General features: G+C 40.0%; 4 protein-coding genes across 8 annotated transcripts; 2 read left to right on the top strand and 2 right to left on the bottom strand.

The window, feature by feature from the left end:
• Positions 1-5,720: 5,720 nt before the first annotated feature.
• tp53inp1 (tumor protein p53 inducible nuclear protein 1) lies at positions 5,721-17,534 on the top strand. The gene is made up of 4 exons (XM_031745915.2): positions 5,721-5,947; positions 8,474-8,864; positions 12,425-12,959; positions 13,299-17,534. Exons 2-4 carry the CDS (start codon positions 8,732-8,734, stop codon positions 13,519-13,521), a joined length of 891 nt encoding a protein of 296 aa, XP_031601775.1. The 5' UTR covers positions 5,721-5,947; positions 8,474-8,731; the 3' UTR covers positions 13,522-17,534.
• Positions 17,535-18,593: 1,059 nt separating this feature from the next.
• On the top strand, positions 18,594-30,417 carry ccne2 (cyclin E2). 3 transcript variants are annotated; one of them, XM_039619085.1, is made up of 12 exons: positions 18,594-18,612; positions 24,646-24,685; positions 25,390-25,474; positions 25,589-25,642; positions 26,479-26,621; positions 26,935-27,070; positions 27,156-27,302; positions 27,411-27,506; positions 27,603-27,737; positions 27,874-27,985; positions 28,088-28,245; positions 28,851-30,417. In XM_039619085.1, the coding sequence occupies exons 2-12, from the start codon at positions 24,672-24,674 to the stop codon at positions 28,962-28,964; spliced, it is 1,194 nt and encodes a 397-aa protein (XP_039475019.1). In that variant the 5' UTR covers positions 18,594-18,612; positions 24,646-24,671; the 3' UTR covers positions 28,965-30,417. The 3 variants fall into 3 exon arrangements, with proteins under 3 accessions (XP_039475019.1, XP_031601780.1, XP_039475018.1); XM_031745920.2 differs by lacking the exon at positions 18,594-18,612 and adding an exon at positions 22,715-23,161 and having other exon boundaries at positions 28,851-28,988; XM_039619084.1 differs by lacking the exon at positions 18,594-18,612 and adding an exon at positions 23,189-23,944 and having other exon boundaries at positions 28,851-28,988.
• Positions 30,418-37,160: 6,743 nt separating this feature from the next.
• Positions 37,161-188,458, bottom strand: si:dkey-22o22.2 (neural-cadherin). The gene is made up of 34 exons (XM_039619932.1): positions 187,013-188,458; positions 132,784-132,972; positions 126,313-126,538; positions 123,853-124,057; positions 119,260-119,371; positions 118,315-118,564; positions 117,721-117,863; positions 111,678-111,850; positions 111,426-111,594; positions 110,692-110,862; positions 108,730-108,902; positions 101,100-101,267; positions 90,492-90,741; positions 89,257-89,384; positions 88,986-89,172; positions 88,688-88,831; positions 70,665-70,948; positions 66,565-67,194; positions 65,476-66,472; positions 63,056-63,149; positions 59,977-60,161; positions 59,273-59,511; positions 54,851-55,128; positions 53,735-53,949; positions 51,480-51,607; positions 51,221-51,324; positions 50,779-50,890; positions 47,688-47,868; positions 47,111-47,277; positions 46,572-46,827; positions 45,940-46,120; positions 45,482-45,732; positions 43,553-43,710; positions 37,161-42,948 (listed from the first exon to the last, which is right to left on the bottom strand). Exons 1-34 carry the CDS (start codon positions 187,974-187,976, stop codon positions 42,277-42,279), a joined length of 8,784 nt encoding a protein of 2,927 aa, XP_039475866.1. The 5' UTR covers positions 187,977-188,458; the 3' UTR covers positions 37,161-42,276.
• Positions 188,459-230,391: 41,933 nt separating this feature from the next.
• On the bottom strand, positions 230,392-250,701 carry zmp:0000000881 (CBL-interacting serine/threonine-protein kinase 21). 3 transcript variants are annotated; one of them, XM_031745953.2, is made up of 6 exons: positions 250,566-250,701; positions 236,724-236,849; positions 235,057-235,202; positions 233,289-233,427; positions 232,786-232,893; positions 230,392-232,173 (listed from the first exon to the last, which is right to left on the bottom strand). In XM_031745953.2, the coding sequence occupies exons 1-6, from the start codon at positions 250,572-250,574 to the stop codon at positions 231,244-231,246; spliced, it is 1,458 nt and encodes a 485-aa protein (XP_031601813.2). In that variant the 5' UTR covers positions 250,575-250,701; the 3' UTR covers positions 230,392-231,243. The 3 variants fall into 3 exon arrangements, with proteins under 3 accessions (XP_031601813.2, XP_039474976.1, XP_039474975.1); XM_039619042.1 differs by having other exon boundaries at positions 235,057-235,222; positions 236,724-236,859; positions 250,566-250,694; XM_039619041.1 differs by having other exon boundaries at positions 235,057-235,212; positions 236,724-236,859; positions 250,566-250,694.
• Positions 250,702-257,240: the final 6,539 nt, after the last annotated feature.

Raw genomic sequence — 257,240 nt, 5'->3', positions numbered from 1 at the left:
CTCATTATATGAAAACAGGTGTACATATGTCCCCACTGTGCAGGTAATGCAAACACACACACACACCCACAGGACAGAGAATGTGCCTCATTAGTCCTGTAGTATTTGTTAATAAGAAACAGCTTATGTGAACAAACTAGGTGTGCGTAAGCAGCGAACAAGCCTTAATTTAAAAGACAGTGAGTACCTGAATTAGCTCATCATCCACACACCCACTCTCCTTTTTCAAGTGTCAGTTCATGTCTCACTACCTCTCACGTGTTAAGGTTTAATTCAAAAAAGACTTGGGAACCTCCCAAACAAGCTTGTCATTATAGAGGAGTTTAGAGCATAATTTTTGGAACTGCTTTTAGAAAATTTGGTCCTCTGGTATGTGTTTTGGGGTAGCAGGGCATCGAGTATGTGGTCAAGTCAACAGTATGTGTGTGTTTTTGTGATAATGAAGGAAACAAGTCAGACAGAATAGCTTACTGATTAAGAGTTTCTACACAACAATAAAACTGAGTGGCACTGAGGACCAAGATATGTTCTTCTGTTAAAAACAGCAATAAGACTTAGAAATTAAAGAAAGATGATGCTATTGTTTCAGTCAAGTCAAACATTGTAATGTATTTATTTAACAATCCCGTAACAGGCTGATATCACTACATTTGTTTTATCTGTCCTTTCAATACCAAGAATGCTTATTTGGATTTTCTAGTTTTATGATACAAGTTAGGATTATGGACGTTATATTGGGAGGATGGAGCAGCTGTGATGTAACAGTGCAGAAAGAAAAATAAAACAGAGCAGTTGAGGACATCTTATCAGCGTTGTGTTGTCAGAGTGGTACAGGTGCGTCCTTGTGTTTTGGGAAATGGAAAAACATGGTAGGCTAACATGTTGGTCCTGTGTTCTGCTTACCTGTATGTTTTTTCCACATGGATGTTCCACTGGAATTTCTGTTCTGTTTGCTTGAACCAATCACATTTCTTCTGTGTGGATGTTGACGGCTGTAGAAAAGTCAGGCATACTGCCAGGATTGGTGGCTCTGGGCCAGAGAGTCCGCTTAAAGTGAGTCCTAACATTTGTTATTGAAAAGTAACTCATCCGGAGAGCTACAATTTGACTATAAAGAATTCAAAACGAACTCCAAGCATCTTCACAAAAATTGCACAAAGATGCACAAAATGACCACAAGGAGACACAGTGATCCCATCAGGGAGCAAAACAACCTCAGTGACCCCTAAGCCACTGTCAAATGGCAAAAAGTAATGACAAAGACTCACAAAACAAGCTCAAACGGACATAAAACAATCAAAGGGACACACAAAGCCACACAGAAGATGAGTGAAATACAAAAAAGATAGAAAACAGCTACAGGGAGAAGAAAAAGAAGTATGCCAGGCAGACAAAGCAAGACTAGGGAAAATAAAATATACTCAAAATACATCCAAAGAGACTGCACAAAGTGACAGCACAGCCAGTGATCCCTTGTGTATTTCACAAGTTGATTAAACTGCATGTTTTTAAAGAATTCTAAGTAGCCAGATATGTTTAATAAAGTTAAAGAGTGTCATGTTGGGTTCTGAAATGTAGAAGAAATATGTGAAAAACAACAGTCTAAAATTACGTAAGAAGAGTAAATATACTCAGTAGCATTCCAGCCCTGTAACATCTAAAAGTCAATGAGTCAACTCCTCCTACTACCATCATTCCAATATTGCATTGAAACTCAAACTTTCCACATTTGGAGGAAAAATAGAGAAAGCAGCTGGAGGGAGAACAAAAGAGAGAAACTTAAGCTAGTCAATATAACAAAAACCTCAAAAACAAAAGCATGAACATCAAGTGTAAATATTTAGTAAAAAGATTTGAAAATATAAGATATGGATTGGAAGGAAAAGACTAAAAGGGAAAGATTTAATGGGACATTTCACAGGGAAGCATCTATTCATAAAGACTGCAGTGAGCCTTGTGCTGTATGTCAAGTTGCATACTTCAATATTTGCTATTTTGAGTGTTCCGAAGTGCACTACTAGTACCTGGGCTGTGTACTAATAATGGTAAAAACTATGAGTTAAAGAGTAACGAGTTCACAATCCAATATGGCAGCATTGAAGGTAAACAGTAGTAAAGCTGTAAACTTTAAATCTGTGCTGCCACAGATTGTTTTTTTTGACTCCCTAAATACGCTGTGCATAGACCGCTGATCAGGCTTTATCCTTGAATGTCCTGCAGAGCAAAAAACACAAGCATTGTGCTGTATTGCTAATGATACACAAATTTTTCTACTATGCTAAGAAGCAAAATGAATCCTGTTTTTCGTTGTTTTTCTGACTTTACATCTGGAATGCACTCAACTCAAAAGTCACGTCATTCTGAGTTCCGATATCCGACTTCTGTCAACACTGGCTATGTGGAGGTACCACCGACCAGGAGGAATACATTTTCAGTTAATATGGTGACACTAATGCTATCAAGCTAGCTAACAGCGCCATGTGTTGTAGTCTTATTTGATATTTGTGCCAAACAACAGCCAACACAAGTGCAGTTCCTCTCACGGCCAGCTGAGGCTGGCTACAAGAATGAATCGATCCCCATAGAGTTACGTATTAAAATACTCATCTTAATACAATTAATAAGCATGTTTACAGCCTGCTACCTGCTTTCATTCTTTCACTACAGCTCACAGAGTAGCTGGTGAGTGTTTTTAAAGAAGTTGCTGTATTTCATGCAAACTAAAGGTGACTGGGGCAATCTGCTGTCAACCAACGCAATCACAAGTAGGTTTTTGCCAAGCAGACGGTGATTTCTCAGTGTTTGTCAGATGGCTTTGGACATGTCTCTAGGCCTGTGACACCCGGCCTTATTCACTTAACCCTACATTATCACCACAATTGTCAACATGCCCAAAATGGAGGAAAAGTTAATGCCATGTGGTTAGTGGTTACATGACTACGAAACCTTAATGGATACCATCAAGAGGGCTAAGTAAATCTTTTATATACAGTCCGTGGTTTATGCGCATTAAGTGTTTTTATTCCACATGTAAAATTTAAGTATTATGCGTGTTCGAAGGAATGACAAGTTGTTTTGTCTACATTATCTAAAGTACTACAATCATTGTACAAAGAAATACAATCATTTCTGATAAAAGGGAACATGTTGTGTTCCAATTCTGTTAAAAAACAAACACTGTTCAAGCAGGAGTGAAGTATACATAGTGTACTATGTTGAAGTGTACTAAAAGAAATATCACCTTCCTTTAAGAGGTTGAAGGTCAGCACACAATTGTCCTCATGTTGTGAACAAAGTTCTTTTAAAAGACTCTTTAAGTCTTTCATATTTCATGTAATTTCACTCATGGTATTATTTTCATCATTATGTTTTTTAAATGTCCTGTTCTGAAAAACCCTCGTGTTCCTATCGTTGGCATTTATGACCACCGTGACAATTGATGTGAGCAATACGAGGACATTTTTAAAAGCGAGTACTTTCCATTGATTATCTGTTTATAAAGCTACCTGCACTTACTGGTGTCCACAATAGAAAATATTAGATGACAGACCACTTTTATCTTATCTACAACTGCATTATAGCGTGTTATAAAGTTAGACCTACATGTTTATGTTCACCTTATGTATACTAACATTTATGAGAAAAAAACTGTCTGTACTTTGAACACCATAACATCTTCATAAAACAACTTTATAGCTGGAGATAAAGAGCAGAACATACTGCCAGTTCGAGATGCACAGAAGAATAACTCAACTTCCTGGAGGCCTTTTGTCTGGCCTGATGGCCCTTCCTCCACAGTGTGGGTCGTGTGCAGGGCAATGGGAGGGTGAGATTTTAAAAAAGGGGAAGGGATGAAGGCCGGGTTTCCTACTTCCACCCTTCCGAAGGTGGATCCTATTAAGCCTGCTGCTGACCAAAAAAAAAAAAAAAATTGATGTTATCTCCATCCTGTTAACATGATTTTGAATTTGGAGCCAAGCATGCGAGTCAGAAGCTTATAAACAGTGAAAATTAGGAAGAGGTCCAACATATTTGTTCTTCTTGTTAAAGTCATGTTAATATAAAAACTCATCTGATTCCCTGATACTTGATGTGGTGTCTTGGGAATTGCAATGGGTACCTATGACAGCTGTTCAGAAGGAGTGGTATTAATCCAGTATTAAATATTAATATAGCACGAGTAAATTAGTTAAAAGTTAACTGTTAATAAAAGCGTTATTAGAATGGGGACATTATGTTTATTGGGCTGCTGCTCTCTGTAAAAACAGGTCAGTGAATCAGTGGTAAAGTATTCAGTTTAAACGGAAAACAGCGCAGTGCAGGCCACACTGAAGAATTTCATTCATCTAAACATGAAGACAAATCCAGCATACCATGTACTCTTGACATGTCTAAATCCAACAACTGTTATGCAATAGTTGTTCATAGTATCTGTTATTACCAAGCCTGCATTGCCGTGCAAAGTTAGCAGACACCCCTATCCCCAAGTAGTCCTAAAATCTCTCACAGTCTGCTCTATTTATATCCAAATCATGTTATTAATAGGAAATTTGTCTGAATTTGAGTCATATAAAGTAGATTGCCAACCTTGAAAGATGCTCCATATTAATCTGTATATGCCATTAAATACTAGAATAAAACATAGTGTGTAGTTTGAACATAAGAGTATCGACTTTACAGCTGTAGATAAAGACCAGTGAAGATACCCAAGTGTATCTTTAAGGCCTTTTATTTGGAAGTGATGGCCCTTCCTCCACCTTGTTGGTTGGGTGCAGGGAGGGTGATAAGAGGATGAAGTGTGAAACATGGGGGAGGGCTGCATTTTCTAATTTTGCATTTCTGAGGATTGAGACTGCTGAGTCCAGTAAAGATCAATGTTGTGCACATTGATCTTTACTGGATTTTTGCATTTCTTTTATGCCTAAACAGGAAGGGGACAAATATAATGTTGTGAAAGCACATCAACCTTTTTTGGCTTCTAAACTGTTAAATATTAAGTGCTGTTGTAGCATTTTTTTTAACGTAATTTAAGCAAAAACAGTTTCTCTACTGTAAACGTCATAGATACTCGTATTACTTACAAATGAGCCCCAAAACTTGTCTAGTATGCCTATGTCTAAATGTCAAAACGAATGAAATGATTCTTAACTCTAAAGTAAATGATCTACTATGTTAGATAACCCATCTTAATCATTTATTTTTATAACGTTTATATTAGAACTTTGAACAGACTTTGCTTTTTCCCCCTTTTACTTCTTTACTGATATTCAGAGTCCTAGCTAAAGGCAGAAAGCAGTAAAACTCAGCTAAGCATTGATGAAGGGTGTATTCAAAACTTTTTCTTTTTTTTAGCTGAAAACTTTATTCAAACCTCACTGTGTAATCGTATTTTAATAAAATTGTAAACCCGATGACTCTAAGGGGGTGTTTGAACGGTTAGAAAACAGGAAACCCAGCGGCTGGACCCGGATATCTGCTCTGTTATGTAACATTAGCTTGTTTTGGGGGAAAGAAACACACAATTAGTCTTGCTCAGCTGAGCGCTTTGTCCAGTCATGTCCCTTTCTTTTTCCTTAGGAGAGGGAGGAGGGAGTCACGTGGGTTAGTGACTGCCCTTAACGCTCATTTGATTGGCCCCTCGAGGGCTCCTGTTGGCTCCTCCCGCAGAGAGGCGGTCCTTAACGACGTCACGGCCGATCAGCTGTTGAGCTCCACAACAACAACAAAAGAAGGCGCAGTCGGGGGCTTGAGGAGGAAACGGACTGAAAAGAAACGCCGCACTGTGACTCCCGATGTGCAGTCCTTAAAGTAACGTTTTTATATTTTATTTCTTCCGCGAAGAAACCTCAAGTTTTTCTATTTTTCGAAAAGTAACGCATCTACCTCATTTTTAAGGATTTTAATCACGGTTTGGACTCGTTTACACCTCCTCCTCCTTCTGCCGCAGGTGAGCTCTTTGTTTTCATCTCGGTGAATATATCCGGCCCCAAAGCCTCTGATTTCGGTGTTATATATAAATTGCTTGCACATAACAGCAGAGGCACTTGGTGTTTTGGTAGATATACAGCAATTAAGAAGCTAGGCTGCATTATTAAGCATTAACTGTGCGTTTTATTCGGCTTTCTCTGCCGGTGGCTTTGGCTGCTGTGGCTCTGCACAGCTTTCTGCCTTTGCTCGACTGGAGTAAGTTTATTTTGGGAAAATATTTGATATCATATCACACGGAGATAAAAGTTAAAGTGAATATGCGGTCCTGGTCCAGCACTGTGCGGGTAGAATTACAGCCTCCTCCTCCTTCTTTCCTTGTATAACCATCGAAACCGTCCAACACTCTTAGGCTGCTGTAGCTCCACATTATTACCGAATCACTTCAGCTTTTATCCCCCCACAGTCTGGAGGCCAAATCACATTAGCGCTTCGATCAGTCCATTGAGAACAAACTTAACTTGGTAATTGGTTTTTTATCAGGCAAAGGTGTCAAGTATTCCTTTCGTAATGACTATTTGCTGCTTTTGTGCTGTAAAGTCAATAGGAATCTTTGGGGGGGCTTGCGAAATAAGATGGCATCTCCAAACAATTTTTAACTATTTTCTACCGAAATCATCTAAGGTGAAGGTAAAAGCGTGCACCCTTTGAATTTAGCTGTGTATTAACTCTTGTTTGTCAGCTAATACGTGGGTAATCTGTATCTTATCCTCCACTGAATCCCACTTTATGGGGTTATTCTTAATCCCGCAGACTGCATACTGTATAGACATCTGATTTATACGCCATGCAACAGCCCGTTTCGCACTCAACACCCAAACAAAGCGCGATCTGATGTAATAGATGCATCAATTGCGCTGACGTTCAGTGACCCGTTTAACAGCATTAATCAGGCATTAACCAGGCTTTAACCAAGCCCGGGAGAGCTTTTCTTTGTGTATGGTTATTATTATAATAACAGGAATAAAGTCGTGTAAATTATTTAGGCCTATCCTGAAACGACCTACCGTAGGGGGGCAGGAGGGTGAGCAGGGGGAATGAGAAACAGGTGCTGCAGATTATCAGCCTGCTGTTGTCGGTGTGAGACAGTGAGTCAGTCAGAAGCGTTTTCTGTTTTCTGTCCCTCACAGCTGTTCGATGTTTACAGAGGCGGGGTTAGATTGTTCTTGAAAAGAAGAGCGCTTAAACGCAACACAGCCAGAGGCAATGCGTTCGAATCTAATGCGCCTTCATGGGTAGGGGGGGGGGGGAATGGGATATTTGGGCCTGTTGCTGCTGATGAGAATTTAAGTGTTTTTATCGAGTGCCGTGCTTTGTTTCCGCCTCCTACCGGTGATTACAGTTATTGTAACTAGATGTTTAAGTGTTCGTGGATAAACCATAACTTATCGTGAGTCATTTTGCGTAAGCAGAAAAAAGTGGCAACAGATATATAAAATTAAAATGTCACTTATCCACCGAGAGAGCTCGTTACTCATAACAAATGATTAGGTTGTGAATGATGTAATATAAGGCTGTTATTACAACAGTTGAGCTACTGCAGCTGTTAATGCAGTGTTCATGTGTTGCATAACACACCTATACATGAAGTATGATGAAATTGCTTATCATATTTGCCACACTTTCTTCAGTTTACACATATATTACATGTAATGGAAGTCTTATAGATGATACATTTGCATCTAGCACCATCGTTTGTTTGTTTGTTTGTTTGTTTAGCCATAAGTAATATATATAGGGCTATTATGTGTCTCCTTATGGTTTAAACCACTCCCACCACTACCTTATTCCCGTGGGGCTCTTAACCCTGGTCTGCACTTTGTCAGTTGGACAGTTAAAAGAGCTCATTTGGACAGATTACAGGAACCTGAATTTGTCGAGTGAAGGCCAAAATAGAGGGGTGGGGGGTCAGTACACTTGGCTTCAATCTGCTAATATCGTGCCAGTGGGTTCCATTTACACAGCAGCTGTAGGGTGACAGTGACACTTGTGACTTTTCATTTCTTTCTACTTTCCTCATGTGAAAGGCTGTAGTTAGGCCAACAAACAGGCTGCCAGCCAGCTGTGCCTGTACGTCCTCTGAGCACAGCAGATCCTTTATTTGCACGTGAATTAAACACAGACAGGACATCTTTTTTCTCCGCTCGTTTCCTTCAGATCAATAACTGAAGAAACCGCAGCTGCTGCTCATGACCATCAAGTCTGACAGGAAATTAATCCATCCCGGAAATTTGTGCAGCTAGAGGCGAATACTAACAGGCTTGTCATTAAAGTCGTTCTTGTGTGTGTGTGTGTGTGTGTGTGTGTGTGTGTGTGTGTGTGTGTGTGTGTGTGTGTGTGTGTTTAAACCATTTCTCTGGGAAGCCCTGGTGTGTTTTGAGGCTCTGTCCTTACATCTTTAATGAGGGATGAGGATGTGAGGCCTTGTGTGTAAAACCAGCACCTGTAAATGTTTATAACAGAATCCTCATGTTTCTCTGCCTCTCAGGGCTTTTTTTTTTGAAGACTTTTGCACTCACTGAAGCGATCCTGACGTTGAGCGATGTCCAGCCTGCACCTGCTGGCCCTCAGATGATCTATGACCACAACTTATTGATGCACTTTAGCACCTTTACGGAGCCTTCCCCCTGCTGTGAACCCCGCAGCTGATGACCAAAGCGACCGCAACGCCTCCCCGCCGTCGCCCAGAGCCACGCGCCTCCCTCAACCCCTCCCTCATCCTCACGCCCCTGCAGGACATCTCAGGATGTTCCAGAGGTTCGCCAGTGCTCTCTTTGGGGACGATGTGGAGGAGGTGAGTCGAGGCGGCAGACCTGGGGACGGCAAAGTGGAGGAGACAGAGGAGGAGGATGAAGACTGGATCCTGGTCAACTACCTGAGTAAGTCTGATTCTCACAAGAACCAGTTAATGGTTCAGAATCTGTAATCAGCCAACACCTTGCAGTAGTACCATAAAGTAGAAGGTAAATAAACTTTTTGACATGCAGCAGTGTTTTTAGAACAACTTTGAGACTTGCTTAACTTGTTCAGCTGTCAGACAATGCATTTTTGTTCTCAAAACAGTGTAAACTAAACTATGAAATGAAAGCTGACTCTAGCAGGAGGACACGGAGGAACAAAGGGCTCAAGCAGAAATGTTTTATCCAGCATTTCATGATATGGCATATGTGAAAACTTTGGTTTAAATAGGTAAACAAATTAGAAACACACACACTTCAGATATATGCATAGCAAGTGTTAAATGCCATGCATATATGCCAAAAGTAAAAAAGTCAATCAGTTTAAGGAAGATTAGAGCAAAGTCCACCCCCTGATGAAGACGGTGAGTTCAGGAAAGGCTACTGAGCTAATCCAACATGGAGCAACCAGCTAGAAAGACAGTGTATAACTTTAGAGTTTTGTAATGGCAGGTAAAAACCATGCCAAGTTTCCAGTGCAGTCTGAGACCATAAAAAGATTCCAGTCAAAACAGACACGACACGACACAGAGGAGTTCAACAAGTCACCCACCCACACACTGTATGCAGAAACATGACACGCTGCAGTGACTCCCAAATGGCTCTGGATGATTCTTGGCACAGCTTTGGTTTGGTGCACTGTTAACCCACAGTGGGTCTTAACTTGAATTGACCCCCCCCCCAAAATTCCATAACCGTGTGAATATTTCTGGCACGAGGGCAGGTGAGAAAGAGAGGCTGTCTGACTCACTTCGAGCTGGAGGGGGTGAAGAGGTTGGATGTCAGGCAGTTTATGGGCAAGTCAACCTGCAAACAGGTCAAACAAAAGTGCCTGGAGAACCAGATGAGGTAAAAATAGCTCCCAGTGCTTCCAAGAGGTAAACGTGGATGGGCAGAAAGTTGCCTTGAACATCCCTTCACTATAAAAACACCTGGATACATCATATCTGTTTCTCCATCACAAAGCTACACCATGCTATGTTTTGTACAAGGCTGTTAGAAGCTCAGTGTATTTGTGACTCAATGTTTTGTTGACATTTTCTGTCAGGTTTCTCATCAGCTCAGGCTTGAGCTGATTTAAAGAGGACTTATTATTTATTCTATTACAAACATTTGTGCTCTCAGATCTGTGTGGTGAAAGAATGGCATTTGGGTTTTATCACATAAGTAAGCATGTCAAGAGCAATATTTTAAAAATAAGGTTTTGATGGCCTGTCATCACTCATGCATATTATCAAGTGTGAACACAGGCTCATGAATGTGCCACACATAGTGTCAGAAATGAGTAAGAAGTAATAATGTTATAACAAAGTATGGCTTGAACGTTGCAAATGTGGTTGAATGAGGCCAGGAGCTGAAGAAGTCTGGTTAAAGGTGATGCTGTCTGTTTGCTCTGCTGATGCTCTGAGCCTTTGTGGTTCATGGAGGAGACAGGGTTATGTGGAGGTTCAGCTCGTCCTTTCATAATCTGGACTGACCTCATTAACCTGATGTACAGTGAGCCCAAGTGTACAAAACACTACCTGCACCCCATTCTAGAGCTGGAGACCTGTTGTCTAGTTGACACTGCATACCTTGAGTTGCTGTGTTTGCAAACGCCTGCAGCCTCTGCAGGAAGAGATCAGCAGCTGATGGGGCTCGGACAGTGGGGGCTGTCCCGCTGCTGAGAGGATAAAGTGAGAAGATCAGCTGCTGCGAACTGAGTCAGCACCCTGCAACCTCTCTGGCCTGTTGTGGGTAAACAAGGACTCCTCTGTGAACTCCAGGGAGTCAGAGCCACTGGGCGGTATTAATGTCACGTGTAGAAATTGAGCTCCAAACACTCCCTCACATGCATGGAAAATAAGTTGCAGTTTAACAGTAAACAGTGAGAGCACTGAGGTCAGAGGAGTTGGCCGATGAAAGGGTGGAGGTCAAAAAACCTTTATCTTCATCCTGTGTGTTTGATGACCACTAAAACATTCTAATAATCACGTTATTTACAAAAGTAAGGCCCCATCCTTAAACAAAACTGAAGTCAAGCAGAGATGTCTGCTTTGTCGACACAAAGTTATTTTTAACATCCAGTCTGCTAGCTTGAGATCATGTTGGCCTTCCACCTCACAACTTCCTGTTTCTCTGTGAATCATTAGAAGCTGTGGCTGGATCAAAACAAGAGCCCGACCCGCAGCTTTTGGCAAGCCTCCAGTTTTGCATAAGATAGTTAGCAGCGCAGGATGTATGCGTGCTTGCTGCACACGATGATTTATGTGAAAAAGAACGAGCAGTGGTGGCGTATGCTGCTTCTTGTAGAGAGAGCTTAGGTTGCTCTCCCTGGGGTTAACAGCAGACAGACATTTTTGCAAATTCAAACAGAAACATGCGTGCAAGCTGTGGTTCGTTGGGCATGCAATGTTGAGCTGTCAGGCTGTCAGCCTGCTTGCAGCTGTTTGGCTGATCAGCTTCCAGAAAATTATTGTTTACATCTGGCAGGTTCCCTTCTGCTGCGTAGCCAAGCCACAGTGCCGCCTGCTGGTACACTGAAGACATTACACAGGCATTTCACTTTAAAATCAAAACAACAGCTGGAACAGTAAATGACCTGTTGCATAAAGGAGACTTAGATTTATGATGTCTGTAAACCAAATGGTCTGAGATCTCATAGAGAAACATTTTGGAAAAGCAGGGCGCAGAACATGTTTACGAAGAAACGCTGTAGAGAGAGGGACGCCTATTTTTGAATCTCTTTTCACTGGTTTGTGTATAACCAATGTATTTTAAGTTTATATGAAAACTCTTTCCACCACTGAAAAACAACATAAACCAAAGTTTCGGCTTATTATTTCAACACTGATTTTGGTATCTTAAAATTTTGATTTATTACCCCAAACTTCTGTGAAAATAACTAAAAAATGAGAAATTAACTTCAAGTTAGTCAAAGTCCAAATTTTGAGATAATGACCCAAGGTTATTTTTAAAAATGTATTTATGCTTTTATTGCTTTTTCTGTTTTTAGTTGTGGAAACAAGCTTCTACAATTTTATGACATTCACCACCACCACCTCCTGAAGGGTCAATACAAAACAGGCCTTATTGTTTGACAGATGATGGCTTAAAGATGCTCAAAAAGGCACAAACACTGTCATGAGGCGCAGTTTGGTGACTCAGAGTAGCAGACACCTAGCTTCCATAGCAGCTTGTGTCCTCACACACCTTTTAGTCAAAGCAGCCTTAATAATGAATAGGTTTAAGCTTTAAAAGCCTGTTTTTGTAACAGGCTGTTCACATGACTGTTTCTGCTGTAAAAGTTGCCTGTAAGGGCATGTGGTGAATGACTAGTACTTGGTACTTTTTTAGATCCAGGTGTTACTTTTTTCATAAGAAATAAAATCTGATGCGTCTCTCATGAGTTTTTTTTTTTTTTTCAGATTTTTTTTTATCATCAGACTGATAAATGAAAATATAATTCATTCCATTAATGACACCTTCATCTCACCCGTTAGCTGAAGCCGGCTCCAGCCAGTGTAACGATGGCCACTCAGGATCCACCGTCATCCAAGATGAAGACGAGGAGGTGGAGGCAGAGGAGGATGAAGAAGATGATGAGCTGGTGATGATCCCCTCGCCCATGGGCATCCCACCCGTCCGTTACGCCTCCTGCACCTCCCTCAACTCGACAGCTGACACCGACCCGGACGGCGGTCCAGATGAAGATGAGGAAGATGAGGAGAGTGGGTTTCTGCGTGTGGACACCCGTTCTCTGCAGGAGAGCTGGTTTCTTACCCCCCCACCCTGCTTCACCGGGCGTAGCACCTTTCCCATTGTCCTGGAGCCCAGCCCTCTGGAGAACCTGCTAATCGAACACCCCAGCATGTCCGTCTACACCCACCACAGCATCCCACGACTGAACCTTGACCCCCTGCCAGCAAGCTCACATGAGCCGGAATTGAACTTTTCGTCCGATGAGATGACTGCGAGCCTGACAGCCTCAAGTGGAAAGGAGAAGGCCAGAAGAACGCCAGATGGCTCTCGTCACAGGTAAAATCTGGGCTCTGTCCATGGATAGAAATTTCATCATCATTGGAAAATAGATTTCAAGCCAAATGGACAACACTTCAAAGGCACCACCTTCGCAATAGAAGTGTCCCTGTTGTCAGCCATTTTTAGTGTTAGCTTATCCAGTCACAGGCTTTTTGAGACATTTTAATAAAAATAATCCACTAACTGAAAGAGCACACACTGTAGCAGATACTTCAAAAAAGCTCCTGATAATCGGACATAATTCTAAACCAATGCATGTTCTGAAGCAGCTGTTAAATTACTTTGTGCGTTGTACTAAAAAATCTGCCTTCTTCTGAATACTTCTGCCTCCTGCAGGCCAGAGGTGGCAGTTTCACAGCGGCGCTCCAGTCTTCACTCCTCCTGCTACGCCGCGGCGCTCTCTGCTCAGGCCGGCCTTGTGCAACAAAGGCCGGGAAACCCCACCCAACGCACCCAGCCCATGTCCCGCAAGGCCCTGCGACGCCTCAACCTGCTCCGCCCCCCAAAGGCCAACACCATGCACCTGCACCAGCCCAGCCAAAGGCATCTCAACTTCTGAGACATCCTTATCACTATTCATCATCATCATCGTCATCATCATCATCAACCTCAATACTTTAAGGAGTACGGGAATGTAACACTGGCCACCCACAAGCATTCATCTCTGTTTTCTTTCTTCTTCTCAATAAACAAACACCAGCAGCAAGTTAACTACGTCATCAGGCACCACTTACACACCTCACACCTAATTTCTCCTGAAAGCTGAATGGGTGGTGAAATTGGGAAGGTGGCTGTTGACTTTTTATATCTGTAATGTGGCCAGTGAAGACTTTTTCTCCCTCCCTCACTTCACTCCCCGCTTCCTACTCCTCTTCATCCATCCTCCATCCTCCTATGTATTGATACTGAGAAGAAGGGATATGTAAAGGTCATAATGTTAACCCCCCTCCCCTCCCTTTTCACAAGACCATTTCTTCTTCTATTTCTTCAGATCATTGTATGTCCAATCACAGAGAGAAACAGAGGTCATGATGACTTCTCTTTCTTTTCTTTCTTCTTCTTCTTTTTTATGGTCACCTTAATGTGTAGAATCAATGCTGTAGGTCACTTTACTAAGTGGCAGGTTCACTGTGCGGCAGGATGGTCTGGTGGTGTCACTTCAGGGTCTCACAGTGGGACTGCTAGTCATCGAGGCAACTTTTTGGGCTGAATGAGGGCAGTAGGAGACATTTCAGATCCTAAATGACTTGAACATAGACAGTGCAGCTGGACAACGTTTTCATTTAATCAATGCAGGAGTATTGGAATGCAGTGTTCCCAATATGTTGCCAGTGAAGGGCTGTTCACACTAGAGGATGAAGTTTAGGTGGGTTTAAAGGAAAAATTCCCTTTATGTAATCTCACGTGCTTATAATCAGTGATCTGTACTAAATGCTCTGTTTGTGTCTTGAGTGACTTCCTGCATTTTAGAGGAGAACAGGGTATGTCCATAACAATTGTAGGAACAGAAGCTCTGCTTTATTACAGCTGACTTTAATATAATCACACCTTTTTGATGGTGAAAGTTTAAAGCTTTATAACATCTTTATTACAGAAGAAAAGTGCAACATTTTGAGCCTCTTTATAAGTGCAATACAAATTCTCTTCTTTTCATAAAAAACACGGTTCTTGCTGTTATGTTTTAATACTAAGCGCTTCAGCCAGACTTAAACACGTGCATTCAAAGGTTCTCCTGTGAAACTGGAGGGTGTGTTAACTGAAAACAGAGAGTTTCAGCACAATTAGAATCATGTCTGACTGAAACCTAACTATGTACTGTAGCTGCTTTGCCTGTTAGTCCATTTTCTGCTCTCGTACTTTCAGACGTAGATTTCTAGTTTCTGTGCTGCGGTTCTCTCTGTGAGTCACTTTGGTTGCAGAAGGAACTCCTTCAGTTCTCCCAACCTTATGCTGTGTGTGTTTGACTGACTATTAAAAAGCTACGAAAACACCACATTTGAAGCCAGTAAAGCAAAATACAGCTGTATTAAAGCCTTTAAGGGTATTTTTCCTTTAAGTTCCTGCTTTTTGAGCTCTGCAGCACCACCAGAGATGAAAAACTTCCATGTTGCTCGTCCTGCAGCTCCAGCTGAACCTGCCTCTGACTTTATAATTCAGTACTTTTCACGATATTTGTTTAAAGGAGAAAAAATGGAAAAAAATGGAAAAAATACTGGGTTAAATATCACTAAACGCCTTGTTTTAACGGTAGCTTTGAGATAAATAGAAATGTTAAAGTATGTAAAACAAAACAAAAAAAAACTTCCAAAAATATTTTTTGAAAAGAAAAAACAAATTACATATCAGTATGAAGTTGGTATATATGCGTCTATGGTTTCTTGCTTAGGTGTGTTTGGTTATGATAGTGTGCAATCTGTTGCATGGTTGTAGAGTTTTGTTAGTGTCATGATGGTGGGAAAAAAAATTGGATAATTATTATTTTCTTTCTTTTTTCTGTTTTGTTTTTGTTCTTAAATGAATCTGCAGTCCACTTCTCAGGGTCACAACCAATCACCTTTACTCTTTAGGAAAATGCAGATTTACTTGACGGCTGATGATTCTTTGTGTGTACTCGGACTTTTTCCAGCTATGTCCCTGCGTGCTTTCCCCCTGTTAAAACCTTTGTGAGAAATAATCAACTTCTTGTTTAGTGTCACAGAAACGTCTTTTGGTCCCGGGACTGTGAAATGAACTCTGACACTGTCAGTTGACTGTTGGAAATCCATCAGGATGGAGAGAAACTGTTGGTTTTTTTCAGCTATGTTTATATATTTTGCTCAGCTGTACCCAACATGGTTTTAGAAATGTACCTTATGCTATTTTAACTGTTCTCTTTTCCATGTTAACGTAGTTACATTTCGTTAAATATTTAAACCAAAAAAAGTAGCAGCGATCTTTAATCTCTCCGTAGTTTTATTATACTGATGTCCTTTTTAAAAATTGTTTGAGTGTTTGATAACAGCTCTTGGTTACGGTGCTCTAAAAGGGTAGACTGTTTAATGTTTTAATGTGTCTGCTGTAGGGATAAGCGGAGCCCGGGCCGAGTCGCCACACTGCAAAAGTTGAGAAATAACCAACCTTATAGAGTGACTAAAACCTATGGAAGACCATTTCTGCCAAAAAAGACTATTTAAATATATATAGGGTAAACAGGTTTAAACATGTATGTTTGTCTGATGTTAAACAGAAAATCTGACTCTGGCAGAAAGTTTGTCTGGCAGAAATCGGCAACCATTTTTGTGTTCTTAAATAATTTCAGAACAGGTGAAGGACTCTACATGTAACTTCACATTTTGCTTATTTACCAACTTTTAAAAAAAATGTAATTTCCTTACACACATCAACAGAAAATTACTAAACTGTAAATTTGCCTAACGATGATGTTTTGGAAACTGATCCTGTTCTGAAGATACAGATATGCAGTGTGGTATGAACACATGTTATGGAGGAGAAAAGATTCAGTCACTTTTAATGGAAACTGTTGCAGTGTGGTCTTTTAATCGCCTTGTAAACTTGACTGGATGTCTCTAGTCAAGTTTCTGGGAAGGTAGCGTTGTTAACAAAGCCCTGTAAGGCATTTTTGTTATTTACTGTAAATAATCGTAAACGGTAGTGGAGTGGATCTCTGGTGTTTTCAAGCTTTTTTTTTTCTTGTCCTTTCTCGAATGTCTCTCTCTCTCTCTGCAGTTGAGTTTTGCTATCATGAACGATGTTATTTTTTTTTGAAAAAGAGAAACTTAAAGACAGAAGGGATCGGAGGTTCCTCCTGCTGTCAGGAGCCTTAAACGATTTATTTGGGTTTTTTTGTTCTCTTGGTTTTTTTCTTAAGCATCTGTTCTCGGCTCATCTCTCCATCATTAATCTAACAGGGATTTGTAATGCTTTTTGTTCAATGCCTTGAAATTTGTGGATCACGTGCCTTCCAGGTTGAAATGTTATGATGACAATGCATCAATGAAGAACTTGAACTCGTTTTTCTTTTTCTTTTTTTTTTTTTAACTTTTTAAGTGGACGTAATAATAAATTAAAACACACAGACAAACATCAGAAACCAACTATGCATCATTCGGAGGAAGCTCATATGCTCTCGCCACCACCATCCGCCCAGCCCTTGTACAGCTTTTATAATGACTCGACAAACCAGACAGAATGATGTAGCAAAACCTCTTTTTTCTCCTATTGTTTTATTTGTAAGTGTGAAGAATATTTTATGGCATTTTTCCACTAAGTGTTAGACTTTTTGGGTTTTTGTTTGTTTTGTTTTGTCATTTTTTGCTTTTTTTGTGTAGTTTACTGGAATAATACTGCACTTTGCCAAAAAGAAAAAAGGTGTAGGAGTTTTAGGGTTACCTTTTTATTTATCAACATAACTGGTTTCCTTTGTATTTTGGATGTTTGACAGATTAATTCACTCTGTTCTGATATCAGAAACAAAAAAAAAAGCTAATTAAAAGTGGGGTCATCTGTTTTCAGACTGTAATAGTTAATACATGTGATCTCTTATTAGCCTATAATAAATGTTTTCATACACAATTGTCTTGTCTTTGTCTATTTCTTTAGCCTCAGTTTTGCTTATTAATACAACAACCAAAAACAAAGAAATAGCACATAATAGTGCAAAAGATAACTTCATATTCTAGGGGGTGCAGTGGTTAGCACTATTGCCTCAGAACAAGAAGCTGCTGACAAGTGACTGATGGTTTTTTTCAAACTAGTGGCAACAGACGGACAAAATGCACAAACTGATGCTTGTATCCACCTTTGAAATAATATTACAAGTATCTGCTACACTACTATATTACCAAGAGCTTTAAGTATTTCAGTCTAAATTTTAATCCTATTGAATCTATTTAGCTGGAATCAATTATGTAGAACAAGAGCAGAGAAAAAGAAAGTGCATTTTTAAAAGTAGCTCTATTTTCTGTTGTCTACATTGTAGAGAGTAACTTTAGTGCCATACCTAAAAAGGGAAAATGAGTACAGTCAAAGGTTACAGTGGATTCATCAGGTGGAGGAATCCTTAAATTGGTTGTAGTGGCTCAGTGTGGGGAAAAGCCTCAAAGCTCACAATAGTTTAAATTGTGAGCTTTAGTAGATTTTCTTAGTGTACAGGCTGTGATCAGCTGATCTGCTGCTCCTGCTCTGAGGTTTACTGCTTGTAACAGGGCAGCCTTTTACGGCTGGATTTACAATGAGGCAGACCAAGACAAGTATAGTGGAACGAAGGGTATTTATTGAGCAGCTCGGTCTGCTCACCAAACAGTCCACCACCCATCTAATGGCAACTAGCAGCCTTAAATACTTTCAGCTGTCGCAGGCTAAACCATTATTCTATTAACAGGTGAGTTCTCAAATCCCAACCTTCCACCTCATTATACAATACATCAACTCCAATAAATAAATATCTAAATACATTTTTCATTTTCATATTAATAAATATTTTACACTTTATCCTTACACCATACCCATTATTATAAAAACACCAAAACCCCAAGCACAAAAGATTCCCCACACTCCCTTAACCCATGGTGTCTCCCGGAACCTTTAAATGGTGTCTGGACCACTGGGGAAACATTTGCCCAAACACGTGAAGAGGACACAGTAAAGAAAGGTGAGTAATCACATCTTACAGTCACTTTTCTGCGCCACCTTTATTTCTAGATTTTCACACACACTTGCATTAGTTCTCCTTACTGGTAAACCTTATTCACTCTCAATCACAACCTTTCCTTTTCACAGACAACCACCACATTTCTTGATGAGCAGCTGTGCGGGACCTGGAACAAAAGCTACCAACTGATTTTAAAATACACAATTAATATTCAATAAATAATTAAACTTCTTGTGTACAAATGTTCTTCATGTGCAAATCTATGCTTAAAGTGCTAGATAAGGTGCTCCTAAAGTGCTATACAAGATATAATATACATAATAGTAAGGGAGTCCTCTTCCTTACACTGCTCTTTGTGGATTTACACAATGGAATTAAAGAAGATGTAAGCAGGTGTTTCATTAGCTGTCCTAATGAAACACTTTCAGTATACTTTTTATACTGGTTGTTATACTAGATGGTATAAAGTTGGTATGAAGGTGTAATTCAGTGAGTGAATCTAAGCAATATCAGCTTAAATTTATATTGATCTCTCTGCTACAATTTATGCAATCTGTCTCTGACCAGGAACACCACAGCTGCCGTGCACCAGTCCAACACGCTCTTCCTTGACTGCTCAGTCCCCCCTGAGCAGTCTTTAACCTTTAATATAACCTAATTTCTTCCTCTCCTCTCTTTCTTATCTTTTTCCATCTCTAAGTGAAGTTAGCTTTCTTTCTTTTCTCTCCCTGTGAAATACACCAGCTGGACCTTTAGCTAGCAGGCAGTGTGAGACAAACAGATTGTGTGTTTGCTGATATTTGTTGAGCTGATAGAAATGTTACATTTGGAATTGCCTACACCTTAAAAAAAGTTACTGCCTTAATGCTCGCTCTTCTTCTGTAGCTAGGTAGATGCCAAAGTACTGCGATCACAGTTTATGGACATCTGCACTCATTCCCGTGTTGCGTTACGTTATTCCCACGTTCAATACGTCCCCCCTCTGTCACTGACACACATTTACTGATGCTGGCTATTCAGAATTCATTGATCACAGTCATACAGATTATAAAGTTATATTCATTACAGATTTCAAAAACATATATAACATAGAAAATGTAACAATTATGATTCATTATTAGCCCAGTATAAAAAAGTAATTGGATAAGACAGTCAGCTTCAACATTACGATGCTGTTTACACATTATATTATCATAACGTATCATATTATTACCTCCGCTCAGGAGGTTATGTTTTCATAGCGTTTGCATGTGTAATTATGTCTGTAAACACAATAGCTCGAAAAGTTTTCACTGTTGAAAACACTTTGCAACGATGTAGAGTGGGATCATATTAACAAGCCATTAAAATTTGGCTTACATCCACCAAGGTCTTCTAGGTCAATATAATTATTTATTGGTTGATAATTAACCCCAAAAAACCAAACAAAACTTATAACTTGGAAACTGTTTGCAGTCTGAGAGTTTCTTTTAACTAATGTTATTAGCTTGCTGGTCTGGAGCATTTAGGTGTGTATTAATACAAGGCCACAATCTTCCCAAAAGTGAACATTCTAGAAAATCCACCCCAATGTCAAAATGCGTCATGCTGAGAGAAATTACAAAAAGCCCAAGTGCTACAACTCAGTCTATAGGTGCCAGTTAGCATGTTAAATGTAAAAATTCATGACAGTACAGTTAGAAAAAGTCTAAACAAGTAAATCTTTTTTGGAGAATCTGAACAAACCACAAGTCTGTTCAGATGAAATCTATGCATCTGAAAACCAAACACAGCATATCAGGACAAACACATACCAAGTGGTGGAGGGGTGAAGTTTGAGCTTGTTTTGCAGCAATAGGACCTCGGCATCTTGCAGTCATTGAGCAAACCATGAAGTATTCTAGACTCAGATGTGAAGCCATCTGTCCAACAGCTGAAGCTTTTGGTAAATAGAATGGATTTTTTCCCCCCATCAGAATGGTGGGAAAAGAAAAGAATCAAGGTGCTGAGATGGTCCACTCGCAGTCCAGACTTCAACCTGACTGAAATGCTGTGGTGGGACCTCGAGAGAGCTGTGTAAATATGAATGCCTGTAAACCACAATGAACTAAAGCAACTCTGTAAAGAAAAGTGGGCTCAAATTCCTCCACAACAAAGTGAGAGACTGATAAAACCATACAACAAATGATTACATTAAGTTATTGCTGCTAAATGTGGTTATACAAGCTACTGAATCATGGGTGGTCTTAGTTTTACACAGGACTGCACAGAATCCTATGAAAATATTCAGTTTCACACAACTGTACACTCATACATACTGTAATTTATGGTCAACACTGTTAAAATTTGGTCTTATCAATAACATAAAAACAGAAATGAAAAGCATAAAAATAAATAATCACAAACAGTAGGATCCTTAGAATTATGTAAAGCTTAAAAATGTCAAATAAACAGAAATGATAGAAAAGAGAGAGACTAAACAAAGGACAGACTAATTCACTCTAACATGCACCATAATTAAAACTAATGAGTAATCCATTGTACCCACAGGTAAAAGGGGGCTCTTGCACAAAAAGTTGATAAATATGAATTTCACCAAAATATTTTTTCACCATGTGAACACACATGCTAACTTAATTTCTGACAAACAGAAATTTCTCAGGAAACATAAACTATACTGTATCCAAATATTAGCACAAGGCCAAACACGGCTCTCCTGCCACCCTGCCTTTCACTGGTCTCAGCTCTCAACACAACACCACCTGTTGAACTGAATTGTGATTTTTTTTTAGTGTTTCCACTGAATAAATTAATATACAATATAGAAATACAGAATATTAACAACAAAACTTAATTTGTGAGATTTTTCCCTCAGGTTTTTTCTAAGTGCTACTACCTGTTTACCTTTGGATGGCGTTATGACTTAGGTTTAACACCACAGCTGACTGTACTAGGAATGATAATAATGCTATGTAGGGAGCTATTTAAAACTATATTTCTTACTGCCATTGTTTGTATTGACAACATATAAGAAAATAGGAAATGATATATGAAGATTCTAAATATCACGTTACTTTGGATGTCTGACCCAATAAGGTCAAATTTCCGTAAAATGCCTTTTTTTATTTAAAACTATGCTTAAAATTCTCCTGCCTACATTTAACATCCGCCTTTCTTTCAAGGTGACTCGAAAATGAACTAACTTCTTAATGTACAAATTACAACAACTAAGAAAACAAAAAGAATATGTACAAAAAATACTATTCCCTTAAAAGTAAATACTGCCCAGAGAGGAAGCTGCCTTTCCGGAGGGTTGTGCTCTCAAAGTGCTTCTTGTTTTGCAACTGTTTTGTGTATTTACGGCCATTTTGTGTCTACTTATGGTTATTTAATGTCTGTCAGTTGTTCTTGTAAGACTCTTTTGAGCCCTTTGTAGTTGTTGTACATCTCCTCTGTGGTTTTTAAGAGTCTCTGTAGTAGTTGGCTGTATATTTGCAGCAGTTTTACGCCTCTTAGTGATCTTTTTGATCCACTTTGGTGGTGTTTTAATATCTATATTCTCATCTTATCTCTTTATCTCTGTGACCTTTTTGTAGTTGCTTTTTATCTATTTATGACAGTTTTACAGCCATATATCTTTTCGTCAGTCCTTTATATTAGCATTTTTAAAAAAAAAATATTTGTGGTCATTTTGTGTTTACTTGTGGTCATTTTTAATTCTTTGGCTCTTTGTTTGTGAGTATTTGCTTTTGGATTTTTTTACACCATTTTATTGTTGTTAGGAATCTCTGTAGTGGCTTGGTGCCTTTTTGCCACAGTCTTATTTTCTCGTTACTTTTTGGTAATCTCAAGTTATTTTATTTACTTTCTTATAAACTACTACCAGTAGTTTATAACTACTGCTCTGCTATTGTTTCGTGAAGTAATTATAATTGTTGTACTTAAAAGTTGGAATTAAGTCATAGAACAGAAGCAGCTTTTCAGCACTTCTTTTTGACAGCAGATGCACGTGGTCCTTCTGTTTACATTCTGCGGAGGGAGCACGCGGCTGCAGCTGCTTGCCTTCTCATTGGCTCCACGTCACGAAGCTCCCTCCCACAGGCGGGACTCGGATGCGGAAGGAGTTTCGATGCCGCGTAAAAAACCGAAAATAACTCCACGGATTGAAAAAATTACCACAAATATCTACTGCTGGTATACTTAAGGGTGTCTACGGAATCGTTAAAGTTTAACCGGAATGTACAGAAAGCGGTGTTTACTGCATAATTCTTTACTTCAGCTCGGTGTCCGCTAGAAATGAACGGAGGCTCCAGACAAACTGGAGGCACAGCCGATTTAACTCCGTCCTGAGCCTGTCAATAAGCTATTTTATCGCGGTCGGTGTTATAATAACCCCGTTTGAACCGTCCAGTTTTGCCGGTTTGTACAAATCTCATTTCGTATTTAAACGTTTAGCGCGTTTCTGTGAACCGGGAACGCGCATGCGCACTGGTAGGAGGCAGGCAGATGCGGATATAAGGATTGGCGCCGGCGCCACAGCTGATGTACTCATTCATTTTTCACTAAGGAGGTAAGAGCACCGACTCGAAGACTGCAGCTACTTGAATATTTATAGTTTTATATTTTATTCCTCGAAGCTGCTTAACTTTTCCTGCGGTTTTCATCTTAGGTTTCATATTTAAGTCGACGTTATTGGCGCAAAAAGGATTCAAATGGGGACTAAAGCGCTGACTGCTTTCTTGTGTTCTTGTTTTTACTTGTTTTTTTAACTGACCGGGCATTGTTTCCACCTCTGATGTAGTCTGCTCCACTTTAGTTGGCTCTTGCATGTCGTGCCAGATGTGTATTTAGAGGAAATCTGGCCTTTTGGTGGAGATTCTGTTCAAATACTGAGGCATGTAGCTTTAAAACTTTATACAAAATGACGTCCTCACGTTGTCTTTGTCTTTTGTGCCTGTTTACTTAAACCAAGCATTTATTAATGCGTTTACATGCAAAAGCTGTAGATGCCCAAGTGCACATCGGGGTTAGCTGGTTATTGTTGACCTAGTTAGGAGTTACCGAGCTAAGTTTGCTAATTACAGTAGCTCCCCTCTGTATATTTGGCCTGAGGTCGGTCTCGGTTTCTCCGCCTTTGTAGCGCTTAAAAAATCTTCTTGTTGACAAATGTACTTCACAAGGGTTTCTTTTAGGTGCCCAAGTGGGCTTAAAGCATATATCGTTTATGTTTAGCGGTCTTTTTGGCTAGTTTAACCCGGCAGACTTGGAGCAGTTTCGGGGAGGTAGGGCTCAAATCCTCCCGCTTCTACGCTGCGGAAATTGGCGCGTCTTTGAGATTCAACCCCGAATTAAAGTTAGTATTTTGTCGATTTCACTCATTCTAAATAGCCCAAAGATGTTTGGAGATGTATATTGTGACGCTGAAAATACTAAATTTGATATGAATTGCGGGATTTTTCCGCTTTTTTTGTTCAAAATCGAGCGAAAAACCAGCCCCCCTCTTTTCTGGCTGCAGATGCCACACTAGCTTACAGGTCCTGCCTGGCTGCTTTGGCTCTGTAATTATCACGTTTTTAATCAGTTTTACCTTTTTACTCTGAAATGAGACGCTTCGTAGTCCTTTTATGCAGTCTGTCGGCATTGTTAATTCCCCATTATCGGTTTTTATCGAGTCACCGTGGCTCCTAAAATGGTGGCCACAAGCTAACACTGCATATGTTATTATAAGCTAACCATCACTTGTAAGCAGTTTAGAAGTGATCCTACAAAGGGATGTTTTATTATATCTGAGGGCGTTGAGCTTATTAGGATCCAGCTGTGCTCGGAATAACATTATTATCATTAAAAACATTTTTATTGTATTTTCTTTTTTGGTTGTATTTGATCCTTTAGCATTGCAGTGATTATGGGGGGCCATTTGCTTCAGAAAGGGCCCACTTAACTCTTGAAAGTTTCCATGAGAACTTGAATTATTTGTCGCAATTGTTTTTTTAATATCTCTGAGCACAGTGTTAATATTGAATTTAATATAATGTCTCCTTTTCTTCTTTACAGCGGAGCCATACAATACAGTCAGCACCATGTCCAGGCGCAGGTGAGCAGCTCTTGGTGATTGTTCTCAAACTGGTTTTTGAGGGCCTGGAGGTGAAGTGGAGCCACTACCCTACAGTAGAGCTATTAAGCACATTTCTAAATGAGCATAAACTGGTCCTCAGAGATCAAACCCCAGATGTTTATACATTAGCAGACTTTAATAACACCACTGTTCATATTAAGCAGAGATGAGAGAGTGGAGGTGAAAACTAATGGACATTTGTACAGTTAGATTAGATCACATTGTCTGTTCACTGTTGCTTTTAATGTTTTGATTGCTGAAAGGCTTGGTCTGTTGTAAATGTGACTAGCTTTTAGAGCCTACAGTGATGTCATACATTTTTGTACTTTTCACCAGTTCACAATCACATGTAGTAAGATAAGGAAGATGGCCAGTCACTCAACTTTAAAAGCTTTAAATGCATCAAGCTGTAATCACCCCTTTCTTTAAAGGGGTTAAACTCCTAATACAGTTGTCTTGCTGATTGCTTTTGTCTTCAGTCACTGTGGCCCTGGGGACATGATTGAGTTCATTATTTCCATCAATACTGGTGTTTAATTTGATCACTTTTTTTTTTTTTTTTTTTTTTTTTTTTTTTTTTTTTTTTTGTTAAGCTGGCCCTAATTGCAGATTAATTCGATTAATATTTCAGCAAGCAAGAGACACATTCTTATTTGACCATTCTTATTTAATTTTAATTTCAGTGATCGCATCACGCTTCAAGCCAGAGATCCAAACAGCCCAGTCACACCAATCGTCCCAGTCACGCTGAGGAAAAGAAAGACTGAGGTTTGTTTCTGTTACTAGCTGCAATCCTATGTTTCAGTTTATCAGTGTTTGTCTCAGCTTTGTCCTGTTTTTAGCTCAAACACACACTTACATGTTTTTGTCTTTCTTGTTTAGTGTTCTAAGAAGAAACTACAACCTGCTACCAAGAAACAAAACTATGAAATACAAGTTAGTACTGCCCAAATGATATTGATGCTTAATGACTGTGTGTTTGTTACTGATAAGAGCTCAGCCCAGTGTGTCTGTGTATCTGTCTTTATCTGACTATCGTGTGTGTGTGTGTGTGTGCCCAGCTTTTTTTCTTTTTCTTTTCCTTTTTTTTAAAAAAAGAAAATAAATTTAATTTCCACCATATACTACATAGTAAAGCTTTATAGTAAATGGTCTCTGCATGTATTTATAGACAGAATGGGTGCCTGTAGTTGAGAATGGGCTTTGTTTGAATTGCTTTCTTTTTATTTAACTAAAATATTTTATTTAACTGTTTTCTCTCATGACTTGATACATGGTCCTAAGTGACTTATTTCTGGCAGATTGTTATCTGGGTACGGTCATATTAAAGGAGTGGGTGTAAAGTTTTCAGTAGTAAATTTCCAGTGGTAGCCATGCACTACCTTTTATTCAACAGCAGGTGTCACTGTTTAGCATGATACGAAACTGAACTTCACAGTGGTGGTGTAATGTAGATTCCTGCTGTAAAGACTTGTGACACACACACACACACATAGTATGTAGACAATGTCAAAAATGACAGAGAAATGCAGCCACCGATTCCACAGAAAATCATACATTTTGCAAATGTAACATTGTGACTAGGGAAAGTATATTTGCTCTAGATGAAACTCAGTTTCATTTAGAGCCTGTCGAGTAACTTTGATTTGTTCAGAGTAATGGGATGTGCCAGATGAATCCTTTTAGAATGTCAATACATCTGCTTGACCAACAGTCAGGTCTAGGAGTTTCTGTCTCCTCTTTTAAATTCAAGTTTTGTTCTTTCTTTCCAGAAGTGTTGGTCAGAGGATGGAGCGTCTCCATGCATTCTCATAGAAACTCCCCACAAAGAGCTAAAACCAGCAAACCCATCTAACTTCAAACAATACACATTCAAGAACCTCTTCATCAAGGCTTCGCCCATTCCTCATCTCAGGTAAGTGTAGCTTTTACACCTCAATAGGGAGGTCGTAGTGCAACACTTAATACTCCAGAGCTCTATTGTTGTTGGAGCTGTTGCTCCACCCCTCCTGGTATTTAGGGTTCAAGGCCCTCAATTACAGTCAAACTCACTTTGCAACTGAAATCAAGTTTCAGGTTTATCCTGTTACTTGCTTTGTCTGCAGAACTCGTTAATTCCCCTCTCGGATTTTGCCCAGTCTATAGTCAGACGTTAGCATCACTGTTGCATGCACTTATTGATGGTATTGGCCATCATAAATGGTTAAAACTTGCTGTTTCTCTTCCAGTTGGGCTAGTTCGGATGACGTGTGGATCAAAATGCTTAACAAGGAGCTGAAGTACGTTCATGACAAGAGCTACCTGCAGCGGCATCCTAAACTGCAGCCCAAGATGAGGGCGATTCTCCTGGACTGGCTGCTTGAGGTGAGCATGAAAATCTTTAATGTGCAGAAATTCGACTGTTCTGGTTTTGGACAAATACTCAGCCTTTGTCTGAATGCCTTGGCAGGTGAGTGAGGTGTACAGCCTCCACAGACAGACGGCGTACCTTGCCCAGGACTACTTTGACCGCTTCATGCTCACTCAGGAGAATATCAACAAAGACTACCTGCAGCTCATCGGCATCACGGCGCTCTTCATTGCCTCCAAGATAGAGGTGAGTGTCTTCATTCTTATAGAGTCGGATATTTCTGATCGTTAAACCTCTGTTTGTGCAGATGGCATTTAATCTCAATAACCAACTTTGCTCCTTGTTTCTCATCAGGAAATCTACCCTCCTAAAACCTATGAGTTTGCCTACGTCACGGACGGTGCCTGCGACCTGTGGGACATCCAGCGCACAGAGCTTCACATGTTAAAGGTATACAAACTCATCTACTTCACACTTTCTAATCTTTTAATATTGAGTGGTAGCAATCAAAGTTTCTGTGTTGACCTTGGTGTTGCTGTCCCATAGGCGTTAGACTGGAACCTGTGTCCTGAGACCCCCATCTCCTGGTTGAAGCTGTACACTCAGGTTGAAGCCCAGAAAAATGGAGTGAACTTCCTGGAGCCGCAGTTCTCCCAGGATACCTATATCCAGATCACACAGGTACCGTCAACGGCTGCTACATTTATTTACATCCTCTTTTTCTGTTTATCCTTGTTTATTCATCTGTTTGAATTAAAAAAAAATGCCCACACTTTCTGATTCAGTATTATACTGATCTTTGACCTGCATGTTGCAGCTGTTGGACTTGTGTATGATGGACATCACCGCGCTCGACTATAACTACAGCGTTCTTGCCGCAGCTGCCTTCTGCCACTTTTCCACCTTTGACGTTGTTCATAAAGTCTCAGGTGAGTTTCCCCATTCACATCATCAGATTTAATTTCTATTTTTTTGGTTCTGTTTGTTGGTGGGATTCTTCACTCACAATCGTTAACTCGTTTTTGTCTCAGGTCTCACATGGGATAGTGTGTCTCAGTGTTATCAGTGGATGACTCCCTTCATGGAAACACTGCGATCTGAACCCAAACCTCAGCTCAAGAACTTCCCAAAAGTCAGAGCAGACGACAGACACAATATCCAGACACACGTGGCCTATCTGGACCTACTGGTGAGCAAAAGTAGACAGAAAACTCAGACTCCGAAATGCACGATTAGAATCACTGTAAAGTAATACACATTTTGAATGTTTTTAAAAGGCGTCGAAAGAGTAGTTAAATATCTATATAACTGTTTCCTTGCAAGAGCTTAGAGCAATGCATGCAAAGTGTATATAATTGAAAGAGTTGTTAATTCTTTGGCTCAAATTTCACATATTTGTACAGAACCGGTGCAGGACTCGAGCCCAGAAAGGGGAAAAAGACTATAACTGAGGCCACATAAATTGTTTTACCACAGTGTAACACTTATTGTTATTGTCCCTGGAAAAATGAGCCACCAATACCAGGCTTTTACCTGGTAAAAATGATACTCTGGTTTTAAAAACTTGCCTGATAATTCAGGGTCTGCTTGGTATAAACTGGCAAATTTGTTCATTAGGGAATCGGCTTAATTCGGCTACATGTGTTCATCTATCAATGACATGAAAGCTTTGAAATTGATTTTATGACTGACTGGACAGATTTTTGTTTTGTTTTTTGTCCTTTTTTTTTTTTTGTTAAAAAGTATATGATAAAGTGATTTTAATTCCCAACATGTAACTGTTTCTGCCTGCAGAGAATAGCTCAGGAGTGTCAGATCTCCGAGAGTAACTCTGGTCAGCTATCGCCTGTTGCTGGAGGGCCGATTCTGACACCACCCAGCAGCACAGAGAAGCCACCCAATCCCTGACCAGGACAAAACCAGAGAGACGTGCTACCTCTCCTCAGTCTGACAGGAGCCACTCGCTGAATGATGCACAATTTTGGGCAAACAGACCTCGCGTGTGTGTGTGGGGGGGGTTGTTGTTGTTGTTGTTGTTGTTGTTTTGTGTGTGTGTTGTGCGTGGTTTTTTTTTTTTTTTTTTTTAAACACTAAGATCAGACTTTTAGTAGCCATGGTGATGAATTGACAACATTCAGCTGGGAAAAATTGGGATTTGTCCCTGTTGACAATCCTGCCAACAGTATTGTGGTTTAAGGTGACAAAGACTAAGAGCCTCTTGGTTAGTGATGGCATCAGCGTGTTCACAATTCCATTCCGGTCTGACTCCTTTGATATGGTCAGAGAATGCAGCTCACGGGCTGCCTAACTTTAAGTGTTTTATTTTTTAAAATATATCTTTAATACATATACAATTAGCAAATTTTGGTCTGAATCAGCAGCAGCTACTTCAAAACTGATTTTAGCTTGACCAAGCCCACAGATGTGCAGGGCAGCAGCTGTCGTGGCTTTTCGTTTTCCTTAGACTGGTTTTGGTTTGAAAAAGAACCAATCATTTCATATCTGGGAGTTTCACTGGTGCTATTCTTCTAAGTGATGCCTACTTTTGAATGGTGCTTCAGTCAATCTTCTCAGGAAAATGGAAAGACTCATTTCCTGTATTTTTTATTTTTTTTATTATTCTTAATTACATTGAAAGGAATCTTTGCTCTGAAGAGCTGGATTTTGAAATGTAGTGTGATTAATGTCCCCATTTCACTTTGAATCTCAATGTGCAGACCTGCTGTAGATTGGCAGGGTGGCAAACTGCTTGATAATGAACTACACAATGAGTTTCATAGCTTCGTGGGCCAAAGGAACAATCTCCTGATTTGCTCACCCCTAAAAGTGTTTTCATGCTCGTGACCTGTTGGTGGCTTCACCCCCTCCCCATAGAATATAAACTGTTGCAGCCTTGTTGCAGACTCTTGTTACATTCCTGTGAAACTTGACGATTGTGGAAATTTTTTTTTTTTTTTTTTAAAGTGCTTGTATTTATTGAGCCTTAATATGTAATAGAAAAAATGTTAATATGTAAATTCTTTCAGTGATTGAGCTCAGTTTAATCACAGCCAAAGGCAAAAGCTATTTATGATTTTGCTGACGCCTGTTGAATTACAGTTCTTTATAATATGTTGTACACTAGCCTGTCATTAGTGCCTTTTTATGAAAATATTAACTGTATTGATAAATACTTTAGGCTGAAGCAGGCCCAAAGGCTGAGAACGAGTAAACCTGTGACTGTAAATCTCTGCAGTGAACCTTCCGCCATGTAAACTGTATGTAGAAGTGAAAACAATGAATGTTTCTTTTGTACATAAAGCAATTCCGAAATGTGTGATTTTTCGTTATTGGGATGTTTTAAATAAAACGATGTGACGAAGCAAGTCTCTTTAGTTTACAGATGAAAGTTACCAAGACTTTGTTGGGAGGGCATTATTTATTTTTGCATGTAATGTGTTCATTTACCTCACACTAAAAACATTACTGCTAGTAGGCCAGGGGGTGGTTAGGACTGCTGTGCTTTCTGCATTGTGGCTGGGTTTCATATTTATGTTTTAGATTATCTTCAATAATAACTCAGAAGGAAAAATATACATTGTGCACAACCTCATGTTTATTGTGGCTTCTATTATACACAGGGTTGTTGCTTTGAGAATGAAAACCCATCTATGTGACATACATTTTAAATTTGGCTTACCATATTGGAATATCTTCATTAAAATTGTGATAACCCTGGAAAAACTAGAACAAAAAAAATAATGTGGGTTTAAAATATTTAATTTCACAAATACTCTATCCATTTATTTTCCTTTACAATGAATATATGCATGCACACTGGAAAGCTGTCTATATATTTACATGTTCAGAAGGCTATTGTAGTCAGCTACAACTAAACTAAAAGTAAGTTTGAAGTGATATTCCAGTTTACTGAAATACTGTTAAGTTAAAATGATCATATACTTCAGACAAAAATGAAATACATTTATACAGAGAAGATATGAAAAGTTTTTGGGGGCATTTTAATTTAGATCACTAACTCATTTGGTTACAAAACCATTTTAGGTTAGTGCCTTAGTTTGCAGTCTTAAGTAATTACAGTGTGGGATTTTTCCCTCTTTCTTTCAGTCCTAAAGGGGTGAGGACACTATATTCATATGCAGCAGCTTGTGTCATTAGAGCAGTAGCGGTTTTTGATACGGGCGACACGGGCGGTTGCCCGGGGCGGCATCACGGGCATCGGCAAAAAAAAAAAAAAAAAATTGCTCGTACTCATGCTGCCCCGACATCAGCCAGCGCATACTGGGAATGGCATAGGAACCGATCGGTTTTCTATCGCCCATTTGCTGGGAGTAAGGGCGCCCTCCGTTTGCGAGGTGCACCTGCTGCTTGCGGCACAGGGAGGAGAGGGCGGGGCGGCGGGGGATTCTCTGGCTGGCTGGAGCAGCATCTAATAACCAACTCGCAAAATAAAACAAAATAAAAACAAACCAACAAACACGAAAACACCAGACATCATGATGCAGACTTATAATTTGCACCGATGTTTTTTCGAAATTCAATACGCGAAAAGTGAGCGCGAGAGCCCTCGGTGCGCCTGCTCGCTGCTGAAGTCAAAGTAAACTTTATTGAGAATCATCTGCTCACTACTGTTACATACTTATGGTAAAATACCTTTAGGACCAATTACTCATGCAGTTTTGTTTTTGTCTTCATTTTTACTTTTCCATCTACTGAAATGCTACAGTGTGCCATCTTTGGCTCAAATAAGCATTTCTTTGAATGAAGTATAATTCTAATGTAAAGTGCAATAAAACTGCTCTGTTTATTTTCTCTCAGGTTGCTTTGAGAACAAACGTCACACTGAACTGACACCCGCTGCCTACCACAAACGCTCCTTCATCACTGCAGTGTGAAAACTAAGTCTTACTTGATAGCACTCAAGTGCTAATAAGAGAGAGACAAAGAGAAGTGTTGAGTATCTTATACTTAAGGATTTCATGAGTCATAAAATAAACCTGAAAACATATCGACAAGTCTCACACATATAACCTGTGACTTTCTTTTACTTCCTGAGTGATTACTCATAAACAGAGCTAAAGCAATTAAGTCAAAGGAAATCAACTTTTAATTACTTTAATTAAATAGCTTTATCAAACACTTACATTAGCATGTGCATATTGTTATCTTTTTCTGCTCTTCATCTGCTTCCTGCACTAATATTACATCTCCACCCTCATTTTTACCTCATCCTATTCCACCTCACCGTAGGCCTCATCTCCTGAATCAAAGTCAGAGCTTTAACACAAGATGTGCATAAATGGCTAAACAGCAGCAACAGCTGGTTATAAGCTAACATGCCAGCTAATGTAAGGCTCAAGTGTCAGATAAACAATTTGATTACATTCTCACATCATATAGTAATTTATTCATACGATGTCCAACAATATTGGATCCACATCTAAGAAAGTATCACTAACAGTGGTAAAAACAGCAGTCTTACGAACAGAAAAGTTCAGGATATCCTCAAAATTTTCCTCATTGACAGCTGAGGTAAATGGCAGACTGATAACCTACATTCACTGCATGTGAACAGTGGCCAGAATTTGAGGTGGTTATTAAAATATAAAATGCCAAATGTTAAATACCACCAAATTTTTAACTGACACAAATCCATTTTATAATCCTGATTTATTGCTAATTGTTATTATTGTTAAAATACAGTATATGCAAAACTGATTTTTATATACAAAAAGTAGAAACGCTGTTGTGGGTGTAGTCTAAATGTAATGTTTTTGATCTCTCGACTGACTAAAATGTTTGTCCTACAGTAGTTAGGTTTATAAACTTGGATTAAGAGGGGCACTAAATCCACTAACAGTGAGTGGTGAGATTTTACACACTGTAACTTTAACTAACCTAAAGCCTGCAGTGTGGGCCTTTTACACATACACTGACATCTGTTACATTTATGTCCTTCTTGATTATTTTCAGATGATGGCACCCCAGGTAAACCCGTTATAGATGGCTTACCAGAGGCAATGAGGTGAACAACCAGTGTGGAGAAAGCCATAGCATCTTGTGGAGCCTTTGGTGGATTAACCTAATTTGGAAACGTTACCTGTCTTTAACCTATCCTAAAGAAGTCGGAACCACAGCCAGAGTTTTAGTTGCCTAAACATGTTCTAGTTGACCCCTAGGCTTTTTTTTCAACCCTTGCTCTCCCACTTGAATGTTGAAAGTAGGTAAAGTTGTGCCAAAACCCCTGTAATGTTTAAGCTAAACCGGACATCATGTTAAACCTAAACTAATCTAACCTAACAACCTCATTGTCTTCATCCTAGAATCTAGTGATCCTGGTGTTAGGAATACACATGAACCCCTGTGCGGATGTGTGTGTGTTAGACATAGACTTTAGTGGCAGACAGGGGCCCCTCATATCTGTGCACCTCCCCTAGAGTGAGTGCATTGTGTGGACCTGGGAAAGCGTGGCTTTAACCTCCTCACACACACACACACACACACACACACACACACACACACACACACACACACACACACACACACACACACACACACACACACACACACACACACACAGTGCCCAGCTTAACTTAAACATGAGAGAAAATGATCAATTCTATTGCCACCATCACTCAAAAAGAAGGAAATTCACAGATACTGAGATAAAACAAACCTAAACTCAAGTGAAAGACAGAAAGATCCTAAAGAGTTGCGTCAGCGACAAGAGCCGATGGCTTTCAGCTGACAAGGAGGAAAGAAATGAGAGAAAAACACAAATGCATTGTCGGTTTTGTTGTTTTTCTAACATTAAGGAAATTGTAGAGAAAGACCAAACATATAAATGTATTCATGCCTGGATAAGTTATAAAGATAAGAGTCTGACATGATGGGTTAGAGATGCTTCTCTCTAAAAGAAAGTACTCATAGATTAGCCAAAAGTAAGCTTGTGTTTCCCCTAACTGAAGTTTACGATTTTGTAACGTTATGTCAACTTAAATTGTTGGATGAGGAGGAAATAGACTGAGAACCTCTTGTTATAGAAGTCCAAGGCAATGCAAGCTTCTGCAGCACACAGTGTATGTGGGACAGCCCTTATAGATTCCTAACATAGATACTTACTCTCTAACCCTGACATTTGTTATTTTTCTCAAATATTTGTTGAACGCAATCAGTGCCCTGTTAAAGATAATATATTCTTAAGATATAATAAATCCAAATGTATGGTTGCACGTGGAAACAATGAGCACCTTCAGACAAAACACGAGGTCTCAAGATGTCTAAAATATCTTCACTCTCATTGGTTCACACACCAGCAGCTGCATCAGAGCACGATAACCTCTTTCCATTGTTTGTAACAATGCATATGCTTCATGTCACTCAATATCAGCTCTATATGTGTGTCAGAGGGGGGCATTAGTGGGAGGGGGAAGGGTCTGAGGCGTTTTTTCCCCTAAAAATCATGATAGTTTTTAAAGATATTTAAATACATGCATTTAAAACACAAAAATAAAGAATCGTTAAGTCTCATCTCAGCAGGAAGACCAGTGGTTTGGTTATTGTAAAGGAACCAAAGCCAAGTTCTGTTACATCATGGACTGGCCAAAAATTCAAGCTTAGCTGAGAGAATTCCCTCTGAAAACTCACAAACTGACAAAAAAAGATCTCTGAAAATTGAAAAACTACAGATCTGATGTAGTGATGCAAACTAAAGAAAGCTGGATTTTGCAGGATTATTTGTGGTGGAAACCACACAAAAACAAAAATGCTTTGACTGTTTAAAGAGATGGGATTTAAATGTTAATCTCGTTTTGTATCAAGAAGTACAAGAGCAGTTTTCCACCTAAACGATTAGTTTATTTGTTGTGCTGATTTCATTTCATTTCAGTTTTGTTCCTTGTTCCATGCTTTTACTGCAAAGTGCTTCTCATTTTACAGTCAGACATGTTATTAGGTACACCTAACTTGTACTGGGTTGGAGCCACTTTTGTCTAAATTCTTCAATGCAAAGATTCAATGGGGTGCTGGAAACAGTCCTCAGAGGTTTTGGTCTATACTGACATGATAGCATCAAAGAGATTTATCAGCTGCGTGTCCACAATACAAGTGTCCCATTCCAACACATCCCTGAGGTCCATCCATTTTCTTCCGCTTATCCAATTAAGGGTTACGGGGAGTGGGTGTGGGGTGGGTGAAGTCTATCCTAGGTAGAATACAACAAGAGGCAGGGTACACCCAATCTGACACAGGGCTGACATAGAGAGACAGTTAGCCATTAACACTCACATCACATCACCAGTTAACCTAACCCCACTAACTGAATGTCTTTGAAGGAAGCTGGAGTACCGGGAGAGAACCCACGCAAACACGGGGAGAACATGCAAGCTGCACACAGAAAGGTCCCGGCCAGATGGCGGTAACTCTGGAGGCCATTTGAGTCCAGTGAATTTATTGTCATGTTCAAGAAACCAGCTTGATGATCTGAGCTTTGTGACGTGGAAGTTGCCATCAGAACATAGCTACATGTGGTCATAAAGAGATTTACATGGCCAGAAAAGATACTGTGCTTAAACGATGCTCAGCAGATGCTTTCATATTGGTCACAGAAATTCTGACGGCACTAACCGAGACTGATCAGGCCACAAAGTTACGAGTTGGGGGTTACGGGGAGTGGGTGGGGGAGGCAATTTTGGTGAGCCTGTGCACACTGTAGCCTCAGTTTTCTGTTCTAAGCTGTCAGGAGTGCTTCAAGGTTTGATGTTTTGTGTGTTCAGAGATGCTCCTCTGCATACCTTGATTGGAATGAGTGGATGTTTGAGTGTCTTTTGCTTTCTTATCAGTCAAAAGCAGTCTAGAATGCTCCTCTGACCTCTGGTATCAACAAGGCATTTTCACTCAGAGAACAGCTGCTCACTGGATATTCTCTCTTTTTCGGACCACTCTCTGTAAACCCTATGCCATGTTCAAAGTCACTTAAAATCACCTTTCTTCTACATTCTCATGCTCAGTGTGAACTCCTTCAGGTCATCTTGATCATGGCTACTTCCTTAAATGCATTGAGTTGCTGCCATGTGATTAACTGATTAGCTGTTTATGTTAATGAGCAGTCGAGCAGGTGTACCTAACAGTGAGTAGTAACGCTGTAAAATGACACAAATGCATCTTTATTCCCTGTGATTACACACATTCTCAAACAAAACCAAAATGTTTCAGGGTTCGGGCTCTCCTATCTCTGCTCTTTGCTAACAGTCTATATATAATAAATAAATGTCAATTATGGTGCTTTTGTGAATATTTAAAAACCAAAAAAATGAAAATCGAACAAAAAAACCTTGAGGTCTACTTAAACTCTTGTGTACTTTCATGCTTTCAAGGCTTCTTGCTCTAGGTAAAAGCAAGGGAAAACTGAAAAGATTTTTTTTAAATGAGCATTTTAGAAATATTTTGATTTGGTTTTAAAAGATAAATCAACAAAATCAATAAAATAAAAAAAAAAGATGATCACACAAAAAAAGCCCTATGAAGTGTCACCTATTACCACGTGGTGGCAGTATTGCACCATATGTGTAAATGCAAACTTACTGTGACCTCTCTTTCTGTGTGTACAGTTAGGTTTTTGAGCTTTCTACATTGAAAACATAAAACACATTCTCCCACTATGTGTGTACAAAGGTCTGGCCAGCTCTTACAGGAAAACACATCGAGTCCCACTTTACGTAACATATGCTGGGAATACTGGGCAACGTGTAACTATGACTCATAAAACGAATCTTTGAATCATTGTGAGCCATTTCTGAAGTACTATCATACCAGTGCAGCAATGACAGTATATGATTTCGAATGTATGAATGTTTTTCTGTGATTAATTTTAAGAGTAAATGCAACAAACCACCACTTTCTAAAGCTGAATCTAGATCCAACTCGCTCAGAAGATACATGGACAGCTTCAAGGATTTTTTCAAAAAATGTCCTTTTATCCTTTATACTAGCTTTCTGATTTTATTTAATTATTTTTCAACTTGTTCTCTTACCAGAGAGTTAGAGAGGGGGAGAGAGTGTAAAACCACTGAACAAAAGCACCAACATATAAATCAAGTTCTTGGGAAGAAAAGTTTTTCTTTTTAATTAAAAGTCACATACAAAAGGAATATTCCACATTAGGTTGCTATAAAACGTTCATTTGTACATCTTATTATACAGATCGACACAGCTCTGTGATAAATGACACTTTAAACCTTCACTCTAATAAATGCATATGAATTCAATAAAAATGTTCACGCATCTGTGTTAAACAAAATTCAACAGATGTTGCACACATACAGGTCGAAACATCTGAAGCTTCACATCAGTTTATAAAAAGACACCTGTGTTATTCTATTTGGATGCATAGCTTTAAGTACAGTTCTTACAAGGCTTTTTTTCAAAACATTTTTTTATTCATTTTCCAAAAGAGGGGGGGAAAAAACCACTGAATTGAAAATGTCTTATCTGTAGAATCTGTCTACGCAGTAAAAATCTCAGAGCCTAGCAGGCAAATATACTGGCTTTTGAATTAAAAAGTTATTCTGACTGTATCTGGGAGAAAACCATGACTCAAGTGCAAAAACCTTTAAAATATCAGGAGATGTTTATCTATGTTGCCATTTTGCTGGCTGAGGATTGAGTTACGCCGAGTTCTGTGATTGTACTTTACTTGCTCAGACTTCCTCCACAGGTTTTCTCACTCTCTCTATTTAAAAACTACATTCATCAGGCGCTGTAATGACAATATACTTAGCCAAGAGGTAGGCTGGAAAACAACCATCAGACATGACACTGATCTGCAGCCAGAACCAATAAACATTTGGCTGCTTTAAAAGTTGAAGAAGGAAAAGCTGGTGTCCTGTTGTGCACACGAGAGAAGTCTAACCTCTCCTGTTCTGGTCCTCATTTATCAGGGAAATCATCTAAGAAACTTACTGTCAAAGGATGGCAGCAAAAAAACATCAGGTAGCTTCAAAAGGAACAGAACAAAATGCTTGTGCTCCAAATCACACAGCCCATTTTACAGATATGGAATATGAGAAGATTATTAAGTGACCACTAAATAAAAACAGGGAATCAGTGCTGGATTTGAGAGAGTTTAGGTCAGGTTTGCAAGAATAGAAATGATCAGTGTTACTCACTTTGAGCAGTGCTCACTGGCTCAAGTTTGGTCACTCTGTAATGGTTATATTCAAAACAGTGCTGATTTATTAGCTGCAGAGCATTCCGTGCACACGCACTTGATTTTCTGCTACAACATGTATAAAGTTTGAATAGAAACTGGTAGAAGCTTGTTCTGCATTCACACCTACTTATTAGTATTTTAGAGGCTGCAAATACTTTAAACTGGAAGTTTATGAGCCCCACTCTTAATTTTTCCTAACAAGTAAGCAGTTTAATAGTAGCCATGTGACATCAATAAAGTTATATACTGTTAAAAAAAATTTAAAAACACAGTACAGACGTCTTGAGTCACCTTCTTTATATTTTGCTTCCAAGCATGGTGGTGCTGAGAAATACTTCCTCAAAGTTTTCCAAAGGTCTTCCAGAGTTTTTCTTTGGACACTGGCTGTTTTTTCCATTCATTTTCAGTCTAATCCTAGTACCCGACTACTTTCAGAGGAAGGCTTTTTTGTTTGTTTGGCCATATATGTGGATGATTGAAGCATAAAAGGCACCAGACTCGAGGGATGAAGCAGTGTTGTGTTCATAAAACCATCAGACCTGTTTCCATTGAGACAACTAACAGACAACTTAGCAAAGAACCAGTTCTAGTTACAATTCATCTTACAGCCATCGATAAAGCATGGTGGAGGCTGTGTCATGGTTTGGGGCTGCCATTTAGCCAGTGTAGTAGGAGTCATAGACTGGCCTTCCCAGAGCCGGAACTTTAACATTACTGAACGATCATTCTGACAGAGCAGCCGACGTCCATATATTATTGAATATTGACTTTCAAACACTGCTTATCTATTTCCTAGCAAAATATAAAGAAAAGATAGGTGACTCAAGACTTTTGCACAGTACTGTATTTTAGTAGGATTACTTTATAAGAGAAAGACTTTCATGTACTGAATATCCTGCATTTTCATAAAAGTAAACAAAGTAAGTAATTTTTGCCTATTTGTTAAAAGCCATCTTCACATGTATCACAACTTTCACTTCCAGCTCACAGCAATGTCTGAGTGTGACTTAGTTTCAGTCCCTCCGGCTGCCATGTTTTCTCTTTTTTGATTTCCAAATGGATTCACAGTTTCAGTGTTTATATTTGACAGCGGTTCAGTCTTCAGAAACACTGGTCTAACAGGCTGCTCCCTGTTTTTTTTCTTTTTTAGAAAAAGCAAAAACATTAACAGTGCACGACCAACTGCAAGTGAAAAGGAGCTTCTGGGAAGTTTCTACACGGGGGTACAAAAATAATGTCATCTGAAAACATACTAGCAAAGCTCATTTTACACGGTGGAGATGCTGGAGGCTGCAGAGTGTTTCACTTGGTGAACTCACAAGGCTTTTAATTGTTAACTTTCTAGGTCTTACTTGAAGATGGAGAACTGACTCACCTGCTAGTGCAACAAGAACGGCAAAGAGAAATACACGCTGGTCACTGGAGGTTTTTTTTTTTGAGGTCTGGCTAATCTGTGGAAACGCAGAGGGCAGAGAAGCAAAAAAGATATTTCTTAGGAAAATAAAAGCATAGAAGAAAAGTTTGACCTTGGTAGTGCTTCTGTATGAAATGGAGTTTTTGTTTACAGGTTGGAGCTGCGCAGGAGGGTCAAAATAAAAAATTGTCATGCCAAAGATAAAAAGATTCAAATAGTACTTTAAAATTCCCTGAAAGAAGAACTCGGAGCTGTCTTTGTTAGATTTCTACATCAAGTCCTTCTTGTCTGTGTTTTTAAGTGTACTAGACTATTTCTCCAAATACAAAGCTCCCCTCATTCTGAACATTTCTGACATAATTTGATGTTATATTCCTCCAGAAAAGAGAAACTTTTGACCTTGAAAGTCTGCATTTTCCATGGAACGAAAAACAGCAACCCACAAACTGCCCTGATAATTAAATAAACAGCACACCGCCTCTAAAAGGAAGAAGTACAAGCAAAATAAATAAAAGCTGAGTGATGTATTCCTGTGTTAAGCTCAAAAATGAACCGGTAACCTCGGTTTTGAAGAAACACGAAGATCACATAATGAACCTCGTGCCCTGAAAGTGTCTCAGCTTTTCTGTGGCGATTAATCGGGGGAACAGAGCTGCTGCTTTCCTGCCCCACCTGATTTCAAGAGATTTTTTTTTTTTTTTTTACAGGTAAGATATGATAATATTCAATCCCATTTGTGCCCCAAACATACCGAGAATCAATTTAGAGATAAGACACTCATTCTTTTTTGTTTTAGTGGTGCGTTTTGAAGAAACACAGTGGTGGAGCTTGCACTGAAATAAATGAATAAAAAAAAAAATAGAACTCGAGAAGGTCAATGAGAATGAAGGAAATGCCTGCCAATTTGCCTTTTACTTGAATTGTCTCCATTTTTTTCCAAAGTTAAAACATCAGAGTAATGTGATTACAGCTGTGTCTGCACTTACAGCTGTGATTTATGACTTTGGTGACATTTCTCAGTTTGGTTTACTCACTTTAAAGTTTCTCTGTCCAGATTTCCTGTTTGCTCCACATGACACAGTGACCACAGCATTACAGACAGTCGCTGGACCAGCGTCCTTAAGGGCTGGCAGCCAATCATGACTGATAATTCTAAGTAACCAATCAAACTCTCCAAAGCCATACAAGCATTTTCAGTCATTGGGGCAGACTGAACATCCTTCTTGTTGTTATCTTAGCTTTGTAGCGTATCTGTCTGATTCAGCCAAATGTCTTTCTGTTCTTTTTTTTAACTAAACCAGTCAAAATTTAAAAGGTGATACGTTACAACACAAATACGTTTTTTTTTCATGCGCTGGTCAAGATTTTGTGCTATCTTCCTTCAATAACAGTGAAAGTAAAATTTAGTTTATTAGATGTTCATGATACTTCAGTAAAGAACTTTGATGTTGTCTTAAGAGCTTAAAAAGAAGTGAACTGAACTGAAAGAAGCCTCTTGGAAACGAGGTGAAACGCCTCCAAAAAGTCCAGCTTTCAAGCTCTTACACAGACACGATTTATGTTGATAACCATTTGTTAAAAACTGTAAGAGGAAATACAAGTTTCCAAAAAAAAAGTATGCAAACATATTTCTTTGGTCAGTTACTCTGATTTTTTTCTTTCCTTCTTGTACTTGCTTGGCCCAACCTGTCAGGATTTCTGAAGGATTTACAGATGGCTTTTTAACATCTCATCCCAAAAACATGGTGATTTTTTTTTACTGGCTGATGATAAAGGTTTCTGATTTATGGAGTGCTAAAAAGGCTCTCATGTGCCAACAAATGATTCTGAATCTGAGTTTATCTATCCATTCAGATTCCTGTAAGATTGTGCAAATTGGCACATATTAAGATATAATGCCTCACTTGAAAATTGAAACATTATATCCTTAATGTAAATAATAATCTGGGTAAATTTCATTTTGATCTATGAGTTTTTACCCTGTTTACCTGGACGATGCATGATATATGTCATTTATCACCTGTTTCTACTTGTAAAACTCTCTTGAATAACTGCTGCTGCTGAGGGCTTGTCCCTGTCAGACAACTGTAATGAGAATGCACAGTCCTCCCAGCTTTGCTTCTTCTGCCTCATTCATTGTGTTTCTGTTCTTAATTGCTTCTTTATGCCTCGTTATTTTTAATTAATGTGGCAAGCTCATCTTGCTTCACTAAACTCTGACATGAACCATAATCTGACATTTAATTAGCTAAAAGAACTGAAAATATCACTTGTTTGGACCAGTTTGCTTAGAGACCTTTGTAGAAACCACAAACTGTAAAGGTTTACAGCTGAAAATCAAGAAAAAGGGTGGATTTGTTCAGGACAAACAAATTCAAATTTGTATGTCTTTAGAACAGGGAGTATATTTATATATATTTCAACATCAGAAAATTAATATTAAAACACTTATTTTAAACATATTCCCAGCCATACAAACAATACCTGACCAGCCATCGTTGTTTTTTTTTTTCAAATTTGACAAGATCACAGCACTGAGTCCCTTTCCACTGCGGCAAATGTTCTATGAGTGTGTACTTGTATTTGGGTAGCGACCCCTAATGGTGATGTGGCAGGGGGTCATGGCTGTGGCTCCTCTGTATGTACGCCATTGCATCCCTGTATGTGAGGGTCAGCTGTGGTCGGTCGTACATCTCACTGAGTGCCTGAAACTTTGGGCCCCACCGCGAGAGTCTGTCATAAACAAAACCTCCATCCTCCTCCTCCTCCTCCTCGTCCTCCCGATCCCCGTCGCCTGTGTTGATGTTTCTATGGGACACTGCGGACCCCAGTGAACTGAGGCTTCCTGCCGACGACCCGGAGCCTTCCACGCACCAGACGTGGTAAGCGTCCGGTGGGAAAGCCTCATTGTCGTTGTCTGCCTCCCAAATGATTCGCGCCACGTAGCTTCTAAAGTCCACGTGGGAGCGTGAGCCAGGCGGGGCGTCAGTGTAACTGCCTACGTCGCTTGTCTCCACGTCTCTGTTTACATGAGCAGTGTAATTGGCGTAGGTTGCATCGCTGGTATAGTTGGCGTTGACGGCATGCTGATGGTGGTGGTGATGTGGGATGCTGAGGTAGGGAGCGCCTGAGCTGCACGAGGAACTGGATGGATGAACCTCCTCCTGGGAGCCCGGTGAGGATTTGATGAGTGGAGCGGTGGTGCAGGAGGATGACTGAGACAAACTGGAGCACAGCGGACGCTTTAACTCTGTGATGTCATAACCGTTCTGAAAGGATGGAGGAAAAAAAGAAGATACATGGGTACCTATTAAATCTGATGCTTAATTTTAAAAACGGTATTTTTTTTACTGTAGTCCCCCTAGTGGTCAAAAAATATAATTCCACATTTTGGTTTTACAACTTCAGGAAGGGGTGCTAGGGGAGTTCATACACCAAGTCTGGTGATAATACATGAAAGATGCTAAGACATGACATCACTTCATGTTTGGAAGCTATGCCAACAAACTTTTCATGAACATGATGGAAACCACTGTCATCTGGGTTTTTCGAATTTAACTTGGTCTGACGGTAGGTCATTAATTACAGAAATGATTCCAGCTTTGGTGGCCCTTGAATGCAAAAAAAACATTAGATAACTGTTCCCAATCAGCGTGCCAAATTTCAAAACATTTTAACTTACAAAGAAGAAGAACAAACAGCGGTTAGTTGTGGGCTCAAACACACGTTTGTAGACTATTATTTGATTACCTGAGATGCTAAAATGCATTTTTGACGGTGAGGTCTTGATTCTTAAAAAAAAAAAATCAACTGTCATGTAAAACGCAGAACATTGTATCCATTTATTGTGTGTGTGTGTTTGGTTCTGTGTACCTGGTCCTGCTCTCCTCCTCCCTCTTCATTGTAGTTGAGAATGTTTTCTCGGATGTCCTCCCAGCTCTCGTGCTCAGCAGGGATGTGGTAAACTCCTCGCTTCCTGAACTTATTTCGGCTGCCTTTTTGGTTCCACACTGTCACTGCCACCAGCACCGCTGAGCGCACACACACGCGCACACACACACATGCACAGAGGAGGATGGTATGAATATGCATCTCTTCGTAAATGTGCTTCTGCACCACCGGGACAGACATTAGTTTCCTTCCTGTATATTTGAAGCAGTGGCTCATTAAAGCTGCTCTGTGGAGTCATTTAGCCTCAATAAATCAGTACCAAGTTCATTTAGAAACATTAGTATAATTACGGCAAACAGGTGAAAAATAAATGAGGCAGCCATTGGGAAGAGTATCAAATTCTAACAGCTTTCTACGCAGCATTTTTATTGAGACTACAAGGTCATTTGTGTTTCAAAAATCACCTAGAAGATATTTAATCTGTTCATGGGAGACGAAATGAAGGCTTCTGATGGAAAAACACAAACCATAACACAGTAGGTGTGATGCTGGGGGAAGCAACCGTTCACTGGTTAGATTAAGTTGATATATGAACAGCTGAAGGGGTGAATGGTTGTTTTGTAACATTTATTTAACTGAATTCTCTTTGCGTCACCACAGCTTGTATTTTTAATGATTAGTGCTCACAGAAAAAACTATTGATCTTCAAACAGTTCCACAAATTAGGAACAAAAGGTCTGCAGTGGAGATTTGACCTGATCTGGCTGGATGTATGCGCACACTTTTTTGCCAGCTTCCATCTATCTAAATAAGTTTAATTTCTGGTTATTATGCTGCTAGTGTCAATCAGAGATGAGTCATCACATGACTCATACTGAAGTCAGATGTGAGTCATGCATTTGGCAAATTTCATCTCCTCCTACCGTAAGCCTCTGGTCGTAACCTGAATCTCTCAGCCAAGACTCTGATGGTCATACCACAATCTCGGTTCATAACCAAGGTGATCTGGCTTTTTCTGTCACTCTTTTGAATATTCTTCCTGAGGAGATGAGGTCTTTTAATTCCCTCTTTAAAGACACATTTTTGTGAGCATACTTCTTCTGTGCCTCCAGTTTGAGTTATGCTGATATTCTCCTTTGTAATTGTTTTATCAACTTCTACTGCTGAATCTTTGTTTTAGTTAACTAGTTTGTGGAAATTTGGATTTTCTTTATTCCTCACTTTTAATCTTCTTGTGCTGCCAGGATTCCAACAACTAATACTGTTTAATCTTTATCTCTTCTTAAAGCATGAGTGCTGTTACCCAGGTTGGCACATACTGAGATGTGACCCTCTGTTTTCTGAGACAGAGAACATTAACCTTTCTCTCCCTCACACAAGACTTTGTCCGGCTCACTTCGGCCTCTTATTTCTGACTGGCTTCCTCTTATAAATAGAAAGTTTGAAAAGTAGGTGGGAGGGGCTTGAGATATTGTTACCCACCCTCCCTGACATCATCAAGAGTCAAAAGTAGAAAAAAACCCAGTCTATCTTAGAGCGGTCTACAAAGAACACTTGTACACATGCTGATCTCATTCATTGAAACATTAATCACAATAGAAACGAAACAATTATAGATAAATTTGCAGATTAGACTTTAGAATTATGAGTTTCAAAATAACCACAATTCTAATATAAACTACTAATATGCCACCATACTTTCCTGGAAACATAACCACATCATAAATATTTCCTGTACTGTTAGTTATACTGTGTAATTCATGACAACATCAGAGTTTATTGTGTGAGGTTTGATTTAGTTCAGTAAATTATGTGTCATTCAGCTGACTATAAACCAAAGAACTTTAGCAAAGTTTACCTCATCGTGCTCACTCTTAATTTCATTCTGATAATGACTCTCTTGGCTCTTACCGAAGAAGACGAGCAGACACATGCTGATGGCCAAGATGGAGCTGGGGCTCAGGGCGGGCAGCCGGTGACCTTTGACCTGCCCCAGCTCGCAGCGTTGACCCCTGAAACCCTCCTGACATCGGCACCGGTAGCTATCGGGTGAAAGCGCCTGGCAGACACCACCGTTACGGCAGGAAGAAGGTCCACAGGGTGACGGCGCGCAATGGTGCTGACCTGAGTCGTCAGTCACGGTTACCTGACCACCGGGACACCTGGAAGATGATGGAGAGCAGGACAGATGACAAAATTAGTTAGATGTGGCACTAAAAATGGAAATAAATTCTTAGAAAACTTTATGCGTGACTTCACAGGAAAGCCAAACAACTTTTAAGAAACAAAACTGCTAAAACAATGAATTAGTAGCTTCCCACCAGTGGAAGGTGTATAAGCGTGCTGGTTTGCGTTTGTGTGTCATTTACTTGCACTGGTGTTTCCTCCATAAGTCGATGCATCGCAGTGGGCTGCGGCAGGGCTGGCTGCTGCAGGCATTGCTAGAGCACCCTGAGGTGACACCACGTCTCTCCAGCACGGTCACCAGGTCCCGGCTCTGGCCATCCAGAGGCAGGACCTGACCATTAAATCGAACATCCCGGAGACAACCTGTTTGACAAAAATTCCTGTTTAGCATTGTGTCCAATACGGTTTTTAAGATAAAATATTCAAAATAATGCACATGTGACGTAATGAGTGAAACTCAAAGGCGATCCAGAAAACAAGGCCAGCTAAACTAAGTCATTGCAAAGCTTAATCTTGAAAGAACAATTAACACAAAAACTTAAGGAAAACACAATCATTGCTTCAAGAAAGTCATTTCTTTCAAGTTAACTCAGAATTAAGCATCTGCACAGCTATAGAGTATTTAAAAACTGAATTCTGAGTTTTCTGGTAAACGTTGTGAAAGCAAGAATAAATCCGAAGAGAAACACAGTGTATTTCAAGAATTTAAATACTTGTTACCATGGCTGTCAGGCACTTAAGAGTCATTTTACTCCATTCAAAACTCACTTGTATAAACAAAGACTTTTTCTCTGAAATTAGATTCAGCTCTCACCCTGGAAGTCAGCCTTGTCTGGTCCATTACCAACCATTAGGCTGGATGGATGAACCCCAATCTCCCTGCGGCTCCCCAGGCGGGCCTGCACTTCCCTCGAGCCCCCGCCGTGCTCTAACCGCAGGGTAAACATGTTGTCATAGCGACTGAGGCTGACCAGGACCCACTGCCCGACATCCACCCGCTGGCCCGGAAGCCGCAAAGCGTGAGCGCCGTCACCAAGGTTGGCACGTACTGAGATGTGACCCTCTGTGATCTGAGACAGAGAAGAACATAAACCTTTGAAAAAAGCTGCTGCTTGGGGATTTAAATTATAGCAACAAAATCTGTCATGTGGGGAAGTAAAAACTGCCACCCATTGAAAATGCATTCATTATCTAAAAATGGCACTGAAGTGCAGTATTTGAAAAAAATGTTTAAATGTTCTTTAAGGAAAAGTGAGATTATCTTGATAAGTGGATGCTGTTTAAACTGTGATATAAGCATAGCTATCGTGTGAAGTCAAAGGTCAGTTATTGTTGTTCTACAGGTGGACTGACCTCCAGGATGATGTATTCATGGGCCTCCCGGGACGTCGCAGACAGCAGGGTCCCTGAGGTGGCTCTGGTTCGGACGAGCAGCTGAATGTTGGTACGTCTGGAGCTGCCGCCTCCTCTGAGCTGAAAGCGCACCACACTGCCCGAATCGAAGGAGAACTCTGGCATGGCTGAGGGGGGAGGAACATATCAATGTTTAAAGGACGAACTTGTGTGTGTTAGCTTTAAACTGACTCTAATAATCTTCTTTACAGACTGGAAACACAACATGTCCACAACAGGAGGTAGTTGTTTGTCACACACTGTTTGGCCTGTCTGCTCTTAGTCAAATCTAACAGGTACAACACTGACTGCTTGCTGTGGATGTCACAATTATTAAGCCGACCACAGAGCCCCTGAAAAGCAGTCAGACTCTATTTCAGGCTGACGGGCTTTCTTTGCTCAGAAGTTTCACAGCTTTTATGTCCAAAGGAAAGTTTTTAAAATTTCCAAGGTCCATAGATCTAATTCTGTATTCCCAAAACTAAAGATTTAAAAGGGGAAACTGCACTGATACGGACTGAAATGCTCTGACCCTCACCCCTGTCACACTTGTGCCCCGTGTATCCAGCGTGGCACTCGCAGCTGAACGAGCCCCAGTCTGCGAGGCAGGTTGCATGAATCCCACACGAGGGGCCCGCCGCTGTCACGCACACGCCGTCTGTGAGCTTACAGCCCGGGGTGCTGTCCACACTCTCACCTGGAGATGCCAAATCATACACCTGAGGGACAAAGAAAGAAAAGAGGGAGATGATTCACAAATTTTCTTTTATATCCAGCAAACTTTCTTCACATGCTTTACAAAGGAGCCCAGTGCTGCCTCTGGTCATGTGATCCAGGCTGCGCACAAAGCCAAGTATAGATCAGAGAAGTTTTTTGTTTTTTTAAAAAAATTCTACCGTTTTCCTCCTTTATATCTGAAATACAAAAAAGACAAAATTTGACATGCACTGAATTTCTAAATGTGACCATTGTTTCTGGTTGGCAGCCATTTTTGTGCTGTGTCAATCTACCTTAATGCATGAGCTACAAAAATGTGTTTTGAATTTTTCTGAGGGAATCAAGAAACCAGCTTTGATTACAGAACAAAGAAAAGCATGTAAGGCGGGGGGTTCTGTTTCTGTCTCCTTTAAGGTTTTGAAAGCCTCTTTCTACTGTCATAAAAATTTGGCTTTGAAAAGTGAAACTAAAGGGGTTCCTCCTCAATGGAGCATGAATGTGCTCAGCAAACCTCCCACAATTCCTCACACAATATTTCTTCTACATAAAAAACAAAAACAAAAAGACCCCAACTGCTTCCTAATGGTGGCGCCAGAGAGTCATTGTATCAACATTGTAATTCATCACTTTTGAAACGTGATTTAAAAATGTTGGGCTCTGGATCAAAGTTTATGATGGACAGTCTGATTTTTTTTTTTAGATGTATGTTGTTGATGCAGAGCTGTGAGCTTTGTGAAGCTTTGAGGCTTCAAGTGTGCTAATCTAGTTTAAAGTGGAGCTATTAGGGGTTTCTTATCTCCTGTCATATACAGTTGGATCCATAATTTTTTGGACAATGATGCAATCTATTGTAATTTTGCATCTGCATAAAACCCCACTGGATTTTAAATCAAACACTCAAGAGGTGATTGAAGTGCAGGCTTTCAGCTTTATTTCAAGGGGAGTAAAAAAAGTATATTTTTAAACTGTGTAGGACTTACAGATTTTACAGACTTTCTTTTTTACATACACAAAGTCATACCAATTTCAGAGGCTAAAAATAATTGGACGGTTGACAAGCAGTCTGATAAGGCCAGCTCTCGGCTCTTGATGATGATTAATATTGTCATCTCAGGCCCACAGCTCTGGCTATGAGCACAGAATCTCCACCCACCTGATGTTCAAACCTTCTGTTTATAGAAGTAAACCAATGAGAAGAAAGTTGGCTTAAAGGAAGCGTGAGGAGCCAAAGGGGTTTCTTTCAGACAGATGATGAACCGAGGGGCGGTACCAGTTCCCAGCATTAGATAAATAAGGATTCATTTGAGCTGATTTGAGCAAAACTCGTCAAGCACTTAATAACAAAAAGATGTAGCTGAACAAGAGCATAGAGATCCCCGTTAACATAAAAAATATTTATGTCTATGAGTTTAAATTGATTTAATTTGAACTTGGTACAAAATAACAGCTAGAGGATGGAAAATATGCTGATACCTTCACGCTGAGTTATGCCAACTTACCATATTTAGAAAGAATAAATGTAGCCAAACCCTTAATTACTCACAGAGGACTTTTGATGCATGCTGAAGGCAACAACAGGCAGGTTTTCTCACAAGCTCAGTGTCTCTGCTTCTATGGTTACTGCATGAGCTCACAAACTGGGGATCTTGCATGTATATTTATTGATCCTGGATGTATGAAAACATTAAATAAACCTCGTAGCACGGCTAGAACATATGACCTCTATGCTCACAGGGCACAGCTCGATCAATCAGTCATCGCTTACAAACACACGGTAAAAGTACAAACAGATCTTGGTTAACTGACACCTCCGGTAAGGTTGTAATCAAACAAAACGACTGCTTTGAATCACTTGCTGAGTTTGTGAGATTCCCCATCACCAGTCACTGCACTGTGTGGAGTGCTGCTTGACCTTTAGTGCAAGATCACTGATATTGCCCACTGAAAGAAGTCCAGCACCCCTCTGGCACTCTTCAGATTCACAATAAATTGCATATATGAGGTTAGAAAAGGAACCACTTTGCCATATTTGCCATATTTACCTTCCCTGTTTGGTGCATGTAGAAACAAAATCTTCAGTTTTCAATTAGAATTTGATACTTTATTAGAGTGCAAACATGACCACTGGAAGACACCTTTAATTACCTTTACTCCCTCATTATTATCACTATAAATCATTTTATGTGGCAGTCTTTTGCTAAAAGTTTTTTAATTTTTTAATGCAAAAAACTGTAACTCATTTGAAGGCAGAGTTAATCTTAGTCCTGTAAAATCAGAGCATTAGACTGAAGGAGGCATCCCCAAAACACAAGGGATTGTGGTTTGAATGAGTTGCCACAGTGACAGGCTGATGGTAACATACTTCCACATCTTCTTGTCTGAAAGCTGGTTCAAAATCTTTCCAGGGGACTATTTTGGGATATTTGAGAAGTGACTGAGGTTTGCAGCAGCAAAGGAACCACAGCAATGTGCTGAGCTTCATGAGGATGAGGGAGGTTCTTTTCATTTATATTACATTTTGGACTGTGATGTTGTTATGTTGGCCTTGGCTGAGGAGCCGAGCCTAGATCACCATCTGTCCAACCACCATCCCTGTGGTACTCACAGGCGCACAGATAAACACCATCACCATCCACCAAGGACTGCAAGTGAATACATGCATGAACAAACACAAACAGGTGCAGACCTGCAGACATTAAAACTGCATTTAAGGGCCAAGAAAAAAGCACACACACAAAAAGCCTAATGATCTCTGGGATTAAAAACGATCATTTAAAGGGGCTTTAAACAGAGTATGACTATTAAAATCTAATCATTTACATTAAGGCTTCCTTTTTGCCCCCAAAATTTAACACATTCATGTCCCCACAAAAGGAACTCTACAAACCAACATGCTCATATTGTAATATTACCTGACTGTCGACCACCAGGTTGCGGATGCAGCCAGTGAAACTGCGGTAATGTCTGTGAGGGGACATTTCCTTCACCCCTCCCAACTGCAGAGGCTGGAAAACATTCAGATACCTGAAGAGGAGAAGAAATAAGGAAGAGAGGAAAAGAACAACATCAGGAAGAAGTGGAGGATGACAGAAGAAGGGAAGAAAAACAAAAGGATTTGGAGCAGTAGTAGTCAGAGGATTGGAGGGAGAAGCAGAGTTGGGAGGATGATGTGAAAGAAGAAGATTTGGAAAAGGGGAAAAAAAAATAAGGATGAATTTAATGAAAACAAAAATAAAGGAAAAGAAGAAAGCAAAAGAAAAGTAAATTGAGTTTTTCACAGCAAAGTTTTAGAGTCTCTGTATTAAATTTGTAAGTATGCAGCGAAATCAGCACCCTCTCTGGGGTTGTTCTTACTTCTGATTTCCAGGTGTCTCTCCTGCAGCTCTACAGCTGGACTCATCTGTCTCCAGCTCATTCACAGCCACCCCTCCACACTGGTCCAGGATCAGCTGGACAGCCTGAGGACAAACAGAATGCACACCGTTACCTCATGTAACCCACCTTTTCCTCTCATTTTACAAGTTTTTTGACTTCCTGCCTTTGTTTCTTTTTCATTATTTCCACCTATCCAGTCATCCATTCATGCATCCGCAATACTGCAGATCAGTCTCACCTTTCCGTCACTGATGATGTCGAGGCGATGCCAGCGTCGGTCGGTCACAGTAGATTTGGGTGGGAACTGCAAAGTGAGTGTTCCTGATCCGTGGTTTATGCTCAGAGCGGGAACGCCGTTCCTCAACTCTGAATGGGGAGTTGAGAAAATTATCTTTGTTTTCTCTTTTCCATCTCACAGTAAACACACACACACACACACACACACACACACACACACACACACACACACACACACACACACACACACACACACACACACTACAGTGACCCAAATACAAAATCCCAACAGTCCTAAATAAACAATAAAGTCAAGTCTGTAAACATCAACATAACAAATGTGTAAAACAGGCTGGAAAATGTGTTTAGAGCTCATAAAGTGAATTTTGAGGGCTTCCTTACTTAAGTTGATGTGTGCAGTAAAACTGAACACAGCTGTGGGTCATTTAAGACTCACTAAGACAAAAAAAAACATTTGTTTCTTGTGTCTTAAAAGTTGACGCATGCCCTGACATCACTTCTCCTTATTGCTATGTAAGCTTCTGGATCCCATCAGCAACTGCAGTAATCCACTTTATCAATTTTCTCTGTGTGAATCTCCCAATATCCTTTCATCTGCTGCTGTAAAATGTGTGCATTTGTGTCTATGTGTGTATGACCTGATCAACCTCACAGTCACAATATTGGACATGTAAGTGCAAAAACGCTTCAGAGAGATCAATCCCGCAACTATCTTTGATTTTCCCCTCCCCGGACCACTGCAGCAACAGCCCGGGTTCAATAATTACATAACTTTAATGCCACAAGATTATGCAAGAAGTGTTCGAAAGGCCATCTGCAGGCTAATCCGTCAGCACCACATTAGGACCACTGGGAGCTGACATTAGAGTTTATGAAGCTCCTCATCCACTGAGAAACTGTCTATACAGCAGCGGATTGATGAACGCTTTGTGTTTGCTGAAAAGCAGGACCGGCAGCACGTTCCCATCAGCACTGTGAGATTAGTATGATTGTTATAGAGCTAGGAAGTTAAAATAATTTGTCAGCTTTCAGCAAAAGGGTACTGAAGTTCAAGCAGAGTGTGTTTGCTGCAGCAAATGAGCCACTCTCAGAGACTTCTGCAAGCATTACAATAATCACCTCTGCTCCTCATTTCTCTAATGTTTTGTTGGTTAATAGATGATTCTTTTTGTCTATATCCTACCAAGCCTAGCTGAAAACTACAATGACAAGCTGATAGTCTCAAGATAACAAAAATCAGAGTCATCTGTACACTGAAATGTACTGTTAGCTTTGAATCACGACAATCTCTTTGCTGGACCAACATGGTGGTTGTGTGGTCCAAAGCTGATGTACCAAAGTGTTACACCTTTGTATTTTTATTTTGCGTTAAACTGAAAAGTTAAAGGACATCACAGGTCCAGTAAATGAAATGCATTAGCCACATCAATCATCCCAGAACACACACTAAACCAAATAATTTGAATTTAATTTGATCATTTTCAGCCTTTGTACTCACAAACACCTTCTAGAGAATTGATTAGATAAAAAAATATATTTAGACAGTGGAATTCAAAAGCCTTTACAATAACAATCTAATCTAACCTCAAATCCACATATGTCATATAACCGTTCTGACTTTAGAACATCAACAACATAAGCTTTGTAAACATGGAAGAAAACCCATTAGATCAAATCAAGGCCTTATTGTATAAACTGTGAGTTCTAATGTCACCTAGTGCATAATGGACATGAAATATACCTTCATTGTGTAATTTCTAAGAAGTGATTCTTCCTAAATGTCTCTAATAAAACACCTCAAAGGTTTTGAGAGATGTTGTATAGCTGCATGTAATCAGTGGTGCATTTTCTGATTCTTCGTTGGTTTTGTCACTAAGTCTTAAACTGCAAAGAATACCAACAAAAGGTTAGTAAATCATTTATTTATTAGACTCAACACTGGCTCACACTTTCATGTCTGTTTTTGCAGCTATTTAAGAGCACCTTTGCTGTCATTTTGACATATTTAGGCCAAAACTTCTACTTCTGTCCAAATGGCTACAATAAACTGAAATTACTAGATATAGCCTTATTAGTTTATTTGAAAACACTGACTGTTTGATCTTCATAGATCTTGTGAGTAGAACTCTTTTTGTTGATTTGAGTTTTAATTGAGTTTGAGTCCAGAACAAAGAAGGTTAAGACGTTAAGTTAGAAGTTTTACACACAACAAATACATACATATATGAAACTCACCAATGGCAATGAAGTCCTCCTGCTCCCCAGAGTGAACATTACCAAGCGGCCCGTTGTAGAGGAGCAGCCCATTGGCCGACTCAGCCAGAAACTCCAGGGAGATGTGGCTCTGATAACAAGGTTTGATGGGAGGGAACCAGGCGTAACCCTGGCCGCCAAAGCTGTGTTTGGTCTGCTGACACTCGGGGCCGTCGTACATGGGAGGACACTTGCATCTGAGACAGAGAGTTAATCTACTTTATTTTCTAATTATATTTCTATCATCTCCTCATGTGTGATTTTCCTGTGGAGCACCTTTATGGAACGATAATTAATGGCAATAAAAAAAAAATTAAAGACTTTTTACTGTCCATTAGTACTGCTGCAAAGCAAATTTCTTTTCTGACAGGTTCAAATGAACTGAGAGAGATCAACAGACAGAAAGATAAACAGAGACATAATCCACATCCAAGAAACCTTAATAGAAATGCTTAAAAAATAATATAAATCTATATTTGCCAGTGCTGATAAGTTTTTCAAGTGCAAGAAAAAGAAAGAGAGCAATGGAGAGTGAGCCATCTGTCAGATTTAGCAGCTGAAATGTTTCATCCAGTATCTCAACCATTAAAATCATGTGACAATTCAAAGTCAGCCAGCTTAGTTTCAGCTGAAAATGAAGCTTTAGAGTGTTATTACTTTAAGAGAAATCTTCTGCCTCTCTTTCAAATGTTTGACAGATATACCTCGAGTTAATCACTGAACAAATACAGAATTTCTGCAAGCTTCACAAGGTGACTTTAACTGTTCAGGACTTGAATCTACTGCATACGACCGGCAGACTTCTAATCAGTACTGTCAGGTGAAAACTATGTAAACACAGAGCAGCCACTGACAGAAAAGTAAGAAAAAGGTGATTCACGGTATCTCATTATAAAGAAAACTTTTCCTTCTATAACAAGTTTCAAAGACAACAGCACTTTAGAGACTCTACTTGCTGGAATCAGATAAGTGCAACAGTTCAGCCTCCATGCAATATACTGGAAAAATGACATGTTCATATTTAATGTCATCCTGGATGCATTATCATATGAAGAATTATATGGAACATGCAAAGACCCCTCCTTGGCTTGCACCTACCGGTATCCCAATGGTCCGTCCTGGCAGGTGCCCCCATTGAGGCATGGGTTGACGGGGTAAGCAGAACAGGACAGGTGGACTGCCTCTCGGCCCCGGCAGCCACATTGCGCAGTCAAAGAGGGCGCCAGTGACACCAGAGAGATGTTACCAGAGCTGAGAGCCACCGGTGCCTGGCTGAATGAAACCTCATTGCTGCAACCTCCAGACTGACTGCAGTCTGTGTATGGGCAGTCATCCACACCCACCTGAGAGATGGACACGCCCAGAATGGCCTCCAGCTAAAGGTGATAAAAAAAAGGAGTTAAGACACAAACAGAGGAACTTTCAAAAATGATAAGCTAAAAATAGAGACAAACTATATAATGAAACACAAAACTAATGAGGGAAAGTAAAACAATGTTGAAACAAAGTAAAAATAGCATGGAGCAAAACAGAACCTCAGATCAATCAAAGAGAGATAACTCAAGATTTTGCTGAATGAACTGAAGCAACATTGCAAAAATGGGACAAAATTTCTCTGCAATGATCTGAGAGACTGATAAAGTCCTACAGAAAACGATTACTGGTAAATTTGGTTCTATAAATCACTGAAACATGAAGTGTATTTAGTTTTTCATGGAAAAAAAACCTGTGAAAACAATTGACTGCAGAATGTTTTGATATAGAGAGGAGTTCATGATCAACTCGAAGAGTGCACAGTGTGCAGGTTTTGTGGCCCTTAAACCAAACCCAAATCATCAAGTCTCCATCAGTGTGGTCCACAATTGATATGAGGTGTTTGTGTTGATATCCTGTGTTTGATTTTTGTCAAATACGGTACTGTGCATTTTGGCCAAACCCCGCCTTTGGTCATCTGTCCAAGAGGCTTGTCTTTTGTGTAGATGCAACTTTTCAACACTAAACTGCGCTACCATGTTCTTTTCAGAAAGAGGTTTCACTTGGAAAGCCTGACAAACGAGCTGTATTTGTTCAATCTTTTTCTAACTTTACTGTCATGAACTTTCTACCCAAGGCTGTGAAGTCTCAGATGTAGTTCTTGTAGTTTCTCTGAACATTTCACAGCCTGACCTTAGGGTAGATTTTTTGGGATGCCTGCTGCTAGGAAGATTGTGGCACTGTCTTAATACACACCTATAAAAACAATAAAACTTCTGTAGTTTCATTTGCTTCTGCAAGTGTAGCGATTTCTTAAAGAAACAATAAATGTGTACTTAGTTTTTCACAGGACTGCCGAGAGTCTGGTGAAAACTTCCTTTTCCATATGACTGTAGGTATCCTCGAAACTAGGATAAGCTTAGCTAACCAAAACTAAAACAACCATGAAGCTAAAATAAGCTGGCGTTTGGTCCAAACCCATGGACATGGACAAAGGTTTTACACTTTGGCATTTTTTGTCTTTGATTAAACTGATGAGTCCAAATGAGTTAGGTATAAAGCTGACCTACGATTAAGTAGAGGAAACAAAACTAAAACTGAAATGAAGATGAAAAATGGCACAAAACTAATTAAAAATCAAACATAAGCCCACTAAGACAGATTAAGTGCTAACTGGAAATTATCAGTGTCATTAAACTTCAAATAAGACTAAGTACAGTGTGTGAAATGAGTGAAACTAAAACTAGCGTGGGGGGAAAAGCAAACTCAAACTAACAGCATTGAAGTCATGAGCTCTGTTTGAACATATTAGAGAATTTCAGAGAATGACAGGAAATGTCTTTGATCTGATGTCTACCTGCATCAGTGGAATCTGAATTTACTCTATTTCCCTTACTGTTATTTATGCACTTTGGTGTTTCTCTGTCATTTTCCCTTCCTCTTAAAGTTTTGCTGTCATTTGCTTTCCGTTGCCAAATTCACTCGCTTCCCTGCTTGTCATCCTGATTCTTTTCTCTCGTTTTGTTACTTTTTTGGAGGGGGGGGGTAGGGGGTGAGAGGTTTTCATCAGAGTCCCTCAGGGTTTCCTGTCTCTCTCCAACTGTGTGTATTTCTTTTTTTGGAGTTTTGCTATTCAGCTGACACTCTCATCCACTGTGACTTACACTCCCCAGGCACGGCTTTAGATTTTGGCTCCAGAGCCAGTTTCAACATCGCCTTTTTTCGTGATGACTTTGTATCTTTCAGACATTTTTGTTCTAAATCAGCCAAGATACTTTTCCTCTTAACCTGAGATAATTAAAGACGTACCTTTCATCTTCAGCATTTGATGGAAGTTATTTTAAATCGTGCTGTGTTATTTATACTTTAACTAATTTTTATTGTTGTGGGCGCTGATTAGGCTTTTGAGCCAAGTTGCATTAAAGCTGGAGATGTGCTAACTATCTGTGTCTTGACACTTTGACAGGACTTATGTTAGCTTCAATATTTGAACAATATTTGCATGTCTGGTAATATGAAGGCTTCTCTAAACACCCAATATGTAGTTTGTTTTGCAGTTATGTCTTAACATGAGCATTATGCACAAAGTACTACTAAAACACTGCTAATACCCTGCTGTAGAAGGCAACAGTGTAGAAAATTTGTATCATGCTTCAAGAAAATCATCAAGACACCCCAACAGCTGTGTAACCAAAGTGGGAAGGAATTACGTACTTATGTATTATCCTTCTACAAGTAAGTCTCGTTAATCAGCAGCCACCAGGCAATTATTTAAACCCTGATTGAAATGAACTTTACTTTCAGGATATTAAAAAAAAGTGTATTTATGACATAAACAGCCACAATATGATAATAAAACACATGCAATAAGGTGTTAAAGGTTGTTTTTCTCATCTTCCTTTCAGCTTCCTTTGACTGTTTTGTTTTTCTCTTATACTGTCTCTGGTGGTATGTATTTATTCCCAGTGCTGTAGTGTTTCTATGTATATTGTCAGTATTATTAAACACTATTATTTGATCATTAAGTGAAATAGCTTTCTTATGTAATTTCCTGCACTGTTTCCTTCATGTCAGCATATGTAATATTGATTCACTTTATCCCCCAGCAGATAGCTGCCCCTCCCTAAGCCTGAACCACGTTTCTTCCTGTTAAAAGGGAGTTTTTCCTCCTCACTGTTACCAAGAGCTTCCTCATAGAGGTTCTTCTGATTGTTAGGGTTTCACTCTATTATTGTTGGGTCTTTACAAAGTGCCTTGAGGCGACTGTGGTTGTGATTTGGCGATATATAAATAAAAGTGAATAGAATTAAACAGAACCGTAATTAACTGAACTGACTCGAGCTGTGTGTATATACTGATATTTGGCAGTGTACAGACATGTATTACGACAATACATTACACATTTCTAAAGCTATCTTTTGCCCCATTGTCAGTAATAGTAGATGGTTTTGTTTTAGTAATATACTTTTCAGTTTTTGCTCATATTTTGGTTTTATTGGACACTTGGAAGTAGAAGTAAAAGTAAATACAAATGAAATTATGAACCATATAGTGCATATAGTAACTGAATATGTTAATGCAAAGTGTTGTTATATTACAGTATGCTACAAATCTCTCTTTGTCCTGATAGATTAATTCACATTATTGCTTTGCCAGTGTCATAACTTTTATGCAGTCTTTTAAACAAGATGTCAGCTGAGCGACAGCTGACAGTTTAGATATTTGATCTAGCTCGGCTGTCTATGTTTGTGCAAGTGTGTTTATTTAATATGCATATTTATATGATTCACCAACTGCCATCATCTGCCTGCCTGTCACAGAACTGAGATCAGAAGCAGCTCCCAATGCTTTAATGGTAAATTTTCATATAAAAGTATACAAGTGTGTACATATGCACGCAAGTATGTGCGTGCATATGTGGGTGTATCACTGAAGCAGCCACATGCTGAAGCAACATGTCCACATATTAATGTATAATCAATTTTTCACCTTTCCTGGCATGTGGGTGTGCATGAGTGTGAAACGGTTTACACTGTGTTAAATATCTCTGCCTGTTGAACTGCACATATGAATATGTGAATGTAACACTTAACTGAGTGTAATTAATGCATCATTAATCCTATGGCTGTAGATGTAAACAGGGTGGCTCATTTTTCCTGTCAGTTCACCACGTTTATGATTTCACACTTCACCTTGCTTCACTTTATTTAGCTTTTGCACAATTCTCTGTGTTTTTGTTGGATTGGGGCACTTCCTCTTTGATTTTCCTGGCCGAAGAGAAAATAAGTTCCTGAGATTTCCAGGAACAAAAACGACAAATTAGCCTTTAAAGGTTTTGGATTAAATAACTGGTTTTTAACTTACAAAAAAAATGTAAATAATGGCTCATTATTAAACATCAAAAATGTGCTCAAGAATTGCCACTTTTCAACTGAAACACTAGAGAGAGTGGAAAAAATGCCAAAAAGTATAACAATTTAATGTCATTTATATTCCTACATTTAAATAATTTAAAGTGTATTTTCCAGGCTGTAAGTCTTTCCTCACCTTGGCTTTGTTTGCTGCCACGTAGCCGTGCAGTTTCTCAGCCTTGTAGTAGGGAGAGCCGTGGGCAGCAAACCAAACATTAAGCGCCCTCCCACCATGTTTGCTGGCATCGCCCACAGAGAAGATCTGGACGTTTTCCGGCAAAGTCTGCAGGAGTTCAGCCAACGTCAGACCCAGACGGGAAAAGCGACTCTTCTCACCTCCACCACTACTACTGAAAAACTCCTCCACTGTCAGGTCTGGAAGAAGAAGAAGAGGAGGAGAACAGATTTGTTTACTAGCTTCATAAATCACCATGGGAAATTAGAGGCACCATAAAAAGCAGCGGACAGACAGAAATATCCTGATACTACAAGTTGAATGAAAAGGTGAATAAAACAGAAGGAAAAAAGGGAAGAGACAAGAAAGTCTGAAGAGATGGAGCTGAAAATAAACAGCAGGGAACACAAGAGATGATAGAAGAAGAGGAGCATGGAGTTATTTCCAATACTGCATCTGTGTGCCAATGCTGATGGAGCCTGATCGAGCTGACAGCCCTGAAACTGAGACCCTGAAGCACTGTGCCACATCGACAGTCACAGGAGGGTGTAAATGTGCGTCTTGTGTCAGTGTGCTGAGATGTTAAGTCATTTCCATGTTTTGTTTGAGGATAACAAGTGTATTTTCATATTTTAACAATTTGACATCTTCACTTTGGGACTCACTGCTCAGGCGGATGGAGGCAGCACGCTGCAAGGCATCGTGGTGCAGCTCTGTGACGTCTACTTGGGCGGTGGAGGTGACGTCTGGCCAGGTGTTGTCGGATACACGAACCTGCAGATGGTATGAGCCGGGAGGAGTTCCCTCCCTAATACTGAGCTGACCTGAGCTCTGATTCAGACTGAACAACCTGAGAGAGCGAGAGAAAGATTAGTTTGACTTATTTTCTGTTGCTGCTTAGACTTATATTTGTTAAAATACATCATATCTGCTGCTTTCTTGCATAAGAAGCGGGTGCTATTTTCAGTCCCAGCAAAAAAAAAAGTGTGTAAACCGTTTCGGATTTTCGATTTATGTATGTTACATAAATACTTATGTCTGGATTGCCAAAAAAAAAGCAGTGCAGAAATAAACTTTATTAACCTCTTCCACTCTGGAGGTCCGTTTGCAAGGAACCATTTATTATCTGGATATTAAAGGTATGATGGATAGGTTGGATATTATAATTGTTGAGCAGAATTCCTGCTGCAGAAAATGTATTAGTTCAATGACTTATTGTTATAAGGCAAACACAAATTCAGACATTTCAGTGAAGAAAATGAAATGTCAGTATCTGAGATGCAGCTGTTCCTCGTGCTTGGAAAACCAAAAGCATTCATAAAGTTTCCAGTGAAATCTTCAATCCGGATAAAATCTTTCTCAGATGGGATTTGTCAGATCAAACTCTGACCAGATGGAGGTCAGCTGTTGAACATGGATCCAGGCCGGTGGGGGGGGGGGACTCTTGATCTGGAAAACTTTGGCAATCTCTGCTCTGCTGCACTTCAGAGTGGATCCCAAACCTGGCGGAGAACATGTGCCGCTGGCTCATGTTAATATTTAACCTCTTCACACTGCAGTGACCTTCAGAGCTCAGACTGGACCAATTAATTAAGCGTTACTGAACTGAGGCCAAAATGAGTCTGCGGACGGCGCTTGTGCTGCTGCCGCTACAAAACAAGCTCTTATGTACCATCTCCTGGAATACCGTCACGCTTGACAGATTTCCAAACATGTCAAAGTACTTCACAGACAGGAAACAAATGAAAACATACCGACCAATTCCAAACAAATCGCTGTCTGCGGAGGCAGAATGCTGAGGTCTTCTGGTTATTTTGTGCGTTTTGTCATTTACTGAATGTCCCAAAATAGCACTTTTTTTAATTTTTATTATTTTTAGCTTTGACATGTTTCTAGCCCCTCGGGCTCCTTCACCTTACCAGAACGCTTTTTCATATTTTCCCCTAGACTGTATCTTTTTATATGTAAATAACATTCAGCCTAAAGTTGATCTATACTGTGAACAAACTGCTATCTGCTGTATGCTCTGATGAGGGGCGGCAGTTCAGGAGCATCTATGGTAATTCTCTCTCTCGTGGTTCCTTTGTTCTCGGCCATTTCTCGTCGTCTCTTGTCGTCCCTCTTTACAGGTATCTCATTAGAAGGAAAGGTGGCAGGGAGCGCAATCAGGCTCTCCTTTCAATGCGTCCGCGTGAAACCTTGCCTCATCAAACAAAATGAGTGCGCCCTCGCCGTGCTTCACTGGGAATTTTCAATACCGCTGGTTATGAAGTATTAATAGCACTGTTCCTGACAAGTCAGATCCCCTTTTCTATCTCTCTCTCCTTCCTGTCCTCTTCCCCTTCATTCTCTTTCACTCTTTCTTTGTTTCCCCCTTCAAACTGCCTGTTTCTCTGTCCCAATTTTCCTTTCTCCCCTTTGTCGCGCGGCACCTTTGTACTGTCTCTCCCTCTTTATTTTAAATCTGTCAGCTCCTGTGCAGCTCTTTTATTTTCTCTCTTTTTCTCTTGTGCATTTCTTGCTGCGTGTCACATGAGAAGGGACACTTTAGCAGGGAATCTTTTCTGTATTAGTTCCAACACATCATAAAACTGCTTTACATCTGTCGTTCTCTGGATTCTTTCATCCAAAACTGGTCACAATATGCTCAACAGGAGTGTGTACCATTTTATTTCTGTGTGTGATTGGTCCAAATCACACTGTATATTGTGATATCGTGCAACCATCTTTAATACCAACAAAAAACATCATCATGTCTTTCATTTACCTAATGTTTTAATTATTTCATTCCTTGTTCAGAGTTTCGCTGTATTCTACAAGGTGCAAAAGGTACAATTTTACATTTTGGATATATTTTATAGTCTTATTGTGCAAATTAAAATCAAAAGGAACATCAGTTTTGCATTATTATTTAATTATGAGTAGTACGTTAACTAAATGAATAAACAAACAGATTTGAAATGTCACCGCTTACTTACGATATCGCACAATCACAATGCTGAGCTACAAAGGAATACATTGAAACTGCAGCCTGTCTGGACTCATAAAAAATGCATCCGCCTGCCTAAAACAAAGCAGCATTTCCATTTGAGAACATTCAAAATGTTTAAATAAAACCACCCTGTATCTGTTTCCATCTCTTCTCTTCATCATGAATCTCTTTCCTGTCCTCAAAGTGTTTACACGCATGATTCTCTGTGACTTAAGCTGAACTCCAGACAAGGTCCAGACGATCAGGTAAGGACATTATCTGAAGTTGCACTTCCTCACATTTAGAGCACTAAAGCAGATCATATCAGATGTGTTTGCACTGCTGGAAATTCTCATCTTGAGGACGATTACATGAAGACTATTTACTTTAAATGGGTGAAGGGTCAAAAACTATTTAATGCTTGATCTGACTGTCGCGGACGTTTGTGTTCTCACGTATGCGTCAGCTGGGGAAGGACTAGAAAAGTTCAGGGCTGCAGTGCATGTGCGAAAATGGCCTTATTCACATTTCTTCTACTTCTTTTCCTTCCTGTCTTTTCTTTGTCATGTTTCGTCTTATGTTTGTGATTTTATTAAAAAAATCTTTCTCTACATTTTTAATATTATTGCCATACTTCTGACTTTATCTCTCTCTCCTTTTTTTTTCTTTTTGCATTGCTTAATTTATCCATCTCTTCTTCCACCTCCATCACTGTCTTTCTGCAAGTCACCTTTCAGGCATCTCAGAGTTTTCAGCTGATGAGATCAAAGTACCTGGTTGGTTTGCCTTCAAAACGGTACACTTTCTCACTCCAGTCATCAAGGTCGGGGGATTGAACTTGTCCGAGCACTGTCGTCTGGAGAATACCTGTCAGGAGGTGGGAAAAAAAAGAAACAAAAAAGTCCAAAAATGTATTAGCTTTGAGAGGAATTAGTTTTGAGCACAAAGGATCCCTCTGGTACAATCCAAATATTAAGAGTGAAGGGAAAAAAGTAGAGGCTTCTTTAAGGAGATAAGGTGACGGGCGATGCCTCATTGGCACACACGGTCATGGTTTGACGGCACAGCAGTAATATGTTCACGCATTAGAATCACTCACGCAGTGTTTCCCCCTCTTCCAAAAAAAGCTGAACACAGCTCTGTAATCTCTTTAGCCGTGAAATCAGCTGCCTTTTAAAAAAGCCTCCTGTTTATGTGCTCATCAAACCCGGGACTTAAGCTGGTCTTAATTGTTTGCTTCATGGTATGTTGTTAAGGTACGTGATGGATTCGTATTAGCAGGTTAATGCACTTTCATGTGGAAAGGCCCCCGAGAGGGAATCCACTAAAAATACATTACAGAATACCTTAGTTTTTCCAGCAAATTACAGAGGGCCGACAGATGGTATGAAACGCTAAATAAGTGATGTGGGCTGGAGCAGGAGGCTGTGAGCAGTCGACTGTGACAAGTACAGTTTTAACAACATGAGCGGAGAGCGCTCAGAAGGTGGTGGGAGGGCAACTCGTTCTCACTCCCAACACGTTACATACTGACGCTTGGTCAGGACCTGTAGGTGTCACATGTTAAAACATACTGGGTAACGCTTTAGTGTCATTTTTCAATACTGAAGGGGGTCTGGCGGACTTTAAAAAGTCCCTAAATGTCAGAAGGAGACAGCAAGAGATCATAATTAAATGTGCTCCGCTGTTAAAGGAAGCATCAATATGGTGACCAAGAAAACTGAGGAGATGCTTGCTGCAAATGGGAGAAGTTTGCCTTGTAATGTGTGATTAATGCTGTGAAAGAGCATAAAACACAATCTGTTCCTAAACCTAAATAGCGACGGGAAAAAAAGCCTGGCATCTCAGATGGTTGTAAATGATAAATGGCGATATATAGCGCCTTTCTACCTCAAGTCTCATTTACCCAATCACACACACTCATACAGAGCTTAATCTATGCCTAGCTTCCTAACATTTGCACACACACTCGCACTTCGATGAATGCATCTGGGGCAACTTGGGGTTCAGTATCTTGCCCGAGGATAATTCGGCATGAGGCTGGAGTAGTCGGGATCGACCGAGCTGCCCTCCTGGTTGTAGTTGTGTGATTATGCCCTCCACCAGCTCAACTGCATCCTTGTTTTTTTCTTATGTGGCAAAATGAAAGTACTGGTGAGTACACTAAACACTGAAAAATGGCACTAAAGGGGCACTCAGTGCATTAAACACTACATGTGAGGAGATTTTTATGTGATAGAGTGGGATAATAGAGACCTAAAGGTTTAAAAAGAAACCAAGTTGAATCCCTCAAAGTGACTAGGGAAGGTTTAAAGGGGACAATATAATAGAATATAATAGTTCTAGGGTAAAGGTGTTTTCAAGCAATAATACACCCAAACTTTCTCCAGTGGAGTGCAAAATACTAGACTGAATGGTGAGGCTCTCAAGAAAGAAAAATCCAAAACCAAATGAATGCCTAAATTTTGTGGATACAAACAGCACACATTTATTTAAACATCGTGTTTTCATCAATTTCCAGTTTTCAATCAGTTTTCATCAGTGAGCAGCTAGTTTACTTTTATTTTACACTGGTTCACTTTGATGCCTCACTAAATCAGAGAAAAGCCTGGGGCCAGTTTCACAGTTTTTGCAGCTACTGTTCACACCACAAATGTTAGCAGCATTATGTTTCACAAATCACTGCAGCTCACAAATTACAGATAAATTTACAGACCCTACAGGGCTCTCGCATGCTTACTGTTTTCACAAATGAAACGCATCGCAATGAACAAAAACACTTTGTTTTCGTAAATCACATTGTGTATGAGGCAAATTTAGTGAAACAGGCCCACGTTTAATTTTCTCTGTTCGGGGACAACAATGAGATCACTGAATGAAAATGTCATTGATGTAACAGATGAATAGTGGTGAACAATGAAAAACCTGCTGGCACATCTAAAATCAACCCTTTTTTTGACACAGCATGCTTCATGTGATCTGTGTGTAGTTTTATTTGATCATGGCCATGAAAAAAAAACCTTTTTTTCACAGACTAGGACTTCAGAACCTATTTTCATAAACCTCAGCAAACTCTGCAGCTTTGATCATGGACGTTTGGAACCAAATTATGTAATAATATATATAGGTTTCACAGAGCTAGTCTCAAAAATGCATTGGAATCCTCACTGAATTAGATAAAAACAAAACATACCTTCATAACTGTAGACAATAAAGTTGGTGTGTCCAGGTGAGTGGGGATGATCATTCCTGTCGCCGATCACAACTGTCAACGTGCTAGTAGAGCTCATTGGAGGAGAGCCGCTGTCAATCATGAGAATTGGGAGGCGGTACTCCTTCTGCCGCTCACGATCAAAAGCACGGAGCGCGGTGATGGCTGCACTTCCGTTCCGAAAGTCTGTCAGGTTAAAGTTGGTGGCGTCTGAGGTGAGCATCAGAAGCCGTATGGAAAATGGCCCACTGTTGGTGGAGGTGTCGCGATCGGTGGCATGAAGGAGCAAGGAGGTTTCATTCATTCTCACTGGCTGAGGTGCAGCTGTGTTCTCCCAAACAACAGGCTTGTAGGGGACCTCAAACTCTGGCCCGTTGTCGTTAACATCAAGTACAGTCACAACAACAATGGCAGTGCCAGTCAGGGGGGGACTCCCTGCATCTGTAGCCAGGATCATGATCCTGTGCTGTGAAATTTTCTCCCTGTCCAAAGAATCAGCAACTACAACCCAACCAGACTGGTCCACCAGGAACTGATTGTAGGGATCTGACTCTTTGGATATACTGTAAGAAAAACGCCCATTTTGTCCAGAATCTAGATCAGAAGCTGTAACTTGAGCAACAATTGTCCCAACTGGCACATCTTCAGACATAGCTGGTGATTCATAGAATTGTGGAAAGAAGACGGGAGCATGGTCGTTGGAGTCTTCCACCTGAATGAGACAATAGGCCAGGCTGAAGAAATCAGCATCTTCGGCCTTCAGGGTCATATTGAAAGTCCTTTCGTTAGGCTTCTCAAAGTCAACTTTCTTCTTAAGTTTTATCACGCCACGTCGATTCACTTTGTCTGTCTCCACAAAGAACTTTCTGTCTTCATCACCACCTACAATGCTGAAGGTTACCACAGCATTCTCGCCCTCATCTCCGTCTGTGGCAGAAACTACAAGAACCTCGCTATTCACCTCAAGGTCCTCAGTCACCTGATCAACACATAGAAGTAAGTGATCTATTTACATACATCATTGGTAAAATAAATAAAAATCTTTAAAGAAGGTTAGCGAGGTTGACTCACCTGAGTATTGTAGAGTCTCTGAGTGAAGATGGGTGGATGGTCATTGACATCTGAAACCATAATGGTGGCTGTCCCTGTCCCTGCCAAACCCCCTCCATCACGGGCCTCCACCACTACCAGATACCGGTCCTCCATCTCCCTGTCCAGAGAGCGTAGTACTGTGTAGATGGTGCCCGTAGTGGCATTGATGGAGAACAGGTTGAGGTTGATCTCATTGCGAATGTTCTTGATGATGCTATATGTGAGCAAGGCATTCCTGCCCTCATTGGGGTCATCCAGGTCCATGGCACGCATCTCCATGACGGATGTGTCTGCAGGTGAATTTTCAGGCACTTGACCAACAAAACAACCATCTACTTCCAGTGCTGGGCAGGGGAAGAAGGGAGCATTGTCATTGATGTCTCTGACTTCTAACAGTACATCAGCAAATCCTGTGAGACCTGCCCCTCCCTCATCTGTGGCGAGGACAAGGAATCTCCAGGCAGGGCGCTCCTCGCGGTCCAGCCGACGTTGAGCATAGATTCTTCCAGTACGTTCATCAATGGTAAACTCACCACCAGCGCCCTGGCCATGGAGGGAGTAGCGAAGAGCACTCTGGTCGGCTTCCTGATCGGGATCTGTAGCTGATACCTACAAAAATTAAACAGAAATAAAATGGTAAAATAAAAGCTAAAATTCTCAAAACACTGAGTTTGTAGTTCAAATTAAAAATGAAAGATCAAGCTTGCTGTTTTAGTCACAGTGTTACTAGAAATTTCCCGGTGATATAAAGTAGTGTGTAAATGTTTCCCCTAATTTCTTTCAAGGAGCCAGGGTTTCTGGAAATGTTTTATAGTGGTCTTAAGCAATAGTTCTCCAGGCTTTCTCAAGGACTTTCACAGGCTTTCTGCACGCTGGCTGTTTCTTCACTCATTTTTCCATCCACTCCTCGTACCTGATCATTTTCAGATGATTGTTTTTTTTTCCTAAGCCAATGAATATTGACCTATGAACCATTCAAGCATAAAAAATCCCATCTATAACTCCATGGATGAACCAGTGTTGCATCTACACATAACGGATAACTTAGCAAAGAACCCATTTTAAATTTATCTTTGGGCAATTTTTTTTTTAACTAGCAGTCTGTCTTTCAGTTTCTTGAATGGAATCTATGAAAAAAGCCAAAGGTACACAAAATATACAAAAACTGCAGGTTCTGTAATGGTTTGGGTTTGCATTTCAGTTACTGGTGTTGGGGATTTTGTCAAAATTTGTCAGAATTTTGAACGCAGAAAAACACCATCAGATTTTCATTTACATGTTGCCTTCTAGAGTGTCTGATTGGAAATAGTTTCATTTTTCAGCATGGCAATGGTCCCAAAGTCACTGCCAGTGCAATAAAATATACCTGGATGGAAAAACAAACAATGGAATTTCCCCAGAGTCTGGACCTCAACATTATTGAAGCAGAATAGAAGGCAGCCAACATCTAAAGAAGACGTTTGAATGTCCTTGAAGAAGCCTGGAGAACTATTCCTGAAGACCGCTAAAGAAATGATGAGAAAGCTTGGCTAAGAGAGTTCAGGTTGTGTTGAAGTATAAAGGTGGTCATACCACAATATCAATATTACTACTATCACAGTATTAGCAGTACTGATGGTCCCTCACATTAATATCCTAAAGTATTATGTTGTTAAGTGTAAATAAACATATTCATTCCCAACTTTTTCATTTACCAGGAGCACATACTTTAACTGCTATGGTTTACCTTAAGGAACTGTTTTAAAATTTGATGTTTCATACAGCCTTTGACAAACTGTTTCTGCACGAGATGACAAAATTTATGTCACACAGATTCCTCTGGACACACAGATGCATGAAGTGTATTCTGGGCTTTAAGCCAGATGCTGCATTTTATAACATCAGATCTTTATTCAAATTATTTGAAGTGCTTTTGTGTATGAAATGCTGACTAGTCCCCATTTTTAAATTGGAAAAGTGGAAAAACAGCTGAAAATGTCTTCAGAATTAAAGCACAAAACTTATTGCAGACTTACTAATCAAGCTTTTGATGATGTTGAAAACAATTTTAAACCTAAAAAATTACAAATACATAAAAAATAATCATCAAAAAACACCAACTGAACATTTCCTTGTTAAAAAAGTGGCTTCATTATAGAAGGACTGCAGCAAAAGTTAATCGCGAGCTGTCACATTTGTCGTCGCAAGTCAATTCAATAACATTCTTCTTCTTTAAAGAAACCATTTTTTTTTATTGTTCTTTTATGCATCAGGCAGTTTCTTATTAAAAAAGCTGAACTGCTTTTTCATTATGTACAAATGTCAAGCCCAACAAATAGGACACGAGGCAGAGAGCTGATTGCAGCAGCTGCCCCTGCACAAGGGGACTTGCCAACACAGGAATAAACATTTCTCAGTTGCTTTGTCCTGTTTGCTTAATTAACCAGCCTTCCTGCTATCTCTCTGAACAAGGGGACAAGAGCAGCAGAAACGAGACGAGCTCTCACATCTGTCAAGGAGACACACAATGCAATTAAAAGTTAATAGACACAGACAAAAGCAAGAAAAAGTACACTTTTACCCTTTCTCTTTTCTCACCAGAGGGTTTGTTTACAGAAGGCTTTGAAGTCATCCCCCCTTCCTCCCTTCCCCAGCCACCTCCCCCATGTGGGTTCTTTGCATTTCTTGACAACGTGATGCAGGTACACAATATTGAAGATGAGCAGCCGCGGCACCGCAGAGCAGGCTGCCGCGCAGGTGAAGTCAAAAAATATTCATTTCAAATTGGATTTTCCCCTCTGTTCGCTATCTGCTGAATTATATTAGAGGGCAAGGGCTGAAAGTGGCGGGTGTTGAGGGAGGCCCCGGTCGCTGCGTACCAGAAAAAACTATCGAGAGCGTTAGAGAGGAACCAAACGCACATCAAATCAATTCCAGCAGGCGAGGGGAAGCATGCCCAGGTTGAGGACTTGGTGACACATGCCTCTCTGACAGAGATTACTTCCCTGCCCTCCCAGACGCGCTTCCACCTTTTTAATCTGATTTAGCTTGGCGGCACATGCATATTACTGTGAATTACCGGTGATAGGTGTGACGAAATGAAAGCCACAGGAGGAGGAGGCTGACTCTGACTTTTCTGAAGCAACTTTTCAAATGGCAGGCAGTTCCTGTCAGGAGGTTTTGGTTGGTTAAACACTGGTGCCTCTGTCAGCTAATATTGTGCTAACCAATTTCATACATGTGCGATGTGTTAGTATGTGGTCACTCGATCTCAGGTAAGTTGTTGCTCCAGGCTAATACGCCTCAATGTTCCTAGTGTAACAAACACAATTAGGTTTGTTTCCAGTACATCTGATACATTTTCACATATTGTTCATATAAACACTAACATTTTCACAATAAACTTCTTTATCTTAAAGGTGTGTTAGGGAGGTGCTACTTTCTCAAGTTTGTATGTTAAACAGTTTCATCTGGACTGAGTGGACATGTGATCAGTGCTTAAGGCTAAAGGATATGGCTAACAGTTACAAAAAAAATGAAAACATGCCATCAACCCATCCATTCAGTGTTTTGTAGTTACGCTGTATATGGTCATAACTTGACTAATCCATTATTTTGTTGCGTGAAAAGAGTAAAAGCTGGGCACTTATTAGTAGTGGAACAAAGAGAACTTAGCTTAGTCCGGCTCTATTTGGGCTTCTTGGCTGAGTTCAGTCCTATACTGTTTATGGGAGTTTCCTGGTAGAAGCCAATCAACTTCAGCTTGAACCGTTCGTAAGAATTTGAAAAAGACAATGCTGTCAGTGTGACTCTCTTTAGCAGTTGCTCTGTCTGCATTGTAAAAGTCATAAAAATTCCCATTAAGCATCACCAGAAAAGAGAAATGTCAAATTCTTTAGAACATAAATTGGTGTTTAATTTTACACAATTTTGTATAATTTTTTACGACTCGACTAAAACTTGAAAAACCACATTGTCTATTCTAATGTCAGTGTTTTAAAATCAGAACTGAGTTGATTATAGTGAACATAATCAAATCTAAAATGACTCATAAGAGTCCTTTAAGTAACTTTTAATACAACACAAACAGATTCGCTAACCTCTAGGATGAAAACAGGAAGCTGGGTGAGTTCCTCCATCACAGCAGCGTGGTACTCGGTCTGGCTAAAAACTGGTGCCTCATCGTTGCGATTTACCACCTGAACCACCACCAGTGTTTCGTTCTCCCACTTCCCATCTGAGGCCACCAGCCGGAGCTCGTAGTGCTGCTCCATCTCATAGTCAAGAGGTTGAGCCACAAAGATAGTGCCCACCTCAGGTTCCACGTCGAAGGTACCCATGGTGTTTCCTGATGTGATCTGGTAGCGCAGCTTGGCATTAGCACCTGGATGGAAGACATTAAGCACTTATCAGTTTTTAAAAATCTTTTCTACAAAACTGATTTAACCGATCAGACTGCTTAGTTCTGGAGGCAAAGGCAAAGGAGTAGGATGATCTTCCTGTTGCTTCCAAAAAGGACTGTTTATTTTTATTGAAATAAGAAGGCTGCAAAATCCAGCACATATGGTGAAGAGTTGTATACGCTACTATCACTCAGATCAGTTGAATGTAGCATTGTTGTGTTGCATTTTTGCTTTGGTAGAGTTCAAGTTGGTCTTTCTAAAACTTAAATTTCGTAACGGGGGGGCATAAATAAAGAATCTTTTGACATTTTATAAAATATTAAGTTATCATAATTACATATAAGTGTATAGATGTGATTGACAAACTGATACTAAAATTGCAACACTAATGACCAGAGCCTCATGTTATGCTAATGCTCTTCCTGTGGTGCTAGTCTGATGAAAGCTCTAATTTTTAAAGATCAGTCACAGTTAAGTGATTATCACTGTGGTAAAAATGTCTCCCATTTTTTCTTATCTATGCCCCATTAAAAAAAAAACAATAACTAAAACTATGAACAAAAAATTGAGGTAAGACCCAAACTGTGGATTGAGAAAATCCTCAATCCACTGCACACAAAATTATAATAAATTGAGGTTTTGTAAGAAGCCATAATATAAGCTTTCTTCAGCAGAATCAGGTATTTCTCTTACAGTTGGGGTTATTAGATACCTTGTCCTCTTCAAAATCTCCTTATCCTCACACAAACAGTCATTTTCCCATCACACCATTAATTTTCTAGAGACCTACAGAAAGCTACCTACTTAAACTAAGATGTGTTTTTTGTTACAGCAGAAACTTGGATTATTTTGTTGTGACTATTTAAGATTTAGGTCCATTTAAATTGGATAGTATGAAGAGACACACTTCTTGGATACTGAAACTCTCACACTTTTTCCATTGTGTTTCCAGAACAGATGAGATGGTCTCCTTTAGTCTGTCAAAAATATAGCTGTTGCTCGACTCAGAAACAGAGTAAAGACTTCAGATATGTGGTGGGAACCCACATAAGGAAACTAATTTCATATATTATTTGCGACCTCATATTTTCAGTCATGACCACAGGTGATGGCCTGAATGTACACTGACTGTTCAGTCTGCAGCTTTTTTCGCTCACCACAGCAGCCTGTTATGATGTCTGCTGTACCGCTCACTCTCACTTCAGTTACCCTCACTACTAAACAACGCCCCAAGAACAGCAGCTCACTTGGGACATCGACTCACTTTCAACTCTGACACGGTTACAAACTTTAATTTCTTCATTTCTCTATTGTCTGCCATTTGATCCCATCTCTTCCTGCAATCTTTGGTCTCCTTCCTGCCTTTTTTTCCTGCTCCTGAAGGACTGGTCGCAACAGAAAGTGGCAAACTTCTGAGAGCACTGTTCTTTAACTGCATCATGCGTTGTTCTTGGTGGATTTACCCGACAAATGTCACAGGGACAAAAGGATTTTTCAGAAGGAGAATAACAAAAGCAAAGTCCTCTTTCAGTTGCTCCCTTTAAGGGTCGCCACAGCAAATCATCTGCCTCTCACCTTGTCCCCAGCTGACTCCATCGTCACACCAACCCTATGTTTGTCCTAAAATAATAAAAGCAAAGCGAAACATCCTTTTCTACTTTTTACCTTTACTATTTCTACTAATATTTTCATTCAGATGTTCAGTGATTTTGCAGACTAAAACTATGATTGGCTTTTATTTCAATGTGTGTTGTAAATACAGTTTTTTCCATAAGTTCTCTAAGTATTAAAAATGATTCTTTGAACTGATACCACAATATTTTTCTATGTCTTGCTAACTGCTTTGATGTCTAACTCCAACCAAAAAGCTTGTAAAAATGAAAGTGATGTCATGTAATGGAAGTAAAGTCCAAAACAGAAACTTTATATTGGCTAGTTTTAATTAAGGAAGTATAGCAGATTATCTACTAATTGGAAGGTTGGTAGTTCGATCCCTGGCTGCTCCAGTCTCCCTGTGAAACGCACTGAACCCTGAGCTGCTTGTGATTCATTCATTGGAGAGTTAAAAGTTAGAAAGAAAGCACTTAAATAAAAACATTCTTGGGTGAATGAGACGTGTTGTGTTGAGTGCTACATTAAAAAACAAGCACTAAATAAGAATCAGTCCATTTATATTTAATATCTAGGGTCAAGTGGATTAATCCATGTTTCTACTCCGGCTCCTAAATGCCGAATCTTGATGTTATTCTAAGCTGAAAACATATTAATGATTCTGCTCAGCAGAGTAAAATAACCTTCAGTCAATGAGGTGATACTGACTTCCTAGTAAATGTAGGAGACCCACTCTTGGTGACATTCGTAGGACTCACAACAGCTTAACAACCGTTTAATCAAAGATAAAACAACTAAAACAGCAGTTTTTAAATTATAGAAAAAAATGTAGATTTCCATTTCCCTTAATGTGAATACACTAATTTCAGTGACTTACATCTTTGCCTTAAATGCTTTGGTGACTAGTTTTTGAAGATGAGTTTACATGAACCACAATGTATAAATCCAACTTGACTAATTTCCCCCTCTCCTTCTTCTCTTCTCACATTGATGGTTCTTTAGTTTCCTTTCTTTCCTGCCTTCTCCATGTGCCTCCATCCCTCTAGCCTACCGTTTCTTTCATCTTTGCTATGCAGGCCTGTTTTCTTCCTTTGATTATTTTTTCTTGCCACAGTCTTTTCTTCCTTCCTTAACTCGCCTTCCTGTATCGTCCTCCCAAATCTTTTATTCTCCTCCTACTTCCTTCTGTTCTTTAGGCTTTTTGTCCACTTGTTTTGAAAATCTACTTCCATCCCTCTTTCCCTTCATTTCACATTTTCACCTTCCTTTTCTGTTGCTTTTCCATCTCATTCTCTAGTGTCTTTCCTTTCCTTGTCTTTCCTCTGTTGGCTTTCCCTCTTCTTTCCTGATGAACTGAAGAAATGCCAGCACACACACACACACACACACACACACACACACACACACACACACACACACACACACACACACACACACACACACACACACACACACACACACACGGACACGGTAAACATGGCAAACACGGCAAACACATACACACACAGATGTATGTTCAGGGCCCAGAGGCAGGTCTGTCTTGGTCCGGCTAACTCTCTGTTTACCGGCACCAAGGAGACTTTAGGAGACAAACACCATCTGTGGAGACATGGAGGACCTTCATTACGACACTGGAGAGTGTGTGTGCTCGTGTGTGTGCGAGGAAAAGCTTAAGTGCACTGGTCCGTCACAGCCTCTAAGCACGATCTGTTGTGACACTCGGCGAGCGAGTTAGTGTGTGTGTGTAAATGTGAGTGTGTGTAAATGTGTGTAAGGAGAGTAGCTCCAGCGGTTTTTGCCTCCAGCAGCCTCCCTAATGATCAGTCTGGCCATATGGTGTTGCCCTCTTAACACATACACACACATATGAACACACACACACACATGCACACGCTAGGGGATAGAGCTGATTTAATTCGCAGCCTAGCAGGAGGCCCAAAATTGAGATTAAGGTCAGATCTCTGCTCCTTGTGAGGTGGACCGGAGGGGAAAGTCGTCCCTGAGCAGTGACTGCAGGTTGACACTCTGAAGGACTAAACTCATATTTGGAGGAAGTTTCATTTCGTTTTACAACCACATTAGAAAATATCACATGTTGTGGCCTCAGATGCCTGCAAGAGATACCGTGGATATTTGAAATTCAGCTGGCTGCAGTATCCAGAAATCTTGAGTAGAGCCATGTATTTATTCCAAGATGACAGGAAACATTAAGCCTGATATGTTATAGGTGGTAGATTTTGGAGTAAATTTTCCCCAGTAATCGGTAAAACGCATCCTAACATGACAAATTCTAACACAAATAACTGAAAGCTAAATTTACAGTGTAAAAATTAAATATTAGTCTGCTGCATGACTGAGCAATTGGAGGGTCCCAAAGATATGAGACCCTCCAGACATATGCATCTTCCAGGTTGTGACAGATGGTGACAGCTGTGGTTCCAAAGAGACTTTCGATGCTATACAAATCTATGTGAAAATGACTTTCTGTCTTGATCGCTGTAAAGACTGACTTTATGGGCTCAGTCACTCATTTTGGGTCATAGTGAAGAAAAATTAAGTCTATTTTCCAAATCTTGGTCATACCATGTTTAAAAATCGAAGGTTATCTGTGGTATGAAACCACAAACTCATTCAATAACGGGCTGTCAATCACAACTAATTAGTTAATGGGCATGTGGTTTCAAGTCAGGCTGTCCCTTCTCATCACATCTGTTTTTTGGGTTCTTTTTTTTAGCAGAAGCAAATATGTTCATCTTGAGGCTTCAAAAGAGGACTTAATGAATAGATACACCCATCTTCTCTTGTTATTGTGTGATCAGCACACAGATTCTTTCCAAATAGAAGGTGTGTTATAACTGTTATTCATGTCATAATAAGTTTTGTAAATATTAATTTCTGACTTTTCGATATAGATTCTAGCAAGGTGCTAGAAACTCCTGAGATATTTCTATATTGATATGATCTAATATTTACTTAGCAGATCAATGATGTGAATCTCCTTTTCTACCACATTTTCAAGGTGCTCTGTGGAACTGAGATCTGGTGACTGTGGAGACTATTGGAGAACAGTGAAATCACTGTCGTGAAAAACAACAACAACAAAACATTTGAGATGATCTGAGCTTTGTGAAATGATGCATTATCCTGCTGGAAGGAGCTATCATCTAGATGGGCACACTGTGGAGAGGGTGGACAATACTTAGGTAGCCTGTCAGATTTAAACAATGCTCAGTTGGTACTGAGAGGGCCAAAGTGTGCTAACAAAACATGTCCCAAACCATTACACTACCACCAACATCCTGAACTGTTGATCCATGGCAGGATGGATCCATGCTTTCATGTTGTTTATGCAAAATCTCGACCCTACAATAGAAATTCTGAAGCTTGTGATATTTTTCCTATATTTGTTTTTGGGTTTTTTTCCAATTTTGGTGTGGCCCTGCCAAGTGTACCCTTGGTTTTCTGCTCCTAGCTGATGGGACTGGTATTTGACATGTTCTTCCGCTGCTTGCATATTTGGTTCTAATGAGTTGTTATGTGAGTTGGTTGTCAGGATCTGTGTTGTGGAGGCGAGGAAAGGATGACCCAAACGCTGGACTCACTGGTAGGTTGGTGAAGGTTGATGTTTATTGTCAGCGGAGTGAACAAACAGACCAGAAGTAGGATAGGGCTGGCTGGCTGGACGACTGACTGAATGAAGGAATGAATGGACTGACTGACTGAAAGGCTAGCTGACTGAACGCAGGCGGAAACGACAACATAACATTAACATCACAGGAACATCAATGACACGACACTGGACTGGTTGAACTGAGGAACATAAATACACAGGCTGAATGATGAGTGATTAGAAACCGGTGAGTACACAGCTGAACATAATCTGGCTAATGACACGAGACGAGCTGACACAGGAAAAGCAGGAAGTGAGAACATGGAAGTGGCAAAATAAACTGAACATGAACAAAACTGAAAGCACTGGGTCAACGACCCAGGAACCCTGACAGTACCCCCCCCTTCAAAGGCCGGCACCCGACGGCCAAAAGAAAGAAAAACCAGAACAGGGCGGGCGGAGGGGGCCCAGGACGGAGGGACGGAGTCCACAACAAAAACAGGTCAGGTGGGCGGCCACGCGGCCAGTGGCTGAGCCCGGACAGTTCAGGTGGGCGCCACGCGCCAGTGGCTGAGCCCGGACAGTTCAGGTGGGCGGCCGCGAGGAAGGCGGCGACGGCCACTGAGAAGGTGATCCGGTGGGCGGCCGCGAGGAAGGCGGCGACGGCCACTGAGGAGGTGATCCGGTGGGCAGCCGCGAGGAAGGCGGCGGCGGCGGCCGCTGAGCTGGTCCGGTGGGCGGCCGCGAGGAAGGCGGCGGCGGCGGCCGCTGAGCTGGTCCGGTGGGCGGCCGCGAGGAAGACGGCGGCGGCCACTGAGGAGGTGATCCGGTGGGCGGCCGCGAGGAAGACGGCGGCGGCCACTGAGGAGGTGATCCGGTGGGCGGCCGCGAGGAAGACGGCGGCGGCCACTGAGGAGGTCCGGTGGTCGACCACGCTGGCGATGACGTCCAGCTGTTGGCCTGGAAAGTGGCCAGCGGTTCCAAGGTGCAAGCTCGGGCGGCGTGGCAGCCGCAGGACCAGGCGAAGCTGAGTCTGGACCAGGCGGAGCAGAAGCCGAGGCCGAGCCAGGCGAGGCAGAAGGTGAGGCTGAGGCCGAGGCCGGGCCAGGCGAGGCAGAAGGTGAGGCTGAGGCCGAGGCCGGGCCAGGCGAGGCAGAAGGTGAAGCTACACCTGCAGGGCCAGGAGGCGCGGAAGCCTCTGGCTGGAGACAGGCAGGGCCAGGAGGCGCGGAAGCCTCTGGCTGGAGACAGGCAGGGCCAGGAGGCGCGGAAGCCTCTGGCTGGAGACAGGCAGGGCCAGGAGGCGCGGAAGCCTCTGGCTGGAGACAGGCAGGGCCAGGAGGCGCGGAAGCCTCTGGCTGGAGACAGGCAGGGCCAGGAGGCGCGGAAGCCTCTGGCTGGAGACAGGCAGGGCCAGGAGGCGCGGAAGCCTCTGGCTGGAGACAGGCAGGGCCAGGAGGCGCGGAAGCCTCTGGCTGGAGACAGGCAGGGCCAGGAGGCGCGGAAGCCTCTGGCTGGAGACAGGCAGGGCCAGGAGGCGCGGAAGCCTCTGGCTGGAGACAGGCAGGGCCAGGAGGCGCGGAAGCCTCTGGCTGGAGACAGGCAGGGCCAGGAGGCGCGGAAACCCCTGGCTGAGGTGCGGCCGGGCCAGCGGGTGCGGAAACCCCTGGCTGAGGTGCGGCCGGGCCAGCGGGTGCGGAAACCCCTGGCTGAGGTGCGGCCGGGCCAGCGGGTGCGGAAACCCCTGGCTGAGGTGCGGCCGGGCCAGCGGGTGCGGAAACCCCTGGCTGAGGTGCGGCCGGGCCAGCGGGTGCGGAAACCCCTGGCTGAGGTGCGGCCGGGCCAGCGGGTGCGGAAACCCCTGGCTGAGGTGCGGCCGGGCCAGCGGGTGCGGAAACCCCTGGCTGAGGTGCGGCCGGGCCAGCGGTGCGGAAACCCCTGGCTGAGGTGCGGCCGGGCCAGCGGGTGCGGAAACCCCTGGCTGAGGTGCGGCCGGGCCAGCGGGTGCGGAAACCCCTGGCTGAGGTGCGGCCGGGCCAGCGGGTGCGGAAACCCCTGGCTGAGGTGCGGCCGGGCCAGCGGGTGCGGAAACCCCTGGCTGAGGTGCGGCCGGGCCAGCGGGTGCGGAAACCCCTGGCTGAGGTGCGGCCGGGCCAGCGGGTGCGGAAACCCCTGGCTGAGGTGCGGGAGAGCTCACAGCTGGCTCTGGATGCTGTGGCTGCTGGTCTGGGGACTGAACAGGAGAGTGGACTACAGACGGTGAGAGAACGGATGACTGAATAACAGGATGCTGGACGACAGACTGAACTGGCTGAACAGGCTGGAGGACAGGTGACTGGGTGACAGCAGGCAACCGGGAGCAGGGCACTGAGCTACGGGGGCGACTGGACTGACTGGACAGGAGGCGACTGGAGAACGGGGACTGGAGGACAGGAGGAGACTGGAGAACGGGGACTGGAGGACAGGAGGAGACTGAACTACAGGAGAGGACTGGAGGACAGAAGGAGACTGAACTACAGGAGAGGACTGGAGGACAGAAGGAGACTGAACTACAGGAGAGGACTGGACTACAGACTGGACAGGAGAGGACTGGACTACAGACTGGGCTGGAGAGGACTGGACTACAGACTGGGCTGGAGAGGACTGTACTACTGACTGGAGTGGAGCAGGCGACTGAGCTACAGGTGACTGGACGAGAGCAGGTGACTGAACTACAGGGGAGTGAACTGGCTGGACCGGGAGATGAACAGCAGGAGAGTGAACTGGCAGGGCTGGAGGCTGAACAGCAGGTGAGTGGACTGACTGGGCTAGAAGCTGAACAGCAGGTGAGTGGACTGACTGGGCTGGAAGCTGAACAGCCGGTGAGTGAACTGACTGGAGTGGGGATGCTAAGGGATGAATAGAGGTGGGTGAGGCTGACGACGGAGCTGTGGTTGGTGTGGCTGGTGGCTGAGCTATAGACTGTGCTAGTGGGGGAGATAAAGCTATAGCCTGGGCTAGTAACGCTGGTGCCTGAGCAGGAGAAACCTCAGCTAGCTTAACCAGTGATAATGCGAGGGCGTGAAAGGCTGGATCAGGAGGTGGATGAGGAGGTGAAGTAGCAGACGGAGAGGCTAGCTCTTCCGAGACTCTAGGGAGGTCAGGCTGGGTTCTAGCTGCCTTCAGCCTAGGCGCTGGGACAGGCACGGGAGGTGGCTGGACACCAGTCACCCCCACCCGAGAAACAGGAGCGGGTGCGGAGGTAGACTGGGTCGCAGCTGCCCTCCTCCTGGGAGCTGGCACAGGTGTGGGTGTAGGCTGGCTGATAGGAGTGGAAATAACAACTGGGTGAGTGACACTGACAGGTCTAACGGGTTTCGGTCTGGTCTTCCTGCCATCGCTATTTACAGTCTTTAACTGAGCTGTCTTTGGGAAGCAGAGCAGAAAAAGTCTTCCCAGTCCACATCATCGCTCACGAGGGAAGTCCCCATGGATCGGAGAAGAGTCCATTATGCATGTTATGTGACGAATCAAATGAGGAAAGAGGCAAACAGTCACTGGGACTCACCGCCGGGAGCTGCTGGGAATAGTCCGTTTTATGGCGGCGTGAACGCCGCTTTCTCTGGGAAGAGGAAGCAGGCGGGGTAAACAGATGAGCCTCTGGCGCGGTAGCCTCTGTTGAGCCGAGGTGGGAGGCGTAGCAGCTGTGCCGTGGCGAAGTGGAAGCTCCGGTGAATGAGGCGGATGGCGTGTGAGCGAGGAGCGGACCCGCGAGAGAGGGAACGGCCGCAGCGCGGCGTGAAACGTCCGCTCTCCGCGGCGAATGCTCCGGTGTAGGTGAGGCAGCAGGTGGGGGAACGCGGCGTCTCCGAGGCCCGCCCAGAGCCAGGCGAGTTCCCTCGAAGAGGTGCTCTTGCTCCGCGAAGAGCCGCTGTTTCCCCTTGAGCTTCTCCGTCCAGATGGAGAGCGCTGCCTCCTGCCACTCAAAAAGGTCCGAGTCCGCTGGGTCAAAAGCGGGTCGTGTCATTCTGTCAGGATCTGTGTTGTGGAGGCGAGGAAAGGATGACCCAAACGCTGGACTCACTGGTAGGTTGGTGAAGGTTGATGTTTATTGTCAGCGGAGTGAACAAACAGACCAGAAGTAGGATAGGGCTGGCTGGCTGGACGACTGACTGAATGAAGGAATGAATGGACTGACTGACTGAAAGGCTAGCTGACTGAACGCAGGCGGAAACGACAACATAACATTAACATCACAGGAACATCAATGACACGACACTGGACTGGTTGAACTGAGGAACATAAATACACAGGCTGAATGATGAGTGATTAGAAACCGGTGAGTACACAGCTGAACATAATCTGGCTAATGACACGAGACGAGCTGACACAGGAAAAGCAGGAAGTGAGAACATGGAAGTGGCAAAATAAACTGAACATGAACAAAACTGAAAGCACTGGGTCAACGACCCAGGAACCCTGACATTGGTGTTGCTTTCTTATCTGCTCGAAATAGTTAGAACCATTTTCACCCACAGAACTTCCAGTGACTGGATATGTTCTCTTTTCCTGTAAACAGTAGAGATGAATATGTAGGAAAATCCCAGTAGATCACAGGTCTCTGAAATACTCCGACCAACCCATCTGGCACCAACAACCATGCTGCATTTAAAGTCAATTAAATCACTTTTCTTCCCCATTCTGATGTTTTTTTCCCTCTGTCTACATGTCTAGATGCACTGAATTTCTTCCAAGTGATTGGGTCATTAGATATTATCAATAATGTGCAGTCAAATACATACGGCATACATACATAGGGCATACATGACAAGTGAGTGTAAGTGATAATTTAACTGATACAAAACTATAAAAATAACACTCAATGTTTTCACAAGTAATAAATATTGGAATAGTTTTAATTTCATAAAATGTAAACATAACATTGACCAGGTGATGAGGAACTGTGATACAGCACTAAACACTGTTTACTTATAAACTGTGTACAGTGGTCCCTAAAGATGAAGCACAGGAAAGGGTAAAAGCATGGGATTTTAGCATTTTCTTATTGCATGCAAATCATCGTGGAGCATCTTAATAGTGTGTCTGAAGGATAATCAAGGCCTGCAAACAATTTGCAAGTATAAAGGGGGAAAAAAAAAATCTGATTTCTGGGGCTCTCCTACAGGACACATCTTTAAAACACACTGTTTCATGTTTATTAGTTTGAGGCTATGGTTTTGTTTGTTAGTAGGAAAACCTAGAGCAATAGGTATGTGCACTGCTACCAGCAGATGATGAATATTTTGCTAGAGACCAGATGGAAGGTGTAATACAGAAAGGTATCTTACAATTGTATGTATAAGTATGACAAACACGTTCAACATTAATTTTTGTTTTTCTGGGCTTTGACCTCATTGTCCCCCCTCTCCCTGCTGAGCTAAGGTCAGGAAGCCAATATGGTTTCCTGTTGTGGAAGGGTGATACAAACTTACCACCTCAGGGGACTCAGAGACTACATTAAAGGCAGCAAGGAGAGAAGAATAAGCAGCACGCTGAGGGCTTAAACACTGCTATGATTAAAGCATGAAGTGATGTATGAAGTGTGGTATCTGAATGCAGCAACAAACTCAACTTAGCAAACAGGCTAAGCTTCATTTAGTAGAATTGTTACACACTCTGATGGCTTGACTTTGGACTGCAAATCAGGAACCTTTGTGTCCCAGATCCATCCAACCCTAACGATCATAATCATCACAACAACGTCACCTTCATTCAGTACAATGTAAAATTACATGACCAATCACTCACATTCACACATACCTCATTAGCTCAACTTCACTGCAGTAGTAGGTATTTGTGAATGTGTACTAAACCCAGGGGCGACGCAGGACTGAAACGCCAGACTCAGCAGAATTTTAAAAAAGCCCCGTGATCTCATTACAAGATGATCTTAGTTCGGCAATTTTTTTACACTAGTAGGACCAAATTTACCCAGAAAACACGACGGGTGACAAAAGCTGCTGCGCCTAATCTGCTTTAGGTTGGAGAGGAGGGGGGTAAAGAGAGGTAATCTAAACCCACCCTTCCCCCGTCACCTCAACTCTACCTTAGGTTATATTCCAACAAACGCCAAATCAAACCGAAACAAATGCAGGAACTGTTCAGCAAAGGAAAGCGTTGGTGTGTGTGTGTGTGTATGTGTGCTTAGTCCCTGGTAATTGTGTTTGTGTGACCTACAGTTTATGTCTGGAATGAAGGTCACCGGTGCTTCAACACCTGTCAGCTTCAACAACAAACTGTGGTCATAATGTACAACACACACACACACAAACACACACACACACACACACACACAGCTGCAGCCAAGGTGACGGCTGCTTTGCTGCATTTTAGAGGATAAAACCTTCAGTTCTGTTTACAGCTAATCAAACTTGAGATTGGAGCTTTCAGGAGTTTGATTTTTTCCACCTTCAGTTACCATTAGACACACACGCACACTTTTTAATCTGCCTAACATGTACACACATGCTCTACACATGCATATAAACAATGTGTCTGATCTCCATATAATATGGGAATGAATCTGACTGAAAAAACACCAAAATGCATCAGAGGTAAATGAGCCTAAAATTTGCATAGCTTGCAATAAGATGACAACGAAAATGACTGATTTGCCATTTTGGAAACATGTTCACAGTAAAAGAATGTGAATCAGCTCGTGCAAGCCAGTGTTTGTGCAATAACACACAGGACAGATTAAGCAACTGTTATGCATTACATAATGGACAACAGCGAGCACTGTAAATCAGTATGCGCTAGAAGTCCGTGCGCACTATTCACCAGCATATTATTTTCCAGGAAAAATAAATCAACAGTTCGATGACAAATGAACGACAGATTTGTCGCTTTGCCAACTGCCATTTTTCAAAGGACGACTGACTGATAACTTGAACAGACCTGAAACTAGAAAGCTTTTGGGCAGCAAGTAAAAAATTGCAAAATTGGACTAAGAAAAAAAGAAAAAAAAGATGGAAACAGTTATTCACAGATTTCATTTTTTTATTTTACAATTATGATTGCTTTGAGTTTTTTATTGTTATTCTGTGAACATAAATGATAATTTAACTACAAAAATGTTCAACAAAATAAAAAATGAAGCAGATTAAAAATATCACAACATAGCACTCCTAAAGATAACATTAGCAGGGCAGATGGCAGTGCTAATGTTTGTCTACCAAAGTGGTGGATCCTGCTACTCTCACAATAGAGACAAAGCAGTAAGAGAAACTAAGTGACACAAGGTATTTCTCTTGTTTTAGGAAACAGTGGAACAAATGCCCACGTCTTCTAATAACTGTAATTACAGAAATGTAACCATCGCAATTCAGTGCAACCACTGAACTGCAATTGTTACTTTTCAACATATTGAGCTATAATCTATAAAAAGCAAATCGCAAAAGAGCAACAACAGAGGAAACACTGAAAACAATCTAATTAAGGTTTAGTTATATCACCACCAAATATGACTAGAACTTGACAACCGAGTTATTAGAGTAGTGGTTCCATGTAAAGTAGTAGAAAGATGCAATTATTATGGATATATGATAAATATTTACAAACATTTCACCCTGATCTCCCTCTTTTACGCTCACAGAGCTGATTCAGCATGGATCAGATCTCGGGTTTTAGTTAATCTCACCCTCACCAAGATGCCTAATAGGAAGGTTTAAGGGATATTTAAGCCAACACGGCTGGTTTTCTTTATCTGAGTCTTTGGACCCCCAAGTGGTATAGGGCCGAGGAGTGTTTGTTAATTACTACGGGGAGTCTCTGGCGAGACAAAAAAGTGGGGATAAAGCGTCAGCAAGAAAAAAAGGTTAAAGATTTGTACAGCAGTTTGCAATCTTAGCATCTCTTAATCCCGTGTTCAGCGTCTTTCAGAACCTCACGGGATCAGTCTGAGGGGGAAAAAAATACTAAATCTAGACATTTCCAGGAATAAGGGCACATAAAAGAGACAAAGCAATAAAAAAAGAGAAAAATAAACAAAACAGCTATTTTAACTGACTGACTGAACTAGTTTTGATAAAAATTAGTAAGCAAAGCAGATTTTCAGACACAAGCCTCAAAATATGGAGTGCTCCCAGAGAAAGAAAATTTACAGGGTTTATGAAGGCGCTCAAATAAAAATGAAGAGTAAATTAATCAACAAGTCAAGGGCCAGAAAATGAACTGAAACGTCTGTTTTCAATTTATTTGTTTTCTTATATTAATCAAAATTAGGGTCAAGTGGGCCCTGGAGTTGATCTCAGCTGCCAAAGAGTGAGAGGTGGGGTACTTCCTGGACAGGTTACCAGTGTGCTTATATTTATACTAAATATTTTAGTATAAATATTTTTTTTTAACTTTGCAGTAAGAAATAGTCTCTAAAGTCCCATCACAGTGTAACTTTTTCAGCTTGTGGAGATTTCTGTTTGCATTTACAATGTTACTTTTATTCTTCTTCATGTTTTGCAGGATGTAACCTAGTAACTTTATAGATAATAACATCCTTAAATGATTTCATTTACAGTATGAACAGTTGGCATGTGTCAATCAAATGTTCCACATGAAAAGGCGAATTTAATTTTGACTCAGAAGACTATATGATTAAAAAAAAATTAAATGTAAGTACCTTTACTAACAGACTGCTTTAATGGCTTATTTAAATGTATGATTTCTGTTTTCAATAACTTCAATTACAACTGTAGTTAGAAAAGAGCTGATAGATTATGACTTTGTATTCTCTTCCAGATAAGTCTGACTAACCTGCCTACCTGTCAGACCACTGAGTGTTTTTGCTGAAGATCTCAATATTTTCTGGGTACAGCAATTAGTAGTTATAGAAATAACAGACAAACTTAAAAAAATGAGAATCACAACTTTAAAAAAGGGATGTGCATTCTGCAAATATGACACGACTGATGGTATTTCTGCTGTCATTCTGGCTTTATGAGTCATGCAACATGATATTTATAAACTCTCAATTACACATTTACTCTGCTGCTACCAGCCAACACGCAAAAGTGCAGGAACGACTTGGACTGAAATTCATCCAGATATTCTTTTAAGCGCTATAGCTTGTTAGCGATGCCTACAGTAAGTTTGGTCGAGTGCCGAGGTGTTCCTTATTTCTATTTTTAAAAAATTCAGTAAATGGCTCAACTCGGAAGTCTGATCAAACTATGGGAAAAAGTATTAAGAAAGGAGACAGTGGAAGACGAGTGACTGGAAGTTTGGGAAGCTCCTCAGGGAATCAGGGTGAATATAGAAGATGAATAGGAGGCAGACTGTGTCACACTGTATGAAATTATATTGCAGTCAACAAGAAAAAAAAATAAAGGTTAAAGATTAAAAAAAGAAAAATAAATAATAAGACATCACTCTTCTTTCCTTCACTCATGCTCTGAGTATAGAAAACCTCAGAGGCGTTGAGCTGACGCCAACAGCTGTCATTAAGAGAGAGAGTAGAAGAGAGAGAGACGCTTGTTTTTTTGTTGTTTTCTGATATTTTTCCTTTTTTTTGCCTCCTGGTGCTTATTGGTTTAGAGCGGAGGAGGAAGAGGAATGAGGGACAAACACAAACAAAGAGACAAACATCAAAACCGCCGACCTCAAGGGAGCAGCGGCACTCGCTAACGAGCTGTGACAGCAAGAGAAGAAGAGAGAAGGAGATAAAACAGAGGAGAGAAAATAAGGAGAGTGGAGACGAGTGACAACAGTGAGGAGAACGGGGACTAATAAATTAAGAAAATTGAAGAGCATGAAAATTTTAAAATCAGTTTTTAAAACTACTTAAATGTACTTCTGTTAGCACAGACACAACTACCTCAATTACCCTCCAAAAAACAAAACAAAGCAAACAACAAAAAAAGCAAGAATACTTTCCACATAACCTGTATATCAAATATGAATGGAGGCACTGTGATGTTAGATAAGTAGGTTAAACCAATAATGCTATAATTCAAAATAATGTCACGTAGATTAAGGTAATTTAACATTCTGGTGCTTCCAAAATGTGGGAGGCTCAGCTTGAGAAGCAATGTTTACTTATCTAACATTATCAGTTTAATGAAGCTAAATTCTTATCGGTGTGAGACTGAGTACTGTTAACCAAAACGTACCATGCATGCCACTTAGATTAAAGGAAATGCACTGATTTGAAACATAATCAAGTCAATTAGTTTTTACAAATGAGGATTCTTTGTCATGCATAAAAGTTAGTCATGGAGTTCCACAGGGTTCTGAGTTCGGACCAATACCTTTTCATTTACACATGGTTCTCTCAGGTAATATCTTTAGAAAACAATGCATACATTTCAAATGCCATGCAGATAATAACCAGTTGTAATTATTTGTGAAGCCAGATGACACAAATCAGTAAAACTATAGGCACGATATGTAATTTACTATGTCTAAACAAATACTTACTCTGCATGGCATTACTGTGGCTTCCAGGAGGAGGCTTAGAGCTGAGAACATGCTCTATGAGGAGGATATGTTCTTCAATGTGCACATAAAACAAATATACAGGAGTGCCTTCTTTCATCTTCACAGCATTGTCAAAACTAAACAAAACATCCAGTCTGAGAGTAATGCTGAAAAACTAGTTCATGGATTTATTATGTTGAGGCTGAAATACTCAACTGTAATTCCTCATTATCTGGATCCTCTAAAAGTTTCATGAAAAGCCCTCAGCTGATCCAAAACACTGCAGTGAGAGTACTAACAGGAAATAGAAAGAGAGATATTTCTCCCATATTAGTTTATTTTAACTAGCTTTTCTTTTTATCTACTTCCCTGTTAAATCCAGAATATATGAACTGAGTTCTTCATCTACACTGTCACTAAATGCTCACTCACAGGATCTCATCTCATCGTTGGGGGTTCATCTTTTAATGCGATATGGTTTTCACCTTACAGTACAAGGGCCTTGAAAGAGCTCTTTGAATAAAGTGGAATTTGAATTCAGCTCAATAAAAAACATTTCTGTTCATGTTAGTCGTCTAGACACCTATGGGAAGTGTAGAGTTTAAAAGTACACATGTTTTCATGTGGTATAGACTTTGGCTTTGTATTTAGTTTTATTGTGAAGTCTGAATACATTTGAATGGTTTTATAATTAGTACACAATGGAAAATAGAACATAACTAAGACTGCTACCTCTGTTTGCTGCATTAAACACAGTACATTTACTTTACACAAGTAACTATAAATAATTAGTTAACAGTTATAAACAGATGGGCGCCACACTGGTTCTCGTGATTTTATTTAGATATTTTTTAAAGAAGCATTTACATGAAAGTTTACTACAAATTGTACTTTCAACATTTCTCTGGGTCTCTCAGTACGATCAAGCCTGCAACCAGAGGAGTCAGCCATTATTGGCTATCAAAAATAATACAGATTTAAGGAACTTTTGTTGCCATCATTTTCCTACATCCATCTTTAATATACAGTCTGTGAACTTCCACTATTGACCAGAAAGATCAGAAACTGAGAGTGCCATCAAAGATCATTTGCTGTAATGCTGAGTATCCGTATTCTGCCACACATCTAAAGCCGGATTGTCTGCACAACCGTTTACTCTCAGAGCTTTCATTTTCATTCACTTTGTCTATGTGAACCACATTGGTTAAGCATGTCCCACTTTGTATTACATCAACAACAACAGCCGACTGAGTGATTTGCACGTCTGAATAGATAATGGATAATATCAGCCACCATATAAATCCTGTGTCGTAACACTTTAACACTGATCAAGTTTTCATGTGAGGTCTCACAACAACAAACTGAACAGTTTCACTAAAGCAAGTAACATATTAGTTTATACCCGGGCAGCCTGATTTTGAATTTACACACACACAAAAACAGACAAACAAAACCTCTTCAAACTTATTGCCCATAGTCTCAGTAAACAGCAGTAAAAATGATGTGGTTTTTCAGCTATAAAACATAGGTGTGCTTTTGTAAAGCTGATCCAGACTCTCTAATGTAAGATTTTACAATAAGACATGACCACCAGCTACTGCAGTGGAAGAAAAAAATTATAATCTTATACACAGGAAAGTTTATCTGAAGAAAAATCAAGAGAAGAGACAAATTCAAAAAAGAAGCGAGCAGAAAATTAAAGAGTGGATTGAGACAAGAAAAGTAGAAAGGAGAGAAAAGGGGACGCAAATCTTCCAAACAGAAGCAAATTGTCGAAAAGCGCAGAAAGATTATAAAAAAGTATAAAAAAGCAAACACAGCTGAACTAAGTGAGAGACAGAGAGGGGAGGCAACAGATCATTCAGTTCACGCACCTAATTTCTTGCTCAACACTTGCTTTTATGACTAACTGCACACTCAGTCGGAGACTTTGATCAGTTTGACTGAAGTTCACATGAAATCACAAAGAACTGACTTCACTGCCACCACTGACAGCAACTACAACAGGTGTATCCCAGGGAGACAGAAAAACTGCCAGATTCTAACTCACCTTCATCCTCGTCGTTGGCCGTGACGGTGATGAGGACGAAGCCGACCTCCTTGTCTTCCTCCACGCTCACCTCATACACCGGCTGGGCAAATGCCGGGGCGTTGTCGTTCACATCGGTGACGAAGATCCTGACATAGGCTGTGTCTGAGTCAAAGTGGGACGGAGGCTTTACTCAGGAATATAATTTCAACATATCCAAACACATGCAAGATTCTCTAGACTTTAGTTTTAAAACATCTGCAAAATGATCTGTTTTATATTAATTGGACTGCACGCCTTCTCTCTGATTGTGCGTTACCTGTGTTAGGCTGGCCCTGCTGGCCTTGTCTGGCCGACTCCGAGCCGTCCTGTGACTGCACCTCTATTAGATACGAAGCTTTCTGCTCACGGTCAAAAGAGGCTCGAGTGAAGATGATCCCACTGTGGGAGTCGATGCTGAAGAACTGAGAGTCCCCACTTTCATCCTTCAGGATCACATAGTGGATCTGAAGAGCACAGAGAGATGCAGCTGAAGCAGAAAAAGAATAGGAAGCAGAATATCATTAACGACCAGTTCAGACGTTTCTCACCATCCCGTGCAGACCAGAGTCCAGATCAGTGGCTGACACCTGAGCCACAGACGTGCCCATCTGCGCTCCTTCGGGAACCGTGGCCTCATAGGTGGACGACAGAAAGAAAGGAACGTTGTCGTTCACGTCTGAGGGGAAAAAAACAAAAAGAAACAGTAGAAAAAAACATCCTTTATTTTCCCACATTCATATTTTTTGTTGTTGAAGGATCTGGCAAAAGAACACATACAGTCTGTCATGTCCATGAAAGCTGATTAAAGTGGATTAAAAACAGACAGTGAAAGAAAAGGCTAGAAGGAATGGAAAAGTGAGCAGGAAATAAACAAAGACAGAAAGAAAGAACAAGCAAAGAGACAGAAATAAGATTGGATTTTTAGAACACCAGTAGAGGAGATTAAAAAGTAAAGATGAATTACAGTGAAATAAAGCAGAAAGAGACAAAAAGGCAAATTAAAAAAAAAAAAAAGTCCATCAGAAAGTGAAGCTGGACTGTGTCTACCCTCACTAATGAAAACTGAGTTATTAGTGAGGAATTATCCTCCAAACACCCTGAAGAGTCCACAAAGCAGCTTGTCAGCTCACTTTCAAGCTCCGCTAAGCCAATTACAGCGTCCGATGTGGGTTTGTTCAAAGCCAATCAAAGTCAGGAAGTGTTTTCTCCTCTTTCCTTCTCTCCACCCGCCTACAGATGCTGTTTGGGAAGTGAGTCACTGTTAAAGGGAGACGGCACGGAGCTGACACCACCGGCTGGTCGCTTCTGTTTTCTTCTTTTTTTGCCAGAAACGACCCTGGATATGAACCGCACTTCATTACTCTTTCTCTTCTCGTCATTTCCCCAAGCTTGTCACTCATTACACCCGAGTTTCTGTTGCTCACCAACGGCTTCTTTACATTTGATGGTCAGAGCTGAATGTTGACTTTCATATGGAACTAAATCTGCTACTCACTTTAAAGTCCTTCTAATGGCAACTTTTAAACCACTAAATACGTTGCTCTGTTCATCAAAATAGCATATTTAGAATTATAAACATATCTATCAATATGCAAATAAGTCAATATCTCATCTTTGACACTTACTCACTCACGCTGAGTGCATATAGCCAACAGGGCCCTTGTACTTATACTTTTAATGAAAGAGCTGTAAGTTGATTGGTTACCTGTACAAACCTGTGGGACTGAATCCACATTTTTGACTACCAGTTGAAAAAGTTTGACCCGTAATCATACAAACTCACCCGTCACATTAACATAGACCGTGGTAAAGGAGGCGAGCGGCACAGCAGCGACATTCTGCACGCGCACTCTGAGCGTGAAGAAACGCGTTGTCTCATAGTCGAGGTTCTCGGCTACCAGGATGGATGCCGAGCCGTCGGCCCGGTTTGGCTTCATGTAGAACCGCACTGGCATGTTGGTCTCCGGTACCTGACCCTCCTCCAGGTTGTAGGTCACCCTGGGGTCACCGAGGGGAGACGTCGCCTTGATGGTCTGTTGACAGAGGGAAAAGAACAAAAGATATGTTTTTGTATCCAAAAGAACCAGCGTCTGCTCACAGATTATGACTGTGTGCGCCTGAGCTTCCTAATGTCACGGTTTTTCCTCATCACTTTGTGTGTGTCCCTTTTCCCCTGAGAAAGGGGCAGAGTGATTTGAAAAGCAGAAGAAAAACTTGACAGGAAATGACACTGTGAAATATACTGATGTCATGCACACCAAGGGACAGCAAGCGTGAGCTGGCCATTGAGACTTCACAGACATGGTGGATTATACAGAACTTACCTTTGTAGTGAGGGAGAGACTGAAATTCAGATTTGAAATTCTCTCATGGTACAAACATATTTCTCACATGAGAAAGACCCTTGAAAAATAGTTGACAGCATCAAACTCGTCAAACTAGTAACTTGCTTTTCTATGTTTCCCATCTTTTCCACATTAAATATCTTGGTTTCTTATTTTTATTTACCTGCGTTGATCCTCAGTAATGATCGGTGTCAAGGGTGTTTCAGTGTAAAAGTACAAAGTCGGAGACTCCAGGAGCCTTGGGGACATCGTTTGAGGATCATGTGATGGATTTCAAAAGTGACTGCCGCTCAAATATTCCAGATACATTAATGAGTTATAGAGTGCTCATCAATTCTAAAGCAAAGTATCCAGCTTGCTTTGATTATCAGAGAGGGAATTATGTGGCAAGTCCCTGCTTCCGTGTTGAACTGTGTATCATTTATTAATTACTAGTAAATATATTTATGCTATTATTTATTTTAAATGAGCACCACCAAAACAAATAACAAATAACTTCCATCTCAGGTAGCTAGAAAATCTCATTCAAAACTCCTTTGACAATTGTAACTAATATAAAAAATACATCTTTGGTTGGAAAGTTCATGCTGTTCTGTTAGATTGAACTGGTCATTCAGAAATATGCACAAGGTGTCCTGTAAGTGGTTACAGCAGAATGGAGAGTGAGAGATAAAGGTCCTCTTTAAAGAGTGTCAAAGTCTGCATTTTGAGCTTGGATGAGTGACATCCATGAGACTTGGGGAATGTATGATATGCCTGAACATACAGAAGTATATAGAGGACAAAATACTGTGGAAGTTGTTAGACCTTTATGTCTGAGCTTTATGGAGAAGTTTAGAACCAAGCTGTCATGATTTGAGTACACAAACCACAGTTTGTGTTCACAAATAAGTGTTCAAGTTAAAATTGTGAAGAATGCAACTTCTGATACAAGTACTAGAAGGCGGCATATGGGAGAAAATGTATAAATGCAAGATCTATAAAAGATATATAAAAGAAATGCTGCAAGATAAGAGATTGCAGAAGACGAATGTAGGTTTGCTCAGATCTGATGTCATGCCTTTGGGTCTTAAAATCCAGTTTGAAGAGTTTTAAAAGTTTTAAAAATGTGTGTATTTTTAAACAACCTTTAATATTAACTGGCATCACTGTTTTTGTAAAATTCAGTGTTGTTATATGTAGCCTGGTATTTGGAGTTCTTTTTACAAGTGCATCTTTTCAAAAGCAAGCGGAGTTGGTCGTTTCTGACTAGAATAGGAACAGAGATCATCACTCAGACAGATTACATGCAGTGCCGACAGAATAAAAGATATCCCATATACAGACACTGAAAACTCATCTTCTCAAACCTCTGTTTACTCCTTTTGGGCTTCAAGTTTATAGAGACAGACTTATCTCCATTTCTGAAGCAGTTACTCCCACATTGCGTTATAATCCGTCAAAGGCAGAAGCCAAAGAAGAGTCTGTACTGGTTCATGATGACATCATGTTATCACACAGCTGCTCATGTCGACAACGAGGTCGTACATCTTTATAACAGCTCCAACGGCTTCCAGATCTTTAAACTATAACACTCACCAGAAAAATGACACCCTAAAATACACAACTACATTTCAAAGAATGCGACGTTTTAACGGCCAGAGGTGCAACTCAGTCCTTCTATGGATATAAAGCACTCATGGTGAAAACTTTCCAAAATACCCAAAAAGGATTCGGTTTCTGCTTTGTTGATGATTTTCCTTTTTGTGTTTTTTTAAAAAATAAAATATGTGTCTGGATCAGGGTGTGTTGTCCTGAGCTGTTCTTCTACCAGCAGCAGAGCTTTTAAGACTTGTGTTATGCTCCTGGCAGTAGACTAAGCTGACCTTAGAGTGAGAAAGTGTGTATGTGTGTGTATTTATGTCCCCAGGGAAGTGGAGTCATAAATCTGTTTACACAGTCACATTGTGGAGATATTGCTCCTTTTCAGGCACAGAAATTAAATCATTAAACCTTATTACTATAAACCTTATTACTATAAACCTCTTGCTTATGTTCAGAATGAGTTCAGGTTTAGGTTAAGGTCATAGTTAGGTTAAGTTAGAAGGAAATGCACAAAAAGTCAATATAATGTCCTTTGAAGTGATGGAAATATGTTGTGTGCTATTGTCCTTCCTGACCACACACTCCCAACCTTGCCAAGGAGGGACTGTATTTTCCATGGCTGAGTGATGCCACCTCATTTTACAGTAAGCTATGACCTGGATTGTTAGACACACACACACGTGCGCATGCTTTTCCAGTTAATTGACTCACTCTGATTTTTGCCACCACAGTTTTTCTTCACTAAAGTGTAAGGGGGCTCATTTATTTTGATTCCTGTGTCCACTCAGCTGCAAATAAAATATGTCAGGTGGTCTCGGTAGCCAGCTGTGAAGAGGGTCATTGTATGAGTAAGAGCAGTTAATCTGGAAGCATTCTTGTATCATTAAAGCAGGATTTTTGAACTGTTGGACAGTACTTGTAAAAAATGCAATGTGACCTGTTTAATCAGCAGTTTTTTCTGGTATTAATAATTAATGATGATGAAATATGCTTTTACTGGAGGGAGCATGCATGATTTTTTAAAATCTTCTTACAACGACATGACTGAAAAATCAAGGAGAAAGCAAGGGCTGTCTATGCCTGCTAAGATCCTGCAGGCAGATGAGTGGGAGGGAAAAGGTTGCTGACGACCACTTACAAATAAATCTTTTCTTAATTCAGTGTAACGGTGCATCTGTCAGCCTGACCGCCACATCTATAAATGGTTCCGTAAAATGGCCACTATAAATATAAAGTACAGTCAGTGCAAAATCATTTAACCCCTTTAGTTCAGGACATGGTGGTTAGCCTGGATTCGAGCAAAGACTGAAAGCAGGGGAGAACCTATCTCAGCTCCAGTGTAAGGAAAAAAAATCACCTCTGAACAACCGTCGCCCTTGTCGTCACTTCCACAAGAGGTAACATGTTTCCCCTGAGTGAGAAATGCTGTCTGCCACTTCAAACACTGAAACCCTTTCAGCCCTCAGACCCAGTGACCACAGCAGCTCGAACAGTCTCAATCTAATGCGTTTACCAACCACTCAGTATGCTGGGATGACTACACACACTCACACACAGAGAAAAACACTTCATTCTCACTTTTAATTCTTGCATCCTTATATATTTGCATGCATCCCTGTTCTGCAAATATTACTGCCACTGTGCTACTTCTCTGCTACCTTTTAGACCATCTATCATGCAGCCTTCCTCCACTTCATCTCCATCTTATCCAGATTGCAGAACATCTCAACCGAAGCCACTTCAAGTCATTTGCTAACTGTGTTCCACTACAACTGTCTGAACTCCGGGGGTTCCCATCTCTATTTCCTACTTTTCATATCATCTGCTCTAAGACGTGGATTTTCATCAGAATCTATTAACCAAAAAGAATTTTATGTTACACGCTGTTTCTCCAATTAATTTCATCTTTACTTCCAAACGATCTCTCCTTATTATATTGATTGTTAACTGGTGAGTATAAAATTGACTTTTACCCCATTTTGCTTTCCTGCAGCAGTTATAAAAGGACGGTCGGGACTCAGACTTTCTTGTTTGGATTTTCCATTGGTAGTCTCTTAAAAATTTAAACAGGATGTTAATTCAAAATCTCACAAACAGCCCGAGATGAAGGCATCCGGTTTCAGGTGAAGAGTTGCGCGAGGGCATGTTAGTGGAGCGTGGCTCAGCCTCACAGCAGGCCGAAGCAGCAGAGTGTATGGAATCAGGACTAATGAGAAATCATCTCATTAGACATCAGTGCAGCGTGCTGAAGTTAAGCTGATCAGTGTCTGCCTTCCTCTCCCACACAGATTAATGCCCGTGGAGATATCGCAGCAGATCGCTCTCAGCTGGTGCGGCTGGTGCTGAGAGTGATTCAGCAGCTGGAATACAGATTGCCCTGTCAGCTTCAAATGCTAACAGTTAGCAGTCAGCTGAAAAGGGTAAGGTGGGGTCATCAGGGTTGGTGTATGTGTGTGTGTGCGTGGTGTTTGTAGGGATCTGCTCCATTTTTTGATGCTTACATGTGGTAATTACACTTTTAATGGCTCCTTTGCTTATTTATCTGGCAAATAACATAATTAGTGTTTCTGCCTCGTGTGTTTCATGTCTTATTATCTCGTTTATCTGCCCATCACGTGGGTAGCCTTATTAAACTGATACAAATCAACAGAAAGAAAGAAACGGACGGTGTGTCTTCCAAACCACCACCCCCCACTGTGCTCTCTGTTATCATATTCCCTGTTTTTTCTGGAGCTGAATTCAAAATGTAGTTGAATTCAAAATGTAGTTGTTCTCTTTTGCATATTTTTCTAATAAAATGAACCAAAATACCACACTGTAGTATTGCCTATGCTGACATTTAACATGAGTGATTACAGAGAAGGTTCTCTGGCCCATATGCCCGGTGGCGACTGGATTGTCTATCTGCAGTCCTTCATAATGAAAATATGGTGATATGAAGAGGCAGACAACTGTCCATCCCTATTGCACGCTATTCAAAAAGCTGCAATGCACGCAGTTCAGAAATTCCTCAGTTTTGTGTGATACTGCAATACATCAGACATATTCTCTTTTATCAGATGGTTGAAATGAACTGCTTTTTATACTTTCCAAATGATTTTCAAGCATCACTGGACAGCCAGAAGATATATTTTAAGGTAAATCTAATAGAATATTTGAAGTCATTTGTGGCCATGAGAGAAAGTGTTTGTGTAAGAGCAAACACTAAAAACATCAACAGGATGAGGAAGAAAACAAGAGGAAGTCAGCTGATGAGGAGGCCTATTATAACGTGCGACTCTCACACACATAAGCAGGAGATGACTTCAGCTTATTGATATGGAGATTTAATACACGCGCGCACGCAGAGCAGCTTCCACCTCTGCAGCGTCTCCCTCCCTCTGCCTCGTTAACAATGTGATTAACAGACCTTATTAAGGCTGCTAAATTTAAAACAACAGTTCCTCCTCAGTGCAATTAACACCGCAGGGGAGACAAGGTGAGGGAGGAGGAAGAGGGGGAGGAGACATTTCAGCCTTCGATTGTTTTGTAAATGTAGCCAGGTTTGGGTAACTTAACATATTTGTCCACTGAATTTATTGCTCATAAAACATTATGTATACATGGTTTCAACACGCAGACAGATGATTTTCAGTTGATCACAGTTTTTTGTTTTTCCTTTGCCAGTATTTTGTCCAACAGTTGTGCATCTGGGCTCAGCTTTCAGGTAATACTTTTTGACAGGGAGAGCGTAGTGGAAAGACTCAGCCTTTTCTAGAGGAATGAAAAATGAAGGAGATGAAACATTGATGAAGGGAGAAAAACCTCACTTCCACAGTTAATTTGAACAAAACAAGACACATTCAACAAGGAACACATTCGTGTAAAGTGTATTCTTTCAGATGCAACTGGTATGATCTGATTAAAAGAGAAAGCTTGTGTTATTTTATATTTCTCCTACTGTCAACATAAAAAGACCAAAATCCACACAGCATTTTGTTTTATCCTTCTTTCAGTACCATAAAGCTTTCCTTTCCCTAATTTAGCTCCCCCTCCTCACTTCTTCTCACTGCATCATACAGCCTCTGTCAGGTTAAAGACAGTAATTAAACGTCTGTTTTTCTGAGGTGATAGGAGTCCATTGTGACGCTCCGACAGCAGGTGTAATTTTCTTGCTCTGCTCAATCATCTCTGACAGATGGAGCTGTGGGTGGGAACCTCCAATCACCATCACCGTCTTTTCAGCGAAAACACGGTGTCGAAAAGAAGCACAACAACACGCAAACACACACAGGATTACACGCACTTACCCTCCAACTATTTGAAAACTGACTAACCTCCATGAAATCGAGCAGCTGGAGGGTAAAAACTCCTCTACCTTCTAAACCATCAGCTTAGGAATAGGAAGCAAATTAGGATGGAGGGATCAAAAGAGGAAAAAAAAATCACCAGGGGTATACAAGCAAACTGTGTGTGCACTAGTGCATGTGTGTGTGTGTGTGAGATTGCAGTGAGTCAGGTGAGACAGACTCGGGGCGGGTTTGTTGTTTGCTCGGCAGAAAATGTTTAGAAGTGCTCGGCTAAACGTGCTGACACAGAGAGAGAGGGATGGATGAGCTGGAAAGTGAGGAGAGAGGGATGAAGAAGAAGAAAGAGTATCTCTAGCCTCCTCAGGGTGCTGTGCACAGACGTGAAGCAGGATGTAAATGAAATAGAACTCTTTTACTGCTGCAGGAGGGTGACCGAGTTTAAATATTCCTCCCTTTTTACGAGTCATTCCCTTCTCTCGCCCATGTCACTTCCGAGCTCTTAGGGCTACTGATACTGATGAAAAGAAACGTGCGCTTCAGTTCCCAGATCAGCACCTTTTCAGTCATACATTCACAAGCCACTTTGTTATGTACACCTGTTCAAATGCTCATTAATGAACATATCTAATCAGCCAAACTGGCAGCAGACATGCTCACGATGACCCGTAGAAGCTCAAACCAAGCATGAGAGTGAGGAAGAATATGGGCAGAAATCTGTGCCATCAGAAACTGAATTTGAATAAGTTAAATTTGAATTTGAATTACTCGGATTGAATCTGAATTGTAACTTGAATGAAAGCTTTTGAAAACTGAATTTGAATTAGTCTAATTTGAAATTGAATTTATGGTTTGAAACTGCATTTTATCCTTTAAAAATTCAGCTCTCGAATAATTTCAGATTCACTTCTCACCATTCAGTTTCAGTTCTACAATTCAATTTCAGTTCCAAAATTCAGTTTTTTGGGACTTACATCCGGTTCCGGTTCAAGCGCAGATTAATAGAACTACAGACTGATAGTGTTACTGACGGAATCTACAGCGTCTTGAGCTGAATTAAGACTTCAGAAGTCATTCGTCATGTCGAATGACCAGCGGATAAACTCTCAGGTTGGTAATAAATGTATTACATGTATAAGAACAAGCGTCATGTTAACAAATGATAGCCGTACAACCTTTATGCTTATTGTAGCTGCTAGCTAAAACGCTAATTTAGCCTAGTTTGCCCTGGATTCAGCTTTGACAAACAAATATGATCGTCTGTTTCTAGTAGAATTCCAAAGTTGTCATCTTGTACCCTGTCAGAGCCCTGTATGCTTGCAGAGACCCCTACAGTAAGGAAACATGCAAAACGCTGTCCAAACCTTTGTATTTTAGCTTTATTTATGTCTTACACAGCATCCCAACTCTTTAGCGAACTTAATAACTTTAGCTAAAGTGAATAGTTAGTCTTATTCATTAGTGCAGCGTTACTGGATCACCTCTGTTTGAAGTGATATAATATGATATACAACTATCACTGAAACAGCAAACTTTGTAAATAAACAACACTTCTCATTCTCTAAACGTTTGGCCACAGATGTAAATTACACTATCAGTGCTTGTTCACTCTTGACAATAATTACATTTCTAAATTCTCTTTGTGCATTTACAGGTAAACAATATCTAATATTTTATCTAAATGACTGCTTTGTCTTTGAAAAGGTGAAGAGCCTGAGGCCGGTGACAGTCCAGTTCTACTCTAAGTACATCCTTACGGTGGTTCACAGGACAAGGCGACATTCCTGTCCTGCCAGAAGAGAAGAGAAACTTCAGAGTCTTCATGAAGTTCAACCACACCTGTCATATGGAATATGACAGGGGTCTCAAACTCCAGTCCTCGAAGGCCGGTGTCATGCAACTTTTCCATGCGCCCTCGAGGACTGGAGTTTGAGACCCCTGCCGTATGGTGTTCATGCAGTTTTCACCCCACAGTTACAGCATGTCTGACTGCCTGTTCAGCATATGCAAAAATATATGAGTTTAAGCATGTGATGACTAAGGCCTTCCATTATGGTGTTTGTCATCACATGTCACAGACATCTGGATGATCATTTGGAATAAACAAAAAACAAAAACTTGTTACTTCATCTTTTATCTTTATTATTATTATTATTGTTCTTATTTTACATTTTTCATTGTTAGGCATTGGGTTTATTTGTAGTAGTCCTTTCCAGCTTCTTTCCCTCTTCCATGTTACTGTGTCAGCTTGTCAGCATCTATTTGGGGTTGGGAGTGGAACAGGAAGTAAGGAACAGAAAGTGCCATTTAAACCAGGAGAGGTTCTTATATTTCAGAAGAAGGATTAATTCAAAAGAAATGACCTCAATGCCATATTTTATTTAGGAACCCTAGAGAGCACTTTGCAAAATAACACATTCTTATAATTTCACCCTCAGATGAGCCAAGCTACGACTGTCAGGGAAGGTGATGTAGGTACAGAGCATGTGAGAGTGGTTAAGTTAATGTCTCTTGTCTAGATGAAGGCACAGGAGGGATCAATGGCACGGCGTAGAGATTCAGTATCTTCAGTCTTCAGTGGACACTCCATTTCTGGCACAAAACACCTGTAAAAGATGGTCGATTTAGGAGGTGACCCGACAACTTCAGCCTGTCAAACATAGCAATGGAGCAGTATGTTTTAAAAAAAAAAATCTAATTAAGCATGCACTCAGTACCCTAAGAATTATTATGATAGTTAAACACAGTGATAGTTGTATATCATATTATATCACTTCAAACAGAGGTGATCCAGTAACGCTGCACTAATGAATAAGACTAACTATTCACTTTAGCTAAAGTTATTAAGTTCGCTAAAGAGTTGGGATGCTGTGTAAGACATAAATAAAGCTAAAATACAAAGGTTTGGACAGCGTTTTGCATGTTTCCTTACTGTAGGGGTCTCTGCAAGCATACAGGGCTCTGAGAGGGTACAAGATGACAACTTTGGAATTCTACTAGAAACAGACGATCATATTTGTTTGTCAAAGCTGAATCCAGGGCAAACTAGGCTAAATTAGCGTTTTTAGCTAGCAGCTACAATAAGCATAAAGGTTGTACGGCTATCATTTGTTAACATGACGCTTGTTCTTATACATGTAATACATTTATTACCAACCTGAGAGTTTATCCGCTGGTCATTCGACATGACGAATGACTTCTGAAGTCTTAATTCAGCTCAAGACGCTGTAGATTCCGTCAGTAACGCTATCAGTCTGTAGTTCTATTAATCTGCGCTTGAACCGGAACCGGATGTAAGTCCCAAAAAACTGAATTGTAGAACTGAAACTGAATGGTGAGAAGTGAATCTGAAATTATTCGAGAGCTGAATTTTTAAAGGATAAAATGCAGTTTCAAACCATAAATTCAATTTCAAATTAGACTAATTCAAATTCAGTTTTCAAAAGCTTTCATTCAAGTTACAATTCAGATTCAATCCGAGTAATTCAAATTCAAATTTAACTTATTCAAATTCAGTTTCTGATGGCACAGATTTCTGCCCATACAAGAAAGGTGATTTAAGTGACTTTGAACGCCAGACTGGATGGTCTGATTATTTCAGAAACTGCTGATCCACTAGGATTTTCCCACACACAGAAGTCAGAGGAGACTGGCCAGACTGCTTTGGTAAGAAGTCAACAATAACTCAAATAGTAACACTTGATACAACGGTAGGCTATAGGAGCAGAAGACCACACTGGGGTCCACTCCTGCCATCTAAAAACAGGAAACTGGGGATACAATTTGCACTGACTCACCAACATTGGACAATATAAGATTGGAAAAAAACCCTCCTCTTCTGATGAGTCTCGAATTCTGCTGTGACATCTGGATGGTAGGGTCAGAATTTGGCATAAACAACATGAAAGGATGAGTCCATCCTGCCTTGTATCAGCGGTTCAGGCTGGTGGTGTTGTAATGTTGTGGGGAGAATTTTCTTTGCACACATTGCATCATTTAAACACCAAAGCATACCCAAGTATTGTTGCTGACAATAGGCATCCATTTGACAAGGGAGCACACCATGTCACAAAGCTCAATCCATCTCAAAAAATGGTTTCTTGAAAACTGAAAGTTGAATGTTTTTTAGTTATCATTTTACCATTTCAGGGCTCAATGTTCTCATCATAAACTCACCACTATCTTGGCATCTCGGACGGTGTTTTCCGGCACAGTGACCCAGTATTCGGACTGCTCCCACTGTGGTGGCTGATTGTGGACGTTTGTGATGATAACCGTCAGCTCCACTGAGCTGCTGCGGTTCCCTCCATCTGAGGCCACAATCTGCTGGTTGATTCTGGATGTCTGCACAGGGAGTAATTAAGATCAAGGAACTCATGATTCTGATCAGAACATTTTCACTTTAACAAATTTTATCAAACAAATAAGTGTGTTTGCTATTTAGAATTGATTTGCCATTAAAATTGGTCTTGTTATCTTCAAAATAAAATTTTAATGATCAAGTAGCTCTTTGATAGTTTAGAAAGACCGAACACTTGTAAAAATTATAAATATTTGAGCAGAGAGAGAAAGAAAATATTGATCCTTTAGTTTGTTTGCAAAAAGTGAATCAAGAAAGCGGGTAGGAATACATTTTCCTTTGCTAAATTATTGACTGAAATGCTGCTAAAAAGAAAATGAGAGCCAGAGAGAAGAAGAACAGAGAGGAGATGACAGTGACAAAAGAAGAAGAACAGTAGGCATCATTCATCGCCGACGTTAGCTTAACAGACGGATTCGCTTCATTATGGATTTTCAGTTTGACATTGTAAGATTGTACTGAAGAGAAATCAGACACACATAATGATGACAACCATTAAAGATTTAAAACAACAGTCTGTTTGATGCAACTTTCATTCCTCACGCAGTGGAAACATCAGAGCAGCTGTTGCTGTTGGAAACAACTTTGACCTTGTGACCTCATAATATCCCAGTTATGTTTAATTTTTTGCATTGCTTTGTTTACATGCTGAGGATATGCTTTTATGTGCATATCATCCAGCTTATTACATTTATTCATTATTAAAAAACATGTTTTTGTGTTGTGATATTACCCATCATCTGTGCTTTCATGGAAATAGCTTTTTCACAAGGTCATCATAGCTGGACAGGGTTTAAATAGATTTAGGGTGACATTTACAATTGGATTGTGGTGGCTAGGAAGCTGTTGGGGTGAGTGGCGGGTGAACAAAGTGCATAATCGCTGTGCTTGAATACCCTCACTATAAGCCACTGTGTCAGAGAATTATAGGTCCATTTCCAAAATCAATAGCTAAAACTACTAATGATACTTATGTACTTAGATAGTGGCGAATATTACATTTTAATCCTACTAGACTTATCTGCAACTTCTGATACCACTGATCATACTGTAACGATGGTTAAATGTTATTTTACAGTGACATGTTGGTTATCTCTGCACACTGTTGTTATTTCTTTAAGATACATGTTTGGTTGTGCTGCAGGAAAAAGGGAGTTAATGTGTGCAGGAAGGGGAGGGGGGTCTGTGTGGTTGTGTGTGACTGTGCGGGGCTGAAGTGAGGTGGTATGAGAGCACTCTCCCCGGAGTTTACGGCCTGTTTGCCTGTCACCGAATAAACGGACAAACTGAGACCAAAACGTCTGGTTCTTGAGAACGTTACACTGGTGTCAGAAGTGAAGAACGTCCGCCTGAAACGCCCGACAACCTGTTGCTGGCGACGCTGACCGTCACGAGACCGGAGGATGTTGCCGGACAAGATTAAGAGGGAGACGGAGGAGAGGGAGGTTCGTCCGCGCTCGCCTGCCCATAGAGTGAGGGAAACGGCGCTGCGGCTGTCTGCTGAGGCTGGATTTTCTCCAGGTTTGACTAGGCTCGGGACATTTTCGCACCGTGGCCGCGATTCCGGTGGGGGGGAGTCGACCTCGCTTGGCGCGCCGTCACGTGATGTAAACAAACATGGCGGTGCCCAGCAAGCTGACGCGAAAATAAAAACGCCTAAGTTCGGCGGCAAGACGCCATGGGAAGTGTTTATTGCACAGTTTGAGCTGTTAGCTGTTGCAGCTGGCTGGTCTGAGGAACATCAAGCTCTCCAATTGGCTTTGTGCCTGTGTGAGGATGCAGCTGCATGCCTGCTGCTGCTGACTGAGGAGCAAAGGGGGGATTATAATGCTCTGGTTGGGGCACTTCAGAGACGTTTCAGGCAGTATAACCAACCGGTGCTGCTGAGGTCGGAGTTCCACAACAGACGCAGATTGCCAGGAGAGCCCCTTCGCATTTTGGCCCATGAAGTCGAGTGTCTTTGCCGGAGGGCGTATGACAGCATGCCACCATCAGTGCAGGCGGAGTTAGCTCGGGACCAGTTCCTGCAGGCCCTGAGCCCTAAAGAGCTCTGTATGCAAACTCAGCTTGCTCGACCGGCCACGCTCAGTGTGGCCCTGGAGCTAGCGTTGGAGAGGGAGATGCTTGCAGGATCCTCTGGGGGCGCTGATGACACACATGTGGTGAGGGCTATGTCAGCACCTGCGGAGCAGATGGAGATGCCGGCGGACCCGTGCAGTTTGGTTCAGATGGCTTCTCTGCAGTCGCCTTCCCCTCGGGCTGGCCCACGCCGCCGACCACAGAGCTGCTGGGGATGTGGACAAGTCGGACACCTCATCAGGCAGTGCCCCAAGCTTGCAGTGGTTCAGGGAAACGCCCACGGGCCCATGTAGGTGGGAGTACACGGGCCAGGGAGAACGACATCCCCACACCACCGCCATTTCCACCCAGTGCGGTCATCGCTGTGGGCTGGACCCAGGTTGGCGACTTTTGCCATGTTCCAGTGATGATTGCGGGGTTTCCTGTACGGCCCTTCTGGACACGGGGTCCAATGCAACGCTGGTCCGACCCGATGTCGTCCCAACGGAGCTGCTGTGCAACCGACTCATGTGCGACTTAAGACTGTGACCGGGATCTGGCCCCAATTAGAGGGAGGAGTGTTCCAGTTTAAGGTGGGGACCTCGTGTGCCTTATGCTGCCTGGGTGGCTGACGTGCAGGACGCCTGCATCCTTGGGCTGGATTTTTTTGCGAGCCATTGGTGGTGTACTGGACTTGGGCAAAGGCTTCCTCATACTCCCTGATGGGAAGAAGGTGCAGCTTATTCCTCCCCTGGTCTGCCCAGCATCTGCCGCAGCATCCACCTCCACCTCGGAGACCCCCGCAGACCCGCCAGCAGAACAGCGAGCGGGGGAGGAGGAGAGGCTCTCAGCAGTGAGGAGCATCTGGTCAAAGAACTGTGAGGGGCTGACTCCACAGCAGCAAGAGAGTCTATGGCAGGTACTAAGAGAGTTTAGTGACATATTTGCCCTGAAAGAAAGTGATGTTGGCTTGACACACTTGGTAGAGCACGTCATTGAGACCGGGGATGCCCAGCCTATTAAAGTGCGCCCGCCGCCTGCCCCTGGCTCATCAGGAGGCTGCTGACAGAGAGTTGTGTGAAATGATGAGGCGGGCATCATAGAGCCATCTGATAGCCCGTGGGCCTCCGCTGTGGTGATGGTGCCTAAGAAAAACAGCCCAAGGATGCGTTTCTGTGTGGACTACAGACCACTCAACAAAGTGACAAAAAAGGACTCTTACCCCCTTCCCAGGATTGACGAGTCTCTCGATTTAGTAGCCGGATCCTCCTGGTTCTCCACCCTTGACCTGCGGAGTGGCTACTGGCAGGTGCCACTGTCCCCTGAGTCCAGACCGAAGACAGCCTTCTGCACCAACAGGGGACTATGGCAGTTCAAAGTCCTGAGCTTTGGTCTTTGTAACGCTCCTGCTACCTTTGAGAGGCTGATGGACAGTGTGCTGGCTGGTGTCCCACGCCAATGGTGTCTGGTCTACCTGGATGACCTTCTAGTACACGGGAGCTCCTTTGATGCTGCCCTGGATGCCCTGAGACAAGTGTTGGGGAGGGTGGCAGCTGCAGGCCTGAAGCTGCACCCGACAAGTGCCACTTCATGAGGAGGGAGGTGGAGTTTCTGGGCCACAAGCTGGGTCAGGAGGGCATCGGCACTTTGGAGGAGAAAATTCACACCATTACTGAGTGGCCCACACCAGCGGACCAGAAACAGCTCAAAAGCTTCCTAGGACTGGCGTCTTATTACAGGAGGTTTGTGAAGGGCTTTTCCTCTATAGCTGCACCACTCTTCCGCCTGCTGCAGAAGGACCGTGACTTCATCTGGACCCAGGACTGTCAGCAGGCATTCAACACCCTCCGCAGATCGCTGACAGAGTCCCCAGTCCTCGCCCCCCCTGACCCCACCCTGCCTTTTGTCCTGGACACTGACGCAAGCAATGTGGGGCTGGGAGCTGTGTTGTCGCAGGTTGGGCCGGAAGGTGAGAAGGTGGTGGCGTACTTCAGCCGGGTCCTGAACAGGAGTGAGCGGCGCTACTGTGTCACACGACGATAGCTGCTGGCCGTGGTGGCAGGGGTGAGACACTTTAAGTACTACCTGTGTGGCACATCATTTGTTATCAGAACTGATCATGCCGCCTCCAGTGGCTAATGTCTTTCAGGGAGCCAGAGGGACAGGTAGCTCGCTGGCTGGAAGAGCTCCAAGCCTTCAATTTCACTGTGGAGCACAGAGCAGGGACGCACCATTCTAACGCAGACGCCTCTCTCGCCGCCCATGTGCTGCAGCTGGCTGCCATTACTGTGAGAAGCGAGAGGAGACAGAGCGGGAACTCACAACAATGGATGGAGCAACACAGCTCACCTGCAGGGCTCTTCTGGTGGTGGATGCAGCGGAGTGGAGGGCACGGCAGGAACAAGACACTGACCTGCTGCCAGTCCTGCAGTGGCTGGAGAGGGAGGGCGACCCCTTTGGGATGAGGTCACTGGGTTTTCCATCTGTACCAGGGGCTGTGGGCCAAGTTTACAGCTCTCAGGCTGAAGGAGGGGTGTTGGAGCGTGCCTGGAAGGATCCTGCCACAGGGGAGGAGAGGTGGCAGGTTGTGGTGCCAAGGTCGCTGAGGTCAGCTGTGCTGGAAGCCTGCCATGGGAGCACTGGCTCCGGCCACTTTGGGGTGTCCAAGACCCTCCGCCGCCTCTGCCAGGGCTACTACTGGGGTCAGCAGCGGAGGGATGTGGAAGACTTTTGCCGCAGCTGTGATGCATGTTCCTTGCACAAAGGGCCACAGGACCAGTCCCAGGCTCAGCTTCAGCAGCAACCAGCTGGAGCTCCAATGGAGCGAGTAGCTGTGGGACGTCATGGGCCCATTTCCTCGCACAGACAGAGGAAACCGCTATGTCCTTGTGGCCATGGACTATTTTACCAAGTGGCCGGAAGCATATGCCATCCCAGATCAGGAGGCTGAGACTGTCGCTGATGTATTAGTGGAGGGGATGTTCAGCCGCTTTGGAACAGCAGAGACCCTCCACAGTGACCAGGGGCGTAACTTTGAGTCCAAGGTATTTGCTGCCATGTGCGAACGCCTGGGGATTAAGAAGACCCGCATCACCCACTTCACCCCAAAGCGATGGACTGGTGGAAAGGTTTAACAGGACGCTGGCCCAGCAGCTAGCCATCCTTACCTCAGAACACCAACAGGACTGGGACTACCATCTTCCCTTATCCTCATGGCCTACAGGTCGGCAGTGCAAGACTCCACCCAATGTACACCTGCCCTGCTCATGTTAGGGAGAGAGCTGAAAACTCCCGCAGAGTTGGCTTTTGGGAAGCCCCCGGACGCGCCAGAGGCACCACCAGGCCGGGACTACGCAAGGAGGCTGCAGGACCGGCTGGATTCTGCACATTCCTACGCCCGGGAGCAGCTGGCGAAGGCAGGCCTGCGGCAAAAGAGGAATTATGACATCACCACTAAGGGGAGGCACTTCCGTGCTGGGGAGCTGGTGTGGGTCTACAGCCCAAAGAGAAAGAAAGGACGGTGTCCTAAACTGGATAGCAGCTGGGTGGGGCCCTGCAGCATCCTGGAGCGAGTGGGGGAAGTTGTTTACAGTGTGCAGTTGCCTCCTAGAGGGAGGAAAGTGGCGCTGCACAGAGACCGGATGGCCCCCTATAGAGGGCAGTCCCTCCCTCCTTCCCTGAGGGACGTGTACAGAGTTCCCCTGACCCTGCACAGAGGGACCCCGGCCGGAGCTGCGTTCCCCTCCTCGGACTCTCCACCTCAAAGCCCCAAGCTCCGTGTACACCCCAGGGGCTCAGGAGGTCAAGGAGGAACGTAGGCTACCACCCCGCCTCAGAGACTGTGTTGTTCCCTCGGGGACGAGGAACTTATTGCTGGGGGGGCAGTGTAACGATGGTTAAATGTTATTTTACAGTGACATGTTGGTTATCTCTGCACACTGTTGTTATTTCTTTAAGATACATGTTTGGTTGTGCTGCAGGAAAAAGGGATTTAATGTGTGCAGGAAGGGGAGGGGGGTCTGTGTGGTTGTGTGTGACTGTGCGGGGCTGAAGTGAGGTGGTATGAGAGCACTCTCCCCGGAGTTTACGGCCTGTTTGCCTGTCACCGAATAAACGGACAAACTGAGACCAAAACGTCTGGTTCTTGAGAACGTTACAATACCATTCTTTTAACAGATAACGGAACTGGGTTAGTATCAGTTCAATTCAATTTTATTTATTTAGCGTCAAATCACAGCTACAGTCGCCTAAACTCCTCATCATCAATGCCTTGCTCTCAAATTGTTTTCATCATACTTATCTGACACACATGTTAGAATTCATATATATGCACCTATGGAGAGAAATGCGCCTCAAAAGTGTTGCAAATGCGCAGGATATGATTTACAAATGTGTGCAATGAATTTGTGTGCAACTTTAAGAACTCAGGAGCGCATGCTTCGATCCGCACACAAATACGAAGTAATCTGACCACACGTAAAACTACTTTACAAATGCGTACATCCCGACCTGAATAAATACTAATCATTTACGCACAGCTTATTAAGTTAATTAAGATAATTTTAGGTTTCAAAAACCTTTCAGTGCGTATACTAAAACTACACGTAACATCTCACAGAGATACTCACAAATCAAGTCGCATTCCACGCGCGGCTTTGAGACAAATTTCAGCTGTAAGATGCATTCAAGTGCCAGTGTAAAACTGGGACATCTGTGTTTCCACTGCATACGTGACGTTCTCTTTTTTTCCAAATAAGTTGGATGTTTCTTTTTCTAAATAAACAAAAGAGCTCGTAACCTGTTTATTAGAAAACATAGTTACAGTTACTCTGCCACATGCTGAAATATTCAGGATTATTCATTATGCTAACATTAATGTTAGCCTGCTTTCATTAAAGAATGGTAAGATTATCATCAGTGTTATTCCACCTGGATTATATCTATATTCAAAATATACAGAGATTAGTTCGCATATACTTACAGAGGATGATACACAGTGATGTACAACCATGGTGTCCCCCCATCTGCAGCTTAGCATTGAGTGACTTTTCTCACTTTTTCCAGCAGATTATTTCAACCATATATAAACCTTTATTCTGACTGTGAAGTAATTTGTAACTGTGTTTTAAAAGTGCTAATAGTGTTATTATTATAATTATAACCCTTACTGTAGAGATTGGAGCTTGCATCTAGTTCGCTGTCTGTAATTTTTTGCAGGGGGTCAAAGCACAAAACATTGCAGGATGGTGCTCATTTCAAGGAAGATTTGTTGGAATTTGTGAGAATGAAATGAGACACTTTTGATAAGAGAAGTAATTTTGTAAGTGTGGACACTTTCAGACATTGCATCGTGCTGCGGCATGAAGAGGCTGCTGATGTACTGCTGACCTGAGAGATCGGGTGGTTGACATAAATCCACCCAGTGCTGGGGTTGATGTGCAGGTAAGCCGGCTTCTGTCTGGACAGTGAATAGGTGATTGCCGCGTTGCTCCCCTGGTCATCGTCATGAGCTGCTGCTCGCAGGAAGCTAGTTCCAACTGGAGTGTCTTCTCTCAGAAAGTCTGACAGGGAAAACATCAACTGTCATATGGGGAGCGAAGTTCTACTAGTACCAGTTTGAGTTACTGCAACTGCTACTACTATTACAGGAACCGCTATGGTGAAACACTGTGTATGTCTAAAGCACGAATACCCAAATCATTAAAGTTGACTGAAAGCAGTGTAACATTATGTTCTGTGATGGTAAGCAGATATTATAATAATGGAACCACAACATTGTGCCGCATCAGCAGTCTGTCACCTCATTTTGTCATTTCTGGGTCTCACTCTGCAAAGTCAACAGATGCATTTTTAAATTTATGAATATAACCTCCAATCCTGCTGACTGTGATGTGTGTCAGCGCTGATCAGACAACAAAAACAACGAGCGGCGACGAGGTGCATTTCCCTCTGTAATACTGCATTTCAAGCATTATGTCAATAATAATGTCCTTTTCACAGTCGCGGGTCTCACTGGATACATTTCAACTGAATAATCACGCCAGATCCTGCTGAGTCTAATGTGTGTCACAGAAAAACAACAAAAACCAGCAGGAGGAGCAAACACAGGATTTTCCTCTCAGGGTTCATTTTGACAAACAAAGAATGTTACATCACCATGGTGAATTTCTTTTGTTTAAATTATGCCAATTAACATTAATAGTAAGATAATTTTGCTGTTAGCATCACTAAATGTGCAGGATTCTGAATACACACAATGATTTCATTTTGTTTTAGATTTATTTCTCTGTATTGTACTTTACATCGATTTAGGTGATTGTGGAATTGCTTTTTTACTTTATTAAATGTAAATCTATGTCATATTCATGTGGTTCTTGTTACTCCTATCTTGCTTGGTTACACTTAAAACAGCCCAGAGTTATAACAGGTACCAGGGAACCCGAGCCCTGTTTAGCTCCAGAACCAGAATTTACAAGCAGAATTGGTGTTTTACACTCATTTATTAAAGTTTTCATAAAGTTGTTTATATCAACTGTAAATATGGCAACACTTAACATAAAAAATGGTGTGGGTTTGCATTACCAACCCACAAAAATTTCTTTCTTTTTTTTGTGCAGATTTTAACTTAAAAACACAATAAAAAAGTGTTCAAGCTTCTTGAGATTTATATAAATTTTATGTTCACAAGCATCTAAAAGCTGTTTCTGCTGCCAGAAGACACTATTCACTTTCTGGTAAACAGAAACTCAAAGACAGAAAAGCTCAAAATATGTTACAACTGAAGAAAAAGTGAAACCCCCCAAAAGAGAGAAAAAAAAGATTGAAAATACCCAATAACTGGTGGTCGTGTTGTCCCTTAAGCAGAAAATCTTTGCACTGAAATACATGTTGATAACAATGTATGGATAACTAAGAAGCAGTCTAAACAAGCTCAAGATTTCCAGCTCATTTCCATCATTTGTAAAGGAACCCCCCCAACACATACACACTCACAACTGCTAAATAAATGCATGTCCCAGAAACATTTCAATCTGCCTCTTAAATAGTTAATGAGACACTCTGTGCGTTTCTCTAATCGGACGAGGAGAACTTCTGACACTATGCTTATCAAAACACATATTTGCACAGATAGTAAACAAACAGAGAGCTCTGGGACCTGCCAGCGAACATTTCATCAGTCCTAAGGGGTTTCCAGGATTACAAGGATGCAGATTGATGCGTGATGGTGACGACAAATACACGGTTTCTACACTTCCTCTGCTCCCTCAAAACACACAGCTACAGGATGTTTTTGTGTTGAACAAGAAGCGGACGGACTAAGTCACTGGGAGGAGTCGTGATGGTACTCACACTGGTAGCGGCTGTTTTCAAACTTGGGGTCGTTGTCATTCTGATCTGAGATCTGCACTGTGATCTGACAGATTCCAATGAGCGGCTCTTCTGCCTGATCAGTGGCCGTCACAGACAAAGTATACTCCCTCTGACGCTCCCGGTCAAAACTCACCGCTGTGGTTATCACACCTAACACACAGTGAGGACATTAGCACGCTTAGAATTTCAGTTTGTTATTGTTTGGACTGAATTGTAAAGCTTTTCTGATATCCAACAGGTACTGTGTATGTAGAAACTTTTGAAACACATATATTTGATAAGACAGTAAAACCTTAATCACTTAAGAAACTAACTCAAAGAGGGGTTTGTGAATTAAGATTCCAAGATTTTTGTTGGATACGACCAGAAAGGACAGCTTTAGAAATGAGCATATCAGAGGAACAGCTGTGGTTTAGCGTTTTGGAAAAAAAGTAAGAAAGGCTGAGATTTTGATAATATATAGAAAGGAGGGATAGTGACAAAAGAATGTTAAACATGGAGCTGCCAGGCAGGAAGAAAAGAGGAAAACCACTGTGAACGTTCATGGACGTAGTGAAGGAGGACATGTAGATGTTTGGAGTGACAGAAGAAGATGTGAGGGATAAGGTGAGGCAGATGATCCACTGTGGAAATACCTAAAAGGAGTAGCTGAATAAAGAAGCTGTGGAAGAACTGCTTGTAAAAATTATAAAGAGTGTTTCTGTAGAGCTTACCAGTATCAGGATCAATATCAAACCCAGATGCCACTCCATCTCTGTTCATTATGCCATATTTGACCTCTCCATTGACACCCATGTCAGCGTCATGAGCCTGGACGCGCAGGACGAACGTCCCTGGAGGCTGATTCTCCAGGACTGCTGCGTTCAGGCTATAGTTCTGACACTGACAACCAAACAGCAAAGTCAGGGGTCAGAATTTGTCATTTAATTTGCAATAACGTAAAAATAAATAATAACTCGACTCACCTCCTTGAACAGTGGTTTGTTGTTGTTGATGTCATTTATTCCCACAATGACCTGCGCTGAGCTGCTGAGTGGGTATGGCCCACCAGATGCGTTGTCATCCGTGGCAGTGATGTTGAGGACGTACTGTGGCCCCCTCAGGCGTGGAGGAGGACTCCGCCGCAGCTTAATAATACCTAAACACACAAACACAGGTGGCGCAAATCAACTAGGGTAGAAAATGTTTATAGCCAGTAATATAATTCACAAAACGACTCTTAGATCAATTTTCTTGGGCCTAAATTTATACCTTCTGAAAAAAACTGGGATATAATGAAAGTTTAAGTTTTATCTTGTGACCTTTTCAAGGTGGTCAAGCCTTTAGATTGGGCCACACTAAACTCTATATAAAGTAGCTTTATCATTTAGCAGCTACAACACCTAATGGTCAGTAGCCTTTTTGTTATTTTGTGGCTTCACTTTTGTTTCTTTTACTTCGAGACCACCCATCACCATGTTTTGTCTTCAGATAACATCCAAAGGTAATCAACACATCTTTAAATACGATAGAGGGCTGGTGTTGGTTAGCAGGGCTCATGGTTTCCTTTTATTTTGCAGATTTCCAGTAAAAAAAAAAAAAATCAACATTTTCTACAGGGAGAAACAGAAGTTTCATCTTCTTTCATGTTTCATCCAAAAGTGGTTTCTAATGCCAGGGGACACTGTTCACTTTACACTTTCCTCTGGAGGAGAACACAGAATGTAAGTGCTGCTGTTCATGCTTTCCCTCAAAGACATCATAAAAGTGAAACTGCAGGATGTTTGTGTCTCTAAAAAGTACCTCAATTTGACATTTTTTAAGTCACCTCAACAAGACATGCAATTGCAAATTCTAAACGCTCACTGACTTTGCTATAAATACACTGAATTCTGTATGGAAGTGTTTTCAGTTGGGTGTTCAGCTTCTTTTTTAGATGTCATTTACACTTTACCAGGCTATTAATATCTCTCATTATGAGATGGCAAATGACTCTGATACAAAGGCTGGTGCACGCCAAGTGTTAGATGAAGCATTATTAATAAAATTGAGTGGCTCAGTTACAATACCAATTCCCAAAACATTAGGATGCTGTATAAAATGTAAATGAAAACAAAATGATGTGAAAATCTTATAAAACCATATTTCATTCATAGTAGATGTTACGATTGACCATTTAAGGAAACAAACAAAACTCAAGCGTTGGTCAATAAAGTAAAAACGTAAGTCAAAAAGAGAGAGCGAAGCTCACTAGCTGCAAACATCCAGCTCACTAGCTGTAACCATTCACATGGCACTCTGGCCCAAAGCTCACCTGTCCCTGGGCTTAAATCCCTTTAATTACTGATGTGAGTCAGCTGTGTAAAGGAGAAAAGGTGGCACCTCAGGCAGAAGAGATTGAAGGACACGCCCACACAGGCACCTTCAGGAGGAGGCCCTGCTAGGGCGTAACAGTAGAACATATCAGTTGTTTGAACTGGAGGAACATTTTGGAACTAAGTAGAATGAGTGGCATCAGGTCAGGAATATGATTGGGTACAAAAAAGAGCATCTTAGCAAAGTTCCTCGATGTAAAATTGTGAAGACTTTAAATATCTCATCATTTACATGATGTACGCCACATCGTCAAAAGTTTCCAAGAATCTGGAGAAATCTCTGTGGGGACAAAGATGAAAATCAATATTTCAGTCTTTGGGACCTCAGGCAGAACTCCATTAAAAACACGAATGATTCTGTCCTGGAAATCATTGCACAGACTCAGGAAATGTCTAGAGATCATTGCCTATGAACACAGTTTGCCATGCCATCCACAAATGTAGATCAAAGCTCTATGATGCAACGAAGAAGCTATAAGTGAACATGATCCAGAAATGCAGCCTTCTTGTCTGGTCCAAAGTTCATTTAAAATGGACTGAGACAAACTGTTCTGTGGTCAAACAAATCACAATTTGAAATTCTTTTTGGAAAACATGGATGTCCCATCTGCAAGACTAAAGAGAAGAGGGACCATCTGGGTTGTTATCAACACTCAGTTGAAAAGCCTGCATCTCTGATGGTGTTTGTGTGGGGAGTCCATCAGTACCTATGGAAATGGCAGCTTGTACATCTGGAAAGGCCTCATTAATGGTTAAAGGTACACACAGGTACACAGGTATACACAGGAACACATACATCCAGACAAAACCTTTTCCAGGGAAGACCCTGCATATGCTTAACAATAACAACTCTAAACCATTTACTGCATCTATTTCAGCAGAAGTAGTAGAAGGGTCTGGATACCGAACTAGCTGGTCTGCAGTCCAGATCTTTGACAAATTGAAAACAGCAAAAAAGTCAACCGAGGACAAAGATGACTCAGGACTGTTGAACAGCTTCATCCTACATCAGACGGGAATGGACCAACATTCCTCTCACAAAGGTCCATCAACTTGTTTATTTAGTTCCCAGATGTTTATGGAATGGCCCTGTCTCAAATTTTATGAGACATGTTGCTGTGTGGTTTACACATTCACCAGGAGAAAGACAAATACCTTAGGGGTTGCCCTAGAAATTGTACATTTTCTCATTTTAAAAATTTACTATGTTTTCTATGTTCTACTGTCTATAAAATATAGGTTTATATTTGCATATCAATGCAAATATATCATGTTTTTATTTACCTTTTACACAGTGTCACAACTTTTTTGGATTTGGAGTTTTATATAATGATGTTATGTTCCTTTTAAATTTGTTACAGGCTATTTTCCTGATTATTTTCCCATCGTTTGAGTTATACAATGCCGAATGTCTGTTGATGGAGGCTCCCAGCCTCTGTGTCCACAATGGTAAAAGCTTAAGTTGGTGTAAAGGACAGCTGACACGTTGAGCTTAAAAACAACATAGATGAAACGCTTTGCTGTGATGTTTTCTGCTCTGTGGGTCACCAACAGCACAGATTGTTGGCACAAACTGCAGCCAGTAAAAAACCTCGCATTAGTTTAACTCGGGCCTAAAACAAATGTCATATTTTTCTGCGCTAACAATCACTTGCACATTAACATAACAGAGCAGCAGAGCAAACAAACAAACAAATAAGCTGCTTTGGTAGAAACATGAATAGAGACACAGAGGCTGGGAGAGAGAGAAAGCGAACACATCTACATGAAAATACTTCAGAACTCTTTGAAGTGACAAAGCAGAACAGCCAAGCAAGCCAAAGGCCATCTGCTGCTGGAGTGTGTGTGTGCGTGTGTGTGTGTGTGTGTGTGTGTAAGAGAGAGAGACAGAGTCTTAAAATATCATTTATGTGCAAATGTTCATGTTTATATCTCTTTGTGCATGGACGCATATGTGTGTGGGGCACAGAGCAGTGCAGCAGTGCATGCTGGGTGATAAGGTGACACAGGGGCTTAGAGAGAGAGGAAAAGACACATACACATGAACACACACACACAGATAAACATGCAAAAATATGACTGAACATCTCACTGCTGCATATGAACTTATCTTTAAAGTGTCTTTCTCTCACATACACATTTATACTTGTACTTTTGTGAGAAAAAGTCATGGACATGATGCAACCCCTGGCGCCTCACCCTCAGTGAATACGTTTTTTTTTATTTGCACACACATACAACACTGTAACATCCTTTAAATATGAATGAATCAGATAAGGCAGGAGAGGTCAAGAAGCCATTATCTACACTCAATTTAAAGCAAAAAGAAAATAAACAGCGCAAAGGAAAAGGAAACATTCAGAAATGCAATGTGATTTTTCAAAAATCACAAAAGAAAAAAAGGATTAGAAATGGTAATAAAAAGCCTTCAAGCTTATCTTCTTGTTGTCAAGTAGGTGTGTGAAAGGTGTTCACCTTTACCTGTGTGCAGTATGAAACAGTGAATTTCCCTTTAATCCTCACATCATTGTGCCCCAAACTGAGAACCAATAAAAAGAATATTCTCAGCTCCAACTGACCCTCACAAAGATACAGAGACAAATATGTAAATGAGCCAATTATGTCAAATAGTTTATATTCTAATAGCTTATATATTCCTGCACTGATTTTACATTTGTGTGTTCATGTTCTTTCTATTTATGCGTGTTTGTGTGTGCGTGTGTTTTCTAGGGGGGTTCACTGGCCTTGTTAATACAACCAAGCTTTATCCCAAATACTCGTCACCATGGCAACAATCACTTTATTCTGTGAGTATATATGTGTGTGCAGCTTGGTAGAGTGATCTGAATGCTGCTGCTGTGTGTATGTGTATAAAAGTTATTGTTTGTGCTGTTTGTGTCTGTTAAAGCTACTTTGCTGGCAAACAAATAAAATACTCATAATCAGTTAATGAGTTTTTGTGCTATTCAAAGCAGACATTGCTGCTGTCGGTCCATGGGAATATATCACAACAAGTACTGGTCAAAGGAAGAGAATATTTACTTATTCTAAAAATAATTGCATTTTTTTTTTACTGTCTTACTATAATAATCATAGCAAATGCATGTAGGTCTGTTCCTTTTAGATGCATTAATTCATCTGGATGAACCTTACTATATAAACTGCCCTTTCTCTTGATGGTCACACAGTGTAACAGTGGAATAGAAACTGTCAATCAAAAGGCTGTGTGTGTGTGTGCAGTTGTGATGCACTGAAAGTGACCAATCGTAAGATGATCAGAACATCCCTTGGTTTCTGCTTGAAAACTCTTAAAAGCCAGATCAGTTGGATTTCTTAGGACATTTAGGGGTTTTCTAACTTTATAGCCACCTTCATGGAAAACTGTTAGTGTTTCTACCTTCCATGCCTCGTCTATTCGGTCGCATGAAGATGACTTGTAGTTTTTTGCTTTGTGCTCTGAGAGATGCTCTAGTTGTACAACATTAGTGCATACATATACATTACGTAAAATCTACATAATTGTTCATGAGTCATTTAATAAATCCGAGCTGCAGCTCAGCATTCATTAGCGTAATTAGCTGCTCTTTTCCTGCCCCCTCAAGAAAAGTTGAGACTGGGTAAACTGCAAGCATGTCACTACTAGTTGAGTTTGGTCAGAACCACTCTAATTAAAAGCAGATTGTTATTTATGTCTGCAGTCATTTTAACTTGGTGGTATTGCTCTGCAATGGCAGTGGACATGACACCGATTAGTTAAACCCAGGATAGAAGCACATGAAGTGGCTTGCAGCAACTGCAGGGAGGGGTAAAACCTTATCAATAGTGTGCGCTATATGAGATTTGCCAGTTGGATGTGTAGAAGGATATGAGATGAATCATCAGCCAATGAGGGTTGGCGGTGAGATCAACCGTTATCAGATGTACTTGGACTGCCAATTAAATTTGGCTTCGTGGTTTGCCTGAAAACCTGTTGTGCTCATTTTCTAATAAGCAAAATGCTAGAGCGTACATCTATTTTCATGTTATTTAAAGCACTTTGCAAGTACATTTTGTGAAGTGCTATATCACCACCAAACTGGGCCACCTTCTACCCCCCCTGCCACCTGCATCAAAGACTCCTTAAACAAACGGCCTCAATCAGTCCCACTCAGACCCCACCTCTCAACCCTACTGTCACTCAGCACCAGATCCCCACAGGGCTCGATCTCAGCCCCCTACTGTATCCCCTGGACACGTATGACTGTACACCAAACCACTGAACCAACATCATAGTCAAGTATGCTGATGACACCAACATGGTTGGGCTCATCTCTGATGAAGATGAGACAGCATTCAGGGCAGAGGTAGAGAACGTGTCCTGTTGGTGCTCAAAAAATAACCTGAAGCTGAACTCATAATGGACTTCAGGAGGCTCAGGCAGGTCCACTCCCCTCTCATTATAAATGGAGAACAGGTGGAATCTGTCTCCACCTTTAGGTTTCTTGGCACCCACATCTCAGCCAATCTCACCTGGACCTACTTCCTCTGTGTCCTGAGGAAAAATAACCTGGACTAGAAGCTGATGCTGGCCTTCAGCTTCAGCTGCTTGCTGTCTTATTTGTGTTTACATAAAAGAAGAAAGACATTTTCTGTACACCAGCTGCCTCTCCCTTACCCTTCTGGTTGTCAAGAAGGAAATTGCTATCCTCATTGCCTCCAGTGATGGCGTAGGAGACGCCATCTCCATCCGGGTCGTTGGCATGAACGATGGCAACCAGAGTGTCAGGACCGGCATCCTCACTTAGGAAGGTCTTATAACTGACAGAGAGGAAGAGAGAAAGATGTGTTATTTCTTTACTGTATACAAGCACGTTGCAGAAGTAAAGAGATGAAGGATGTCATGAAAGGGTATTAATGTGTGAAAAGAAAAATAGGCTGATGCCAGAATGTTCAATAAAGTTCAATAAAAGAGTAGAAGAAATAAAAATGTGAAAGAGACAGTGGAGCAAGAGGAGAGGTGAAGATGAAGTGAAAACAGATGGAAGAGAACAGTGGGATTAAAAATAGATTCTGAGTTAAAAACAAACTTAATTAACAGATTGACTCTGTGGGCGAGAGACCCAGACAGCGACAGGGGTGAGGCAGAAAAAAAGAGAGAGAGAAAGCTCACAGCTGATGTTCATTATTAAACAAAGTTGTATTAACAATTCAAAAGGTGACAAAAAATGAAAACTGCTGCAAAGAGTAGAAGAATCACGATAATTCTTACACGTTCTGTGAAAAGACAGGTGCCTCGTCATTGGTGTTGGCGACTCGGATGCGGATTGAGGCAGTCCCGGTGCGAGGGGGTGTTCCTGCATCCACTGCAACCACCAAAAACTCATAGATGTGATTAGGGCGCTCATAGTCCAAGCGACGGGCGGGGCTGACCACACCCCCAGACGTGATGCTGAAGTCACTGCTGGGAACGAAGTATGAGATCTCCGAGTTTATCCCGGAGTCACAGTCCCGGGCAAGTACTGGATGGGAGGTAGGTAGGGTGAGGAGAAAGGTGAAAGAAGAAAGAAAATGAGTTGTAAAGTGCAGAAGATATCACGAGGGTAAATAAGGAACAGAAATAAGAGCTCAGAGAAGATGGTTGTAAAGATAGAGGTGAGAGGAGTAGGAGACAGAGATGAAGAGATCGGATAAGGTGGAAAAAGAAGAAGAAGGGAGACATTTTTATTAATAACTTAGTTTGTACACTGTTGTAATGTATGTATGATTATGTGTACTTGTCTGTCTCTGTGAGGACCAATGTGAGTTTGCAGCCTTGAGATTGATGTAGTTAGTCTTCACTGTAGGATAAAATCTTCAAAGGCGTGCTTGGAGGTTCAGACATAGTTTTAAGGTTCAGGTTCGGTTAAGGAGCTCAGTAATGTAGTATGTCAACAAGAGTCCTCGCAAAGACAGAGGGAAAAGTAAGCATGTGTGTGAGGATGTGATGCTGGCTGTCCGCCTAATAAGAGCAAAGCCTCGCTGAAGTTGGAGTGTTTGATCTCAACCAGTCACCAGCAGCTATGACAGATGGCTCTGACTCACACACACACACACGCACACAGACACACACACGTAGACACACACACGCAGATGAGCTTTACAGTCTAACCACAGGTGTAATGTGTTGGTTTTGTGTTCACACAGACCCTACTTCACAGATCAGTGTGTGTGTTACCTTGCAGCAGTGAGGTTCCAGGTGCGATGCTCTCAGGTATGTTGTCTCTGGTGTAGATAGAGTGGAGGAACTCTGGTGTGCAGTCATTCTCATCTGTTATGTGTACAACCACCTGCAGGGAGCATCCCACTGTTATTATCTGGTATCAGATTATACTTTGTGTCGGTTTCATATTCATTTTAGTGTGAGCCAGCAGGAGTGAACAGGTGAGTTATTTCATCTGTCAGTCTGTCCCAGGGCATGCAATCCATTATTATTTAAACCAACTGTTAACTGCATATTTCTGTACATTTAAGTATTATTATTCATATTGCCACATTCATTGACCTTGTTTATAGGTAATTTCATTGTTTAATCACATTAACATGTTCCTAATTTAATGTTTAAAAGTACTTGAAAAAGGCAAAATCCCATGTAAAATTAGGGCAACAAACTGTATTGTCATTACTGAAAATAACCGTATTTTTATGAGAAAGTTATTTTCTGGTATTATTTTGGCGCCCCAGCTGCCGGAATATTACTGTTTTTCTAGGATTTCTTTTTTAACAGTGTGGACCTGGTCTCATGCTTTGGATCATTGTGCTGCAAAACCCAGCTGTGCTTGAGCTTGAACTGCTGTAGGTATTAAAGTTACTGCACTTCATATCTATCTATTAGACACCAGTTTTATAAAATTTATAATCAGGAGTCTTCTTCACACAACAAAGTTATCTTAGGGTTCTTAACTTATTTGTCCATAAAACATTGTCCTGTGGTTTGTATGTGCCACTTTTTTCTGCATAAAAAGCCATCTTCATGAAATTTAATGGTTAAGCAATGATTTGACAGATCACAGCTGGTAGGGATGTAATCAGTTTTTTCAATTTGATTACAAGAATAGTATTTTGTGATTCATCAGGGTGGCTTTGTTTTATGTCAGAGCTTTTTTGATTATATAATGCAGTTTATTATGGGATACACACACAAAAGAAGAAATCAGGCAGAGAAATTCTTTGTTTCAGGTCTAAACTAATCAAAATCAAAAGACCCAATCAAACCAGTGCCTATGACAGAATGAAGAGAAAAACCATGAAGATGTAAATTTAAAGTCATTTTTGTTTTGTTTTCAGACATTTTCTATTTCTTATCACAAGAAACTAGAACGTCTTAGTGTAAAATTCACAGCAGACACTTTGACTTTATTAAACTTATATATACTTTTCAAGATAATTGAAGCAAACATTGTGAATACACGTCCTCTGGTCGAGGATGAAAAATATTTTCTTGTTCTCCCCACTTCTCCTTCAAACATCCTAAACCTTGAGCCTCTGCATCATCACCTCTCTGCCGTTCCAGTTTAGTTTCACCCACTATCCCGAGCTCCTGGAGCCCAACCAAAATGCTATTTTCCATTCCCATAAAGCCTGATTTAACTGGTAAGGCTGCAGACATGACCACTTGAGCACAGATTTTCTCTGCAGTCGTGAACCTTCGACACACCACCTGTTCAGTAATAACAGCAGGGCAGAGGAGAGGCAAGCAGAGAGGATTTAGATGCATGACTGCTTCTGCAAACATGCACTGAATATTTAGAAGCGTAAACAGTAACGCTATTCCTTATCAGTTTTTTTTTTTTACATCCAACTCAACAGGTGAATATGTATTTCCTATGTTGAAAGACTGATACAAAAGAAAGAAGCACATACACACCTTTTTAAATCAGAGAGACACAAAGGCAGAAGCACTGACTGCAGTCACTGTGGTGCAAATAGTAATCACTTGATAACAGTAATTACTTGATTTTATCATTTGCTGCACATGATTTGTGTGACTTCTTTTTACTGACAGAAAACAATGGCAGTTTTTTCATTTCTGGAGGATTCATTTGTGCATGAAGAATAAGAGCAAGTGTTTATTAGTAATAGGAAACATTTTTAAAGTTGAGAGCTCTATGAAACACCACAACCACACTTTTTCTGTACTCGTGCCAAACTTTTAATATCTGCTAAGAAATTGATTTCACATGTTTAATAGATTTGACCAGTTGTTACTTGAAAGTGATAAATACAAAAACCAAGTACAAAAACAAAGATAACACCATTTGACAGGCATGAAGAGCTTTTAGCTGAGAACTTGGCATTTCTTCTGTTTATCCATCTACAGTACTGTTGATCCCTCTATTGTTTGCTGAAGCTTTATCAGAAATGGTTTCAACTGAAGGGTGGTTGGGAAACCATTGTTAAAGAAGGCGGGGAGTAAAGGCTAAGTTGTGCCAAATTATAAAAGAACTGAAATGAAAATCATTGAAAACAGGTCTTCTGGAGTGATGAATCCAAACATTTTTGTGAGTAGGTACAGAGGTGGTCAGAAGAAAAGGACAAGAGTGAGTATGTACAGTCATTCATGGTGTGGGGCTGCATTTCAGCCAGTGGTGTTGGAGATCTAGCCTCTGATCTCCCAGCACGATATCATAGCAAACCATGTAATAGACAGTCCGGTCCACCGTGTCCATTTCACGCTTCGGGCCTCTCCAAAGAGTGAAATGAACACACATGCACAAGTTGTAATACCAGCAGGGGGAGATACTATATTTAAAGCCAAGAGGTTGCTAGTGAGCAAGGAAGGTATGAAATACATTCCAGTGTCCTTCATCACTAGAGACAATTAAGCTAGGTGGCTAATGTGTATTTAAATGTGTTAATAATGTCTGTTTAAATACTTTCATGTGATTATTTTCATGGTAGCTTGGAATACAAATATCTCCCTCTGCTGGTACTGCAACTTGCATGCATGTCCATTTTACACTTTGGAGAGACTTTGGTGTGTCTGTTAAACATTTTTAAGTGATACTAGGTTGGATCTCCACCAAGTATACAAAAGGTCATGTACCCAAATTTGGGGGGAAAATTCCCATCAGCCAATTCCCATATACTGGGTGAAGATGGATTCTTTATGTAGTTTAGGCAAAGACAAGTGTACTTATAAACTAATGGTTCAATAACAAACCAATAACTGCTCATTATCATAATTTTTTACCTAAATTCCTATCTCTGTTATATATTTAAAGAAGTTTTTCCTTTACAGGTGGCAAAGAGATGCTATTTTAGTGTGTTATTGAACCTATCTCGAAGTCTTTGGGGTTTCTATATTGAGAAAATTGGGAAAATGTGTGTAGTCTAGATTCATATAATATTAACAGTCAAAAGAAGGTACTAAGCTTGACACCAAATGTCAATATAAAGCTGTCGGACTGAACGATGGAAAGAGACAGACTTCATGTTGACGGCTTTAAAATGTCTGATGAAGCCAGAGGCAATAAAAACTGCAGAAGCTACAGTAAGGTGCAACATAAGCAGTGCTGCAAAACCCTCTCTCTCTCTTATACATGCACGCGCGCACACACACACACACACACACACGCACGCACACACACACACACACACACACACACACACACACACACACACACACACACGCATGCACGAACAGGCAGGGCATTTATAGTGAATTAGCCAGCCAAGCTTATAGAGCAGCAGTGGCCTTTGGGGGACACTGGTAGTTTAGCAGCTATTCTCTCTGTGTCTCAACCATCTGGACACTGAGAGCAGGTGATAATGGATTTCTCTTGGTGTGTGTGCTTGTGGGAGTGTGTGTTAATGTGAACAGATGTAGATATCTGTTGTATTAAGTCTTCAAAGCTTACTCTGAGGGTAAAAGTCAGTACTTAGCAGCCAGGCTTCTGCACTTTACGTATGTGTGTATGTGTGTGTGTGTGTGTGTGTGAGTGTGTGTGTGCTCGAGCCACATATTATCTATTATTGTGCAAACTCTGTAACAAAATAAAAAGAAGGATCCTGCACCTCAAAACTGCTGATTCCTAAGTGATTCCTAAATTCTGAACGGAGCTTTGAACTTGTGCATTTCACTGAGTTTTCATCATGAGAGCTTCACGGGATGCTCAGCAGTTTGTTTTTAGTGGTATGCTTGCAAAATAAACACATAAACTTAATAAACAGTAAATGAAAGAGTTGCATCACAGCATCTGATTCAGCAGCAGCACTTTCTTTCTCATTTTAAATTAATGAGTTTTCATCAGAGAAGTGGTATGCCGAACTGTCAAGGGTCAACACCCTTACATGTTCTCAGATATGTGTGATGATGAGCTGTGCAACTGTTGTGGATTTATTCCAGAGGCTGTGGTAGCACTTACAACTCTGTATTGACCTTCCAATTCACACCATAATACTCCATGGCCATCATGTGATTCGACTGTAAGAGTTTAATATGCCATTGATGTGTGAACACTTAGAGTGCCTACCATTCTCCACCAGTTATCAGATATAATAAATTATTTTCAATCACCCTCTAACATCTGTTTTCAATTATCAGGTTGTCTGAGTGTTATTTTTCCCTGGTTATTGTTTTAACTGCAGTGCACGGGACCACAACTTTGTCCCAAAAGATAACGCTGTGTGTTAAAGCTGCAGCTACATGCTGTTGACATGGATGTATTCATTTTAGAGCTTGCATTCACACATCAAACTTGTAAAAGTATTAGTCACTTTACACAGATTTAAAGATAGTATATTTGCATGCTTGGTAGTGTAGATGTACCTCTGCCACGCTGCTAAGGCCGGTGTCGGGTTCAGAAGCTCGGACCTGCAGGGTGTGCAGGTTGTGACCACTCTCATAGTCGACGTTCCTGGTGAGGCTAAGCGCGCCGCTCTCCTGGTTGATGCTAAACAAATTCCCTGGATTAACCAGTAGCATGTATGAGAGACTCTTCTTCTGGAAGGAGACAGCCTGGACAACTGCGACTCTACATGGACGTGGACACACACACAAAGCAAGAAATTTAAGCAACACTAGTAACAGTTTTCTTACCAGAAAGAGAAAATAAAGGGAAAAATAGGTTTGAGTTCTCCAAGATTTTATGAAATCCTCTTCTTAGACCTCTATCTTCTGCTGAATCAGATAAAATACTGTATCAGTTTTAATGTGTGCACCAGTTCACAGTCAGATCCAAGTCATGTCTTAGCATGGCTTAGCAAAAATACTGCAGCTGGTGGGGAACTGTTAGCTAAGCCCCCTAAAAGTAGAAAATATTGAGAAATTTCCATAACTGTTGTAGTTCTTTAAATGTCATTACTCATTGGTTGTGGTTCCTTACCTATTTTAGCACCGTTGTTATTTTTATTGCTTGTATTCCTGTTTTTGTCTGTGTAAAGCACTTTGAATTTCTTTGAATGAACTTGGTGTGCCTTGCCTAAAGTATAAACATGACCACAGGTCTGCAGAAAGCTGATGTGCATTTCTTTTTCCAAACAGACTTATAAAGTGAAGAGGAGCTGTGACGTGCTGGTCGAGCTCCAGTGCTGCGTTTAAAGTCTGCAGCCTTCATGGATAATTCTGAACTCAGACACCATTGCAACCCGATTAATCAATTTAACGTAAACTAACACACACGTACGCACAAACACACACACAGACGCACATACGGTCAGAGGACACGTGCATGTGAGGACATAAAAACACATAAAAGGGACATAATGGAAGAAGAGACACACAGAAACCACATGCAGAGATACACCCACACACACACTGCTCGCAGGGTGGCATGGATACTTGGATATTAATACAATGTGCTTTGCGCCAGCAGCCCTGAGGATTCACACACACACTCCCCTTCATGTTTATCCAGACCTCGCTTTTAATAAATATTTGAATTTGCCACACTTTCAAATTCTCAGCCTCAGGCCACACTCATACATCTGGGTCCTCTTCAACCACCTCCACCCACCCCAGCCTTCTCTGCATCATCCCTCTATCCTTCATTTTCTTCTCTTCCCTCTCCTTCCTTCCTCTATCATCCCTTCACGCTCTCCACATCCCTCCACATCTCCCTCCTCCTCCTTCTTCTTCTTTCCTTTTGTCTCGCTCTACAGGGCTCATCTTTTCATGCATCACATGACATGCAAAGCAAGGGAGCAGGCACACACAGACAGACACACATATGCACAAATGCCATTTTCACATTCTGTGTCTGAGGCAGTGGAATGCAAATCATGTTTCTGTAAATATGGAGGCAGAAATATAAACAGACACTTTTGTTAATAAAGCCTACTCACAACAATAGTACCAGATGTAAGATTACAAGTACTTCTAATATGTCTCTCTGTGTATAACCCTGTCAGTAACATATGCAAACATATAAATTAAAAGCACATAAAACTGGTACCTTTTGGATCACTTCTAATGCAGTTGCTTGATACAAAGCAGCATAAGGTGCTGTATCAAAACTTGTACTCATGGATCATACAGGAATTATACGCTTAGTATTTGTTCTAATTAATGAAATTTAAGTATCGTATTTTTATGTGTTAACTGACAGGCATTTTGGTTTGTACACATCTGTACATCCATGCAAAGGGTGAACCCGTCATTGTCAATAGACCTTGCTTTGAAAGTTTGCCAGCACACAATATGGCGTCTTTTGGTTTAACTGGTGTAACTGGTGGAGGCCTAAATGCTAAAAATAAGGCTTCAAAAAAATTTGTCGAGTAGAGAAGGCTTTGTATCAAGTAACGATAAGAAAAAGAAAAACTTAACACTATCACTTTCACCTTTTACTTATTGAGGTTTATATTTCAGAAAGCATGTGTGTAACAAAAAGCTTCTCTTAAGTTAACATCTTATATTGCAAATAAACATCCAATGCTGTTCTTTGGGAGTTTCACTGTATGTATGCACAAGGCATATATTTCTAAAGAAACTTACTTTCTGACTGGCAAACCTGTGAGACCTAATTGACTTGTGAAGGGCTAAAATAATAATAGCAGTCTGGCAGTTTGGATGAAATGTCTCAGATGCCATCTTGTATTTTACAGGATTTAAAAGATTAGCTACTAATATCTTGAAGTATTACAGAACTTTCGAGTGTCTTAGAGTGTATACAACTTACTAAATGTGACGCACCAACAGCATAGCCAGGTGGTTATAATGTCGTAAGTGTTATTCACAGAGCATACACACAAACAAGGGATAACAATCTGTCAGACTGCTGTAGGGACTCACGGTTGGCCAACGGGTATGTTCTCTGGTACATTCAGGCTGTAAGTGGAGTTGGTGAACTGGGGTGGCCGATAGCCTGCAAGGATAGCAACAGTGGCTGGTGGCCCTTTACGACCATGTCCATCCACTGCCTGAACCCGAAGGAGGTACTCCTTACTGGGGGTCAAAGGTCGACCGGTTGTCCTGATCTCCCCAGAACGATGGTCCACCTCGAAGCACTCCTCATCACCTTTATAAAGAGGAAAGGAAACTCTGCCTTTAAAAACATTAATATAGATAGATAGATAGATAGATAGATAGATAGATAGATAGATAGATAGATAGATAGATAGATAGATAGATAGATAGATAGATAGATAGATAGATAGATAGATAGATAGATAGATAGATAGATAGATAGATAGATAGATAGATAGATAGATAAACAGACAGACAGACAGACAGCAGCCACAGCTGTCCAATTATAAAACTAAATAAGGCAATATGAGGCTAGAGGGATTCTCTGAGTATGTTTATTTCTCTCTCTGTGTGTGTTTGTGATTAACACTTTTTGAAAAGTCCCCACTGGAGAAGAGAATGAAGAGGGAAGTCTGCAGTAGAAATGTGGAGACAATTTGACAAAAGAGAAAGAAAGCAGATATGGAAACTTTGAGAAGAGGAGGACAAGAAGAAGAAGAAAAGTACAGTTTAAAGTTTGCTTAGCCTCTCTGTCCACCATAATAACTGCCATCATCACCTCTTGGGCTGGTGCAGAGTCCAACAATTTCAGTAACTTTCATCCTATATCCTATCTATTATTTATTTCTAAAATCCCTGAGAAAATAGTTGTTTCTCAGGTTCTTGCTCACTTGTTTGGCAATAATGTTTTTGAACAGTTTCAGTCTAGTTTCTGTCCCATTGATTCTTAAGAAAACAGCCTTTGCAAAATTCACTAATGACCTCCTGATGGCAGCTGGCTCTAGTCTATTAACCACTCCTCTTCTTTATTTCCATTACTATTTATGCAGTTGCAGCCTATGATACTATGTCCCATAACATCCTTCTTGACAGACTAGCCTCTACTGGAATTAATAAACCACCCCTAAACTGGTTTAATTTCCATTTTTAAATCCTATCCTGGTTCAGTCAACTTAAATATCCCAGTTGAAATTTTCATTTCCAGTTACTTGTTCTCCAGGGATCTGTTTTGGGGCCTCACCTATTTATCATCTGTCTATTTCCTTTTGGTCATATCTTCTGTAAAATTATCAGCATTTCAATTTCCATTGTTATGGTGATGACACCCAGCTCTACCTGTCAGCCAAACCTACCACCACTCTCCCAGCCACCTTCCTCCAGGAAATCAAATCTTGGTTTTTCTCATTGGCACCAAATCCAGAATGTCAAAAATTTTCCCTCCCGACTGACAACTCCTCAGTTTCTCCTTTCCCTCACGTTAAGAGTCTGGGTGTCATCCTTGACAGCACACTTATTATGTCACTTGGTCCTCATACTTCCATCTTTGTAACATTAATATATAAAGACATTAATGTCTGTCTGTCACAACCAATAGTACTCCCATCTTTATTCACACCTTGGTTGTGTCCTACATGGCTTCCATTTCTTTCTCACATATCCATCCATAACTTTCAACTGGTCCAGAAGTAGTCACAGAAGTTTCTCCATTTATCACATCACATCTGTCATTCAGCAGCTTCACTGACTCCCAGTTAAATATCGTATTGATCTCAAGATTCTTCTCCTCACCCCTAAGGCAATCCATAACCTCACTCTGCAGTACCTCTCTGAACTACCTCACGTTACACACCCATTCACATTCTCACATCTTCTTCTTCTCTTCATCTCACTACACCTTGTGCCTGTTTGACTACCAAACAGTTGCATCAGTTCCTCACCTGGAATCTCCTCCCATGAAACATCTGTAACAGTGATTCTCTCCACTTTCAATTCCCATCTCAAAATGCACCTCTTTAAACTGTCATACTCACTCTGCTGGTCTTCCACCTGTCAAATGAATCCTCTTTTCTTAATTATTTTATATATTTTAAGCTTGTTTTACTGACTTGATTGACATTTTCTTGGTTCATTCTTGCACTCTTTTAAAACTCTTTTGTGTAAGGTGACCCTGAAGGTTTTGAAAGGTACCCATTATAAAATGTATTATTATTATTATTATTATTATTATTATTATTATTATTATTATTAATGTTATTGTTAAAAACAAAGATAGGCAAAGTAAGGTACCACTCACAAAGACCTAGACAACATCCGCGACCCCTAGACAACCACTAGTTACTAAGAAAAGATTTATATTCCCTGATTGGTTGGCAAGTGGTTGTTGGCTGATGCTGAGGGAAAGTGGTTACAAAGAGCGTGTTGCACCGAAACCCTTCCTGCCCGCTGCAGCCATCCATAATTTGCATGGAAGATGTGCCTTGTCTGCATAAACATGCTAACTAACCACAGAGCAATAGTGAAACTTGAAGTCTGACACAGGCACACAAGGAAACAAAGAGGCAAAGGCTGTATATCATGTAATGAATGGAAAGAAGATGAAAGGTTAGGATGGGTGGATAAAAAAAGACATGAAGGGCAGAGAAGAATCCCCAGCTGTTGACTGGAGGGTTTTGAACCAGCAGCTGCATCCAACCTGTCAATCATCTTCTCTTGTTTTGACTGCTGAGGGGAGATTTTTCTGACACTTGTTTGTCAAAGTCTCACTAAATGAGTTCTGGTTTGCTTCTAAAGCTCCTATAGATTGCCTTTATTGTCTCACTTGCATAATAATCTATTCTGAATTGAAATTAAAACTGACTTAAAGTAAATATACTTTTTAGGTTTAGTTCAGAGACAAGAAGATGCATATTGGTTTCTTGCCCCTGATTGGCATAGCATGAAGACTAGACAAGAGGCCGGGGGAATCAGCTGGCAAACCTGTCCAAAAACTGAATAACAGCACCTCTAAAAGCTCACCGACTGATGCTTTATAACGGCATCCAATGACCTAAAATATCCAATGACATGTCCAACTGTTCTGGACAGACATGCGATATATGGTAGTTTTTAATATACAGGGTGGGCCATTTATATGGATACACCGTAATAAAATGGGAATGGTTGGTGATATTAAAGTCCTGTTTGTGGCACATTAGTATATGTGAGGAGGCCAACTCCTCAAGATGGGTGGTGACCATGGTGGCCATTTAGAAGTCAGCCATCTTGGATACAACTTTTGTTTTTTCAATAGGAAGAGGGCCATGTGACACATCAAACTTATTGGTAATGTCACAAGAAAAACAATGGTGTGCTTGGTTTCAACGTAACTTTATTCTTTCATGAGTTATTTACAAGTTTCTCTTTGTTCACAGCCATTGACATGTCGAAGAGGAGCGGATTGAAATCGTGTTGACAGCTGGTGAACGCAGTAACCGGGTCATTGCAGCAGATTTCAATGCAAGACACCCTACGAGACCACCCATCCCCCATGCTACAGTTAGCAAACTGCTTGCTAAGTTTCGTGAAACTGGTTCGGTGTTGGATTTGCCAAAATGTGGACGCAAGAAAACTGTCACTAATGAAGAAACATCAGTGGCTGTCCTAGCTTCATTCAGCAAGAGCCCACAGCGTAGAACTCGCCGCATGTCACTGGAGAGTGGCATTAGTTGAACATCCCTTCGGCGGATATTAACTACTCACAAATGGCACCCTTACAAACTCCAGCTACTGCAGCATCTCAACGAGGATGACCCAGATTGGCGCACAGAATTTGCAGAATGGGCAAAACAAAAATTGGAACAGGACCCTCAGTTCACGCAGAAGATTTTGTTCAGTGATGAGGCAAACTTTTATGTGAATGGTGAAGTTAACAAACAAAACCACCGCTATTGGTCTGACACTAACCCACATTGGATGGATCCCTCCAAGACTGTTGGAACAACAAAAGTGATGGTTTGGTGTGGTATATGGGGTACAACAATAGTGGGTCCATTCTTCATCAATGGAAATCTCAAGGCCACTGGATATTTGAAATTGCTACATGATGATGTGTTTCCCTCTTTATGCACTGAAGCTGGCACGTTCCCTGAGTTTTTCCAGCAAGATGGTGCACCACCACATTATGGGTGCCAGGTCCGAGCATTCCTAGATGAACAGTTTCCTGGAAAGTGGATTGGTCGTCGTGGGCCAGTTGAATGGCCCCCAAGGTCTCCCGATCTGACCCACTTAGACTTTTATCTTTGGGGTCATCTGAAGGCAATTGTCTATGGTGTGAAGATACGAGATGTGCAGCACCTGAAACTACGGATACTGGATGCCTGTGCTGGCATTTCTCCTGCGGTGTTGCTATCAGTGTGTGAAGAGTGGGAGAAGAGGGTTGCATTGACAATCCAACACAATGGGCAGCACACTGAACACATTTTATAAGTGGTCAGAAACTTGTAAATAACTCATGAAAGAATAAAGTTACGTTGAAACCAAGCACACCATTGTTTTTCTTAATAAGTTTGATGTGTCACATGACCCTCTTCCTATTGAAAAAACAAAAGTTGTATCCAAGATGGCCGACTTCTAAATGGCCACCATGGTCACCACCCATCTTGAGGAGTTTTCCCCCTCACATATACTAATGTGCCACAAACAGGACTTTAATATCACCAACCATTCCCATTTTATTACGGTGTATCCATATAAATGGCCCACCCTGTAGAATGAGGTATATTTTACTGTGGAGTAACACTACTATGATTTCGTGAAACTTCTGAAAAGAAAAACTGATATCTGTCAACCTCATCTACAGCCAGAGACTGCTATAGATTCTTATGTTGTCGCTTTACAATGGAACCATTAAAAATGGAGATTTTCATTACAAATAAGTAGGATTCATGGTACTGCATTTGAGTCCCCTTGTGTAGGTATTTGACTATGCAGAGTGAAAGACTTTGGGTATATGGATGTGCTTGCATGCACTTCTCCAAAGAAACAGAAAACCCAAACAAATACGCTGAATGCTGACTGGTTGAAAGTTGGGCTTGAACAGGAAAGGGAGAAACAGCTGAGTTTATCAGCAACATAAAGAACACAGAAAGTGGTTGAAGTGGAAATTATTTTTGACAGTTTCACTTTATAACTTTATAACTTAGGTCTTCTCCTTGGTTGTTTGGATGACCAACTAAATCTAAAAAATATTTTAAAAAATCTTGATGGCGATGCTTGACAGGAACTGGATCAGAACTTTGAAGAGTTTACATATCCAATACAAACACAAAAGGCTACAAGTTTCCAGTTTTATAACAGTAGCATTCCTGATGATTAGATTGTTGTCTTATTCATTTAATTTTTTTTAATCTAAGTTTAAATTAAAGTTAGTCTTGCAACTCGGTGTTGTTTTAAGTGTATAAAAACATGGCAGACGGGAGTGACAGCGATTTATTTCAGCTTTCTAAGAAGAATATTTTGAGTATATTGAAGAAGAGAACAGAACAGAAGTTTTTGTAGATATAAAAAAAGAACCATTTGTTTCAACTTTTGGTTTTTTTATAGTACGGTGAAGGTGGGTGCACAGTGTTTTTAAAAAGAGCCACAGAAACTGAAACTTTCGCCGCATTTTTAAGCCACTAAAACAAAAACTGCAAATTTAGGATGCTGTAACTGATTAAAATAACATTAATGCCCCTAATTGGCCTCACTCACTCTATGTGAATATATTTTCACATTGGCATGGTGTTAAAAAAACATTTTTAATATAAATTATTGGATTATTCATTCGTACACATGTAGTCACATTACGCCAAGGGGAAGTAAGAAGCTTTTAATAAGAAAGCATTAGAAATTAGCTCTCAAAATATCTCCCCTTCACTTTCCTCCCCCATTTTTCTTCACTTAAAAAAAAAAGAAATCCACAGCCACCGGCGCCCATCCGCCCACCCTCTGACTCTCCCACTCGCTGCCTCTCCAGAGACTTCCCTATTATTCCTGAATCTGGGAGCTTTCTTTGCCCCAGGGAGCGATTAACAGCACAGCTCCATCCCGTTCTTGAGCATTTCTTTCTCCCTCTTCCACTTGATGGTAATTGAAATTCAACAAGTCAAATTTTTATTTATAAATCACTCTTTTGAACAAAACAGGTTTGTCACACAGAGCCTGGCAGAGCAGCAGCGGACCTAATTACAGATACAAGCAGGAGATAAGAGCAGGAACAAACACATGACAGGTTTTTAGAAAAACTGACTGAAAAAAGATGGAGATTTGACTGTGGTAGGTAAAAAAAACAAAACATATAAGGTAAACAATGAAAGAGTCGGGCGAGTGTTGATATTATAAAAGACATGTTAATGCATTTGAAATGTATTTTTCATCTTTGAAGGGTTCTTTACATCTTAATAGCTCATTTTCAGTGTATACAGTATGCTACATGGTAAATATTTATATAGTCATTCTGCACAATACAGCAATTAAAATAAGAATTTAACCACTCACCCTCAAGTAGGAAGAACTGAGCTTGTCCTAGTGTCCCATCTCGTTGTCGTGCTGACAGTCGATACACTACGGTGCCTGGTGTTGCATCAGGACCAATAGCACCCAGGTAAGGTGAGGGAAACATCGCCCACTGCAGATCAGCCTGACTGGGCATGCTCAGAGTTAACCTGCACAGGTACCAGTCATCACCTGGATAAGAGAATAAACAAATATGACATTACTACCTGTAACTGACTTTCAATTCAATTCAATTCAATTTTATTTATATAGCGCCAAATCACAACAAATGTCGCCTCAAGGCGCTTTATATTGTACAATAGATCGCACAATAATAAATACAGAGAAAAACCCAACAATCATATGACCCCCTATGAGCAAGCACTTTGGCGACAGTGGGAAGGAAAAACTCCCTTTTAACAGAAAGAAACCTCCGGCAGAACCAGAGACTTTAAAAACTCCTGTTACTCAAGAATCCAAGATAGCTCTGAATAGCTACCATACAGTCATTAGGATTATGTAGGTGTCCTTCTGAAAGGCATGATTGCATTTAGCCAACTTATTACTCCCCCATGTACCTGCTGCACGCTCACTTGAAAATAGTTCAATTGTTATAACACCATTAAGTTTGTGAATGTTACTTCTCTCGCAAAATCAAGAAGGAGGTGAAACTTCCAATATAAGAGAATGGTTCTTGCTGGTGTTTAAACTGATCTGTTTATTTATGTATTGTTAAATAACTCTATTCAAAACTACCTCTCACCCAATGTTGGCTGGGATAGGTTCAAGCCCCTCATGACCCTGAACTGGATAAGAGGAAGAAAACGGGTGGATGGATGTATACATGAATGGATGGAAAGAAGCCTTTTTCAACTCAATACTAATCTTTATTGAGCCCAAAGGAAAATTCATAACACTTCTAAAAACCAAAAAAGATAAATGCTTGAAAATGTTCTCAGAAGACAACAGAATCTGATTTAGTAACATAAATTTGGTTTATATTTTTGTTATGGCTTGTTATGTGGTGGACAAAAAGTATTAATCGTCTCATGATCTGTTTCCCCTTGATAGATGCAATTCAGTTTTAAAAAATAACCACTCTTTTTTAGCCTAGGTTCACTGAAATATCTGGCTGTTGAGCTACTAAGGTGATCAGCCAGTTTCTATATGTGTCTCTCAACCTGTTTTCCAATCACAGGACATCAAATAACTCACTTATCCAAAAGTATATAGACTGTAAAATGGCTTTGTATTGGAAAGTATACAGCATGTATTTACAAGATTACAAACCCAAAATCAACATTGTTAGTAACATGTTAACCATATAACTGCTAAACATCTGCTTTTAAATCTGGTCTATGTTAAAATTTTCATAGAAATGCATTTGCTTTTAGAAATAATGACATTTTATACTGTAATATACAGTACCAGTCAAAAGTTTCAATTGATAGTGATTGAGTTAATTTCTGTGCATCAGTGTTTTTATATGTTTTTATTTAAATGTTACCTAACAGTCTCTGTTTTGGTGATTGTCTGAGTGCTTTAACTGCATGGCTGCTATTGTTGTCTCAGCTTTGAAGTGACGAAGCTTGTTAGCTAAGCCAGCTGCACTCGTTCAGACAGTGGCTCAGCCAATGGGGACAAGGTGACATCTCTCAACTTCTGTCGTTTTTTCCTCATCTCTCATCATCACCTTGCTGCTCCAGAAGAGAACAGTGAAGGAGTGACAGGGAGGAAGAGAGAGAAGGAAGCAGTTCCTCCAAAATAAAACAACAGAACTTTCACAAGATCACAAAGACACGCAGCAGGAGCTCCTATACATACACACACACACACACACACACACACACACACACACACACACACACACACACACACACACACACACACACACATGTTTTTTTCTGCATCCAAAAGTCAACTCTCTTTATATATTTTGTCATGTCGTCTGGTTCTGAGGAGGCATTTGTTTGGTTTGAAGGTGCTTTGGCGCTAGCTGTTGTTTTGGCTCTTGTGTCGTTTTGCAACAGCAAAGGAGACAACAGCCTGAACAAGAGAGGAAACTTCACTTCAGAGAGACCAAAGAACGAAAAAAAAGAGATGAGGAGGTGGCAGAAGAGGAGGTGGAGGAGGGAAGGAGGTGAAAACACAATGGTGTCTACCTTTGTTTCTGTCTTCTCTGAAGGTCTGTCAACAAACTGAACATGAGAGGGAGAGGGAAAAAGAGGAGGACAGGAAAAAGGAGGCAAATGAGACATAGGGACATAAAGGGAGACAAAGAAGTAACAATAGAAAAAGCAACAGGAAAATGGGAGAAATGAACAATGGGGTGAAGCCAAAATGGGGAAAAATAAGGCATAAAATGGAAAAAAATGAGAATAAAGAAGGAATATGGTGAGCATAGATGCAGAATGAAGAAAAAAAACTATGAGGAAAAAGAAAATGTGCTCCATCTTAGAGTTATCCATCAAATTCAAGTACACAAACACATACAATTACACTCAGTGTGACTGGCACTGTCAGGGGATCCCATTATCTCTGAATCTGCATCACCAAGAAATGTCCACAAATCAACAATATCCTCTATGTATTTAACTCTGCGGTTTGTGAATGTTTTTAGTTTCAGTGATCCAGTATTAGTTACCTGTACGTGGAAAAATAACACTAACAGAAAGCTGTTGTTTCTATAATGATTAATATTCATTCTGTATATGCCAAATAAAAATTAATGTCCTTTGAGAGAAGAACAACTTAATCCGACAATAAAAATATATCCTATTCCAAGCCAAAGCATGCTGTAACTGTGATAAACACCCATAAATAAAGTGAGAAAATGAGCAAAACGCTAACTAAAAAAAGTTAAGGAGATGAGGGTGAGGCGATAATGAGGACGAAACCTTCCAGCTTAGCGCTCCACTGTCCTCTCCCGCGTTAGCCGGCCTTGAGTTTTTAGTCAATGCATAAAATCCAGAATAATCAAATCTATTTCTGTCTGTTGTTTTACATATGCTGTGCTGTGGGCCGTGCATGAAAGCCAAATGAAATCTGTCCTATTATTATGATAAGCATCAACACGTTCAGATGCAGTGCCAGCGGTCAGCACATGTGTCAGCCCGGGCGAAAACTATAAAACCAACCTCACTGTATGGAAATACAACTGCGGGGGGGGGGGAAAGTGGACACAATGCCTCCTTTGTACCTCCAGGCTGATAAAAGGTCACTGACACTAGAATAATGGCATTTAATTAAAGCTGTGTTATGATATAATACATAGTCTCTGCAGGGTTACACTACAGCTTGTTTATCTGCATCAGTGAGTGGAACACAAACAGCAGCCCCGCCTACATAAGTAACACTTTTTATTGGAAAATTTTAAAAAGTACATTTTGTATATTATTTAAGAGTCTACACAGGTAAAGCAGATAAAGAGCATACTAAACACTACGGGCATTAGAGAATATTCCTGTTACATTAAAAGAGTTTTGCATTATGGACACAGTGTAATATATTTTGATGGTAGCCCAATCAGTGAAAACAAAGCGTCTCCAAACATCTTTGCTGCACAAAAAGAACAGTGGACGAATCATCTGTCCAGCAGCCAAGACTATTACAGAATGTCACGACAAGGAGCTTAATAAGATATGAAAAATACTGCCACAGACAAGAGGCAGGAGATGAGAATGTGGGACAGAAAGAATTAGTTACAGTGCTTTTGAAGGAATATATGCACATGGAATATACTGCATGCTTTCATAAAAACATGGTTTTGTAGATTCAACCTCGACAGCTGTCTCGACATACATCCTAAAATGTGAAGCCTAATGTAGTAGCATTTCAAAAATGTGACTTAAAAATGTTGGACTGCAGTATTATTAACAAGTTGGATTGTGTGATGATTCAGTGACAGCAAACTGTACTTATCACAGCTCAGTTCCTCAGAGGATGGTCTGTGTTTCAAAAATGTTATTTCTATTACAATGTTTCAGAGGGAAACACATTTGTGACCACATTATACTTGGCATAGACGATGGGTTGTATATGTGGCATATCACGTCATTTCTTACATACATAATGTATGTGTACTTTATGAGGTATTACAGTATTATTAAACTTTTTAGTCATTCTTTAGAAGTGCTCATAGCATTGGCTTAGGGTCGGGTGAAATTTTTGGTTTGTTTTAACAGAATACGAGTTCCCTTTAGTTACATTTTCTAATGAATATTTACACAGTAGCACAGACAGGAATCAGCATGTGATACCAGCCTCTGGTATGATGGTCTAGCTCTTTGTATCCCCTCCATCTACCCCAACTATCTCCTGCTGATTCTGATACAATTCATAATTATTGTGCTTTATTCATTATAAAATACTTCATACAGTACTGGGACCAGTCCACATCACACTGAAAGGAGTTACTTGGCCACAGAAACCTACACAGTGAGACTAATTAGGTTAGTTTGGAAGTTTGGAACTCTTATTGAGCCAGCAGAGCATTTTTAATGCATTAAGCACCTCAGCTCTCAGTGACCCTGCCTCTAACCTTCTGTTGTCTGCCACTTCATGACTGAGTTGCTGTGGCTCCTAAACACTTTCACTTGCCAATAAATGCACTCAGAGTTGATCTTGGAATGTCTAGAAAGGAAGAACACACAAACTACAAACTGATTTGTTGCCACATTTGATTCTTATTACAGTACAACCTAGACATTCAGGGAGCTCTTTACAATGACCCATTCTTTTAAAGTGTTTGCAAAGGCAGACTGCATTGCTAGATGCTTGATTTTACACACTTTGCCAATGAGACTGAAAACATCTGATGAGAGGTATGGCCCAATACTTTTTGTAGATATAACATTTAATATAGTGACCAATTACCCTTCACCTAAATGTAATAGGAAAAACACTTCAATCATGTAAAACAAACAAACAAATGAACAAACATAAAAAAAATCCCTTTCATTTAATGAGTTCTAGCACCATCCTCAGGGTAAACCAGTAGCAAAATGACATCTGTGTTGTTTTATGCTGCAGTGTAGCCATGAGCTACAATTGCAGCAATCCAATTAACTTTTTTTTACACTAAACTGTGGTTCTAAAAGAAACGTATTCAGGAAATGTTGTAACAACTTGCTCTATCCTGCCAAACTATACCAATGAGTTTAGTAAAGTGGAGAACTCGCTTATATAGCTTTAGTCCAGCCTTGCTAGCACCCAAATGTGCTGAACAGCTCCTTGATGCGAATCACTGAACTTGGGAAGTCAATGAACACAAGCATGCATGCAAGCATGCATATAAATATGCAGAGGAATGTCCGGCTCAGGGCAGGAGTGGGCCTGGAGCAAAGAAGAGGAGTGGAAAATGAGGACGACTTAAGAACCTGAACACTGAGTAGTCATTCAGTGTTCACAACTGTTCATTTTCACAAAGGAATAGATGTGTTCTTTTCCTTAAACACGTCAAAATAAGAAAGTAAAGTTATGTTTCTTTAAGTGTGCTTTTCTGTTATGTCAGTTACTGTGACATAACAAAAGGTGATTTTAGATGTATTTTACTTTTTGTCGACTGTCTAACCTGTTAAGAACACATGAAGAAATGTTATGTTCAGCTAAGTGTTTCATCCATGACTTATTTTATTCCTCTGCTTCTACCCATAACCCCTTGTGTTTTGGGGTAATTCCTCATCACTGGTTAAAATTAAATTTTCATGTGCAATGAGATGCACCACAGTTTTTCGTGTTAGAGGACTCAGTGAATTACTTTACAGAGCAGTGGTCTGATATGATAAACTGTATATCTTAAGAACACGCTGCAGGCTCTCATTGATGGACAGTCAAGTGGGGAAATTCAGGACAGTTTAACTGATCTTACCTTCACAAACAAATTAACCTAAATTATATTATTATGTGATATGTTGTTCTATGGGGTCTCAGAAAAATTACATTTGAACTTGTAGTTCTGACCATTGGTCATTGACCACTGAGCTTTTAGATCTTGGAATGATTAGTAATAGATTTAAACTACCTACTATTGTAGGAGGTCAAATGCAGTGGGGGCCACTGCTGTAAACACCGGTTTTTATTTGGTTTCTGATCAATTTTCATTTTTAAACTACCTATTGTTCTAGGTTAAGCAGTAGGCAGCTATTCTTACTTAATTATCTAGTGGAAATAATGCAAAATAAATGTTGCCTTGGAACCATTTCTAGTCCTTGAGCTCTCACTGTAACGCCATTGCATATCTGAAGCTCATACCCAAACCATACCTTTCAGTTTCTTTGTTTACTCCACGCTTTCAGCTACCTGGGGAAAAGTTACCAATTGCTATTCCCAGGGCAAATGGTTCAACCGAGACAGTGTGAATCCTAAGTGAAAGAACACCTTTTTCCAAGGACATTTTGCAGCCAGTAGCTGGCAGATTTACATAATGAAAACAAGACGGGTTGGAAACCAAACTAAATGCAAATGGTGTCACTATTCAGCAGCATTCACAATATTCAATAGATATTAAATTCATAAAGATAAGTAAAAGCCACAAGCTTGTGTGACACTTTAATATTTTAAAGTGTTGGGAGAAGTGGCGACTGACAAATACAAAGAAGCCTCGGCCATCATTTGTTTGCAAAAACAATGAGGTATCCCATGATACCATGAGCACACAAACATACACATAAATATTTTCTAAGCAAGTAAGTAAAAAACAGTATAGTACAACAGTCTTGTCATGCCATGGGTCCCAGCTGGACTTCACCACTGAGAAAACAGAGAAAACTAATGTTTGGAGAAGAAATACTGCTCGTTTTTTCATCTCTTTGTCTAAAATTCCCAGTCTTCTATCCTCAGACTGTCAACTCTACTGTGTCTGTCATTTACATCTCAGTCCCTGCTGAACTCCTTTCAGACTGTTATGTTGGTGTTAGTTTAATGTAGCCTGCACATTTGCCACAATATATCCCATCTTCAATCCTATATTGAAAGTGATCCTTTCAGGAAAAAAGGGGGCAAATCAAAGGAAAACATGGAGCCTTGACTGCTTCAGTAAGGGGCTCAGATGGCTTTGGTATTCTGTTTTGGGGAATTCTGCAGGCATTGTTTGGATCTTCTAAAAGGAAATTGTCACTACATACACACTACACACTTAATAAAGAAACACTGCTCGATATCATCTTTATGACATGATGAAACATATCTATCCAGACAGGCGTGGTTCTCCTCCAGGATGACAGTGCCCTGATCCATAATGGCACCAGGGATAACTTAATGATCTGATGAAAATGTGTTTTTCCCAGTCAACAGGTTTCAGTTTAACATCTATGAGACATTTTGGATTGACGTGTTAAACAGTGCTCTCGATCACCATTATCAAAAGACGAAATGAGGACAAATCTTTTGGAAGAATGGAAGATGTTTAATTTGTCACTTCTCTGTATATAACACGCGTTGGAAGAGGCCCGAGCTCTTTGTTTCTGTTCTGTTTGTGTGTGCTGACTGTACTTGTCCCCTGCTTATCTGATAAATCGGTTTGGCTGCTGCGATGGCCTAATTTCCTGGCAGAGATCAATAAAGTTTCATAAAGCTCTCAGCAGTTCAAAATCCCTCACCGTCTGTTGTGTTGAACACTGACTGTCCTAAACTAGTCAAACAGGAAGTGTTGAGAATGACATGTCTTTTATACAGCCGGATAAATAGTCCCAGTGAAGTGCAGCTAAGTCCATCTTAAGCCGCCACTTACTCATTTGAATCTCAATGCAGAGCGTGTCATGGCTTGTTATGCAAAACGAGGCTAAAAAGAGAAAGGGAATTGTGCTTTGTTTACACCAAACTCCATTCTACTGTCTTTTAATTTAAATTCATTTATTTGTTTGGGGAGGGGATTTGTTTGTATGACACACAGCGTACCGGGATCAGAACAGGAGGCAACCGAATCGAGAGGACAGAGGCACAATGAGAAGAGCTATTTTCTGTCTTTTCCCTCTGAGTCTCTAAGTTGAATGGCAGCTGATGCATTTAGCGTGAAGCTGAGCTGTGGCAGCCAACCAACGGCGCTTCAGAAATAGCAAACCGCTTCTGTTGCTGGTGCTCACAAGAGCTTCAATTAGAAGAGGGCTGGAAAACAAGATGCGGGGGGATTAAATTAAAATGTGGTCGCGCCCACAGGTTGTCACACAGCCGATGATGAAAGGTGATTAAAGTGAAAGATGTGTTTATGTATAAAAAGCTTTTAACAAACCTGTTTGTCACAACCTGCTACGCAGAGCAGCAGGAGAAACAAACTGAGATACAAAAACAGGCAAGAAAGATTAAAGATGAGAAGAAAAGTGCAGAGATGTCAAATACAAGGAAAGACAAAACAAGCAGACCCAGATTCAGGCAACTCACCGACCCCCAGATAACCTCCCATCGCATTTAAGTTTTTTTGTGATGCTTCAAAAGATGATTGTAGGAAAAACCAAAGACGTTTGCTATAAAGAAAATCCCCAAAGAATGAAAAAAATACAGCATATTCTCAGAATCACAAGCACAAATCTATATAAAAGACTAATGTTGTGCTGTCACATCCTTTCAATAAAGCTTTTTGGTGTAAAAAGTAGAAAAAAAATAGAAAAAGAGCTTGGCCTAACTCAAGGGCAAATGCTACTCTAATAAAGTTAAAGATAAAAGATAAAATAAGCACTATTTAGAAGGATCAAAAGAGCTGACGGCTCTGTAGAAAACAGTCCCATCATTATGTGCTTTCTTTTTTTTTTTTAAGGATTATTATCATACTAGTTTGAAAATAAAGAAGAAGCTGATAAGCCCCAGAGTAAAACCTCTCTGCAGACCATCTGATCCCTTTTACCCCTGATGTGTGTGTAGCAGGTAGGTTTAGACTCACAAACAGACACAAATGTATTGGGATTGCTGCAGAGTGCTATGCTACTTTGCACCACACATATATGCACGTCTTTCTGCCTCTGTGAAGACCTTTGTTGACATAATGTATTCCAAAGCCCCTTACTGTAACCTTCTCTATCATATCTAAACATCCATCCTCAGCCTAACACCTACAGATTTAAGTCCCTACAACTCATGTACAAACCATAACTCATGTGCACATGACTGCCATAGCGCAGGTGTTTACATGTATGTATGTGTTTGCATGTGTACGTGGGTGTGATTGACGTAGTGGGATCCGTCTCCGTGGTGACTCGCTGGGAGCAGGTGTTCTCATGGGACTGGTTGCTGGGACAACACGTTAAGTCTCTATCACATGTGAAAGCACTCTGGCTTTGTGACACCACCTGTGTGCGTGCATGTGTGTGAGTGTGTCAAGGTATTTAATGTATCTGAGGAATTTGAAGGGCTTGAGTATATGTTGGATGATGAATAGTTACTGTTTGCAATTTAATGTGACTCAGTACATTCATATTTTTGATTTGTATTTTTTCATTAGTGGTAAGAGTTAGAGTGAAACAGAAAAAGCTATATAATTGAATGTATACATCTTTGTAGATGTCTATCTACATAAACTACATTAATTAGCTCTTTGCATATATAGGACATAAAATATTAAGGATATTTTAAAAGTATTTGGCACTGACCTAAACTGAGAATAGTTTTTTGTTGCTATGATAGCAAAATATTTATTGTATATATGTTGCACATGATTTTTTAAAGAATTCCAAAGAAACAGAGAATCCTTTAAACCTCTGGTAGATTAATGTAATTTACAGCCTACTGGCTCACCACCGACACTCTTGGTTATTACTACAGACAGCAATTATATTGACAGCATAATAAAACACATGATGGAGAGTCATGTATTGTATTACTGTATGCTCATTTCTGAACTCAAAATGCAGACTCAAATACGAGTTACTCAGATTACTCCCAAAAAATTACAAAGAGCAGGGGAAGTAAATGGGAAGTGTGTCATGATGTGACAAAGAACAATGGAAAACTGAGGCATATGGGAAATACCAGGGTAAAGAGAGACAACATCAAGAAGATGGGAAAGGGGAAGCAACATTGGAAACAGGACACAAAAGACAGAAGCTACCAAAATAAAAAAGGAAGTAATAAAATGAGGGAATACCTAAAACTACATCTCCAAATTACAAAAAAAGGTTTGACTTAAATGAACGAAGAAACCATGAGAACAGAATCATGGGAAATAAAATAAGATATAAACTAGAATACAAACTCAAATGATATGAAGAAAGATCATACTATCCAGAAAACATATAAAAATAAACTGAACTGAAACATTAAACTCACTATTGTTCTACTGGTTTGTGCCAGTACATGATATATTGTCTGCAAAAGCTATACCATTTGGTATCATACATAACACAGTGTCATGGATTGTGTTAACTGGTCAAGTAATTTGCCAAGCTAGTCTAGCATTTTCACCAAGGACTTACTAGTAGTAACATTAGGCCTCAGTAACACAGCCCTAGAGACTACTCGGCAACTCCCTCACAACCTCCAGTAGTCACTAGAGAAAAATGTCTATTCCTTGACTGGTTTGCGAGTGGTTGCTGGCTGTTGCTAGCTGAAACTGCTTATAAAGAGGGTGTTTCTGATTTTCTAAATTTAAGAAAAAGTCAGGCTAAATTGTTAACAGCTGTCAGCGAGCAGATCTATGATCTGTGACTGAAAATAACAGTGTTATCGTCAAGGTGGTGGAACCTCCAAAGTATCTTTAACCCCAGGTACCCCCGCCAACATGATGAAAAAATCCACTATAAAAGCTGCTAGATTTCAAATACGTAAAGAAGAAATGTAACGCGTGAAAAGCAAGCGATGCATGAAGAATTTTGAATCTGGCTTCTCCTTCCACAGTTGAGTGAAAGTGAAAGTTAAAACATCATTGAACAAACCCTCTTCTGTTTGTGAACCCGGCTCTCCATCTGGTCCCTAGGAGCCAGCGGACAGAGGCCTGCTGAATCCTAATTAACCACCTTATAGACTGGCCTACTTTACCTCTGCACACACACATATACACAGAAAGCTAAAGTCCTGCAGGCACACAGTTAATTAAGCCCCATTTTTCACTGCTGATGAAGAGAGAGAGGGATAAAAGAGAGAGAGGGTGGAACGATGGAGAGAAGACAGAGAGAGAGTCTGTGTTTAGAGCTAAGATAACAAGGCAGATAATGATGAAAATAACAGATGACAAGAAAATAAAAAATCAATGCATAAAACTGCCCGTTTGGAGGGGCAGAATACAAAAAAAACATGAAGCAATGTAACAGTAAACAGAGCTATTATAACTGGATTGACATTTAAGAAAAAAAAATTAGTGAAGCAAATCAGGAAAACATTGAAAGGATAAAAAAACTAATTTAAAGCTATCACAAAAGCTTTCATATTTCATTTTCATTAAAAAAAAACTCTCCATCACTTTTTCCATTTTTTTTTTCAAAAACCACTTCAGGTTTTGTGGGTATTTGGCTTATCTCACCAGTTGAAAGTGAAATGACCAAAGGCAGATTTTATTAATTTGTTACTCAGAGGGAGGAGACACATAAATCAGAGGTAGATAAAGTGAAGGCAAGATAAAACAACTTGATATTAATGGTTACCCTGTGCACAACAGCTAATATACGCATATATATAAACGAATAACAGTGTTGCTACAATGAGGGCAGATCGGTCACAGAATGCATGTGTAGATGTGAAAATGATGAAAAATTAATTTTCTGTATACAGGTAATTTAATTTAAATAACATGAACATATCAGGAAGCATTGCTGCCTACAATGAACACTTGCACTGAACACTGCATGTTTTACACATGAGTTTAGCAACAGGATTAGTTTAAAAGCAGTGATCTAAAATGTGCTTCTGAATAAGATGTAGTTCCTAGTTTATTGTACTAAAGATGTTCCCATTCAGTTATTAGAATATAGACTCTCACATGTTAAAGTCAACTGTTTTGGTAGTAATGTGGTTGCACATTTCTACTCACTAATGTCCCTACAGATGTTGCTAAATGTTAATAAGTACTTAATAAGTAAGTCTTTAGGTCTTTAGGAAATTCATAATTGCAGGTACAGCACTTAACACAGAGTAAAAGAGTGCATTTTCCACAAATGGACATGTAGATCTGTTTTATGTTTATGATCACTATTGTCATTTGATGGGGACTACAGACTGGCAGTGGTTTGTAGGAGGAACTGGGACAACATGAAAACTCAATTAAGGTTTCATTCTGTGGTCAGGGCAGAGGGGCTGAAAGAATGAAGGAGATGGAAGATGCAAATAATGGATGGAAAGATGGGAAAATGGAAACGGAAGAGAAGAGAGATATCCATACTAGGGTGAACACTGCAGGACAACACTAAGTTCTGACTGAACCATTTACATACTTGAAGTGCATCACTCTACAAAAAAATTATTAAATTATTATTAAATTAAAATTAAGTGGAAAATATTCAAGACAATTGCCAGTCTCCCAGGAGTGGATATTCCAGAAAATTCACCCCCAAATGTTAAGCTCAGTGGTAAAGAGTGACTATGGGCTTGTTTTAGAGTCACGGGATCTGGACACCCTGCAGTCATTGAGTCAACCATGAACTCCTCTGTATATCAAAGTATACTAGAGTCAAATGTGAGGCCATCTATCAAACAGATGAAGCTTGGGTAAAATTACACAAGTACAGCAGCAACAGAAAGGCTGAAAAACAAAAGAATGAAGGTTTCACAATTGTTGAAACAAAGTTCAGAGCTCAAACTGACTGAAATGCTGTGGGAGAACCTTTAGAGAGCGATACATAGACAAATCTCTACAAACTTAAATGACAGTGGGCCAAAATATGACTCTAGGCTACTGCTGCGAGACAATAGAGCAAAGGGGGGCAGGAGAATGGCAATAGAGTGTATAACACTATCTAAGCTGTACTATCAACTATAAATAAAGAAAATAAATAAGTAGAATACAGTGCACATGAGTTTTACTACTAACAATTCCTGCACTCCAAAGTCTTACCACTTAAATTTCTGCCTGGTTTCAAATATTACAAAGACCAATTTCACTGAATCATAAATCAAGTGGTATCTTTAGTTTTCAAATATATTTTTAAAGGATAAAGTTTGTCCATTACCATCTTTTCTGACCAATTACTATACTTCACTACTTGGAAAAGATATTCATGTAAATAACAAACCCCAATATGCTTGTGTGCATATACTAAAGTCTAGCTGCTGCAATACCACAAACTGGAGAACTAGAGATAAATAAAATGGATCAGATGAGACATAAGAGTGACATAAATTAAATATGGCTGCTGTGTCCATAAAGCAAATGATGACATCATTGCATCAGCCACTGTTGTTCAGTTCACAGCGAACTGAGGCAGAAACTAAGCGGCGCTTCGCTCGGTTGGCACCAAAGATCCCCGTTTCCCACGGAGGGAAATATATAGCCCTAGGGGGTCCCCTGTGCTCAAGAGCCTCAATGCCCACCCAACCCTGGGTTCAATCCATAGAGACAAACAGTGGATCTATGGGCCTGATTTCTATTGACACAACTGCAGAGAGGATCAATGACACAGGAGGGTAAAAAGGGGGGATAACGAAGAAAAAGACTGGAGGAGACATACATCAAAGGAAAGACAGCAAACGGGAGAGCAGAGAAGAAAAATGACAAAAAAGATGAGAAAGAGGGAAAAAAAAGAAGAGGAAAACACCGCCGCCAGCTAAAATCAAACAGTGAAATATCTAATGGAAAATTCAGTCCACTTAATTCCTCTATCTGATCTTCCCTCATGATTGGCTGGATGAAACAGTTATGGGAAGTGGGGCAACTGGACGGGTCAAACAGGATTTACCGATAACTCGGAGCGTTTGTTTTAATCTGCTTGGAGGCACAGACAGGTGGAGCTTGGCTATATACCCTTAAAAAATAACAAGAGGAGAGTTCCAGCAATCAGAGGAATGCATTTGGTGTGTGTGTGTGTGTGTGTGTGTGTGTGTGTGTGTGTGTGTGTGTGTGTGTGTGTAAGAGAGAGACGGTCAGATTGGTTCTGCAAGAGTTACACCAGAAGATGAAAAGACGACAAGAGAGGCTGAAAACATGAAAGGGTGGGTAAGAAGTGCTGAAAGGAAAAGAAAAAAATCTAACATCTTAGTGTGTAAATCTGTTAAAATCAAGAAAACCTTGGAAAAAGGGAGGGAGAAGAGAAAGTAAAGACAATAAAAAGACAATGAAAGGGAAAAAAGAGAAAAGACAGACAGCAGTGAAAATTAAAAAAAGAAAAATGGCTAAAAAGATACTAGAACTGAACAAATCTTGGCCTGGAAATTACCATCTATCCTTTTTATTAACTGTTTAACCAACCCTGCCAAGACACGAAATTACAAAACAAACAAACAAACTTCCAAATTCCAGAACAGACCACAGCAGACATTCCCAGATTCGGCTAAACAACTAATTGGAGCAGGATAAGATACCAATGCCAAATCAGACTGGACGAGATGACAGACAACCCCATTAAGATGGGACCAAATCAGAATACGCTGAACCAGGCTAAACTTCTGTGGATACAAATTTTATATTATGTCTATTTTTTTTTAACGACACCGAAAAACGTTAAAAGATTGCTAGTTTTTTCTGGACGTTTTGTGGAGATGGCGAGGTTATGACTTTGGAGGGATTTATTATGACAGAATTGCACAGTCCAAAATCCAAGATCTGTTTTCAGTTATTTCTGCAACCAATAAATATGTTACTTTCTATACAACAATCTATGATGTTTTCTGCAAACCACTGAGTGTGACACTCTCAGACTGAAAATGTCCACTGTTACCACCATATTTTAACATCATGTCATCCTCCACATTTCTGCTTCAGACGTCAAAACACCATATGAATCAAATCTTAATTTAATGACTTTATTTTGCCACAAGGAAAAATACTCCAGGCATTAAAACAAGGTTCCCTGAAGAGCAACAAAAACATCTTAAAGATGGCTATGGTGTTTTGTTTTGTTTTTCTGAACAACAAATTCCAGTTAAGTCAACTTTCCAATCACTTTCTATTTCTCTAATGTCAGAGTTCTTTTTATGAGTTCCACAACAAATGATTTAGTAGCGATTGAGCCTTTTAAGACAAATGTTTTGTCTTAAAAGGCTAAGCAATTTGTACAGTGGGTGGGTTTTAGATTCAACAAAGGTCAAGTAAAGTTTTATAAATAATTTTTGAGGGGAGTTTGTTATATATAAGTCAATTTTAGCAGCCTTTATGATTCATAGGCATGTTGAGGACCTGTTTTCACGTCTCAAGCTAAGTTTTGTAAGGGCCCGTGGGGCAGAGGGTGGCAGGTTGTGAGATATTTCATAGACTTAAGTTGTGTCTGTGGTAGATTTGCTCAAGCTGTTCGGCATCTCTGACAGAGCGTTGTCACGCTGACTGACGAAGAAGAATCCAGTGTGATGTGAGAAATAGCGGCTGTCATCTGAATTATGAATATCGGAGGACTTTTGTCAGCCATTAAAAAATAAAACTGTGAAAGTTTAATGCGGCACTTCATTGATTATTGATGGAGGAACTCCAACACTGACAACTGTGGGAATGTGAAGTATGTGGGTCTTCAGTTTTAAAACTATGTGGCCATGACTCTGACTCGTGCATCCAGAGTATTAGTGCGTAGATAAAACATGCAAAAAATTACTTTAAATAAATTATATATTAAAAAATATGTCACTCATCAGCTGGTAGAAGGCGTCTGCAGGTGGGCATAAATAGCAGCCACATAACCTTCAGGGACTTTATGGAGTGCAGCTGTGGAGCCACTGGCTGTACATCTGGGTAACAGTGTGTACTTTAGTGCATTTGTTTGTGCTTTTATGTGTTTTGTCTATTTGTGTCATCTCAAATCTCTCTGTGACAAACCCTCTGCAGTTCTGATGGAGTGTGAGTGTGTGTCTCATGTTTGAGCTTTCAACTCATGATGGGATTTCCTCACTGTGACTCAGATGTGTGTCTGTGTGTGTGTGTGTCTGCATGTTTGCGTAAATCTGTTATCTCTCACCATCATATGGAAAGAATGAAAATAATCAACAATAGAAGAAAGCTCCAGTAGGAGTATGCGCATGTGTCGTTTGCCTAATCGACTGCGCTTTTATTCTTTTGCATGCTTATTCATGTATATGTTTGCAGTTGTTGATTTTCATGCAGTGTTGCTGTTTGATGTCTCTAATGTGTAACTAATTTGTATCTTTCACAAACTGTTTTGATTTTATCAAACTTTTTTCCAGGGGAAACCTTTAGCAAATCTTACCCCTGATCACTCCAGTTTGAATAAAGTTTAGTTAAGATTATAGTGTTGAGTAAAATTGCAAGTTTATTGTCTTCTTTGTAAGTTTTAGGCTGAGTGCTTCCGAAGTATTAAGTTGATGTAATGTGCCTATAAGTATTATTCTGACTTTTGTTAAACCTTTACTGGTAACAGCTGCATGTAAATGCAGTCATGCAACTGAGCAGGGGTTATGGTCCTGCCAGAAATTTAGTAGTGGACATATGGTATAGCTAGCTTTATGTGTTTGTTCTTTTCTGTTTCAACAGCACTGGTGCATGAAGCCAGTGTTGTTCCAGTAAGAGGTGTAAGAACTGAGTGGCCTAAACAGAGCCCTGACCAATACCATTGCTAGGATCGCTATTGTTCATTATTGATATCTGAAAGGAAAAAAAGGTTCAACATTTGGTGGAAAGACTGAGAACAAGAAAAGTGGAGTTTGTTAATTACACATTCGTGCCCATATCCATGCAGTTGTAGGGTCCACAAACATTACAGCTTGTGTATAGAGGCAATGGCTTGTAAAGCACATCTACTGACAAAGGCCAAAAGTCTACTTATAACAAACCCCCAAAACAAGATGTTCTTGTCACCAAGCATTTCTTAACCAAACAACTAAAAAAAAAAGTAGATCACAACTAGGCTTGAGTGCCATAGTCCTCTTTAGATCATCATATGGTGCTGCTGACTTCTCCCTTGTTTTACCCCAGAAAATGGATCTGTTTGTTGATGCCCATCCTGAGATAGTTCTCCTATTTATTCAGGCTTAGGACCAACAATACAGGTAGACTGGTCTCTCAAACTGGGGATCTTCCATGTATAAGGCAAATACTACTACACCACAGAGACACTAACATCACAAAATTTTAAATCTCAACCCTCAACTGAGAAAACAAATGATAAGGCTGTTGGAGAGTCCTATTGCCAGTGAGATCAGTTGCAATTTTTAATGCAATTAACTATGGTCAGCGCCAAAATTTAATTTGTTATTTCTTTAATGAAGCTACACCCTAACCAGTTTTCATGAAATTTAGCCTGGTATTCTTTTAGACATCTTGCTGATGGACAAAGAAAGCAAACTATACTAAAAAATACCTCCACTAGTCTTTACAGTGGTGGAGGAGCAATGTAAATGATATAACTATACTGATATCCCAGTTTGAAAGTTTCTCTTGTAATCAGTTTTTCATTTAAATTAGATTAAAATGCAACAGTCCATCTACTGCTGGTTCATTGCATCAGGAAACACATGCATAGACATTGCTCAGGGTTTCAAAACATGAAAGCACACACAAACACACTTTCTAACACAAAAACACACATGCATACACAACAACAAGGGTATTTTAAACTGAACAGAATTAAACCACTTTCTTTCAGAGATAAACTCTAATGCACTTGTGATTATCTGCACACAAAGAGTTGAATTTCTATCTTTGCGATGACCTTCACTCCAAGGCCCTTTACCAAACTATCTTAATAAAATGCATAACCCCAACCCTAAAACTAACCTATACCTGAATCGGCACTTGAACCAAATCTTAAACTTCTAAACTCCTTTTGAAGATTGCAGACTAACTGAAATATTCTTACCTTCCTAAAATGTCCTCACTCCCAAGGTCTATAACTATGGTCCTCACAAAGACAGGCAAACAAGTACAAAACAAACACACACTCTTCTCTGCAAATCTGGTGACTCGGCCGGGTGATCAAAGGCTTAGATTTGCTCCATTGTGTGGATAAACATCCAGCTTTTGAGACACTCAGGAACACACTCATCCAACACAACAACACAGAATAACGGACACACATTCGGCCAATTTGGTCCAATCTTCCAAAGCCGCTACTTTGGCTAATTCACACAGACGAGGGCTGCTGAAATCTGTGAGACCAAAGCACTTTGTTACGGTGGTTGTGGACACCCGGCGGTGGTCCTCCTGAGCACTCTGCAGCCCTCAGATCAATATAAATCCATTGCAGGCAACTGTGCAGTTCACTGCTAACCTAATTGTAACACAGCAAAGCGATTGTGAAGCCTAAAAGTGGTGAAATCTGTTGAAATGCACAGTGCAAAATGAGTGAGAAAAACCTGTGTAATGCATCTAAGGAGGTTAAAATATATTGCAAATGAAAACGGCACAATATCCTCTTGATATAATGTTTCCTTAGACAGCGAGTGTAGAAAGACCTAGTAACAATGTTTGCTCGAAAAGAGGTTTTAATCTCTAAACTATGTGACTTTGTGTCCTTTTTGTCAACCCTGTTGAAACTATGGCTTCCTTTGCACCATCAGTGATTCTGTCAGTCATTTATCCTTAGTAACTCTGCTATCTGCTTCATCATCTGCTCCACTCTGGGTTTACCTGCCAGTTAACAGAGCTGGCAAAGGTTTAGTTTTGCAGATATTAGTGAAGGCTCAAAGATGAGAATTTTGATAGAACTGAAAACAAGATGCAGGAAGGTAAATCACTATGCAGAAACATGTATAACCCCAAAGGGGACCAAAACTTGGGTGAACTAAGTTCATGTAAAAATGAAATGAAGTTCTTACCCACAAAGCTAAACTTTCTTATTAAGAATGACAGCCAACAAAATTGTGGTAAAATTGCAGTTCCTCTAACAGCCACTTTAGCCTGGCTTCAAAAGAGTTATGGCTGATTTAGATTTCTGCAGAAAATCTAAGTTTTAAACTGTGACTTAACTGGAAATCTTTTCTACGTCGTAACCTTCCAGGTAACCTGATGTGCACCTACTGAGAAATGTAAGTAGAGGTTGGCTCGACACAGTGTGCAACTAACAACTGCACAGTATAACACAGTTAAGTACGAAGAAGTGGAAAAACCTGAGGGACAACCCCCCCCCCCCGCAAAAAAAGACTGGCTGGCACTGCCTATAAAACATCAGGACACATAGTAATTAACATGTAACCACACACAAGCACAAATGTGGGCAACAGTGTTGGCCACTTACATAGGACTCTACAAAGGCTTCCTGCAGAAGTCTAAATCAGGCATTAATCCTCTTAGACTCTCACGGTAGGATGCTAAAACTGACAAAGAACATTTACAGCCACGGTTTTTGGCTCTGTGAACAGATAGTATATTAGAGTTATCAGTTGTAACCAGTAAAAAGAAAGACCACAGCAGTGAACACACAGGTATGGGATTGCCATCAACCCTCTATCCTCTCTAGGAAACAAAAGAAATAAGTGTGATATATTTCCAGCAGCTCATTTTAAGGGAGCTTGTTCAGAGTGGATCATGTAAAAAGAAAAGAAAAAAAAAAAGGATAGGTTTTTTTCTTCCCAGCTGAGTTAAGAGAGATGGTGCGGGTCAGGTTAATTGTGTCGAGGTGTGATGGTTGATGAGGCTCTCAGAGTGGAGGGCCTGTTTGACTAATGAGAGCATCTGTCGAGGCACAGCAGCCTGCAGCACGTGCACACGCACAAACACACACACACACACACTCACACATACACAAACACAGAGTGCCGGATGTCCCAGGAGGGAGGGAACTCTGTTCTCTCTTCACTCTCATCACAGTTTCTGTCATCTCCAATCTGCCTCCAATCCCATCTCTATGACAACGCTTCCCTTTTCCTCTACAACTGCTACAGTGACCCATGTATGATCATCATCACCTCCCTGCGAGACTCTCATCCACCACATTGCTGCAGGGGTCAAATGTCAGTGGTTGGTCAGGAAGAGAAACTCCAAATCAACAAGTTGTAATCTGTGGTGTTCAAAGTCCAGTTCAGTGACTTAAAAGGTTCCTGAAGAGGATTATGTTGATACTTAACCATTTGGATTCTGAATATTCCTTCAATTTTCCCAAACCAGACTTTAAAATGAGTTTAATTTTTTTTGTCTTTTGTCCCAAATCTGTATCAGCCGGCTCCAACATTTCACAGTGACTATGTGGGGCTCCCTCTTCAAGGAGAGCTCAACCATTAAATCAAACACAATATGTTGTGAGCACATGGAATACATACAATAAGAAACATGTTTTGTCTGTATCAAAAATGAAAAACTTTTGGTCTGTCCATAGACTCCCATTTAGCCGGAGTCGTTAAAGGGAAGTTGAGACAAAATTATTTGTAAGAAATTAACACATAATGTAATTATTTTTTTACCACAAAATGGCAACTGCACATGTTTTATGAGCAAACTGTACTTATTTGAAATGTATATTGCATTTTTACAATTAATTGTTTTCAAATCGATTTTTTTTTTCCTAGCAATATTTTTACGGGGCAGCGCCCTAGCGCCCTCTATTGGTGAACCACCACTGGACGCATCAATTTGGCATTTGTTTTCTTTTTAGTGTTTACTATGATGGCCCGACCTAAAAGGTGGTTCTTATATTTACTCATAAATATCCACAAGTAAACGTGTTATTGGGCAAGGTTATTTCATATGACATATTTGATTTCATATACATCTTGGCTTAAATTATGTTGCATTGTTGTTGGTAATACTGAAAGAGCTTTGTTCTTAAACTGAAGTGAAAACCTTGAAAATGACCAAAATTGGAGTTATGAGGTTTTTCCACATGACAAACAGTGTTCTCATTATGTCTCACTTGATCTTTCTCTCTGCCCCTGTTGGACTGAACAGCAGAGTGAAGATGACTCACATCAAAGAGACAGTCAAGAAAATGTTAACGGCTGACTCATCTTCACTGATGGCACACGTCAGCGTTTGTGTGTGTATGTGTTTGTAGGTAGTCTATTGCTCGCTTGCTCTGGTGCTCTCACATCTACTCATGCACATATAAAAACTTTGGACTGATGCAGTGTGGAGGATAGCTCAAAACATACCCATTTTTCTTTAAGAGTGATAGTAACCGATAAGTAGCAAACAATCAAGAACTGATAATCGCCAAAGTTATGTTTTTTAAAGAAGTACCTTATGTACACATTTATGCATCTGGCAAATGTCTAATACAAGATAATACACACAGCAATGACAAGAAACAAAAAGACCCCAAACAACCACAAAAGCCTGGTTGCAAGGTTGTTAGGTTCAATGTGGGTGTGCTTTGGACATATATAGGTCTAAGGCATATTTCATATTTCTGTGTCCATTTTGCTTTTCAAGGACAGATTGTCACAATCTATTCTTGACCGATTTATTATTTTCATTTCATTCTTTTCAAACTCTGCAAAAAAATTAAATTCATGCCATTCACATTTTAGCTTGTGCACAGATGACCTTCTCCATGGCGGATTCAACTTGTGACTTCAAAACCTGCATCTGAACTCTGCTCAACAGCAATGGTGTAAAGTGACTCAGTGTCAGTGCCTCAAATGCCAGAGTTGACTGGAGAAAGAAAATGCTAAAGTGTTGTGATGATTTGAGCACATCTTTATATTTCATCAGCAACTCCAGCGCAACCTGTCAGACTGTACCATGAAGCTGCATTCATACAGAAACACAGCAGGACGCTGGCATCGGTTGGCAGAGTGATGGAGAGAAGCTGCTGATGTGTCCTTTAAATTGCCACAAAATGAAAAAGCTTCACCTGCTCTGACCATATGAGCCAATTCAATTCAACTTTATTTACATAGTGCCACATCACAGCAACAGTTGCCTCAAGACGCTTTATATTATAACAACACAAAGAAAACAGAAGAAACCCCCTATTAGCAACTGCTTTGGCAACAGTGGGAAGGAAAAACTCCCTTTTAACAGGAAGAAATATCTCCAGCAGAACCACGCTCAGGTGGTGCTGCCCCTCCCCTCAGGGAGGGGCAGCCATCTGCCACGACCAGTATGGGGTGAGTGGATGAAGATAAGGCAATGGTGAGAGAGACAGAGAATAATAATAATAATCTAAAATGCTAACATCTTATTTTGCTTCATGTATCGGTTTTAGTGATACATAAAAGTTATTTAAGTGTTATTATGAGCCTCAATAAAAACATATATAACTTTGGGTTCTCTGTCTTTTTTAAAATAACTTCTCTGTCTTAAAACATGTTTGGTAACTAAAAAGTATTGAGGTTTAATACACAGCTATAATACTGCCACAAATGAACCCCCCTCACACACACACACACACACACAGAGCAGAAACTCAGAAGTATCACATTTGATTGGTCAGACACTGTTAAGTGGCCCAGGTTAATTAAAGAGTGGTGTGTGAAAAAGAAAAGGAAAAAATCGGTAGCTGCCATGCTGGAAGAGCTAAAAGACAAAGCACATAAGAGCAAGGAATAGACAGAGACAGAAAACCGCCGCAGAGGAGGACAAATGGAGAAAGAGAGGAGCAGAGTGGGATCAGTCAGAGCGATAAAGATAACACCAGGATGTGACAGAGGGAGCCCAGAGGAAGAGACAGAGGGACTCAGCTGACACACAGAGTATCGTCTAATGGAGCTTGGCTCAGAGGAGAGACAGTGCTCTCGTCCATAATGAAGCCTGAAGGTCCAGAGGACTGTGGTTAATGAGAAAACTGGAATCCCTCAGAAGAGAGCCAGTCTGTGAGAGATACCTCATTCACTATCGCTGCAGATAGACAGCTTAGGAAATCAGCTTACATGATGATCACAGAAAGATCACTACAGAAAGAAGAATCACAGATAAAAAACTGAAACTAAAACACAGAAATTCACTTATTGGAAAAGAAATTGAACATGGTAAACATTAACACTGATACAGAAAAGAGGAACATATCAATATGAGAAGACAGTGGGTACAAAATAGATACAGAGAAAGAGATGAAATGAGGAAAAGCTGGCAGAAAAGTGAATGAAACGAATAATGAGAATAAGACAAGCGGTTGGGGGTGGGGGTGCAGAAATGAAGAGAAGCTAAAAGCAATAACAGGCCTAGTGGAAAGGAAAGTAAAGCAAAGAGAAATTTAGATGAGCCAGAACAGGATGATGATATGATAAGATGAAACAAGATAAAATCTGAAAAATGATAAAAGCAAAGATGACAGGATTATTAGAGAATAAAGGGAACACAGGCAAAGTAAAAAGAGGAGAGCTAAGGAAATGAGATAATAGATGGAGGAAAAAGGGAAGACACAAAAGGAGAAATATAGAAAGGACAGAGCAGGGGGGTGGGGAGAGGGTAGAAAGGGGAGGGGAAGAAATGACAGAGTGGTCGAAACATGAAAAAGAGAAGAAGCTGAGGTGGAAGACAGAGGTTTAGATCATGAGGATAAGAAAGGGAGACAGAAAATGGAAGATGAAAACTAGAGATGGCATATTGAGGAGGAGAATAAGGAAAAAATGGGAGTATGAGATGAGGAAAGGAGATGACAGAATGAGACCTAAAGAGGAGGAAAGTTGAGAGAGAGAAGGATGAAACAAGAGAAGGAAAAGAGGGAATGATGACAGGAAAAATGGAGGGTCCAGAGGAGGAGAAGATGACAAGAAGACAAGGAGAGGAGGAGAAGAAAGGAGGAGTGGAAGAGAAGGATGTGAGAGGAGGAGGTGAAATGCTAAATGTTGTAAAACTTCCTCCGATCACAGAGGAGCAGAGAGGAGTGCCGGCAGGCAAACCACACACACATACACACACATAGACGCGCAGCCTGTAGCTGCTTCCTGCTTGTGTGCATGTGTGTGTGTGCGTGTGATGCAAGCCTGCCGGGCTCTGCTGTAATCGAGGCCGGATGGACATCGGGGCTAAAAGTTGCAGCAGCCCTGCAGGCTGTGATGTATAAAACACACACACACACACACACACACGCACGCATACACACACACACACACACACCCATGGGGGACAGACAGAGTTGTGTTCTTTTTTGTTCTGCTTCATTATATTCTCAATCTCAGTATTACTTTCTTTCCACAGATCTTTCTTCGGTCTTTCACCATGCTGAGTCTTTTTTTTCCCCTCATCCTCATTTCAACTCTTCATCTCACTGCACTTTCACATCCCCCTCTACCCACTCATCTTGTCCCGCTTCTGCTCATGCTTTTCTTCAGGTCTTCTTCTATGTCTCCCTTACGGTCACAGGTCATTTGGCGGTCAAGTTTCTCTGCTAGGAGCAGAATAAAGTGCTGTTTTAGGGGTAGTGACAAACTAAACTCAAGTTATTATCATTATCTTACAAATTGAGGTTGATGGCTGGATAATTTTATCAAAACAATGTTTTAATTTTGCTTGGCTGACAGAGCGCTATTTGGGGAAAGCCCCGTGCCTGTAATGTCAGGTCCCTTAAGTGTGAGAATAATAAGCCTGACCAAAGTATTTGGCAGTGAAAACAGATGGTACACATTTAAGGCCAGTTGGGACTGATGACAAGTCATTTGCATAGAGTTGCGGGAGTTAGGGTAGGAACTGTGGTCATTGTGAATAAGTTGAAGTATTTTTTCCAAAGAAAATCAATTACATCTGTGCCCTTGCCTGTTAACTATAACCCTGCAATGCAAATACGTTCTGCTCCTGTAGGACAACTCTAAAGTATTTATAAAAATGCATGAAAATTAAAAAATGGCAACTGCATCCATACTTCATACTCAGAGAAATGTTTTAAATGCAAAGAGGAAATGAGGAAATGTTCCCAGTTGTCTTTTCCACAACCCTCATTGAACAGAGCAGGGTGCTTAGCTCTGCTACTGTTCAGACAATCCTCATAATTGCTGGGTTAACAAACCTGGCAGATCTGACATTGGCAGAGCAGTGCAAAACTACTGCCAGGCTGGGTCGGGAAACTGGGATGAGATCTTTGCGACTTGTGGAGAAATTGCTAGAAGAGGTCATGAGAGCTCTTCTTAGTCTGTTTGGGGTGTTACTGGGGACTTAATCTGCAGGTGGTCAATCATTTTTGAAACTTGACTTTTCATAATTGTCTATTTGTGCTGTGCAGGTAGAGCAGGATGTGGAAGAAGGATTACTGCTATCTTTTTGAACACCTGTGTGAATTCTCTGAAATATCGAAGAAGACTCTGTATGTGGTAGCAGTGAAAGGCTTCAACAAAGCATTACTGTGTGGTGTCCAGTAGTCGAGGCTGTTTGGTGCGTTGGCTCTGGGGTCATCTTCCAGGGGCAGCTGGAGATCCCTGTACTAACCTTTCATAGAGAAACACAGTCCAGATCTCTGATAGACTGGTGCATAGCACTCTAGCTAGGAACAGACATATGGCACATATGGGACAGGACAGAGCAGGAAGCCATTGTGTTTTCTGTAAGGCTAAGGAGAGACTGCAAAACCTTTGGCTTAGCTGTCTCAGATTAACTCCCATTTTATTTCTTTGCTTCAGCAGTGGCTCACTGATTCAGGGGTATTTTTGGAGGACTGTTTCTAAAAAGTTTTTGTGGAGCACAGTGCATTTAGTTTTCTTATAGGACAGGCTATGAGCCTCACTCATCTCAACTGACTCACTAGCAGGAATCAAATGAATGGACAATATCGGTAAAGGCTTAGATGATGTCCAGAGGTCTGGTGGTTGTATGACTTAAAAAAGAATTTGTGTATTATAAAATGGTCTTTGATGTGATGTTTTGACTTGGAGATTCAGTGGTTTCTTTTGCAATGTAGCTGAAGAAATACTAGTTCTTAATTTCAGAGAATGACATTTTTTTGTTGTTTATTTCTGATTGGGTGGTTGCAGCAACTGTACATATATTAAACTTTCTTCTTAATTCTCTTGGTGTTAAATATTAGTTGAACCAATAAAGGATTGGTTAAAGGTCAAAGGTCCCTTCTCCTCTCCTCATAAATGCTATAAAATATCCATGTTTTTTTTCCCATGACATCAAATGGTGGAAAATGAATAAAAGTAAAAACTTTGATATTTTTTCTCTTTGGGTCAGAAAAAGAGTGAACAGGTAACAGCAAAGATGGAAGGAAATGTAATTTCACTCCATAGAAAGGTGGTTCAGAAAAAAATCCTCCAATCTGTCTTTCTTTTAATTTAACTTTCTGGGAAGAAAATTCCCAGCATCCTTTGTTTCTCATTAATTTGCTCTCCCTGTTTCTCTCACCCCTCTGCTAATTATGCCACTGGAGCCTTTGATCTGTCCGTTAACCCCCCGTTAACTGAACAATTAGTCAGCAGCCATTCAGGTGAGGATTGATCCGAGCCACTCAGCGCCTACAAGGCTTTTAATGGATTTAATTAAACTGCCAGGGAAGTGTGTGTGTGTGTGTGTGTGTGTGTGTGTGTGTGTGTGTGTGTGTGTGTGTGTGTGTGTGTGTTAGCACCCAAAAGGGGATCAGAATAAAGCGAGACAAGCCTGAACACAGGGTTGTCAAGGAAACGCAATTAAAATGTGAACATACATGTGACGCTTTGTTAAATCACATGCAGAAAGTGAACAGGCAACCCGAGGCAGACAATTAAGTCCTAAATATTTTTTCTTCATGTAAACCATGAAAAAACAGAGTCATACAACTAGATGTCCTGCAGTAATTCAGCATTTTTTTTTAATTTATACAACATCAAGTCTATAAGTCCTTGAGTAAAATTTCTACCTATTTGGGACAGTATGACAAAAACACATTCCTATGTTTACCATTAAATAAAGAGATATTTGATGTTTAACCAGCAGTAAAAATTCTTTAAGAACAGGAATACCCAAACCAATCGTACAAGCTAAAATATAACTCCTACAGGCATCACAGAGAGGCTCACTGTCTACAAAAGTAGGTTCATATCAAATGTCAACTCAATTAGGTAAATGCTACCACTATGAAAAGATTTCAGTCCTGTTTTGCTCATTTAAAAATCGCCTAATGTGTTTTATGATACTGCATGACCAGAATTCACTAAGAAAACCCCAGCCTGATTAATTCTTAAAACCCACTTTTCTTAGGATTTTAGCTTTTAGTTTAAACTGAAACGACAGGAACGCAATATACATTTTAAATTAGTTTGAGGAAAAATAGCTATCAGAGAGAAAGAGGACGAATTTGCATCAAATTCCTGCTTTGACAGCTGCCACTCATTCAGCCTGACACACACTGAGCTCTTCTAAGGTCAAAGGACAGTTTAAGTCCCACCCACTACGTGTCAATCAAGCAGTGAAGGGCCAGAACCCAAACAGCATCATGCACAAGAAATTACATGGGGACCATTAGAGGGCTCGATTCCCATATTACAGGTTAAAATAATGCAAAATTACATAGGTCAAAAATAATAAATCACATACAGATACCACATCAAGCAGATGCTTTTTCAACATTGACAACAGTACTGAACTTAGTAATTTTGAGGTATTTTTACTTGGAAAGGGTCTTTTATGATTCTCCTTATTGTGTAATGTATATACTTTTTTTTATATACAAGTTGAAAGAGGATATTCCACATATGGTACACAGGCCTTACCCACCTGCTGCTTAAACATCCAGTCCAAGGAGAGTTTGCACAATAGGCTCAAATGAGAGGACTTATAACTTATAATTGTTTTAGACAGAACTTTTTCCACGTACCAAAGTGACAGTAACAAATATCTTATTTTGTCTGATCAAAACTGCAGAAAGGCAAATTCTCAATGGTGGTAAAAATGGTGACAGAACTGGCCAAATGGTTTGATTATTGAAATAGCTGAGCGACTTAATTAATAGACCATGTGTTGCAGCTTTAATGTGTATTAACAGTATTTCAAAATAAAAGTTTATATTGTGCAGTTAGATATCTTGTAGTATAATTTAATGCAATTCATTGACATAAAAAATATATATAACATTAATTCCAAAAAGACCATCTGCCAAAAAATTCAGCTATTACTGTAAAAAATAAATCAAACAAACTGTGTTTTCTGTGTATTGAAGAGATGGTTAGAAGAGAGACAATGAAGCGGACAGAGGGCACTGAGGGCATGACAAACATAGTGTTCATGCCCTCTTTCGTGTCAATAAAGATACATGCACACACACCTCTCTGCGTCAGAACAAGCCCTGTCTGCTTTTAGTCATCACCCATGGGACCTCAGGGCCCCTCCTGCACTGTTACCCCAGTTGTTTGCCGCCTCTGAGTCCCCACCCCCATTAGATGTGATTGGCAGGCAGGGTTAAAGGACAGGACTGTTGTGTGGAAATAATGATGGAAGTAGAAAGAGGGTGAGAGAGAGGGGTGGCCAACAAGAGCAACTGTCACACTGACACACTTTGGATCTGAGTGCTTCAGCCTACAAGTCAAGGATTGCGATAATAAGTAGATGAAACTGTATGAACGAAAAATGGCAACATGTTATCATGCCAGTGTGTCAAATTCTGCAAATTCTACTAGATGCTTGGTTAGGTTTGAGTACTCAAACTGCTTCTTCACAACATACAGTTCTTCACAACCGTAACCCTGTATGCTGAACAGTGACTCTAACCCAGCCATGTATATGAGTTAGGAGTGACAGCCTCACTATTGCCATAACCTAGTATGTCATGCAGAAGCGCTTTATGCTTAAATGTTATGTGCCAGCAGATTGGCGAATGGGAACAATCGGAAAATGGGGTCACTATTTTTTCTGCTTCTGCCACCATATTATACCAAATAACACAAGAACAAAAAAGCTTTTAAATGCTTGGAAAGTTTCTTCAACATTGGCATCCTTGAAACTTTATTTGCAAAAATAGGAAGCAAAGGCAAGATTAAATAATCCTGAATAATCAACGTGGGATTAGATGTGTAATATGAATAACTCCTTTTTCTAGAAGTAGTTAGTTAACCTCGTTATCTGTGACAACCTTAATTCTTCACTGTTTGGTTCAATTCTGCAGTAATCATTCATTATACAACTATTTCATTGGTGGTAGCAAAACACATCATGGGAGAGTTCAGTAACTACTACAGGTTAAACTGATATAAAGCAACTCTTTTAGGCCTGAATATGGAAGACTACAGATATAAGAAAGAAAAACAGTCTCGTGAAATGCTGGTACTCTCCCAGTTAAAAAGCTGATCTGATTTCATGAATTGATTCTGGCTTGAAAATAAGGAAAGTAAAAGTTTTTCTAATTCCAAGTTCCTTCAAGAGAAAGAAGTATCACCCTAAAATAAACACCTCTAAAGCTCATATTATCTCATATTAACACATTAAATTTTGATTATTTCACCAGCGTATACCAGCATAATATTAGAATACAAAGAAACTAAAGAGCCTATTGCCCCCTCCTCCATCTATTATTGTCCACTATGAGAGCATTTCCTCGAGAGAGTGAGCAGGAGGAGGAGCAATGCTGTATTAATAAAAGAAGCAGATATTAGAGATGAGTATTATTTGTGTAGCTCTCCTGCCAGCTCACAGCTGCTGATCACTTTAACAACCATCGAACCAGAAATAATCCAGCACACATAATCCCGGTTATATGAACACAGACAGCATGTTTGCTCTTATTTATCTTCTGGAATCAGCTAACAGATTTAACACCACCAGCCTGTTACACTCGCGACAGAGGACTCACGTTCATGTCCATCTGCTGTGTGATAATATCAGACCTCTGAAACCTTGCATATAAACTGAGATTGAATGTGGTCTCTTGGGGCTCCACAGGGCTCCTCACCAGCCTCCCACCAGATTAACAAACCAGGCATCTGGTTGACTTTCAAGGCTCATCTGATTATAAAAGTATCAGATTAGAATAATTAAATGAGGAGGATTCTTGTATCTTTGCTGTTAACACAAACAAGCTTTAAAGAAGGACCACGGCAAGATGTGCGCACTTATAAATTGTTCATATATTAAATAAACTATGAAACAAAAGCTCAAACATTTTCTGGTTCCAGCTTATAAAATGCAAGAGTTTGAAGATCTTCTTTAATTTTTTTGTTTAAAATATCAAAAGAATCAATAATCAAATTAACTAGTAGGCTCAGACTCTTCACAACACTCACATTTTCATTCACATTATCCACAGTTTCCTTCCAACCTCACATCCCATTGACATAAACCCATCATGTCTGTGTGCAGTAAACATGAACCCCTCCACCTCTCTCCTGCTTTGTCTTTGCCCTTTAAATGCTGTGGCAGTTCTGAGGGGCCCTGTGCTGCTGAAAGAGATCTCGACCTCGCAGCTGAAGGGGCTAATTAAGCCGACAACGAGGGCTAAAGAGCGGCACAATCGGTCTATTCAGCAGCTTAGACTGGCACCTCTCACTCACAGTGTCACGGCTTTTGTCTCACTCAGGGCTGAGGTGTCGTGCCTCTGCCTGATCTGTGGGTGTGCTCTGCTGTGTTCGGGTGTTTTGGGTCCTCAGAGGCAAGCGCGAGTGGAGCCTTTGTGTTTGTTTGTGTGTTTGGAGGGTTTGATTGACAGCAATTATGGGAGAGTTCAGAGGAGGGCATGATCCTGTGTGTGTATGCAAGCTCTCTTACACGCTCCAGAAATGCATGCACGCATAAGAAAAAATGCAAGTATAAATACATAAAGGACAAACAGAGAGACAAATGTATACATATTGCAGGTGTGCTGCAGACTAACACATCTTCTGTTCATCTGTTCTCAGCTTCCAGCATATTTCTGTCTGGAAAATAAAACTGAAAGAGGGTGAAAAACTCCAGCAGAGTCTCACTCTGTTGTTTTTTTTTTCTTCTTTTTTTCAGCTCTGAATCTCATTGAGGGCTCTGTAATTAGAGAGAGCTTAATTTGCACATGAAATGATGCAGTGTCTTCAGCCCACACTGATGAGAAAGAAGCATTTTTTTTTGTGTAACATCTCTGTGTTCACATGAGCAGTTTGATCCATTGAGTAGTGAGACTGGTGATATAACTGTCTGGGGCTGAAGGTGAGTTAAATGTAAATGTAACGTCCAAAGATTTTATTGCTTCTGATTATAATGCCACTTATCTTGTCATACTGAGCAATGTTTCACAATGGTTTTTTTTCTTTTTTTATTCTAAGCTCACAACCTGACAGCAACACACAATCAGGCAGCCTCTTTCATTAAATTTCTAACATACAAGTGACTTTTAATTGTTTGTTTAAAACTGACAGGAAACACAATGCAATTAACTATGATCTAAATTAGCATCAGATTTTACAGGTTTGCTTTGGTGTTATTTTCTAATATAACTATCTCAGTTATTATAACATCTCATCAAAAAGGTCTCATAAAAGTTGTATAAAATAGGTGTTGCAGAATATACATATATACATATATATATATTTAGAGACTTGTTATACACAGCTTTTGAAATGTGATTGGATCACTAAAGTTTTGAGACATTACTGAATAAAATAAACCAAAAAGTTTAATAAGTCAAAATGTGTTTTTATGTGCCATGTCTCTTGTATTAAGAGTAGTTTGAGAGTGGAGGCTAAAAATGGGTTCTCAGTTTTAACACTTGGAGAATCTGTTCTTGGTATCTTCAGATTGTATCTTGAAGCTTCAGAAGTTGTATTGCATTAACTGTCACAATGATTTGAATTCCCCTAATTCTGCAAATAACACAAGATTCAAGTGATGCCTGTTTGATTTCTTTATGTTAAAGCACAAGAACAGAGTAGGCTAATCCTTTCTGGTGTGAGAGCAGGATAGGTTTCTATTTTTTTCTAATCATCAGGGACCTAAAAAGTATGACAGAGAGTAGAGACAGTAAAAGTAAAACTTCTCAAAGAGGCTTTCCAATGTGATTACAATATGTTGTTCTAACAAATATATGACAGTGGACTCTGAGGCTGAGTACAGTAGCACAATGTTTTTGCACTACAACATCACCACTGGAAATCTGTTTTTTTTCCTTCTGATTTGTGGTACAGACAGCCAGCTGAATCTTAATGATATAAATAAAATGAGTACCTGCCAAAAACATCTTCCTGCACTTCCTATAGGTTATTGATGGCAGATACACCACTGGTCTGCATGTATGTATAGGCTGATAGCAAAAGTGACACTGAATTTTTTGAACTTGTTGCTCAACTTGTAAAAAGTGTGCTAACATTCAAGGCCAGATAAACAGAAAGCTTCACTTTCACACTGGTCTCATCAGTTCTCTCCTTTGTCCTTCTAGGATGGAGACAGAAGGCAGAGAGCGAGTGTGAGAGAGACAGAGTAGGAAAACAGAAGAAGGACTTATAGCCTTGCTAATGAGGTGTGGAAATGTTATCAGAGAAAGGACTAATTATTTTCTCAGCATAGTTAAGACGCAGAACTAATCCTGTTAGCATGGAGGAGGAGGGTGGAGGAGAGACGATGGAGAGTGAAGTGAAAATATAGAGCGGGGAGTGCAAAGATGGATGAGAGAAAAGTAAAGGTGTGAATGAGGGATGTGAAACCATCTGGGATGGAAGGACAGAGAAAGGTGGAGAAACGAAAGAGAGATATTACAGCAGGATGACTGAAGGATAGAGAACTTATGAATGGATAAAAGGGAATGAATGGGAATGAAAGAAAAATGGAGAAATACATTTCTATATAAGGATAAAGGAAAGAAAGAAGGATGGAGAAAGATTTTTAAAAAAAGCATGAAAAAGATTGGAAGTAAAAGAGAAAGCATGGAGGGTTGAAGGGATGGATGAAGCATAAATTAAATTAAGGCTGGACAGAAAGAAGCACATGCTGATTGATATCGAGGATGTATGAAATGATCAAGAGTAGATGGATGAAGGATAGAGGGTAAATAACTATAACAAAATATGGGAGGAGATGGAGATGAAAGGATGAAACAAGATGAATTGATAAAGTGGAATTGAAAGAGAAAAGAATTGACAGCTAAAAAGTTGACTGAGGGAATAAAAGAGCGATGGAACATGATGAAGGTAAAGAAAGTTGAATGGCTGAGAGGGAACGACGGAAAGGAAAATGGAAAAAAGAAGGAGGAATACAGAAAAGGTGTAGATGGATGGATCAAAGAAGGAGCCAAGAAGGAAGATAGAAAAAGATGTAACGGTATCTTTTGATGCTGGACTAACAGAGTCTGTTCTTTGCTCGTTTATTTTCCAATTAGTGAAGCAGGAAGTCGTTAGTGTAGCGACGCTTCCTGTTCTAATGATTAGTGCCAAATCTGCATTTTTTTTCATGTTTTCTTTTTACATTTCTACCCTGTTTCTTCTGATCTTTGAGCTTTATAGAGACAAATTGGGTGTTAGCAGAATGTCGCTGTGCTGCTACTGTGACACATTTAACACACACACACACACACACATTAAAGAAAGAGTGTTCTGATTTTTTTAAATAATTACAGTAGGTTAAGAAGCCACAGTATTTAGTATATAATATATATTTATGCATATACAGATTTTTCTTCCTTTCTGTTCATCTCTAAAAAAATAGTTCTTTGACCCAAATAAAGCCAAGTAAATGATTATACATACATTATTAAAACAACTTAATTTTTCTAACAGCTTTCAAAGGAATTCTAAAAGCTGCTTTAAACCAGGAAAACAAACAGTCCATGTGCCAATGTACAGACAGAACAGGAAACATATGATGTGTAATGTGTATACTCAGTGAATCTTAATGCTATTATGTTCATATTCCTTGTGCAAATGAAAATTATGACCTAAGGGTAGAGCGATGTAAAGGTCACGGGGGCATTAAAATCACTGGCAAATGTGGAAACATGAACATGCTTAATGAATTTTGTGGCGATCTGCCAATAACATTGTAAGATACCTTGTGGAAGAAACTGACATTTGTTCCTGGGGGTGGAGGTGATTGAAGGTCATATTAAGGACAAAATATTAGTTTGAAAATATCTCATGACCTGCCACCCACCGGATTTCAACATTTCTTAGCTAGAGGAAACATGGTCAAAAATCATCAGTGTTCATCCTCTGGGGACATTTTACCATTAGGAAAGCAGCCATTACCATTCAGTTATTGTAACCATCAGTGCACTTTATTCTTCTCATACTATTATGCAGGCTTTTTCCCAACAATTCAGCCGGCGCTTTTGCTCCATAAGCAAATTAACAGTATTGTATTATTAGATGGATTGGCTGCTGAAGATGAGTTTGACTTCTTTTAATGGCAGCACTGTGCCTCATGCCAACGATGAGAAAATAAATCTAATCTAACAGAATAGAGTGGCTGACTCAGTTATAAAATGTAACTCTGAACTTGTGTTTAATGTTTATGCTTATAATGTCGCATATTTATTGCCTCACTCCTGCTTTGTTCTGTTGTCTCCACAATATTTTAGAAAAGAGTTTTTCAGTGCATTTACTGAACTGATGATGTAGGAAAAAATGTGCCACAAAGAGATCAGCTGCACACTTGGAACCGTCTGTGGCAGCATCATCTGTTTGATGTTTGCATGTGTTTGTGTATCTTTGCTCCTGTCTTTCTGTGGACTAATTTGAGGTGGTCTTTTTTTCACAAAGTGAGGGCATTTTCACATATCTTCACTATAGGAGAGACCCTCCTATGGCTATTTGAAGGTTGAAATCAATCAGAGGATATTGCGTCTTAAGCTTAAGCCAGTATGGAAGGGACTTCTGCTGCAATGCAGCCAACAGCTGGTAAATGCTGGCTTCAGTTCAGCTTTGTTTACTTGTTCTGAGTAAAACTTACACAGTTTCACCTTGTCTCAAGAGAGAATTGGTCATAATGAAGTCAATTGTTAAATTTTGGGTTCTTCTTAAAAATGTGATTAAGGAAATCTTTGCTCCTCCTGAATCTTGGACATCTGGGGCAAAGCATAGACGGTGGTGTTTCTCATGACACACTATTTTACTATGCTTGTGGTTAAAAGGTTCACTATCAAGATTTTCAAAGGAACATACCGCTTAATTTTAGAGGGTTTAATATTTGTAATTGTGCAATAACAATAACTGATGTACACCAGTCAGTCTTTCCAGTAAGCTTGTGTTGGCTATGGGCAACGCAAGCAAACAAGGCATGTTTCATGCATGAAACACCCCACACTCCTTATTTGGAAGACTGATTTCAAATAGAAAATATGGTGCCAGCCATAAGCTGCTGACTTCAAATTGGCTTTCAACATAAACCACTGTGTGATGCCACACTTTGCTCACTTTGCCACAGCCATCTTTTCCTTATGGTTAAAAATAGTTTTTATATTTAGGTAGGGTTAGTGAAAAGACTATTATCATTTAGTTTTGGTGGGTAAGGTTAGGTTCAGGGGCTAAGGACCTCATAAACGAGTATAAACGTGTGTGTGTGTGTGTGTGTGTCTGGTGCCTTATCTCTCCCAGTTGCAGGCTGTGAAGCCCTCCAGAACATTCCACCAGCTCTGAACACACGGCCAGCTGGCATGCACACACACACATACACACACACATCCACAGTAGCCTCACACAACCCGGCTTTTGGCCCTCACACGTCTGAGGATACATGCACCCCAGGCATTCGATGGCAGGAGAAAGACAGAAAGAGAATGAGGGCAGAGAAGAAAGAAGAGGAAGGGAGATGCAGATGAGAAAGAATAAGAAAAAGGGAATCACTTAAAATTAAAAAGAAGGCAGAGACAGCAGTTACAGAAAGAAGCAGTAAACATATTTAATAATAAATGATCAAATATTTAAAGCAAGCTTCTCCAGAGAGATGAGGACAAAAGAATGGCGGGAGGATGGAAAAATAATAAAAAAAGAACAGTGAGGAAGGAAAATGATCCCCATCTTTACAAACACTGCTTGATCAAAGCCACCTTGCACTTCTTTGAGGCGTGACCTCAGGCCTCTGCTACTGCGACCTCCAGAAATCTAGAGTGTGTGTGTGAGAGTACTTGTATTACTGTTTTGTGTGGACATAAATCTGTGTACACAGTCCCACTGCGGGGACCCTATTTTCTTTTGAGGACAAAAAGCAAGACCTTAAAATTTTAAATCCAATGTTAGGTAGTGAAACTGAAACAAACTTTGTTTGTTGTTGAGAAGTTAAGAATGGAATGAAGAAGATCAAGATGAGGCTAAAGAGATCAAAGAATAAGTTGAATAGAAAAGGAAGCAGAAGAGAAGATAAGAAAAAGACGCTAAAAGATAGGAAGGGTGAAAGGCATTAAAGAAGTGTATAGGAGGTGTAAGAAAGGGTGTAAGAAATAAACCGATGAATAATATGAAGAAAGGAAAGGAGAGTTTGGAGACAGGGAAGGCCAGAGGAAAAAAAGAATGACTGGCAGGATGGGGAATAAAAAATGAAGATGAAAAGTAGAAAGGGATGGGCAATAAAGATGAGAAGAAAGATGGAAAAACAATTGAGGGTATAAGGAAAGCTGAAAGAGAGAAAAGGGGAGAGAGCAGAAAGGGTCTGGAGATGAAGAGCGAGAAATCAGGACAATTAGGAGGGCAAAAGAGGTGAAAAGGAAGAGAAGAATATGCATATCATGGATATGGAGAGAAGAGTAAAAGAGGGAGAAGAAAGAGTGGGTGGAGGAGGGGTTTTTGAAGAAGAAGAAATGCCCTGTAGGAGGTATAGGAGGTGAAGGAGGTCTGGCTCCAGGCTGTATGTTCAGCTTTACTTGGTGAAGGTTGTTTTGGGCTCAGTGTGACACCACGCTGAGTCAGGTGTGCGTCTGTTTGTGTGTGCTTGTTTGAGTGATTCATGTGAAGTGTTTTAACCAGGACACCACATTTTTTCTATTAGATGAGACAAATGTTCACTGTTATCCTCTTGGTGGGATTTCGATATGTTTACAAGAAGAAAAAAAAGAGTTAAGGTGGACATATTTGAATACAGTCACCATTTGGTGCTCAAAAGAAGACTAAACTCTAAATGTACACTTCTAAATAAAATATAAAGGTCCTTTAACAGACGTCTAACCCCAAACATCTCTGCTGTTAGTGGAAGTTTAAATGTGTTCTTTTCCACTTGACTGTGGATTGCACATGCTCCAGTTGTCAGTTTCATGAACAAAGCCACAAAGTCACACTCTATATATGAGCCTTTATATTTATCTGGAATTAAATATCTAGACAGAAATTATTTTTCTGTCTAAATCTAACCAGTCTTTTAGAATAGCATAAAACTACTATCGTAATAAAGGGATGGATTTGGGTATCAGAGGGTAGGGACGGAGCACCAGTCTGGATAGCAATGACTGCACCTTTTAGCTCCAAATCTTGGTATGACTTTCAAAAACTCATTTGTATCATGGTTTTGTCAATTCCAGTGTGAATTTTATCTTACTGCTCTTTTATTTCAACTGTTGTTTCTATTGTTCAATTTTCTTTATCACTTTTTAACTTTTATTTTAGGCTCCTTTTATAATTTTGTCTCTTTAATTTTTTAATATTTTTATCATTACTGAAATTTTTGCTTGTTTTTCATTTTCATCGCATAATTCATCCTTGTGAATTTTACCATGTACTTGCACTCACAAAATGGCTTTTTCATACATATGTTATATATGATCATGATGGCATTATGAACACGTGTTTTAGGTGAGGAAAATGGGGAAAACTCTCAAGTTAAAGAAACTGGATTCACTTTGTTCACATGTATGGCTAATCTGTGAAAAATTTTTGTTGCAGTAACACAACTGGCCACTAGGGAAAATTGTATCTTGTCTGTTACTTTTGTGTTTCCAAACAAGAAACACAACAAACTTTAATAAGCTGAAAACTTCACTGTAGAGAAACTGATAATCAGGTTCAAGCACATGTTCATTCTTAAACAGAGCTGTCCTGTATAGGAAAGCCTTTGTCACCGGGCCTCTTTCACTACATAGACCTGTTCTTACATGTCCACATGGCTGCTGTCAGCTCAATGAAATGCTCCAATCCATCATATCCCTTACTCTGTCATCACATCTTAAACTCCTGACACTTACTATGTTATCTGAGAAGTCACTTCTGAGCAGTGTTTTGTGGGAAATGGAGTCTCCAGCGGATGCGTTGACAGAGCTGCGTCACCCTGGTGCTGCTGGAGAGAGACGTTTATTGCGGCTGACACACAGGAATTCACTCACCTGCTTTATACACTTTTAGCAGAACAACAAAAGAGAGGTGATTGTAAAAAAAACCTAGATCTTCTTTTCGTTTTATCTATGAATTTTGTATTCCTTCTACTTCATAATGCATGTTTAAATCCCTTGCTATTCCATTATTATTAAGCTTGTTTGTTTTCATTTTCTTTTTTTCTGTTTTTAAAACTATTACCACGTGGGTTAAGTTTAATGAAGCTTCTTACAGAATAATAAACAGCAGCTGATGAGTTGGTGTTTCAGCTACAGGACCCCACCATGGCATCTTTCATCAGAACTGTTTCTGCTAAAATATAAGACCCCCTTTCCCCTACCCCCCACCCCCACACACAGACACATGAAGAAACACACTTTAATGCAGAGACCTAAGTTTCTTCACGTCTCATTAAACAAAGTGAAGCAAGTTCAGGGTTTCCAGCATCGCAGTGATGACAGAGCCGCCGGCTGTTTGTTTTAGCTCCTAAAACTCATCAACACACCTGCAGCCTGCTCATGCAGAACAAACTACACCTCCGCTCCATGAACACTCAGCTGTGTGAGGCCAGCTACACATTAAATTCAGTGAAATTCAATTCAGAATGCCTTATTTATCCCTCAGGGGGCAATTTGAGGGAGCAAGTTTGCCAACAAAGTGTACAGGAACAAGTCACCTACCCGCATTAAAAAAACAATCTAAAAATACCAATTTTGAAAGCTCTTGTTTAAAGTTTTTCTTTCTGTTTGACAAATCAGAAAATGACTTATGTTATTAACTTCTGAAAAAGGCTAAATTACTTTTTGTCATCAATTACTGAGTTACTGCGTAATCTGCCAAGAAGAACAGTTTCCAAGTATTTGTCTGGACTATTTAGCAAAATGAATGATGTTTGGACTGTTTGGCTTCAAGAGCTTACCTCATTCAGTCACTCAGCCACATACAGCTCTGTTTTTAACCAGCTCTGTGTTCTCCCCTGCTTTCAGAGGTACGGGTAAACTCAAATAATAAAGGAGTAATCAATAAGATACTAACCATCACTGTATCCCATACGATTAATGACTGGATTCTTTAGTCAGCTTTATGCTATGATTACATATGATATGAATCTGTCTGTGCATCTGCCCATGTCTTTGCCTGTCCTGTAACGAGAACAGCTGCATCCTTTTCTGATGAATAACTGATCAATGTGTCTCTTCAGGTCAAACCATGGGATCAGTAAATTGTCATTACGCAAATCCTGTTCATTCCTTGCAGATATAATGTAATTGACTGGCAGCTCTTTGACTGACAGGAAACTTTCCTGGCTAAATACAGCAAGGTGTTGGAAAATATCTGCTTCTTTAATTAAGAGTCAAGCCTGTGCACATACAAATGAACTGAATGGAGCCAAAAAGACCACGAGGCGCTATTTCATCTCGAAGTATCCAATTACTCAGGTTTAAATGTATTTTTTAAATTTATTTATTTACCACTAATAATGAAATGAAACCACTGCACTTGTTTTTGCTTTGAAAATGAGGCACACTGAATTTGCTACAGCGCTGATTTACACCTCAGAATGACTTCTTAACATGACCCCAGGGCTCATGGGTATTATACAGCTCTCATACCAAAAGGCTGCAGTGTTTAAGCTTATTTAACTATACACCAAAGTTACTCTTAATGCAGTGATGGAAAATGGAAATTCCATGTGATTTAAAAATCCAGAAAAAGATCTTTTAGTTTATTTGTTTTCTGTTTAACTCTGCAAGCTGACACAAGACAGCCATGACTGAAATCTAAATGTGCTATAAAGTCAAATCACACGATTCTCTGTTTTTTTCATTTGCACACTATCAAATCAATCAAAAAATCTACATACACATGCAACATGTTATAGTCCAGATTTCTCAAAAAACAAATCATACCAGCCCACTCTGTGCTTGCTAATCAATATTAAAGCATAAAAATATGCATAGTTTAAAATTTGAACAACACTCGTGAAACAAACTCTTCCTGTTTTACACCGCACTCTACAACCAGAGTGTGTGTGACGAACTGGTTCACCATCGCTGCCCCGAAGGGCTAAAAAACTCAACAAAGAAGACAACAAAATGGCCGCTGCATATCTTCAGTAAAACACTCTCCAGCCTGGAAGCCACTTTGAAATCCACCTCCTCCTCTTCCTCCTCCTCCTCATCTTCATCCTCCAACTCCCTAAACATCAGACAGAAAAACCAACAAGCTCCGGAGGGGAAAACTAACAGAGAAACATCCTCTCTTCTTCTGTTTTGTAAAATGTTTCTTCTTCTCTGTCTCTCTATGGCTCTGCTGGATCACAGTGATGCATTTATATTTGACAAGTGGCATCAATAAGTCAGCAGGCGTGTAGATAGAAATGTCCTCACACCTTCAGCACACCAGTGTTCAGCGGGGAGTGTGCATCGGAATGTGAGCACATGCATGATTGTTGTTTTTCTACATTTGTGTTTCAGAAATGTCCTCCCTGTCTCTTAATATACTTTATTCCTGTTCAGCGTTTATCTCTTTGGATGCCTATATTTATGTGTAAACTGAAAGTACGCACATATCAATTATACCTATGCAGAAAAAAATGAACTTAAAGTTAATTACTTTATAAATGCAATTGAAGTGTGTTATTTTTAACCTGCTTGTGTTTTACATAAAGTTTTGAGGGAAATTAGAACAGCAATGCGATAAACTGTGTTGATCAATAAGGGGTAATTAAGTCCAATGAGGTACACGTTTCTATTATTAATACTAGAGTTTAGAAACCTCTGCTTTTTATCCATCCACTTCTGCTTATCCTTTTCAGGGTCGCAGGGGGTGCTGGAGCCTATCCCAGCTGGTATAGGGCGAGAGGCGGGGAACAGCCTGGACAGGTCTCCAGTCTAACACACAGAGACAGACAACCATTCACACCTATGGGCACTTTGGATTAATCATTTAACCTATCCCCACTGCATATCTTTGGACGGAGGGAAGAAGCAGGAGTACCCAGAGTGAACTCAGGCAAACATGCAAACTCCACACAGAAAGACCCCGGCCTGATGGTGGAATTAAACTCAAGGCCTTCTTGCTGTGCGGCAACAGTGCTAACCACCATCTGCTTTTTATATGTCAAAATTAAGTTGCAGCATTATCAAGTCCAGTATAATATCAGGACTTTCTGTGGAATTTAAAGGGTAAAATGAATATATCCATTAACATCAGAAGAAATGATTGCACATTTATAAGGGTTAGTATAGGTTTTAGGCAAAAGGCAAGATATGGGTTTTACAAACAAAGCTAATGCTGATGTGACAGAAGTGGCAGTTCCTCATATGGCCACTAGCTGGCTTAAAAAGTGATTCAATCTGGCACCAGGGTTAAAATAACTGAAATAAAATGAAATAATCTGGCGAACGATGGCTTTCTGTAGAGTTAATTGTAGAAAACAGATAATTCAAGAAGCCTGTGCTCAAAAAAGTGTTAATATATATGTTACCACTAATTAAGATGCTGACAGAAGTGTCGACATGGCAACAGATATAAATGTTATTCAAAAGTTCACGCCATAGAAACGAATAGCTATAAGTGCATGCACTTTGCTATTTAATATTCTTCTGCAGCATCTACCAAATACATTCCTTCAACTTCAGTTACATTTTATCAAATTTAAGAAAATTTAGCTATTATTTAGAATTCCTTACCCATAGGAATCAACTATTCGGAGTATTTTAGTAATAATGATAAGCAACAACAGGCAGCATGGTGGTTAGCACTGTTGCCGCACAGCAAGAAGGTCCTGAGTTCAATTCAACCATCAGGCCGGGGTCTTTCTGTGTGGAGTTTGCATGTTCTCCCCGTCTTTGCGTGGGTTCCCTCCGGGTACTCCGGCTTCCTCCCACCGTCCAAAGACATGCAGCTTGTGGGGATAGGTTAATTGGATAAATTGTCACTAGGTGTGAATGTGAGTGTGAATGGTTGTCTGTCCCTGTGTGTTAGCCCTGCGACAGACTGGTGACCTGTCCAGGGTGTACCCTGCCTCTCGCCCTATGACAGCTGGGATAGGCTCCACTGCCCCCCGCGACCCTGAAAAGGATAAGCGGAAGCGAATGGATGGATGGATGGATGATAAGCAACAAATGAATAATAATAATAATAATAAAAATATTAATGATATTTCAGCCAAATAGCTACTGTTCAAAACATAGCACATTCAATAAAAAGCCAAAATGTAATACAATTCATATATGTACACACACATAAAACACAATAAGATCTAACAGAGTCACAAGAACAGGGTCACTGAGCACAGAAAACGTGCATGAAAAGATAAAACACAAACACGGCTCAGCTAGGTGTTACCAGGCCGTGGTGGCCGGACTGGTTGGCACACTCACACACACACACACACTGTGGCGGACCCCTCGGGGTGTGAGGGAGCGAGTGGCGGCCGTCCTGTCAGAGCTGATTTGAGGCCGAGGTGTTTCAGACCCTAACCTGCTTCATATTGAATTACTAACCCTGCACTGAAGAGGTGTGTGTGTCTGTGTCTGTGTGTGGGGATGTATGCGTGTGAGGCGATGGACATCTAGACTCGTGTTGTCATCCCTGAAGCGGCATGTGACAACCGTATAAAGTTTAGCCCTCTGTTGTTCCTGTAGTGTATGTGTGTGTGCACGCTGCTCAGGTTGATTGCCGTGCTACATCTAACTTTGAGAGTGTTTTTAATTAGTGGAGCTTCATTTGTTAGGCCAGTAGGTCACACATGTATGCGTGTGCCTTCTACTTGTATCTCTGTGAGGACCACTTTGATGTTTAGACCGTGGACATAGGAAGGAGGGGAGGGTTAAAGTGGGACAGTTTAGTATTGGGATTTTTTTTTTAACATGTTGCTATGATGAAGAATTCTGGTGCATATCAACTTAATCTTCAATTTAATCTTTTTTTCTTAATATAGTTTGTACATTTGGCTTCCCACTTAACACTCAAAAAATATAAGCTGAGGTATCTAAAGGATACCAAGAGTGGCTCTGTCACGGACACAGCTGATAGAAAACTGAACAGCTATTTGCAATTTTGTTGAGGTGATGATGTGGCAACGGGAGGAATTGTTTACTTACCCAGTGAAATTCTTAATAGTGTTATTATCAGTGAAGAATTTCATTAATAATAACATATTAGTGAAATTTAGAAGTTTTTTGTACAAACTTAATGGACATGAGTCATGGACTCCTTGACTTTATCATCACACAAACGTCCTTCACTGCTCATAGTGGATGTGTCAGTGCAAGTGATTTCTTTTACGTTAATTTGCAGCATGTGTATGTGTGTGTATAAATATGTGACCATGTGGGTCAGGTGCCATGGGAGTGCTGTGTGACAGCTGGCATTGAATGTGTGCGTGTGTGTGTGTGTGGCAGATGGACTGGTCAGACTGGAACATCAGAGGATATATGATATGAACATTGTGGAAAACACCTTCTGCTGTGAGCACTATGAAGGCCACAATGTTATTGCCGCTCCCCATGATGTTTAAAGGTCGATCTGAGCTTAATGATGGTGTATCATTTTCACTGTAAAATTAATGGGCATTAAACATTGGCACTCTTATTTATAAACAGACCAGCTTATTAGTTATTTTCTGCCAATCTGCCTTATTTCAAGAAAAATATCGTATTAATTAATATAATGGTTTGGTAAAAACATAATCTGTAAATTCGCAAACCCATATTGCTTGGATAGGGAGGTTTAGTTGGATGCTGTCACTTGTTTTACCTCCAGGTGCACAGTGTGAGCTAAATGTCTAAACTACAGATGTAATAACACCTCCTGCGTGTGTAAATCCATGACTGTATTTGCTAAACATTTTTATTAACAGTACAATAACGAGGGGAGAAGCTTCTCAAACATTAGATGTAAAGGGTGAAGGGAGGGAGGGGGTGACAGGAAGTTCACGGCAATTCTTGCTTAGACCCGCAGAAAAATCCTGCTTTTACTGCTGGAAACGAAGCTGCCTCCTGAAAATGTTGTATGTCCCCAATATCTTCTCTCCCATGGCTTAGCGAGAGGTGATAAGCAGCAAGTAAGCAAGATGTGTGTGTGTGTGTTCGTGTGTGCAGATGAAGCCATAATGAAAGCCCTTCTTCTTCCTAAAGCACACTAGTTGAACTGCTGCTGCTGCTGCATCCTCCAGAGGAACTATTTGTTTGGTTGTTTGAAAAAAAATTAAGTCTTTTTCTATGGCAGTCATTCTTTTTTTTATCCTTTAAAGAGTGTGGTCTTTACATTTGAGGGCATAATTTCTTGATTTTATGTTCACATATTTAAAATTACCAACATGCACAAATTCCATATGCCTCACTTACGAAATAACTCTAACTGACAAAGTAATTTTCTTTGTCAGTAATTACAATGGCTACAGAGAGAGCAACAAGTATTCCTCTTGAAAGATAGCTAGGCATATATGTATCTACAGTAGATAATATTATACTATATAAAGAGTAAATTTCAGATCCAAGAGCTCCATGCAATGTGTAAAAATTTCTGTTGCCCAGAGAAATGATAGTAGTAGTGGTAAGAACAGGCCTTACCATTTCCTTTCTGTCTTCTGCCCCCGATCCCCTAAAGAGATGAGTTGAGTGGAGAGTATACTTTTTAATCAGCACAGCGACCTTGACTTGAAGCGGAGAAAGAGTGAGCCAAAAAGCGGACAGTGAAACCATCTCCCCTGGGGTCAACCATGAGGGGTGAGAGGAATAAGAGCCCGAGGGAGACGAAGATGAGGAGGACAAAGTGAGGAGGAGGAGTGTCCTGCTGAAGATTGATGGACAGACCAGGACTCTGGAGACGCTAAGGTTTTAAACGTGATTCTTCATGCTGCGGGGATCAGTGAAGGTCATAAACTGCTGCTGGATAAAACTGACACATCATTGAAGTCTACAGTTCATCACTCTAAAAAGTTTCCCTCACCACTTCCATGCTGAGTGACTTCTCTCATCCAGCTACTTTGTAGATATCGCTTTCAGTTTACTTATGCAGATAGAGGAGGAAACAGTGCTTCTTTGACTTATGGTTGATGATAGGTAAGTTCTATCAAAAGAAAAATTGATGCAGCCTTAATGGGAGCCAACATCATCAAGTTTAAATTTAAAGTCTAGTGCCACTTACCCTATTATATTTTATTCTTAACAGTTAAAATTGTCTTTATAGTATCTTTAGTGGTTTCTTTATCAACAACAGATATTCTAAAATGTTCTCATGGCAATAATTATGCCAAAAAATTTGGGTTAACAGTTAGTGTTAAGGCTTCTGTAGCGAGTTTAAAAATGTGTGAAAGGACTCTGATACAATTAATGAGTCAGTGAAGCTCACTTCTGACCAATGACAGCAATACTGATGTGAGTTGTTGAAGATATCCTGAAATTTTCTGTTGGTAAACACTGCTGTTAGCTGCTGTTACCCTCTGTTAGCTGCTGTTAGCCAGCATTAGTGAAACTTTATTTGAAGTGGCTCTAACACTGTTGGCAAATAAGCTTTCACACTTAAGTGTGATTTTTAGGAAACTGCAGCCTAATATTAGCTGGCATAAAGTTAACTTATAACCACCTGTTGTTGTCATTTAGAGCCAGGACTTGAATTCAGGAGATAAGGCTTAAGGTGAGGAGGAAAAGGATGACATTTTTTTTCAAATGCCAGTCACATAGTCTCTTTTCTTCATGTTTTTACTTAATTGGTAAAGGGGACTCTTTCTCAGATAATAAAACATAGATATGAACTATGAAAATATTTTGAGTCTAAAAGTGCAGACACTGCACACAAATGAAAAGTTATCTTTCCCACTACCTTTGGCATACTAAATATGTGACCAATCTCTAGCCACATACATTAAATGCAATTAGGCTAAATAGCAATATCCATCTCAGCCACTGTAGTCAAGATGGTACGGCAAGATGGCGGCAAGATGGCGGCTTCCATAGCCCATCACTCATTCCTGTGTATTTTTAAGAGATCAATTCTAAGTTTATGAGGATGCATCAATTTGTTGGAAGATGTAATTACACACTAATCAGTGTATATTTATGAACACAACATTATTTTTTTCTATTAAATTAACAAACAAACAAAAAACTCCCTGACTGTACCTTTAAAGGTGAATGAACTCAAAGCATACACAGATGCCACAGATTCAGCTGCCAACACACAGTGACTTCTGTTCTTAATAGTCATTGCATAGTTTTACTTTCTAATTGATTTTGCATGATAGGTCATTCATCAGGTAACATGGTCTTAAGCTGCAACAGATACGGCAGGATTCAGGCTGATTATGAACTTGCTCAGTAGCTGTCGGATTCTGTTAATTTATACCCTATGAATTTTCAGCCACACTAGCAGCGCCATCCATCTCATTATCAATCCCCCCGTCTGTTTCCCTCCTGAGCTGTAAGAGAACAGCATCAGCCGAAAGTGATGAGAGGCAATTAGCAGGGACACGTCAGCGCACACACATGAACAAACAATGATGTGTAACAACCCCGAGGGTTTGCGTGTGTTTGTGTGTGTGCGTGAGTTTGCATTGGGGGAGTAGGGTAACATGCAGAAGACAGATGTGCAACACATACATGCTACCAACATATACACACAGCCGAGGTCACTGTCCAGTTGTATGCGTGTGTGTTTTAGTTTGTGTGTGTGTAGGTTCACAGACAGGGTGTTGTTTTTTGATGTTTTCTGAAGTAAACACTGCCGTTCAGTTACTGAAGGGGAAGTGTGAGTCTGACTGCAGATTACTCCTCTCTATCCCTTCATTCATCCCTCCATCCCTCAGCAGGGCAAGAGACGGAGACAGAGGGGAGGAGGAAGTCAGTTTGTATTATCACTGTGTGTTGGTGCAGGACGGCGAGAAGAGCAGCTCGACTAAACCGGGGAGAAAAGACGTCTCTGTTCACTTCTGTTATATAATCCCTGCTCACACGCCGAAGCTTCATCTGAACAAGTCTTGTCGTTATTACTGAGCGTTATGGTCTTATTTTCTTAGAAAAAACATCTGTCGACCAGCGCTTACAAACATCAAGCTTCCCTACCAGCCCTATTTATTCAGACTGAGGTACAAGAGCTTTAATTTCCTAAGAACTAACGCTTAAGAATTTTCTCAGGGGTAAACATTTCTCCAAATATTTTAGTTTTGTCAAGATGCCATACTTTGAACTACAAATCTTACACTCATGTTGACAGAAGGATTCGTCTTTTGGGCCCCACTGGTAGGTTGTTTTATGTACTGGACAGAAAACGCGAAATATGAAGTACCAGTTATGCAAGACATATTTTTGGGTGGGGTAGAAAACTGTTTTCTCCTGTTTTCATCCCAGACCCTGTTTTATATGCATTTGCATCCTTTTTTTGATGAGAAATTACTCTCTCATACATTTAGTACATTGCTGGATGGGCAAAAGAGATCACTTTTTTCCTGCTACATACATTCCCTTTAACTCTGAACCCAACTGTTTCCAAAAAGTTTTCAAATGAGGTTATGCATGATGGGTCAGCAGCAGAAAGGTCAAAGAAAGAGCTGTAAAATGGCAAAGGAGAGTTGAGTGGATAACAGCAAAAAAGAGAGGGATAGCATGAATGTGTGTGTGTGTGTGTGTGTGTGTGTGTGTGTGTGTGGTCCTCAGTATGTCCTATGCACACATACACGTCTCCTGTGGTACCCTGAGTGGAGCAAAGTGGTGATCAAGCCTGCAGCTTGTGTGTGTGTGCGTGTGTGTGTGCGTGTGTATGTGTGTCTGTCCTCTGAAGTATGTTATTAATTAACCCAGATGAAAGTTTCTCAAGATCTGATACTTGGCTCTACTGGTGTATGTGTGTGCGTGTGTGAGTGAGTGTGTATTGGACAGAGAACATACGTTAGTATGTACTGTCCTTTGATACAGTGGATATGCACTAAATCAAACAGCAAATCTAGTCTGGGTTTCTTATTTAGTTTGAAAGATACTGACAATCAGAATCAGAATTGATTGTCAGTATCAGAATCAGAATGCTTTGTAAGGAAAATGTGTAATTATTATGTATATTCAGTTCAGTGTCATGTACAATGAAAAAAACTTTGCTAGTTGATCCATTTTGTTCAGTTCTGAGAGAAGCTGACAGTGAAAACTAATTTGTAAAAACACAGCCATCTTGGTTGTCAAGCAGCAAGCTGGCCATCTCAGAGTTTATGAGTTGAATTCTCAGTCAAAAGAACCCTGTGACATGTTGCTGGATGGTACACTGAAGCCAAATATCTACTTATTGACAGAATTATTTTCCTGAGGCCACCAGGACACTGGTAGGAAGCATTCATTTTAGCTAATGACATCATAATGACGTGTGGAAAATATTGATTCGGTATGCCGTAAGCGAAGTTGACGCTTTTGGAGCCAGTGATGCTTTCAAACCATAAACTAGCAGCCTTCAGTGGTATTGCACTTTAAGGTACTTCTGCACTGGGTTTACCTTACTGACCCCTAGGTTAGGACAGAGCTTTCTAAAATGTATATTGACAGAATTTGCTCTAAATTACAACCATCAAAATGTCTCTGAAACAACAAAAAAGTTGGAAGAACTTTATGTAATAAAAAATAAATAAATTAAGTTCCATACTGTATATGCATTTGTTCCACATTGCTGCACTGGGTGTGTATTTATTGGTGCAGTCAAGATGAAATGACCTTGTCCTACTTGGTGATTGGTGAGCAGTCTTGCCCGAGGGTACAGCTGATTGGCTGTCAATAAGCTATTAGGACAACAGAGAGAAACAGAAACAATGGGGAGGAAGAGTGATGGAAAGGTGGAATGGGGACAGACAAAGAGGAACGGAAAAGAAAAAACAGTGTATAGTGCATGTAGTTATCCACCGAGATTCCAAGTTTTAGTACAGCCACGATATATTATGATGATGATTTATAGCCTTAAAAGCAGGTTAGTCTTGTTTTCATACAGCTAGAATGCCAGATGACGGGACTGAAGCTAATGAATGCTAAGAATTAAGGAACCATTGTAGCTTTAAGCATTCTGAATACAATTTGCACATACTAAAACTGACATTAGCATCATTGTTATAATGGCAAAATTCATCCCAAAAGTAAAACTGAATATAACAGGTTTGAGCTAAAAACGGATGGATTTTGGAATAGATAACCTATGTTCAAATATTTGAATGCATAAAGTTTCAGTGTTTGTCCAATTACAAACTGTAAAAATGTTCAATATGGTGAATCCAGTCCATTATTTATGTGTGTTGCTGCTTTGTTGCCTTTTAAAAAGGTCATTCTGGGGAGCTTCAGCATGTGGTCACAGTAATTTATCCTCCAGCACTTTAGACACACACACGCACACACACACACTAAAATACCAGCAAATACACACGGATATCGAGACTACTGTGATCAATGTATGTGGCACTGACAAACACACAATCACTCTGATGCTCAGCAGCCTCGAGGACACACAGTCCCATAGTGTTTGGTGTCTTACAAAACACACATTCACACAAACATGTGGCGCTGTGGCAGGTTGCTTCCGGCCTCAGGCTAAATCCAGAAATAAAGACAATAGAATAAACAGAAGGGGAAAAAAAGGGAGTGTGTGTGTGAGTTGTGTGTGTATAGGTGTGTATGAGTGTGTGTATGTTTGTCACCTCAGGGCTGCCAAGCACAGAAAATCTGTAGAAAATCCTGACAGACCAGGACCATGTTTGAGAAACAATGTGTATCTGTGTATGTGTGTATGTGTATGTGTGTGTGTGTGACCACCACACAAACACACTTTGGCTAAAACATTTAATAACAGTTAACAACAGTAAAGCTGCAGTTTAATGAGGGAACAGGCCCGTCGGTGTGAAGGCAGCTGCATTAATTGCAGCCAACAGGAAAGATTTTCTCATTTAAATATGCAAATAAACACATTTATTACAGTTAATGAGACAGTTAAAAAATAGAGGCTATGCACTCTGGGAAGTTTCTCTGAGTCATAGTCGCTAATTTCAGTTGGTTTTCTTGCTGTGTTCACATTTGATTACTTCACATGTTCACTGTTTCGTGCTTAAGTATGCTTGTTTTTCCAAGATTTGAAAGCATTTTATGACGTCTGAATCCAGCCCCCAGCATTCTTATTGAATAACCAATAATAAATTCTGATAAGTGGGGTATTCCTAAAGAATGAGAAGCCTCTTGGAAATTTGGAAAAAAAAATGAGCCTGAGCCTGGTTCTATTGGAAGTTTCTTCTTGTTAAAAGGGAGTTTTTCCTTTCCACCACTGCCAACTGCTTGTTCATATAGACTTGTTTGATTGTAGGGTTGTATTATTGTTGGGTCACCTTGAGGCGACTGTTATTGTTGGCGCTATATACTGTAAATAAAATTGAATTGAAAAGTGGTCACAGAAAAGTGGCAGATAAATATCTAACCAATATAATGGAAAATGAATTAAATAGATAAAAACTAATGGTTGAATTGATCAGCATATACAACTATAAACTGATAGTCTGGGCTACATCTATATGGGCTCTTTGTCTTAATCATGACAAGTATTTTTACTGACATACCTTCGTTTTTATTAATTTTAAAAATAAGACCTTGCAGTATGTGTCGTGCAAAGCACTGATATGAAAGTGAAAGCGAAAAAAGATCTCAAAGCAAGATTTTCAATAAAAGTGTAGAAGAATGCTACAGATTGATACAAAATTCTTTGAAAACATGCCAGCTGAATCCAGCTGACTTAATATGACACTTTTTAATAGCCCTGTAGAGCTTGTATTTTCCTCTACTAAAACAACCTTTGGTCAAACCTCTGGGATATTTTCGTGTCCTAGTCAATTCCTGATAGCAATAATCTACAAAAACTCAAAACAACTTCACCAAAACACGACAATACTGGGTATACTGGCTATGGAGGGGTTTAGAATAACTGATTTTTATGTTTAGCTTTTTTTGGTCTTTTCAGTGGAGTTCAGAAAATAAATAGAAGAATAGATTGTTTTCAAGGCCCAAACCTAACCTGTGCTTAAACCTTAACTCAACAATGACTAAAAACAATAAATATTTAAAAATCATCATCATCGCTTTTTTCTTATCTTTAAATCTGCAAATGCTCACATTGAAGACATTATTTTTCTGCAAGTGTCACTTTGGGAATCATAGGCATTGGATCTGTTCTGTTGTTTAGACCTTTTAAAGGTCTAAAGACCTTTAAAAGCTTTTAAAGGTCTAAAGACCTTTAAAAGAGTGATGGCTAAACACTGCCAGATTTACCAGCTTTCACCCCACCACAAAATGATTTGCTCCATTGCTCTCTTTTTTGCCTACATAGAGGAAATTTGTTCAGTTACTAAAGTCATGGCCACAACACATGTAAGGAAACAAAGAAGGCTATTATCATGTGTTTAGATTTATAAACAGTCAAGGATAAAGCAGACTCAGTAGAGTCACCGCTATCTGCAGTGATGGACATCCTGCCAAGCAGTAAGAGAGACCAGTGCATGTCTGTGTTTGTGTGTGTGTGTGTGCGTGTGGTGGGGGGGTATATACACCTTGACATCTGTGTATAATTTATTATATACAGGCAGTGAGGAGAGTGTGGGACTGCAAGAATTGTGATTCACATCTTCCGTCTTTCTTTTTTTTTTACAATCTGCAAATTCAGAACTTGATTGTCTTTGATATTCTAAACTAAAGCAAGTTAATTTTTCAGGTCCTTGTTACACATTTTTAGTCAGAAATCCTGCCTGACTAAAAGTTACTGATCCATTCAACTAAAAAAATACTACTGATTGATCAATCATTGTTAGATTTTTTTTTTTTTAATGAATAATTTGGATGTAAACTTGATTATTTCAGGGAAAAAGAAAGGACTCATCTGCAGATCCAGAGGTTAAACTTATGTTTCTTGTTGACTTTGACTGGCATTAGTCAGGAACTTCCAACTGGAAACTATTTAAACTACACAAACAGCATCTGCTTAGCCAGCTGACCAATCAAAGACGAATGCACTGCCTCCACCAGACCGCTGCTGTTGCCCAGACCTCATTCCCACAGATCAAAATCGCAACCACAGCCGATGAAAGGTAGTTCGCCTCAATCAGCCGGCCAGTTTATAACACACTCAATGCCGTGTCGACCAAATTACACACTCTTTCTCTGCAGTCACAAACCAGAGCCAACCTGAGCTCGGCCGTCTGCTTTAACACAAACACTGCTTCCTGTCTGAGGTTCTGGATCTGTTTTGACTTGTGTGTTCAGATCTGGGAGATCTCCAGGTGAGCAAACACAACTAATTTCTACAAATAAACATCGGAGATGCAGTTTGTATCAACTGATTAGCCAGATCTGACCAGGACACCGAGTTGCCAGCACAACCACCACCATCCAGATGTGAAGAGTTTAGTCTTTCGATTAAACATTGACTTTGCAAGGTAGGGTGAGCACATTGGCATCTGGATGTCATTTCATCCTGTCAAACACATCAGAGCTGCAAGACACTAACACATTTCAGACTCGTAATATGTTAACCAGCAGATTTAATACTATTTTTAAATATTTCTTGGTTTAAGTGAGTGTAGCACCAGATGTGTGAAGTTTACCTCTTTAAGGGTGGGGAGATTGTGACTGACAGATTGCTGGGATTGGGTGAGTTTTGTTAAGGGTCAATTCATCCATATTTCAGCTAAAGCCTAAGTGGAATTTCTCAGGCCATACAGCTTTAATTTGTCCAAGTTTTCACTTTGCTTGCTTCAGATTTTTGAAGACACCTAAGTAAGAAATGGTCTTTAGGTAGAAAGCATGTTCTTTTTAAAAGCTGATATTCATCGCTGATGGCGAATTAGAATACGTTTCTTTCTTGTTTGTAGTTTGTTAAACTCCTTTAAATAGGTCTTTGATCTTTCTGTAATTTCCTGAGTTATCACTCAAACTATAGCAATACTTTTAAAGACAAAACTTTTTTTAAGTAATTTTGACATGGTGCACTTGGGCGTGAAAACACATAATTGTGTAAAACCTAGAGGCAAATTTGACCTAAAGAGTGCTACAAGCGAAATAAGCTCGTAAGCTCACCTGTAATTGCAGGAAAAGAGACAAAACCCTGCAAGACATAGCTTATTTTAAACAAGTTTTTGCCTCTAAGCTTAAATTTAAATCTTTTTTTCACCATGGCAATGTATGATGAAAGAGTGACACACATACGACGACGTGAATATGGTTTGAAAAGCTGTCCTTTAACCAGGTCGTTATTACTACATATCACAATCCAACCTTCACCACAGAAATGGCAGATTGGATTAGTCTTTTGGAAGTCATGGATATATAAATATTTTATATTCAGGCTGTGTAACCCTTGTGAATCCAAACTAATAAAGGTGGTGTTAAAAACGGCTGGTATGCAAAGCAAAACAAATTCTGTACTTTTGTCAAGTGCTGTTCGCCATTTAAATAATCAGCTGCAGTCCAGTTTTTTCCTTTTGGAGAACTATCAACACATGGATGTGTGTGTGTGTGTGTGTGTGTGTGTGTGTGTGTGTGTGTGTGTGTGTGTGTGTGTGTGTTAACTGTATTTTGAAAGTAAAATCTCTGTGTGAAGTGTGTTGACTTGTATATACTCTGCCTCACCTCGCTCTCAATTCTGTTTGTCCTTTAACAAATTACTGGCAACAGTAATCTCACTCTGTGTATCTTACTCGCACAGACTTTCACAGGCCCACACAAGAAACACACACTTGGCAGTGCCTTGTGGAGTGGTGTAAGGAATGAATGAAAGAGTGGAAAGTGACCGTTGAGGTCGATTTAAACTCAGATGGAAAAAAGCCAAAACATACAAAAGCACGCGCGCAAACTTCTCTAAATGAATGAGCACCACTCAATTCTGAAAGGAAAATTCAGCAATAATTTTAGGGAGAAATTATTGCTGAAACTGTTAGAAAAGGTACTTTTAAAAAGAAGGTTCAAAGGATTGTTCCTCTACATTATGATTACTAACTTTGGTTTTACCTTTGATTGCTGACTCCTGGCCCTACTTTTAAATTTTAAAAAAGAGCGATGTAGCTAAGACTCAATAAAATACACGTGTACTTCAACATTCAAAGGTAGACACCAGCCTCCTAAGCCAGCATGACAATCTACAGGTAAGTCTGGCTTTCTTTGCGCTTTTACGCACGAAAAGAAAACGAGTATTTTCTTACCTCGGAGGTTCTGAATCTTCACCACCACCTCGGCTGGCTCTCGCAGACTGCGCGCCAGGTACAAACGCCCCGAATCCCGCTCGATCTGGACTGGTGAGTCGGCTTCGGATATCACTTCAAACCACCGCTGATTGAACCTCTGGTCAGGAACTGTGAACACTAGGTCGCCAACTCTGACGTGGTCCGGGACGGTAACTGTGTAGGTCAGCTCCTCGGACAGAGCCCGCGGCATCCGTCGCGCTCTGTCGGACCGGCGGACGTTGATGCGCAAGAACACCGGCTCACCTATCAGTGCTACATCTCCTCCGTCCTTCACGTAAAGGCGCAAAGTCACCTGGCTGAATCCAGCGAGAGATCCTGCTAGGCTCACTTGTCCGTTTTGTGGATCCACGTGGAGCAGGTACAAGTCCGGTGATGCGTAAAAAGTGACATGTCCATTGCTCTCCGCGTCACCGTCCTTTGCGTCAAAGCGAGCCAGCTCGGTTCCGGGAGGCGTTAACTCATCTACTTCAATCGTCTTGTTCCCGCTGGTAAACCGAGGGATGTTGTCGTTCTTGTCGGACACCTCAATTTGGACGATGGCTCGTCTCCTCATACACCGAGTTGGCAGCTCCACCACCAGTTCGTACATAGCTATAAACTCCCGGTCCAGTGCTTTTGCGGAGACCAAACATAATTGTCCTCGATGGACCCGATGCCCGCGGTAGTGAACAAGTCTGAAATCTGACGCGTAATCTCCCTTCAAGCTGGCAGTGAGGTTCGCACCGGGGCAGTTTACAGCTGTGACAGAAATTACCACCCCTTCCACTGGCGTCCCAGCTGGAGAGTTCTCGGTTATCTGGCCGAAGTAGCGCGCTGGATGTCCGTGCTGCGCAGACAGACACACCGGTGAGACGTGAAGTAGCAGGAACAGAAGCAGGCATAGGGTGTGCAGGATAACCGGCCCGGTTACGGCTTTGGTCATGTTTCCATCAAACCCGTTTCACTTGCACAAGATAGCAAAGTCTCCGCTAACGGGTTTCTTAAAATGATCCAAACAAAAAGATTTTACGCATAAAATAAGAATAGTTATCTCCAGGAAAGCGCAAAGTTCCCCAAGGAAAAAAAATCCAATAATCTAAATATTCCCATAAATTATGCCAGTTTAACTTGTAAATCAGTTTAATTGTCACTGGTAAATGTGATTGCTAAGAAGAGCTCAAAGTCCATCAAAAATGCAAGGAAAACATCAGTAACACTGTCATTCAGCGCTCTCCTCTCCAGTTAATTAAGAATGAAATGAAAAGGGACTTTTACGCACAAATGAGATAGGTTTTCTTCCCTACTGCTATTGAAAAAATATAGATAAAGGAATAAAAGTATTATTAAAATAAGCAAGTATTCAGAGCATATTTTGCTTAGTCCAGCTGCAGTATTTCCAAGTTGGTCCAGCGTGTCTGGAGCGTCGCCACTGGAGGATGGAATAGACTAACGGGCACAGAGATACCCAACTGCCTCCATGTGGATCCGATGGCACCGCCTACCAGCGTGGAAGAGAGAAACTAATCACGAAGCAGGAGCAGCACTGAGTGACAGGATGAAAGACCCGCCCACTGACAGGCTGAGTCAGCGGACGGGGAAAGAGAGCGGAGAGAAAGGGACCAACAGAGAGGTGGGGTTTGTGGGTAACGTTAAACCTTTTCTCATCACGGCCATGGCAAATTTGGCACCATTTTCAATCAAAACTGAGGACCCCGATAATCTCTACCAGATTTACACAACACACGCAGATGCAGGTTCAGCAGGCCATAAATTAACTAAAATAACTTTTGTTTGTTGGTTTGCTTTGTTTCTCAAAATGAAACACGTCAAAAAGTAATAAAAAGATCTCAAGTTAACTTAACAATTTGCTACATCCACTGGCACAGTAACTGAGGAGTAACCCCAGATCGTTATCAAAACATAATTTTATTCCCACTATAAGACAAAACAAATCCTCCAATCTGTTGTGACCCTTATGAACATACTGCAACATGAGATACATAAGCCTCTGGTTTAAACTGTCAATAATCACTGTTGAAACATAATTAATCCTTTGATTCATATGGTAATGCTATTGGTTTGGATTTGTGTTAAGCAGAAAAAAGCAACAACTAACAACAAGTTGAATGTGATTAGGAAAGATTATGGTTTGGCTTGAAATGAGAACTTTAATTTTATGCAACCATTACAGTCATCTTTACAGTAATAGCATGTGGTAAGGTTATAAAAGGGTCATGGCTAAAAACCACAAGTGATTATCAATTTAAAAATCAATTTGAAAGGGAAACAAATAGTAATTTCCTGCGTTAACACCCATCCATTAACCCCAACATCCCTCATATTGTGACGTTGCTGTAGTGTCACTTAATGTACTCATTTGTTAATGTCATTGCCAAACTGCTCAGCAGTGCAGTGGTTAACACTGTTGCCTCACAAAAACAGGGTTCCTGGCTTAAACGTGCTTGCTAGCAGGAGTTTTCTGTGTGGAGTATGCATGTTTTTCCTATGAAAGTCCAAAGACATTGGTTTGAAGTTAACAGGTAATTCAGAATTATAACAACTTTACACTGCACTCCAGTGTTAGCTGGAATAGGCTCCAGCCCCTTGCCCTGATAATTGGTTGATAAAATTAACGAGCAATCTCATAATGTTCACATCCACTAGAGGGCGCTGTCACCTGAACGTCAAAATCTGTGATTTTGAGGCATTTACTGAAACTACTAATATAACTATACTGTTTTCTCGTGATTCCTGCAAGTCAACCAAAAACATACTATAACTAGTAATGTATTAATATTTTGGTAAAAAGGATATGGACTCACTTATGATGTCCATATTGCAAAACAAGAAAGCTAGCCTGTTGGTCTCCTGGTTTGGTATTTCCAGTCAAGAGTTTTGGAAATGAGCAAACAGTAACATTAGCTAAAAATTCCATTATCTAAACTGCAGGTTAGTCAGCGTGTCTCTTTAGAATACATGCACTGCAGATGTTCCACTGAACATGTATTACAGTGCCTAACATAATGTTCTAACACAATATCGAAATTATTTTTCAAGTTACAACATTTTTCCATCATAGACTGAGTTTTAAAGTATTGACTCGTACCCAAATGCAACAAACAAAGATCTTTGTTACATTTCCTGTCTTCAGTTTGACTACACTCAACAAGTCCTATCACAATCAGAAGACTTGTATGTTGGTAAGCTTCCAAAAAAAGGTCTAAATGCAAACTTGTTGCTGTATAATCTTTACTGTGTACAGTCATATTTTATCCAACATGACATAATGCACCGTCACACATGAAAATCAACTATCGTTCACGGATTTTTAACATTCACATAATAAAAATCTGTTTTGACAATTTGCTTTCCCCCCCTCTTTATTTCCTGTGTGTCCTGTTTATCAGATCAAACTGTGCCAATAACTGGCCTGAAAACCCTTAGTCTGCATGTAGTTTGCTGTTTCCTGTCTGCAGTAATGGCAGCGGCCCGTAGCAGTGTAATTTATCACTGCTTCAAAGATTTCAAGTGACAAACAATCTAGTTCTTCACACACATTTTCCCCTCTGTTAGAGATTAAATCAGGCACGTGTGTGTTTGTCTCATGCAGGAAATCCCTCTGAAGTTTGCAAAAATGAGAACTTGTGTGCTTGTGTTCATTTTATTATAATTCATAAAAGCAAAATGAAAACTTTCTCAAGCCTTTGATCACAGACTGGAGGGGGAGAGGAAGCAAGTGAAATGACGTGAAGTGAAGCGACATGCAGAATGAATGAAATCAATTTAATATGTGAGCCCAAAAAACCCCCAAAAATGCTCCCATCTGTGTTCAAGAACAGAGCTCGGTGCGGTATGAAGTTGTCCTGCATTGTGACAACGGAAACTGAAGTGAAACCAGAAGTCTGTGGTTCTGTTCTGGTACGAGAATCTCAAAGAAAATACCATTGGCATTACTAAAGAACTAACTTTGAACAAAACCACAATAATGTGTATTGTGGCTTGCTTCATTTTCATATGTTAAAATAGTACTTTCTTGAATAAAGTCTAATGTGTTTTTTCCTTGAATTTGAATTCCTCCTGAAATCTCCACTGACAACTATTTCTTATTAGTCCTTAAAGTCTGAAAATGGCATCTTAGAGGGACCTTCATGAATGAGTGAATGGTAGATCAAACATGTCTGTGGTAACAACAGACAGAGAAGACTGAGCGCTGTGGAAGTTTAAAAATCTGAGTGTAGTGTAGTGTTTTCCTGCAGAAAACAAGGGCACGTTAAGACATCTGGTCTCATATTTCAGACTGCAGACTGAAGCGTACGGTCACTTCAGTCTGCATGTATTTCAGCCTGAAATAAAGCAGTATTTTTTTTCCTTTTTAAAGCAATCACAAGCAGAATTTGTGATCAGCTTGACATTCTTGTGTTTGCAATTTAGCTTAAGTTCTCTGAAGCTCATGTAGCAGCGAGCCACTGCTTCAGGTCTCAGTTTATTCCTGCTGATTTGCCTGTGCAGACTCGCATGCACTAAGGCGACACGATGGCTGCACATTCAAGTCAATCGGTCATGCTTCTTCAAGCCCTCTATCAGGAAACAACCAAAAAGAGGAACCTAATTTGAGTTACAAAAAAAGTCAAAACCTCACTGCACAAATCAGGTATGACGCTCACAGAGAACAAAAAAATAAATAAAAATTGTATGAGTGGCTCAAACAGAGAGGGTAAAAGCTTGGAAATATGCATGCAGCTCCACTGTTGATGTTCCTGTGCTGTGTCTTCAATTGGTGGATAAAATATCACAGCAACATGTTGAGTTTATAACTGACGGATGGAACGTGGCTGAGCAGGTAAATCCTTCTTACACCTGTGTTAACATTAGTCATAGTTGATTGGATTGAAGGAGGTTGGTGCCAAATCCCCCTAAAATATTTCAGTCTTCCAAACCAGCCCAGCTTTAGAGAATGACAAGCAGTGCTGGCTTGCTTTTTGAAGAGACTTCTGTTGCAGTAAAGCAGAAGAGGTGTGACGGCTAATGATCTCAACCATCATGGACAAAGGACAAACCCCAAACTTTATTTAAAAACCTTCAAACAAGTTGAAGTTTTGATCTTCACACATCTCCTTGAAAACAAAATGTCCTAAATCTCAAAAATTTAAATATTATTATATTATCTTAAATATTATTTGCACATATTTTACAAAGCTCTTCAGTTTGTACACACACTTCACTTTTCAGTAATATCCCTACTGTCTAAACGTCAAATCTCTCAGAAAAAAATATCCCACTGTCCAAAAATGTATTCACGTTTTACAAATTACATTGACTTACTTTAACTCTGGAAGGCATTATCTTGGCTTCCAGTAACCCTGCGAGTAATCTTGGAGTCAGTTTTGACTAGCATATGTCCTTTAACAGCATACATTCTTTCATTTGCATGATATTGTCAAAATTAGAAAAATCCTATCTCAGAGTGATGCTGAAAGTCCATCCATTTATTACTACATCTATTACTTGGGCTACTGTAATTCATGATTATCAGGTTGGCATAAAAACTCCCAGAAATGCCTTCAGTTGATTTAAAATGCTGCAGAGAGTGTTCTAACAAGAACTACAAACAGAGAACATAGCTTCTATTCCTTGGCCCCCTGCTAATCCTAGAATTTAAATTCTTTAATTTAAAATCCTTCTCTTCATATACAAAGTCATGAATAATCAGGCACCATCTTATCTTAGCTCCCAGTTTGGATTTAAGACACAGACACCCTTCCCACTGTTAAAATAAGGCTTAAAAAAGACATGAAACAGCACATTTTTAGCAGATTTTATAGAAAAATAAGAGTTTTGTCATTTATTTTGAAAATAAATCTTGACTACATAACTAATGAGTTATTTTCTCGGTGGCTGCCAAACTGTTGTTGCATCACTGACTACATCACTAGTTTGGTTAGTGGATGGTGCTCCCAGTAACGCTTGTTTTATTGTACAGCGGTTATGTCCATTTGCATATGCATTTGCCTATGGAAAGCCTACAGACAGGGGTTTTCAACCTATGCAAACATACTCCATGCAGCACTCCAAAACCCAAATCTGTGCAAAGGTTGAATGCTATTTGGTTAACAAGTGGGCTGGAAGGGGGAAGGGTGTGACATGCTTCTTCACCAGCAACAGCAGAGGCATGAAAAAACATCAAAGATCAGAAATACAGCATGAAAAAGCACAGACAGTGGCTATAGCAGATACCTTTTATTGCTTTTAACAGTCGGTTTCATTTCAGCTCCTTTTATGTTATAACTGCGCTCTTTTCCACGGCTGGCTGATGGTCCAGCAACAGCACAGTCAAGAGTAGCTTACAGGCTGCTTGTACCTCATACTTTGGGCACTGCCTCCATCTGGCAGAAGAAGGTCTCTACAGGTAGACAGGCTCACTACCGTCTGTTAATGTAGTGTCAGTGGAGAACCATGTTGTGCTACTCTGGATCATTTGCTTAAAGATTTTCCCTGTCTAAACCTACCCACACTTACTAGATGATTTTCTGTGAGTTAGGCATTAAGGAAGTGGCGATGAGTTCACTGTGCCAAGTACATGTGGAGACCATCAGCTGCAGGTACACCTAACTGTTGCCAGCAATCTAACCTTCAATCTAACCGTCCCATGTTTGAAATGTTGAATGAAATTATGTAATCTAAACAAGTCACTATTATAGTTGCTATTTGACTAACAAGTCCCAGATCTTGTACACCTGCTATATAGTTGGGCATAAACCTGAGATCAAACACCTATAAGTAGTTTTATAGTACTTTTAATGAAAGACGGTGTAATATTACTGACTTTGTTTTATAGAAGTTACCATTCACTTGTTTGTGACTTATATTTTGACTCAGGTTACTTCACAGAAGACGGCAGAGTCTGTGTCACTCTGTTCAGGTTAACTTTATATAGACATGTAAGTCATGTCATACTGCTGCTGCTTTCTGAGAGGCACAATCATTTACACCTGACCTGTGAAAATAGAAAAAAATATGTGAAATACAAAAGCATCCAAAGTGGCCTTTCCCCTATTATGCTAATCCGCATCTCTCTGTTCCTGTTACACATATCTACACACAATAATGGTCGGGATTTTCAAAAGAAAAATTTAAATATCCTGGAGCTGGGTTTTGTGCACAGTTTAAAACTCTTGAGATGCCATTTCGGTATACCAGCAGGAGGGCAGTGTCAGAAGCTGCGTAAAATACAGTAGGTTGTGTAACAAAAGAGCAAACAGCACATAATGGTGGGGGAAGGAGTTAAATCCACCGATTTCCTGTTCTTACGTGTGGAGAGCACCTTTGACAGCATGTTTGTGTTAATATTTATGCCGTCTTCTCAAAGATAGGACTCCAGCTGCATTCCTTTCTCATGGACTGGAACTGTGATTTAGACGTCCGTGGTGAATCTTTGTCGAGCTGACAACATAACCTACATAAGTGGCCAATACCATTATCACCATTTGTGCTTTTGTGTGGTGTCTTTATATGTTACTTTCCATTTCATATTATTATCTTACTGGGTAGATTATTGTATATTATAATTGAGGAAAACTAAAGCACATGATTAGAGGAGAATGTAAGGTAAGTTTTTTTGTTTTTCCTTTTTTCCCCCCAGAGAGATACTCATGGATATTAGGATTATGTTATGTTATGTCTGTATCAACCTATTATCTTGTTAATTTAGCTGGGGGTTAAATTAATCCTTAATATTACATGAAATAGTGCTGATCACATCATGTGGACCTATGCTCTGCCTGATGATTGTGCTATTTGGCCCTTTGCTTACTTTGCACAGCTAGGTCTTTGCTAACAGGGTGGTACAGTATGTACACCCGACCTGAATCGAAAACAGAGGGGACACGTTCTCATTCACATATTTGTCATTTATGTACTGATCTGCTTTGGTTTTAGTTTGTTGTTTTCCATTTAGCAATTGGTCCTTCTCTAATTAGGTAATGTTAATCAAAAAAGGACTATTAGCAGCAACCAACCACCCAACCAACCCATTGACATCATACTCTGTTACTTTAGAGCTACACTTAAAACACAGATTGTTAAATCCAGTTTTACAAACAATGTTTACTCTGTGACAGGAGTAGGTGTACATTAGGGTTAATACTTTACCTTACTATACTTTAGAGTGACAAGAATGTGTGTAAGAGGTGGGAACTCATAGCTTTTTGTGACTGACCCTGTTGTGTTAATATTTCTGGGAGTTCCTTTCTCAAGGCCCAAATACAGGGAGGAGAATATTTAAATAAACTCCTGATTAATTATTGTTTGGGACAATTTACTACTAATTGCATCAATAATGAACACAGAAAAGAATTCTTTCTGTTAAAAGAGAGCACTGTTGCCAGGTGCTTGTTTATTATGGATCTTTTGATTGTTTGAGCTTTCCTTCTATTATATAGGGTGTTTACATAGCAATATAAATCATCCTGAGGTGACTGTTGTTGTGAGTAGGTACTATATAAATATAACTGAATTGAATTCAAGTTAATTTATATAAAGGTGCCGACGCCTCTTCAGTACAATTTACCTTATTTTAGAGCACCGCCTCATTTTCTGTAAGTGCCCGCACATGTATGCATTTATTATAATTTTTTTAAGTCCCTAAATATAAATGTAATGCCCTGTCTAAGTTTAAGTTCTATAAATATCTGGCGTAAAGTACAAAAGTTTTCTCAGATTTTCTAAAAAGGTTTGGTTTTCCAAAATTTGCAAAAACTTCCCATTGTTAAGGACCTGCCCATGTTCTACCCACGTTAACTTAGTTTCAGTATTTCAGTTGTTAAAGTTGCCCAGATTATGGCTCAAATGTGACATTGTCATCTATGGAAGCAAGTTGGAAAAGATTTAATAAACCAAGGTGTCTTTTATTCTGGTTAATTACCACCTCAGACTTTATGGGAAACTGTATAGTATTGGGCCATAATATGCCATAATAGGCCTTGGCTCAGTTACACTCACTGATGATATATGTTTTTACCCAGCGGCAGCTTTGCTAAATATACCCGTTGTACTACACACACCTTGACAACCTGCGATCACACTGGGCTCATTTCATTATGCCGCATGATGGGATTTCACCACATGCAAACGGGTTTAATTAAGCCGAAAGTTATTAGTCAGTGGAGTGTGAGTGAATGGATATGTAAATGTGCAGTGGTGCAAAGAAAAATCTGATCGCATGTATAATTGGATGCAAGATAAAGAGGCTTAATAGCACAGTAGCTTGCAGTGTGTCATTAACTGATAGATAGATCCAATGTAAACATAATTACCTACAAGTTTATTCAGACAGAAGTGATCGGATTATCTGAAATCATTTTCACAACAAGGTAAAGACAAAAGGCCAAAAAGTTAAAATAAAAGATCTAGAATTAATAAGAGATTTCATTTCAACAAGTGTCCTCTTAACCTGTAAAAAGTTCAGAATCACGTTATCGAGACTCTCTCACTTGTTCTCTCCTGCCGAGGAGAGAGGAAAAAAGCGAGTGAGCTGTGATGAAAGAGTGGACTGAGTGGTTTTGACAGGACATTCGACACCGTCTTCTCCGTCACACTGCTTCACTGTAGGCCTTGACTGCGGTGATTTGGCTTCAGACATCTGTCAAGTACAGAGTAAGAGGAAGGCGGAGGAGGAGTGGGTCGGAAAGGTGATGGTTTAAATCCCCAGACTAAAGAGGGGAAAGGTAGAAAAGTGAAGGTCTCTAAAATCAAACTCCAGAACGTAAGTATATGGTATACTCTGATTGGTTTGATAGACACATCAAATCAAACTGATGTGGTAATGCTAAACAGATGTGAATTGTTAAAAGAAGGTTTTAATAATTTAAATAGCAAATTAAGAACTAATTAACTATAGCTAACAATCATTTATTGCTTTACCAGATGCTTTGTAGCCCTCATGCAAGCTCCTACAAGCTTTCAGTTCTTGAGGGGACCAGACCAAGTATATGACAGTGATACTGACAGTGAGAACATTTTGTTTCCTCCACACTTTGGAGCGACAAAAACATTGTGGTTATGTACCTTGCATTTATTTATACACGGAGACATGCCCTTGGTATGATAAAGGGAGCCTAAAACGACAGAGGATCTTCATGAAGTGCACAACTGGTGCTGACTGATGCCTGACAAACTGTCAGATAGGACGGATCAATTCTTCTGACCAGTGGACTAGTCAAATATTTCCCTGGACATGGTGTTGTTCTGTTGCTGTTCGGTCCCACTGGTTTGTTTATAAGAGATCATCTGATTGTTGGGTTTTCTCTGTTTTCTTTGTATTATTGTAGGATCTTTACCTCACAATATAACATGCCTTGAAGCAACTGTTTGACTGATATAATAAATAAATAAATAAATGGATAGATAAATAAAATTGAACTGAACTGCATCGCAAACTTGAATTAAATTGAATTCATTTTTGACTTTTATGACTTATTTTATCACAAGAAAAAAACAGATAACAGACATAAGAATATATTTAATAAGTTTGCTTTGCCTCATTCCCTGTATTGAAATCTCCCAACCACACAGTCAGACATGATCATCTGTAGCATCAACACTCTTCTCTATTATCTCATGAACGGTCATTGTTTATGTGTAAAATTTCTTTCATGAAGTTTTGTGTTAGGCTCTTCATAGGACCGAGGAAATTTTTAGTACTATTTGAGAGCAGTCTCAAAGGTAATATTCTCTGGGAACAGAGCTTATGATATTCACACAGATAAGAACAAATGTGCACTTGATTTCAGCCAAATGGCAGAGAATGCCGGTCACACAGATGGACTGAGGAGACCACCAGCAGCTTTGTTGGAGTTAGTGGGGTTCAACACATGTACAGTGATATGAATACCACAGCTATCGCTTCCTGTGACCTACATAAATAGATACAAACATATCTAGATATCCAGCCAGCTTTCTTTCTTTCTTTCTGATCATTAACATAAATATCGAATCTGCCAGTCACATGACAACAGCTCCATATATTTGAGCATCCAGACATGGTCAAATCAACCTGCTGAAGTTCAAACAGAAGGGGGAAGAAAGGTGATTTCAGTGACTTTATAGGTGGCATGGTTGCTGGTGCTGATGAGCTAGTCTGAGTATTTCAGGAACTACTGACCTACTGGAGTTTATTTATTTATTCAAAGATACTCTGAAAGCACTAAATATTGAGCCTTGAAACAGCCTTCCTGCAACAATAAAAGACCACACTGGATGTCACAGCTGATAATATGAGAATAAGGCTACAATTTCCTTCGGTCATGGAAACTGAACAATAGAAAACTGGAAAAATGTCGCCTCGTCTAATGAGTCTAGATTTCTGTTGTGACATTCTGATGGTCGGGGCAAAATGTGATGTAAACAATAGCCAAAAGCAATGAGGGCCTACAGAGCCTACAGAGTAGGCATCAGTAGCAACATGTGTGACATTGGTTGCCAAGTGGCTTGCAGAGCACAGCAATATTGTAGGCAGGTGAAGAGAGGTTAAATAAGTGCAGTCCATGTGAGACTTGACGATAGGATCAGGGTCCTTCAGCATTTACTTGGAATTAGGGAACCCAGAGCCACCCCCCATTATATAACATGTAGTTGTATGGTAACAAGTTGCTAAGTGCACTTACAACATTGCTCAAAACAACAGGAAATACTAACTATACTTCAGTTATCATAGGTTATAATCATAGGTTATAATCATAAAAACATAAAGATATGAGAACAGTGGTAAAGTTAGGTTAGTACCAGATCAGGCGCAGTGAACCATTATCCTCATCCTCATCCACTCAGTCAGCACACATGGTTTAAATTAAGAAGAGGAAGACGACTAGGAGGAAGGTGAGTGACAGTTATCCTCCACCCTCCATCTGTCCAAAATGTCACGCAGCAAACTGAGAACCATCAACCTGACGGACAAGTGAGGAACACGTGTGTGCGTGACTGTGTGTGTGTGTAGCAGATGAATTACAGGCTCCAAGTGACATTTTCAATTGAGTGGTATTTCCCTGTAAGTACAAGGCTGAATCTCACTGCAGCAGGTGAGTGACGAGTTTCTGACAGTCACAAACTATGTAATTTCTACTCTCTTTCTTTCACACATACACACACACACAGATGTGCACATGTGTGCACACACGTACACACACCCACACAATTATGACCAACAACAGTAATAATTATGGCTGATGAATGAATAAAAAAAGAGAAAACTGGCAGAGTAAAACACTTGATGCCCATTTAACTCTTCAGTGTTGGAACAGAGCCACCACACACACACACACACACACACACACACACACACACACACACACACACACACACACACACACACACACACACACACACACACACACACACACACACACACAAATAGAGGATTCTTTGAAGCTATTTCTTCCCACCCTGTGTTAATAATGGTGTTTTTGAAAGTGCTGTCAATCAACTGGTGCCTGCACTGCACACCAACAGAAAGACGGGTATAGGATGTAAGATTTCTGTGTTAGTTTTGCATTCAAAAATAACTTTGGTGATTTGTTTAGACGGGCGAAATGGAAATGCAAAAATGTAAAAATAATTTACTCTGTCACGAAAAAGTTTTTACAACAACTTAAATTTGAAACAATGTTGAGAGTGTCAGAACACTGGATTCAAGCAATGCCTATGGGTCCATTGCACTGTGGTACAATGGACCCACAGTGCATTTCAGTGGATAAGCAGAGATGGGAAAATTCTATAATAGTTATTGAGGTGATTCCATGATTTAAAAGTGAAAAGATATCCTCACTGAACTCTTTACTGGTAAAGCAGATATGCACTTAGTTCACTGTTAATCTTTCTTTCAGAATTTTTTATTAATTGTAAAAACTGAAGGAAACAAATTTCCACCATTTTTAGGGTTACATAAATCCTGTCATCTGTGGCAGCTTCAGGCCACGTGCAGTGGAAGAGACCAGAAAGAGAAAGAAATGTCAAAAGTTGGATTAAGACAACAAGAAGTCAGATACCTGGTTTCCACTGACACAGTGACAGTGTGGAGACAGTTCTGCCTTAGTGCATTTTCAGAAGCAGCCCACATTCGTGTGGGTTCGAGTACCAAATGTTACCCAACATTACACAGCATTAGTTAGTTGGGATTATTTCATTGGCAAGAAAATTGTGGTGGACGGCATCTGTGGGCTGCATGTGAAAAAATTTGTCAGTTATCCCCTGCAGCCCCACCCATCCCACTGACATCAGTGGTTCCAGCAGTGAAACCAGCAGTTTTGTGATGCAGAGCTGCTATTGTGAGATGAGCTTAGAGAATGTATTTCCCCCTTTTCCATTTTTGCCTTTGGCTGGAAAGCACAGCGAAGCTCATCAGTCTCGCTACCAGAAACACAAGAAAGAAAATTTGGTAAAGGAATCAAAAACAACTTTTCAAAGTCACACTCCATAGTGTCTCACTTGTTAGTATTCAATAGTTTGTTACACACTGCATCAGATTGCTGTGCACTGTCAGCACTGTGACTTCAACATCAGCCTAAACCCTGAGCATCTGTAACATCTGAAGAGCAGGAAGTGCCCCTCCAATAAACAGTGAAGCGTGCAGAAATACAGAGCTGCAGGCCCTCTCTTCTTTTTATGGGAGAAAAGTGACACAGTCAGTAGATTCTATATTAAGATCTTCTCCAGTCAGTGTTCCTACCCTGAGTCATCTCTCTCTCCTCTGCAGGCCATCCCGCTGCTGTCAACATGAGGCCAGGCTGAAATATCAGACTGATGGCTGTTTTTAAAAGTCTCACACCAGCCAATCAATCAGCTCCTGATATATTCTCACACAATCTTTTTTTAAACATTTCGTACAAAATCATGTGTCAGGTTATTCTCATTCACTGTGAGAGCCAAAACACCACAGAAGAAGGTACTCAAGCCAGAGTATGTGCCCATCATGGTAGGAAAAAGCATGATTTTGGCCACACTGCTGCACCGTCTTCAAGCTTGGAGAGCTGCAGGCTCAGAATTTAAAGTTTGCACTATGTCCATGGGAAAATCAGAAATGCATTTCCTCTGATAATGTAACATACTGTGCTCTATTAAAGTGAATTGTATCCTGTATTTGATGGTTCCAGCATTTGAAACGCAAGGAATTATTATTTTTCTTTATTTTTTGGGCTTGTAACAAATGTTATCAAGGTGTCCTTATAGCTGTTACACAAATTTCTCATGTTTTACAAAAACATCAGTTAATCAGGAAAATAACAGATCCTCTTCAACAGAGCTGTTAAAATGTGCAAAACTAACCTTGTCTATGCTTACGCACGAGTAACAACAACATCTGTAAAGGAGGTGACCACTTTTAAGTTTTTTATCTTGAAATGTGTTATACAAGTGAGACTTTAAATACAAGTCTTTTATTTGATATATGTATTTTTAGTGATAAGCAATTAGTTTTTGCAGTGCAGCAGGTAAAAGCTGTGAATACTTACCTCAGAAAGAACACCCGGTGAGAATGAATCAGTACAATGTGGAGTGTTTTGATGGTAAACTCTGTGTATTTATGCTTGTACAGTTCCGCTCTGCTATTTGTCAGATTTCTCTCAATAATCAGCTTTTTACCCTCAGACCCAGTTTTCAGCAGCGCTCAGCACCATGTGGAGCTGCAGAGCCCGCAGGAAGCTTAATGACCGTGGCCTCCTGCTCCCGGCGGCCGCTGTGACTGACGGCCTGACGGCTCTTGATGAATGATGTTCTCCGCCTCGACAGACTGAAACCAACGGCAGGCGGTGGGAGGTGATTCAGCTGCTAAACATCAACTCTCCATCCTCTGAGGCCCTGCCACTGTAATGAGCCTGCCGCTCGGTTCAGTGGAGGGCCAAGGGGGCCGAGGCCAAGAGATGAGGGCCGAGCGTGACAACGTGATGGAGCGCAAGCAGCAGAACTGGTGAGGAAATGAGGGAAAGGGGCATGTCACTGCTGTCAGGAGAAAAGCTAATTTCTCCAGGTTTCTCTTTCTAACCTTTGGCCACGGAAACTAGTTTAGCTCCATCTGTCTTCTCCTGCTTTATATTCATACACTAGAGCTGCTTTCAGTGTTTCTGATATATCAACTAATTACACAGAGTTTCTTGAAAAAGAATTACAAGGAGCAAGCAAAACTGCAAAGAATTCAGAAACGAACGAAGTCAAATGAAATAGTTTGTTGTATGTTTCACCAAATGAGCCATTAACTATTCTTTACGTTACAATTTTAAACAGATCAATACAGTTAAAACATTTTATTGTGTGTTGGGGAAATGGTAACCACCCGTGCAGACAGAAAAAGCAGAGCATGCACTAATGGAAAAACTGAAATGACCAAATTAAAAAGGGTTTACCAACTCATACAACAAATATTGTTCACAAGCTATCAATCATAAGCTCAGGCCATGTTAGATATCTTATTTTTAGACACTACCTGGACCTCCATAATATCAACCCATTTACATTACAAGTCTTTGGAACTGACCACATCCATCTTTCCATATGAAGAGGTAATAGACTTAATATACTGGCTTGGATATTAAGACAAGCTAGTATATACCCAAAAAGCAAAGGTATGTAGGGTGTAGTACTAGAGGTTAACTATACACTGTTTTCAACTGGTTGAGGGAACAAATTAGCTAAAAATCCAGTCAATTCCATCCAAAAGACTGAATGTGCACTTCACACTCCTAACGCTTCATAAATGTATTTATGGATGTTGAATGCTCTGTATTGATGTGTATTCCTCTTTTTCTTGATGTAAGGACATCTGCAGACCTCAGCCATTAGCCACAGTAGTCTTACAGTCCTGGCATGAAATATTTTCATCCTTGAGGACTGCTGAGCTATAAAACATTTCTGTTGTCGACGTATAGTGTCACTACTCAGACCATCAATTCTTCACCATCTGCCCTTGATCAGCTCAGATGCAAAAGTCTGTGACCTCTGAGAAGGAAGTCAAACTATTAAAACTCCACATGAGCGGATGCAAAACACCAACTTTTTCTTTCTGTCTTTCTGCCTCCTCATCTAATCTCCTTCAGGACTGATGCTCAGAGAGCAGATTCAGATTTATTGAGTTTATCTTGATACAGTACTCACTCACTCCAATCATTCTTCCTCTCCATATAAGCTGTGAAAAAAAAAAACTTCATGGTGAATAGATTGTATTTGCTTGCTAAGCCACAGAGGAGGTATACATCCTTATAATTGCATAGGCTGGACAAGATCCAGGGTTGCTAAGATGAAGGTGTCAACATGAGCCTTCCTTTTATATACAGTCATGTGAGAAGGAAAGCACACTCTCCTTCAATTATAAGGTTTTTGGTAGCAGGACCATAAAAGTCATCTGGTCCTTACAAAGGTTCTAAAACTATTTAAATACAAGCTCAGACTAAGCATAACAGCTGACATATTACACAATATCATTCATTTGGAAAAGAACTAAACCAGTGCCGTGATTCAGTATAGATCCACATATAGCAGAGCCACATACAGCAGCAATAACTTGAAATAATCATTTTTATCAGTCTCTCTCATCATTGTAGAGGAATTTCGGCCCATTCTTCTTTACGAAGTTGCTGCAGTTATTTGAGTTTTGCAGACCTTTGTATATACACAGCTTTCTTGACTGGGACGTTGTAACATTGCCCTCTTGCAATACCAAATTTTGGCAAATCTTGAGCTGTCAGACAGATGTCCTAACATTTAACACTAGAATATTTTGGTACACAGAGGAGTTCATGGTCGACTCAAAGACTGCGAGGTGCTTAGGTCCCATGGCTGTAGAACAAGCAAGAATCCTCACCCCATCCAACACTTTGCTTGACATTTGGTATGAGATACTTGTGCTGATATGCTGTGTTTGGCCGGGGCCAAATGTAGTACAGTACATTATGTCGACCCATCTCTACTTTGGTTTAGTTTAGCCAAAGGACATTGTAACAGAAACGCTGAAACCTAATGACAACCCTTCCAAACAAGCCGTACATATTCAGCATTTTTCTAATTGATCTGTCATGAACTTTAACATTTAACCTGGTAACTGAGGCCTATAGAGTCTGAGATGACACAAATGAATGATCAAAACCAGCAAAGTGCCCAAACCTCTGCTTTAATAGAGGTGCTCACACCTGCCGATGATCAGTTAATCAAGCGCATTTTATTACAGGCAACTAGTTACATTTTAGTTGTGCTTTTTTATTCTCATTCTTACATAAAAACACACTGATGAATTTGTGCTGATTGTTTCAAAGTACTGTATATTGTAATACATTTGAAGATTTGCTGGTAACCTAAATTCCATCCCTTATTTTTGCCCATCAGTGTAGAGTTATTTGATCCACTGTTAATGTGAAAAGATATTGATTAATGAAGCTTTAAATGCAGGACAGCATGAACACCGCACAACCAATAAATGTGGGCCCACCCAGGAGATAATCCATCTGTGACTCTCTGCTGTTTGTCTTGGCTTTCCTCAGCTTACACTTAAACATCGACTTTTGTATGGCTGGCTTTAAAAAAGCACATAGCTCCCACACTAACACTCACATACAGATCTGGATAGAGTTACCTTCACTCTTAAGTTACAAATGTTGGCTTTGTGTGCCCTTAAGTCTTCTTTACAACACTTTTACAAATTACTGTGGTCAAACAGAAAAATCTGCAAAAAATTTGATGCAGTGTGGAAAAGGAATGTGGCTATTACAGCAGTGTCTTTTGATGGGATACAAAATGCAGGTTTTAACACCTTTCTGGGACTCGGGGATCATTAAATCCTCAATGGGTTAAATGGCTGAATGAAAAAGAAAAATACAGAAATTGCAGCTTCACTCTTTCCACTCTCTTGTAGCTTATTATGTTTCCACTCTCTCACTGAACAGTGCAGCTGCGGAGGGTTTTTATTATCCCCTGTAATAAAAATGATAGCCTGTTATGTCCGAAAGAACCTCAGACATTCACGTTAAAAGCTTGAACAATCAAACGCGAGCGCTTTTCCGTCAATAACTCCCAACAAACCGGAGAAGGATTAATGTTCCTGCTTTATGGCTGCTGTGTTTGGAGTGTTTAGTTTTGCCATTACAGAGAGGTGGGTGGGTAATAGGGGGCTGAATTTAAAAGCACCTCGTGTGCCTGTGGACAATAAGAGTGATCACACAATTATGCTTTGAGTTTAGTGGAAATTGGTTGTTGTGAGTTTAGCGATAAATGTGTTTGATGTTCCCAACCCAAGGCTGTTAAAATAGGAACTTCAATCACATAACATAAAGGGATTAAATGGAGAGCTGTTAGCTTCACTTTTTCATAGCTTCACACATCTATAGTGTGAAATTAATGGTGTATGCTTATGTTATAAGAGACTTTACATATGTGTGCCTGTGTAGCTGTCCTCTCTAGCTTTTAATGTGCCTTATGCAAAGAGCAGTTTTGTCACTTCCACCATTTTTTTGCTGTCAGAATTTAGCATCGGACTACTGTAGAGTTCTTGTGGAGTGAGTAGGTATGCAACACAGGGAATGTATGGCATTCTCAGTTATATTTTCAAATGACGTGTTCAGAAGATATCTAGAAGTAACAGTTTTTACAATGGTGGTCTAGTGGTGGCAGGACACAAGTTATAGGCTACTTCACATATACATCATCCTGCTGGATATATAACCCATTAACAAGGTTCTCTTTAAGAGATTTTTGTCTATATAGTGGAAACAGACAATGTTAAAAAGCAGTGCTTCTCAGTACTCATGTGCCACAAAGGAAACAAACTTTAAAGAGCATAGCATTAGCAAGAACATAGCATTTCTTTCTACTATAAAGTCTATGGTGTTTGTTGTTTGTGATAACCACAGAAAAATTACACCATTAGCATTTAAATAAAATCTTTAGATTTGCTTTGTGGCAAAGAGGAAGTACATGAGGATTTGTGCAAACACACCTGGAAGTGGAGATATCAGTGGATAGCTTTGGTTAGCCAGGATGCAGATATATGAACCTTAGTGGAAATGCAGCCGTCCAAAAGAAAAAGGACTTCTTTATCAGATGAAGCAAAGAAGATTGGAGGGAGAGCGACAGAAGACAGGAGAAACCAAGAGTTGACGCCGATCAAAACAGACAGCCATCTGGTATTATTTAAACTCTATGACTAAATAACAACACCAGCCAGCCTGTTAACCAGCTTAGTATTTTTATTTGAGTGTACCATTCTACTGAAATGTGTCATTAGATTTAACCTCCTAAGACCCGAACTCTTTCATGGCATGCATTTTTAATTTGTCTTTGCTATTTGGGCTGTTTGGGCCCTGATTAATGTAAAAACAAAGAATTACCAGATTTTTTTTTTACCTGATTTTTGTTTCTGAGAGAAATGAGATCCACGTATGAGGATATTTGCTTTAAATTTCGATAGAAAAGAGGCAGTTTAACGTCCTCGTAAGTGGAAATCAGACCCTTGTAGAGCAAATTTTTGTATTTTGGTCTAGACATCCCAAAATGTGATGTCCACATATGTGGACGCCACGTCCTAGGAGAAGGGCATTCTTAGGATTTTGAAATGTTTCTAGGCTACAGTATGAATGCTGTTAGCATTAACCATGTCGCTAGCCAATGGCATTAGCATAAGTTTTAACCTGAAAACTAACAAGAATTACATAACATAATAAGAACATAATTACATCTTTTCCTTGGGGATTAATGAAGAATTCTGATTCTGAAGCAATATCCACAAACAAACAGTGAATGTACTGTATGTATGAATTCAGTTTTTTGCGGGAATTTGGTAATAATTAGCCATGCCATTAGGGAAAATTACTGAATGCCTTAAATTACTTAAAAACACACGCAAATATTTACTAATTAATTATTAAGGTCATCATCAAAAAGTAAGAACAATAAGGGGAAATAGAGGGGGGGGAAAGAAGCTGACGTGAATATATGGGCATATGTGTGAAAAACCAACAGACAGTGTGTGTCTCAGTGTTTTAGGGGCAAAGCCATCAGCCTCTTAATCCCTCTGTCACTTTTTCCAACGGTCATATAGTCAAGCCATAAACTCCGTCTATTGTCTGTCCCAACGCTCCACCCCCACTACACCCACAAATAAACACACACACACACACGGAGTTTAAGCCTGTCAGTCTGTTTCCTGCTGCCCTTCAGTGTGTGCTTTGTATGAAAGTGAATCACCAACATATGTGAGAGCTGAGCAACTGACAGGCTGTTAATCCTTCACCTCCTCCCTCCTTCTTCCTTCTCTTCCCCTCTCACCCTCCTCTCCCCATCTTTCAATTTCCATGCCTTTTTTTCTCTCCCCTCCCAGCTTTTCCCTTTCACCTCCTTCTTCCAGTCATCACCTCTTTTGTAATCTAACCTTCCCAATCCATCTGGCCTGTCTTCGATCTCTCTTCCATCCTTTTCTTATTCTCTTCTCCTCCTTTATCTTCTCTTTTCCTTCTGAAGTTTTTTCATTCCTTGGTGCTTTTTATCAGGCTTCCTATTACTGCACCTTTCCTTTTGTCTCATTGTCTCATTCCTCCGTCCTTCTTCCCTTCCTTCTCACTTCTCTCCTCTGCATCCTGCCTGAAAATAGATGCACCAAGCAGACAGAAAGTAAAGTGTTTAATCTCGAAAACTAAATGTTTTAACAGTTCACTTCTTGTTCAGCATCCACAGCTCTCACATCAAACAGAAGAAATAATTCACACTCATTCGCCTATAAATATAAAATCACACCATCTGATCTTCCTTCACCGTCTCTGCAGCTTATACCAGTGAATGCACCGCATGTGTTAATACGCCGTAATATGTTGAACAAGACACGGCCTTGTTAAACTCAGCTTTGAAGATGATGCAACACGATGGACAACTGAGACACTTTTCAAATGGGTGAATTCAGATTTTCTTTTAAATGCTCTCTGGCAGAAAATCACTCCAGATAGAAAAAGAAAGCTGAAGAGAATATTATATGAAATTAACATGTTTTTCAAAGGTACTCTGTATTTGCAGAACTTAATTTTTTGTAGAAATACTTCAGTGCTGCAGTGATTTTTAAGGACAAGATTTTTTTTTTAAAGTACAATAAAAAATAGGCCATGTTAGTCCTGCGAAGATCGGCGACCTGTCCTGCCTCTTGCACAATAGCAGCTGAGATAGGATCCAGCACCCACGCAACCCTGAATTGGATAAGCATAAGACAATGGATAGATGGATAATTTAAAAACTACATTTTGCGTTTACTCAGGTTATCTTTGTCTAATAGTAAAATTTCTTTGATTATATTTTTGAAATACTGTGAAATGTTTTTTACGACTCTTTATCCACATAAAGTACCTATACAAGCTATGACTGTACCACACTATCTAAGGCTGCTAGCTCTGCTGATAATTTAGCTGATATGATTACTTCTGGCTTTTTTTCTTCAAACGCATCCAAAAATCGTGGCTCTGTGAAGTTTATATGAATCCTTAACTGCAAAAAAAAAGCTGTCTCTGTTTTTGTTCATGTTTTTTTTTTTTTTGCACTGTTTGAAAAATCAGTTTTAGCTTACAGCTTTAAGGTTTTCCAGTCTTTTTAATAAAAGCATGCATTTAGAGAATTAAAAAAAAGTAGTACTTTGCAGATTGTTTTTTCAGCTGGTGTCTTTTTTATATGAAACCATAAACCCACACGGATGTCCTTGTCTGAGATTATAGCGACTTTACTGCTTCATCACCATCATACAACCATAATCACATTAAAAATTGCCCTCGCTGGTGTTATTTCCATAATGTGCATGAGTTAAATGTGCCCTATTGTTCTGAGGCAGCCAGGTGGAAGAGCAGGGGCGTTTCTTTCACATTAAGACGATGCTGTGGGTGTTTGTGGGTGATGGAGCCACGTAGTACACCGACCTAGCTGACATGATGGGAGAGACAGGCAGGACACCAGCTCTGGGCCTAGTTACTCAAGCTCCATTAAGCTTCATGCTTAAATTATACCCTAATACCTGTTGTCACGGTGATGCACTGGACTGCAAGCGTTTATCCGGGCCACAGGGGCTAAAAATCGCCCACGCGTACATCACTGTTGGCACAGAGTACACAAATACACTTGCAAATGTTTCAGGCTTGCTGCCTCAAACAGTTGCCTGAAACATTTCATCTATGTTACACCCTGCAGGTCTCACAAACACACACAGGCTGCTCTGAAAGCATACACAAACTTAAATACATTATCATTAACACATTATCCAAAACACCCTTTGAGACTTGCACCCCAAGTCCATTAATCCATTAATCTGACAGCAATTTAACATGTTTACCTCATCTTCATTTAGGTTATGCTCATTTTTCATTGAAGGTCACAACAGGTCAGAACTACAGTCACGTGAAAAAGAAAGTTTTCTAAATACTGTGTGGCGTTCAATGAAAAACTAAGTAAACGCTTGGAGTTTCCATAGGTATTAAGAGGGTAATTGAATATCAGCACATGTGACCACCTCTAGAAAATCACAAGTTTTGGCAGATTGGCAGTCTGGAGCACTGAGATGTATATTAACATAGTGCTACAATCTTCCCATGAGTGGATGTTCCAGCAAATTCAAGGTTAGGCTATGCAGTGCTCAGAGAAACTCAGAAAACCCAAGGCTTTAAAGGTTTTAAGTAGCATGTTAAATGTTAAAGTTCATGACAGTCCAATTACATAATGACTGAATAATGTTTTCTTGTTTGGAGAAGTTGAATAAACCAAGACTTCTGGGACAATGTCCCTTGGACAGACAAGACAAAAGTAGAGTGTTTGGGCATAATGTGTCAAACACATACACAGAACCAGCCACAGCATATCAGCACAAACTTCCATTGCCACCTGCCAAGCACTTTGGTGGAGGGATAATGATTTGGACTTGTTTCGCACCTGAGCCAACATGAACATCCTCTGAATACCAAAGTACTGAGTCAAATCTGAGTCCATCTGTCCGACAGCTAAAACTTGACCCAAATTTGGTCAAGCTGCAAATCTGTAAGAGAATGGTTGAAGACAAGAGTCAAGGTCTTGCAATGGTCCAATAAAAGTTCAAATTGCATCAAAATAAAATTGGTCCTCCTTTATTGTCTAAATTGCTGAGAAAAATATAAATAAAACGAAATTCTACCAAAATTTTACACAAAATTAAATCAATGGGGCACTGCTTTCAATTTTATGGTGTGGTAGTATACTGTAAATAAATTTTTACAAATGATGACAAATAAGATTTTTGTATTTACTGCATCTTAGCGGGTCTCCAAGAAGCAAAGTATAAAGTCTTCATTCAATCAGTCATTCAATGCAGCTGCATGATGGATGAGAATAAAACTCCTAATTGTGAGATCCTTCCACATTTCTCCTGTGACGCTTTGCATACAATGCAGGTTTTGGCACTTTGGAACAATGACTGTGGATGACTGGTTATCTTTCACCAGTACATAATGAGATTGCAATGGCGATTTCAGTGTGTCTTACCTTTTTCTTGGACTTCAATTATCCATCACACTGTTGTTGTTGCATTTTTTGTTGTACAGCTGTCTTTTATCATTGTGTTAGACCTCTAGCAACTATAGATCAATAAAGCTTATGAGCTTTGGCAAAGAGTTGCTAAGACTAGTTTAAGAGAGAGAGGTCACAATCAGTGAGCAGCACTATGGCTTCATCCGCAGAAACAGCACCACAGATGTAATGTTTGCTTTGAGAGTGTTGATGGAGAAGTACAGAGTTGCACCATGTCTTTGTGTAACTAGAGAAAGCATATGATAGGGTGCCAAGAGAAGAATTGTGGTTTTGCATGAGGAAGTCAGGAGTGGCAGAGAAGAATATGAGAGTGTCGCAAAACTTGTGGGCATGGTGAGAAGTGTGGTAGGAGTTACAAATGGGTTCAAGATGGCAGTGGGATCAGAGGTCTTCTCTGAGCCCCTTCTTGTTTGCAATGGTGATGAAGAGGTTGACAGATCAGGCCAGACAGGAGTCTCTGTGGCGTTTGATGTTTGCAGATGACATTGTGGACAGTAATGAGAACAGGGAACAGGTGAAAGAAAGCCTGGAGAGGTGGAGGTATGCTCTGGAGAGAGGAAGGAATCGAGAGGTGGAGAAATGAAATCCAGTAGCAAGACAGTACGTGTGTGTGTCTGAGTGAGAAGGGAACAGGTGGAAAGGTGAAAATGCAAGGAATAGAGGTAGTGAAGGTAGATGAGTTTAAATATGTGAGGTCAGCATGCAAAGCAGTGGATAAGAGTAGTGCATTAGGGGGTGAGGAAAGGTGAAGGCACTGTGGAATGGGTGGAGATGAGTGTCAGAAGAATATGAGTAAGTCAAATGGAAGATTTACAACAAACTAGTGAGATCTGCTATGATGTATGGTTTGGGGATGGCACCAAGAAAAAGACAGGATACAGAGCTGGAGGTGGCAGAGTTGAAAATGTTAAGATTTCCATTGGGAATGACCAGTATGGACAGAAATGAGGACATCAGGGTGACGGCTCAGGTTGAGCTGAGATGTTTGGACATGTTCAGAAAAGGGAAGCAATGGAGCTCACAGGTAGGAGGAAAAGAGAAATGCCACATAGAAAGTTTATGGATGTAGTGAAGGTTGACATGCAGAGGCTTGTTGTGAAGGGAAAGGCATGTTCTGGATTGCAAAACGGCACTGTTTTTTTTTGGTTTGGTTAGTTTTAATACCACATGCAAAGCTATTTAACAAAGATGTCTAAAAATTAATCTCATGCTCCACCTTTAAAATCAGGGTAAGATACCCAAAGAGCTAGAATATACACAACTTCCTGCGCTGTCTATTCTCACATGTTAAGCTCCATTAGAGTGGGATTTATTTCTCTAACAGCGGTGGGGCGATTTTAAAATTACCTGCCCTGGTCAGTGATTTTAATTCAGTCCAGAGAGTTTATGTGAGTAATTTTTCACTCTCTCCCCATAAAAGATGACAGCTGAAATTACCTCCTGTTTTTCAGCTACCTTGCTGCTCCTCCTGTAATTTATTACGAACTTTATTTAATCAGGTAGTCTCATTACCAGCCATGACAGCGATCTTGGTATTGTTTTCACTCTTAGAGTGTGTGTACTTTTGTCTGTGTGTACGTGTGTTTGTACACAGTTCATCACGGCAAAATGTTATCCTTGAAACTCCTACAGCAGTGGGAGCTAACCCACAGGCATTTATATGTCTGTTTACAGATATTGTCAGCACAATAACATCACAATGATTCAAGATGCATTCATACAATATATTAAATTAAAATGAAGGCAGCGTTTGACATAGTGGTGTGAAGTTTGAGATCTCTTTTACTAAAGAGACTTGGAGCAGGAAACCTTTATAATCTAAGAAGCAAAATGTAGGCACAACACCTGAAGCCAGATAATCAGAAGCCAATAATGAGCACTTAGAAGAATCATAACAAAAACATGCACACGACAAATTTACAGAATGGGAAAGAGTGAGTCAAGTGAAAATGGTATATCCTAAGAAGTATAGTATTTAAATGTCTGTGTGTGTGTGTGTGTGTGTGTGTGTGTGTGTGTGTGTGTGTGTGTGTGTGTGTGTGTGTGCTCGCTCTGACACTCAGCCAGTCTGTTTTATCAAAGCTCAGACTTTCATCTCTGCAGCAGAGCTGAATGCAGAAGACAGACTGGGTGACGCTGACACCAAGGGGTCCCATCAACTCCCGTCCTCTATAATTCAGCCAAAAAAACCTGAAATCTCTGGATACCAACATGACTTTCACACACACGCACTCAGAAAAACACACACGCATAAAAACACACACTCACTTTCATTTGTACAGATGAATCCATCGCAGATGTCGCACCCAGTTTCATCACTTCACATTCAGTCATCATACATTTCTGCATACTGATTTGATTTTTAATATATTTTTATGTGGCTGCCTAGTCTAACATATCAGCAATAAAATTATTTTCTGGCCTATGTAGCGATGACACTGGAGTGCTATCTTCCTGATACCTTTAAAATCTCGGTACACTTCATTATTGTTGACAGTGCTACTTGTTTATTGCTAATAAAGCAGGGCAAAAAATTAACATCATTGCTACAAAACTGGAATTAGAAGTAAGAAAACACAATAATCTCGAGGCACTTCTTTTAGAAAGCTGGGCATGTAAAAAGTGTGACAACTGCTACTTATGAAAGTACATTAAACTTACTGAACTTGCCTAACTGCTGTACTGCTGCTGATTGGTATTGATTGCTGACTGCTGTGCTCAGCAGTGAAAACCTCTTCACTTCTTGTAAACACTTGTGTTATATCTCATGAACCATTTATTGACTAAGCGAGGCAACACCATAGCCTTCATAATTCAGGTTTTTTTAATTTTAAGTTGACATTCTCCAAGTTAAGACTCTGTGCTTCTCTTTTAATGGAGCAGAAAAGCACTTTGGAGGAGAATAATTTGGGGGCTCAGCTTGGCAGTTCAGCACATGAAGCCACCTGACTGCTCCGTGGTCGGCTCGGCATCAGTCTGACAGAGGGGAAGCGGGAGCCTCCATAAAGTGGGTCGCAGAGGGTAAAACTGCCGGAGGGCAGGTTGGCTGACACCCCACATCTAAATCAGCATGTTAAGCACCGGTGCACGACAAAGAATTACGGGGAAAAAATGCAAGAGTGGGGAAACTGCATGCATTATGTGTTTTAATATTCAGAGTTTGGAGAGTGGATGAGATCAGTGCTGTGGAGCAGAGCCATTTGGCTTCCCTTCAAAGCAACGGACGCATGAAGGGTGCCGACCTGCTCAGGTTCAAACAGAGCTGTTTTTCCGGTTCCAGATGAATCCTCACCTGAAGGTCGTCACTCAGTAATTGTTAAGCTGACAAAGGGTTTCAGGCTATTTGTTAAACTAAAAGCTAAAGTTAAACTAAGTCATTAAAGCCAGGTCATTACTTAATTCAGTGTTTTTTTTTTACTTATTAGAGAGGATTCATAAATTAGGTTTCATAAACATAACTCACAGGATTAGTACTTTAAGCCAATTAACTAGCAAATGTAGAGTGTCAACCAAGCTGCCCTCCGGTGATACATTTAGTTTATTTTGTCTGTATTAAAGCACCTGTAATGCTAAGAGGTGATCACAGAGTTTCACTGCATCCATAAACATATCCCCCCCTCGCTCTTGTGCTCCTCTGCACTTTTCCTGGTTAACTGTTAGTGAACTGCTGCCTAGTCTCAGTACCAATAGCTGATTCACTAGCAAACAAGACTCTGCACTTTTCAAGCACAAAGGCTGTTTTATAACCTGTACTCTACCATCGCACCAGCAGGGAATGACAAGGCTTTGACTTAATGTTTTTCAAAAATAATTTTAATTGTTGTGCATAAGAAAAATGAAAAATGAAGAGATTCAATTACCGGTCTTAATAAGGAAAACCAGATGCACCATTAACTCTCTATTTAGCTCACGCTGAGCTGCTGCAGCCTTGACTTTAATCTGATGGCATTAACTTTAGACTTATTCCAAATGTAATGTTTGATCTGGTAAGAAATCACTTATTTGGAGTCTTATTTGAACAACAAACCAGAGTCTTAAACTGCCATTAGACCTATGCTGAAGGCTTTAGGTAATTTTTCCTGTTCTTGTAGGGAATGGTAGATGGACTGGTACTTATACACTGCTCTATTCAGAGCACTCAAAGTGCTTTTTTACTATAAGCTACACACAGTCATACAGCAACCTTCAAGTTGATGGACGGCCCACTTTACCTCGTTACCACAGCAATCCAAAACCAGTGGTTCTGGTTGTTTCTGCATTCTTTTCTACATCCACAAATGGGTTAGTCTATCGATGGGCAGGGGGACAAGGTACTGTATTTTGTATTTATACCTACAGCCAAGTCAGAATCATCTAGCTCAACATGCATGTCTTTGGACTGTGGAAGTAAGCCTGGGTGCCTGGAGAGAACCCACACAGCACAAGGAGAACTTGCAAACCCCTCATACAAAAGGCTCAAGCTATCCTGCACCATCTCGCTGCCTTGATGTCTCTGTGAATTTATACAGTTAATTACATATCCATAATAACAGTATGATACTTGGTAACAATTTAAAAATGACTTACTCAACCAGATCCTGTAATTTTACCTAATGTTATCGTATTTTTTATTTTCGTTATCCTAAGATAAGCCCAGATGAGTTTCAATTCACATTTCACAGAGTAACATCAACACAAGCATTGATTTCTCTTTTTTTGGCATACAGACTTACCTAAACATCAACCACACCATCACACTCAGTATTAAATTGAAGGAGGTGTGTGTTTTGAAAACGAGGTCAGCTGCACTGGTTCCAACACACTCCTCTCTGTCTCTGTCTAACCTTTAGAGAATCCTGCCGACACTCAGATTAACTCTCACTGAGGGTAAATCCTGGACGACAGCTCACACACGCACACGCAAAAGCAATGTAATACCTTACACACACACACACACACACACAAACGCTTGATTTCTTGCTCAATCTCTCACACACACACACGCACACACACTGAATAAAGTAATATCTCAAGCACACACACAAGCTCTCAATCTGTCTTTAACTCTCTGGTGTGCACTCGCACACATACTGCTGCTCTTGTACCATCACTTTGCAAATGTGCATACACAAGCTCTCTCTAGTTTTCCTACACACACATACAGACACACACACACACAGACCTGTCCTGAACTTTTGGGATCTGTGGGTAAAAAGCTGACTTGATGTGACGGGAGGTGTGCAGACTCGGCAGAACTGTGGTTTTGCAGATGGTTGATGTGAACCTGCAGCAGCTGTCAGATCTCTGTCAGAAACCGTCGCCGCGCTTTTTATTCTACAAGCTCTGCCTCTCCCCACCATCCACCCTCCACCCTGCCTCTCTCCACAGGAGTTTGTCAGACCTCAACCAATCCTCCATATGGGCCATAATAACACACCAAACATCTGCTTCAATGCTGCAACAGCGGCTCGTTCAATTAGAATCAAGTTGGAGGCGTTGAAAATGTTTACAAAGAGTTTTTGCCAATTAATTTGTTTAAAATCAGTTATTCTAGTTTAACAGAGGATCATGAGTACTTATGTGAAAAGTGTTGGTTTTTAAACTAGTTGAGGATTATCACTCTGCAGATTCTGGCCTTAACTGCACTTTACCTACTCTGCGCTAAACAGGAGACAGACACAGAAACTAAATGGAATGGAAAGTGCAACAGCCAAATATTTGTTTTAATAATACGTGCTGAGCTGATGTAAAAGGAGACTAAATACTGGACCTAGACAGAAACCTATAAATTGATATTCTCCTACAGTTACAGCATCCAAGTTCCCTATAGGGACAATTTAAACAGTTAAAACTCTTTGAATTAAAGCTGAAAGTGTGCTTCAATCAAATCTAAAAGATAAAGAAGATAGATACATAAAAGATCATTTTCTCCATCAAGTGACCAACTGATTTGTGGAAATTTGTAGAAAGTCTCAGTTCTTCATCCAAATATATATATACATATACAAGTCTAAGTGCTTGCTCATAGGGGGCCATTTGATAGTTGGAGTTTTCTGTTTTCTCTGTAATATTGCAGGGTTTTACATATAAAAGCTTTTTAGCTATATAAATAAAACTGAATTAAATTAAACATCAAATGTGTTCTTTAACCTATAAGTAAAAACCAAATCTCAATATGTCCACTACACCTCTACTACTCAATCCAAGTTGCCACGGCTTCTTAAAAAAAAAAAAAAGACTTTGGATGCTGTGAATTTTGTGGAACATGGAGACTATAATGAAACGGGCTTCCAACTGGCAAAATACTCAGATTCATTAAGATCAAACCCAAATGAAATGCTCATTATTTTACCTCCCGTTGTTATTTTTATTAGCACAGCCCAATGCTGATAACTTGCAGGTAATGTTAACAGCTTCTCATTTAGCTGGCACTAATTGTTGCTTTGTCTCATTGGAAATGTTGAAAAATCTCATAAATGCCTTTAAATGGAATTCAGCTTTAGAAAAATGCTGTCAAACCTGCATCCTACAATGATACGCTTATGAAACCATAGAGTGACCTGAGTTTATAGAGAGGCTGTTTACTGCACCAGAAAAGTTATGGACTTAAGTTTAGTTCAAAGTCAAGCTCATTGCATTGCCATCGTGCCTTATATTCTTCCTTTCTATCAAGCCGGAGCTCCCTAGGTTCCATGTAATCCAACCCTGAGGCTTTACCACAGAACGTCCAACAACAATGATTCCAGTCACTAAAAACTCACATCAAAATGGATGGATTTGAGAGATTTTCTTTTCTACAAAGTAATAACTTCTGGATGCCACCATGGGATTGTCAGACACTTTCAAATAACTACCTGGGTGCAGAAAAAAATGATGTTTCTGGATTGTTTTTGCTTTTTCCAACCACAATTCAAGAAATGGTGGCACAATTGCTGTCATTCTGATATGCTTGAAATCAAACCTACAAAGCAAACATTAATAATACAAAAAACTCCTCCACTGCTACTCAGTATCAATGAGCAAAATGTATTTTATTAATATTAGTGCAATCAGACCTCCAACGTGTTTCAGTTCACCGTCCTCCTCCTCTTTGTCTTGATCTGATTATTCTAGTCTGCGGTGTGTCTGCTGCCTCTCGTCATTATAAAAACTGGATTTCTGTGTCAGAGGACTGGGATTTTCCAGCTCAGATTCCCACCGAGGAAGACGTGGGATATGTTTATCAACTGAAAACATACACACGATAAAGTGCCTTCATCACACACTGTGTATGAAAATGTAAATGTGCGGATATTCACACACGCAGGGGTAATATGATACCAGGGATTTTTCTCCTCAAAAATGCCTGTAAGAGGGCTGCAAATATCTTGCTAATACACACACACACACACACACACACACACACACACACACACACACACACACACACACACACACACACACACACGGGTGCGCACACACACATGCATAAATTCACAACATGTATACTGTACATGCACATACACACAAACACAAGGATTATTATTAATATCACATACGCACACAGACACACATGTAGGAAGCTTAAAACTGTTTTTTTACTCACAGTCAGGTATCATGCCACACAAACACACACACACACACACACACACACACACACACACACACACACACACGTCTCCTGCATTGTCTAATCTCAGGGAAAGGGAAGCAGGCTGTGAAGCTAAAGCAGCAGCAGCTAATGTGGATTTACAGCATCTTCGTCCTCAACCACCTTTCTCACAGCATACACACACACACACACACACACACACATGTACACTCACATACTTGCACACGTGTCAGCAGACTAGGTTTATTCAGCAGTGAAATAAATCTGGCTTCCATGTACGTCTGAATTACGGTCCTTCTGCGCTAGAAAATCAGTGAATCAATTTAAAGGTGTTTTTACACCTTTGCTATTTAGTCCATTCAAATGAACTCCGGTTCATTTCCCCCCTTGGTGCAGTTCGTTTGTGCAGATGTGAACATGATAATCGTATTCAGGTGTGGACCAAAATAACTCCTCTGAGACTCTTCGGAGGATGTGGTCTTGTGAAACCATAAGAAAAAGCTACAGCACATCTACTGATTCAGACCAGGGCAAATGAACTGTAGGTATGAGGACTGCCTTAAACTCTTAAATTTCTCCTCAAAACAAATATTGGTGCACCCAGAATCAGACAAGATATTGCTTATAACGTTCAAGGCTGACGCTTGTGTGGTTTAGCAGCACTTGACAGTACAGTGAGGACAGAACAGACCTTAAAAATGACGAATCGACTGCGAATTCAAGACTTTTGAGATGCAGTGTGACATATTACACCGAGCGGTAACCAAAAGCTGTAGCAGTTACTGCAGATGTGGTACATATGTGTTATTCATTTAGCATTTTAGCTGATTTAAATTTTTAACAGTGAACTCTTATGTAATTAAACATACTGCTTTTTTTAAAATGTTTGAAAAATCTAGCAACATTAATCATGCCATGACACATGACATGACACAGCAACTCCCAGTTTACTTATCCCAATACTGGGATTACTAAATACTTTAAAAGCTGAATTACTCAATAAACCAATAAACCACTACTTGAAGAAGGGCTTAATATCCCGCTTTTATAGTAACGTCAGAGATGGCTCTCAAACATCCTCAGAAAACAAAAGACTTGCGTGGTGTCAAGATTTAAAATGTAGAATATCTGTGGAGGAATGACAGCAAGCCTTATTGAAAGCCCAATCACAATCTGCCCAATGCCCAATTTAAACAAGTCCAATATAAATGGCTAATGAGAACATATGTCACTCAAACATTGCTAAACAAATTTGATTTTAATATCCTAGACATATGTGTTAAATATAAGGCCAAAGGCACACTGATGCATTGCTTATGGGGATGTTCAAAAATTCAAAGTTTTTGGAAAGAATTTTCTTTATATTTTCACATATTACAAGTGTTAAGCTCAATCGATGTCCCAAACTATGTATATTAGGGATTTTCCACATTGAAAGATAATTAAGCAAAGTTCACCAAAAACTTACAAGCAAAATACAGCATACCCAATGTGTGTGTGTGTGTGTGTGTGTGTGTGTGTGTGTGTGTGTGTGTGTGTGTGTGTGTGTGTGTGTGTGTGTGTATGCATGCCTACTATACGTGTTATTCTTCTGTGTACTTCACTTTTAAACATCTGAAAATCAATAAACACATTTTTGGATAAAACAAGACAAAAAATTGCTTCGAATGCTGCACACTCTGTGGATAACCTTGGTGTGGTCATATTCATGCTAATCAAAAACAGTATTTGATCTAATTTCCAAAAACATACAACTTCCTTGAGACAATTCTGCATTTGTTTTAAGGGTTTAATGATATCGCCCCCAGCCAAAGAAAATGCTCCAAAAGGAAACATCTTTGGTTAGAATTCTTTTGAATCTATACTGGCTTATACCTTCTACTGTTCTATTCTACCAATGACACTTTGCCACTTAATGTGTACAGACTCAAATATCTGTAAAACTAGCCATTAATCCATTTTCAATTTTTCTTCCAGTTATCCAAATCAGGGTTGGTGGGACAGTGGGGGCTATTCCAGCTTGCAGAGGGTGAAAGGCAGGGTACACCGTGGACAGGTTGTTAGTCCAACACAGAGACATTCACACTCTCTTTTACACCTACAGCTAATTTAGAATCTCTGATTAACCCAACCCCATGTATGTCTTTGGATGGTGGGAGAAGGCCAGAGTACCCAGAGGAGTACCTGGAAAGAACCAATGCAGACAAGGGGAGAACATGCAAACCCCCCACATGCAGGCTAAAACACTTGATGGTGGATTTAAACCCAGGACCTTCGTGCTGTGAGGCAACCGTACTGCTCTTATCTGTAAGACTAAAAACTAATCATGAATTTTGTTTAGATATCTGCAAGTCCACCAAGGATGGTCTTCACTTACTTTGTAATACCTCAGGTCAAAACCACTCACAGTTTGGTCTCCTTTGCTTAATAATTACTGTCCCCTCTGGAAATGATAAAGCAAATCCAAAAAGTATCATCTCAATCATCCAAATACCTGAGGAGCTCCAACTGTCACTTATCTGCAACGTTGTCCAAGAAACAAACTTTTATTTCTGGATCAAGAGGTGCTTAAAATAGTTTTTTCCATTAAAATTTTGAAACTTCAACTTCTGAGTAAAAATGACATTGCATGCTGCTAAAATCTTAATTGTTTTCCATTTATTGTATTTTTATCTCTATCCTCTCCTTTACTGCTGCTACAATGACTCAAGATTTGATCAAACTTTAATGATCCCTATGGGGAAATTGGGTCCCTGTGTCTTTTCTGAAGTTATATAATACAAAGAGCTTTTACGCAAATAACAAAGACCCACTTCATACTTGCTGCCAGTGAAAAGAAAAGAAATAGAAAGTTTCAGTTATTTAATCTTATTTTACTTCATTTAACTTAAATAACAAACCTTGTTTCTCTGAAATCTTCGGTAAGCTCTCAGATTTAACTGACAAACTAATTTCTGTTTCATTGTACCATAGTGTCAGTTTTGATCCACTTTTCTTCATATTTTAATTGTATTCAGCCACGTGTCCCTGCACACAGGCTCTTATCTCATTTTAATATGGATTTTAGCACAGTCTGTTGGTTTCAATGACTTCTTAACCAACAGATCCCAGAGGGTCTAGGTTAATATAACCGTGTCCAGTAAGCTCTCATCTTCCACATGATTCCCTCAGGGCTGCGTGCTTTTACCACTATAATTCGTTTGCATGCCAACCGGTGTTATAGTAATCATGTATCAAGTCTGTTCTTCAGTATGCCAGTGGCTCTATAATTGTGAGATCTTCTGCAAGCCACGGAGCAAGGTCAAATTTGTTCATTTTTCTTCCACCTAAATGTGACTGAGAGCAGAGAAGGACCAGAGGAGGCCATTTTCTGTGTTCCTGAACCTTGTCTTATTAAAGGTCAGCCAATGGCAGCAGTACAGCAAATATTTGGACCCTGTCCTACATGTGCTTAATCCCTATGAAATGCAGATGCTGTATGCAAATTTCCCCAAGGGACACTTTCATGACTGGCCTTTATTTATATTGAAAATTATGTTAAATTATGGTAACATATAGAATTGCCATCACCAGTGAGATGTACATTGCTAGAACTGAGCTGGACCCCCTTTTGCCTTCAGAACTGTCTTTGTGTCATACATTTAACAAGGTGCTGGAAACATTCCTCTGAGATCCATGCTGACATGATAGCATTGCACAGTTGCTGCAGATTTGTCAGCTGCATCCATGATATGAATCTTGTGTTTCTCAAAGGTTCTCTAATGAATTAATATCTGGTGACTGTGGAGACCATTTGAGTACAGTGAACTCATTTTTATGTTCGAGAAACAAGTTTGAGATTATCTGAGCTTTGTGCAGGAAGCAGTCATCAGAATATGGTGCACTGTCGTCATGAAGAGTGAAGAGAGACTGTGGCATGTTAACAGTGCTCAGAGGATAATAAGGGAGGCACACTCCCAGTCAGAGGCATCTGGAACTGTTGATACAAGGCAGAATGAATTCAAACTTTCATGTTGTTTATTCCAAATATCTGACCCTAAGAGCCTCATCAAACCAGGAGACATTTTTCTAAAGATCTATTTTCTGATTATGGTGAGCCTCTGTGATCTGTAGCCATTGTAGCCCATCTACCTCAAGGTTTCATGTATTGCGCATTGGGAGATGATTTTTTAATTACATTGATTGTAACAAGAACTTATTTGAGGTACTGTTGGCTTCCTTGACCTTTGGTATCAACAAGGCATTTTTGGCCAAAGCAGAGAGAGTATGAAGTACTGAAGCAGATTACTCTTATAGTTTATCCAACAGACATTTTGGAAGAAAAAAAGAAGAAAAAATATAATTTCTTAGCAGCGCTTTGCAAAAAAACAAACAAAAAATTACACTCATAAATCTCCAGCAGCTACACATAACCAAAAATAAATAAATAAATTCATGTGCAGCTGGTTAAGTTGTACAGAAGTAAATATCAGCGCTCGACTCCCAGTCTCCTCAATGAAAGGACATCTTTAAGAGCCTGCAGGAGAGATGTGAATGTAGCCTTTTGATAGGCTGGAAACCTGCAATGCCACCCATTGTAGAATAGGCTTCCACTTCCTGTGACCCTGAACAGAATAAATGGGTACAGAGAATTCATGTCTGAACGAAGTGAAGTGAACTGAACTGAATTTAATGATCACAGGAGCTGTCGACTGAGAACCAGAAAGACCAAACACACACACTCTGATATGCATGGCTGGACACACCACAGAGACTCTTTTAGAAAAATACCTGAGTCAGAGAGATGAGCTTCCTCTCCTTCCTTCTACTCTCTTCTCTCTCTCTTCTGTCTATGATTTATAGCTTCAGTTTGTTGCCTTAAAGATTCAAAGCCTCAGCGCTCCCTCTAAACAGATGTGCAGTCTTTATCATTATTTTAAAAAAAATCATCCAGGTGTTTTAAATTTAAGCTAGTGAAGTGTTAAACCTCCTGCCCAGGTGTTCTCAGCTCGTCTGGCCGATTGCTAACTGCAGCAGTTCAAAGTTGTGTAATTTGGTTTTGCTTATGTGATTTTTTCGATCATCATTAACTGTTTGGTTGTCTGAAGCTGACACAAAACAGACCACATGATCTGATAGTAGATCAGTTCTTTCAACGTTATTTTCAATGTTATATGCAGATCACACAAATTTAAGTCAGTAGGAGTGTGTGTGTGCCAAATGTGACCAGGAGAATCAATCACACAACTGACCTCTGATCAGTCTGAGCTCACACCCGTCAGTCATCTCCTGTCACCTTGGTAACAGGAGCCATACTGACCTTCAGCTGCTATAATCACAAACAGACTGCTGGTGTCAACCATGTGTGTGTGTGTGTGTGTGTGTGTGTGTGGACCAATCTGAGTTTTAGACCTTGGGAGTGAAGACATTTCGATATTTGGCAAGTTTTCACAACTTCAAAGGGCCGTTTGAAGGTTGATACTTAGTTTTAGTGCTCAGCTTAAAAGTAGGTTTTGGGTTAGAGTTAGGGGTTAAAATATAAAAATAATTTGTTTAATTTAGGTAATGCATTACCTCAGTGAGAGTCCTCACAAAGACTGATGTGCAAATGTTTGTGTTAGCATTTTTTAGCAACTTATGGCTTCATTCAGGTTACAAACGGTTAGATTTTTACGCAGTGTGTTGACATCAGCTTCAGTGATAATGTGTGTCTGGGTCTGTGTACTGCTTTTGTTTCACCGTGATTTAGTTTTATTGTTATCCTAGGATGCAGAAGGAAGAACCATAGGAGGAGGCAGACTGACAGTAGGTACTACAGCTCCCCCTAGAGACAAAAAGTGAGAAATGGAGATAGCTTGAATTGTACTTGAAAAGGGGGACATGTTGCACAGTAAAAGCGGGGATATGGGAATAAACAGATATATAACAAAAAAATTATTTTTTGTTTTATTTTCTATTTTATTTTATTTTATTTTATGTTAGTCAGTCTCCAGTGAATTGCTTTCACCATGAGAGAAAGATATGTTCTTGGTATATAACATCTCTTCTTTCATATAGACACGATTCTTTAACACTGAATGTAATTACTGTTTGTTAATGTCTCTGCAATCCAAGCAGATGGTGTATTTTGAATCTGATAGTTCTACTAACCAGAACATATTACAATTATCTGATTAGGTAAGCTACTCCATGCAAAACAGTCATCTGAATTGTCAAAATATGTTCTTTCTTTTGTGTCTGAGCATTGCAGATTTTTTTCTCTCATACATGTTCCTCTTTTTTTGTTTTATATTGAAAAATATAAAAACTGGTTCTTTTAAAATCACCATCTGAAGGCTATTCAGTTTTTAGGCCCAATAGTACTCTAATAGTCTGATTGTCAGATATTCACTGTCATTTTAAACCTGTCCATTTTCATTTAGACATTTAGAATATCTAAACATTTTGACCACCTTAGTGTTACACCATGTCAAAGAACGTCTGATTTGGATCGCAGTTACTGCTCATTTACACTAAAACTTCATTTGGACAGAAATTTAATGTGTTGGGAAATATTGCACGCGTTTGCAGATTAACTCTAGTCTTTTTCTACGCATAAGCTGTTTTGAGAAGCGCATCGACAGTGGTGAGAACTTCAGAAATGTTTCCAGAAATATGCAAAAGTGATTAAGGAAAGCTGTCATTTTATTTGTTTACATGAATATTAAATCTTGTTTATGCTGTTTCTGAGTGAAGACTTTCATGTCATTCTCTTTTATCTGATAGCAGAGGTTGTTATGATGAGTCTATGGTAATGAATATGTCTCATGATGCCATTAGACTCATACCGATTGAACTTGTTATTTCTGACAGATATTTCAGTAGAACTGATATAAATGTGATATTTTACTATCATATAATGCTATTTAAGTTGTGTCCAAAAAGCAACTGAAAAATTAGGATTCCCTATGACCTGGTTAGTGTTAAAATCATAAGTCAATTCTAGTAAAATATGGGCTGACTAACAGTGCACCATTACAAACATTCAGTTATGAAAAAACCTACATAGACACACTTCCACACAAAACATGAAGAGTAGTTACACACAAGCACACTCACTCAGCTCATCCACACAAGTGTCACCTTACATCAGATGTTAGAAACAGACAGAAAAGAATCTATGAGCAGAAACGCCATATCTGTGCGATGAGAAGAGACAGACGGTTGGAGAGCGGCTCACAGTGACGCATACTGATGTGACGCAAAAGCACACACACACACACAACGCGTCATGCATCCCTAACTTACACACGTTTGTCACATCAGGTAAGTGAACTACACGCATGATCGCTTAACTGTGCGTGGATGCGAGTGCATGTTAGATGGACGCCGATGTGACACTTTCAAGCAGACGCAGCCAAATCAGAAACAAACGTGTCAAATCAGCTGTGAACCTCATCCTCCGTGTATGCATATGTGTTTGTGTTGTGTGTGTGTGTGTGTGTGCAAGCTGTGCATAGCTTGTATTTTTTACCTATTCTTTCAATTATTTTATTTGACTCTCTCATGAGTTTAAGGGCAAACATGAGCCAGACTTGAGTTCTACAATATGGTCATTTCTTCAAATAGCCCTGGACATTGCAGCTGAACAGTCATGTGCAGGTAAGACCATCTGCATTTTGTCAACCAAGCATTTCTGCCTGGAGTTTGCATGATCTCCTTGTGTCTCTGTGGGTTCTCTCCAAGTTCTCTTCCTCACAAAAAATAATTAAAATTATATTAAATATTAATTTAGTTGTAGGTCTGTCTTTCTGTAGTCTCTCTCTGTGTTGGCCCTATGATAGATTGGCAGCCTGTCCAAGGTGTAGCCCACCTTTCACCCTAAGTGGGATAAGCAGAAGATGGATGGGTGGATGGATAAACGGTCTTCGTCAGCTGTTTATAGCTCTCTGCAGTAGATGAAAGCTTGGTTTTGCACAAATCACACTCCTTGTTAAACGCTAGTGGCCTTCTTTTTTTTTTCTTTAGGGTTAATGACAGTTTCACCTATCATCTGAAAGACTGCTGGTGGGAAATCCCAGGTATTTAATGCCTTGTGGGACTGTCACCTTGGAGGTAGTGCAGAGAGTCATTGACCCAGCCTGTCATCATGTGAATCATTAAGGTCACATGGGTCAAGTATGAGTGAATTGCTTTGGAAGAGATCTTAAAATGGCAAATTCAGGACTATACTGTACGTGGCCAGTTTTGAAATTCCTTCCAATGCGATTCAACATCTACTCACACCATGACCCATGTTATCAGCTGATGGCTCATGCAACCCTGTGAATTGACTCTTGTGTTTCTTTTTGCTTGCTTAAAAAAATCTGTTGTTGCTGTTGTCTTCTGTTGGTTAAATGAAGATGAAAAACTCTGATGGTACTGGGTCTTGCTCCTCAGTATTTTCTGTATTCCACAGCTCCCATCTAGTTTTGCATTTAGAGCAACTGTGTAGGTCTCAAAGAGCTATGAAACAGAGCAACATCATGTTCATGTAGATAATGCGTGGGTGCAGATTGGAGTAGGGATGTACAAAAAAGAACCCCAAACAAAAAAAGAAATAAAAAGATTGATACTCAGATGCTAATTTATGCAGCAATTTAGATACTCATTTGTAACAGTATCAATACCAACAGTGCCTGTCTTCACATCCTCTACCTGAGGCACTTCACACAGCACTACTGGAGACAGGCAGGCATCATTATAAGTTAATTATATTTTTCCAAGACTCTAGTTTTTATTTTTATTTTAGTAAATTAAAGTAATTATGGTTCACTGACACCAAACTAAAAATCTAGCTTATTTTGTAGTTCAGTTTTAGTAAGCTCTTTTTGCATTTCACCACACTGCAGTGTTTAACTAGCACTGAGAGGTAACAAAAAGGCATTAACAGCACAAATTCGGTGTAGAGCATTCGATTGTTTCCCTCTATGGACAAGATTTAAGTAGATTTTGTCTCTATAGAAGCAAAGGTCAAAGTTATAAAGAAAAAAAGAATAATAATAATTTCAAATGATGTAAAACTGCCAAATCAAAATTATGTAATAATATATTTTGTATGCTAGCTACATGACCTTTGCTTGTACAGTGTCATCTGAAACAGCTCTTTTTCAGGTGTTGCATAACACAACACACTGGATGTGTATGTTCAGTGTATCAATGAGTACTTTGTATGTTGTACTCATTTAAATAATGCTTCTTAATGTCAAATGATAATATTGACCAAAACTTTCTTCAGATGAAATATAATTCAGCATGCAAATCCAGTTCCTGATATACTTGCATGCAAGTGTGGTTATATGTTTTTTTTATGAATTCAGCAACTTGGAGCAACTTTAGCTGATAAACCATCTTTTCTCCCCATTTTCTCTGCACTTTCTTGTCATCTGATGTCAGTGGCACCAGAGGAGTGTGTTCACTGTGAACTGTGTTGAGCTGTGGAAGAATGGGAACTTGCTACCATGCCATCCAAATGAAACATTTTATCAAATTTTTATGCTTCTTTCTTTGTAAGAACTATTAAAACCTGAAAACAAGGAAACTCTGTCTTGGGTACTGGATTTGTATATACTGTATGTGTGTCTGCGTGCTAAAGGCTATTTTTAACAATGTGTGCATGTGAAGTTAGGTAATTGGCTTTGTTCCTATGTCCATGTGCGAAGTTTGGATGTGGATGTGTGTGCGAATTCCCCAGGGGAAATTTTTCAAAATGCATGAACCCAAGCATAAAGTTATTTATCTGTCACACCAAGACCTATGATTCTCCCCCTCGTTACCCATCAGCCCTATCACACAGCCGACCCAGCAATGGTTACACAGCTGACTGAGTGAGTGGAGCGGCCTTGTTGAGCGCTGCTTTTGAAGATGATGCAACACGATGGACAAGCAAGCTTTTGCTTTAAAAGAAATGAATCTGCTGTTTTATTAAAGAGCTCACTGCTTGCCATGCAGCGTGAAAAAATCCAGCCGGGGGATGGAAGTCTTGAGAAACACGATAAAAGACAGGATAAAATCACCTGAACACGACTTCAATATAGTGGCGGTACAGCAGTTGATCCTGGCGTTTTACAAAGGAAAGAGACTGTGAAGTGTAAATGAGCACGCATCACACCTTTCTTTAATGTTTATGTTTAGTATTGTAGACATTTAAACATGTAAACAACTTCAGGCTGACGAATCAAATCAATGTAAATGTATAAATTATTTTAAATTGCAACAGCACGTTTAAGGAACTTGTATAACTCAAGCACCTAAAGGCAGCTACATTGAGAGCTATCCTATTCTATTCTATTCTATTCTATTCTATTCTATTCTATTCTATTCTATTCTATTATGGCTTAATTTGCCACTAACAAATTTCCTAAGTTTCTCCTGTATTTCTAAACCATTTCGAGCATTGCACCATTTTACTCTTCGTGGAGAAAGTCTCCTAGCTTGAATGAGGTTCAGACAAGAGGCAGACAAGAATGATTAGCTTTCTTAGCTACACCTAGTTTAGCTGTTTCTGCTGTTTTACTTCAGCTCTCTTGGCTGAAAAGACACAAAACATAACAAAACAAAGAGTTTTTCCTTCTCACTGTCTCCAACTGCTTGCTCATAGGGGGTCACCTGATTGTTGGGGCTTTAAGTTGATTGTTGTTGTGATTTGGCATTAAATAAATAAAACTGAACTAAATTGAATGGGCCACTTTATTAGGTACACCTTACTAGTACCTGTATTGGATCCCCTTTTACCTTCAGAACCGCCTTAATTTTTCATGCCATAGATTAAACAATGTGCTGGAACCCTTTTGTAGAGATTTTTATCTATACTGACATGATAGCATATAAGAGTTGTTGCAAATTTGTAGCTTGTTCCATTCCATCACATCTCAAAGATGCTCTATTTGATTGAGATCTGGTGACTGCAAAGGTCATTTGACTCACTGTTATGTTAAAGAAAGCACTGTGAGGGGATTTGTGATCTATCCTCATGGACAAAATACAGACAATATTGTGCTGACAAAGCGTAATGTAAATGGTCGAATTTAAATACAAAGCGCAATAAACTACCAAAAGCCTGTTTCTGGTAACCCAAAATAATTTAAAAAGAATTTTAGAAGTATATTCTGAATGTTAATTCAAGTCACACAAGTTTACCTAGATGATTGCAAAACTGGAAACAGCTGAATAAAAAAAAAAAATTAAGCAGGAATATAGCTAATAATAATGGAGAAAATGCAGATGATAACACTTCAAGTTGACCATTAATTTGTTACAGAAACTTTAGAAAACTAAACTGGTGCAGCTTTGTAACGTGTACCTAAAAGGAATCCATCACTGAACACGGCTTACCTGAAATAATAATGAGACTGGAAAAGCCATCCAAAGCCTTCCACGTTTGAACAAATGTGTCGCTAGAGTGGATTGTCTTTGCATCAGAATTCTACCTGAAAGTATTTTATAGGTAGTATTATGTACTTTAAGATGTGATGATTATTTTAATTGAAAATAGTAAGACACAATCATCTTATAGTCAAAAATCATTATTTGTCTCTGCCTCCCATCGGTTATAACTCAATCAGACAAATGCACTTATCCAAATATCCAAAAGAGGGCATACTATAACCTCATGTGGCTGCCAAAGCAGTCAATGATACAGAGTGCATGTCCACACTAATCCAGTCTCTGGTGTGCTTGTGAAAAAATGTACATTTGAAGTGAGATAACAGAAAATCTTAAAATAATAATAAAAATGATAACAATACCAAAACTAACTTTAACTCACCCACATCTTGCACCACATCATTATCTCAAATTGAGCTAAGAAGCAACAATACAAATATGCATTTAATGCCATATTTAAAAACACACGACTTACAGAACCAGGACTTGATACAACTTATGTAATTCTTCACGAAGCATTGCAAATTCACATGCCATTCTACATAAATAAAAGTTGTCAGCTGCTCAGCTCTACAAGGAAACCACACAACCCACTTCCTTGATCCATGTGGCTAAGATGGACTGCAGTGTTAACAGATGTAGAAACAACTGAAACCAAACGGCAGTTGTTGACCTAAGTTTATCTTTATGTAGAAACCTCAAATCACTGATCCTTTACAGGTGGTCATCTAAACAGTGCCACGGTTTCAAGGAGGAAGCTAAATGTGAAATGGTCCCACCAGTGACAGTAAATCAGCCTCAACAACTCAGAGCTTTCTCCTTCAAGCTGTGAAAAAAAAATCCACACAGACTGCTAAGAGCACATAGAAACACTAAAAAGCAACTTTAATGCTGATGTGTACAACTACATGAGATTGGAAGACGCATTTTATTACTGCAAGAGTAATTACAAAAAATCATAAGACAGGTTCTTCTTGTTCTTGTAAATGGGTGTGGAATAGCGCATCACCTTTGTTCACTCTGACCTGTAAAGAACAGTGTAGCAAGAACTTCTGCAACACAATAGCATCAAATCAACCCAGCAACAAATCACTTGTTGGTTCCAGCAACTCATAGATAAAGTTTGCTGGATTTATTTGTCTTACTTTACAGTCATTTAAAAAAAAAGATTATCAGACACAGGAGACTCTGATGCACAGTAAAGCTTAAAGATTAGATCACTAACTTGTTAAAAAAAATAGCAGAAATACTAACCAGACAGTTTCAATACATCACTGACCCATTCTGTATACCGCACCCAAATTCCCTGCTCAAATTTCTCACAGTCATTTATTTAATCAAAACTACCAAAACACATTTCAAATGTAAACACCACTGCACATTTTAGCCAACAGAAAATATATATAAATGTCAGTTTTTCAACTGGAGATAATCTCATTACAAGTCTCACTCACAGAGCTCACAGTGAGCATAATGCATACCAAAATCCACAACATTTAGGTTTGCAATTGAAACTGATGATTTTATAAATAAATTTGGAACTAAGCATACGCTAATGGAAAGTTTAATTTGGAAATAACTCAAAACTAATCAATTCCTTAAAATAAACTAATATCCTGTTACATTCCATGCAATGTCTACTGCACCTAAACTCTGTCGACTCTTTCAGCTGAGTGAACATGCAATTATTTTTTAACTCTCCCAGATACTCTCATTTGCTGTTAAACTTGACATCATCAAACTTGACTATCTTTCCATCACGAGTCACCACCTCGGTCTGCTCCCATGAACCCATTTCCCCGTTTTTCTCCACAAAACGCCGCACCACCACCCTCCCCGTCGTTGGCAGGTTGCAGGGAAGATCCTTGGCAGCTTCTTGTAACAACTTCATTTTCACGAGGTCCTGTGCGACATCCGATCCACCTTTCAGCGCCAGATCGTGATTTTTGTTCTTCTCCTCTAGCCTCTGGGGGGAAGGAGGAAGGTGCACTACAGTTCGAGGCAAAGGTTTTATCTCTGGTCTGGGAGAACGTTCAAATATCCGCCCTGTAGGCTTATTCATAGGTGACGGATGTCTGTCAAACTGATGTCTGAGGTCTTGATGGACAATGTTTAACGGTGATGGATCCTTGTTAGGTGGAGAAACAACTCGATTGATTGGTGATGGGTCCCTGATTGGTGGATGTGCATCTCTGTTCGGTGGTGATGGAGAGTGGTTTCTGGCATTAATGTGAGGTGTAGGTGGTTTAAGATGCTCTTTTTGAATGGGTATGTTGGTGACAATGCCCGTTCCTGCAGCTCTTCGAATATCACTAATGACCCCTCCCATGGAGGCCCTCAGAGATGGGTTCTGCTCCACCATCCTACACACAACAGGGCAGTATGGCTGGTCCTTTAAAACATCCTTGATTTTGTCAGGACAGACGCTGGGTGTGTACAGACGAATCCGGGCACAGAGCTCAGCTATGATTTTTCCCATGGCCCAGACGTCTGAACGCTGATCTCTCTGGCTTCCCCTCTGCAGCACCTCAGGAGCCGAGTAAGCCTCGTTCCCCATGTCCACTGCAGAGTTTAGACCACGTCTGAAGAACTTGGCCAGTCCCAGATCAATAATTACTGCTCTGTTTGTGTTATGCTCCACCTAAAGAACAAACATTGTTCAGCAAACATTAAATATTGACTGAAAAAATTACACCTCATACAGCTTTATAAGATGGATAATGTACAACCAGCTTCTGCTCAGAGATAGTTTCTCTGAAGAGTCTGCACAGAATTACCAGCTTTTCTATTTATTGATTTTTTAAAATTATTTTTGTCTGGTTCTGTTGATCTTTAGCTGACTGTCTTTTCAGATGCTTGTTTTGTTGTTAAAACATTTTATAATCTTGTGATTCTGAAAAGCGATAAAGAATATGGGATGGTGGTTTTTTTTGCCATTATCAGTTTTCTGATACCAGCCACACGTATGTCTTTAAAGTTTTAGGACAAGTATATGCATAACTGATTTAACGAGCCATTCATAGTTTCACTGTACCAGATGCATGTGCTTTGCCCTACATTACTTAATCTCTGAGACAACCAAAGCTTGCGTAAGTTGACTGTGACATTGCAAATAAAAAAGAAAAAACAAATAAATGACAAAAACTTCTTTATCTACCAGAGAGTTAAGACTCATTCAGAGTCGCCATATGCTCAAATCTGACCCACATGTTAAAAAGAAACATTGTCATAAAAAATCTCAATTTCCACTCACCATAATGTTTTCAGGCTTGAGGTCTTGATGGACAATGTCTCTGGAGTGTAGATGAAGCAGCCCTTCACACATGCCGACAATGATTGTGCCTTTATTAGCTGGAGTCAACTGTGTGGTGAAAATAAATATGAAACCAATTTTAGGACGACCAGGGTCACATTGACTTTTATGCTTAGCTGAGTTGGAAATCTTTAAACTACTTATTAAAGTGTGAAATAATTTAGGCAAGTGCATGCTAAAATACATAAAATGTTACACAACAGAAGACTAAACAAGAAAACTGCAGGATATTGCCCAATTGCGAAACTAAAACATTAGGTAATATTACAACAGCAATTGTTCTTTAAAAATTTGGTTTATATCCTACACAAATACATGTGTAGGATATAAACCTACAGCAAAGCAATGGAGTGAGTCAAAGGGCAGTGGTGACCTGCAAACCATGCAAACAATTTTCTTAATTTCAACTTTCATTTCTTTTGTCTTTTTTCTAGTAACCTCACCGATATTTTAGACTTTGACGCCTTGAAGATGGTGGTCTCCAGGTCCTCTCCGAAGACAAACTCTAGTGGAATGATCCATTTTCCATCTTTAAGAGTTATTTTGCCCAGAAGCCTCACTATGTTGGGATGTTTTGACTTGCTGCAGATCAGTGGTAACAAGTCATGGAGAAAAGAAGATTTTAACAAAATCAAAACAAAATAAACTGGTGGTTTTCTTTCTCTAAAACATTCAAAACCACCTGGATCATCTAGGATCAGGTGAGGGGATTCTGTGCAAACATTCAGGTTTTGATCAGGTTTGGCCACCAGATAAGTCAGGCCTTCAGGCCACTCTCATGAGGTCTGTTTCTGGTTGTATTGATCAGATTGATTAATCAGAGACATTCACATCAGTGGCCCGCTGGAGATCATTTCGTAGGACTCTGACAGTGCTGATCCTGTTTCTCCTAGCACAAGAAATGGGTTAAGGACCTTCTACGGCCATGTCCAGCTCTTCTAGATATACCTCTTCTAGGTATTGATGTGCCAACCTGTACAACCTCTGTAGGGTCGAGGTATCGCCTCATGCTACCAGTAGTGACACTGACCCTAACTAAATGCAAAACTTGTGAAAGAAAAAATGGTCAGAAAAGCTAAAGAGGAAAAAGATGTCAGTGGCCTCCACCTGTAAAACCATTCCTGATTTAGGTGTTGTCTCATTGTTGCTTTTCTAGTAAACTGTTGTTAATTTCATTAATACTAAAGCAGCTGAACCTGATTAACAACAACCTCTGCTACTTAAATGGCTATATCAATACCCCAGAAGTTTAATTGACTTTATGCTCTACTCTTATTAAATAGTATTACTTTTTTTTTTAGCAGTTAACACATAGTCAAGACCACCTGATGAAGATAAAACAGAGCATCAGAATAGAGAAGAAAGTTGATTTAAGTACATTTGAAAATGGTGTGGTTGGTTGATGGCAGTGTTTCAGAAACTGCTGATCTACCCCTTCTCTAAATGCCTTGTTGATATCAGAGGCCTAAGGAAAATGGTTAGACTGGTTCAAGCTGGCAGGTAGGCAACAGAAATTCAAATAATGAGCTTGCTTTGAATAAGCACTTGGCAAGCGTGGGAAGGGAAAACTCCCTTTTAACAAGAAGAAACCTCATAATACTGCCTGAGTGAAGAACATAACAATGTACTAAAATTATCTAAAGAGTGCAAAGCAACTCAAGGCTGTGGTGCAAAAGGAGATTTTGATCATGGAAGTACAGATCTGCAGCACATGACGCTATGATGTCAATATCAACAAAAATCTCTGAGCAATGTTTCAAGCACTTTGTGGAGAGAGTTCAAGGCAGTTCTGAGAGTAGAAGACCGATAAGTCTTGGCCAGTAGGTGTTTGTGTAATTCACATTTTTTAATATTATGGTTTGTACCATGATGCTCTTTGGTTATAGCCCAAAAATGACAATGCTAATATGTAGTAAATAGAAGGTATGAAATAAATACTTACTGAGGACCCATGCAACCAGTTTTTAATCAATTATCAGTGATGTGACTGTTAATGCATAACGAACATGCTTTTTGCCTATAGAAACATGCAGAATAGTAGTTTTCTCTATTGAGCAATAAAAAGCATATGAGCATAAATAGTTACATTTAGTTAAAAGCGTCTGTCAGCAATTACACGGTCTGCCATACATTTTATACAACTGTGTTCTGTAATAATGTCATATTGCTGTTTTTGCCTTTGAAAATATTAACCATGCTTAATATCCTTACTTGTATACTTCACTCTCTCTCTCCAGATCCTTCCAGCTGATGAGATGTTGAGGAACTTTCTTAATAGCAGCCCAGGTATCATTGTACTTCTCCTTGTACACTTTCCCAAAACAGCCCTCTGCAAGGGTACTGGTGGAGTACGCCATCTAGGAGACGCTATGAGAGCCTTAGCGTGAGGGGAGGGTCATTTTACTCACAAAACAAACAATGATAGAATTGATAACAAGGACATAAAAGAAATAGAGTTTCTGCAGTACATTCAAGTTTGTTGACAACTACAGTGTTTAGTTATGATATAAGCGTGAGTAATTGCAATACAAGCCTGTAAATATTTATGTTTGGTGGAGAACGATTGTGAGTAATACCGTGTACTTTTAGTGCTTTTGATGATCTTGAAATCACTGTGTTCTGTTTCTGGTACTAGCTGCTGTGACTTTTGGTACTTTCCACTTTAGACATTGATAAAACAACAATTCAGCAAAGCAATTCACGACAGCAAGGTTATTTTAAGGGCTATAAAATATGACTATAATATATAAAACATGACAGTTTAAAGTTACTTTTGCTTCACTTAGATTTATGTTTCTGGATTTCAGGGTTTAACATTATGCTTCTTAAACCACATTGTGAGTATCCTTAATGATCAAGATTAAATATAAAATATTAGTAGCTAACATAGCAGTAACTAGCTTGAGATATATAGGTAGGTAAATAGAAAAACATCAATCCTTCTCTCCATCCAGCTTGATAAATAAAAGTAAAAGTAAAAAGCAAATCAACTCAGGTCATTTAAACAGCACTGACTATATTTATGTTTAGGGTATTGCCATTTTAACTTACAGTAAATACAATGTGTTTACTTTTTTCACATCTCACTGAGAACTTGAACTTAATCACAAACAAACTGAGACTGAAAAAGTGCTCCCACTCCATCTTTCAACCTAACATTCATTGGTGTCAGCAGACTGTCAGAGTAACATAAACATCAGTTAAAAAAAGTATTCCCTGGAAGGGCGTTGCCACTCTTGAGTAATACCGTAGATTCCTTACTGGAGATTCTTAAGAAGAATGAAACTGTTCCACAGACTGATAATCTTACTGAACTACCATTTTGTTTCACTCAGAGATAATTCAGTTTCGGCAGTGAGCAGCTGAAAAGTAAAGTTCAGGCAGGCTGTTCTCAGTAACTCAGCTGTAACTGAAGCTGTTGTGTAAATAAAGACTCCAGGACCCTGATCTACAACCAAGCTTATCATTTCAAATATTTTGACACTAGAGTGACTTGATGTCAGCATTATACAACAGGTTTTCAAAGAGGCAAAAACAGGAAGAAAATGTTGACAGACTGGTCAGTCCACAAGAGAAGAGATTGAAGAAGGCAGTTTTTAACTTTTAAATTAGGGTTTATTATCAAGAAAATTTGCAGTCACAGTATCTGAAAGACTAAAATTGATCACAATATAGTAAATCATTTTCACTTAAGACAAACCCCAGGTTTTACAAACATACTGTGAATAAATGAGAATCTCCTCAGGAAATACACTTTTCAATTACTTAATTGTACTAAAATTTAAATCCACTCAGAGCTAAAATCTATATAATCCTCAATCCTTTTTGTTCTTAAATCTAATGTGCCTTATGTTAAACCAAAAAGATTCTCTTCTTACCTTTATGCTGTTGAGGGAACGCAGCTGTGTCAGGTCTGAACACGAGCTAACATAGTTATCTCTCTTGAAACCTGTTCCACACCTTCCTGAATCTGATTCATGGCCCCAAGCAAAGCCAGTCCTATCCTGTAGCAGACTCATTACAAGTGAAGAAAGAAGCGCAGCGTAAATACAAATGCAGGCATGAGATAATGTTTGATAAACAGGACACGTGCTGTCACAGTGGGAGAGAAGATAGAGCCAGAGACCAGGGTTTTGACACTTGGATGACCGTGTGGAAAACAAAATAGCAGCAATATCCATAATAACAATAACAGCAGTGCTAGTGGTTATATGTATACATATACATGTGTACATCTAAAAAATGCTAGAATGAAAATGATAAAATGAAGGGATGATGAAATATGCAGATACGTCCTTATGCGGATTATTAACTGGTACAATTACCTACCAAAATACTTCAATTACCATCAGCCTTAGCTGTCTTGTGCTTTACACTGAAACTGCTAAATACAAGCTGAGCCAATGTGAGCACAAAAGTATGCTAGTGTTAGCAGGTTTTTAACTATTATTAGGTTTTTAACAAAACTATGAATGAACACATATGGAATTATCTAGTAAACAAGAGTGTGCTTTGCACACTCTTGGCATTCTCTCGATAAGCTTCATGAGGTAGCTAATAAAACAGAAAATGGTTTTCCAAAAGTCTTGAAGCAGTTCCCAGAGATGCTGAGCACTTGTAGGCTCTTTTGCCTTCACTCTGCCATACATCTCACTCCAAACCATTTCGATTGGGTTTAGATCAGGTGACTGTGGAGGCCAGGCCATCTGGCACAGCATTCCATCACTCTCCTTCTTGGTCAAATAGCCCTTACACAGGCTGGAGATGTGTTTGGGGTCATTGTCGTGGTAGACATACTGGTTCAGTGTGCCTTCAAATGGTTGTCTGTCTCTATGTGTTAGCCCTTTGACAGACTGGCAACCTGTCCAGGGTGTACCCTCCCTCTTACCCTATGGTAGCTGAGATGGGCTCCAACCCCCCCACAATCCTAACAAGGATAAGCAGAAGAGAATGTATGCATGGATGGATGGATGGATGGATATCTTTTCTATAATTCCCTATATCTTGCTTCATGTATTTGATGTCTTTAGTATGCATCTACAATGTAGAAAGTAGGGATGGACCTATCAGATATTACGCATCAGTCCGATACTGACCTAAATTACTGGATCGGATATCGGAGAGAAATAAAAAATGTAATCGATCAATTAAATATCAGGAAAGCACCTCACAAAACTTGCGACATGGCGTAACTCAGCTCATAACCTTAGAACGTCGGAGCAGTATGTGTCACGTGATAGAGCGGCTGTGGCGTGCGAGACCTGTCAGCGGTCTGGTTGAGCACTTGGAGCCTCGCTACGTGCTTCCAAACCGGCATTTCATCTCCGAGAGAGCTATCCCTGAGAAGTAAAGCAAGTGTATAAGTTAATCTCTGAATGTTTGTAAAGCATTTCCGTGTTAAGCTTAACAACCAATATATAGAGTGACTGCCTCTCATTCTCTCCCTCTCCTGCTGCTACTTCAGTCATGAAAACGATCAATGATCGGCTGATCGGCTTTTCTGTTGCAACTCCTGTCTCTCTTGTTTGTTTATCACCCACTTTGCACCACAAAGAGGAAACCAGCGGCTAAATGACAGCAGCACGTTTAAGCTTGATAAGCTGTTGTTAGAATTTATTTAATATTACTTTCTACACCAGGATCCTTTTCTACGCAGCTGACGGCTGGTAACTGTACACAGGCGTTTCTAGCAAAGTTTTCCCAGGGGGGCAGGTAGGGCAGTAACAGGGAAAAGGGGGGCACAAAGACATAATTTTCTTTCTTATTCTCATTTAAAATGTCTAGCTTTTAATAAATAATTATCTGAATCTTACAACCAAAGTTTTCATCTCATGTAAAATGTATAGAAGTCCATTATTGTATATAGTAACTATTAACCCTCTGGGGTTGATAGGCCACGTAAAACCCGAGTTATGATAAAAAATACACGCAATGTTTTTTTCTGAACAAAACTGTGGTGTTTACAGCGGGAAGAAATGGTAAAAATGGCATTTTCTAAGGACAGCGCTAGCAAAAACTCTCCACTTGCGAGTGGAAAAAGAAAAAACACCCCTTCCCTATTGCCGTTAAAGTGTACCATGTCAACCAATCAAAAAATGATATGGCAACATGTGGCATTTGGATGTTTAGGAAGAGGGGGAAGTTTTAGGAGTGATGCCGCGAGAGAAAGCAGGCGAGCGAAAGAAAGAAAGAGAGAGAGCGAGTTTTCATATGTGAGACATTAGTGACGTTTAGCTTGTTTGGAGGCTATAGTTAGTGTGTGGTGTAGTCATTGTTTTGTTTTGTGTGTCAGTTATACTGATGAATGTCACATTTGCTACAAAAGAGCCACCAAAGGCAAATTCCAGTGTAAACGCTCTCTCCACATGAAAAACGGGACCGATACACCTTCTGTTGTCAGACCTGCAGGGTTTAGGCCTGTGGTATTCTCCTCTGTCTTATAGTGGACAGAAACATTTTTTGGGGGGGGGAATGGAATATTTGATGCAGAACACCTGATTTTTCTGTAAATAGTTTTAAATGGTTATACATGCCTGAGGCCTTGGCTGCAATTTTAGGTAAATAGTACCATATAACTTTGGTGTTTGCAAAATTGTGCATAATTTTTAGAAATGTACAATTTCTATTTGCATTTCAAGTTATGAAAATGATTTGTTAAGCATGTTTGTGGTTTTTACTGTAAAACATATAACTTTTTTCTACTCGGATTTTAAATTTTTTGTCTAAATTTAGATCAATTGTGCTAATATAGTATGTCAAAATGAAAAAATAACTCCAATTTCAGATATTAGAGGTTGTGCTGAAAATAATGATACCAAATAAGGCAAGATAAACAGTTTTTAAAGGTGAAAAATAGAGGTAAAATCAAAAGTGGTCAAAAAGGGCCAATTATACCCTGGACCCCACAGGGTTAAGCCTAATATATACCCTAGTAAGCTGTAGTACTTTTTCCTTTGGGAAGGTACTATCTGTGCAGTCTGCCATTCTGTTGAAGAAAGATGCTGAATCTATTTAATTATTATAGAAAAATAATTGATTTCTGTGCATTTGTTTTACACATGCATTAAATTAAAGTCGATTATGTCGATTAAGCATCATGAGGCGGAGAGTGGGGGGTGGTTTGCTGGGAGTTGGCAACTCTGTTAGTTGTTAGGTTATTTAATATTTCCTCTAAGTACTCTTTAAAATATCAGAATAGGGAGGATGGTGTAGGTTTAAGTTTATTAGATTGATCAGTATTGCTGAACTATGAAATATTTTGTGTGCAGTGCATTTTTAGCATACAGGTATACCAGAATATCTGTAGTGTTTTGTTTTTTAAAACTTGAGTATGAACTTCTCACAGTTCTGGTTCATTTTCAGTTTCTTATGTTTTGGTATTCTTCTGTATTATGATTTATGTTCTGATTCTTTTGTTATCCTGTTTTGAATATTATTTTCTATGTTTCAGTTTATTCTGGTTAAGGGTTTAGTTCAGCGTCAAGTCAGCGTCCTTGTTTTTGTTTGTTGTTTCCTGTTTTACAGTTTTTCTCAGTTGCTTTGGTGCATTTCCCACAACAGAATTACACTTTGCACAATAGTTAGTTCAACCTCCACAACATGTAGTCGTTTTGGCACAACCTTGTGGCGGTTTCATGTTCATTTCGTTCAAAGGCAAATGCCTTTGGACATGAAGCAGTTGAGTAAGTACAAATATCTAAAGAATGGTCACTTTTGACTTGCTATTCATCACTATCTCCTTGTTTTTATCATGAATGTCACAATTATTTATACTTGTACCGGCTGAATAGTCATTGTCCATACAACTAATAGTCCTCATTTCATTGCTTGTGTCAGTGCACTCAAAATTGTTGAACATCTTGTCAAACAATTTGTACATCCATTTTGAAAACCCTATTTTTAAGGAGTTTCCATGAAAATCTCCATAAATTACTTTTCTCAGGTGAACTTTATCTCACACTAATGAAAATTGGTGTGTGTTACTCTTACTTGCAACCAATGAAAAGCCTCTTCTACCCAGTCATAGGTGAATCGCGTTACAGTATCCCCTACTCTACAAGTATATATATACAGTTTTTCTCAGTCGCTTTGGTGCGTTTCTCAGAATACCATCAACATTTGCACAGCAGTTAGTGCATTTCCCAAAACAATTAGTGCAAACTGCAAAACCTAGTGGATAGCCTGCAAAAGCACGTCACATGCACAGAATTGATTATCCATACCGCAAAAGCAAGTATCCATGTCAATGAAACTGCCAGTGCCATCAAAATGAAAAGTCTTGACACCATCTGTATGAACAAGATAGTCAAATGGCATTGTCATGTTTCCACTATGACAGTTTATAATTTCAGTGTTTCCCATTGCAAAAACAATTGGTGACACCTGAAAATGCTGACGACAGCACTATGGCCTACCTGTACAGCCATCTGAAATGTGCAGTGAAGTCACTGTAGATGTTATGGGAGTCTTGGGAGTAACTGAGACACTGAATATGTACGTTTCACATTTCCATTGTGTAGAAGTGTTTGTAATCCTACAGAATTGTGCAAAAGAAAAATATGCTACAGTCACTTGTTCACCGTAGAATACATGTAAACATAAAATCACCCATTTGGTAGAGCTGTGCACTAATGTGAACAATAAACAGCACATGTAACAGTACAGTAAATCATTCTGGCACATCCAGACGTTCCTGTCTGTCTGGCCACATATTTTCATCTACATCACAACAGATGTTATCCTCGCAATGCAGCAAGGAAAGTATCTCCTGGAGTGGCGAATCCATCCTCTGCAGGACTCTGCTGTGATGTCATCACAAGCTTTTGTAGATTCAGTATGCACCTCATGTCAATCCTGTATGTTGGTTTACATTATATATATATACTTGTAGCGTAGGGGATACTGTAACGCGATTCACCTATGACTGGGTAGAAGAGGCTTTTCATTGGTTGCAAGTAAGAGTAACACACACCAATTTTCATTAGTATGAGATAAGGTTCACCTGAGAAAAGTAATTTATGGAGATTTTCATGGAAACTCCTTAAAAATAGGGTTTTCAAAATGGGTGTACAAATTGTTTGACAAGATGTTCAACAATTTTGAGTGCACTGACACAAGCAATGAAATGAAGACTATTAGTTGTATGGACAATGACTATTCAGCCGGTACAAGTATAAATAATTGTGACATTCATGATAGAAGCAAGGAGATAGTGATGAATAGCAAGTCAAAAGTGACCATTCTATAGATATTTGTACTTACTCAACTGCTTCATGTCCAAAGGCATTTGCCTTTGTACGAAATGAACATGAAACCGCCACAAGGTTGTGCCAAAACGACTACATGTTGTGGAGGTTGAACTAACTATTGTGCAAAGTTTAATTCTGTTGTGAGAAATGCACCAAAGCAACTGAGAAAAACTGTAATGTAAACCAACAGACAGGATTGGCATGAGGTGCATACTGAATCTACAAAAGCTTGTGATGACATCACAGCAGAGTCCTGCAGAGGGTGGATTCGACACTCCAGAAGATACTTTCCCCGATGCATCGATAGAGCTGACATTCGCTGTGATGTTGATGCAAATATGTGGGCAGACAGACGGGAGCGTCTAGATATCAATGATTGATATGCAGCAGTGTCTGTTTTTCAGTTTTTTTTTTGTTTCATAACTACTGCAGTAAGGTTTACTGTCTAAGTGAGTTTATGTTTGCTGTAAAATGGGCTGCCCACATTCAGGTCCAGACCAAGAAGGCTAGGCAGCGCCTGTATCACCTCCGACAACTAAGGAAGTTCAGGGTCTCTCCAAAGATCCTCAGGATCTTCTATACAGGCGCTGTGGAGAGTATCCTCACACAGAACATGACAGCGTGGTTCGGGAACAGCTGTGTGAAGGACCAAAAAGCTCTCCAGAGAGTGATCCGTACAGCAGAACGCTGCTGCAGGATTGCTCTCCCCCCACTTCAGGACACCTACACCAGGAGATGCTGGACTAGAGCAACGCAGATACTGAAGGACCCATCCCATCCTGGCAACAAACTGTTCCAACTTCTACAATCTGGTAGAAGGTTCCGCATCATCCGGCAAGGACAGAGAGACTCAAGAAGAGCTTTTATCCTCAAGCCATCCGGGCCCTAAACCAACCCCCCCACACACACACACACACACACACACACACACACGCCATCTCACATCATCTATAATTGACTGAGACTCTCCTCCAGACACTCAATTCCTTTAACTTCCTTTAACTTTAAATATGTTTATATTGTCCATTCTGTAAAATAGTCAGATGTCTATTCATATTAATGTACAGAATTCACCTGCTGCTGCTTCTACTGCACATTCACCCAATGTATATACTATATATATATTTATAATGTTATCCTCTACCCCCCATGTTTTTGCACATGTCAAGGATCGTGTCAGGATACATTTCACTGTGTGTTATACTTGTATAACTATGCATGTGACAAATAAAGAACCTTGAACCTTGAACCTTGAAATGTTTGATTTACTGTATTTCCCCAGTTGCACAATGCTGTGCACAGTTTCATTTGACTATTATCAAGAGTGCATATGAAGTGTCTTGAGTTTCCTTTACAATTTATGGTTTTCAGACTTGACATGTCATTGGGAAGCACCTACAAAGAAATCCGTCACAATGAGAACATGTTCAAACCATTTGATTTTGTGACCAAAGGTGCTGGTGTACTGACTTGTAATTGTGACAGCCCAGACACTTTGATTGATATAAGTACTTGCTTTTGATGAATATATTATCTGTTTTGATTAAGGGACTTGCTTTTGAAGCATTGACTACTTATTTTGAGCAACTGACTTGCTTTTGAACAACTGACTTTTCTTTTTGATGAAGTGACTCACTTTTGCAAGTTATCCACCATGTTTTGCAGTTTGTACTAATTGTTTTGAGAAGAGCCTTAGTAGTGGTGCAGAGATCAATTCTGTTGTGAGAAATGCACCAAAGCAACTGAGAAAAATTGTATTGTGAAGGTCTGTGTCTCATGTGAGTGTATTGTCATGGTCTCCGTGCCTGCCCGGCCGGCCCCACAAGGCTACATGTTCTGTTTTGGTTCTCTCTCTCTCTCTCTCTCTCTCTCTCTCCCTCTCTGCCTGGGCGGAGCTCACTGCGGGCTCCCGCCCTTGGCCCACACACCTGTCATCAATCACCAGTCATCACCAGGAGCACTACTTGAGGCTGGGACACAGATCCTCTCATCGCTGGATGATTGTGCTTACAGTTTTTCTCAGTTGCTCAGTTTTTCTCAGTTGAAACCGCCACAAGGTTGTGCCAAAACGACTACATGTTGTGGAGGTTGAACTAACTGTTGTGCAAAGTGTAATTCTGTAGTGGGAAATGCACCAAAGCAACTGAGAAAAACTGTAACACGTTAGTGACCCTCTCAGCTCTTGTGACGTTAGCTTGTGTGAGATTAGTGACTTGGAGTAACTTGCCTTTTCCCTGTGTGTTAGTTTTCCTCCCTGGACCTGTGACCTCCCCGCTGTGTGGTTGTGTGTGAGTTGGAGTAAGAGGAGGGGACGAGTGCGCAAGCGTTTTCCCCTGGATCTTCCCTGGGACCCTTCTCCTACCTGGATTTCCCCCACTGTACATATTCTGCACTTGGTGTTGTAAATAAACTCTGTGTTGGAACTGACTACCCGCTCTGCGCTTGAGTCCCTGCACCATTTGTGACATGTATTCAGTTTTGCTTCCCCTGTCTCGTCTTGTCAATTACTTCCAGCTGTGTTCTTCTGTGTGTATTTAAGTTGTGTCTACTCGTGTACTAGTAGCGGGTCTGTCTGTGAATCAACTATGTATTCTCCGTGTGTTTTCCCTGCCATCCACCTTTGTATGCCTCTGCTCACCCTCCTTCATGTTCGTGGTTGCTGTTGGTAAATGGACCGATTCTTATATAACGCTTTTCTACTCTCCCAGAGTACTCAAAGCTGTATACAAAATGCCTCATTCACCCATTCATACAAGCACTTCTAGACACAAGTGCAAACTAACCTACATTCACACTCTGATGAACGGAGGGCAACTTAGGGTTAGTATTTTGCCCAAGTCTTATTTGGCATGCAGACTGGGGAAGCCAAGGATCGAACCACCGACCTTTCAATCAGTAGCTGATCTACTCTACCACCTGAGTCACAGCCACCCCTTTTTCCCCATCTTAGATTATCTTTAGTTCCGTTTTGCCATTTTTCACCTTGTGCTTTATTTTACAATAAACCACCTTCACATCTCAGCGAATGCCTGCACTTGGATCCTCATTTCTTTTCTCCACATGGCTCAAGATCCCCAAGAACCCCCAGAAGGGATTGGTTCCATCCAACTACCGGCCTATAACCTGCCTCAGTACCACATGGAAGTCCCTATCGGGCATCATAGCGCTAAGATGAATAGGCACATGGCTCAATACACGAGTGGGGCACAGAAAGGAGTTGGCAGGAATACCAGAGGAGCGAAACACCAGTTCCTGGTAGACAGAGCAGTCACCCAAGACTGCAAGACCAGACTGACCAACCTGTTCACTGCCTGGACTGAGAAGGCCTATAACTCAACGCACCACATATGGGTCTTGGAATGCCTAGAACAATACAAGATCAACAGGACCCTGAGAGCCTTCATCAGGAATTTGATGGGGATGTGGCGAACAACACTGGAGGCCAACTTCAAGTCTACAGCACAAGACACCATCAAGTGCAGGATCTACCAAGGAGATGAGCTTTCCCCACTGCTGTTCTGCATAGGCCTGAACCCAGGCGAATAGGAACCATGAAGAGGCCACTAAGAAAGCTGCAACCCCCAAGTACCTGCAGAGGGTCAGGCAAGTCCTAAGGAGTCAGCTGAATGGTAAGAACAAGATCTGGGCTATCAACAGCTACGCCCTGCCAGTGATCAGGTACCCTGCTGGGATAATAAGCTGCCCAAAGGAGGAGATGGAAGCCAGTGACATCAACACAAAGAAGCTCCTGACTATGCACGGAAGGTTTCACCCCAAGTCCAGCACTCTGAGACTGTACGCTAAGTGTAAGGAATGAGGCCTGGTACAGGTGAGTGTCAAAACCACTGTCCAGGATGAGACAATGAAGAGTTTTCTCATCCACGTGCTCAGTGAATACCTCAGGCAACAGAAACCCAGTAAAGAAGAGGAGCAAGTGGAGGAGCCATCATGGAAGGACAGGCCCCTGAACGGTAAGTACCACTGGTAGATAGAGGAAATGGCTGACATCCAGAAATCCTACCAGTGGCTGGACAAAGCTGGACTGAGAGCACAGAGACACTAATCATGGCAGCACAGAAACAAGCTCTAAATACAAATTCCAGAAAAAACACAACAACATAAGAAAACTTGTGTTGCGTTGATGCTTACTCTGAATTTTAAAGGCTCTGTTCTTGATCTTGTATCTAGTTGACCTGTGTAACAGTAATAATAAAGCCATTTAATTTGTTCTCCATATTTTTAATTCTATTACAACCAATTCCTCATTTGAGATATTTCTTTGTAAAATTATTCTATAAATGAATGCTATGGTTACCATTTGCATGTTTACATGTATACATATTGACATGTATATACTGTATATATGAATGTATGTATAAGCAGTCTATTGTAAAGACTACAACATTTCTGGGTTCACACTTCATCCTACTGTTCTCTTGATGTCATATTTCACAAAGAGGCAGCTTAGAGAGTTTTGTAAAAATGTTGTAGCAGATTCAAAACATGGTTACTCGAGCGTTTCACTTTCTTGCTGCAGTTCTCTTATTACTTTTCTTCATTTCATATTCATGGAGCCAACTTAAAACTTATTAAACGTATTTCTTTCAAATGTAAAACCATGAAAATGTTGTGGTTTTCTTACTAATGTGGTGACCCACCAGGTATACAACTCCTATCGAGTCAAATCATAAATATGTGGTAGCAAAAATTCCCCTAGTATATATTTATACATCACACCGTTACAAAATTATGTACAAGCAAATGATGTACAAGCTCTCTAGTATGCGCTGTCATTATAAAAGTAAAACACACTGATTATACTGGAATGACTGTATTTAATGTGTTTGACGATTTCCTTGCTGATACTACTGAAAATCATAAATATGTGGTGAGTTTCTGAAACTTTGGGTTTTAGCAAGGTGTATCACAAATTAATAAATAATTTGATTAAGAAGAATAACCCTTTGTTGTTTATAAAGCATGATTTCTATACTACATTCTATTCATATTTAATTGTTTTTAGGATAACAAAAAAATGTGTAAGAACTATTTGGACCTCAACAGAATTTAATTCATTGCCTTTGAGAAGGGGAAAACAATATTAACTGAATAAAAGATTGTTATATAATTTGAAACTTACTGGGGTTAACCACATGTCCAATTCAGGGTAATTGGAAGAGAAGAGACACACGTCCTGGACAGATCCATATGCATTACCCTCAATCTATCATTGGGCTAAGACAGAGACAGGTAACTAGTCACACTCACACCCATTGCCATTTTAGCATTACCAGCTAATCTGTTATGAATTTCTTTGAACTCTGGGAGGAAGCTACAGTACCCTGAGAGAGCCACTGCAAACCACGCCCAAAGGCCTCAGCTGGCTTGCAAATTCAAACCAGGAACGTCTTGCTGTGAGACAATAGTATTAGCCACTGCACCAGTGTGCCATTTTCACTGAATAATATTTAAGTTTATATGGATTTTTATTTCACCTCTATACATTTAAAATCCTGCTTGTAGCATTGCCTGTAGTTTTAGTTACCACACTAGAAGGTTTACGGCATTTCTTGTCAGTATTTCCTTTGTTCTGTTTCAAAGTGATCTCAAATAAATCTCGAAGGAATCATTTTTACAGGATGTTTCCTTGCACTTTACCTTTTGGTTGAATTTGTAATCTGTGATACAGAGGAAAAAGTGAGCAAATCGGAAAGCAACAAACAAGAAATGAAACTTTTGGGTTCGTTGGTTTTTGTTTAGGTAAATTGTACAGCTTTAAACTAGTGGCTCCATAGTGTAATGATTAACACAACTACCTAACATTTAAAAAATCCCCTGCTTCAGACCAGGGAAAAAAGGAGACGGCTGCATCAGGAAGGACATCTTGTTCATGCAGACTGACTTCCTGTAGCGACTCCTTATGAATAAGAAAGAAGCTTTTATTTTTATATCTTAAAAAAGTATTACTTTAAATCAAATAATCACCATTACATACGTTCTGTAACAATGGAGCACAAAGACAACATACTGCTGTGCTGAAATCCTGGGACAACCTTTGAAGAAATGGTAAATGGTAAATGGCCTGTATTTGTATAGCGCTTTACTAGTCCTTAAGGACCCCAAAGCGCTTTACACATTCAGTCATCCACACATTTACACACTGGTGATGGCAAGCTACACTGTAGCCACAGCCACCCTGGGGCGCACTGACAAGGCGAGGCTGCTGGACACTGGCGCCACCGGGCCCTCTGACCACCACCAGTAGGCAACGGGTGAAGTGTCTTGCCCAAGGACACAACGACCGAGACTGTCGGAGCCGGGCTCGAACCGGCAACCTTCCGATTACAAGACGAACTGCCAACTGTTGAGCCACGAAGAAAAAAGAAAAAAAAAACAGCTTTGTTTTTGGTTCCATTATCAAATTATAAACTGGTCTCTCATGCTGTTATTTAATCATCTATATTAATGTAAGTCTATACCAGAAGTGGCACATTTTATCTTGGCACTGTTGTTATGTACCAACACTAATATAGATATTTTCAATTTATCTCCCACCACTCTTGCTTTTGGTTTACGATACCACACAGGAATGAAAACTAACCAAAACTGAAAGCAATGACTAAAACTAGATCAGGGCGGGGTGGGAAGAAAAAGAAAAGAGAAAAGAAAAAAAATAATTTTTGAGAGGCATATGACTGCATCAAATTCTGTTGCCTCCACCCCCCCCACCACCCCCAACAACTAACCAAAAACTAAAAGCCACTGGGAAACTAGGAGACGGGCTATCTATTCATATACAACAGTTCTCAAGCCATGAGCCCATAGTCCACATGCTGACGGCTGCTGTCTGAAGAATTCCAAGGATGACCGCTTGGTTGCATTAAAAAAGTGAAAACCAGACGTCCTTCAAGGTTTTATTTAATTAGTTGTATCATTGTGAGTAATATCATATTTAAATTTAAAAACAGAACATTTACACCTTTCTGGTCACTATGTCCTATCCATTTTAATGGACTTCAGAGAATTACAGACTTATTAAAACTATAATCTATATATTTCTTTATAATTAACTTTTCTTCTGTGTTTTGTAAAGCACTTTTTAACTCAATTTTTAAAAGCGGTAAATAATATCATTATTATTATTATATGGTTCAGTAAAGGTTCACTATGCAATCTTATCAACCTCTTTCTTCTCAACCTCGGTCTTTATGATAGAATACCACCATCTAGTGGCAAAATAATTACTTATTATTGCTACTATGACGTACATTAGAAGCCATAAGCTCTTTCATTTCCTGCAGCTCTCACTTTGAGGACAAAACCTGTACGGGGTTATCTGTGGAACTATTGCTCATCGTGAGAAAATGGTGTATCCGTCGGATTATTTTCCCCACTTTCAACCACGAGGTTAGTTTGTTTATTGACACTGCATCATTTAATATTTTTAAAATGGCGGCAAGACAGTTGTTTTTCCTCTTAGTGTGCTCATTTTTGAGGCTCTTCATTCATTTTAGACAAGCAAAATGGCTGTAGTAACATTTCATTCTGGGCTCTCTGAGGCTGCAATTTGCAAGCTCCATCCGATACTTTTACTCAGATCACCACTTTTATTCATTGTTACGGCATCGAAATTTGTTTTGTTAACTTTTTGCAGCTGAAGTTATTTTGTAAGAAATTACAAAGTGAGAACAACATGTGCTGCTAATGTGCTGCAATGGCAATCCAGAAAAACAATGTGCAGTGTTCCTGTTTTACCATATTACCAAGTGCTGCACGTTATGCTGACTCATTAAAAGAATTATGCACATTTTAAAAGAAATAAAAATAAATTATTCTAGTATTTTGGTAGTTAAACATCTAAAGACTGTAAATGAAAACGATTTTCAATCGACTAACTATGTTATGTTTTCACTTAAAGATGGTGAAAACCTACACACTCAGGAGAGCGGGTATGCTTTTGTCATTGTTTTTACTTTTGATCAATTGATTATTTTTTTACCATTGACCCCAGTGATTGCTAACGTCATTTAGATGTTAGATGTACATTATTTATTTATCCAGCAAATCCGTATGTTTTCACATACAGTTCTTTAAAAATATATATGTTTTTTACTCTTATTGTAAAAAGGAAGGAAAAAAGGAATAATTTTTCCCCTCTAAATTACAGTGATGCAGGTCTTTCCTCTGACATGGTGCACAAGTTCTGTTACAAGTATGAGGAAAGTGGCCTGCCTGTAACTGACATGGGGAGTTGTGTTAGGCCAATTCCTCACATGAAGCAGTTCCCCATGATGACAAAAAGCAAGCCACACCCATACCCGCCTGAGTCAAGACCTACACCTATGACAGAGGGATTCTTAATCAAGTCCAGTTTGGCTGGGATGCAAAGTGGGCCGCATAATAACTTCAATTCCCAGCCATACACAGATCATGAAGATAATAGCAAGGGAGAGGAAGTAGTCAAGCCTTTACCCGGAACATCAGCCATTACAGAGGCACTCATGGAAGATGTAGGAAATAAGGGTAACATCATGGATGCCAACAGGGACGCCAAAGAAAACCCAGGAAGCGCCACACCAGTGGAAGAAGTGACAAACCAACACCGCTACAAGAAAAGAGCTGTTGGGAAAAAATGGAAAGGTAATTAAATTTCCAATATGTATCTGTTGAAAATCGTCATAAATACATTTCTTGCAAATATTACATTTTAAATCATAAAGATCGATATATTAAATACCATATATGTTATATTCATATTTACATTTTTATTTAGGTAATAAATACATGTGGTAGCATGTTTAACACTGAGGACATAGTTAAAGTTGTTGTTGTATTTTATTGCAGTTCTGCTGAGGAATGTTACATTTACATGCATGATTAGACAGAATACAGGAAACTCTTATGTGATGCAATCAGTGTAACTGCTGTACCTAAATAAGTGTATAACTTTCTGTAAATTTCCATGTGGAGTAATTCATAGTGACTCTTTCCATGAGTAAGTCTGCCCCGTACTTTTTTTTTTTCCAGTTTACAATCTCTGTGTGGTGGCAGTTCTAATCATAAACTTTCCTGTCTGTAATGGATCTTATGGTATGTTGTACTTCATATCTATTTAAAAGTTTATTAATATATACTTTATATACATGTGCAGTTCTTTTTAACTACTACTTATATTTTTATATTTTTGATCACACAGTTTATATATATACTTAGTCTGCAGCACATCTACAGTGTCAAAAAAGTGAGTGGAGCTAAGCTGTAGTAAGTTTTTATTCAAAAATTGGTAACACTTTGTAATACAATGCCCCACCTGAGGACGCAATTACCCTGTAATTAAATGTGATTTCTAGCCACTTTATTTGAAATCTTATTGTACCGGAAAGTGAATATACACTATATTTTCAAGTATTTCAGTTACCGTGAAAGTAATTTAATTATACTATAATTTATTTTTAAGTACACTGTAATTGTATGGTAATTACCAGAAAAACAAATATTTTTGCATTTTACATCGTAGGTATGCCTTACTTTTTAGGGTGTGTATTGTGGGGTGACTTACAACAATGTTATAAAATGCAATACTAAGAATTCTTTTAGACCCCATTAGCATGTAATTTTAACTTGCATGCATTTACACCTGAAATCATGTTTATATTTATATTTTCCCTGTTTCTCTAAATGCAGATGGGCCAAACTGTGTGGTCTGCAAGGATCAGGACAAGTGCTCCAACCTCAAGACAATATATGACCATAATGACCATAAACTGTACCAGAGAGACGATGGAGAGAAAGCTTTCCCAGAATGCTCTCAAATACCACCGCCTGTGCCTAAGACTCCTAAAAACTGCACAGTATGCCAGTCCAATTTTGTCTTCATTAGCTGCTCAAACGACACTAATGAAATCCAACCAGAAGCAAAGGGATCATTCATTCAAGACATCCATAAAACATGTATGTAGGCCATTAAGGTGCCATTCTGCGCTGGCTTTGTTAAAATGCTGGTTAAAATATACCCGGACATCAAGTTTCAAAATAAAATTGAAATAGAATGTGCATAAGACTGCTGTTTAAAAATATTTAAATAACATACATCTAATACATTATACAACTAAAATCACTGTGAACTGTTAAGACAACTGTGTAGATGAGGTTAAAAGAAATCAGAATGGGAAACGACGATCAACACAATAGCGCCATTCACTGTTGTCACTGTCGTTAGGGTGGCTGCATGTTCCGGTGGTTTAAACTCAGCAACCAGTATTAAATTAGGGTTGGGCGAAAAAGCCTCAAAATGATACCACAATATTTCAAAATAAACTACGATAACGGTATTTCTGACGATACAGAAAATTATATATTATGCATCTAGCTTGCAGAGAGCAGCATTTATAAATGTAAGAAACTGAATTTTCGATCCTTCTTTTCCAATGAGGAGTCTGGGTGTTGCTCCTCTGGAATTTTTAAGTATAACATAACACTAATTTTAGAAAAACTAAATAACCATGTGACTCTGCAGGAGCCTGCACAATATAGTCACATAATAAAGCTCAAAAATATTTTCTACCTGGGGTGTTGTATCTTAGATGGAATATTTTAATTGGTTGTTTAAATCCACCATTTGCCTCTATTATCAGAAGGACCGCAACTGGCGAATACTCCAGGCTCTTTGTTTAATTGGGTCGCACATCACCAGCTGCAAGTTCCTCCTCTTGTTTTCTTGCATACTTTGCTGGGAACTGTGCTCTACTGTCTACTGTCCCTTTTCTGTGTAACTCATCATCGAAGTCGGACGCCCAGCTCTAACTCTACTCTCAGACATGCCCGGACTTGTCTCTTTGTGGGAGGGCAATATTGTGGGGGAGGGCATTATGGTCAATATGATATGGCACAGACTTACATTAAATGCACCTGTTTAGATCAGTGCAGTCTAAAACAGTCTGGATACACTCTGTACATGCGAAATATTATTTTGGAGTCTGTAGATTTTATTGCTGTTGAATTTCTACTGTGCTGTGTATCAAACTGGTTAAAAGGCATATATTCTGTGCCATCATGAATTCACAGTGACGAGTCGTTCTATTTCTAATCAAAATATATGAATTATTTAAATGTAATTAGTTATTCATACAGAATTATGCTACTTAAATTTATTTCTTCCTCTTTAGGCATGGAGTATAAGACTTCTGACCCGGTGCCCAGCAGAGGGACTTCCCATTACAGTATGTACTTTATTTTCACATGTGTTCAGGGAATATTATAGAGAGAAAAAAAAGTTTTAGATAACCATTTATGAACTGGAGCTGGATAATACATCAAGGACTACTGAGAACATCACAACATTCTGATGGAACTGAAACTATAGTGGCGGTATCCACTACAGGTTGGGATGTAAAAGCGTGTAATATTATATGGCGTTGAGCCACAGTGACTCTTCTTTTGGTGAGGTTAGAGTAGGAGTTAAAGCAGATAACGGCATGTTAAATCAGTATTAGCGGATGTGAGCTTATTCCTAGTGGTAAAGCCTTATAATTTCGGATGATTTAGCACATTATATTGCGTATTAATATCATTTCACATAATCCATTTATTCCCAGTGGGGCTGCCAAAGCCGATGGATCCTCATATTTGATTATTGATCTACAGATTTAACATTCTTGGTGAGGCAACCCTCCGATTTTTCCGTGCTGCAATCGTAGTTCACTGAGACTGGGTTTGTCTCCTCCTGGTCTCAAATCATAGATTTTTCGCGTGAACAACGAAGCGAGTCAACAACATTCGACAAATTCATAACTGCGCAGTTTTGCAGCGGGTAGTTAAAGGTCAGTTTTGCTCTGCGTACTGCAAAAATGTAACGCCATTTTTTGGCGATCCGTCTTTTTGCGATAATTAATATTTTTGTAATACAAATATATTTTAAAGTGAGAGACAGGGCGAGAGAAGAATTACGCCGACGTTACGTACCCCGAGATCGCCCCAATCCCATAATCGCAAACTTCAAAAAGAAAAGGCGCGCACTCACTCGCATTTAAGGAAGTGGCCACCCGGTGCACGCGTTTACCAGCCTGTCAGCGCGATTAACAGATTTTTATTAGGTTGCCACTATCCCACCGGATCCTCGAACTTTGCGTCAACCACATAAACCCACCGTCCGACATCCCAGCTGTTCCTCCCTGAGAGCCCAGGCCCCACGTCCCATCAAGTCGGAGAGCAGCAGCGCTACCGATCCAGGCAGTGAATGTAAGAGGGCAGCAGTGCACATAAATAATAGTGAGTCTGTAAAACTTGTAATCTGTCCTGCCACCCTTTGTTAATCGCTACATAAGCCATACATACATGCATACAACTATTTAAATACCGGCAATCATTTGGGCAAATATCAGAAATCTTTTTTTGGCACAGCGAGAGCAAGAGTCCTCGCTGCAGTATTTCTTTGATAGAATGATAGATGTCGCTAGACAAAACCTCCACATCAACACGATTGGTAGAAGAAGTCATAACCGGAAGTAAAGAAACAGCGAAGTTTTGTTTTGAGGGGGCGTTCCAGTAGTCCAAAAAGCACGTACTTATAGGACTTTCCCTTTCAAGGGGGAAATAATTACGCTACCGTGATTTCCAAAGTTTGGAGTAGTTTGTAGTTGTGTTAGATGCTTCTAGGAGTGTCTTTTTATTCAGAAAGAGAGGGCAGATAATCAGAAAGGAACGCGTCACTGACGAACTGGAAAGCTTAAGTCTGTGAGCGCAGTCGCGGTTAACCCATGTTATAGCCAAGCCCCACTTATTTCTAGCAAAACTGGTATTTTGAATAAACATCAGAAATGGTCCGAACGGAGTTCCCCCCGGAAATGTGTACACATTGAGCACAAACAAGCAACCTCTGTTTGTTGAATCTGTGATTTAAAACCGAAGTTAAATGTTTGTCAAAATACAGCTATTAATTAAACTGCGTCAGTGGGTAAGATTATGAATGTAACAATATATAACAGCTGGGGAAGAAAAAAAATACACCAATGCGCGCTTTTATACACTTGGCACACTAAGAGTATCTTAATTATGACAGAGGCTTAGTTATATGATGATATGTTTCAGGGTTATATGGTGAAACAGTTTGTTGCAATCCTGCGCTCTGGGTATAAAGGGCTCGATATACCCTCGCATACAGTGACACACTCTCAGAGTGAGGTTATATCTGCTGACCCAAGTCACGCTTTGGTGTCCTTTCTGCTGGTCCTTCACCTCTCAGTTTTCTAACCTTGCTGCAACTTGGCAGAGAACATGAATGTACTATTGTGTCATTTTTTCAATTTCAATTATATATCAATACAGAAACTTAATTCCTAGATTATACAGAATTAGATGCTGCAACAGCTTGAATAGATCAGCCTTTCTGGAGAAAACATAAGCCAAGAAAAAGGTGCCAGTATACTCTCTAAATTGGTCACTTAACACACAGAGCTGATATATAAAGAGTCAAAACCATAGGCAAAGACATTGCAGGGTGTTTTTTTTTTCAAAGTATTTTTCGACCCACAAAGTCTCATGTTTTCAGACTGTCGTAACTTCTCCCTCTGTATAATCTGCAAATCTCTAAACTTCTGTACTAATAGACTATATCGCCAAAAGTATTCGCTCATCTGCCTTCACTTCCACTTTGTTATAATACCACCAGTAGTTGACTGTGTAATATTTAGTAGCAAGGAAATTTCATGACTGGACTTTCACAGGTGGGATCCTGTCATTCAGTCTGCATGACTAGTTGTTTTTTCTTTTACACTGGTGGCCACGGAAGTGATTGGAGCACGTGAATTCAATGATTTGGATCGGTGAGTGAATACTGTGAGGAGTATAGTGTATATCATTAATGTGGTGTTAAAAGCAAACACGATAGTGCGCTCATGTCAGGTTACAAAAATCGAGAGGTGCATGCCAGCAGATGTGACGACATATTTGTCGCACACTGCCATGCACTGGGTATAAAAGCTACCTTACACTCCAATGTCGACATGAACAGCTGGGGACCCGATGGCCAAATAGTCATTCCTGTTATACTTCTTTGACATAATGGATAACAACAATAATTATATTTTAGCATTAAATATATTTATGTAATGTATTTAATAATAACCAATACTGTTAATTTATTGCAGCATAAACCTTACACTGATCCAATAAATTAGTTGAGTACTGTACATATGTGTAATAGTAAATTTCTGTAATGATGTAAATGTATTAATACTTTAAAGATGAAGGTACATTAAAAAAAAAGAACAAGATAAGACACTTAAATTCCTGATTCAATCTTAATTTGTCTTTTCAGATCTTGGCCGTGGACTTACTGGATTGATTTGTATGGCTGGTTTGTACTAATTATCATGTATTAATGAATATGATACTAACCTATGACATATACAATAGTCACTTAACATTGAAGTTAAATTGCCAAGAGCCAGGTTTTGCTGACCTTGACTGAACAACAGCAGTCTGTAGGGTTTTTTTCTTCTTTCATTTCACAGTTCTCTTTCTGATTGCGATTGGAGCACTGTGATCTTCAGAGTAAGTGTGATTTTATTTTAACAAAACTTTCATCTTAGAAACACAATTTCCTTATATCAGGTCCCTTGAATCGGTTCATGAATGACTAAAGCTATAGATCAACCCCCCAAAAAATATTTCACACCATTTAATCCATTATACATTTTAATATAGTTCCCCACACTTAAAATAGATGATTTTATTCTTTCCTTTTAGTGCTGTAAGAAAAGCTTTGTGAAATATTTTACAAAAAAAAAAAATTCTAATTCTCAGTCCCAGTAAGTCTTGAATTGGAGAACATTTTTAGTTCAAATATTGAAAAAAATGGAAAGGGGCTACTAGCAGACTGTTTTTGGTTCGTTTTTTTTTTTTTTTTTTGTACTTAACACACTTCTCTCTTTTTTCAAACAGGACTTTGGATCTTCAACATTTATCACTCAGCATGAAACATCGTGCTGAAACATCATTTTTTTTTACTCATAGCTACTTACTTTCTGTCTTAAAATGTATTCGATTTTAACTGTATTAGATTTGCCACAGCAAAATGGCTAAATAGGATCTGTTTTATTGCATATGCTTAAGCCCAAAGAAGTCAGCCTTTTTTTTAGAAAAACAATT

This window comes from Oreochromis aureus, linkage group 11, assembly GCF_013358895.1.
Source record: "Oreochromis aureus strain Israel breed Guangdong linkage group 11, ZZ_aureus, whole genome shotgun sequence".
Classification (NCBI taxonomy): domain Eukaryota; kingdom Metazoa; phylum Chordata; class Actinopteri; order Cichliformes; family Cichlidae; genus Oreochromis; species Oreochromis aureus.
This window is presented reverse-complemented; position numbering and strand designations above follow the sequence as displayed.

What these genes read in the sequence shown, in the direction of transcription:
- tp53inp1 (XM_031745915.2), top strand. Translation starts at nt 8,732, where the DNA reads ATGTTCCAGAGGTTCGCCAGTGCTCTCTTTGGGGACGATGTGGAGGAG. An exon ending in GATCCTGGTCAACTACCTGA is followed by an intron (nt 8,865 to 12,424) that starts GTAAGTCTGATT and finishes CTCACCCGTTAG; the next exon opens with CTGAAGCCGGCTCCAGCCAG. An exon ending in CCAGATGGCTCTCGTCACAG is followed by an intron (nt 12,960 to 13,298) that starts GTAAAATCTGGG and finishes TGCCTCCTGCAG; the next exon opens with GCCAGAGGTGGCAGTTTCAC.
- ccne2 (XM_039619085.1), top strand. An exon ending in TCATTGCCTCCAAGATAGAG is followed by an intron (nt 27,303 to 27,410) that starts GTGAGTGTCTTC and finishes GTTTCTCATCAG; the next exon opens with GAAATCTACCCTCCTAAAAC. An exon ending in CAGAGCTTCACATGTTAAAG is followed by an intron (nt 27,507 to 27,602) that starts GTATACAAACTC and finishes GCTGTCCCATAG; the next exon opens with GCGTTAGACTGGAACCTGTG.
- si:dkey-22o22.2 (XM_039619932.1), bottom strand. Translation starts at nt 187,976, where the DNA reads ATGACCAAAGCCGTAACCGGGCCGGTTATCCTGCACACCCTATGCCTG. An exon ending in GGAGGACTTCATTGCCATTG is followed by an intron (nt 51,608 to 53,734) that starts GTGAGTTTCATA and finishes CTCCCCATTCAG; the next exon opens with AGTTGAGGAACGGCGTTCCC. An exon ending in GAGACACCTGGAAATCAGAA is followed by an intron (nt 50,891 to 51,220) that starts GTAAGAACAACC and finishes TCTCCTCTTCAG; the next exon opens with GTATCTGAATGTTTTCCAGC.
- zmp:0000000881 (XM_031745953.2), bottom strand. An exon ending in AGAGAGAGTGAAGTATACAA is followed by an intron (nt 233,428 to 235,056) that starts GTAAGGATATTA and finishes ACTGATCTGCAG; the next exon opens with CAAGTCAAAACATCCCAACA. An exon ending in CGTCAAAGTCTAAAATATCG is followed by an intron (nt 232,894 to 233,288) that starts GTGAGGTTACTA and finishes TTCACCACACAG; the next exon opens with TTGACTCCAGCTAATAAAGG.